Source organism: Dicentrarchus labrax, unplaced genomic scaffold, assembly GCF_905237075.1.
Source record: "Dicentrarchus labrax unplaced genomic scaffold, dlabrax2021, whole genome shotgun sequence".
NCBI classification, from domain to species: domain Eukaryota; kingdom Metazoa; phylum Chordata; class Actinopteri; family Moronidae; genus Dicentrarchus; species Dicentrarchus labrax.
Window position 1 is genome coordinate 7,937,725 of NW_026136704.1, and position 241,180 is coordinate 8,178,904.

Here is a 241,180-nt window from a genome sequence, read left to right on the forward strand (position 1 = left end):
TTAATCTAGAAGGTTTTTTAACTCACAAAATTTACTGTGATCTAATCAGTTTCAAGATGTTTATGAGTTAATGTAATTTATTGCATTACAGTGTAAAAAGTCACTTACACACTTGATAAACGCCCTAGTGTTTCTTTCTTTTACGACGTTCAGTTTCAAGTGGTCTTCTTGCCTTTTTAGAAACCTTTCCACAGACTCCTTTGTGTGTTTTTCTGATATTCAACTCAAAACTATTGCTACAGCCTTTAGCCTTTACTGGTTGATGCATTTATCCATCTTTGTTTCCAGATAACCAGAAACCCACAGATAATTTCCATGATCACATCCTCAAATCCAATCCCAGTCCTTTCTCCTTGGGTCTTCATCAGCATGACAGACCCTCTCAGTCCACAATGTGCTTTTCCTCCCTAGATATCTAGGTTGCATCTGTTGCATCTTGGATCAGGTCTCAGGTAACACAGCTCAGCAGCACAAACAAGCTACTTTCTATTTATTAGCCATAAGATCCATTGGTAGTGGTTGTACTACCTGTCTTGGACATCAGTAACAAAGCGTTTCAGTTTTCCCTTGATTAGGTTTTTGAACTCTTTCAGCAAGTTGTTCAGGCTGGTTTCCCTGGAACAGTTCTGTACTGCATGATGAGACTGCGTCACCGTGTCACTCTGTAAGGGCCCAAAAGTGGATTTAATTAAATATACACATAAACAGCATTAAACAGGGTTTGACAAACATTTCAGAATCAATACAGACATCTCTGAATACAGGCTTCCAATAGCATGTCTGTATATATCGTTAGCTTACTTTCTTACATTGTAACATTTGTGAATATATCAATTAGGGTTCAGTAAGTTCAGTCAGTGTTTAGAAATGTCTTATTGTTATAAATATACTTTAATTGTTCTTTGTTAGTGGATCTTTTTTGTATGTTTATGTATAATATGTTTACAACAATGTATGTTTTGTAGCCACACAGTGTTTTTTGAGGTATTCACGTTCAAGTGTATCACCTGTATCTGATGGCGTTCCACGATCATCATATAATTCAAGATTTGATGCTTCAGGACTTCTAACACGTCCTGACATTGTGATGTGTTCTGGTTCATCACCTTCTCCATTGCGTCATGAAACATCCGGAAGGTTTCAACCACCTCTGCATGCTTCTGCTGGAGCTGGACACACACACACAAACTGTTACAGCTGGTTTAAAAAGTATTTTGCTAATATCCTCACATTGATAATGCTAGCGTGTTGCATGTCGGTTTAGTGTGTAAGCATGCAAACATCTGCTCCATAATGAGAACTGATGAGAACGCCATTCGTTTTGCAGGCATTTGGTCATAAACCAAAGTATTTGACAGAATTTAAATTTGACAAGATGGCACTAGATTAAAAACATCAGGTGATCAAAGTTATTACAATTTATCCTTAGGGACGATGAATATTACAAGCACTCTATTTAATAATTGTTGAGATATTTCAATAAAGGATTAAAAAGTCAACCTCATGGGGGTGCTGGAGGAAAAGTCAGCAGGATCCATTGTCTGTGAACCATGAATGTCTGTACCAAAGTTTGTACCAATGTATGTAGATGTTGAGACATTTAACATTAGTGAAAACTTGATCTACACGTGGCGCTATAGGAAAGGTCAGAGGATCGCCAAAATTGCTAAAATGTATCCTCTAGTGACGCTGAATAGCTGTTTTCAGAATTTCATGGTTATTCATGTAACAGTTGTAAGTGTATTGCTCTCTGAACCACGTGGCGATAGAGGTAAAGTCAGAGGATTACCATCAAGATTCATTCTCTTTGGAGCCGGTGCAGACTTTTATCTGATGGTTGTCAAGATATTTCGGTCGGGGCCAAACTGGTGGACCAGTAAACCAGCTGACTGACATGGTGGTTCATTTAGATTTACCAAACCTCATAAATGAAAGTTCTTACTCTCACCATGATCCTGTTGCTATTGTTGTAACTGCTCCAATTCAACATAGCCATCTGTTTGAAGAGGTTCCACTCTTGTAAAGTTATCTTAGATGTAATCTTTCCCCAGCATGAACTAGGTATTCCAAGGAATACCATTCAAAAAGGCTCATTCAACATGAATAGGGAGAGGCTCCAGGCCCCCATGACCCTGCATGTCTGTGATAACCCGGTGACAGATGGATTGAAAAATGAATTAATATATTTACACAATGGTCCTTTTGATAGACTTTATATCTGATTCTGTTTAGGACCATTTTCATAACTCTATACCAATATTTGAAGGGCGTGCCTTAACTGTTGATTTAACAGTTGGCTGCAAGTTAGTATTTTGTCACTTTGACAAATTAGTATAAACATGAGAGCTTGATCTACAACCCTGTTGGCACAATGGTGCTAGTACTAAGCTTACCTGTGGGAACCTTTTCATCATTCAGTTTCATAATAGAGGTTTGAAGGAAGTGCAGTGACAACTATAATATAGATTATTAATGGAATTTGTCTCTCATCTTCCCCTCAGGACAAACTGTAATAACCTTTGTAATGAATTAAATACACAGTTGTGGAAGTTCTTCCTATTATAATGGTTTTAAAAATGGCAAACATTATGCAAAAATCTCAATAATATGGTAATTCCCTGCTACATCAGTATCATTCTAAAGTGTTTGCTTGTGCATGATTATTCTTGCACAGAGTACCACATGAGACCTGTATACTTAAAGCAATGCTTTGAGCATTATTTAGATTTAAAAGGTGCCTTTTCTGAGGCAAACATGCATACATTATCATCCATTCTCTTTAAATTTAGATGTTGTTTCTCTTGGTGGAAAATGTACTTCTGTAACTAGACTGTTGCTTTATCCTCGGCACTCTGCTGGCCCACTGAATGAAGCCTAATTCACAATTTACGGTAGCAGCTTTTTAATAAAAGATGAGCAGTGATTGCTTCTTAAACTACAATGTTGTTACAGGTAAAATGCAACCCAAAGTAGCATATTATTGCGCTGCAAAGCAAGGAAGAGCACGTCCTCTCAGTGCACAGTTTTCTGTATTCATTGATAAGTGGTGGAAGAAGAAAGAAGAGGGACATCAAAACCCGCTCATACGCTTTGTTGTTGCCAGAGTTATGGATGACAGACAAGCGAAAGTTGTGTGTACGTGCTTCAGTCAGGTGTTACTCACAGTTTTGTTTGTCCATTCTTCTGAGTTCACTGAGACACATGGTAGCTGAACAGGAGTGAACCAAGTGCAGTCCGTCTGAGTACATAACCAACGTTTCGTCACACACAGACATTTGCTCGTAAAGAGTGCACATTTATTAGAAAAGCTTTGGTGATATAAATTTAGATATTAATGCGTAATTCCTCACCGAGACTTTTATCGCCTCAATCCTTTCTGCCATGATTTTCCCTGCGGTTAACCAAAAGTCACTGGGTCTGGCCTGGACAAGAAGATGGGAGGAAATCACCCCTATCAGCAGCAGCAGGAGCCCTGGAGGAGCACACAGCAGTGATGACTGACGAGTTGCCATCTAGTAATTTTTTGCTGCAGCAACAGCAAAGAGGAGCTTATATCCCCTCCCATTTTATTGTACCCGGTCCAAATCCTGTTTAGTGAAGCACAGCAGTGCATCTCATGTTAGCTATTTCCATATCTTTCATCTTGACAAAATCCCACACACAAGTTTTGCCCTGACAAGTAGCTCTGACTACTTCTAAATATAAACATATAATATGCCCACATAATCAGTCATTTGTACAGACGTTTAAGAATGAAAGTTGGAATTGAATGAAAGTCAACAACTACTTTAGATAATATGAGGTCATATATGAGTCACTCTGTGCTCCTCATAAAATGTGGGGAATATCTTAATAGACTGACGCATTACATCACAGCCGTAGTATGAACATGATCAACATGTCTTGTTTGAATATCCAGATGTCACATTTACACCACTCTAAGTATGTAAACCACAGAGACACCAGATGTCCTCCTTTGGAAATAAGTGCATGAGTCCAAGCAGTCTACTTACAACTATAAGCCATAACCCGTTCCTGGGTGCATGGTGTCCCTTAGCTGTGGCCTGTCAACCTGCATCCTTCTTCCATTCAGCCTCATAAAAACAAGCTGAGAACGCAGAGAAGTCCTGAGACAGGTCCCAGGTCTAGTAAGATCTCCATTCAGCAGCTTTCATTTTGAATAGTGTGACAACGGGTAGGTAAACTGTGGTGTTAAGAGTACAGTGACTCAGTGTGCTCTCAGGAAACCATGACTTTTAGAACTAGTGGGCTTTGTATTTGATTTACCAACCAAAGTTAATGTTTGACAGTGGATCCTCAACGCAAACAAGTCAAGACAGCATTGTGTAGACCCAGACAGTACTAACCCAATTATGACATGCTGATATAGACGTGTAGGACTCATTGTCATAATGTTTTTGATAAGTGTAGTTTATATTTGTTGATTCATCTGTCACATACAGTATGTGTATCTTTGTTCTGAACTTTTCTCTGAACAGGGTTCATTCCTCATCACAGAAAACAAGTTTGATTTGGCAATTTTACACTTGCTGAAACTTTAACTATATCCTGACAGTAGAACACGAGACAGATCATCTGTGAATAAATCAGGTTCCTCTGATTCGTTCTAGTGCTCCTAATGGCATTTGCAAGAATCCACTAGGCCTGAACAAAAACAGCCAATCAGAGCAGAGAAAGATTGTTGAGTCTCATTCCCAAGGCATCAAATGCAGATGCTTTGGGACTCTTTGAATGAGACTCTTCAATTCTTCAAAAAATGAAATTCTTTTATTTGCTTTTAAATCCCTGAATGGTCTTGCACCGCCCTACCCCTCTGAGCTTCTACACCCCTATATACCCGCCCGCTCTCTCAGGTCAGATGATCAGCTGCTCCTGAGTGTGCCTAAAACTAAGCGGAAGCTCAGAGGGGACCGTGCCTTTGCTGTGTCGGCTCCTAAATTATGGAATGATCTGCCTCTGCATGTTAAACAGGCCTCTTCTCTGTCTGTTTTTAAATCTCTTCTTAAAACCCATCTCTTCTCTGTGGCCTTTGACACCTAGTAAGATTCCGACTGTATTGACTTGATTTCATTTCTTATTTTGATTGCTTTTTATTGCGTGGCTATTATTGTTACTCATGTTTCATGTCTTTTAATTTATTGTTGTATTTTAATTAATAATGTAATTTTGCACCTCTTGTGAGCTGTTATGTCTTTTATTTATTCTTCTGTACAGCACTTTGGTCAACTTTGGTTGTTTTAAAGTGCTTAACAAATAAAGTTGGATTGGATTGGATCCAATATTTCCAATCCTCCAACCCAAAACATGTTTAAATCTTTCTTGGTTCTTATTGGTTGTTTTTGTCCAGGCCCGGTGGATTCTTGCAAATGCCATTAGAAGCAAAGGAAAAATCAGAGGAACCTGATTTAAATAAAACGAACAGATTTTATATCTCATGTACTACTTCCAGGATACAGTGAAAATGTCAGCAAATATGACAAAAAGTTAGTTTTATAAAAGTTACCCACTGCAGCTTTAAGCCAAGGCAATTTTATATGAATACAGTGAAAAATCACGGGATGTTGTATTGATGCAGATTAGAAGTGGCAGCAGGAAAACTACAATAACTAACTACAAATATCAATTATATTATGTATTACTACCTTAAATGCTTAATCAACAATTAGGCTACTTAAGTTTACACATCCAGCTGACAGGGAGCAACATTAGCATTCATTTGGCATCTGGTTTTTGGCCACCTTATACATTTAAGTTGGATATTAACTTTGCTTTTAACTCCATTTTGATCTCCACCAACTGTCTCAGCCAGAGAGAAATAACAATGAGGATAATATTACGTTAAACACAGGAACCCAAAAGCAGATCACATTCTCGGTTGGTACGATTCCAAATGACAGGCTTTACTTGAAATTTGGGGAATGAAATGGTGAGGTGTGGCTCCTGCTATGGTGAGACTGTATGGTTAGGCCCTAGGCAGAGTGGGAGGCAGGAAGCTGCGGGCAGGTAGCTACAGCGAAGGGTATAATCCTGAGACGCGGGGAAAACAAGGCTGAAGTCTGTAGCAAAAAACACTTCTCTTAAAAGCTCCAACTTGGCCTAGAAGGTTACTCCCAGGTTTGTAGATGCAACGATCTGGCAGACAGTGGATGGAGAACCGGGGTTTAAATACTGCAGGGCTGATGAGTTGATGGCTGGCAGGTTTGAGCGGTCAGACAGGTGAGCAAGTAATCACGGAGAGTGGGAGGAGTCTAAACACAGACACAGGGGAACCAAGGAGGACAATTCTACTGACTATAACAGATAATGATAGCGTGAGATTTGGATAGGATCCAAACATTATAATTGCATTTTGCAGGTTTGAACTAGGGTGACTACTTTGGAAAAAACAATGAGCTGCTCTTGTTATGGAGCCATAAGATCCCTTCAGAGAGCCATGATTCCCTTCACTAGACAGCAATGCCACTGTCCACCCCATGATCACAGAACAACTAGACAACAACGACTAGACTAAATATGTGTGCTGTCAGAACAATTTGAAAAAAGCTCTAATCTAACAATTCTAAACAAATATGGTCCCAAGAAATGTAATGTTCAATTGTGCCTACAACTGCATCTGTGTAGTACAATGCAAAATTTTTTATTTTAAAATCACTACGGTAAAAACAGTTCTGAGATGCTGCCAAACTTCCATGGTATAATGTTGCGAAACACTATGACAACACAATTGTTGCTCCAAGGAATTCCTGTGACGCAGAACAAACACTAAGCCAGAGGGGGTTCAGGGTGTGCAAGGAGGAGTCTATGCATGTCATTTTTTCAAACTAATACCTACAACTGTCCTTGCATGATCTGCCCAGGAAGTGCTATGTTTGTTTTTTTACCATTGATAGTATTTGAAAGCCCTCCCTACACTGACCTTAGATGTGCCCCGTACATTGTAGACAAGGCAAGGAGACAATGATATGTCTCCTTTTCACAAGCTGTGAATTACAAATGGTAAATGGTTTTTTTTTTTTTTTTTTTTTTTTTTTTTTTTTTTTTTTTCTTTCCCCCCCCCCCCCCTTTTTTTTTTTTTTTTTTTTTACTTTTTTTTTTTTTTTTCCCTTTTTTCCCTTTTTCTTTGTGTTTTTTTTTTTTTTTTTTTTATTAAATCCCCTCCTTTTTAAAACCAAAACTCTTTTTTAAACAACAAAAAAATAATAAATGGACCTGTACAGCGCCTTTCTAGTCTTCTGACCACTCAAAGCGCGTTTACACTACGTGCCTCATTCACCCTTTCACACAGTGATGGCAAAGTCCATCGAACAGAAACTAACATTCATACACATTCACACACCGGCATCATGGGGTTCAGTATCTTGATCAAGGATACTTCGACATGTGGCACCAGGAGCTTGGGATCGAACCCACAACCTTCCAATTTAGGAACGACCCACTCTGCCTCTGAGCCACAGCCGCCCCCACAAAGAACTGTGACAACATGTAATCCTGCAAGTGGACCATTCATTGATAATACTGCGTAAGGGAGGCACAGAACAAACCCAGACCAGGAGGAGGAAATGTGTGTGTGTTATTTTGTCCGTCCACTGCTGTCTCAGAGGTTTAATCTAAGTTGTATGGCTCATGCACTTGGCATTAATGAGCTCTTTGTTAACATTTGGACGTGTATGTGTGCATTCAGTGCAGCACATTATCTTGCAGTTGTGCGTCTCTATGGGAAGAGCCATTACCATGGCAACACCAAGCAATGAGTATCTTTTAAAAGGCTGGGCTCCCCTCTCGCTCTCTCCCTCTCTCTACCACTGTCTCTCTCTCTCTCTTTTATCTGCTCTCAGGCCATTCTACCAAATGCACCCACAATAGTGAGCTGGGAGACAGAGAGGACAGCGCACCAGGAGGATTTCTTGATATCTGTTCAACAGAGTTCTTTATATCCCGCAGTATGCCTATGTGCTTTTGGTCTGTTAGAGAAGAGAGAATTTTGTCATTTTTACCACAGTGGGACATCTATACCCACTAGAACCTCTTTGTGATTTCAAGCAAAAGATACCTCGACAAAAAGATGCCTCCTCTGTGTATCTTATCTGGGAAAATGGATTATTGATGCTGCTTCTTTACTGACTGAGGCCTACCACTGAGGGTGATAGCTGGATATACACAGTCAGGTATTATCTCTTCATGCTGTTGGGCTTTATTATTACTTATTTGTGAAGGGAAATTTGATTTTTAAGGACATTTGTGGACTTGGCTGACTTTGTTCACAAAACAGGAAATGAGAATGTCAGAGAAGCAGTGGCATTTAAAGAATTATGTAATTGTCAGAAATGTCAGTGAAGATTTTTTATCCTCAGAGAAGACACAGGGAGCAGATGCTTTTGGATGTGGAAACAGTGAAGTCTGACAGGGAGGAAGATGAGGAGAAAGAAAGAGATTGTTTGCAGCAGTTCTCCCACTGCCCAGCATGCAACCAGGAGTATGACGTTGTGCTGATCCTGCCCTGCTCTCACACCATGTGTGGTCACTGTGTGGCAGCCGGAGAGGGAAGAAGGTCAGGTCAGCCTCGTTACCGTAGTGTCGGCCAACCTGACTGCTCTGTGCTGTGCCCAGGCTGCAGACATCCTGTGGAGCTGCCATGCTGGAACTGGTCATCTGCCACTTCCTGTCTCCCCAAACATCCCACACTGAGTCATGCATGCAGTGGTGAGACAGGCACCACGAAGGGAGGGTCTGAAGTTAACCATCACCGTGTGCAGGTGAGAAATCTGACCTAAGGAGAGAGAAATGTACAGTTGAAGCCTTGCAAAAAAGGCTAGAATGCTATAAAGAATAATAGTTTCAGCAAATTCAAACACTTAAAATGTCCTCATATCTGCTTCCAACTACATTACAGTGTGCTATAAACCATTTAATAAGTGTTTATATATAAAGGATAATACTAAACCTTTAATTAATTTATTAATTGTTTACTGTTATATGATCAAATTTAAATGTTACATTTGAAAAAACTGGGAATGTTGACAAACCATTTATCTATGCCATATGTTATATGCTAACAACAAACAATAGCAACAAATATCTCGATAACACGAGCTAATAGAGGTACTGTCAGGTACCTTTGGACAGATCCAAGCTAGCTGTTTCCTGCTAATCACCTTCCGACTGTAGCTTTATACTCACTCACAGATATGAGTGGCAAGAAAGCAAATAAGTGTATTTCCCAAAATATGAAACTATTACTTTAAGCCCAGAATCACCATCACTACTGGAAGCAAAAATACATTCTCTTTGGATACGGACCTTTCTGTGAAATCCATATAAATTTCATGTATTTGATACTTATTATTATTATTAATTGCTGTGCAAATTAAAATGTAGGAAGATTTACTTTCATTTCATGCAATCAATTTCATTCTATGTGACTTGTTTGGATTTACAACTTTTTCTTCTATTTTTAATTACATCCCACTGCTGTCACTATATTTAGGGGAACACATACTGCCGGCATGCAGGTGACATGACAGCACAGAGCAGTTCACATGGTGAGTATAGTGACGTAGTCACTGGTCCAGCCAGTTTGTAAGAATAAACCCATATGGTCCTCACTGTAAACATGGAAATCTACACTATTGTGTGCTCTCTCCCTATTTGACTCAGGCTCCAGTGCTGCCATTTCCTCAGTAGCCCCAGTGGAGGGCATTGTAGAGCTGCGAGAGGAGGAGATGGAGCAGTCTGTCTTTGGTCAGGAATGATATTTGATGCTTTTAATGCATAAACAAAATACATTTAATATAGGTTTATGTGCATCGAAGATAAGCGATATGGATTCATTTAATAAAAAGCCAAGAATATTCTCTTCTTCCATCCTCTGTTCACTTCTGGTATATCTTAGGACTATGTTTTTCTCTGGACTCGTCTACTGTCCCTCCATCCCTCCATCTTTCCAACTCCTCCCTCACCATCACCTACCATGGAGAGAGCCCTCCTGGCCCACCTCCAGACAACAAGGTCAGGAGATCAATGACTCCTGACCCCAGGGTTCTGCTGGCCCTCCCCCAGATCTGCGCTGATGTTGTCATTGCACGAGGACAGTATTACTGGGAGGTGGATGTCTGTAACAGCTCTGTCTACAGGATCGGTAAGAACTCTCTTGACTTTGTTTTGGTTGGTTCGGTGCCACTGTGTTTATGTTTCCAGAAACCCTCACTGTTAGTCAGCAAGACTGAGCCTGTTTAAGCCCACACCCGCATGTAAACACACACATCATCAGACACAATATTCATAGTGCCACCAAGTGGTTAGACCCTTAAAAGACCATTGATGATTGGTTAAGCAGCACTGGAAACAGTGATTTCCATTTTTCTTTTGTCAAATTACTTAAAAATAAAAATAAAAATAATAAAGTCGTCCTATTATCTGTAACTTGTGTTTAACTAACTAGAAACATTTCTTTTCATTTGTATCAGATATAAAGAACTGCCGCTTTACAGCTTTAAAAACATCTGATACCTCTCATTATTAGCCGTGGGCATGAACAGATTAATGATTTGAAATAATAAGTTTATATTAACTGATTTTAGTCATTAAAGTCTTGATATTGTGCCTGTCCACATTAGCATTGTCATATTCGTGCCCTTATTCTTCTTCTGGATTATCTGAATGTGTTTGAATCCACGTCATCAGCTGCTTCAGAAAAGTCTCTTTTGTGTCATCTAACAGTCATCAAAACCCCCACATTATCAAAAAGTGAACCTGAAACCCTTTTGCTGCACCACCATGTAACTGTAACTGTAAGCTAAGAGAGAGAAAGTTCTTTTGACTGCGTTAATTCCTATAATCAGTGACACATCGTCACCAAGCAAGAAAACAACATTGTTTATATCTACCTGCTATTACCTGCATACAGTGAGAAAGAAATGAGACACTCGAACAATACCTCGGGTCTCTAATCACTCTATAAACTCTTTGGAGGAAAACAATAGAGTAAGACTAAAAGTCTACAGCCAGGCGAGTGGCTCTCAGGCTGTATTTAGGCACTCAAAGTACTGTGTGTGTGTGTGTGTGTGTGTGTGTGTGTGTGTGTGTGTGTGTGTGTGTGTGTGTGTGTGTGTGTGTGTGTGTGTGTGTGTGTGTATGTGTGTGTTTGTGTGTGTGTTTTGAGTTAAATTCTAATGTCAGTATGCTAACTTGCTCACATTGACAATGTTAACATGCTGATGATTAGGTATAATGCTTATCATCTTAGAGCTTTAAAGTAATTTCCCCCTGGGATTATTAAAGTATTTCTGATTCTGATTCTGATTTAGCAGTTTTGCAGGTATTTGTTCTTAAACCAAATTACTGGACAAACTTCGACCAGGTGATGGCACTAGATATAAAGTTAAAGGATCACCAAAGATATTACAATTCATCCCATTGACAGTTTATAGTTAGTGGACAGAGAGAGGTCAACGCAGAAGTGTCTTAACCCTGTATTCTTTCTAATGGCCAGCAGGGGGCAGCTCCAAAGGGCTGCAAAAAAGAAGTCCAACAGAACAGAGCCTTATAGAGAAATGACCCTATTGCTCACTTGATGTATTAGTTCAGTGAACAGTTTCCTAGTGTGTTTATGGTCTCACTAGTTTGTTCCATACAGCATGATGTTTATTTGGTAGATTTTGGTCCCATTTAGAGTAAAATAGACGTATAGGGCGTTGCTACCTTGTGATTGACAAGTCATTCTCTGTGAGTCTGTTCAGCTCAACACATGAAACTCAGATCAAACTGTTAAACTAGGCAGTGCTGATCAAATATGAACCAAGATTCTGTTACTGTGACCAGGTGACCAGGAAATCCACCATTGTTTTCTTCTGCTACGGACGAGTTCAAGCATAGTAAGTGAGTGCTGCTCAACGCTCAGTACGCCACCACTGATGGCTGCTATATAAGCCATAATGCCAAACTCAAGGCTTTGAAAATAGAACACCCCGGCCTATGGGTGACATCACAATAGGTCCACACATCCTGAGGGGAACATAGGTACCAAAAGAAATGGAATAGTTGTCAAGACATTTCACTCAAAAACAAATATGTCAACTTCATGGTAGCGCTAGAGGGAAACTCCATGCACTCCATCCAACTGTTGCTGAGCTCTGGACCAAAGTGACCAACCCACTGACCTTGCCATCCTTAGACCCATGCCAATAAAAACAATGATTCATTTGTCAAATTGTTGGGCTAACAGAATAAAATATAGGAATCATTCAGATGTATTATGGTCGCAGAATCTTTAAAGAGTTGAGAGTTCAAAGGTTAACAATGTTGTTACAGTGGTTTGTAAAGGTTGCAAATCCAAACATGAACACAGTGAATATTTCACTTTTCTGTTTCTCTCAGGTGTGAGCTCACTGGATGGTTCTGGGGGCTGGTGGCTCCAAAGGCAGGGTTTGTCTTTTTGTGCAGTGTATGATGGGAGCCAGGAGCCGCTCTGCACTGTCCCACCTCAGATCAAAACCCTTGGGGTCTTCCTTAACATCGGTGGAGGCACCCTGAGCTTCTACAACCCTCTGACCCAGGAGCACATAGCCACGCTTCCTACCCGCTTCCACTCTGCTGGAGTTCTCCCGGCTCTGGGCCTGGGCCAGGGCCGACTGAGGCTGCGCTGCGGCCTCCCCCCTCCTCCTCACGTGTTTCTTAGTAAAGACTCTGCATACAGGGGGTCTTGTGGGGCTGGTGGAGGTCGGTGGCGCAGGGAGATTCCCTTCCAGTCAGTGAGGAAAGTGATACAGAAGTTTGAGGAGTTAGCTGTGTCAGACTCAGACTCAGGCCTGGTGTCCAGTTTTGGATCATCATGCTCCACCTTAGTTTCCCTTCCAGATCTGAGGATTCCTGGAATGTTTCCCTCTGGGCAAGCAGGACAGGAAACTGGGGCTGAATAAGAACAGCTTCTGAAAGTCTTCAATGGGAGCAGCAGCTCTTCTGAGTGGCTTGATCTTTGGCTGTCATTTGAAAGGCTAATTTTTCATCTTGAAGGACTTTTGGCTGCCTCTTTCCACTCTCTGCGTGACCCCGGACCTGCAATTGACTCTCTCCCCAGGACACGGCCCTTTCTCTCAACCAAACAACCCCCACTGGTTTGGGATCGGGCCAGAAAGAGTCCTCTGTAATGTGAAGTGTGAGGAAAGGGTGGGCTTTTAGCAGCGGGACTCCTTGATTTGTCTATGTGGGACAGTTGTCAGACAGTAGGGGTCCTACAGTAGTAGTGCGCATGTTCCTATATGTGTGTATGTGGGCACAAGCACTACTCTGAGTATGTGTGTGTGTGTGTGTGTGTGTGTGTGTGAGAGAGAGAGAGAGAGAGAGAGAGAGAGAGAGCAAGAGGGAACATTGTACAAGTGACAGGGGGTGATGACAAGGTGTGAGTACAGTCACACCAGCGGTGTTGACTCAGAGCGGCGAGGACAGGTGGTAACATGCGTTTATCCCGCGGCCTGCCTTCGATAGGACAGTAGGCCTGCCCTTTTCTGACCCTTTGAAAACCACAGGACTCCCATGGACTTCAAAAGGCGCGACAGAGAGCGGGAGAACAGAGAGGGAGAAAGAGAAAACAGCATGCATGAATTAAAGACAGCAGGTGATGACCTGGTAAAAAAGAAATGAGCTGAGAGAAGGATTCCCAACTGCTTTCATGCCTAGAAGCTCTGAATAGATCAACCGGCTCAGGCCACACCATCTGAGAACTTGTTTTAAGGTAGAACTGAGCTGCAGAAGCCAGTAGTTTACACTAGAAGTGGTGAGATTACAGGGTAGTGATAGAGCGGCATTAGTTGTCTTGGCACACTGAGTGATGAAAGTTTTTCAGTCAAGCACATGTCATTTTATCGGTCCAAAGTTGAATACAAATGTGTGTTTTAATGCCTCTGTTTGCTGAGGGTTTTCTCTGCAACTAAGACCTTCTCTTGTGTCTCCTCTTCATTGGCTTTTAGCTCCACACCCCTGGTTTTGCATGTTAGGCACAGATTCAGTTTGAGCGATTCTGGCAAAGGAAATCCTGAAAGTATAAACTTTTCCTCATTTTCTCCTCAATCCCTACGGCTCCAAGCCCCATTTGAAGAACCACTGGTGCCGAGGACTATTTATACTTGGCATGGCCGATGTTCATATAGTCTCCCTGTTGTGACCACTTGACTTATGATTAAGTAATCCCGGCCCTATTGAAGAATCCCCTCCTGCCCCACCTTCTCCTTTCCTGTCTGTCTTTCAATGACTGTGTTTGCCTTTTTGGAAGGTGTAATCTCCAAGTATTTAGTCAGACCACCCAAACTGTAAATCTCATTGTAAGAATCAGAAAAAATCCTAGCAATTAAAACAAGCATCAGTCAGAAGCAGCACTGCAGGGGCACTTTTGAGGACGGGTTGCAGTGGAGTTAGGCCAATTTTCCATTGAGCATCATTCATTTCATGCATGCACGAAATCAGTTAAGCAGCGGGTCAGACTCAGTAATAAGCGATGAGTCAAAGAGAGGCTTGTTAGACTGTCGCCTCTCAGACCACTCATCAGGATGACTGTGTGTTGATGTTTAACAGTCGAGGTATTTACCGCGCGAGTAAAAAATGCGTGTGCCGTGACCGCTGTTGGCGCAGCTCTCTCTGCAGATCTATTACCAATAAAGTGTGTGGAAGCAATTTGACTCTTGTAAACAGAAATGAGAGAGGCGTGATGCAGATTTCAAAGGGCCGGGAGGAGAGAGAGGGGGAGTTTGCCAGGAAGGATGGATAAGAGTTGAAACGCTCTGTGCCATGTGTGCGTATTTGGCAGTCTCTACTGTATGTAGTCTGGCTTTCTGTACATGAACTGTATAGCAAGGTGCAGTGGTGGAATTTAACTCTTTATTTAAGTTTGAAAGTTTCCATGTTATGCTTCTTCAAGATATTTATTCATATCTGGCACTGCACTGTATTTTTTTATTCTCCAGTCTAATTTGTTTATTTGTTATATTTTCTTATTTTTCTCTTCTATGTGTCTGTATATTGTCGTTTGTCTCTTTTATGTTTTGTCTTAGTGCCTTTATATGTCTTCGAGCACTTTGAATTGCCTTGTGTTTTAAAAAGGTCCAATAAATAATGTCGCCTTGTCTGTATATGTCTACTCCATGATATTTCAAAGGGAAATATTGTACCTTTTAGCACTCCAAACATTTATTATAGATAACCTAACCTTTTAGGAGCTTATCAAATACAATGCATTGCTGTTGTTGAAGCTCCAGTGTGAGGGTCCAGAAATACATTATAATATTCATAGGTGTGTATATTCATTAGTGTATAATCACCTGAATATATATAGGAATTTTGGTTACCTTAGAATCAGCCATTTTTACAACAGTCCACCATGTTGAACCACCATGTTTCTACAGTAGCCCAGAAGGGACAAAACGAACACTGGCTCTAGATAGGGGCGTTTGTGTTTTTTGAGTTTTTTGCTGCCACCATAGTTTCTCCTTTGCACTCGGAAGGTGAGGGTGAAGTGACGGAGTAGCAATCTGCAATTACACTGCTACATATATCTAAATCCTACACACTGGACCATTTAATTAAAGCAGCAAAACCACATAGTAAAAATCCTGTAAGTACATTTACTTGCAATAAAATGGCCCCATTATGAGTGTGTATAATCATATAACTCATAAAATACTAATTAGGGTTGCATTATAATCATAATGTTAATGCTGTAGTTTGTGAAGATAAAGCCAATTTGAACTATTTTATATATTGTTGGATAGTTCAATCTGTAACAATGCATCATATTTTATATACTGACAGTGGTGGAGAAGTATCCAGATCCTAAAGCAAAAGTAGCAATACTGCATTATAAGTAAGTCTTTACTCAACAGCCCACTTAGATAAAGGTACAGTAAGTGTATCAACTAAATGTACTTCAAGTAATAAACTATCATTATCCAGCAGAATGTCAGTGTTATAATGTTATATTACTGCATTAAAATTATTATTATTACTAATGCATTAAAGTGTAAGCAACATTTTACTGTTGTTGTTGTTGGCCAAGGTAGGTGGGGTGATTTTAACTACCTTATATACACACTGGACCTTTAAGGATCTGAATACTACTTCCACCATCACTTTCTTGCAGTTATATCTGATTTCCTACAACATAAAACACCTTATATTTTCTTATTTTTCTCTTCTATGTGTCTGTATATTGTCGTTTGTCTCTTTTGTGTTTTGTCTTGGTGCCTTTATATGTCTATGAGCACTTTGAATTGCCTTGTGTTTTTAAAAGTACAACAAATAATCTCGCCTTGCCTGTAAATGTCAACTCCATAATATTTAAAAGGGAAATATTGTACCTTTTAGCACTCCAAATATTTATTATAGATTACCTACAACACGTTTTAGGAGCTTATCAAATACAATGCATTGCTATTGTTGAAGCTCCAGTGTGAGGGTCCAGAAATAAATAAAAATAGCTTATCAGGAAGCATTCAGACTTAAAATATAGTAACAGTCTGTCACCTGTTGCTCCACTTTGTCTCCATCTCTTTATATTTATTGCTGGCAAATGTTGGAAGGCTTCTTCACCTACATTGGCCTTCTCCCCAAGGTGTCAAAATAAACCAAGCACGCCCTACAACAACCATGCCCAGTACATTTGGAGATGACCTCTGCCCGCTAATTGCCTTCAGTGATTATTGTCACACACTCTCCATCATGGATCCCGATTCGGAAATAGCGACGGTGCGAAGGTCCGCTTTTCTCTCTGAAGTTTCGACTGTGTCTGCGAATTGATTCCGTTTGTATGAATAAACATCAACTCTGCAAGACATCTCCCATTTGCATATTGAGTGAGGAAGGGCCCAGTCGCCCTTTTCCGTTGCCGGCAGCAGCACAAAATTAGCTTTACAACTGAGCGGGCCGCCTCTTATTACCATCATTATCGGCATCAGCATAACAGTGGCTGTAAAAGCATCATGCACTCCTTGTTGTGAGGCTCTGTCAGCTTTTACGGCTCGCTCTGAGCTACATCCTGCCTTTAACTGATGTGCAATGGTACTGTTAGATGAAGATTGCTCCTCCTGTGGTGGGACAAAAAAACAATAACATGGGATGCAGTTTAGGTCAGTGCTCTGGATGTGATTATTTTTGGCGTCAAAGATAATTTTCCAACATCTCTGAATGAGTTACCTCCTTCAGATGTCTGCCCACGATAGAATAACCTGAAATACGCACATAAGTTAGGAATGCGACGGTACATGCGCAATTACGACTAGAGTGTGTATCATGGCTTCTCTAAACATGAGTCAGAAATAATTGGGTCTTTATGATGCATTTGCAGCAGATTAATACAGGAGAGCTGGAGGGTCGCATATACTTTAAACAGAGTTTGCTCTATGAGCTATATGGGAACCTTTGGGTGCCATAAATCCTATTAGAAGGGGTCTCTGATTTACCGTGATTTATTTAACGTGATTTACTGCCCTATAGCTGAACATGCAAATGAATGCATAAAGAAGCAGCTTTTATTTCTTTTTACCTTTTTCATTTTAACAAATCACAAGACTATTTAAGTCTCACTGTCATGCTTGTTAGTGCAGCAAAGCTTCCATGTGATGTGGAACACGTGGTGTGTGTGTGTGTGTGTGTGTGTGTGGAGAGAGAGAAAGGGGGGGGGCACATCTGCCAGGCTATCAGAGCTCACTGGCTGAATATTCACACCTCCCTGTCCGACCAGCAAACAGGATGCGGTCCCCTGTGAGTGTGCGCTGTGTAGTCAGACAGACAGATTAAGGAGGGGTGGGGGGGAGGAGGAGGAGGAGGAGGGGGTGGGGAGGGTGATACTGTTAAACAACCCCGAGTTTATGACCTGCAAGCCGGCGCGTCTGACAAACAAGAGCAAATACACAGCGCCGGTGATGGAGAGTGAAGTGTCCATGTGTGTATCCATCCAGCTGCACCATTATGCCATTATGGATGATTTACAGCCGATACCCTCCTCTCCCACACACGGGGCGCGCGCGCGCACACACACACACACACACACACACTCCCTCGGCATGTATGAGAGCAAATTTCGATAATGTCCTTTTAACGATGTCACATTTGGGTCTGTAAAAATCTGTTGTTGCATGTTTCTTCCATGCATGCCAGCAGTGTTTCATATCGGGTTATTGCGTTCTCCCCAGAGAGGTTCCTGGACTGTGGAGCGACGTTTTAAAAATGAAAAGGAACATTGCGTCTGCTTCTAATTGTGTCCTGGTCGGAGGAGTCCTACTTCTGCTCAGAGTCATAAAGCGCTGTCCACGGTTAATCGATTTTTGGGGGGCTGTAATGTTCCGTGGCATATTAAAGATGACTTCAGAGTTCACTCTTACTCTCCTATTGCTCCTCTCCCTCTCTCTCCTGCAGAAGCAACGAGATCTGTAGGGATATGGGTCCATTTAAGATGAATGTATTGTTTTTATGAAGAAAAAGCAACTTTAATTAATAAAATATTATTTGTGTGATGGGTAAGATTGTCTTCAAAATGGAAGTCCTAGAACTCAGTGGAGTCCAAGGATCTGCCAAATTATACTCATATCTCATTCATTAGGCTACTATGTTGTATAAAAAAATGTCCAATAATATATAAATGTTTATTTAAAAAGAAAAGGATACTTTTGGAACTAAAAAGTCCGAACTTCGTTAGGAAATCTGGCAATTAAAGGTTGTTGGCTCATGTGCTAAGGTAAATGATTACAACCCTACTTCTTAAAACATTTCCCCCAAATCCGTAAGGAATACTCTTGCATTCGGCGAAGACATAAAGCATCTCCCCTCTGCCATTTCAGTCAGATCTCACCAAAATACCATAATGCTTGGAGCAGAGTGGATGTTTTGCGTGAGGGGTCGCCGATTGAATAATGGCCTCATATGCAGGAGGTATGTTGCATCATAATTTATTTGTCATACTGTCTTATAATGAACAAAGCTTGGAGCCCTCGCTGAGAGTCCGTTTCTAAACATGCGCTGGACGCCTCCAATACACAAAAACGCTGCAGTCATTTTCCCCAGAGGGACTACGAGTGGACCAGGTTTTGTTAGCTCCAATAGACAATTTACCATCCAGTCTGCTTAATGAATCACCGTGTGCAGCGCAGAAGAAAAGTGTCGCTTATCACCCTATGATGAAGTGTAAACAGGCCATCATCGACTCCCATTGCTCATGGGGGGTGGGGGGGGTGGCGTGAATCTCCACACCCGGATGGAAGTGGCTCCCACAGGCCACATAATGTGACACAATAATAACACATTGCGCTCGCACCCCGGCCTGGACTTTTGGCACGGTACCGATTAGATTTGGCACTCTTTTACGCGTCGTTTTAGTGTAAAAACTAAAAAAAAAAAAAAAAGAGGGACTCCTGGGTGAGGCGATCAGTAGCCTGTGTGTGGACTAAGTAGGCCAGAGATCTAAATTGAGTACACAAGTACTGCCGTCCCTGGTGGTTCTCAAAGTGGGGTCTGAGATCATTTTATTCTCAAAGGCACTATTTTGAGCATGTTCTCTAGATTATATGTAATAAAACATAAATGGGGTTACATATACAGTAAGCTTGGCAACATTAACATAATCATTACATACAATTATAATATCAAAAATCTCCAATCAATCTCTCCTTTATTCCAAACATCTCAGCCATGTAATAAGCCTGACCTCTGCTGAACTCACCGAAATCAATCATCCATGAGCACCACTACAGTAACGTAAACTTGAACCACAGAGCGTTTGTTCTGGCCCCCAAGGGACTGCTATGAGGAACTGGACTGTTGCTCAACTGCTCTGCTTTGTTTGATGGGAACATTTCCCAGATCTAAATAGGCCCTAATAAATTTCATTTGTTGTTGATGCAATGAAGCGCCACACAGGCCACAGTGAGTTTTAAATGATTTGGGGTTAAATATCTTTTGGCACCTGTATCCATGTATGAGGGCCTAGAAATGTAACGTAAGTCATAATAAATGGGATTTTAAGTGGACTCGTCCAGGTAGGCTTTTAAGGAATCCAAAAGAAACAGTGTGAGGTCTGAAAGAGGACAGAGGTTTACAAAGGGCCAGGACAAATTGAAACTGGTTGCCTTGAGGTATTCCAACTATTTTCATTTGTTTCTGTTAAGTCACTTAGGTCTCCGCTCCGAACACACTTGAAAAAATAGACGTGCAGCCAGCCAGCCACAGAAGCAGACACTCACACATTCCTTACTGTACATGATGTGGAGATTCACACTTTCTCTCCACAGGAGCCCTAGTGTAGTTCTACCTGAAGTGTGGCAGCCAACCAACTGAGCAGATTCTTAAGGTTTTATTATTGCTGGAGTGTGAAAATCAGAGTGTAAATACCATAAATCGATGTGGAGGCCATATGACAAACAATCAAAACAGGAAAAAATAATTAAGGGAGCATTTGGCACCACCACCAAAATAATAATAATACAGCCTAACATTTTGTATGCATCTAACAGTGCTGAGATTATCAAATTAAGTATGAAAATAAAAATAAATGAAAGCAAACCAGGAAATTAGCAGAGCTGACCAGAAAACCAAACAATTAAAAAACAAAAAGGAAAGATAAAAGTCACTTCAGAATAATATCTAATAGGCCTCTCACTCAACTAAGGTTTTACAACTTGTGAATGCAATATGCCATTCAGCCTGTACTTTTTAAAGTAATAATAAAGAGGAAAAGTTCTAATGGAAGCTGCATTTTATAAAGATCAAATCATATTAGCAAAGCCAACTCTTCACTTTGTCCTCAGATTATTATTTTTGAAAAGACCAGTTTTATGGAAGCTTTGGAATCAGACACAAGCTCTTTTCCATATCTTAAGGGTTAGTGAATTGATAGGGGCGTCGATTTCCCTTTCCATCACCCACCCCCACCCCCACCCATCATCTCTCCCCCTCCTCCCGGCCGGTGGCTGCTGCTTCAAGCTGTCAGGGAAGCAGGCTATAAAACAGAAAGGGACGGGACTCTGAGGAGGCTGTTGGTACTGAGGAAAGACACACGGTGCAGTTGGCTCTCTGCTGTCTACGGAAAACCTCTGCCTGACTGAAACTCGGATGATTTTAAGCAGGAGACTTTCAGAACAACGCCAACGACTCTTGGACGTAAGGAGGAAACTTGCATTTTTGTTAGGGTGTATAATTAGACGCCTTTAAGTCGACAGTGCCTTTATAAAGTACGCCATATCGGAAGTTTGTCGGAAGACATATTTTGCGGAGAGACATACAGAGAGGGAGGTTTGGGATGCTGGATCCCCGCGCGCTCCGCTCCTTGCTGTGCGTACTGAGCTGCGCGTGGCTGCACACCGGGGCGGCCTCGCGGCTCAAGTCTCCCGCTCTGCCCATCCAGTCAGAGAGAGAACCGCTGCCCTCCAAAGGCTTGTCAGGTAAGAAAACGACGTATTTATCTAAAGTTATTGCAACTGGGTTTCCTTTAGTTCCAGGTCCGTTGTATATTAAATTACCAGTAGCCGTAGAAGACCGAGCACAAGACAGTAGCAAAACTCCGTTCAAATGTGTCATTTTTAATGTGACCAGTCCTGGGCATGTTGTGTCTGTGTGACTGTAAGGCGAATACACATTTCACTGAATTAACAGAAACCATCCGGCTAGCACCCAGTACAACAAGCAGCATTCATTTTGTCAACAATGTTAAGCTTCAGAGCTAGTTAGTAGTTGGTTTTCTTGGTGATTTTGACCCAACAGCAGCGGGGCAGCAGCGAGCACTAAAGTAACATTTTAAAAGCCCTGCATTTTTTTTTAATGAATGTTGTAATTTGATATCAAAATTGTGCCGAACTCCAGTTAGCACAGCATTACTGTTACCACTTACAGTGTAAGCATGATTTGTCTATATGTTTAGCAGAAATTTTGAGAGAACTTTAAATGGTCAGATTTTTTCATGAAGTTTGGGTTGTTGTGCTGGATGCGCCTATAGGTTCTAACCTGAATTCAGCTGCCTGCTAAGCTACACCCGAAGGTTAATTGGCCCAATAGCCCAACTAGCAAAAGTTTTAAAAATATCAACACATAGCATTTCAAGTTAAGTTAAAATAACTGTCTTTATTAACTTCTCCCACTGTGAATTTCCAAATTTCCTTGAACTTTTCCTCAATGCCTGGGTTGCTTCAAGTGTAAACTAGCGGCAAACGTCTGAGTCATAACCGCAGTGGATGCCATTTGATTCATGTGTGAAAGCCCCTACGTACAAAGCTCATTGCGGGTTTTACAAGGTAACTACTCTGGAGTTCAAAACTGTGGGAACTCCACGCTAACCACCGCCGTGTAATTCAATGTTGGAAACTGTAATCAATCGACTTTCCATTACAAGCATTGGCTCCCCTGAGATGATTTATTTCAACAGAGACAGAAGTGGCAGGCAAAGCGAGCGCCTCACAGTTTGGCTCCCTTTAACTGGACTGGACTGCTTTAAGTGTGCAGTCACTGTAATGAAAGAATAATGTGAACCAGGTTGGTAGCAGTGAACAGGGCAAGGGAAGAAGTTGGCGAGGGGTGACATCACGTTTAGTGTGTGTGCGTGTGTGTAGTCAGACAAGGGTTCTCATCACACACATAGCTTACAGGCATTATCCTCCGAACCAGAAATCACTGTAATATTCCTGTAGTAACACAGCGTGGCTAACGCTCAATTATGATTGTAGTATAGTAATAATAAGGCTAAAGGCTATTTTTATCTCCTGTAACATCCATACAGTGCAGTCACTATATATTAGAACAGTGATGTGTCTTTTTTTTTTTTTTTAGTTGTGGCTCCACTCCAGCACACTGGATTTCAAGTGAAACAATGACTATAATGTGGTGTTTTTCCAGCTTTGAGAATATTCTCATGCACACTGGGGAAGGAACTATAGCCCTTTTTCTACATGGTTCTTCTGATGTAAACACAGAGTCAGCACTGTGGCCTCATTTCAAATCTGATATGCTGAGTACAGAGCCAAAACAAAGCTATCCTACTACCTGAGTTTATTGTAAACTGGATGCACTTTATAGTATTCCCTACCTCCTATTGCTTACTCTCATATATGATGTACAATATGATTTCAAAATGGCCTCATAAAATCCCTTTTAAAAAAGGTTTGGCCAACATTATGTATATTTCTGGGAATCTCTGATAATCTTTTCAGTGGAAATTTGAATGTCTCCCATCCTTGCTCATGGATCATTAAGATGAGACAGGATGCAAGGTTGAGTCCCAGAACTCACGAGGCATTCAGGGAGTTTCAGTTGCCTCCAAACATGCCTGGGCAGTGAGCTATGTGAGATTTATTTGTTGTTAAATCTGAAAATAGGTACAGTGGGCTCAGTCTGCATAGTTTGTCATCCTGCATGTCTGACACTTAATAAAAGCCTCACAGTTTCTCTTTATGAACTTTATGTAAGTCATATCTTAAAATGCCCCAACTTAATTCTTCTGTGCTCCCCATAATTCTCTTTCCCACAATTAAAGGAACAATTAAGGACAAACCTCATATACAATCATATAATTAACTTAGTTTCTAATTAAGACTTCCTCTGGTCTGGAAAGAGCCAAAAAATTGTGATCACTGGCCGATGTTTGACCCCGAAGACAGTCATGTATAACCCGCAGTGTTTGTGTTACAGGATGCTCATTCGGAGGCCGATTCTATTCTCTGGAGGACACATGGCACCCAGACCTGGGGGAGCCCTTCGGTGTCATGCACTGCGTCCAGTGCTACTGCGAACCTGTAAGTTGGTCTCACTGTGACTTTTCTCTCTGTGCGTGTCGCTCTCAGTATCTGTGCAGCAGCAGATCGAACTAGTTCTAACTCCAGATGAATTTGTAATCAGCTGTTGTCAGAATTCTTTACCGTGTGTTTTCAGATGAGATTTAGTGCGCGACTGATGTGTCTGTTTCTCTGTGGTTTTTGGCAGCAAAAGAGTCGACGTGGAAAGGTGTTTGGGAAAGTAAACTGTAAGAACATCAAACAGGACTGTCCGGAGCTGGATTGCGATGATCCCGTCCTGCTACCAGGCCACTGCTGTAAAACCTGTCCCAAAGGTAATCATCTGCTGACCCAATCTCACCACCTGCTGCTCTAAGGTTTACGGACCTGAAGCTTTTAACTTGTGATCCAAATAGCTGTCCAAAATGCATGAAATAGTCAGCTGAGAAAACAAGCAAGAACAGCTTAAATTGCTGCAAAAAGTGTATGGGAAAAAGCAAAAATGAATCGTTCTCAGTTGTTCCCCTCAACGGTTTCTTTTCCACAGTTTTTGTTTATTCTTTGTATGATTCATATCTATCTTTCTTCTTCTCCTCCCTCTCTCCTTCTCTCCATCTTTCTTTTTTTGCTTTTTTTTTTCCCTCTCACCCCGGGTCAACTAGTTAGTCTTCAGAACAGCTGCTAGATGCAATGAGCAGGTCAATTGATTTTCCATTCAGCCGCATCCAATGGACATTTTCTCTAACCAGCCACAGCTGAAAGTACCACCCATCAATTTGGCCTCATTCACACATTGCCACTTACCTTGTCTACACACTGCTGCACACACAATTCCACCTTATTAGAGAATTAGAGCTCCCCTGCACATGCTCACCCACTCTCACACACAGGGTGGGTCTTCATGCTGTTATTCAGCAGATTGGGTGTTTTTCTACACCGTGTGTCTGGTAATGGAATGGAAAGTAAAGGTAAAGCACTGTGTGGACACTGTGCTGTGTGTGTGTTGTGGTCAAGTTTTAAGGAAAAGGTTGAGTGTGTTTGTCTTAGCTTTGGCACCAAAGCAGCTAGTATATTTGTGTAAGTGATGGAAAATAGTGTGTGTGTTTGTGTGTTTATATATGTGCGTGTGTGTGTGTGTATGTGTGTGCGTGTGTACGTGTGTGTGTGTGTGTGTGTGTGTGTGTGTGTGTGCAATGTGGTGCACCTGAGGATACAGTATAAGTGGGGAGAAGTGAGAGTGACACTACCAAGAAGCCCTTGAGCGTGCCCAGTGGAGCAGAGGAGTGAGGGAGTGAGAGAAAAATTATGGGATTTGTGGGTGGTGTGTGTGTGTGTGTGTGTGTGTGTGTGTGTGTGTGTGAATTAGACACCCAGAAAGAAAGCAGACAGTCCAGCCGATCTCCTCCTAAAACTGCCGTGAAGTAATAAAGTTTAGGTGACTACGGGCCAGTGTGTGGTTTTCATTTTCAAGATCATGTCAGTGGGGTTGTATTTGGCTGAATGAGCACCGCTGCATGTGTCACAGCGTGTGAGGAGAACTGAGGTCTACACATTACATCAAGACGCGCAGCAGTTTGTGTGGAACAGCGGGTCATTGTTGGGATCGCATGCCAGTGTCACTCCCAATTCTCCTTAAGCTCTTCAGCTGCAAGGGACTACCCTGGTTAGTTACCCCTGGCCGAGAGAGAGAGAGAGGAAGTGCGGAAGACAGAGAGAATGTGCTGGATTGAAATTGGTGTTGACGTCCTCCAAATTTTTCTTTCTTCCCCTTCTGTAATTTCTACCTGTCTTGCTCGATCTGGGCTCGTCACAGTTTCTCCCCAAAGTCCACGTTTCACACTCTTCATCCTCCATACTCAAGACACAATCAAGTGAAAAAAGCAGAAGCACAGTTTTAGTCTCATCTGTGCACCAGACTTTGAGGACGATGTAGCAGAATGGGTTTTTAAATGTTTGCTTTCACTTGGTTTATCTTGCCAGTTAATGAAACAGTTTCAAAGGCAGACACTAAAAGTCTTGATTAGAAACCAAAATACTGCTACTGCTAATAGTCTTTCTATCAGGAAATATAAAGATAATAAAGTATATTCCGGTGTGCAAAATTTGATCACATTAAAATTAAAAGATAAAACTCTTTAACTCTACAGTATATAAGTCTAACTATAATACTTTTCTCTAAAAGTGCTTTTCACTTGTAATTATATGCCGTCCTTTAGGTAGTCAGCAAGTATCTCTCTTTTAACAGTTTTTCTTCTCTTCTACAGGTGTTGACGACAAGAAACAGACAGACTCTGTGGTGGACAGCTTTGAGTATTTCCACGAGAAAGGCAGAGAGAAGGAGGATGACCTCCACAAATCTTACAACGACAGATCCTACCTGAGCTCGGAGGAGGTGGGCCCTGGGGAGAGCCGCACTGGTGAGCAGGAGCACCCGTAGACAGATGGACAGACCACCAACACTCTTGCATCAAAACACAGTTAGGCCAGCAAAAACAGATTTAAATAAATAGTAAAACGTTAAAAATATAACTCAAATATGCACACACACAAACACATAGAATAATGGCATATGTTAGTAAGTATCTATCTGACACTCTCTCCTTCTGCAGACTTTGTAGCAGTGTTGACAGGAGTGACGGACTCATGGCTGCCCAGCTCCAGTGGCGTTGCCAGAGCTCGCTTCTCTCTGACCAGAACCAGCTTGGCCTTCTCCATCACATACCAGAGGTAAGACACACATTGTGTCACAGCTGAAACGTCTACATCCTTTCTTGTTGCTTTAGTCCCTGAAGGTGGTGCTCTCTTCTTTTCCCAATCAACCTCACTATCATCACTGCTTATCCTTCCCAGCTCTTCTCCAAAATCTCCCAAACAAACTAGAAGTGTTTAGAGTAGAAAGTATAAAAGACGTCACAACCTGTTGGTTGTTTCAACCATAATCTTGTTGCAGCAATCAGCATTAAAAAGTAGCAAAACTGACTTGTAGAAAAGTTCTGTATACGAAAACACAGAGGATGATGTCCTTGTACATTAAATTTTTTGTTTCTTCATTTCTATTGTCTTCTCTTACTTTTCAGAATGGACCGCCCCAGTAAAATAATCTTCCTGGATTCAGATGGGACCACTGCTTTTGAGTACAGGGTCCCCAAAGGACAGTCCGACATGGTAAGGCACCACATAGATATAAAATCATCTCCTCTTGTTTCAGTCAGTGTTGTTTTGTGCAAACGCTCCCAGTCCATGACTCTATTCTCAAACTTTTTCTCCCATAACTCACTTTGCAATAATAAACAATAAACACACTCACAGACACACACATACATACACAGTGACACTTCCTTTCTGCTTCACTGCCTCTTTCTAAACTCAGCCTGATTGCAGTAAACATCAACACACACTCACTCAAAAGGTAACACCATGGGGAAACCATCATCAGGTCAGAGGTGTACAAGACTTTTTGTACAAGAGTTTAGTAAAAGTCCAATATTATCTTGATAAATCAGTAAACTGAGATGTTGCTGTAACAGTAGTACACATGCATGCATGTCCACACGCTCCATAACGTCTGGCTCGATAACTACACATCATTTCCTGCCAAGATACACACATCCCCTCATTCCATTTCATGGCTCGAACACTCTGTTCAGCGAGGCAGGAGCCCCCTAAATACAGGTCCCAGAAATTGGCCTATTATTATTTTTAGATAAATGTCAGTGTCAAGCACCAGAGGACCTTAGAGAAAACACTCCAACGCAAAAAAAGGAAGAAGGGGGGATGAGGGAGTTTGTCGGAACAAAACTTTTGGAAAGAGAATTTTTCACATGTTACATCACTGCTTAGCAGGGGGACAGAGAGTATCGCTAATTAAAACGGAGATTACCCCTGAACTGAAAGTTATGAGGTGCCGGCACACTGCCACATTTCTTCCCTCCGCTCTCAGGGAGAAGTAGTGGTTTTATGTTGAAGGTTTGCAGCCTGGGGTTCAGAGTACAATCACGTGGTTTGATGTATTCAGCAGATGTGCATGTGTTGTCTCTTTGGACGTCTGTTTGTCTGTATGCCTTTCTCATAAGTGAAACACATAAAAACAGTTGGAGATTGTAGCTGGTTTGATAGCCATGTACAGTTCCAGCAGCGACAGTATTGCAGCTTACCTGCTTGTGTGTGTGTGTGTTTGTGCAGATCTGTGGAGTGTGGAAGAACCTGGCTAAGCCTCTAATGCGGCAGCTGCATTCTGAGCAGATGCGCATCAGCATGAGCACTTCTACGAGCAGACGAGAAGAAGTGGAGGGGAAGATCATCAAACACAGGGCGCTGTTTGCTGGTATGTGTCCATGTGGGATATTATAGCATTCTGATGGTTCATTATTTGTTTGTAATGTTCCTTTAGACATGTGTATGCCTTTGTCTTTGTGTAAGAGTACACAGTAAACTCCTAATATTTACAAAGCAGTGGAATTGTATACGTTCTCTTGTAATCTTAAAAAGCCTTGCGTGGATTAATGCAGCTACAAAGACTGGGTTTTGTTTACAGAGAAGTATTTGTGTAGAAGTCCTGGAAGAGAATGCAGATACTCAATATGGTAATGTCTTGTGTACAGAGACATTCAGTTCAACGCTGACATCGGAGGAGGATTCAGGCATGGGAGGCATCGCCATGTTGACGCTGAGTGACACAGAGAACAACCTCCACTTCATCCTCATTCTTCAAGGCCTCATCAAACACAAAGACAAAGGTGAGGGGCAAGTAAAAGAAGGAAGAGCAGAAGGGTCAGATGTAGAGAAAACACTCTCACATGCAAGGGCTATTATGGTGCCCTTCAAAAAAACATGTGATTGCCAAGTCCTTTACTCAAACTAAAGGTTAAACAAAACCACACTGGGACAAGAATCCTCTTTTGGTCTCTGTTTCTGTTTTTACCCATTTCATCTCAGCGCTAATATCTTCCTAAATCTGTGGGGCCACTGTTAACATTTATGACAGACATTAATAGGAAAACTGTCACTCTCTCTCCTCAGAACCCCTTTTGATGCCCATCCGAGTCCAGCTTGTGTACCGCCAACACATCTTGAGAGAGATCCGAGCCAACATCACCTCTCATGTGAGTAATAAGATACATTAACCTTGGTCCTATGGTTTCGATAGCTCGATAGCTAGCAATATTTTGTACCAAATAGTTTTACCTTCACGTTGAAAAATAGAAATATTCAGTGTTTATCGCATTTTTCAGTATTCGGTATGAAATAAGAGGAAGGTTTTATGGCATAGTGTTACATCTGGGTCAGACAATGAATTAAGGGGTGACTGGAGGAGCAGCAGTGTTGTCGGTTAGGAACATATGACACAGCAACACACTCACACTCCTGGTGTCCCCCCCTTCTTGGAGACGGATGTGGTTTTGTCACCACATCCTAACGCTGTTGTTACCGCCGCTCTGATCACAGCTAACTACCCTGAGATATGACAAGAATAATGGATGGAGAGGAAGAGTTAGGCGAAAACAAGAGAGGAGAGAAAGTGTGTGCGAAAGGAGTTCTTGCAGGAGACAGATGTGAGCAAGGGACGAGAGACATGGGGGAAAGAGGGGAGGGACGGGGGAGGTAGAGAGGATGGACTGCGTACACACTCCTCACACATGTCAGTGGTTAGTGGTCTGTGGGCTGAGATAGATGGAGGGAGGAAGAGGAGTGATGAAAGGCGGGTCTGTTTTGAATTCTGCCAGGAATTGCGTGAAGGGCCAATGCGCCCTTTTTCGAGCCTAGCGGTGAGAGAGACCGTCCGTGAAAAATATGTGAAAAGTTCGAGCTCAGCAACTGCCACATGACCCCTCAAAGTGTCCTCGGGCTAGATGCTGAAACCCAAACCGCTGACTCATTTTAAGTCTTGCTGAGTAACAGAGGCATATAAACAACACAATGTACATGGTTTTTAGCCAAATGGGTTACTTGCCTATTTTTATTCCTATAAACACACACAAGCAAACTGATCAGATTTTTAAATAAGTGAAGTCATTCTTTATTGGACCAGTAATCCTGACAGTGTTATGGCTCTGCCTGATTTACACAAGACCCCAATATATCCCATTGCACCTTACTTCCCTCTCATTATTCCACCCATTCAATTTCCCCAACATAAGTCACCTTCCCTCTGTCCAGCCTTTCTCCGTTCCCACTCTGTTTTGGCTCCTCTCTGCGTAGATTTATGGTACATGTATATTTATATTGAACTGAGGCCCCGGGGTCATAAAAGTAACATTTCTTCAACACGCTCGTACATCTGTCCTATTAATCCCACATTTCTCAACGACCTGACCAAGTCCCCCCGCCTCCTTGGAGTCCAGTTTGGCCTGCTTGAAATTAAACTTCACTCAATATGAAACGTGTTAAGGCAATGCAAGACATATTTTTGCCCAGGGTTTAAGTGTGCACTTGTGAGCGGGCTGATTTAAAATCATGTGTTTTTAAGTAACACAACAGTTTGTGGCCTTAATGGCTTCTGACTTTAGTGGTGCCTTTGTGATTGCTGAATTAATCTTACCTTGAGGAGAGTTTACTCTCTCTACTGGATCTGTTTTGCTCTCTGTCCACATCTCATCTTTGTTAACCATAAACATGACGGATCATGTTCATTTTAGTTGGAAATATGTCACCAGTCTGTCTTTTTCCTAAATAAGTTGGGATTTGGTTTCTCTGGTTACATGTCAGTGTTGTACTATCATGTCAACAAGATCTTAATAGCATAATATGACATTTTTATATCTGGTATTGAGAAGGCATTTGTTTACAATGGAATATGGTTTTATATTTATCAGCATTTTGACCCACAGCTTATCCTCAAGCTGACTGTCTCAATCTGTGCAGGATCCTGATTTTGCGGAGGTGCTGACAGACCTCAACAGCCGCGAACTGTTTTGGTTATCTCGTGGTCAGCTGGAGATCGCCGTGGTGACCGAGGGTCAGGATCCCCGACAAATCTCCGGCTTCATCACCGGGAGGAAATCTTGTGACAGTAAGTGTTCCCCTGCAATCAAACACCTTTGTGCAGATGACATGAAAACATCTTCATGTCTCTCTTCACACTATCCCAGAGAGGTTAAACACTGTAGAGGCAACAAACACAGGGGCTGTGAGGAATGTGTTTTGCGTTGTAGTTGGTTTGTGCTCGTCCATCTGTGGCTGTTTTTGTCATTCTCCTCTATAAATACTTGTCTTTCTTTAGGTCTCTATCCTTTCAAGTCTTATCGCTGGGGGAAAACCATGTTTATAGACCTTCCGTTGCACTTGGTGGCCCACCAAGACTGTGTATGCATGTCTGTCGCTGTGTGTTTGTGAGAGACACAAAGAGGGAGAGACGAAGGTTTTAGGAATGTTTTGGACAACCCAACTGTCTGAAACCGTTAAAGCATGCACACATGGTCTTTTCATGGGACGCATACTTGAACGTGATCATCGAACATCAAGGTGTTCGGCACTTTGAAACACTTCGATAGATGCTCCGTCTAACATACACAAATACATGCACTCAAACAGACACAAATATGCATGAAGATGTTTTTTTATGTCCAAGTTTTACACACCAATATACGGTGGTGCTGCCAAGGTCACAGTCTGCTGGACCTGACTCTCCATGCTGGTGTTCCAGTGCTGTGATTAACAGCTTGACGTTATGTGTGAAGAATTCAAACCCAACTCACTCCTTCCCCTCTCTGCCTCTCTTTTCTCCCCCTTCTCTTTCCCGCTCATGTCTCGATCCTGTCTCAACTTTGCCGTCATTCCTCCTCTCTGGGTTTTTGTCTGTCTCCATGTCATTTTCAAAAATGTTGCTCTGCACTTTTCTTGTCAGTGTCAGTTACTCATTCCCTCCTGTCCTCTCAAGCTCAATCTTTCGAAGCCTTCTGCATTCAACAAGGGTTACCTCATTCTAAGGCTTAACCTTGGGTGGGTTTTTTTGTGTGCAAGTGTGTGTGTGTGTGTGTGTGTGTGTGTGTGTGTGTGTGCCAGACCATGCAACAACATGTTTGCTTTTGGTCCAAGGTCCAGCACACAATTACACGAGCAGACACACCTCCTGATTAGCAGTTCAATTGAGTCCGTCCCCTCAATGACTCTGTCTTCGTGAAGGGATGACATTATGGGTATTTTTCGTCTATATGTGCGTGGCTGCAGAACGTGAGGGAATGTTATACACCCCCCACCCCACTTCCCTCCTTCATCCAACCAGCAAATTTGAACAAGACAGAAATCATTGCCTCATCTTGCATGCTGTCAGGCTTCACTATGGTTTAAGGGTGGGAAACTCCGAGGGGAAAAGTGATGGTTTTAGATAAGTAATTGGAGCAGGAATGCACTCTAAAGTGGATTCCTGATATTAATCTGTCTTTGTCTGGCACAGCTATTCAGAGTGTGATGTCCAGCGGTGATGCATTGACCCCGGGGAAGACAGGAGGCGTGGGATCTGCTATCTTCAACCTTCATGATAACGGCACGCTGGACTACCAGGTATGGATTTGTCCACTACGAGACACATAGTTGTCATAGTACTTTTTATGATTGCACACAACTTGGGGATGTATTACATGACACAATTACAGCATTACACAACTAAACAAAATTAATATTTTGTTCTTATATCTTGTTGGAACAGTAATTATAGTACAACACTGTACTGTACTTTAGCGGGGTTGCAAAGGCTCAACTTACCCTGCTATTGTAACATTGTTAATTTCTGTTTTGAGGTGTACCTGTTGAAATGTTTCTGATGGTGTAAACTGCATCAGAAAGGAAAGAAATCATTTACCCACCAGCCAATCTTCCATCCAAAACGCAGACTGTCACCAGTCTTAATCAAAATAAGTTTTATGGACTCTCCTCCATAAAAAAATGGGATTAAACCGGCTAAACAATAATAAACCAGGCCAGAACACATTAAATTCTTTATTAGTACACTTTTCCCTTTTCATTGGCATCAAATCAGGCTGACCTCAGAACACACTGAACCAAAAATAAAGATCCCCTCTAGGAATCTTTTAAGACATAAAAATACTCTGGTTTGAATAATAATTTGTGTCTGATATGATTTTTCCACAAAAATATTATAGTACCCAGTTCAAAAATACAGAAATTATGAATAAGCCAATACATTTGTAAATAATTACAGGTTTTACTGCTGGACACAATATCTGTCTTGCTTCACTGAAAAGTCCATTCTCAGTATGTGACCTGGAGTTTTCAGTTGTCTAACTAGTTGTGAGGTCACAAAATCCTGCTGGTACGCTCTGTCAGACTCAGATTTACGGTGAGCTCAGAAAAACATTCCCCCTTCAACAGATGAACGTGAAAACAGCCTGCACATACATCATTCTGCACAGGGAAGCTCAAACATCCAAGTGAAGTAACAATAAGCAAAACACATTTTGGAGTTTAACCACCACTCCCTCATCCCCTTCCTCCAGGTTCAGGTCGCAGGTCTCACCAGTGACTTTCTTGGCCTCACTATTGAGTTGAAACCGCGGCGGCGAAACAAACGCTCTGTGCTGTATGACCTGACGCCGGAGTATAACAAGGCCACGGGCAAGGTGCAGGGCAGCTGGAGTCGCCTGGAGGCTCGACATATCCACATGCTGCTGCAGAACGAACTGTTCATCAACGTGGCCACGGCACACAGCCAGGAGGGGGAGCTGAGGGGGCAGATTAAGGCCCTGCTCTACAACGGCCTGGAAGCACCCAGATATGGTACGGATGAATTCATGCAGGGGTGGGAGAAGGGCAGGGTTGGCAGTGATGGAAGAGAGGTCATAAAAATTACAGCATACATGCAAATACATTGAATTCCTTTCTAAATGTACTGTACTCAGCAGAAAAATGTCCTGGATGCACTTTATTAAACCATTTTTCCTTCTTTCAGACTTGCCCACTCCTCTGGCCGGAAACTTTGTGTCTCCACCAGTAAGAACTGGTGCCTCTGGCCATGCCTGGGTGTCAGTGGACAAACAGTGTCACCTGCATTATGAGATAGTTGTTGCGGGCCTCAGCAAGGCCGACGACCTCACTGTGAACGCCCACCTCCATGGACTGGCTGAGATTGGAGAAATAGACGACAGCAGCACAACTCACAAGAGGCTGCTGACCGGCTTCTACGGCTCACAGGTACATCAGTGTACACACACAGACACACACACACACACACACACACACATGCAAATGGATGCAAATACATAGATACACACTTGTACAGAAACCCACTCAAACACACTCTCCTTATCCTCCAGGCTCAGGGAGTGTTAAAGGACATCAGTGCTGAATTACTGCAACACCTGGACCAAGGAACAGCCTTCATCCAGGTCAGCACCAAGATGAACCCCCGAGGAGAAATACGAGGACGGGTATGTAAAGAAAGCTAGAACTTCTGTAAATATGTATAACTTCAAAGCTCCAAGTTCAGTTGCATGACAAGTATTTAAAGATACCGAGTTTTGTCAGAAAATGATAAACATTAGCAGCTTAAATACAGGGAATTGGGAATGGAATGTAAAAACCATATATTCATCCACAGCCCCAACTTTGGACAAGTGTGACAAAACCATTTCACAGCTCCAGCACAAAGACCTGTCTGTTTTACTATTACAAGACAGCCATAACACAATAAAATGCTAACAGTGCAAAGTAGCCCACCCGTACAACAAGGCCCAACATAGAGGGATTAGATCAGTTTGTGCATAAACTTTGGCTACTGAAAATTGATTCATGATCATCTAGAAACAATTATAGCTATATAGGAAGGTTAAAATGTGGCTCCAATCAGAGAGTAATTCTGAAAAGATTGGACCATGTCTCACATCACTTTGTATCCACAAATCAAACAATATTTTAATTATATTAGAAGTTCATATAACTTCCTCATGCCCTATTAGTTACAGCAACAGAGCAAAATAAACTCACATCATTTACAAACTGAATAGACAAAGTAGTAGAGTGGTAATGTGTCTGTGTGATTGCTCACTTAGTGCTCACTAGGCCACACAAACACACACTTTCACTGGCAGGTGCTGTCTGCCCGGAGAGACTTTGTTGAAAAGTAAAAGTTTTATTGCGGCTCAGAAACACACGCAGATGCGCAGTTGCCCACAAACCTATTAACAACTTTGCAGGTGTAGTGGTTGATGAGTTCTTTTAGGCTGCCAGGTACCAACAAAGAAAGGAATGACACACACACACACACACACACACACACACACACACACACACACAGGGTCTAGCTGCTTTAATAGCAAACAGGTCCAACACATAAACAGCCATCTGCTTGGGAGCACAGAAACACTCCATTTAGGAACAATTAACAAGTCAGCGTGACACCAGCCTTGAGTCAGGTGTTCTCTCTCTGATGTCCTAACCATGCTTTCTCTTTTTTTCTCTTCTCTGCCCCTCTTTCATTTCTCTCCATTTTATCTCAACACATGTCACCCACTCCTACATCTACCTCCTTTATGCTACATTCTTGTGTTTCTTTCATGCCACTCTACCTCCATCTATCTCTTCTTTTCGTTTTCCCACACATTTCCTCTCTCCAGGTCCATGTGCCAAACAACTGTGAGCTCGGGACCAGGGTGGACGTGGAGGAAGCTGAGTTTGACGACCTCTTTGTGAAGGACCCCGAGGAGCTGAAGAAAGACCCCCATACCTGCTTCTTTGAGAACCAGCACCACGCTCATGGCTCCCGCTGGACTCCCAACTACGACAAGTGTTTTTCCTGCAGCTGCCAGGTAAAGACAGCAATTAAACATGTTTGTTGAAAGGGTCTTTGATGGTTTTAGCACTGAGGAGGCACGTCGCTGAAATGTTGAAGCATTTTGGAGAGAAGCTGGGAAATGCATTTGTTTGGGGAAGCACCTGTAAGGACTGAATGCTGTATGTCATCTTGTGTCGCAAATAAAACTCACTGTTCGTCATCTTTCTGCAATTTTTCTGTAGAAGCGAACTGTGATCTGTGATCCAGTCATCTGTCCTGTGTTGACCTGCTCCCGAACCATTCAGCCTGAGGCCAAATGCTGCCCCGTCTGTGATGGTGAGATAGACAGATTTTGGTTATACAGTGGATATACACATGTCTGCTAAATCATGTTTTATCTGTAGTTATGCTGCTTTGAGTCGATTTTATTTTTTGGGTGGGTTCCCAAAGTGCCAATCATAAATTTGAAAACTAACTCTGTTTTTATGTCTCCATTTCCTTTTTCCTGTTCAGAGAGGAAGGATCCCAAGGACATGAAAGCTCCAGAGAGAGTGGATGAACATCCTGAGGGTAGGTACTCTCTCCCCTGTCTCTGGCTTGGCTTCCCTCTCATTTTCTTGGCTCCTTCTCTTGCATTCTGTCTTTTCTTTTGTACATGTCGCTATACTGTATTTCTTTGATTGAATTTCCACCAGTTCCACGGTGAAAAGTTAGCTCTAAGTCATTCAGCCATTTTCTGACTGTAACCTTGTTATTCCTCTCTCCTTTCTCTCAGGTTGTTACTTTGAAGGAGACCAGAAGATGCATGCCCCAGGAACCACATGGCATCCCTTTGTACCTCCTTTTGGCTACATTAAATGTGCTGTCTGCACTTGCAAGGTAAATATACATCAATAAACCCACTCACATCTGGCTGGATTTACTTTCCCAAAAGCCCTAAATGGATCATTTATCTTGTATTAGACTCCAAAGAAACTGAGGCATGAATACATTTCTCATCAGTTTAACCTTGGGGAATGTTCAGACTTTTCAACTATTTATGTGGAAAAAAGCAATAAGTCAGCTGCATTTTGTGCTTGGAAAAAAAGGATTACTGCTAACCTGCTGCTAATGCTACATTACCTCCACAGGGATCTTCAGGGGAAGTGCACTGTGAGAAGGTGACGTGTCCGGTGCTGACCTGCAGTCATCCCGTAAGACGTAATCCCTCCGACTGCTGTAAGGAGTGTCCAGAGGAGGAGAGGACTCCTGCAGGCCTGGAGCACAGCGACATGATGCAAGCAGATGGCCCGAGGCACTGCAAATTTGGCAAGAACTATTACCAGAACAGTGACAACTGGCATCCCTGGGTACCGCTAGTAGGGGAGATGAAATGCATCAACTGCTGGTGTGATGTAAGTGTTGTGGCTGCCAAGAAATATGACCCAAGTGCAAATATAGTTACTTTGCTGAAATCTCACTGAAGTATAAGTCAAAATGTTGGCTAAGGGACTTGAAGGTAGCTCATTAAAAACTGATTGAAATACAATATTTTCATTAAAGTACTAAAATGATAAATCACAGTTCACTGAGAGTTCAAACTGCATTCTTTTAACACTGAAAGTGCTCTGATAATGATGATCTAACGGCAGTACCTCAGCAGTTGGAGTCTTACATTTAAAGCTGCACTAATCAATATTTGTATATGATCGATGGGCCAATTGACTGTGTCTAATGTAAAAGCGGTCGCAGAGAATGATCACTACTGTGCAGTTCCCCTCAGTTGTTTTGGTGATTTGGCATCTTTCAATGGCAATTCCCCCCTGTGCCTCTACAGTTGCATCTTTTCACCAAACATCTTTCTTCCTCTCTTGTTTTCCACAGCATGGTGTGACAAAGTGTCAGAGGAAACAATGTCCGGTACTGACCTGCTCCAACATCAACCGCAGAGAAGGCGCTTGCTGCCCTGAATGTCTCGGTGAGCAATTAGGCACACACACACACACACACACACACACACACACACATATATATACAAACACCAGCAGGGCACAGACTGATATATCTGAACTTTTTATAAGGCAGCATACTTTACCTCAGATATGATGCAGGTCTCTGTCTGGCCAGAAACATTCAATGACAACTCTTCAAATATGCAGTGAAATATAGCTCATTTATACAATCATTAAAAAAGTTAGCTAACCTGGTTAAAAATGCATGTGTTTGACTTTCAGTTGAGTTTTCCTTCCTTGGCTGCTTCATTTTCCCCACTCTGACCTGAACAAAAATCTTATTTGTTTATATATATATATATATATATATAGTATTTATTAGATATAGGCACAAGTCAAACCTCATGCCACATCGCTCAAACGTAGTACAAAGGTCCTACTGCTGGGGTTCTCAATCGATGTTTCTGTTCTCCACAGACTCCTTAGAGGAAGACGACCTGATGATGAAAGCTCCAGACAAAAGGCGAACCTTTAGACACTGATCTGTGGGCAGCCACACAAACAACACAAAACCCTCCTCTACCCATTACCCCTTACCTGATGGACCCAAACCCAGAGCTGCACACTGGGTCCCCCCCACCTACCCTCCCTCCTCACCTCACACCCACCCTGTTGTCAGCTTCAGGATTGTAATGAACAGAGAAGAGCAGAGATGGAGGAATCATAAAAACGGAAATTTTCCAAAGACTCGATAAGTGAAGGGATGAAGCTAAGAAGAGGACCAACCAGACTTTACAAACCTGCTGCCTTCCGCTTCCTGCCTTTCATTTTTGCTGGAATTTTCTTTTTCTTTTTTTTTTTAAAAACAGGACAAAAGGTGTAGATGTACAAATATAACACAGCTGTTCAGTGGGAATCTTTCTCTCAGTCTGTTGGTCCGGCTTTGTTTGGTAAGATCGTGCAAGTTGTGTTTCGTTGACAGAGCTTCTTTTTGAAGTACAGCCACAGCTACTGTAGCTCTCAGCACTCTCACTGGATAGAGAGGAAAGTGTTGCTTAAATCTGTGTGAATGTGTATGTGTGTGAATGTGATTGTGTGGGGGGTTTTTTGCCAGTAAAGAATATGATTAATCAGCAATACAGAAACACAGCAAGGCTGGGTTCAGAAACAAAAACAAAAACAAAAAAAAGGTGTTGTTTGCCATCTCTTCATTGGGAGAGAGGCTTGAAAATGCTGTTGTTATTTCAGTGTCATACTTAAACATGAGCTTTGCCTTCACCTCCTGTTGATCTCATTGCTTCTCTGCTTTGGTTGTTCCTATTTCTGTTTCGAATTAAGTAATATTTTATGAATTTTTCTATCATTGTTGTTTATGAATATGAAGCTGGTTTGTATTTTGTATTTATTGAATGGTGTGGAGACAAAATAAAAAAAGATGTTTGTTGGTAGAAGCGGGAATGCCTGTGGGTTTGTTTTTGGATGCTGACGCTAACCAGCTTCGCCTAACGAGCCCTCCCTCTCTCCCTCTCTCCCTCTTTGCATTTATATCTTCCATTTTCATCTAGAGTCCTTGAGATTTCACTTTTCCACGTTGTTGCTTTCTTTCTCTCCCTTCCCCTCGCTGTTCCTCTGTCCTCACAGTGTTCCACATATGGAGCTGTGATTACAGAGCGATGACAAGCCAGACTGACCCGACTTAATCCTTCGCCTCTGCTTTCTCTTTCTCCATTGTTCTATTTCTGCCTCTTTACACTCTTCATCGAAGATTCCCTTCATCATCTCTTTTTTCCTCTCATCTTTCTCCTCTGTCACTTTATTTCCCTGTTCACTTTCTCTTCATTCAATTTCCTGTTGTCTTTTCCCCATGTCTTCTCTCCTTTTCCACCATATAACCTTTCCTTTTTTTCCATTCCATTTCTTTCCTATCCTTCATTTCCTTACCTTTGCTTTCTGTGTCCTTCCTTTCCTATCTTTTCCTTATATTTCCTTTCTGTGCTTTTCTTTACTATTCTTTCTTTTCTTCCTTTCCTTTCTGTATATTTCCTTTCTGCACTTTCATTTTCTTCTTCTTTTCTTTCTTTTCATTTATCAGATTTCCTTTCCCTCCTTTCCTTTCCTCTCTTGCTGTCCTCCTCAGACCACATGTTCTCAGCAATGATTTGTCCCTGACATACCTCCCCATGTACACACACACACACAGAGTGCAGACAGACTGAAACATAAACACATATTCACAGATGTACACATGTACAAACTCCTGAATCAGGAACACACACATTGCCAAAGGGCAAGCAGAATTCTTTCCAATACACACACCGACACACACACACTCACACATCTGCTACTGCACTCTGCTGGCCAAAACATGTTATTACACCAAAGGTTCCTCTTAAAAGCCAGCAGGCTGACAGCGCTTCTGACAGCACCTGTTGACCTCCCCAAGGCACAGAGCACTGAGTGTGTGTGTGTGTGTGTGTGTGTGTGTGTGTGTGTGTGTGTGTGTGTGTGTACGCACTAAAGACATGTTGGAAAGTCATCATCGGCGCAGCAGGGAGAGATGTAGGGGGCCAGTCAGAGCCGGATGGTGGTGGTCAAAGGTTAAGCATTCTGCACTATGGTCTGTGGCAGCCTGTGAAGAGGCATGAGATGTGTACCAGCCTGAGCCTTACATCTGCAGATATATGCCTGTGTGTGTGTGTGTGTGTGTGTGTGTGTGTGTGTGTGTGTGTGTGTGTGTGTGTGTGTGTGTGTAAAAAGCCAAAAATACATCTTCATATGATGACACAAACAGTTTGGCTTCTTCTTTGTCTCTCACTGACACCTCTTCATATATCAGTTCAGTCCGTTATTGATATGAAACATTTGACCAGCACTGTGTTATTCATCGGATTTATACGCCAACTCTATTTAAATCAGAGCCACATGTAATGAACTGGACTCCCCTCCCTTTTCTGCCTCGTGGTTAGAAAAACACCACAGCTTTATTTCACATGGATGTCACGCTGGTTTGTTTTTCTTTCATTCCCTTTCATTTAGTTTTTTGCTTTCTGGTCTTAGTCCATTTTTTTTGTCAGTTATTGATTGATTGATTGATTGCAGCAGGACACAGGTCAGTCCAACTTCATAAATAGTTTTTTGGATGCGAACCTGAAAGTCAGTCTCTGGCTGCCTCATGCTGACCATAAGACTTGCTCCAAAACTCTGAAACTGTGATTCGTACAGGTTTTCTACAAACTACAATGTTTCTTTAGTAGATTTTAAAGTAGAAGTTGTTTTGTTTGTTGTTACGTTGTTTTTTTTACGTTGTTAATCTTTTTTTTTTTTTTTTTAGGAATGTGAACTGATGTTTTTTTGTATTCATTTTGTTTTGCTCCCATCCCTTTGTATTTAATAGCCATGCTAGGTAATACATTTGTTTAGTTCTTTGGTTTATGACCAAATACCTGAAAAACTAATTTAGCTCTATTTTGTGTTTTGTGGTAATTAGCAACTGTTCGCATGCTAAGCTGCAAAACTAAAATGATGAACATGTGACCCCCGAAAGGGAGCGTACCTATGTTCCCCAGGTCCTATGTTCCCCGCTTTGTATGGGACCGTGGAACCCTAACCCTAACCCTAACCCTTACCTAACCCTAACCTTAGCTGGGAACAAAGGACCTGGGGAACATAGGGATGACCCCATAAACATCAGCATGTTAGCTCATTTCCGAGTTCTCAGTAAATTCCAACGCAGTGAACTTGGATGTGATGTCAATCTCCACACCAACATCCGACTTCCGAGGTAAATGGAAGACACCATTAGCTCAAAGCCCGACTGTACCTTGTCTTCCAGAATAATTCCTGTATTGTTCTTAATACATAAATATCTTGTTTTATTTTTCTATATTTCATATATCGCCTACAGTAGGCCGTTATAGCATACTGTGCAACACCTACAGCTGCACACTCACATCATCATGTACTTCACAGTCAGATATTGGTGTTAAAATTCTTCGTTGGTGTCCCCTGGTAGCTCACATGGTAAAGCTGGTGCTTAGTCCTTGCTGCAGCCGCCATGGGTTCAGGCTCTGATCTGTGCACAATGTGTGTTAAAGATAAAATAACCTTCTCTGGGTTGGAACAAAGTTTGTCGACATAACATGAGTTTATAATAATGAGGCAGATTAAGCAGGTTTAAAGTTAAGGGTGTTGATGAAATTAGATGCACAGACTCTGCTAAAGTTTGTGTAGTTTGATGAATTAATGACTCCTCGGTTCATTAAAGGAAAAACTAGTGTGAATTCATACAGACTGAGAATAATGCAGAGGGTGAGGTGAGAGGAGGTTTAAGACAATAGCTAATTTGAAGGGAAAACACTGGTTTAGATGAGGAGGGAAATAATGAAATGAGACGAGGAGGAGCAGAGGAGGTTGGTCTGTTGTGTTGGTGTGACCAGGGTTATTTATCTTTATTTATGTTTCACACTGCGGCAAGAAACAGGGGAATAAACTCTGTGTGTGTGTGTGTGTGAGAGAGAGAGAGAAAGAAAGAAGAAGAGCAAAAGGGGTTCATGACAGATACATTTCAGCACCTTTAAATCTTGTTGGCGTTTTTTTTTTCATTTTTATATACCAAAGCCCCGACAATAGCCCATGTCAGCAAAACCAAAACTCAGCACGGTTTGAAATATACTGACAGCATCACAACAACAACACACTGTAAGCAGATACAGCACACAGGGAGGCTACAGTTGCTATGCATTGACAGTGGAGGTATAGTGGGAAAACAGGTGTTACAATATTACTGTTTTTCAAATTTTATTCTGTATTATTTGGTGATCATCAGCAGTGGAAGAAGTACTCAGATCATTTACATATAGTGAAAGTCCAGAATGGGCCTAATATATATTACATTCCTGGATTATAATCATTGATAGATTAATGTGTATCTATCACTCTAATGTCACCGCTGGTAAAGGTGGAGATCAATTTTAAATTTTTTCTCGACTGTTTACACACATTTTGTAAAAGCATGCTTCATACTCTCAGAACTCTACACACAAATCAAAACACACACACACACACACACACACACACACACACACACACACACACACACACACACACACAATGGGCAAAACCCCTCAATTCTCCTGCCAAATGAAACTTTACATTCAAAACAATGTTATTTCTTCTCAAAATGGTATTTTGTTTTCAAATGACACAAACCATCATATGAATAGTCATTTATAAGAACCAGTTGAACACTGATGTGCTCAATGTAAAACACTATGATGAATGGGAAACACTTCTTCTCCATTCATCATAATGACTTAGGCCTTTTTTTTGTTCAGTGTTACACTTACTACAGACAATACATACATATGTGTGTTGTAAAATATTTGAGAATATTGTTTTTATACTCAGAACACACAAATACATTTTATTTTTCCCACAAAAACATTGTACACAGTGTACATCCCAACCAACACAAAGTTGCACATACAGTGGTCTACATACAAAACAACAGAAGAATTTACTGTATACAGTAACAGTAAAAAAAAACAAAAATAAAACTATGCTGCATCCTCTCTTCTGTTTCGGTCTGGCCACAGCACCTCATCCACATCACAAGCAAAGTTTTCCCTGAATCCAGCCATGAAAAGCATTAACTGCTATATCTAACCCTAACCTGTTGCCCTTTTATGCTAAAGCTCTGATTGCTAATTGTAAAACTGTGTGACAGGTGTTTGCCCATGTGACGAGTCAGTGTGCATAGTAGGGCAATTAACTTTAGAATTTTGAATGAGTGTTCCTTGTGAAAACAAGATATTTTCTTCATGAAAATTGTGCCAAATGCAGAGAATTGTGTGTAGTGTTTTGAAAAAAGTGTGTTTTAGAACTGCAATTTGAGTGTAAAGCAGGAATTGTGTTTGTAGTTAAGCAGAATTGGTTCAGGGGGTTGGTGCATGAGTTACATGTTGTGGTCATTGTGTCTCAAGTACTAGTATATGTGTGTAAACAATTGAGAAAAACTGTAAGTACTGTACTTGAGTAAATGTACTTTATGTTACTTTCCATCACTGGTGATCAGGGAGATATTAACTCTGCTGTAAGAATATTGTGAATCCCTTAATATCCAGTTTCCTCTCTGAAGTAGCTTCAAATTGTTAAATGTTCTTATTCCACACTGTCTGATATATATACCAAATGTTTTTTCTTCTTAATTAGGAAGTCAAAATTAATTAAAACTTTTTATATATATATATATATATATATATATATATATATATATATATATATATACATACATACATCTACATCAGTAGGTTGGTATTCCCTTGAACACACTAGAGGGAGAGAGGGAAGACTCATCAATATTTTATCACTGCTGCCCTCTGCTGTGAACAGCCGAACTGACATCTTAAATCCCTGCATTAAAATGAGGATTTACAGTGTTTAACCGACCATGTATACACACAAGCCCTATACAGCATCATAAAACGGTTCTTTAGGCTGCAGCAGCAGCATTTATGGCACCATAAAGAACCTTTTGAGAACAGTTCTGAGATGGTTCAAACTGCATTTGAACCACTGAATTTTCACACAGTTTACATGCTGTTCTAAGCGAGTAAACACCTTGCTCAACGGCACTGTGGTAGCAGTTGCTTACAGGGAAAACGAATTCTCTTTCCTGTGCAGATTGTTGCGGTTGTCTAACCTTCAGGCTCCTCAGAAGTACACAAACAGGTCCAGAAGCGTCTGGGAGCAGGTCCAGAAAAACTTGCACAAAAACAGTTTTTTATTATATCAAAAGGGTTTTGACTGTAATTTCCTTGGAAATTTACCTTTTTGTTCAGCCTGTGCCTGGAGCAACAAATCACCCTCTGAGGTTAAGGATGAAAGTAAAGAACTTTATGCTTTATACATGGCCAAGTATTTATAAAAATCTAAGGTGAAACACTTTGTATTACAAAGGGCAAAAGTTTTTGACTTCTACCCTTTGTAAAACTTCTACAGAGTATGAGTTTTATACCAACAGCAGCAGCAGTTCAAACCTCTATACATAAAGAGATCACTTCCACACCTCCATCATCTTATTTACTCTGTGTTAGCAGATCTTCCCTGACATTTGGGATTTTACAAAGTTATGTCTCCTTGTTATATTTTATGTCATATAATATAAAGTTTCTTTTGAAATGACTTTGGAAAAACAACGCTCATTAAAGCTGCAGTAGGTAACTGTTATAAAAATAACTTTTTGTCATATTTGCTGAAACCTTCAATATATCCTGACAGTAGTACAGTAGACAGTTCATCTGTGAAAAACCAGGTTCATCTGGCTCCTCCTGGTGCTCCTAATGGGATTTGCAAGAATCCACCATGCCTGAATGGAAACAACCAATCAGAGCCAAAAAAGATAATTTGGTTTGGTGGCTTGAAGATAGCTGATTTTCAAGTCTCATTCCCATCATCAGTATTTGGCAACCTTCTGAGCTAAGGTAACAAATAACGATTCTTATTTTCAGTTGATTGTACACTAATGAAAACATATGAATACACTACGAATAACTAGGACTATTATATTCAGTTTCTGCCAATAGATCCTCCTAAATTTTTCATACTGGATAATTTAATAATTCTTCTGTGGTTCCAAAAATAGTTATTTCAGTTTTATCTTTTCGTAACTGGGGGAAATTCAGTGGTAGATTTGTTCAATTCACTTACTCACTGTCGTCACTTGGTGGTATTGTTATATGAATCAGGTGATAACTTGTAAAATAAGATGCTCAGATGTGTAATTAGAGATCGACATAAAGTAGCCTCTAAACTGTAAATAGGGAGAGCATGTAGGAGATGAACAGAGGAAGTCTGAGAATGGAGACTATTACCAAGGTCTGAGTTTGAGTAGATGTAATGATGTTAAGAATGTTAAGAATGTATTCTCTGTTACATTTTAGTTCAGAGGTGGACCCAAGTGCAGAGTACAATCAAGGAGGCAGATACAGTTTAACAGATTTATTAGAATATTCAAGACTTGATGGGATGGCCGGCGGTGGCAGAGGGTTGCAGAAGGCGTGAGCAGGCTGAAATGTATGAAGGTGGAAGACAAGGTAGGCAGATGAGGCGTTGATCCTGGGGCACAAAGGAAAATGCAGTTAACAACAGACAACGAGTTAACATGAACAAAAACTCCCCAAAGAACTAGAAAACACTGGAAACTTGACTGAGCTAGACTACCGCTGTACCAGAACAAACAATCTGGCACTGGATGTGTGTGGAGCTGGGGTTCAAGTCCTGCACACTGACAAACTCAGTCAGACAGATACCATGGTAAATGCATGGACCATGACATTCAGCTGTATTATTTTAGAGCAGAACAACAGGACGCTTTGCCCTTTATCGGCTCCAGGTTGCACTATGTAAGACTTGAAGGAACTTTACCCAGAAATTGCATAAAGGACATCATTAATCTGCACAAACTCATAGCTCTTGCTCACTTCACAGGTGGGCAGTTGTAAATGCCACTGAATTGTCTTCCAAGTAGCTCCCTTACCTCAAGTTTTAAACCAGTGGACCCTGGCCTAGCTGTTATCTGTGATGCAGTGTCACATCCAAGGGAAATGCTAAAGATTCTCTATCTAACTCAAGGACACTTAAGCCAAGCAGCAGACAATTGGAGTGCTGGAAGATCAAACTTTCCAGACTTTCCACTTGCAGGTAATTCGTTGCTAGATTCTCCTCTCAGGTGGCCACTGAGTGAGATTTATGCACCACACGTCCTGCAATATTTCTGTGGTTACATCAGCCAGCCTGTCAGAGGTACCTGTCCAAGTTTTTTCTTTATCTTGACCATCAGAGATGAAAGCACTTCACATAATGCATGTTTCAAGGATCTTTATTTTTCTTTTGCAGTAGACGAGTTTCCGACTGACATTAAATGTCATATCTTGGGATGTTTGTCTCTTGAAAAAGGAGATCAAATGTGAAATCTGTGCAGTTCGTGGATTTTTCATTGGTCCATGGTGCTGGATTGTGATTTGACATTGAAAATGTGAGATGTCAATACCAAATGTACTCCATCAGCTTAACTCATTCTAAATCGTGCTTCAGTTCAAACTTGTTCACAATGAACACAATCTTTCTCACCTTCTCTGCATCACTTTCCGCTTCCTGTGATTATAAACCCCAAAAGAGTTCACCTCCTAAATCTTTTATGCAAAAGAGAAAAAAAATCATTAACTGAAGTTTATCAGTGAGTCTGAAAAATAGATGAACCTATCATCTTCCATTCTTTAATCAGTGCATTGATGGAGATAATTAAATTTGAGATGCCGAAGCATTGAAATGTTTAATATTATCCTGCACCTATTCGTCTCTATGTCTTGACAATCTCACGTTATAAGTTGTTGTGTTGCTGTGATAAAATGTTGTTTTATGTCACGCTGTTATCATGCCATGTAACATTACACTATCTTATACTATGTTAAGTCAGTAATGTCATATTGTTGCTTGCATGTACACAGAAGATTGTGTCCTTGCGTACACCTGATGGGATGAATACTTTCCCAGGTAGAGAAAGCCTCAGGAGCTCTTTTCCCTCCTCAAACTCTGTGCTGCTCCACTCTCACACAGGTCATCGGCTTTGAACGGTGCAGGGAGCAAAATAATCCCTCTGATGGTTGCTCAATTTCCCCCACTCCAAGCAGGTTATAGCTAGTAACGGTGCTTTTTGACAACTGCAGACACCTACATGCAGCCAGCAGACAGGATTTACAGATTGGTAGAATAACCCTCTCCATTTGCTATGTGCAGGAAGCAGAACTACTCACATAAGTGTGACAGCCTGAGGCACAAATGGTCTTCACTTCCCCTAAAATCCATGTGTTAATCTGCTGCTAGTCCCAAACCAGGGCTGCAGTGGAAGGTAAACACATCTGAACGCACCTTGTGAAGCAGATTTACTGTATACATCATGACAAGCAGTGCCAGATTGATGTCAAAGGAATGGAAATGAAAACTTTCCTTTCTTACTTCTCAACCTACTCCAAACTGGAATCAGTGTAATGGTACTGTAAAGCTGACAACAGAAAATGTCACTGTTGATGGAAGAAGAATGTTTATGAGTGAGAAGAACAGTTATTGAACATGATGGTGCAACCTCACAACATGTTTCCTCTGCCAGCTGGATATGGCATCATCCATCATTTCCTGCAGGGTTTATTGCAGCTTGTAACTCTGCTGCGCCCTCATCAGCAACAGGGCCAGATATGTAATGTCAGACTATCTTTACTCCTACTACCTCTATTACTGACGTGGTCATTACGTGCAGAGGTTGAGAAGGCCAGAGGCTGGACAGCTAGGATCGTCTTTCCCTGTCATCTCGCCAACACGCTGCTGACATCTGCTGAGACCAAGGGAGGGGGAAATTCATGGCAAGAGTGATGAACACAAGGAGATTAGAGATGCATTTTCTTTTTCACTGTTCTAAATGTTTCTTATCAGTCATATGTGACTCCCAAATGTTTTCTGATAGAATGAAAGCTGTTTCTGTTATGAGAAGAGCTGATGATTCAGACATATTAGGTATTATGGTTTCCAGACTTTAGAGTGGTCTGCTCACCACAATGGCAAATAGAAAGATTGACATTAACCTGTCGAACAAGAGTCAGAGTGTTTTACTAAACTTAGTGTTATTCTTTGTTATGATCAGCTTAAGTTAAATCAGAAGTGCACCCACCATGATTACTAGGACTCACATTTCACATTTGCGATATTATATGTATGAAATATTAGAAAAATGTCCTCTGGCCTCATACACACACACCACTAAAATAATGGAGGCAAGCGTAAATACATATCAGTAAATATAAGTACATTACAAATAAATCAGAAATAAACAATGATGGAAATACGAATACTGTAATTAATGCATTACATAAAAATCAACTTCATGGTAATAATAAATACGTTTTTTAGAAATGAATTCTATAAAAGCTCCCCCTGAGCCATCTACATCATGTATGGATGGCTCCTAACCTGCACCATTAGTCCAAGAGATCCACTGACCTTTCCCAAGACACATAGTTATTTCCAGCCATAGTAATACCCTATAGCAGACCACTTACAATTCAAGCTGTTCAATTCCAAAAGTCCAAAAGTGTTGCACTCTATTATTGTGGAGGGGCCCTGTCACTTCCACTGTGCTTATCGAACCGTGCAGACAGAGAAAATCAGGTCATATCTCCCTCCGGCAGAGAAAGAAAAGTAGGAAAGAGCCAAAATATGTTTTTTCTATACATATTATCAATGCAGGGTTGTATGGATACAGTTAACAGCCTGAAAGTAGGAGGTAGAGAGCTGATTTTGGTGTTGTGAGAGGTGGTAGACGGAACAGAAAATGTTTATCTTGGTGCCAGAAGGTGCCTTTAAAGTAAAATGTAGACATTGGGTGGATGTAGATTGTTCCTAGTGAAAATATGCATTAATAATTCTTCATTCTGCTGCATATGTTAATGTTGCTCATCAAAGCTCTAAATTACATGCAAATAAGCCTATAAATATAATGCACTACCAGTTAGCTGAATATCGAGTCAACAGGCTGAAGAATCAAAGACAAAGAGATACGTGAGCAGCCAAGAGAAGCACGACAGGGAAGCTCCCAGTTCATTTTTTAACCTCTTAACCTGAGACCCCTCTGGATATCCAGGCTCTAATTAGTGCTTATTGCTTATAGATTCTAGATTCCAAATACAGGTGTGCCTTGATAAATTCGGCAACACAGCATTTCTCTGGCTTTCAAAGTGGGCCGATGAATCTGCTTTGGGATTGCGGCTGCCTGCTCGCTGATCCATGTGCTAATTGAGTGAGGATGCGAAGGGGCAATACAGAGGTGTCGCAGATTACTTTATTGACTTCTTTACTCCCTCTGCTTCATGTCTGGAGAGTGGTAGTAAAAGAACAGTGGTATCACAATGTATAAGGTCCAGCAACAATTAGTGCCTCAGCTTGACATGTTTATGGGATGGAAATTCATTCAATCTATCAATTGATCTGTCTGTTTGCAGTAGTAGGTGTAGCTAATGTAAGGTAATGCTAACACAAAAACTCAGTGTCCAGCTGACTTTTTAATGTTTCCAGGTGACTCGCTTCAAAACGAGAATGAGGCTAAATATATAAAGGTATAACATTAGATGGAAGACATGACGGTTCTCCAAAAGCGAAGCTGAAACATCTTAATCGCCCTCTGGTGGCTGAGTGCAGTATAGGTCATAAAGCCTGCTAGCGGATGGGACATGGGCCAAACTAAAAAATCAAAGTACGTGTCAATTTAGGCAGGCATCATGCTGATGTATGGTCAAGTGTTTATTTTAAGTTTGGTTTTAATTAGTTATTTGATGCTATAAAAAGGGGGTTTAACGTCATGATTGACAGCTCAGCCCTGCTCGTGATTGAGTGAGTCTTGAGTGATTGAAGAGGGCAGCGGCCGTATCCGAGACATTTTGACTTTGTTTTACAGTACAGTGGGAGGAAGTGGAGAGGCAGCATCCATCTTTTATATGTCCATATATGTTATCATTGTCACCAGGAAAATATCTCTGGAAAGACCTGGAAATATTTTATTTTTTATTTTTATTATTATAGCTTTAATCCCAGTATTATAGTACAGTATTATCAATAAAATGTCATTAAAGGGTTATCCTTTTCTGACATAGGCTATCACTTTTGTGGTGTAAAGCTCCAGTAGGTTATTTTTTATAAAAATAACTTTTTGTCATATATCGACAGTAGTTCATGAGACAGTTAATCTGTGAAAAAAATCTGGTTCCTCTGGCGCCTCCTAGTGCTCCTAATGGTATTTGCAAGAATCCACCGGGCCTGAACGAATCAATCAGAGCCAAGAAAGATAGAAAGACGCTCTGGGCTGGTGGCTTAAAGACAGTTGATTGTTGGGACTCAATCCCACCATCAATATTTGACAACTTGCGAATGAGACTTGACAAACAACTATCTTTTTGGCTCTGATTGGTTGTGTCCCAGGTTCAGCAAATATGACAAAAAGTTATTTGTATTAAACTTACCTACTGCAGCAGTATACACAGACACACAGTTAGAGTCATGCTTTAATGTTTAATGTATTTTCAAACAGCAGCTTAGCCTACGTTTGAAGAGCCAGCCAATCTCCTACAAAACTGTAATTATACGTCTTTAAATAAATGTGGTAAGATTTATCGGTGCCAAAATTCTGAAGTGCAGAGGTTTTCTGTGGGAACAACTCTCTGACACTTTTTTCATCCCGTCCAAAAACCTAATGCATTCTTAATCGCAATGGAACTACAAAAACTGTGAATGCCATGAAATTTAGTGCCAAAATAAAAAGTCAGGCCCCAGCAGTTTGAGCTTTCTCTCTCGATGGGAAAAGAGGGAGCAGCCTGGCCTGCAGCCTCTTTGGGTATTATATCCCCTTTAGGCCACCGTCACATTCATCTTCTTCTCTTTTTTTTCAGTTTCCAAACGCTCTGCTGAGGTGTTACTTTTTCCAGACTGCCTATAGCAGAGTGTCACATTTAGATATATAAAAAGACTGTAGTGTGCTGATTTTAAACTAGGCTATCATAAGCTTTGTGATGTCCCCATATATACTGTAGATATGTCTCAAACCGGAGAGCCATTAAATAAAGGCATTAGAGAAGCAGATTTTATTCTGCAAGAGTGGAAAACCTGTAATCAGAAACAACCTCTCAAAAAGGTTTATTGATCTACACTCTTTAATGTGACAGAATCCCTTTAATAGGCTCAAAGGTTCTCAAACACCATGCTTACACAATTCAACATGGACCTGTTATGCTGCTGTAGTGAATTATTTGCATAAAATGCTCAAAAAATCAGGGCTATTATGGTGCTATCTAAAAGTCATCCTTTATACACTAATGGCTTTTTTAACGATCTACTAATACTCTAAGTTATATGTCATTAATAAAAACTATTTGCCAGCTTGCCAGGTTATACAAATCCTTATGTTAAGTGTTTATTTCTGTTAAATAGTAAGGCAGTACTTACTGTTGTCCTGATGGTTATGGAATATTCCTTTGTGTATCTCTAACTACCCACAATTCTCTGCTATTTCTAAACATGTCTATCTCTCAAAAAAAAGGCAAAAACACCCCTTCAGAAATCTTTGATATTGGTTAAAGTAATTCAGGGCTAAATAATGTATCCACTCTGCAGTTGTACATTTTAATAAGCTCTTAATAAATATTCTGGTCCAGGTGAGTAGTCAAAAAAAGACACTGGGGAAGCCGCACACTCATAACTCTGCATTCCAGCAGTCCAACAGCTGGCCAGGTGCTCTATGGGAGAGCAAAGAGACGGACACCCTAAAAAAAGCTCACATGACATCTCCAGAGACTCTGAAGTCAGTTGGTAGAAGGTTCTATAGTGTGATGAGACCAAAACTGAGCTTTTTGGCCATCAGACTAAACACTGTGTTACACTGCACATCATCATAAAGAGGGATAGGAAATGAGAACCGGTTCCAAATGGTCTGATCCTAGCTTTTCTGACAGGAGTCATGGCCTCATTTCACACAGAAACTATAGTTCTACTCTGTTCTTCACTGTATTCAGATAATAAAACAGTTACACTGATGCTGAAAACCTGTTTAGGCCTTCGTTTTTCCACACAGAAAATTGATCAGGAATCAATGAGGGAATCCATAAAGAATTGGACCGATAAGCAGAATCCATAATGATACTGGTATCAATAAAACCTTATCAATTCCCATCCCTAATCATAAAAACACAATCCCTATGTGAATCATGGGAAGCATCATGCTGCCAGGTTGCTTCTCTGCAGCAGCTGGCCCTGGAATGCTCCTGAAATGAATGCAGCAAAATACAGAGAAATCCTGTCTGCATGAAAACCTGCCACATGGGAGAAGATTTATTATCCAGCAACACAATGGGACCAAGCATAAAGCCAAAGCTACACAGGAATGCCTTCCAAACGACAATGTTAATGACCTACTGTCCAGATCTGTAAAAAGCCTCGAAATAATCCCCACCTGACAGAACCTGAGCCGGTTGGTAAAGAAGAACTGACGACTTTAAAATAGGTACCATAACCCTTATAGAAAGCATTGTACTACACCGATATAGCTAAAGGTACTTATATAAAGTTTCTGTCTTACTCTAGCCTACTACATCGCGGAAAAAAGACAAAGAAAACACTGACTAAGTTCATGCAATGTAATTTCTTTAAGCCTTTTTCCCCCTCAAATGTGAGAATTTGCTGTTGCGGTGTGTTTAAAAGCTCATACAGCAGTGCTTACTTTCATGCAGCTCCGTGCCTCAAATGCGCAGTGGTTGTCTAATGACTTTAAATCCAGCTATATTAAACCACAGAACTTCTTTCTTTTATCTAACTACTGTGGACACGCTGATGTGATGAATAGTGAGCAGAAGTAAATTAGATTTCTCGGATTTAGCCTACTCTTTAACAAATAAAGATCAAATAAAAAACACACAGAGACCCGAAAACTGTGGCGCACCTTGATGCGCAAGTGAGACAGGTGTTCCTCACATGTGCGCGACTTTTGTGTCGGCATCTAAACTGAATTCGCACAAACCTCCCACAGGTAGCTCCCTCTCTCTCCCATCCAACTCCCTGCGTCGCCTGCCTCCCCCCAGCAGTGCGCACTCCGCTCCCTCCTCCCCACCGCATCCCAGTCTGGCAAGTCCGCTCCAAGCAGTGGGAACCCGGCTCAGCTCTGCACATCTGGAGCAGCGACGGGGAACCGGAGGATGAGACGAGATCCATCGGGTTCTGTCGCGGCGGCATCCGCATTGCAACACGGGAGCGACGCCGAGGACCGGCTGTTGAATGTCTGGGGAGCATCTCTCGCCTCTTTTCATTGTTCTATTTGTTTATTTTATTACAAGCAGCAGTGACCAGGCACATCAACGCACTGGTCGTGCGCAGTCGGCGCATCCACTGGTGTGTCATTTTAAAAATGTCTCCTGGATTACAGAGAGGGGGTGTTTTCTGGATTTTAAATGCGCCTTGGAAGTTGGGCTGTTGCAACCAATAGGATTTCTATCCAGCCTGGCACCAGTGGCAGCCTGAAACAACAGGATCCGGACCGGGATCTTGGCAGCAATCGGAAATCTTTGCGGCAGCGGCAGCGGCAGCGGCAGTAGTCAAGTTCTTGTGGAGGATAAACTGTTGCCTCGAATCAAACTTTGTCTTTGAACTTGCAGGATTTCGACCTGACCGACCCCCCCCCCCCACGGCCCGACACCCCCCTCCTCCGCCCTCAGCGCTCGGAGGGTGAGAGATGGAGAGCTGCAGGTGACTGACCGCTCACCGCCGCTTCAGGACGCCTGCTGGGGATTTACTGGACGTACTGGGAGTACCCAGGGGCCCCGGGCAGGATGGTGGGTAGGCTGCGCACTGCGCGTCCGCGTGCCTGATGAGTGTGTGTGTGTGTGTGTGTGTGTGTGTGTGTGTGTGGCATCATCCGCCCTTTAAGGGCTTCGCTTCACCTCTCTGTCAACTTCCTCACCCCATCCTCACCTCCCGTCATCCCTCGCACACGCGCACCCGCTCACGCATATGTTCAAACACGTTCCGGTTTTGGCGGGTCCGGTCACGGTTCTGCTTGTCACAAGATAGATATGATATCTGCACATCAGCTCCGGGCTCTCAAAATCACAAGACGGGCTCTTTGAGTGTCTCGGCGCTTCACACACATTATCTGTGTTTTAATGGGCGAGTGATCATGTGCTTTATTCTTGCGAGAAATGCCAAAACTCCTCTAATTTAGGCTTGCGTCTTGGGTCATGCTTCCATAGACACTTCAAACACACACACGAACACACACCCACGCACTGAAACACACACATAGTTGGCACAATGCTGACTTGACCAGAGGCAACCAGTTGCCTTTGATTTGGTTAAAGCAGAATCAAATCTGCTACTTAGTCAACACTTTGTATGTTTATTGTCTACATGTGGACCATGACTATGTCTGGATTGTCCCACTAGGGGGCCCAGAGAAACCGTGTGTTGCGTGGCCTCGCATTAACCCTGTTTGTGCTGCCTGTGAGTTCCAGTAGTTGTTGCCATTTTGCTTTTTCATTTTTTCCCAGTTTGCCTCATCTACTTATACTGTACTTAACTCTGTGGGGCTTTCATTGAACTCCCCAGCTGAGTTTGACATGCAGGCCTATGGTGGAGTGACAACAGTGACAATTATTCTTAACTGTGAGAGTTGTGTCCCTCTCAACAGGTTTTGTGGCTGTGAAGTTACACTTTGCTGGTTCTTTGTTGGTACTAATTCTGTGGCCAGGGATAGATCTAGAGAAATATTCATGGGGTGGCAGGAGAGTGGCATAGAGACTTTAAGGCATGGTAGAAATAATGCTGTTTAATCGCAAATGATCACATATATCATTATTTGCTTGGAAAAGTCTCACAAAAACATCCCAGTATTAGGGCACATTAGTCAGAGTTTTTTTTTTGTTCTTGAACTTAAGCTTGTCACTAAACTGTGGCTATAACAGATCAACAAATAATGTATTAATGTCTATTTTAAACATGTTATTTTTTTAAATCACTCAAAATCAATGTGTTAAATTTGACGGCATCTGACACCAAACTGGAGTGGCCATGCATTTTTTAGGGGTGGCAGCCATCCTACTATCTGCCCCTATTTGTGGCAAAGCTTTTTTTTTTCTTTCATTTCAAAGAATTGACAACAAAGTCTATCAATGAAAGATTTTCTTTAGATGAAATCCCCACTGTATGATCTGAATATATACTGTGTGTAGATGTGAAGAAGTTGCTGATGAACCCAGAGGCAATGGCTTTAGGAAAATAACACAAATAATTCTTTCATAACAACAGCACGGCAAGTCAAGCTCATTTCTGGATGATTCAAATGGCAGTTAGAGGGATCGGCATGCTCAGATTAGGGCTGCACTATTAATTGATATATTATCGAAATCGCAATATGGTATCCTAATAAAAGGAACTAAACATAAATGAATCCTCCAAAAACATTGGAGTCACTCATTCACATGAATTAAACAAAACTCAAAAATGAATAGTGAAAGCAACTCAGTTCCACTTAAATGTGTGCAGTATGCAGTATAAGTGTTGGTGATATAATTCCAGTTTGTTCCATTGACTGCTTTTCTTAAACTTAGACTTTATATCATTACGAAAATGTAAGCATTATAATGCTGTGTAGTTTGGATATTTTGATTTCTGTTTTTATTTCAATTTATGAATCATAAATAATTCTTAATGATCCACCAAAGTGTAAAAAATTGATGTTACCATTTTGATAATTAATTATAAATTGTTTTTTCATATATCAGCTGTTTTGACAGGCAATAGTCAATTTAAACCTTCTGATAACATTTGTATAAAGAAGATGCACTGAAGTTAATTTATTCTGTTAAACAGGTTTGGAGAAATGCTGCATATGAGAGAAATTTTAATTAATTGAATGGAATTGGTACAATTAACTTAATTTAAGTTACCTTAATAAATATTTGTATTACCTCTACTCTAAAGGTAAAATGTGTGACAAACACTATCATAGTGAAGTATTGCTGCACAGATGCTCTGCCCTACAACTCTTGCTCTCCAGATGTAAGAAACCATGTTTGTGTGGTACAGACCCTACAAGATTTTACAACATCATGATTTTAATAGTTTTTTCAGTGTAAATTAAATTTGTGATGTAAAAATGACCCTTCCCACACTAATTGCGAATCATATTACAATATCTATCAGAATAAGTGCAATATTACTTTTTTACCATTGTACAGCCTGCAGCCACAATATAGCTGCTGTGCAAAAAGTATGAGGGCAGCCACTGCTGTTTGTCATATGTTGACACCCTAAGGATGAACTGTGGTCCTGTCTTTCAAAATTGAGCAATTCCATTTAAAAAAAAATGTATCCTGAAAGAAAATGACTGCTTAAAAATGTACAACATGAGACAGGGAAGGGCGTCATGTCCTTACACTTGAGGGGGGACGGCTTGGGAATATTTTCATTTGTTGTAATGAGGAATGGCAGAAACGATTGCTTAACACAATAGTGGCCTATTTGCTTTCAGCCGATCCAGTAATTGATGAATCGACTAACTACGTTTTTAGTCTGGATTATTCCGGGGCACATTGAGAGGTCACTGATGTTATTAATCTTCGCTTTGATTCTTTGGGTTTTTTTTCTCTCTTTGAAGAGAAAGAAATTATATCAATATAATATGTCTGAAGTTTCATTACTTTACAGGGAGAAAATGAGATAAAAGGGGAAGCATTTCTCTTTTACGCAATTGAAAATTACATATTTAATTCTCTTTCAATAAAATTATTTTAAAATATAATTACATATTTGGAAATCCATCATAGTCATACCATAAGACAGTGAAAGGGGAGATGACATTTCTTTATTCTCTGTATGTTGTCCTGTGCTCTGATACACTGGTGTGATTGAAATGTTCAACTCTCTTTTAGGAATGTTTTTCCAGTTACTTTTTTACACATACCTTCAGGAACACTTAGTGTTTTGTGAGACACAGACAGACTCACCTAGGGAACCTGCGTTCTGGGATAATGACTTTGTCCTGTCTTGTGCTTCAGTTACTGACTGAGACCAGCTTAATCCTGGGGATACATTACTCCCTCCACTGTAAAACTGTTACATTAGTTATCTCCACTCCTGGGCTCTTTTGTAGCTGACGTTTAAGTGTGAAACAATTAGGTGAGGCAGTAACCGAAAAGAGCTGCAGGTCTGCAGGCCGGAGGGTTTTTTCAAGCATGAATCAGTCCGACATATCCACAAGACTAATAGACTTGTCTACCACCCAATAAACGCCAAATGCATCAGCAGACGCACTGCCCAAGGCATGTGATGGATTTTTCTTTAAAGTTCACCACTCGAGGGACAGTATCAGACTTGTTGAGACAGGAAGGGAGGAAGGCGTGAGGTAGGGGCGGAGGCATGTGGGGGAGGGAGTGTCAGAGAGCGGTTGGATTGCTCCCAGTATTTAATATTGATCTTTGAATCTTGCCTCCACTTTGATGGTCTGAGAGAGTGAGCCAGAGCGTGCTGCCAGATAAAGTGTTGGAAGATGGGAAGTGAGGAGGGGATCAAATAGCCTGTTTTGCAAACGGGAAAACCAGTTTTAATGAAGTTCATCCATTACAGTCTGTGGGTGGAGCTTTAGGAATTAGGGCTTAATTGAGATTGCCTTCATTCCATGTTACTCTCTAAAGAGCTCAGTCAGCCGAGTTTGTATGTCTGTGTGTTCATGTATGTGTCTGTCTGTGTGTGTTGTGCAATGAGACTGTCCTCGTTCAATTTGTGCTGGATAATCATTTGACTTGATTGTACACTCACTGGGGCACAACTTGGATGGCTTGCAATGTTTGCAAATTACAGTTTTTCTGTTGATGGTAAAGTAATGACATCCAGCAGAGAGACACAGAAAGAATGGTGACTGCGTGTGGTCTGCCCAGTCTCTTGCCAAAGTGTTCGCCAAGGGAACACCAAACGTCAACAACTATGTAAGTTAACTTACCCATATGAAACCAAAAGTAAATAATTTCTTATAAGTAACACACTGTAAGTCTTCAATTAATCACTGAACTCAGCCTGCCTTTACTTGGAACAGGTGTCAATATGGGACAGGCCTTTAATTCCTTTTGCACGAAACTCTTGCTCAGCAAAGATGTGAAATACTATCAAATTGTTTATTTTAACCAGTATGATTATTACTTGTATAAAAATTAGAATCGAATAACATATCATCATCATTCATTTGATCATTTGATACTTTGGTGTTCATGGTCTCTGTAAAATGAACTGGGTGATTGAATTGTGGAGAACCTACCTAATGACATCCATGTTGACAAAAGTTTAAAAATTTTTATATGTGTAGGCGATCTAAGCAGCTTAGAAGTCACTCAGGCAAGTGACCCAGTGGGCTTTAAGAGGTTTTATACATTTAAAGAACTTCCATAAAATCCAGACCAGGCATCTAATTGAGACCTGCGTTTATTTTTCAAAACATGTAGCCACACCATGCTATTAAAGGGGACCTGCATCTAACTGGGACTCTGCTTTTAAGTTCACCTATGTAACAAACTTTTGTTACATCAGGTACACTTATGATATTTTCCTCAATCTAACCAAGTGGTTCGAAATGGGAATGTGTTGAGAATGTGACACTACATAACACTGTCATAGTGGACTGGTGTGGGTTGGCGTGGGTTGTTGTGGTTCATCATCATAAGTACTTTTACACGTAGCATGTGGTGACATTAATATTGACCCAAACAAGAGTGGAAGAAAATCATGTTAAAACCATTTTGTAAACGGTTTTGAATTGATCCCCTGAGAGATATTTGCGTCCAGAGTACTTGGGCCGTGACACTGAACTCTTGTTCCAAACAAAGACTAAACAGTGGGGGTCCACTGGTGGGGAATAGAGACGTGACAGGTGGGGCGCGCCAAACGGGAGGAAATTTTCCTTTTTATGCCTTTATATCTTTATCCAGACATCCCAACTGTCCCAGAAGTTCCCGGGAGTCTCCCGCACATTGATAGCTGCTCCTTGACGCCCACAAATGAGATCCAATCTCCCGGATTCTGGAGCAAGACCCCGCACTAGACTAGAGAATGACTGCGCGTGTGTGTGTTTGTGTGACTATAAATGCAGCGTGTGTGAGAGCAAACCATCCTTATAGCTGTGTGTTGCCGCTTATTAGACCGATCACCCCCGAGGGACACCAAGTGTAACAGGAATTTACGTAGATAGTTAGTTTGTATTTAGATACAACTTGTTACTATACTGATACTACTTGTTACTTCAATAAATTGGAACATTTTAAGCTTGTTGCGTATTTCATTTTCATTTTCTAGCATTGTGTTGGGGCGATGGGGGCAGGTGGGGCTTGAAAATTCCCCCTTGTCCAAAGTGGGGAATGACCGAAAAAGTTTGAGAACCACTGGACTAAACTATGTCAGTCCAACAATAGCCCAACAACAGATGTAGGGTGTAGAGAAATTAGCATCAAGTGCATCAGTTTTGTCTCAATCTGTCAAAGTGACAACTGACATGGCCTCATTATGTCCTGACAGACTAGCATGTCAAGACTTGTCTGGTCTGACAACTTCTACAGCTTATAGGAGCAAAGTAAAGTGAAAGAGGAATGCTGTTTTATGTCATTTCAGTGAACCTGTAACCATGTCTAAGATATAAATTAATGCAATGTAAAATTAATGTCCGAAAGGGACATCATCATTTCAAAGAATAGACAAAATTATTTATAAAGTCTATAAAGTCGCATTGATTGATTGATTTGTTTTTGGCTGCTTGGAGAACACACAGAAAAAGCTGTAAACATTGACATATTAATACATTATAAAGTTATTATGGCAAATTAATTTGCAAACAGTTACCTATTTATGCATTCAGCATATACAGAGCCAGTCCAGTATTCACTCTCCTTTTAGCTCTGTATGGGATTCTTTAGCTACTAAATGCTTCACTATCTTTACTGGCCATTTGCTAACTTTGTCTGAGACAGCAGTGTACAGTGGGTTTATCAGAGCTTTTTTTTTTTTACTGAAAACAGCTGCCTGCTGCTGCTGCTGGACACACGGTGATGAGACTGGTGAGAATGAACTTAAACAGTAAAGTTGTGAGCTGTAATACCAAAACAATGAACTTAAGAAAAACTGCAGACTTAAAAGCAGTCGTTTGATTTATTGTTAATATGAAAATATTGATTAGTGCAGCTTTAATTTCTGTGTGTTTTTCCATCTGAGTTGAGACAAGTGTCAGTGTAGTGTTATTCGGTGTGTTCTGGTCCTGTTGTGTGTTCAAGACCAGATGTAAGTCCTGGACTATACTGTACATCATATTCAAGCTAGCTTTGGGCCAGAGTCGACACCCAGAATATGAGCCAATTCCAGAGTTAGTGACCAGGATTGGCGGATTTAGACCACTAATAGCAAACTTCATGATTTATATAAATCCTGAAAATGGCACACAGCTTCTCTAAGTGATTCATGAAAAACCCCAAGTACTTACTGGTCCAACAGGGTCATCTTAAAGGACTAGTGTGTAGGATTTAATGGGCTCTATTAGCAGAAATGTAACCTAATATTTATAATTATGTTTTCATTAGTGAAACTCTATGGAGTCCGCCATGTTGAATGTCTGTGTTTCTACTGTAGTCCAGAACGGACAAGCTGCACACTGGCTCTAGATAGTTTTTACACAACCTGAAGGCCACCTTAGGTTCTGCTGCATGCTTGGAAAGGGAGGTGTTAAATGGAGTGGTATTCAGATGGTTGCAATCTGAAACCTCAACACTAAATGCCACTAAATTCTACACACTGGTTCTTTAAACCAAGACTAAATCAAGACTAAAAGTAAAATTGGAGGTGAGACATGACCACTAAATTGTAGCCCAGATATTAGTCCAGGCAGTCTTATCAACATTATATTGCCAAAGCAAATATGCAGAGTATCTCTTAAGTGTAAGAGATCCAGACAGATCCTGACCACGTCCAGACAGAGTGTCCACAGTCTGGCCAGAGAGTAAGGACACTACAAGAAGTCCTTGCTAGTAAATAGAGGAAGGATGACGTTACAGCAAAAAAATATGACATAATGGCACTTAAAATGTTCAAACATGATAAATATCAGAATAACAGACCAGTTTAAATCCTCCGCCAGACAGGGTGAGCAACAGTAATAAAACAGCAATTTGTGCTTAAACAGATTGCTACACAGAATGTGAATGTACGTCACAAACTGAAGGACAGGAGGGACATAGGAATAATGATCTTGATATTGTTGAAATAACTGTCTGATCAATTCTTGTGTGGTTGTATTATTCTGGCTTTAGCTTCATTGTGCATTTTTACAGTCATAGTGTAAGTATGCGGAATGTAAAACAGACCTGAAAGTAGAGTGAATGTTGACTTCTCCAAGTGGTCAGAAACACAAGTTTGCCCTTCACCAGTTGACTTAATGTGAATCGGTAATTGGTAGTACCGACGTAATTCTGTCGGTACCCTTACAAGTACAGAATATGTCAATGTTTTGCTGTGTTTGTAAAAATCTATTAATACCGGTATTGGCATTTTCTTGGTCTGAAAAATGCTTTCCAAAAGAAATATATGGCCACTAATACATAAATATTGAAATTCTTCCACTTCCTGCATCATAATGTGTGTTATGTGGATCAGACACCTCCTTCATCCTATAAAAATATGATATCACATTTAAAGCTGCAAAGAAAATAAAAGTTCTGCTGCCTTAAGTACCCCCAGTGCCCCCAGTCCACTAGCACATCCTGATTAAGCCCATTGATCCTTGGCTCTGTAGTCAACATATCTATCTATATGCACCTCACCATTGATAAAGTGATATTGAATGCAGGAGTTTCCATCTAAAATATTGGCTTTTTAATTCAAGCATTCTAAAATACAGGCTCCAGTCTTCAAAAACCCACATAAGGGTGTCTACTTTAAGCAGACAGCAGCCAGGAAGGAGAAAGCAGTCAAGGTGAGAGGCAGAGAGACAGACAAGAACAGAGTTATGGTGACATTTTATTATGCCAGAATCTGTTCCCCATCACCTTAGGCATTTTCAGACCTGTGGATTCCCATCTCTGGCAGCCCAAACCCATCCATTGTTCAAATGAGTCAGTGCCCATGGCAATCGCTTCTTTCTTTTTCTCCTCTTTTCTTCTTCTCTCTTTGCCTCAAGACAAAAATCGAAAGGAGGAGCCTCCTCCACATCAGCACTGAGACAGTGGGTGAAAAAAAGAAAGACTGAGAGGCAGAGGAAAAAAGAGAAATGAGACTTGGTAAAAAATGGCCTGAGCTGCAACATTTTACGTAGCATGTTTAATGTTTAAACACTGCTGGCTCCTGAATCACATAGATTCTGGTCGACCCTGCTCCCTATGAATGGTTTTAATTAGGTCCACAGTGTGAGGCATGGTGATCAGTGTTTGCAGCAGGTTGTTTTTGTGTATGCTTCATCCATTCCAGACTGTAAGTAAGTTAGAGAGTCCTCAGGGGCAATACTCATTACTCAGATGGGGTTTAGGGGCCAAGTGCGAGAATTTATGGGTAAAACAAATAACTCACCTCCCAGCATGTGAATGACTTTCTTGTAAACATCAGTGCAGGTGTTGCAGAAAAATGAAGCTTTTTTGTCTGGAGAGAACTCTCTTCATAAGCAGAGCATTTGCAGGTGGACGTGCACACAATTCCGATATTATACACACAAGGCAGTCATACCTGAACACGCTGGGAGGTTGCTTCCCTTTCGAACTGACTCATTCTTGCAAACATACACACACACACACACTTTCTGATAGATCAGATAATCTTCATTTCTTGTAATTGAATCATCTCAAGGCTTTTAATCCTAGCAGAGACCAGTCAGCACGTACACCCAAGGTCACTATAGGATGTACACACACACACGCAGATGCTCGAAAATACAATTAATGCATGCAGTCTTGGGGAAGCACGTTCACATGCTCAGTAGTCACCCGTTTGCCAGCTCTGCGCACACACTGGAACAGGTGCTGAGAATGACGAGACATATTCTTTGCACTAAGTAGCAGCAAGTCATAGCAGATTGAAGTCTTTGATCCAGTCTTTGTCTTTGCAAATGACTTACATGCAGATTTTGCTGACACACATTTTCGACTGTTTAACTGATTAAATGCCTTAAATAGATTCACTCCAAAAACAAACACAAGTGCTGTGGAGAGAGAGGACAACCTGCCATGTACAGTGAATCCACAAGGTTTACATTCCCTGACATCACAGATTGGAGCAGTTGAAATGGAAAACTTAGATGCAGTTTCCTTCATGTGTTTTTACATTTGTTTTAATGGGGTACTCGAGGGCTTGGAACCTGAACCTGCAGTCCAGTGGGACCCAACGCAAGTCTTGTGGGAGCAGGCGTTTTTTAAATTTTTATTGCTTGCACTCAAAAACATACAGCTTACCTGGTGAAGCTGGCGCCCTGTGTGCCACAGCTGAGTCCTTGCTGCAGCGGTTATGGGTTCGAGTCGGCCCTGTTGCCCTTTGCATGTCACAACAGGGCGGTTTGTCCCTTCTGGGCTACTGTGATGGTTGCCGTAATATAGCAACTTGTCGATCACAAGGTAGCCACGCCCTAAAATGCCAGATTAGGCTTAAACCCTCTTGGGCCAGCAGCCGTTGTTAGTTCAGACTCAGATGACACCCCAGCAGTACTGTAAATGTACCATATAACGTAAACATGGCTGATTTCAATGACCACCTGAAACAAATAATTCCAGTAGACAGGTCTAATATAAAGCGGCATTTATTACAAAAGAGCTTTGTAATCACAGAGAAGGTGTTGAGTTTGACACACCCTGTGTCAATGTGGCAGAACGGCAAAGCCTGCCTTGTAACAATTATTGCCAGAAGGAAGTATGTTTACAGTCAACATCAAGTCCTCAGCCAGCATTCCACATGTCAGAGTGGACTGTGATGCCCGCTCCCTTAACTCGTGTACACCAGAACAGATGAAGGAGAATGGGAGGATCCTCATAAATTACAATGCACATCATTACCTCAAGGACATTAACTGTTAACCTAGAGATAACAGTTAATAACTAAGGTCTGACAAAAATGACATCAGCTGCCATAAAAAATGTGTTTCGCACTGAGGACATTATGTTTTGCTGATTCTTTATCCTTCAAACTATGTCCACAGTTGTCCGATACTTTTATACAATTCAAACCGTGGGAGCTGTTCTGTTAGACCCTCTGCAGGGCACCATGCAGCCTTGCTTATAACCTCACTCACCAGTGTAACAAAATGATATACAGTGCATTAAAATAGCATACCTCTCATCTAGATGTGTCACTGTACATTTCCTGCAAAGCTGGTGACAGGAGGGAAGAGAGCGCCATGTGAACCTGGACAGTGTACCTGTCTGGCCCAGGGGATTTGCGGGATGATTTATTCAGTACAGGCCAGCTGATGGAAATACAACTCATTTACATTTGGTTTTAAAAGTTGGCTGAACAGCTGGATAGAACCAGTACTAATGACAAATGGAATAAAATAGGGAATAGTGCAGCATTGCGATGGATAGCTGAACATAGAGAAGAAGCCCATGTGTTCATTTCCAGTCTAAAGACACTGTCACCAGTGTGGGCTGAAAATGTGGCTTCACCCTAAGGTGCTGCATGAGTGAAAACTGAAGTCACACAGGGACTGGACTTTGTAGTGATGGCTGACCTCAGAGAGAACAGCATCAAACAGCAAATATCCATCTCAAGCTGTGGCTTAGTACTGCTCCTCCTAGTGTGTGTGTGTGTGTGTGTGTGTGTGTGTGTGTGTGTGTGTGTGTGTGTGTCCTCAGGCTGTTGTGATGGCTGAATAAGACAGATACCAATTGGCAATGTGTGTCATATATTACTGCTGATGGACAGCTACTTGCGCTGTGTTATGGTGTATCACGCCTGTTCACAGAGTTACATTACTGGGACTCACCTCCTACTGGGGTGCACAGAGGTAAAACCATTCCGTTTTAAGGCACTTGGTTTTGCATTAAAGCTTGTGCAGACTTCTAAAATCTTTTGCTATGTGTGTATCGACATGCTGTCTGAATGATATAGAAAATTGGTTTCATTTTATTTTCTATCGTCCTTACTGGGAACTGCACATGAAACATTTGAATTAACCAGTTACTTGGAGAAAACCTGGGAAATGAGAAAAGAAGCTTTACATCAGGATCAATTTCAGGCTTGAAGCATTTCTGTATTTATCTGAAAGTATATAGAACCATGAGCTTTCCTTCACCGTAACATACCATTGTGCAGATGTACTCACTGACTGTATTCCAGGCTTTATTGATGTTCTTTCTCATAATACGTTGGGACTGTTATCATGTTTACCTGGGGGGGTGCAAAACCTACAGAACTGATCACAGACCATGAGTACTGATTTCAGTACTTTTTCAGTTGGAGAGATCTTTAAATACTGGAAATTAAAGGACCAAGGGGTAAAATTTAATGGCATGTAGTTGCATATTACAACACCCTCACCTCAGCCTCCCCTTCCAAGTGTGTGGGAGAAACTTTCAAGAAAAGCTAAAAGGCCCTATCTAGAGCCAGTGTTTGATCTGTCCGTTCCAGGCTACTGTAGAAACATGGCGGTTCAACATGGCGGACTCCAGAGAAGAGGACAGGCTCCCTTTTTAAATGAAAACTGCTCATTCTAAGGTAAAAAAAAAGACAAAGATACTTATATTCAAGTGATTATACACTAATGAAAACATACCGATGAATATTATAATTAAATTCTGCCAATAGATCCTCCTAATTGTGATACACTGGATGTTTAAATTGAACAAAAACGTAAGAAGTCACTAGACTATACAACTATACAACCTGTCCGGACGAATATGAGACAGGCTTTAGGGTTAGATTAAGGGATAAGGGTTGGGGTGAGGCGTGTAGTAGCTACTGGTTAGGTTAGATCGGTGAGATTGTGAGCGCATGTGTGACAGAGAAACAGATTTAAAAGCAACAGGAGAAAAAAGTGAATGAAGAGATGTAGAGACAGACATGATGATAAAATAAGGAAACAGATGATCGAGAGACAGCGTTTTCATTGTTTTATCTCTAAGCAGTCTGCAATTGATTTTCAAGGTTCTTGGAAAGACAGTGGCCCTCATTCATCAAACTATCGGTAACTGCTTGTTACACTGCCAAACTCTATATATCAATTCAATCTCTGTTGGAGCCATAAGCAAAGATCTGACTCATATCTGCTGAGAACATCTTTCTGCTAATTTCAACCAGTATTCTCACTGCACATGGACCACTGTTGGAACTACATATCGCTAAAGATTACCTCCAAGCTTTGTGACAGTCTTCATGGCCATGTTTTGCTTTCTTTCTTTTTTTAAAGAGGTCAAGACTCACATAATTACTGTTTATCATATTTAAATGATGAGCTCTTCAACCACAGTGGCCCCTGATTTATTTGTGTTCGTTTTAGTTCTGTTTGAAAGTTTCTGATGTGGCTAGATTTTAGGATCATGACCAAAATACATTTGGCTCTTTTTGTACAATGCCTTGATGAATGAGGGCCAGTGTCCTTAGATGAATACCATATGAAATAAGTTCTGAGGCAGTTTTAATGGAATATTTAGGCAATAATCATTTAGATGGGTTTATTTTGTTGTTTAGCTGAAGACTGAAATAAAAGTAGTTCTTAGGCTGACTCACTGGACTAAAATCTGTAAATCTGTCTCCAACTGAGCATTTGTGTTTACAATCTCCTGTAGGTACGCTGTGACAGCAAGGGTCGGATTCCAAAAAAAGCTTGAATTTTCCTTAGGTGCTCACATCTCACACATGAAGACAAGTGATCTGATTCTAGAAACACTTTCCGATAGACACTAAAGTTACAGCAACAAAACATTGCAACAGATGCTGCAGACTGGATTGGGGCATTGTTTTAAGACATCCCTCTGTATTGCATACTTTGTGGACTGAGTCAGACGCTCTGCCTTAAATAAAAAATCATGAGTCACGGTACAGCAGTATTTTGCAGGTGGAGCTGGGAATCTTGCTAAAGCAGTTGGACTTCTTGTTATATAAAACTGACTTCAAAGGATAGGTTCGCATTTATTGAGGCCTGTCTTTAAACAATAGTCAGGTGCCCATATGAAGACTAAAACAGTTTTTGCTTGTTGCAATCATATCCATTAAAGAAATATGTCAAATTTCTACAATAAAACACCAATGAAACTAGATCTGATTTTGTTAAGTTGTGTACTTACTTTTTCCTAAATGTTTCAAGCAGTGTTCAAACCCAGAGAAAGCCATAGTTATATGCCGATGCGTTTCCTCTCTCTCTATAACTTGCGTGCAATTACGTGACACGTCAGAGATTGAGGAAGGAAGACTAGACCTGAAGTGAACACAGTGGGAATAAAACTTTTACGTCACTTCGTCAGTGAACTATTTCTGCTTAAGTCATGTCAGATAGATTTTCATCAGCAGTGGTGGTTGTGTAACAATCAAGACAACAACTCTTAGCCTTGGTGCTTTGAGCTAAATGCTAACTCATGCTAACATTAGCATGAGTTAGTCAGCACTCAAGTATTGGATAAATTAATGGTAGATGAAAAGTTATGGGATCACGTCAAGTATGTATGATCAAGTGAATACATTTGATCCTATGGGGAACATGTATGTCTGAACTAATTATATTGTCAATCCAAATGTCAACCTTGTGGGGTAGAGGAAAAGTCAAAGCTTCATTAGACATTAGGATACATCATCCGGGAACAATGAATGAATCCATCTGGTAGATGTTGAGATCTCAGGATACGTGAAAACTCTGATCAGCTGATGCTGCTAGAGGAAAAGTCAGGGGATTCCCAATGTCAGATTCATCCTCTAGGGATCATGAATGTCTGTACAAAATACCATGGTAATCTATCCAATAGTTATTGAGATATTTCAGTCTGGATCAGAGTGGTGGACTGACAGACCAAAAGATTAACATTGCCATCCCTAGAACCACACCACTAGCATGGCTAAAGGGAATTTTCCCCAAAATGACATTGGGAGATACTCACATGATCAGACTGCTTAAGCACAAAACAAGGACTGTGGATTTTGTCCCCCATCACTTACACTGGGAGTGGAACTTTGAATGTTGAATGATTAAACCAAGCAGTAACTGTTTAATGTTCATATGAGTATCTCACTATTGTTAAAAGACAGACAGGATATTTTGAAGCTATTTTTCTCCCCCCTTCACTTACATAAACACTCATTCACTGTGAACCTTAAAAAATCTGTGTAAATTATCATATTTCACATGTGTGACAGGCCTTTTAAAATGTGTTGACAGTTTTTCAAAACTATTTTAAAGCACTGTCAGCGCTCTTGTCCGCCTGCTCTGTATAATTTTTGTTTTAATTGTTCTCAGGATTTATGAACTGACACAAACTGAATTAAGCTCAATGTTTCATTGATATTTCTTTGCATTCTGTACTAGAAAGATGTAATCTTGTTCTGAGTTGTATAAAATGTCAAATATTATAAAAATAACATAGATTCTGGTCTTAGATTCTTTCAGTGTGTATTTCTGAATGAGCCAAGAGTTTCTGGAGCTGGTAGTCGATGCAGTTCTCTGGAGCGTTCAGATGGTCAGTCTGCTGCTGCTTCTCCTGCCTGATCACAGTCTGAATTATTCATTTTCTCCAGTATGGCAGTAGTGCTGTGGTTCTCATGGGTCCTGTTACACAGAAAGTCTTAAAAAATAACTTCATAAAAATAACTCTTGTAGTAAGATGTGACAAAATCTTACAAAAAATGATTCACCTCTTCTTTTGTACACATGCCAAGGACTGATCTGTTGAAGGTTCAGTTGGAGTGAACTAAATTCAGACTCAAAACATGGTTAAAATATAATTTTGTTTGCTTTTTAAAAAAATGGTTTACCAGAATTGAATTGAGAAGAATTGTGGTCTCAGAAAATGGAAAGTTTGCCATGGGTGAGTGAAGATTCAACTAGATCAGTATTTTAAATGACTTAGTGTGTAACATTGAGGATGATCTATTGGCAGAAATGGAATATAATATTCATTGGGATGTTTTCATTAGTGTATAATCACCTGAATATTGGGATTGTTACGTTTTTAACCTTAGAATGAGCCGAATGAGATAGGGGTGTTAAAGTTTTTTTAATATTTTGCAGTCACCACAGTTTCTCCTTTGCGCTTTGAAGGGGAGGGTGAAGTGACAGATTTGCAGTGTGCGACCACCAGATGCCAATAATGAATTCATTTTAATTTTGGGAACTATTTAAGGTCACTTATTCATTTGGTATGGGGTAACCTTTAGTTGGACACTTTCCAATTTTCTACCACTTTCACTCTCTGTGGAAACAAGAAACTTACTGTAGAACCTGCAAGCTCAAAATAGCCCTATTTGTTGTGGTTGTTTGTGTTAAAACCCTAACCCATTTTGATGTAAGTTGCCAGACTTAGCAACTTAACTAAGGACCTGATTCAAGTTCTCCTTTCACAAAATTTTTTTAAGTATTATATGCAATTGCTCAACATTGTGTTGTGTTGCATGTTGCACTGGCGCCAATATGGAACAGTATGCTGTTTTTGCCGTGCATTTCTATTTTTCTATATCTTCAGTGTCTACGTCTATGCCTAAACCTGGGCTACTATTGATGTATGATTTGTGCATGAGGGTGATTCATCACTAATTCACTTGATTAAAGATACTGCTATTCCTACTATCACTACTGAAGAGTACAGCACAACATCATAAATTTCAGGTAGAAAATATCAGATGATATACATAAAATAAACTTTCCTTGTCCCAGCCATTATTAATTTCTCTGTTTTGCAGCTCCCCCCACAGCCATGGTATAGTTCGCACACTGCTACCAGTGACACATGAATGTTGTCTGTGTTATGAGCTCTTAAGAGGAAAGAATCCAAATGTTCATCTGGCCCTTGAAAACACATCAGGGAGTTATGATGTAAACATTGGCAGGCATGGCAACTGTTGTAAGCAGCAGATTACTACTGTAAAACAGCAAAAGAGGACGCAACAAAGAGGAAAACAAATGTGTGTTTGTGCGTTTCATGGTCCTTCATCTCTCTTTCCACACGTTCCATTGGCTGACCTTAAAGCTGCAGACCAATCAGGTAGGATTCACTATTTCCCCGAAAACCTTTTATCCTTTTATTTCAGCTTCCATCATTGTGCAGATAAATGCAATGCATACACACAAACTAACATATGTGTGTGTATATAGAAAATATTAAAATACATATAAGCAAAAATATATGCTGATACACACAGAAATAATATAGTAAACATGTATACACAAAATGCATTTGGAAAATATACACACACAGACTGTAAAAACAAATGTGTATAACAGACGACATATGGACACACAGGCAGCTCAGGGGAAGATACAGTAGGCTATATGAGCTTTTTGGATGGTATAATCCATAATTGATGATAAAGCTGGTGATGTATAATGACCTCAGTGTATAACATCACAAGTTAGATATATGTCTACTGACGCTGCCCTTACTCACACTATTCTTCATTGGAGTTCACCCTGGAGACTCAGACTGCCAATACACATTCGTCATCCAGACATTCATCCCAGTGTACTGTTGATTCTCTCGATTCACTTTCCTTGTAGCCACCGATATTTACAGCCCCTACTCTGTTTGTAGATTTTCTCTGTGAGTATAGAATATTTGAAATGATTGATTAGACAATGAGAAAAAAAATTGTGAAAAATGGTCCATGTGTTGCTGTTGGCCAACACATTCTCTCCCAGCGTCCTTTTTGATACTACCACTGGGGGGCACCTAAGTAGGAACTTTTCAATATTCTGCACATGCATAGTAGCTGACAGACAAAGTAGTTTAAAACAATAGAAGATGTACAACATACACTACCGCTCTAAAGGGGTCACTTGTGTTTTTCAACTGACCTTTAGTAGATACAAACATGATAACTCAGACCCCAAATGTATTATTTACATGTTGACCCCCAAAAAGTTTAGTCAATTTCCCCACAGTGGTGCATGACAGAGGAGAATACCGTTTCCCACAAATACCCTTCCCTGAATTAGTAACTTGCAAGTACGTGACTCTGGTCATTTTTCAACCACAAAGATGCAACTATGCTCCCAATATTTTGGGAACCCCTTCTTTTTGGGCCCTCATCAGTCTACTCAGTGGTCAGAAGTCAGTCCATCGTATGTTCATCTGATATTCAATAATGCTAACCCTATACCAGACTTCAATTTCTATTTAGAAGTTAATTCAAGCTTGCTATAGACACTATTGTGCACTTGACACAGAAACAGGAACCTGTTCCTGTGTAATCTGCATAGATTTTGATGCTAAGCTTCCAGCTTTATTAACCAGTGGCTGGTGATTTCTTATGTTTTTATTTAACTGTTGCTCAGAGGGACCTTTGTCTCTTTCTGCTCTTTCAGGTGTCAGTCTGGTTGAATGACTGTACAGCATTTTGTTCTTTTTTCCCCAACCCTTCATACAAAATAATATCTATTAGTCTTTATGGCAATCATAATACCACCAATACAATTTCAGGTTACAGGTGGAAAGACCACTTTGGGACATCTAGCTCAGCTCCTAATTTCAATGTGGAGGACGACATTCATGTTGTAAGCAACACACAATGTGTAATTTTTAGGGAGATCAGTATTACAGTAATAAAATAATGTGGACTGACTATGAACACACCAGATATCTTGGCTGTTAAAATAAAGTTACAGCAGTCAGGTTTCTGTGTGAAGGTTCAGTGTCTGAAGGCCACAGGGTATGTGCATGTGTGTGTGTGTGTGTGTGCGTGTGTGTGTTTATATGTATGTACTGTATCTGGGGTCTCGACAACAAAAGGTGTTGCAGCGTTGCACAAGTGGAGTTACACTGTATGAATGAGCCTGATTGTTACAATCACAGAACATCACTGGTTGACTATTGCAAATGATCCATTTGTCTGACACTTGAACAGCTCTGTGAACTTTGATGCACACCAAACACCGCACATACTTGGGAGTTCTCCACATGGTGCCAGGAGGAGGAGGTGGAAGATCGCAAGCTTGATTTTACCGCAGATGTGCATATTAAAACACAGAGTGGGAAAAATGAAAGTGCCAAGGCCGAGACAAACAACATCACATGCTTTATCAAAGAGCAGCGTCCCATGGAACAAGCACAAAGAGCAACCAAACACTCACACAATATGCACACTCAGAAAAAGTGGTGGAGGAGGGATTAAGACTATTTAAAGGCCAAATGTAGACTGAGAAAAGCAGTGGAAAGGAATAATAATAATACTTTAAGGGAAATGTCAATGCTTTAAAGAGTGTGTGTTTGCATGTGTGTAGGTGTATTGAGGGATAACACATGAGCAGAATATGAAAACTAGACCTATTGTCTGGACAGAAGTGTAATGATGTATAATTAAGAATTGCCTAAAACAGCCGCATCCTCAGCTGATGAGACATGTGGTTATAGTTTAAAGAAAGGCTTTTTAATTGGTTTACCACACATGAGCCACTCATGAGTGAGACAGGAACAAACCCTGGAGGGATAATGGCGCCCAAGTTTGACTTTGTCAGAGGTTGATGAACTCACACAGTTGGTGTCATAGTAAATAGTGTCCCTTTGCTCTTTCCTATAGTGAAAGGAGATTGGTGATTTTGTATTTGTATTTAAAATATAATTTTATTTGTTATGTTCGTCCCTTTTTCTCTTTTGGTTTGCCCAAAACTAACGTGCCTCAGTTAATGGTTCGCAAAGGCCCGCCACAGCTTTCTGTTCTCACCCAACACACATGCAGTTTACTATGATAACAGTGGAAGATTTACCACTTGACATTTAATTCAGTCTAATTCATTTTTTAAACAATAGATCCCTGATTTCAGACACAGGTAGAAAATAAGTAGCTATAGCCAGTCAAGCTGAAATTATCTCCATGAACTGGTTGAAAACAGTCTCCACGTGACATTTTAATGTCTTAAATATTCACTTCAGGGCTACCTGATATAATGCTTAGACTGCATGTCAAAATGCAGCAAATGTCAGCATCCAGCACTGTTCATATATCACAGAGTAGAGCTAGTTAGTCCGTTAGTGAGAGAAATAGTTGCATTAAGAATGAAAAAAGAGAGCAGCAGTGAAACATTTGAAGGCCAAGAGACATCAGCTCTTAAATGGCACTATGCTGCAAAATCAATGAGTTACAATGGAATCACAATCAGAGGATCCACTTGAGGAGGCGAAATAAATCCGGGCAAATGTTATGAAGCTTTTCAACCATCCAACAAGCACTTCTGAGGAAGCGTGCTGGTGCTGGGTTATAGGACCAGTGTGTAAGATAACATAACGTAGTCTTAGCAGTCTGTTGAAGCCCTGCTGAGATTTTTGCCCTTTACTTCTTCCATGGCCATTGTCTGAAAAATGTCCATCTTCCACTTGGGGAAAAAATATCTCATGTCATGGTTGTGTTACAACTGGTGTGAAAGTAAGAGAAGAAAAACTCGCTGATATAATTCCTGGGAAGTGCAGTGTAATGATTCATTTGTCCTGAAATGAAAAAGCTGAACTTTGACAGGTCTGGTATATGTGATGATGAAAACCATTTCCCAGCGCAGTGAAAATGACGATCCTAAATATTAGAGTTTTACCACTGCCATTACAGACTGTATAACCATTGTCAGACTGCGCTGTCTTCTGTCATTGAAGATATGTGTTGTTTTCAACCACTCCAGGTCATTTGCTTTGCCCTTCACTGGACTAAAGGCTGTTTGTTGGAAAACATCCTCCTTTCGTAGAATGACACAGGTTGGGTGAGCTAAAGGTGAAACAGGCTCAGTTTCCTGTATTCAGACATACATGCAGCAGCGAAAGGTCCTTTCAAAACTAAATCAGTTAAAAACAAAAAGTCATCATCCTGTGTCTCTGCAATGCAACACTGATATAGTTGACTCAATCAAGTTTATCAGATGGTAAAAGCTATCCATTTGTGGATATAAACATTCTCTCCTTTATGAAAATGTGGCTGAAAATAATATATTTTTTAGCATTCAAGTTTATTCTTGAACCTCCAAAATCTAGAGCGTATGTTAAAAATTAGGATTTTCTGATATGTCTGAGGTTTGGTTGAGTTTAGGCAAATATATTAGGGAAAGACTGTGATGATGATAAAAGGGAACAAACATTGTAAAAGATATGAGTGAGGACTTATTGACTTATGAGGATTTATTATTATGGTAACTTGGGTAAGTTAAGTAACTCATAATCAACTAGTTAAGTATATTACACTCATATGCAGCATTTTTTCAAACTTATTTTAAATGTGTTATTTAACTGAAGAAAGTATGACTACCTTTAATGCATATTCTTTATGTTACCACTTAAATTTAGTTTCACTCAGTTTTCTTCCACTACGGCAAATTATTACATTACCTGTCGAAACAGCGGACGTATGACAAAAACTAAATAACTGACAATTACAGTTAATCAATTATCAAAATGGTAGCCAATTATTTTTGGGCTTTTGGGATTACATTTTTGTAATAATATAAAGTCAGCTTTATAGAAAATGAGTCAATGAAACAAACGTGAATTAAATTACCAATACTTAAAATACTGCACAAATGTAAGTGCCCTCAAAACAACTGATTTTTTACTTCAACAGTTATGAGTTGGGTTGAGTGACTCAAAATGGAGGATTAGGTTATGTTAGCATACTTCTTTTAATAAGATACATTGTTAGGATTCATTGTGGAAGAGCTGATGCAGTAGCAATTTAATGTTTAGGCTGATCAGAGTGGAGCTGAATTAAACTACTTTATGTTCTTTGGCTGTTTAATGTGCAAATTTTCTAATTCTACAAAGACATTTTTGACAATGATTTGAGTCTCTGAGTGTTGGCTTGAGTTCTAAAAACCTTTTTTTCTTTCCTACAAGTAAAAAAAACTCAGTGAAGGAAAGATTATTTTTATAGATATATTTTATTTAAATAAGCTTTCTAAAAAATACTTTAAACAAAAAGTTAAAACATGATAGAATGCAGGTCAATGCACAGGAGTTATTAAAATGAAAATACTTGAATTTGAATTTCAAATGATTAAGTATGACAACTTCATAATTGTAATACTCTATACACTTTATAAACTTTGGAATTCTATTAGTAGGATTTTTCAGATGTATTTTTTTATGTTTTCAATGACAGTTTGATGATGAATCAGGTAAATCAAGGGTGGTAATAGTGGTAAACAAAGTGAAACCAAGTACAGATGTGGACAGTGACACCTCACTCTGATCATTTATCTTATGTTTTATTTCAGTGGCTTTATTTCTCCAGTTTTACATATTTATTAACCAATATTTTATTGAAGAAAATGCAGCAAAATGTTGTAGATAGTCAGAGAAATAGTACAGAGAGCATCTATAGTTTTAACAATGTTTCTTCCCAGCTCAGAATAAACAGGTCGGTGACTGTTTACCCCCCATCCCAGAGTCCTCTTCTACAAGGAATGAAATGACAGTATGGTTGTATAAATAACAAATGTATATGTTACTAACATTGGAAGTGACTAAAAGTAAAAAGAGAGAGTGGCGAAAGACAGGAGAACATGTAAACTCATAATCAATCACACATAACTCCTCAGAGAGGGGCTGGGTGGCGGACATGCAGCAAAGTACTCACACACTCACAGACAGGCACAGAGCATTCCTCCACTGGGAAATTTTGCTAGCAGGCAGCTGATCAAAATAATCGATTGATGGTTGAAATAGAATCTATCAGAGCAACCTGGAAATGTAGACTTTTTCCAGTTTTAAGGACATCACATATCCACGATTAAGATGGATGGAGGCAGAGATGATTTCCACAGCAGGAGAATTCTTCTGCGTGCAATCAGGGAGGTGAAGGCAATTACATTAGTGTTAACATTTGTTTTGATGTTATCTTCTGCTGATCTCCCAAAAATGGCTCTGTGAGGAGAAGGAGACTTTTTCATCTGTATTATGTCAGACACAATAACACATTTTCTTACATCTATAAAAACAGACCAGTAAATGCAAGTTGTTTAAACTGTGCTTTTACTTTAAATGGACATCTTAACCGTTTAATAGAGGCTCATAATTGACTATAATAATGAACAAACTGTGTGGTTAGTTGAAATTAAAGCATTAATGTGCAAAATAAGTAGTAACCAGCTTGAGAAAATGTACTTACTTTCTACCACTGTAAACCAGTAGGCTGAAAGAAACAGACTCTGTCCCTCACTACTGGAGAGCAGACAGACCTGCTGGAGGATGTCAGATGGGCCTTCCACAGACATCAAAAGGAGATTAGAAATAGTGAACTTTAGGGGGCTTTTCATCCAGCCGGACTGATCCGTCTTGTCAACACAGACCATGTGAAAAGGTGTAATCTGGCCCCAGAGCAGGACTGTCACAGCTGAGCGGCTCCTGTCACAAAAGGTGTTGGCCTAACTGAGTGTCTCACACACACACACACACACACACACACAGACGCAGGGCTGAATGGATTTTAGCAGTGTCACTGCTCCGGCCTCTCCCGCTCGTTGACCTCCATTCTTCAATTACCACTCCAGGAATGTGCCAATTCTGTTGTGCAACACACTCCTTCACTCACTCAGTGTTTGAATTAGCTAATAGTTTATTGACTCTGGAATGCAGAGTGTCCCATATCATATTATGGTAAGTTCCCTCAGCGTATGTGGCTCTGAATAAGAATTTGCTATTTAAAAAACTTGTGTTAGAGACACACAGATATGACACATACATACAACTCACAGATAAACCGCTTATAAAAGAGAAATGATCATGAACCCATCCCCCTGCTTTGCCGTCAACTGTCTAATTTGCCATTCTGTAGGTGTGTTTACTCCTGCATGGTGGCACGATCTGTCACACTTGGAGGCCTTCAGCAAACAACCTGTCACACAGTCAAACAAAGACCATTAGCTTTTGCATTAGGGCTGCTGATGGATTGTATTAACCTTAATTTGGATGTGACAAAGACTGTTTTTGTGCATCAAATAGAAGAGAAGCAGAGGGATATGAGGTTTATGTTTGTAAGTCTCACAGCTATAGTACTTGAGTCTAGTATTAACAACACTTGTTTAACACCAAGTACTTTTCCATCTCTTATATCTTAAGTTGTCAAATTTGTTATTCCCTCGCCACACCACCATACTCTAATACCTTAAACACTTCGAGGGATTACATTGATGCGGAGCAGCCAGTCCTGAGTAGTTAAAGACTAAAGGTCAGAGCTTCTGCAAGCACCTCTGTGTTTCCTCAAGCATTAGTTTCACATTTGGATACAAACGTATAAACGGAATTTGTTTCAGCTTGTTCTGAACCTTCTTTTGTCCAGATGAGACTTAAAATCTAATCTTGCTGATGATGTAATATAATGTAATGATGCAGTCCTTCCACTGTGGATCGTGTTTTAGGTTCTAGTTCACAAGAGAAGCTGGATCATATTCTTTTAAGTCTATCAGAAGAGAAAAGGTTCGCTATTTTTTCTGTCTTTTCTGTTAAAATAATAGAAAGTTCCCCATATGAACACTGAAACAGCCTTTGCTTGTTGTAATCATTTCTACTGTTTATTCTGGACTCTGAGATATCCCTTCTTAATGCACTTTCAATGGAAGTGATGGTGGACAATATCGACAGTCCAAAATACTTCCAAAAGTTCATCTTGAATATCTTCTATATGAAGCTTCAGAGGTTTGGATTCAAGTCTCCCAAAGTCCTTTTCATAGAAAATTCCTTCTTTGTGTGTCCACAGACAGTGTTCCCTTGCTGAATTGAGGGTGACACGAAGAAGAAATTTCAGATTTAAAAGACTGGAATATACCCATCTGATTTGTCTAACTCAGATAGTCTCATACAGTAGTAGCTTCAGATAAACATTTGAATGTATATTTGCACAGAATGAGGACAGTGGGCCCTTTGATACACAAAAAAATAAAAACACAATTCTGTTTTAAAAAAGCATTTTGTTTGGTGCAAAATTAATGGCAAAGGTCCCGAAAGATTAAACGAGATATTTCCATAATACTGCACTTTACTGTAGTATTTGAAGTCCTGAGATGACAATGCCAGCAGTGGCATCAATTTGAGTTTGGGACCTGGCCTACACTATCGGCAATTAGAGAGAAACTCCACATTCTGTGCAAAAATACTGTCCGTGTGGAAAGTTTACCCGAAGCTAGTATGAGGCTTCAGCAGTCGAGTTAGCCAAATTGAGTCGTTACCTTCATGTCATTGTCATGTTTCGGCCTTTTGTTGGTGTTTCGTCCCAACAAGTATCTGTCCACCATGAGCAAGGAAACACAAAATAACTAATAGTTTCTTCTTCCTGTGACCTCCTGAGTGCACTGAGGTCATAGCACACTAGATCGGTTTAGGGTCGGTGGTAAGCTTTTGATGACCAATCAGTGTTCACAGTGGCGTACTCAGGCTGTCTGGGGGCACCAGCTGCATGTGGGCTGTCGCTGTCCCTGTCTAAAGATTTTCCTACTGGAATAGTAGTTGTTAGTTTAAGCCATTAGTCAACTTGTTGTCAAACCTTTAAATGACTCTAAATGTGTCGGACGGTAATTGAGGACTGTTCGTATGTATTCATTTTGAAAGAGCATCCCCAACACCAAATGACATCATTCATGCAGTTCATGTTCATACTGCTAGCCATAAACACCCAGGGAACTATTAACTATTTAAGTATTTAGAGGCACATAGAGGCCAGCTAATTTATTGGCATGGAGGGCAGCCTATATGGCACTGCATCTCATTTTCTTGCACGTTAGGCCACCGTAGAGGGCACTTTATCAACTTTTATTAACCACAGAGGCATCCAAGAGGGCACTTTTGCTGCGTTGGTTTCGAACATTGGGCACCAGGGGATGTGACTAATTTATTTAAATTAGGTCTTGAGTTACCCAATGATGTAAAAACTGATCCTCTGTATTAAAAGGAGACAGTTGAGGTGGTTTAGGTATCTGATCAGGATATCTCCTGGTCACCTCTTACAGATGTTTTCTGGGCATGTCCAAATAGAAAGAGATGAAGAGAGAGGATGTGGCTGGGAAGAAAGATTATGTTTTTTAAAAAGTGTTTTTAGTCTGCTGTCATCATGACCTGGATCCGGGTAAGTGGTGTAAAATGGATTGAGGTGTTGATCATCAGTGTTTCTGCTCATCGTGTACCTCCAGTCATTTTCCATTGTGAGGACGTAAAGCCATCATGAGCTTCAAGAATGCAAGCCCTTGCATAACCTTGAAGAGAGCAGTTCCAAAAGATGTGGGGTTAAACTACAAAGGCTGCCACTTTCAAACAAGATTCACACAAAGCAGCGCTATCCTAATGATTAACCTACTCTATCCTACACACACACACACACACACACACACACACACACACACACACACACACCACATTGTTCTGTTGAAGTGGAAAATACCTTTGTGGGCTCAAGTGTGTATTTTTGTAGAGTTCCATCTCAAGTTGAACTCCCTGCTGACAGCTATGTATAGGTTCCCTGTATTTGTTTCACATCACTGCAAAAGAACATCAAACACTTCAGTTACTCAGTATCAAGTTTCTGAAGATGGATTAAATCCAGCATGGGTTTGACCTCAGGAAGAGATCCATTGCTCTGGGCCAGCAGTTAATATCTTGAGAGCTGTTAACTTCTGAACACCTCAAAGTTTGAAAGGCAGACGCAGTTTTCTGCCCACTGATTCACTGAGGCTTCATGTCAGGCCAAAGTTGTTTTTCTGACTTTTATTTCAAGGCATACTTTTTAAAATGTGACTACTCTCAAAGGAGTGTATCCTATTACAAAATAACATGTGCACCTCATTGATCTGCTCGACAATATTTTTAAACTGGAATATCATATTTTACTTACCAAGAGTGGCTTAAGATTCATCCTGGGTGGCAATCCATCCATTAGTTGGTGAGATACCAAAGAACACAAATGTCAACTGTTTTCTGTGCAAGACATGAACAGTCAGGGAATCACAGAAGTCATTAGGACACATCATCTGGGGATCATGAATGTCAGTTACTAATTTTGTGCCAATGCATCCAATAGATGTTAAGATTCACCAAAGTCAGTAGGGTTCATTCTTTGGGCACCATGGGTACCTGTAGGTCATCACTATGAAATCTCTGTACAGACTGTCATGGCAATCCATCCAATAACTATTATATTATATATACAGTATATATTTCAGTCTGGACTCAAGCGGTGAACTGAGTGGCCGATCGACATACATTGCCATTCAAAAAGCTGTGCTGCTAGCATGGCTACAAATGACAAATACAAAAAAAGTGCAATCTGTAGTTCGAACAGCAGACCCAGAGCCAGTGACAGTAAGATCTTGTGTTTGAACGGAGAGCTCTGGGTGCAAGCAACATGGAGGGAAGTTAAATATTGTTCATTCTTGCATTGTAATGATACAAATATTCCCTTTAAGAAGGTTAAGAGGCTTGCAAATGGCACACTCCAGCTCCAACCTACATTACAGTTACAACTTTGACAGTATTAATAGTTGGTGACTCATGAAAGAGTACTCCACTGATTTAGTATTACACTCCTACACTGTCAGAGTAATGATGGACGAAGTATCAAAATCGATGGGGCAGATATCATCAGTTTTATTCCATGCATTCTTCTTAATGTCAAAACCTACATTACCAGGGCGCCCGGTTAGCTCATTCGGTAGAGCTGGCGACCCATAGCCTATACGGAGTTACTGCAGTGGACCGGGTTCGAATGCTGCGTGTCATCCCCCCTCTCTCTCTACCCCCCTTTCCTGTCAATCTTCAGCTGTCTCTATCCAATAAAGGCATGAAAAAGGCCCCAAAAAAACCCCACAATGCAACAGGTTGGTCAGGGATTCAGGTGTGTTATTCTATGCTATGGGGGTCCGAAAGCACACTGGTTGAACAGGTGGATGGTTTTCATATCAAAAACAACACTGTCAACAAAACGTAATACATAAACCATTAAATGATTTGCTCCAATAAACAAATGCTATAAGTAGTTAATCAACATCCAGGAGGGTATAGTGGAGGATCAGGTATCATTCAGGTAACCACACATTTCCTTTTCATAGTTAATTTTGCCTTATGTTCACCTTTTATCTATATGAACATGAAACGTGAGAAACACCTTCTCACGAAAAGACAACCCAGAGAGCATAAAGCCTTCTGGTTTGATTGACACTGGTTCCAGATGGGAGGGTCGATTCCACTTTAGCTAAGTCCCGCCTCACACTGTGTAACTTGCTGGGGACTTGAGGCTATAAAATGAAGGAACTTACTGTAACCGGGACGCATTCTGTAGTTGGAGTTCCCTTTGTGAACTCCTATGCAGAAACTAAAGTCAGTCCAATGCTTTAATCAGGGCGCACACAGAGAGATATCGCTGTCGGTTTCCTCTCCTTTTCCAAGCTGAAAAGATTTCATCCAGTCGCCGGGTAGAGACAGAGCAGAGCCATGGCAGGGGACGGGTCGGACCAGCGGGCGCTGCAGTATGAACAAACTCTGGTAAGTTCGATTTGTTGAACTTTGTTCACTGGTCACCCAGTTATGTGCAGCCCTTTTGCATGGACAGGGAAGCCAGACTCCATTGACAAGTCCTTCAACTTAACGCTGCCTGGCTGCCTGGCTACACACGTCTGGTACTAGCTAACTTAACATGATAGCAAGCAGTGAGGACGAATTAGGGTCATAAGTTAGACTTTAAATTGAAATAAACGCATGCTGGTGTCATATGTGTGTGCCGAATCAAAGAGTGTGTGTCTGTGAGTCGGGAAGTTTCTACTGGAGTGTGTGTATGTGCCGACAACCAAGGGTCAGATATAAGTTGTCAGATGTTAAACGTAGTTCCACCTCCCTGTACGCTCACGTGAAAGTGACCGAGGTTTGTGTTGTCGGAAGCCGCAGTGTTTGGCTCATGTGTCTCTAAGTCCTCAATTTCCCTTTTGTATACTTGTGAAGAGAGATAAGTAGCCAAGCACTCGTTTCTAAACTGTGTAACACAACACGTTGAATATCTTTAGCCACTAGCTTTTACACCAGTATAAACAGCGAAGGGGCTGTCATAACATCTGGATTTGGCTGTCCGGATACAGGTAGTCTTGTCTCCTGTATGGCGAGATTTGGACCAAACTCCTTTGACAAAATTCCACACGCTTTAAGAAAGCCGTGTATGTTGTCGTCAACCCACATTAGAAAATGACTTTATGCCTGTTTTTTAATTTCATAAATTTGCACATAAGTTCGGCGTAGTAATTATTTTATGAAGCATTTAATTATATATAAAAAAATATCAGCTTTTCCAGCCGGTTTACCTTTTTCATAATCGTCTTGGTCGAACCAGAAGACGCCATGGTGGGCGGTAGCGAGCAGTGTGAAGGTTTTAAAAGTTGAAATTTTATGAAAGAAAGTGCTGCTTGCTGCTTAATAGATGAGCCGAATTCAAAGTAAGCTCTTAATGATTTGTAAAAGGCCTGGGGTCATGTTTTGTAAGATGTGCATATTATCTAAAAGCAAATTAGCTCTCCCTTAACAGATTTCTGAATGTGATTTTGTTTATTAATCAGAACCATGATTTGAGGAAGTGGTCTAATCTGTCTGCCATCATAAATTGAATATGTACTACATGTAAGAGGCCGATGTCATCTTCCCACAAACAGTACAGTGGTCACTGGGGTTACTGTATGTGTCAGGAGCTCAGTATGTGTAGGCTGCATTGATATCAGCCACCACCATCCAACAATGGATCAATTCATTGTTGTTCTGGAGCTTGGGTGCTGAGAAAAGCTGCTGTGTACATGTTCATGCATAATGTGTTGTAAGATGATATGCATCTAACAGTTGTGCAGGTGTCCAGTGCTGTGCTTTCTCAGCTTTATGCAGGGTCCCCAAAGTGCGAACAGTGATTGAATCTGAGCTTAGACTTTACAAGTTACTGTATAACCATTACACAAGCTATTTCCTTTTTAGCTTACATAACCAGCAGGTAGTTGTTGGTATTCAGGTGGTCTTGTTGAAGGTGAATCCGTTAAGTGAACGGTGTGACATTAGACCAGTTTTATACAGCAGGGGGCTCTCAAACATTTGTCACAGTCCCTCAAACAGGCACAGATCAGAGCCCTCAGAGACCCACTGAACAATTTTCTCATTGGGATCTCATTAGGGCTCAAAACTAATAAAAATAATAGAAATATTATTGAAATTGCAATATGGCCAAATGCAATATCAAAATCGCAGAAGCTCCAATTTTTTGATAAAGGTAATATGTGTGACATCACAGCGTTATAATGAGGTACTGTAGTGCTGCAGAGACGCCCTGGCCTACAAATCTTATCTCAGATGAACATGTTATTTTGGTTCAGACCCCACAAGATATATCACACCATCAGGATTTTAATAGTTTCTTCAGTGACAATGAAAATTGTGATGCAAAAATGATTATTCCCACTAACTGTGAATTATATAAATATCGCATAATTTGTCAAAAGCAGCCCTAATCTCCATAAGAGCTGTAAATTAAATTAATATTTAGCAATGAATTGCATAACATGGGAGATAACAGTGGTGAGGGATTAACAAATGATTTCATTCTCATACATTCTCTAATAGGTATAGTGAATTATAATTTAGAGAAATTACACTGTTCATCATTTTGCTTCTCCTAAAGGACCTCCTGAGGGGTCCAGAGCCCACTTAGAGGAGCATGGATTTGCAGTGTGACCCACGGGACAATTAAGGGTGGGGTTTGCACTGAGAGTCCAAGTACTCTGTGTGTGTGTGTGTGTGTGTGTGTGTGTGTGTGTGTGTGTGTGTGTGTGTGTGTGTGTGTGTGTGTGTTTTGTGTCTTATTGAACTTTTCCTGACAAACTTCTGTCAAGCCTAAAGAATCTGCTATTTGGAGAGACTAGTTTTATAGGCCAACTGGCCCCATTCAGTGGCAGCGAGGCTTTAAATTAAGAAGAGCCACAACTGTAACACTTCTTTGGGCCTCTGTTTCCTTTTCTTGAAACAGTTTCTTTGTAAAGAGCCCCCCCCCGACTCCCTCACCCGCCTCCCTGTGTGCTGTTAATCTGTGTGTGTTTGTGTGTGAGAGATTACACAACGTGTGTCCCGCTGATTCAGCGCTGGACGCTCTGTCACCCTGGCGGGGTCTCGTGCTCGGCCCTCCGGCTCTCTGACAGGAACGTGCAAGCAGCTCTCTCTGCAAAAAATCCATCCAGCACCACCTTTCTTGTTAATCTCAGCTCACCCTGCTGTGCTCGGATGATTGTTACATGAACAAAATTGTGAAAGCAATGTAAATAGAATCAAATAAAAATAGCTACAGTGTGAGAATAACCTCTTTTAACATAAATGAGCTCTCTCTGCCCCCCATCTCCTCGTCGTGGGTTGTAGTAACATGGTGTCTTTGTGTGATATTGGCAGTCTTGGTGGTTGTGTGGGTTTGTTGTGGGCAGTGGATGCTCAAAGAGGCCAGTGTAGTTTGGCTGTGAGAGAGGCTGAAAGGCTGGCTACAGAAATGTTGGCAGGGCCACGAGTAAAGAGCACTTGCAAAATGAAACCAGCCTCAACATATTGTCTGTTAGCATCAGACTGATGCATCAGTTCGTATTGGTATAAAGCTGATTTTAGTTTTGTTGAGAACCAGCTTGTGCTCGTTCGCAGGACGCGATGGACACAATGCTGTTTGAGCATTTACGCGCAATTACATAACATGCACATATTTACCTCTATGCTAAAGTATAAAGTTGGATTACAGGCTACACATGTTTTTATGATTTTTTTTCAGTGTCCCATGATCCTCTTAATACTGTTGCAGGGCTTTTTAAAGATTAAAAGAGGAAAGAATTTTTGAGTTAGAAATTTTTGCCATTTAAACAAGACCCAAATATCAGCCAACAGCAGCTACACACAACATACAGTAAACCATAATACAGCAACAACGGTGCAAAAAAATGAATGTGCAAGATGCTAAAAATTTCAAATAAGACCTCGGGTTGGCCTTCAACAGTGTGTGACAGTGAGTTGTGTGTTTCGGCAATAAGCCTGGAGAGGCTTTGCATTGTTTGTAAAGTGTCATTCAGATCCTGAAACACTGTTCACTTTCAGAAGATCCCTACAAATCCCAGTCCCTTGCAGAGCCACTAGTTGCACACTGCTGCTGTATGTAACTGGTGAAGAAAACTTTCCAAAACATAGACAGTCAGTATTATTTTTTTCTGACAAACAAAAAATGGCGGACATAAGTTTTAGGTTGGCATAAACTTTGTGTGGACACAGGTGTTTTCATAAAAACACGGTGTCCTCATATCATTAAACAATAAATGGAGAGCCTTGTGATCAAAGGTATAGTTTTATTAGGTGTTGTACAATTGCTTCAATTGTGACCCAGTCACAAGGGTGAATGAGAGGCTAATATGTATGACATTTTATGTAGCTTGGCAGTTTTCCTAAGCAATGAAAAGCAATATTGTAAGTCAGTATCGCTCCAAAAATCATGTACAAGCGAGGAAACTTTTTGAACAGAGAACAACACTCGATTGTTGTTTTCTGCAGCTATAAACTGTCTTATAGTGTTTTTGCTTTGTCCCAGTTCAAATCTGAATCTTCACATTATATCATATCTCATAAAACTAATATTTTCCAAAGATCTAGTTTGTAATCTTCTGCTTGCTGTTCATATGTTTGACAAATGCAAACTACTACCACCTTGGATAGTACTGTATTTCTGTGCATTTATCCAGTACAAATTGCTGAAATGCTCTGGGGTGAAAGATTTGTTCCCCAGTCGATTTTAGTCAACCTCTTAACATGGTTATGGTGGTTATCACGGTCTGGTCGGGTGTCTACATCGCAGGTGTCTCCATTGCAAATGAGTAAGCAGGTACCAGACACCTACAGCAATTTTACTTATAACTTGGGTTGAACAGTGTTTTTAGTTCAAACCTCTACTACAAATTATGACGGCAGATTTTTAATAATTAACAGGATAATCATAATGACCCCAAACATGGGATCTAAATGATATGCAAAGCTCTTAAAGGGGCACTCCACCAATCGAGATCATAGGGGATACCACTCAGCCTGTAACAGCTGTATGATGTCTCCTCATGTGGCTCTGGAAGGAGCTTTCCAAAGTCTGAAAGATAACCCTGATGACATTATAAGGGTTATCTTTGATTGGGCCAGGAGACGACAAACAGACGATAACAGAAAGCCTGTGTTACAAACTGGTGGCAGGAGTTCAAAAGGCATAGGCATTCTCTAGGAAGGATTCTATCATGTTGCGTTAGGAGAACTGTAGGATCCAATCTCTTTTGGAGCATGGCTGCAAGTGACATTTCATTGTTGATTAATCAAGACTAAGAAAACCATCAGATATACATTTGATGATTTGGATCCAGTGAATTTGTAATATTTGCTTTTTAATCTGTCTGTCGATTGACAAATGATCCGCTCCATCCATACAGGATTAAAAGACTCTGCTGAATTGATTTTTGAACATTCTTCCCTTAATATGAATTTGTGAGTCACCAACTTGAAAGTGCAATACTTAATCATCGGTGTTTAGCTGACAGCAATAATACACTTCTGGCTGGAACACATACAGCCACAGTGTAGCCTGTAAGCAGCCACTATTACAGTTGTATTACACGCAAAAAAAAAAAAAATGTTGCATACAAAACCACATAGCCTGAAGCAAAAAGTTTAAGAAGATTTCACACAGTTGATCATTTGGTGGACAATATTGACCATAATGCCTAACCCTGAGTTGACACTGCAGCACAGGATGGTCTGTTTTCCTGATTGATGTGGAATCACAGCACTTCAACATGAGACTGAGCCAATCATCTCTGAGATTACACGTCATTTTGCAAAGTGGTGGTTCTGGATGTACTGTGTGTGTGGGAGCCTGGGGCATTGTTCTGCTCGTGTCATTACACCCCAAATGCCCCCCCCTTTCCCAGGGGTCTTGATTCGTTACGTTTTATGTTCCTCCTCTTCATCCCATCCCCGGTGGACAGACAGTGGATTGTCACACACCAGCCCTTCATGTCTCGCTGGCTTGCTTTGATGGCTTGTTATTGTTAATACCTGGCTGTATAAATGTGCTGGGTAATGGGATGTGTGTGTGTGTTAGGTGACGTCTGTCTGGAGGCTCATGACCAGCTACCCCAGAGCTTGTGACAATGTATCAACATTGCCTTGCATGTTTTATGTGTTTAGTGTGGAGAGGATGTTCAGCGGCTCAGATAAGAGTTATAAGGTGAGAGATAAGGTGACCAGCAAACACTGAGTCAAAGGATAACCACTGACTTTAATGTGTTTATAGTTGTATCTTTTTTTGACACTTAGAAGCTGTAAAATCATTTATTTCCACGTTTTACATGCCTCAGAAGCTGTATCACAACTGTTTACATGACATAACTGTTCACTGTGGCTTGTCGCAGTTGGCACAGGCTAATACATGAGAAAGAAAGTTATGTTCCAGGCATATTTTTGTGTGCGCAGGACTTCTTGTTTATGATAGAGAATGTGTTCATATTCTAATAATGACTGTAGACTTTTTGAGGGAAGTGAAAGTGTCGGGAAGAGAAGCAAGGAAATTTAATCGTGTGTGTGTGTGTGTGTGTGTGTGTGTGTGTGTGTGTGTATGTGTTGCAGCCATCTGTCTTGCTGTGACACGGGGTAATTTGTAACCCTGTGTTATTTGCCGTGCTGTGGTAATTAGGCTTTATGTAGCCGAGGCCGTGTCCGTTTGATGTCTGTTCGCTTGTACCCGTAGTGGAAATTTCCCTTTACTTGTCCTCTCCACTCCTTTATTTCACTATCACTCCATCACGCCTTGTGGGTAAAGTCTTTTTTTTGCAAGACAGGTCAACAACTCCTTGACCCCTGCTTTTGGTGTGTGTGTGTGTGGAGAAAAGGGCGCTTGCATAACATTTGTTCTGAGCTAAGTTGTGAATAGGCCGGCTTTTGTTGCAGATAAGCATCAAAAGCTTCTAACGGTTTTTCTCTCTCCATTACAAAAGATTAACCTTTGCTTTTGTTTTTTCTTTGACAAAATGACCTCATCACCTCTATTTACTTTCTTGACAAACAGCAATGATGGATTTCCTCAGTCAGGACTCGTGCGGAGGAATCTAAACACAAACATTTGCACAAAAGCAAAAGAATAGACTGCAAATATGGAGCTGTTTGTAATAACTTTGAATTTGACAAACACTCCACAACACAGAAGAAATGTCAGCTCTGTCTGTAGGTAAAGCCAAAGGTGGAATGTGTTTGTTCTACGATGCATTGATCACACAGGCTGGCATCGGGTTGATGATTAACTGCTGAGAGATGGAGAGAAGGAACGAGAGAATAAGCTCGCTGGGTCAATAGATTAACAGATGAGCTTGTTTCAAGTGTTGAGGCGTGTCTCTTGATTAGTACCGAACAATTATTTCTCCCCCCCGTTGTGTCTTTAACTAATATGGTATGGATTGGAGAACAGATGGAAAACCGAGATCTAAGAAGTAGATAGTAATAGTAGTAGTAGTAATTGGTTCAGTGATAACCCTCAATAGCGCTGATTAATAGATTAGTACTCAGTTGTGCGAAGTCAATACAGGGCTGAGGAGAAAATGAGATAAAAATTAAAAACACAAAGCACATTGAATCCTGTTCTGTCAAGTCAAATCCAAATCCAAAGGACTGAGAGAACTGGGGACGTTTGGTGATGATGTAAAAAATCAACTCTACTGCCACTTACTGTAGCAGCGTATTCTGAGAATATGAGAACAGATTATTATCCTTTTGATTAATTGAATTGTTTTGTCTATAAAATGTAAAATAACAAAATGTTTCCGGAACCTAGGTGAAGTCATCTATGTCTTTTTTTTTTTTTTGTACAACCAGCAGTCCAAACCCCAGAGATACTCCGTTTACAATGGTATAAAACAGAGACAAGCATTGCATCCTCACTTTGGAGAAAGATGACTTTGTCTATTAGTTTCTAATTTGTTTTTATTTAATCACAATATATTGCCTAGCTTACAGTATTGCAGCATATATCAATATATTGAATCATAACTTCTTGTCAATACACAGCCCTATAAACAAGATGATGGAGTAATTCACCTTGCAGATGTGGACATCTGTCTAAAGTTACTATAATATGATACAGTGCTATAGTTCAGAGAAACGGTCCTCTGTTAACTCTTTCCATTACAGACTGGAAGTTCTCCTTTATTTAAGATGCACACACAAGAAGAACTCCTCAATAAATTATTGATTTCCCCACTCTATACATAATCTCATAGATTCTTGTTGACATATGATGAAACACAACACTGTACATGATTGCAGTGTGTTCCTCTGCAGTGGCAGTAAACACAACACATGGGCTCACTGATGACTGTGCCGTATCCAGAGCTGAAGAGAATATTTGGTGCTAACAGTAACGTTAACTGCTATAAACAGCAGGGCTTTGGCCGTGTATTGACACTCTCCCACAGACACACAGAGTCCTTTTTACTGTGATGTAAAGATTAAATTAACAGAAAAATGCATTTCACAGCTGCAAATATTTGCCAGCATATTTGCATGAGTCCTCTGTCAAACTTTTAACTGTCAGCCACAATCTGAAGACACCCACACAGTAGAAGCCTCTGAGGCTCTGTCATAAAATAGTTAATAACAAAGACATTTTTTAAGAAATCCAATTTTCACTTTCACTACACTACTTTGCATCAATGTTAACCATACAAATTTAAACGTATTACCTTGACAGTTCTTGTTTTAAACAAGGGACAAATAATGAATGTACAAATCCAATAGAATGATTTAATGCTGTTCATTTGCTAACAATACTTAACAGGGTAAACCATGCATTATTGTAAAGGTAAATTTATTATTCCCTCCTTTTCTCAAAGAGATGAAAGTAAGAAAATAGAAAAAGGAAATAAACCTATTACAGTGAAATCTTATTTTCATAAGCCTTGAGCAGTAACATCAGCATGTGTGTCCAGGGATAGAGTTTACTGTTGCCGCCCACATCAACATTTCACTTTTGACTTTGTGTTTTCCCATCCACATTTTTCCTTGAAAAGCAAAAGGTCTGAGGTGCAACAGCATTTCCATTTATATAAGATACTCTGTGGACATTCCTTTACTTTTTATTTCACACATTATCAACGCACAAATGTGCAGAGGCTGCGGTACAATAAAGAATCCCTTCCTACTTTTTGCGATGGATATGAAGAGATTTAGAGGAACCGAGAGAAAAGAAGGTGATACAAGTTGAGCATGTCTGTCCCTGAAGTGGCTATCACTACACAGTCACCACTTATCTGACTGAAGCTGAACCCTGCCCCTCTATCCGTCACTTTTCAGAATTTTCAGCCGTCTGTCCGGCCCATTCTTGTGAACGTGATGTGTTTTTGGCCGTTATTCACCATAGCTCAGGAACAGAAGGGGAGATTGTGACGATATCTCACAGTTGGTCGGACACTGAATTGGTGATACTTTTGACTCAAAGGTCACTGTGGCCGTAGTTTAAGAATGAATATGGTGATTCCCGATTTCACACACATGCTGACTGGGACCACACTATATACAAGACTACAAGAATCCATCTTTACATAGTAATCAAGTACATGTGTAACATATATTCACTGGAATCACACATATGTATCATCAGTATGGTCATAACTTCTATTTTCCCCAAAAAATACACTTTGCATTTTTATTCAATTCCTTCCATGTCTTCACCACATATATTATAGGAGTCTGGACAGATGTGGATGTAAACTGCAACTTGATTGGTTGGCAGAGGCGGTAATTCTAGTTTCTACCATTATTATGGAAGGCACTTTCATCATTTGCAACCTTTGCTACATTATATTAATTGGGTAGGAATGCATTTTTTTTTTTAAAACCATGCAATGTCCCCTCCACACCTCCGCCCTTGACCGAATTGCTGAAATCTCTCTGTCAGCTGTCACGCTGCCTGCGTCTCTGCTCGCCTTCAAGCAATCGTTTTTAAATAAAAGAGCGTAGCAGCCACTCGTCTCCTGTGACTGTCTGTGTGAGCTCACTGTTTCTCTTTCTGTATGAGCTCAGCTGCTTCAAATAAGTGGACAGTCTGGACAAACACAGCCAAGTCACCTTGAGGTGGCTGTGTGCCATGATAAAGCTACAAAGTCAGAGTTGACACATCAGCGGATGTTCAGTTCACTATCAGCTGTGTGTGTGTGTGTGTGTCTGTCTGCTCTGAGATTTTCTATGTTTAGAACTGCTTTTACCTGAAACACTTTTTTGATAAAGGCGATCTTGTTGATGTATCAACTGTGTACTCAATTAGTCACATTGACCTCGGCTGTTGAAAAGGTTCCACTGTGCAGCCATCTTCTTTGTGAATGCCCTTCACCTTGTCTGAATGACGTGTCTGCACTACGCTGGTGATGCTTAAAGAGCTCCTGGAGTGTCTCTGCCTAATTGTTTACCAGGCTATGTGTGTCTTTCTCAGCCTCTTAATAAAGAGAAAGCTCACTAATCAAAAAAAGTGAGACAAAGAGAGAGGGCCCGTGGCTGCAAAACTAAAGAGTCAATGAACTATACTTTATTTTATGTCCTAGTGTATCATGACATTGTATTTTCTTTGTATGACTGTAAATGGAAAGTCTTTGGGTTTTGAACTGTTGGTCAGACAAGACAAGCAATTTGAAGACATCATCTTCTTGAAAATTGTCACAATTTTCCTTTTTATAGACCACGGCATTATTAATTAGTAGGGGTGGGTGAAATGGTTTATAATCAAACCAATGCAGGATTTTTGTAGCTGATACTAATATCCGTATGTTAGGGATCAAACAATCAGTATTTACTGAACATTTGAACATAAATGCATAACCTAAAGCCACAATAAGGAACATATTTTTAAAAAATCATTTTTTGTTGATCTTTGGCGACCCCTGTGGACAAAACTGGTAGTGTTTCTATTGCCTCATTTCATTGATTACAATGGGAATCCAACAGAATCCAACCCGGTGGCAGGCTTTAAGATTAACTACATAGAAGTAGCCAATCTTCTCGCTGATAGTCTTGTTTATGTAGGTCATATTAAGACTGTTTCAAAGCCAGTTAAAAAGTAAAGTAAAAACCCTGTTCTACCTGAAATGTAGTTTTGCATGTCTGTACAGCAACTTAATCTTGTTATCTGCCAACATATACAGCAATATACTGTATCTACAATAAGCAACATCAGCCATGTATCGGCCAGGTTGATTCGTTGGTCTAGCTCTAATATGGATAGTGTATACATATGATACATTTTCTGGAAATCCAATTTAGAAATTGTCCATTTTTGGTTAATCCAGAATTAAATACCAGAAAAGCCAAGGTCGTTATCAGTCCAAACATATCAGCAACAGCCCTTCAAATAACCTTATTTTTATAACCTTACTTAACATCCTGTAGGCTACTCAGTGCCTCATTTAGTGTCCGTTGTGGGTGGCTGCAGAAATAAACTGGCTGAGTGTTGCTCGTGCAGATGTTTGTCACAACAAAAAGGGGATATGGTGTGACACTGATCCCTTCCTCTTCGGACCAGTTCCGACCAAGTTCAGCCGTCTGTATCCTCGTCATGTTGTGGTTTGACAGGATGATCTCCGGTGTGGTCGGTCCTTATCTGCTGTCACTACTGATCTTCCACATTGTGGCTGACTGCCTCAGTGTTTATGCATCCATACTGTGTCATCAGCACATTTTCCACTGTTGAATATCCACGATGATTAGTTACCAGCGGCCCTCTGTTCCAACATGAGTGTCAGGGGGACTACATTATGACACAAATATTCTCCCGTAGCTGCACTTTAATGCAGTCGTCGTGAAAAATATCAAGCTATGCTGATGACACACCTGTGTTATTACAGAGCTCCTAAAACCATAGAATCCTATGATAAACTCTGATTCACAGGGTTTCCAGACATCTGACAGGTGGCCCACCCTTAGCATGAAAATAGTCAAAAGAAGATCTAATGAATTCCAATTCCTTCTTGTATGATAATTTATGTTATTAATCATCCAGGTCATAATCTTTTGCATTAGTCAAAACAGATAACAAGGTTTAGAAATGATAGAATCATATGGATGGACCTAGGGTGAATCAAAGACAGTACACACCTTTATTTTACCAGGGCTCATCACTATACGTAGTTAGATAACTGGACCACAATGTACTTAAGTAGGTATTGGGATACTAAGAATTAGTTAATTATCTTTATTAAAAATATATCATTGCACTCAAAAGTGGTATTCCATTTATTGATGGGTGTTTTATAGCTGTCCGCCTGTGGTAAACATGACACATTTTAGGAAAGTAATGCCTAACAAATAGCTAAATAGCAAACTGTTAGCTGGTGAGCTACTCGTGAGCCACTAACTAAAAATTGAACCATATTGGTAATGCTAATACCAAGAAGACAGTGATTTTGGATGAGCATACACAACTTTCCTAGACAACGGCCTGTAGTTTTGTAGTTTGGCTAACCCAAGGAATTACCTTTAGTTGGCTACAGCTAACAAGAAATTCTAGCCACTCTTCAGGCTGTACCTTTAGCTAAATGCTAACATTAGCATGCTAACCTGTTCACAATGATGATGCTAAAATGCCGATGTTAGTTTATCTTGTTAGCATGCCTACATTTGCTAACTAGAACTAAACACAAAGTATAGCTGAGGCTGATGGGAATGCTATTGGGTATTCAAAATCAATAGATTCTTCCTCTGGGGACCATGAATGTCGGTACTTAATTTCATGGCAATCCATCCATCTGGACCAACGTGGTGGACAGGCCAGCATTGCCATTACGCTAGCAGGCTGGCTGACTGAAAACAAGAAGCCGAATGTATCCTGCTTGTGGTTTATTAAAGTGGGGCAATAAGGGTGCAGGAAAGTCACAGAAACAATAACTTTTTTTGCTGTAAGGTGGTTCCTGTTGCCATTTTTCAATATGGCTGAAACCAAACACAGCTTCTTTGTATCACTAGTCTTTAGTAAGATAAATCTTTCCCCAGGTATGCATCTAATGAGCCTTTTAATGTGCTTGTAATTGTCCTACATCACAGTGGACTTAGCAATACAATGAAGTATTACCAACAATAAACATTTGCCCAGAAATGTTCTTCAACTTCTAGATAAGCGATTCATTATTGGTGTTGTAAACGGGTTTCAAACATTGGGAAATCACTGCAGTGTAAAAGATTCATCTCCAGCTTTGTCCTCAGTTAACCCAGAATTACAGTAGCTCTCCCCCTTGCCTGCCTGCCTTCTAATTGCTGTTAGTTTACTGTTGATGGAGCGTAATTAAACAGACGCTCGGCAGTGTTTAGCCGCTGATAGAGTTGATCAGCGCTGCTCCTGGCAGCCGAGGCACAGCGGTCCCCACGCTGACAGATTGGAAGGCAAGATGGAAGGTGCTTTGATGCACCAAACACTGGTTATCAGCAGGCATATCAGCACTCTGCCACTATACAAGCCTGCACACACGCGTCCTTGTACACCGCTCGCGCACACATTTTTCACTAATAGGCACTTGGCCTTTTGCTTACATGCAGCTCTTGAGTGAGCGTGCACTGGCAGGTGTGAGATACACTCATGACACATTCACCGCACCGACCCTTGCACACAGAGCAGAACCCACCTGTTTCTTTCTACCCTCTCTGAGCTCTGCCATAGTGACTCATGCTGCTCGTCATGTGGCTGCAATAAGAGAGGCGATCTTGTCAATGTGCTAATGAAGCCTGGCCCCGTGCAACCAATCAGAGCATGGCGGATTAGTTACAAAAATTCTCTCCACCGCCTTACTCCATTTCCATCTCTGTCCCACTGTTTTTCTGGATTTTATGTGAAGTTTTATTAGAGGTGTTGAAATTAATCAAATAATCGATGCATCACGATGCAGACATGGACGATGCTGCATCGATGCAGTGGCTGACCATAATCGATTATAACGCAGTGATGTCGCTCGTAAATTTTCCGGCCGCGGCATATACATTCAAATGAAAAATAACATTCTCAGTAGCCTAACCCGTTTCATCTAGACCAGTACTTCTCAAATAGTGGGGTGCGACAGGCAGGGGGGACTGACGGGGGAGGAGAGATGGAGAAGTTTCTGACAGGAGTAAAAAGAAAAACGGAGGAGGCGTCAGAGGCAAGAACAGCAAGTGACGGTAACCGGCAGAAACCTAATAAGAGCAGGAAATACAATGAAGCCTACATAGCCTTTGGGTTTACCATGAATACGGTCGGAAATGAAGAAAGACCTGTGTGTGTTTTATGTTTTAAAAACTCAGTGGCAAACTCAGTGGCAGTGGACAGCATGAAACCAAACTAATTAAGACGGCACTTGGAGACCTTACACCCCAGTTATGTCAGTAAGCCACTGGACTTTTTTCATCGGATACTCGATGAGTATCACCAACAGGCCGGTCATTTAGTGAGTCAGTTGTCATCAGTAAATAAAAACGCACCGTTAGCCTCGTACAAACACCGCCACATCGCAAGGTGCAAAAAACCATCACACAATAGCAGAGGAGCTAATGCTCCCGGCAGCATTGGACATGGTCACAATCATAGGTGAGGAAAGTGCTGAGACACTGAATACTGTCCCTCTTTCCAATGACACGATCAGGAGACGTGTGTGTGTGTGTGTGTGTGTGTGTGTGTGTGTGTGTGTGTGCTGTTGCTGTGTTCAGACTGTTAAATAAAAAGATTGTTATCTTACTACTGTATTTTTGCATGAAAACAACCATATGAAGTAATATAGAAAACTGTATTATATTAAACTATACAGTATCTTAATGCATTCCGTCAAGTCAAATATCCTATATGGCTTTAATAGAAAAATGTATTTGAAGCATTGTGATGCATCGAAGAATCGAATTGCTGACATGATAATCGTAATCGAATCGGGAGATCAGTGACAATTCACACCTCTAAGTTTTATGGTGTTTTGCTAATTTCAAGTCTGCAGTTTGCCGTGTGTGTGTGTGTGTGTGTGTGTGTGTGTGTGTGTGTGTGTGTTCTCTTTCTGAACTCCGCTTGTTGGTCTCAGTCTTTTTCCCCAGACTCTCCCCCCAGCTGACCTGCTACCAGGCTTCACGATCTTGACTCGTGCTATCCAGCCTGGTCCAGACAAGTTCACCTTCGCTATCTACCCCTGGATTATTTGGCACAAAGTGCAACTTGGCTAGACTCGCTGATAAAATGATGCTGATTTGGGGTTTCTCTTACAAGATCACTGTGTGCCTCTAGTCATAATTGGGCACCTTGTTGAAGATGTAAACAATGGATGCTGCAATGTTTTAGGTGTTTGCAAGGACCTGTTATGTGCAATTTAGATTTTGATATCACAGCAAACATTAAGGTTCTCAACAATGAAGCCTTGTTGCTCAAAACATCCACCTGTGACAGCACACACCTGTTATGGCACACACCTGTCACTCGAAGAGGCCATGCCCTTGATTATGCATAACTTTAAGTTAGAATTGTCATGAAAGGGGAAATTGGCTATAGAGACCAAAACAGTCTTTATACCAGGCTGTAAACAAAGTTATTTCTACTGTAAAGTTTGGGCATTTTAATATGGAGCTGTATGGAGATCAACCACTTCGGTAGCCAGCCTCAAGCGGCGGTTTTTGTTACTTTAATGTTGTGCCATTTGCCAGCCACAGAGGTTACTTCTTGTTTCACACCTGTATTTGGTTTAATTTGGTCTGGACCAAGGACAAAAAGTCATATTGTTGCATTTTAGTTCTAATCTGGTTCATGTTCAAACTGGATTTTTACAAATGTACCAACACTTGTTTAACATGAAGTTACACAGAACGACTCTGATTAGAAACTGTAGCAACTGTCTTCCTGAATCATCAGGAAATCAAATCAAACTCCAGCGACTGACAGCAGCTTAGTCAGCACTTCTCTGAAAAAGTGGTTATAGGACGTGTCATAAGTGGTGACAAACGGACAAAACAGAAGAATTTTGTCTGTTGTTTAGTCTGGATTTGATTGACAGATATTTTCCGGCTTGCAGTCATAACTATGTCAATCACATAATACACACATTTTTGAACTTTCCAAGGAAATCCGATATTTGTCACAAATAAACGTCAATAAATCTGTTAAACATAATAGAAAAAGACACTTTTCCTGCGAATCATCAAATTGTTTTTGTATTAACAGAAACAGAAAACCTTTGTTACAGATTAACAGCAGTATGCAGTGCAGCTGTACACAATGATTTTTATATTGCAAATGTATGATGTCAGCATTTTTAGTTTGAGCTCAATATATCAGAGGATTTATGTCTCGTTTGATGCCCACATGTTGATACAAAATCTATAAAGATTGTGTAGTTTATAGTATCCAAAAATCCATCAGATTCCACAGAACACAATGTGCAGCAGCTTCTGTTAGCTTTAGATTAAAAGTAGGTCAAAGTGAGATGCAAATATTAGAACAATGTGGCAGATAAACATCTTGTGATGTTGGTATTTTATTAACTGTTTTTATCAACCTTTTTGGAACAGCACATCCACTGATTGCTGTTCACACCTGATCAACCCTGTTCAGCAAAGCCTTTCAGACTGGCAATGCTTAAACATGAAGTAGCATCAGTGCAACAGATCCTTATACTGAGTCCAGATACACTTATGAAGTCAAGTGGAGAGGGATCTTGGAATGGAAGAGATGTTTTTATTTGATAGACGTAAATATAGGAAATCTGTAATTGTAATCCACTTCACTGATTTAGATGAGGGACATTTGATACAAACTGTGTTAAACGTCACACTGTTTTACAATTCAACACTACGACTCAACTCCACGATATCCTCGTGTGTGTGTGTGCCATGACAATGTACTGACCAATCCCATCGCTGTTCTCTTCAATTTCCTTCTCCAGCGCTGTGCAGTAACTCCAGCAACCAGAGTCTGAGGTTTCAGGAGAGCTTTAGTATTTGCAAGTGTGTGTGTCTGTGTGTGTGTGTGTGTGTGTGTGTGTGTGTGTGTGTGACACTCTACTGTAAGTGTGTGTGTTGAATGGATAGATGGTGTAATGTGATGTGACAGCGGGGAGGAAAAGGAGAGATTAAGTTCAAGAGTTGGCCTGCTCACTTTAACGGCTCAGCTATTAAAAGGCCTCTTCTTACACACATCAATGAACAATTTAAAGAAACAACACACGTCCTCTGTCTCTTTATTCACTGAAAAAGCGCTGTCTTGTGTCCAAACATACAGTGCTATCTGTGTTTGTTATGGACTGATGCTAGCAGATGGTGGTGGTGCAACACTTGTATGTTGTGTGTAGCCCATTTCAAACGAATGTTTAGATATAACGGCACTAACACAACTTGTGAAATGGATTTTAAGAAAGACATTCTACTTCATTTCTTCATTTTTCTGCCATGTATAAAAAGGAAAGCTCCCACTGTGATGCTCCTGTTTAACTTAGCATCACATTACAATGGGGCATAACTCTGCTGTGGTCTTTAACTTGTATCTTTTTGTGCTTTGCCACTCGCTCCAGCACCCACTTACACTGTTTCTGGATGTGGGCGCGACTCCTTTACTCTGTACTTTTCGTCCAATGTAATTTTCCCTCTTTCCCCCCCCCCTCCCACCTCTCCTATAACGTTTGTGTGTTTGCCTCCTCGCTGCTGTTGTTTTGTGTTTCTGCAAACAGATTCCGCAACATTCTTTCCCCCCTGGGAGAATGACTGCGTGCCTTTGAACGCCCCTCTGCACTCTCACCACAACATACGATTAGTCTTCCTACACACACAAAACATGGAAGGGTACGGACACACTCAGTGCACCCAAAGGCATGCGGACACACACATGCAGAAAGAGTGCAGCGTACAGAATCAAAGACGCACATTAAACACACACTCCTACACTTTGTTTGAAGGTCTGCCCATTGGGACCCAGTTGCAGTGCGAGTGTGTGACTGGATTGTTAACTGGTTTGTTCTGGAGTTGATCCACCTTTTGCCCATCAATCTCCTCCTCCTTCCCTTTCTCTTTTTTCTCTTTCCTCGCCCACTTGTTCCTTTTCTTTTTTCATTAATAACCTTTCTTTGCGTACAGGTTTTCACTCATGTCAGCCACTCCAACCCGCCACCAAACTGTGAACCCCGTCTCCCCTTCTTTTAGTTCTTAGCACATTATTGTGATCAGGTATCTGCTTTTGCTTGCATCTCCCACAAGATAGCAGTGCAATTTTTGGCAAACTATTCATCAGATTTTTGAAATGACTATACGGGCCCTGGACATATGAAAGTTTAAGCTTTATATGGTGACATGTAATCATGGCACTAAATCCTACACACAGGACCTTCAGGTTTGACCAATAAAGCAATAAATATACTGTGGCTGCAGCTAACAATTACTTTCATGTTTGAAAAATGTATTGATTATTTTTGAATAATGGTGGCAACTTATTATAATTATTTTTATTTATTTTTTTTGTCCGAAACCTAAAACACTGAAATCAAAAACCAAAACATAATAAATTGTCACTGTTAAAAAAACAGAGGCGAACAAGCATAACATTTTCTTGATCTTGATAAATGACTACGATAAAAAGACAAAATGGCCATTATGATTTAATTTGGTAGTCTAACATTGTGTTCAGGTTATTTTGTAGAAACAATGTAGAAACAGTTACAGATCACATTATTAATGTTAATCAAATAAATATGCCAAATATCATTCTTTGTATAAGTTGACTTACAACAACCTATCTAGTTGCACCAATCATTTCCAAAACCGTCACTATTTTGGTTGACATTTCATGAATGTAGCAATTTCTCTGCCTCTAGCACAGGAAGATGATGTCCCTAATCTTAATCCCATTTATGAAGCTCTGATGCAGCAAAACTGACCTCTTTAAATCTCTGAGAAACATCTGAGCTGTTGGCATGAGTTCAGAGGTTGGACACCCGGCTATAAATAATGCGTAAGTAAAATTGTTTGTGAATAACTTTGAGCATTTCTTCAGTAGAATACATAGTCCATGATCATGAGGTTGAGAGTTAACGTGGCTATAATAGATTTTGTTGGGTTCATGTGAAAACTATGTGAAAGTGGTCACTCCTACTGATGAACCCAGAGAGAATGATCATCTGTATCTGCAGCTCCCCTCGGCTTTATGGAGCTTTGTAGCCAGTTTCAGATCGTTGTTTAGCTCTGCGACTGAAACTTCACTGTTCTGGTTCATTTTCACAACTCACAGCATTGTTTTGGAAAACAGTGTGGAGGCACAATATATATAAATAATGAGCCCGATATTTTCCTCAGGAGTTGGTAGAGACCAAAAACAAAGCTGTAACCGCTGGATGTGTAAATAAACAACAGTTTCATAACAAGTTTAACTTAAAAGGTGATAATATGTCAATCTTGTGTTCACAACTGGTTTCTGCTGCCCCCAAGTGGCCAAAAAATAACTTCTTGCAGATTCTTGTTGTTGCTATATAGGCTGCTTCCGATATGGATTTCTGAAGGTCCGTGTTGATAATATAATAAACCAGCCGCTGATATCTTTCTTTTGCAATTTTGAGTCGACCTTCACCAAATCACACATTTTCAGTCAGAGTTGAATTTTGTCACAAAAGACAGGCCAGTGAAATGGCTGCAGTTTTCTATTACTATTATTTGTCTTTGTTTTAGGGCGCTCTGATCAGCCTGTGTGAACAGGTTATATAGGGGGAGGAAATATTCGCTAAGCTGCTAATTACAGGTAGCAAATACACAGATGTTGATTTCTAACAAGATCAAATCCTCTTTTTCTTTATGGCTCAATCTTGTAAATAACCCGTGTAGCCCGACTGAGGGAAATGTATTCATTTGGATGAACCTTGTCCTTGTCAAGTACAGAAATGCATTGATTTCCCTCAAAGAACTGTTCTTGGCACTTGAAGCGTTGAATTTGCTGAATCTGATCAAAAAAAGCTGCATTAAATGAGGTCAGACCAGCATAATGACTGGGACTGTGTGTTTAGGGACTTGGATGTCACAGTCACGGTATCTGACTTGTATTAAAGGTCTAGAATCAGCAGACTGATAACTGTAGCAGGCACAATAAGAATGGCTGTCAACAGTTAAGTCTCCTGTCTTCTGCTACTGTTACTGCATAGTGTTATCATGTACCCATCTCTGACCTGTCTGCCTCCAGCTCACAAAGGATGTGGTGTGTGTTATGATGTCAAGCCCCCCAAGATAGATCTTGCTTCGAGGATTATGAATCAAAGAGTTCAGGAGGGTGAGAACACATTTGGCATTCAAATCTGTGAAACCCAAAGAGTGTGTGTGTGTGTGTGTGTGTGTGTGTGTGTGTGTGTGTGTGTGTGTGTGTGTGTGTGTGTGTGTGTGTGTGTGTGTGTGTGGCCTCACAGGCACACAGCGGCTCATGTCTGCCTCTCCCATTCAGTCCCAGACCTCTCTGATATCTCACATCCAACACTGTCTTGTGAGGCAGTATTCGAATACTTGAACCCACATAGCCCAAGCCTCAAATCTATTTATTTCATCTGATGAGGGAGCGCTTCACACAGCCCAGCCCTGTGGATGGCATTCTGAATGAGCAGAATATCAACTGCTGCATCTCTAGCACCTTCTACCCCCAAATCCCCCACTGCCATTTAAATCACTTTAGACAACAGAGACCCCGAGATGACAAAAAAATCAAATTCTTTGCAAATACCAGACAGTGGCTGGTATTTCCTCCTCACAGCCACTTTTGAGAAAAGAGGGGTGGACTATTTTTACTGTTTTCTTTTATTATGTAGTCTATTTTTTCATGGTCGTTGTCAGGCTCTTGCAGCGTCTTGCTCAAAGGATATTGGACATTTTGATTTTGTGTCGCAATACCTGTTTTCACTTAAAAAAGAGAGAAAAGTAAGTGATTGTACCCACTTGGAACATGGGCTTAGATCTGCAGTGATTCATCAGTTAATTGATTACTTGATTTAAAAAAAAAAAAAAAAGTCTTACATTATACGAAATTGAAGAATTGTGGTTTTGTGAAGTTTGATGTTACCTTTTTCTGTCGGATACTGTGATAGACATTTTTCACAGTTTTGTTAAACTATGAATTGAGTATTGAAGAAATCAATTGGCAGATTAATTGACAATTGAAGTAATGATCAGTTGCAGGGGGATTTGTTTCTGTGTATTTAGGTTGATCTTTGTGTACAGGTTCTATAGCTATTGCTGTAATGCTTGTAGCCATAATCAGTCCTGGACACCACGAGACATTACATCTGAAAAAAGTGTGGGTCGTATTATTTTTGAGGACTAGACCGTTACGCAACACGCCTTCCAAATTGAACAACAAAATAACTTTTATGTAACTGTCCTCTAGAAGGACACAGAAGTGTTTTCTGGTCTGATGCCCCTATCTGCAGGAGGACATCATCTGTCTGTGCCTTCCAAAACCTTTTACACATCACTGCTGAAAAATAAATCTGTTTTATGATGTGATATAACTAATGATGAGACTCCACAGATGAGTCAGGTATAACATAAACAATAAAAGAAACAACATTTGGTTTTCCACTGGTAAAGAACACAAGTGAACAGTACTTTCTCACTTTGTAATGGATTACTGCTAGAGATTAAGGTACCAGGACTCACTCTAGCTTGGTTTGTTGGTACGAATATCATTTTGACTTTAAATGCTGAGGATTTATATTTCTAAAGCCTGACAACCTGTAATCCACATTTAGCCCCCGAAAAACCTTAGTTGGCGTTTTTACAGTGCATATCTGTCTGTGAACAAGCAGCTTCTCCTCTTCCCTCAACACCTGACAGTGAAGTCATTCATCCATTCATCCTCCTCTCCTCTCACTTCTCCAGGGAAGTAGGAGGACCAGTCAGTCTGTCAGTCAGTCAGACAGACCGACTGGTACTCAGGGGGTGCACGGGCACCTATTGGTGTTGCAGTGACACCTGCACGACCGCTGGCATGTTGGTGTAATGCGCTCCCTCCTCCGTTTCACACGGGAGAGAGTGCATTATGGGAGAATAAGGAGCTTTGTGCTGGTTAGACTGCAGTGCCACCTGATGCCACCCTAGGGCGACCCGGCTAAGACATTTAACAAAGGATGGTGATTGAAAAGGTGAGCGTGAGTGACACAGGTGGGTGTAGGGACAAAAAGAGGAGAACAGGAGTCCAGTTGAGTGATGCCGGCTTTTGCAGACTGATATTTTTTCTTTCTTCAATATTCTCTCTTTTTTTTGATACACAATAAATGTCCCCCGGTTGTTGGACACCATGCTTTTACAATAGTCCACCTTGTCTGTTCATTCTGTTTGCCTACTAGAGCCCAGTCAGCGTTCGGTTTTTAAGGCTGATACCGATTGAACATAAAATTAATAAATAGATTACATAAATTAAATTCAATTACCAATATAGCATCATCTTTTACACAGACACTGCATATAAACAAATATTTTTTCAAACTATCCCATTAGATTTAATTATTAAGTAGTGACACAGATATGTCCTGAGGCCAAAAATTCATTTTATTTTATCATTAGTTATTACTATTTTACGATATATCTGATAAGCCAGGAACCAGTTATTACCGTTAAGTGTGATCAGTTGCATGCCCTAAAACTGATATCACTTCACTCCAAAGTTGTGTCTGACTAAAAGCACAGCACTTACTGTTTCAGGAGACTAAAATGCTTAATTGAATGTGAGAATGAAGTTCTAATATTCCAGAATAATGATAATGAAACTGAGGTGCTTACTGGCGAAACATAATATCAGATCCTCCCTGCCCCTCATTTTGACACTGCTCTCACCTATTAAGATGCAGTTTTTGTCCATGTACAACTTTTTGTTGTATTTAGATTAAAAAATCTAAATATTACCACTTGATTCTCAAAATCTAAGATGTAAGCCATGATGCTGCAAGCTTTATGACTGACACCACTAAACATGTTGAGCAACTGACCCAAAGTTAGACACATAGGATTTATGGATATTAATACAAGACCAGTTGAATTATTGGAAGCCTGTGACTGTGAAGAGGAGTCATGTCCACCCAACTGCTCTGTACTTCTTGTTCCACTCTCTCTGTCTCTCTCTCTGTTCATGCTGTAGCAGAAATATCACTCCATTTTATTTTTACTGCAGGTGGGCGTTTGTTTTTTTTAAGTGTGTATGGCACCTACGTCTGTGCTCACTCTCCCATCGCCTGTCCTATTCCCTGCGTCGTGTGTGCGCGCGTTTGTGCTCGTTTATTTGGTTCCCAATCTCTATGGTAGGACAGATATGAGAGTGTAGGAGGCATCTCAAATTGCCTTTCCCCTGTCTTTGTTCTTCCCTTCCATCTCTGTTTTCTCCCTGTCCAGGTGAGACACACACTGTCCAAATAGCTGATATGAAGCTTTCTGTTTTAGCTTTTGGTCGTGTGTGTCTGTGTCTGTGTCTGTGTCTGTGTGTGTGTGTGTGTCTGTGTGTGTGTTCACAGATCTTTGTCGGACTGAAAGCTCACCCTGTGCTTGCAGACTGACTCTGTTGCATTAGTGCATCTGCATTGAAATAACTCACCTTTGTGTTTGACTCCGTTGTTATGCAGTAGCAATTAGCAGTTGTGTGTGTGTGTGTACCAGATAGTGTGTGTGTGTGTGTGTGTGTGTGTGTGTGTACTTCTTCAGTATATCTGGTGTGTGTGATGTATTACTTGCAAAATGCCGACTGGCCCTTTGGGATGCTTGATTGAATTTGGCCGCATTTGTTTTTTGTTTTTTTCTCTTTTTGCCGCTATATTCATGTTAAAGCTGGATCAATAGATGTTATTTTTAGCTTTCCTTACTCCCCTTTCTCTTTCCCCTCGTTTCCATCCTTCCCTCTCTCCCCCTCCCATTCATCCCCCCAACCCTCCCTTCCACGCTCAAAAAGTGCGTGCGCTGGCTCGTCCTCCCACATGCTGGTGCCAGTGCTGAGAGCTCACGCACATCGACCTCACTCTAATAAGTTGGCCCAAGCCTCAGCAGTTCTGCACCTCCCCCACTCTCCCCCACTCCTCTCCCCCTCCCTGGGCGGTAGAGGAAAAGAGGGAGAGGGAGGAAAACCTGTTGGGGTTTAGCTCCCATAAAGTGCCGCAAGGCCATACTGTGGTGCACTGCACTAGGCTGAGGCATGTGAGAGCTGTGACTGATACACACAGACAACAGCGTGGGATCTACGCACACACATACACATACACATACACATACACACACATACATACATTCAGTACATGCATTGACATTTGCAGCAACCGTCTGATACACTGTCTGAATATGAAGTCTAATATCTCTCTCTCTCTGAACGATCACAACCTTGGAAGCACCTTGCTGCAATGTTTCTATGTTGAATGTCACATACACAAACACACACACACAAACACACACACACACACACACACACACACACACACACACACACACACACACACACACAAATGTGGACATTGGTCACTGTAGCACATTGTGTAATGGCGGTGCATCGACTGATGGAGATTAGCCAGTGTTAATATCAAACTATTTGTTCCCGCGCAGCAATTTTAGTTCGACACAGAGATAACACGAGAGGTTAACCTGGAAGTCAACAGTGTTTTTAACCACGGACACACACACATAATACACACCGGCTAACTCCTTAGACCTGGGTCCAGACCGTTCTCAGAAAGTCCTCAGAAACGCAACATGTGGTTAAAAAGAAAGTATATCTCCGGTTTAAGACTGCTACACGTCTACTGTTTTGATATATAACCACTGCCCAGGTGCTCTTGAGCAAGGCCTCTAATCCGAGACTACAACCAACATGACTGAGGTTGTAACGAGCAGCTGGTGTGAGTGTGTGTAATTGTATAATAGTAGGGCAAGGATCCTGAAAAACAGTGTGTTGTCCCCACGGAGACTGATAAACAGAAAATTCATGCATATTATCTGCTTCAGTAAACACACTTCAGCTTTATATGCCTTTAAAGTAGACTTCCTTTTCCCTTTTCCCATTTCATTAGCCAAGTTAAACTGCAAATAGGCTGATGTTGGGTGTTTTTCTTGGTCTACGCTGTGTTTTAAAATCTGTTTTCAATTGCAGGTAGCGCTGAAACGGTCTTAAAACTTTAATCTGGCTGTGTGAAACCTGCAGGTCCCCAATCAGGGATGCATTCGCTGTACAAGAAGTCTTTTCACTGTTATTTTAGGTGAACTGGTAAATTTGATATTAGATGATTAGTGGGATTAGCAGATCAGGTTTGATCGCGCTGCACTCGTCTGTAGCCACATTTCCATTCAAATATAATGCAAATTTTAAACAAATTTCCTAGAAAAGGGTGATTGGTGTGATTTGCATGATGCTTTTGCTTTTGTCAAGTGAGGCTTCAAGTGATGTTCCCTTTTTCAAGAACCTCTTGGTTTTAGGTAGATGACCATGGATAGTGTGAGTGTATCTAATAGGGTCGTAACATGGATTATAGGGACTGGGTAATATGGATAAGTTCATTAATCATGGTATGTGACATTTTAGGAAAATCTGTTTTTTTAGGGCTACAATAATCAGGTAATTATATCTGGTTAACAGATTGATGCAAAAATTGTAAATATATTGTAAATAAAAATCTAATATTTGCCTAATGCAGTTCTGCTTACTGATTTCAATGCCCAGAATGGCCTCATCCCCTAAAGCTAATGCATGCAATTCATATTCATGGATGACTTAACCCTATGTTGGCATTAGGCATAAAACAAGAAATGCATCATTCGCTCTTGACATGGTAACAGTGGCATGGAGAGGATGTTATAATCTGCCTACAGAGAGTGTTCTGTAAAGTTGTGCAACAAAGACGAGAGAGATCTTAGAGCTGCTGTCATGTGATATCTCACACCCTGCAATGTGTGTGTGTGTGTGTGTGTGTGTGCGTGCTGCAGTACACGCCTGAGCTGAGAAATGTCAGTACAGGCTATCTTTTTCCATGTCACTTCTGTATTTTGTAGTGTAGTTCTTCAAAACTCCTCTTACTGCTGAGTGTAAAAATGGGAAACACAAAACACACACCCTGTGTGTAACAGCTTGAGTGTGTTATATATCTGATTGCACAGCTACTATTGATGTTTTTAATTGGTTCAATGGGGGGGAAAGCTAAGCATAAATTACTGTATTATTTTTAATGATTCACTGTTTTTGTTGACCTCTGTGTCATTTAAAACTACAGCTATGTGTGTTTATCAGTGTCTGTAGAACCTGTAATGACCAAAAAGTAAAATAATTTGCGGTGACACATATTGCGTGCGTTGATATTCAGCAGAGGTTGTTTCATAGCAGTCTTCAGACGTACTTTAAAAGCTCGTCTTTATCACTGATAGAGGCAGAGGCCGTATACTGTAGAGGCTGCTTTGCACCACCAACAGATCTGTTTCCAGTCACTGAACCTGCACCAGACTGTCGCATCACTGCACCGCCACCTTCACAGTTTAATCAACCCTACTGACCAGACAGCAGCCCTGTCAACACTCATGTTACAGTCATACACACAGCTTTAAGCTTAGAGATGTAGACAGAGTCAATCTATGTCTCTAGTGTAGCATTTCCTGCATCTTTTCTGTGGTAGAGTCGTTCATCAGTCAGACAGCTGTTAAAGATTGAAAACATTAACATACCTGTGGGTAAGTTGCTATTCACTTGCCTCGCAGGTTATTTGCAGGTCGGGTCGGTCGTGCTGGCAGGACAGAGAGACGGAGGTGAAATCAGTTATGTTAGATTAGATAAGATCAAAACATCTTATCAGCCTGTAGATTGATGGGTAACTGATGAATATGTGAGGGGACATCACAACTGAAGTGCACATTGATTAGAAATCAGCTTTACATGTATACCATAATGTAGACTTGGCTGAAAAGAAAGTTTGATACATAGCAGCGCTTTTTTTTCCTATGCATTAATTTCTGTCTTTGTTTGGCACCTTTTCAAACTGTCCCTACCCCACATGTTTGATATCTTTTTTTCAGCACAAACTCAGCTATTCAAGTCTGACTTCTCATTTTGTCAAATTAACAAAGTATAAAGCTGCCAGCAACCCCAAATGCAAGAAAAATGAGTCATCTGTAAAAATGTATAAATCTTGAGTGATCACTCATTTCATTATAGAACAGTTCAAGGTTGTAAGAAATATTGTTTTACTGTTTATACACACAAATACAGCAGACAAATGTAAGCAATAAGACTATAACACATTCATAAAACTTCAACTGGTTTTCTCAGCTTGTCTCTAGATGATCTATAGATTAGAGCCCGACCGATATATTGGTCGACCGATATTATCGGCCGTCGCACACATTGGTATCAGTCTATTTGTTATCCTATACTGATATGAAAAAAAAAATGCTTGTGCTAAAATATTGGTGTCACTGCAAAGTTTATCCAGCAGAGTATGCTGTGATTTACAGTACTGTGGCGAGCAGCACAGAGTAAGAGAGAAGAAGCAGCTCTCAGCAATGTCAACTAGAATAGATTGACATTTATCATTACATTTTAAAGAATATTCTACTGAAATAGTCTTAAATACAGTTATTTCCTTTTAAAAAAGCAACCTTCTGATTACCTTTTCATTGTAATATTGGTACAAAATCCATGTACGATCCACATAGAAGAGATGTATTTTTTTATTCCACCTCAGAAATTCACTATATCTGCTGCCATATCGGTGTGAATTTTCCCCCTTTAAAATCGGTATCTGTATCGGTAACCATATCGGTGGGGGCTCTAATATGAACACAGTTACGTATAAATTAAATATGCTCAATTTCCCCCAGATTGTTGTAGACTTTGTGGGAGAATTTTACAACAAAGGTGCCCATCTGCAGAGTTAATCACTCGAAATATCACACAGAACACATGGTGATTACTCTGAACTGAGCAGGGGTGGAAGTGAAGACCGATTAAATTTACAAGTTTGGAATGAGATGGAGGGAAACAATGTAATCATGCATGTGCTGATTGAGTGTGAGTACAGCCTTACCGATATGGGCTTTTTGAGACCGATACGGGGGAAAAATTCACTGATTAAAGATATGGTGGCTGAGGTGGAATGGATTTTTGAGGTGGAAAATAGAGCAATTTTGCACTGATATCAGTATGTAAAGGTACTCAGAAGGCTGCTTTCTTAAACAAATCACTTCATTAAAAGATATTTAAGTTAAATACTAGTATAAAAACTACATGCCTAGGATAATACCGGTCGCCTCTATTCAAGAGGGAGCTGGTTCTTCACACCACACACACATGCCCTTTAAACCCAATAAAACCAGATCAGTTCACTTCCTCTGCCAACATCCTAAGTGTGTATGTGTGTCGGTCAGTTTGACCCAACAAGCTTAAATATCATGTTCCTAGTGCCTGTCCGCTTGTTGTTTTAAGAGTCCGCATTAACCACAGTGGCGGTTTTATTCCCACTGGGTCAAAGGTGTGTGTGTGTGTATATGTGTGTGTGTGGTTGTTGGTGGAAGTTGTTTGTGAACTTCATTGATCGCCTCTTGTACTTGTTAGCACAAGACGACTCAACTAAGCCTGCATACAAGTTCCCCACTGACCACATTAAGCATACGCACACACACAAACACACACTCACAGACACACAAAGGTAAATATTCACATATTCAGTTGCTGCCTTTTTTTCTTTCACTAAGCACAATATTATGTATGCATATCTGGCTGCACTGTCAGAACAGCCTATAACAGCTTATTTATATTCTTACCCCGTGCAGCAAGAAACACACACAGACCCACACACACACACACACACACACACACACACACACACACACACACACACACACACACACACATACACAAACACCTACACCTACACCTACCCACTCCTCAGAAGTATCAGAAACAATCAGTAGTGCAAGTAACTTAGGCCTGTGTGAGGGGCTGGCTAAATCAAAGGAGATTGATTAAATCAGCTAGGTGTGTGTGTTTGTGTGTCTGTGTGTGCACTTTCAGCAGTGACACCCAATTGCTTTAAGATAGATGGGCCTCATTAACCTTAAATTAATTATAACACACCTTGCATTCCCTCCCTTTCACTCCTTTTTCTCTTTTCTGGTTAAGATGTATTCAAAAGGACTCGCACTCTCCTTGCAGTGAGAAAGCAGTGCAGTGACAGACGAAGGTGTTAGCAGGTGGACATGTATTATACACTGAGAGTACAATCAAACTGCCACAGTAGGTTGTTCTTAAGCCAAAAGTTAATAATCTCAGCTCAGACATCAGCAAAGTGCAGGCCAAGGCTGAATAAATAAGAGTCTGGAAAGCTTCTTAGCTCCCGATGGCAGAGATAGTAAGTTGGGGTGCTGTATGAGAGAACAACAGAGCTCCCACTCCACTTGAAAATGAGTCCCAATGCCTGTGTTGTGTTCAAAAAGTCATGGGAGTTCAAGTGCCCTTCAGTTTCATGGCCTTCATCGAGGCAAGGATGCCTTCTTACTCAGATGAAGGCCACAGAAAACACTGGCTACAGTTTCTTTAATTTAACACTGGCATTTGGTTCTCACCATTGTACCTCATTTCATCCAATTAAGAGATGGCAAGCTCGCCACCGGTTTGTTGATTTTGGGACAAAAAGTTCAAACAGCTGTGAGACATTAGTTGATGGCACAAATACATCCTTTGGAATAAAGGCTGTGTCTCTTTTGTGGAGCAGTTTATACTTTGACGGAAGAAATTTAATAAATAAAAGTGGATGAACACAGCTACAATACCACGTTGGCTTCCTGTCCTAGTAAGGACACCTTCCTATTTCCTGCTTTTTGTGTCTTGACTTTGGATGACACATCTTCAGTAAAACCCCAGTTAGCGTTAAAAGCTCCCTGTAACCTGCATATATGTCAAGGACATATATATATATATATATATGCACACACGCCTTCTTATGTAACTATGTAGATAACATCGTGGTATGTACACTTAATGCTTAATAGCTCAGCTGCACAGTCTCAAGCAAACACCGTCTGACACGTGGGACCCACTAGTCTCGAGATAATTTCAGTTTACAGTAAATCCACTAATTTAGAAAAAAAACAGCTCTTCTATCTTAAGACTTTTATTAAGGACTGAGCCTCGGCCTGTAGGGGGTTAGTGTGTGTGTGACGCACTTTGGGCATGTATTATTCACGTGGATCAGTGGGCTAGCTGAGGGGATTTTGATGGGGATCTCTGTGTGTTTCGAGTGTATGTTCCAGTAAAAGCAGCAGGAGTGAAGGTACCCGGGGTCCCACAGACTAGAGCCTGGACAAACACTGTGCCCTGAAAAACATGAAATATTCTGTAGAGATCTTTCATCCTATGCCCAGAGTGAAATCAGCTCTCTCCATTCTTCTCAGTATATACAGACCCTGGACAGACCCTGTAGTAACGAGTAAACACATTTATGAATGAAACTCACATTTCTATATGACATTTGTCAATATTTTCATGGAAGGAACATGGTTCATGGCTCTACCAGGTGAGCTATCATGGCACCCCAACAAGACTACAGATTAAACAATAGGAAAAGAAAATCTCCTGCTCCTCAATAAAGACTGTTTCTGTACCAGCACTGTATGCAGGTTGTTATTTGAAAGAATTTTCTTTTTCCTTTTTTTTGTGTGCTGAGGAAATTTTTGAAGATTTCTTTGTCGTGGTATGGAAAGAGGTATTGAGTATTGTTTTATTTATATCAGTATTGCATCGAAGTTTAAAATTCTGGTGTCGTGACAACTTTATTAACAGCACAGCCTGATGTTTCCTGTGTCAGTCATTTGCATGGTAGCGTATTGTAACTGAAGACAGAAACTCTGAGTTAGGACTTTTTTGGTGTGCACACCTTGACTGTAGCGCAATGTATAGGTACCCGTATTGATTTATGTGGGTCTAGAGTTTTACTTGCCGATATACAAGTTGTTTTATTTATTAGACCATCGTAGCTGCCATTAAAGCACAATGCCGTCAGCTATTGTTCTAGCACTCCAGCAACATTCTTTGGAAACTTGATGTTCCTTTTAAAAAACAACACTCGCAAACTTGTGGAAAACTGTGCAATGCATAGTTGGAGTTTTGCCCACATCCTCTAATGGCACCCAGCTTCCAGGATAATTGTAATGCTCGCTTCTGTTTCAACTCATGAACTTTGTCTTTACCTGTTGCCATTTTCTTGCGAATGCACGATCTGTACTGCACATGTGCAACTCTCAGAAGAGATGAGAAAGAACTGAGATGGCTAACTCCTTTACTACCTCCACCGTAACTGCGTTTAATTTTTTACCACTTTCCTGATCTTGCAAGTGAGTTGCTAAATTTAGTAACCCTGAGTAGCATTTTACTTGTCCTGGGCAGGTGGGCAATCCTAATTGTGGAGCACTGTTGGTGATATCAGAAACCATCTACAAGCCAAAGCCTTTTATTAGCTGACAATGTCTGTGTGCACATTTGTTGCATATATAGTCAGTGAGTTGACATGAGGTGAACGGTATTTTCTTGAACCATAGCACACGAATGCAGTGTTGGACCCTCTGTCTCTGTTACATAAGCGCTATGGGACTGAACCAGTCATGTTATTGTCCCACTGTACTCCATGACAAAAGACAGCTGCAGCCCTCTGACCTCTGGCTACACTGTTGGTGACCTCAGACTCTGACCTGGGACCAGTACAGTCACGTATTCCACCTCAGCTGCTGGTTTGACTCCACTCACAGGATTCACCCCCTGAAGAGACGGACCTCTGCAATGATAAAGTGGGAAAGGACGACTTTTGCCAAAGATGAACTGATGCTTTAGAAGACAATCACTCATTTGTGTTGTTAAATCTTTGGTGTTAACCGTCACTGAACTCTCATTATGTCAGCATATCTGGTTGTTGCTCTTGATGTGACCAGGCTGACCTTTGGGGTTTATTTGGCAACATAAGGTCAATATTTCCATTTGAGTGAGACTAATACGTTGGTTCTTTCTAGGGCAGAGTCAACCTTTTCTTTTTCCTTTTTATCATTCATTGGTGAGCTAATATTCGCTCAGTTTTATCGGTGTCATGCACCACTGTGTATTTATTGCTTAACTGTTTGAGCATCATGATCAGAAACTCAAGTCCACCCCATGTTGTTTTTTAGCCGTTTTTAACAATGTTCATCAGTGGGTTGGATGGATTACAGACATTCATGGGTCCCAGAGGATGCATCCTCCTGACTTATAGGCTGATAGAGCTTAAGGCTTGATAGAAAACTGTTCTGTGCTGTGTTCCTAAAAACTTCTACATTTCTATGAAATAATCATTTAAACAGAGGTCAGAAAGTGACATTCTGGTCTTAATTCAACTTTGATCAAATATGTGGTTACTGCATTTTGGCTTATCATTAGAGAAATGAATCAAATGCATTTAAGTCTTACCTGCAGAGTCTTTTACTATCAGTATAAAAACGTATAATGGGCACTGTCACTGGGTATTTATCATCACCTGCGTTCTCTTATTGATTTTTTTACTGCTTGAAGATTTATCAATCAGAATGAATTTACCTTAATAACAAAATGGAATTCCTTATTATTTTGTTTAATTTCGTCTGCCGTGAACATGGTCACATGGAGATGTTGGATATTGACACAAACGTCTGGCAAGTTTAATCCAAACATTTCACTATCAGCCTATCACTCCAACTATTGGTTCCATTGGCACAATACAGAGTGGGTTGCAGAAAACTCAGTGAGGAGAGAGCTTCCGGCTGTTTCCTTTCTGAGTTGAAATGCGTCATGTAATACTGTAATGAAGATGCTCTCATGCACTTGTGTTTTTTGTCTTTAATATCCTGTAGTCATCTCAGAATGCACTGACGTAATTGGTCAGCTAAGTGGATTTACCAAGGCACCAGAGAGGAGCATTTTTACTGTCACCTGTCCAAGTGCTTCAGTTTAGTGATTATTTGGGAGATTGAGGGCTGTGAGGGGGCCATGCAACGCTGAGCCACATCAATATATGTAAATTGGCTGGGTTATGAAATGGGAATTATACTGGCCTGCGTCTGACTTTAGTGGATGTTACACCACAAAAGCTGCTCTTATTGCCTGCTCAAGTGTAAGATTTGTTCACCACACACACACACACACACACACACACACACACACACACACACACACAAACCTGATAGATCTGCTAGTTTAATCATTTCTGCACCCCCCTCCCTTCTGTACACTTTGTCTCTCTCTCCACTTCTTCTCAATTGCTTTTATTTCAACACAGTTCTGCTAAATGCTCTCTTTGTTCCCTGTGTGTGTGTGAGAGAGTGAGAATGAGAGTGAGAGAGAGAGAGAGAGAGAGAGAGAGAGAGAGAGAGAGAGAGAGAGATAATCTCACCTCACGTGACAAAGCTAAGGACGTTAATCCATTAAAACAGGGTAAAAGTCATTTGTGTGTGTGTGTGTGTGTGTGTGTGTGTGTGTGTATGTTGCAAACAATACTGAGCCTCATTTGTGCGTGTGTTAGTGTGCTGACACTGTGACTGTTGGTGCTATTAAGCAGAACTCCCATCTTCATTTCTGTTTCAATTAACACTTGTGTTGTGCAGTATTTCCTGCGAGCCCCTGTTCATCCAAAACATTGTTGTTAGTCCACAGTGTATCTCAACCATATCTATATATTAGCCCAGAACAGGAATTATTCTTCCTTTTTCTCCCAGAATAGTGCTAAAGGTAATGTTTCTATTTCAGATCGATAGAAAGAACATTTTTAAATTATAGAATGTAATGTTCTCCTTCTTCTCCTTTTTCTTCTTTTTCTCCCACCTTTCCTCCTTTTTCTTTTTTTTTTTTGATCTTCGTCTCCACTATGGTTAATATTATATTAGTATCAGCAAAGTGAATTTCGCATAGCAGTAAAATCTATTATAGTAATTTAAACATCCCACTAGTCACATTATTTTAGCCCCAAATATCAGATGGTATCATAAGAACACACAGCTTTAATAAGCAAAGTGAGAAGGCTCTTACTAAGATAATTGGAGTGATAGGTGTAGCTGGTGGCTGATGTGGCGTGCAATGCAGCTGTATGCTGAGGGCTGCAGGTTTGTCTCTCAGCAAACACACACACACACACCCTGGTTGATTGGATACTGTCTCAGGCAACCTTTATTCCATTATAGATATTGACACAAAACTGGCCCGCCTTGCAGTAAGATGTGCCCCTCCTCCTCCTCTTCCTCCTCTTCATCCTCTTCTTGTCTGTCTTAACTTTTGTGTGTGTGTGTGTGTGTGTGTGTGACACTGCAGTGGCTGGGTTTCTGAGCATGAGACCCTCTCACCTGGGTCTGTATCTGACTTTCTCATGTGTTCTCTTGTGTTTTCTGTCTCTCTCTCACACTCTGTGGAGTTGTGTTTATGTTATGACTCTCATATTTCTCTCCCTCTCTCTATCTCTCTCCCTGCGTAATGTTTTCTCAAGCCCTCTTCTCATCCACCTCTTGAGGGTTCACACCACTTGTCTTTTCTCCGTCTTTGTCACTGTACTTTCTCTCCATCTTTTTGTCTTTCTTTCTCTGTGTGTTTGTTTTTTTTCTGTCTTACAGTGTCCATCTCTTTCTCAGGCCAGTTATTGTCACAGCTGTGTTTTCGCAGTCAGATGTCAGTGATGAGTTTGCGGAGTGTGTGTGTGTATGTGTGTGTGTGTGTGTGTCTGTGTGTGTCTGTGTGTGTCTGTGTGTGTGTCGGGGCCGGTACAGAGCAGTGCCATGCCAGTGCCTTCCCACATCCCGACAGAGCACGTGTGAGAGACAAAAAGGAAGAGAAAGAGAGACACTGAAAGCCATTGTGCACAAATGTCTTTTCTCCCTCCTTTCCTCCCTCAGTCTCACCCCATTTTCTCACTGGGACTCCATTGTCTGTTCTGTTACTGTTGCCTCACTTCATCTACTGTACCGTCATTTGAAAATGTAAGAAGTAATATTGTATGTTGTATCTCCCCGTGCTCTATTATTGACATATTAATGTATTTAATTATTTAGTATGAAGTTTTTTTATAGTGGCTCCCTGGTTCCATCGCTGGTTAATGATGTTTTCATCTCATCTTGGAACATTACCGTTGATAAATTGCCAGCCCCTTTCAATTAGGACTGTGTATTGGCAATCCGATGTGTATCGCGATGGGGTTACGATTCAATATATTGTGATACTTTAGGCAAGGCAATATATTGGGATTTAAAAAACACCACCATTATGCATAAAATCTGAATAACCAGTACTGTTCCTGTAACATCCAACATTATAGCCCTCAGTTTACCTTTACAACATTGCTGTCTAGCTGTAGGGGGTTTGAACACAAAAACTAATAGTGTTTTTCAGAATGTATGATTTATGCCTGTGTTATGGGCTAGTTTACATCATTTAAAAGCTAACATTTCAAGTCTGTATGTATGTTTTGTGATATTAGGAGCTGTTAACATGGCCACATTAATCCTGTTGAAGGCCGTGGTGCAAAAGATGAGGTGTCTGCCCATATTGACACGGTTGATTTTGTTTTTCTATCTTTCTATGAATGACCTTCATTCCAATCCTGAAAAAACATCATAATAACAGTACAAAAAAAACCCAAGTGCTTCGCACTTGGTCAGCAAACCTGAAGTTATAGGGGCTTGTGTTATCTACTGATCACTGGAATACATTTTCACATAAACAAGTTGGTGAAGCAGAAAGGTGGACAGTTTGGACTTTCATCGGAGAGGATCTGAGATGTGATAGATGAGGACGTAATTCAAGTGATTTTTCTTGTACTTTATGCACCATTTTCCACTTTTGGTCCTGAGTCTGAAAATAGTGGAAAGTAAGTATATGCATGGTTTGAATGTACGAGGTGACGGACCGCTAGTGGTGAAACCATTGGGTGATTATTTATCAATTATTCAGGTGATAGGAAATTAAATGATGGTAATTTCATCTCCAGTAGCATTCTGGCAGATAGGAAGTAGAGTTAGCCTGGGGACCGGATGAATCTGCCGAGCTCACATTTTAGTGTATTCTTTAGCTGTAATTTGAGAAAGTGTGTGAGCAGGCCGCCATTTGGACAATGAAAATGGAACAAGCACAGTCCCAACTTGCAGGATACTAGTCCCTAGTCGTAGTGTCCTTGAGCAAGACACTGAACCATTGCTATAAGCTATATAATATAATTTTCACATTCTGATGAGGCTCAGGCAGCAGCCTAACCTTTCTATGGTGTCAGTATCCGAAAGCTTTAATTTAACAAACAGCAAATCTATTGAGACATTTACAACCAGACTTTATGATGTAATATATTCTGACACGTGTTCCTGACTTCACTCGAACGCGTTATTATTTCTGCCGTATGAGTCGGTGTTTTAATTCTGACAGCGTCAAATGGAGTGCAAAGTGATCCCCAGTGACTGACTTGAATTTTTCCTGTTGACAACCAGAGGACCTCTATGAGCATGTGCAGCTGGAGTGATAGCAGGAAAATTTTTAACACATTACACAAATTTTGATAAACGAGCTGCACTTTGCCTTCAGCGCCCACAAACCGATATAAACTCAGTTGTGCCACGTAAGGGCCACAGTGGATGAGGGAATGATTTTCTCTCCCATTTATTTTTACTCTGCAAGTCATGATGTGTGCTTTTGAATATGTGCTATGTTGAGCTCAGTGTGGTTTGAGTCCCAGTACACTGCTGTCAGCCATGTCACCCGAACAATTCCCCTAATGGGAATCTGTCCACCAGAACTGCTCCTCTAGTGACACCCTCGCCGCCCGCTGCAGTGTCCTCATTCTACCAGGAATCTCAGCGTGGTGTGAAAGTCTTCAAACCTTCTGCAAAGCTTTTCTCACTGTGCTTTGAGAAGCTGTTAAATCACCTGAAACGATCTCATAATGAGACTTTTAATAAACTATTTTGTTGCCGACCACCATTTCAAAGGCTTTTTCCACTCTGCTGCCAAGATCACTGAATTCTTCATGATCAAAATGAGAACAGTCGCATTTTTTTAGTACGATTAACAATCTAAAATGGCTTTGATTTGAGATTGCTTCCACCGTGATGTCTTTTTCTTTTATGGGATTTTCTGTGGACCATGTTTCTGTAGGTTGTGTTTTCCTAATCTGTTAAATCGTGCAAGCTATTGCTGATTATTCATCAATACTGAGCTTTCCCTACTATTTCCAACAAACACATAGCATACACTTGAACCTGTTCTGCATCAGGACTCAAGATAGGCTGGTTCTTTTCTGTTACTGCACATCTAGGTTTATATGTGAAGTTCTTTTAGTTTAGTTTTTGGGGAAAATAACTGAGTCAAAGAGTCAAAACTGTTTGTTTTTGTTGTGTTAAATATAGTGGTGTCAGTCAGATTTAACCAAGCTGGGGTGTAAAGATTTACCGATATGAGTCGGAAGTTGGATTTGACGTTGTAGATGCTATATCAGTATGCAGCCCCCATGATATTAAAATGTATCATCCCTTAATCGTATAGTAGCCCATGTATCTAGATTGGTATCGGATCAGCTTAGAAGGGGGAGATGCACACCCCTATAAATCATCCATCTTTGAACACTACATCTCAGCCTTTCTTACCCTCAGGTGAGCATAGAGGTTATGAACTTCTTTTTAAAATATGAAAATGGGAAATGATCAGTTATTTCTGCGGTATCGGCCATGAGAAGGAGGTAATTATCGGTATCAGCTGAAAACAATCCAAACCGTGCATCCCTAGTTAATATAAAGATTCATTGATTCTAACTTAATTCTTTTAAGTTATGCAGTATTGGTAAAATTACTTGTCTACAGGTTATTTAAAAAAACAAATCAATTTCAGTATTGGCCATCAAAACCGCATGTGGCTTCAAACCTTGGAAGGAAGGACAAAGAGTGATAGAGTGAAGTGAAGTATTTGGAAAGAGCAGCAGTGCAGTTTGCCAGCAGGACTCAATGTGCCCAAGTAAATATGGGTTTTCTTAATGAGGAACAGGAGAGTGCACCTGCTGCTCTCTCTCTCTCTCTCTCTCACTCTCACTCACACACACACACACACACACACACACACACACACACACACAGAAACACACACACAGAAACACACACAGTCCACAGGTGAATATCAGTGCTTTGCAGGGTCTGTGGCTTTTTCTTGTGGCAGTAGTCAAGACGTGGCACTAATACCAATGTGCAGCTGCCAGCCTGCCATTGGAACCGATTACTGGAGCGAGAGAACGGGGCAGCAGTGGACAAAGAGAGCGGGGGATAGAGATTCATGCTGTCACCGTAGTGGGACATCAGTGCTGCTCTGTCTACACGCAACTGATACAGAGAGGAGAGAGACGAGAGGAAGAAGTTAGATTGTGTGCTTAATTTGTCCTCTGAGCTTTTGGAACTTATTGGACTGAATGATCATATTAATTTAACTGGAATTCTGGGACACAGTTTATATGTATATCGCACTAGTTGGAGGCCTTTTTTCAAATAGGAGACTATTGCAGGATGGATGCGCTTTATTGTGTGCATTGGTGTGTGTGTGTGTACTGTAATTCACTGCGTTTCTCTGCTCTCCTTATAGCGCTTACATTGGACAGGTGTGAAGGCTCTGTCATTAATCATCAGCCGTTCCTCCGACGTTCACAGCTGCACTCTTTCATTCTTCGTCTCTACTCCCTTCCTCCATCTTTCTTTTCTTGCCCCAGGTCCTCCCTCCACCCGCATGCACGGTTAAAATCTAAATTCAGCTCACACTGTAGGATGGATTCTGTATAGTGCCAAACTTCCTCACGCCCCCTCCTACTTACACATTAACCCATCCTTTTTTTCCTTTCTTTTTTCTTTACCTTTCTTTGCAGTCTGTCCATCATTTCCCCGCTGCTTTTCTCGAACACCTCCTGCAGTTTTTCCTGCCCCTTATTTTTCTGTTATCCATCCATCCCTCCTACCTTCTTTTCATCCGTCTGTTTGTCCAGTACTGGGTCAGTGTCAGAGGGGCCCACAGGGTTGGCATGGCAGCCTGGCACAAGCACACAAGACTGCCTATTAGCCCCCCGGGGTTCCCCACAGGAAGATTGGGAAACCTTTATTTACTGTACATCCTTCCACATCTCACTCCCCTCAGCCTTTCTCCTCTTAGGTCTCTTTGATGCTCTTCTTGAATCGATTTAATAAGTACAGTCCTGCTGTTCCTGGGCTAAAATTGGGATCAAACTTCTAAGAATTACACCAAAGACTGCTGTAAGGAGCAAACTCAAGAGTAAAAAAGTTGTTTGGGGAGTGTAGAAAGTAAGACACATTTATCAAGTGACTTACTATACTTACAGTGATGTGTAAGGGTAGCCTTTAAAGGGCAGCTGCACTGATTTTACACGTCAAAATGTTTCTACGCGTTTGAGTTGGGTGAAATTTTCGTACCGGCACTGCAGCTGTTTTACCTCTCACTCGTTCTTCGGTTCTCCGCCTCAAATGTTGGCAGCTTAGTTGCGTTTTAGGTAATATAGGGATCTGATTTTGACAAAGAAGAAGAAGGATGCAGGGAAAGAGGTGGAATCTCTGCTTCTGCTGCAAAGATTTAGAAACCTTTTGTAATACCTTTTTTGATACCTTTTCAAAAAAACAACCCATCAAGAGTCTGACAAAGCTGTACTGTAGAAGTGGAAATGCTAAATGCTATTTTTTTCTACACCTGCCAAGTTGTTGATTCCTGAAAAAAGTGGTATGTTGTTTTGCAAAAACATACATAACATTACATTTTTTTTAAAGGTTTGGGGGATTTTATGTGGGTTTAATCCTTGATATCTCCAGTAGGAGGTGTAACGTGAAATTAACAACAATCTAATAGGGCTGAAAAATAATCGAAATATGATCAAAATCCCAATATGCGAATCACAGTGGCTGCAATTGTTTGATAAAAGTAAAATGTGTGACAAAACAGCAATATAATGATGTACTGTAGTTCTGCAGAGATGCCCTGGCCTACAAATCTTCTTCAGATTTAAGAAAACATGTTTGTTTGGTACAGACCCCACAAAATGTCACACCATTGGGATTTTTTCCCCCAGTGAAAATGTAATTTGTGATGCAAAAATAATTATTCCCACACTGATCATAAATCATATCACAATTGCAAAATTAGTAAATAGCAATAAGATGTTTTTACCATAACATGCAGTCCTATTATCTAAGATATGTATTTTAATTAATAAAAAAGGAGGAAATGATCAGCTGAAATGGAAATAAAGAAAACTAAACTGGAGCAGGAAAGAAATCCTGCTGCCAGTAGAGGTACATCAGAGAATTACATCAGAATTTAGGACCGCAGGCAGTAAAGATGCATTCAAAGTGATTGCAAAACAATACCAGCTTCATTATTGTTTGCACTCCTGACGACAACAGGAAAAGTAGAATAACATCCTATCAAATGTAAAATGCAAACTGTAGACTTCTACACTACACAATTCTCAAATACACATATATCCTCAGTTAATGTATTATTCATCATACCCAAAGATATTTACTACAGTCACTTCAGAATATAAATCTCATTTTGATTTGCGATTTCATAAGCAAGTCATGAGAAAGTTTGAAAATTGGAGTAAAAGTGAAGGATTTAGCTTCCACTGAAGTCCAAAATTTCACTTTAGCAGCTTCATGAATCTTGGCCTATCTGTAGCTGAAGGTGACATTGCAATTGTTGTTGCTGCTTCACTTTTAGAAGTCTTGAACTAGGAGTCCCCCCCCCCAAATATGCCACATTTAAAATGGAAAATCCAGCCTTCACACTAAGACAAAGGTGCCGCTGTGTTCAGTAACATTCTGTGAACCTAAAAAACTTTCAAGGATGCAGTGTTTTCTCCCACAATTCTATCGCCGTTTGGGTGAAAAAGTCTTTACACCATCAAATTCCTTCCTCTGTCCCACACAGTCTCACTCTTCACCCTTTCTTCCTTCAGTCCCCTCACACAGTCCCTCCTCTAGATTAATTGCACAATGATTCTTTCAAATTCTCCTCTTCCTTCCTTCCCACACAAGTGTGCTGACACACTGGCACTCACACACAACAGGAAAAGGTGTGTGTGTGTGTGTGTGTGTGTGTGTGAACTGCCTCCTCTACCTGTTATTGTCTGAATGAATGTTTTTAAAAGGAAGGTTGTTGGACAAGAGAGAACACCATCTTATCTGCCTTTCATCTCCTTTCACTGCACCACTCGGAATCTTTGAGTGATCAAAATCAATGTTCTTTCTCCATTTTCGTCACACACACAAACAGAAAAGAACACACATGCACACAGACATACTCTGTCAGGGAGCTCATTAGCTGAAGTGAGTAGTGGCAGGCTGGGCTCAACCGGTGAGGCTCTTGGTCATTTGGGCTGACCACTTGGACTGTAGCCAGCTGTGTGTGTGTGTGTGTGTGTGTGTGTGTGTGTGCAAGAGAGAGACAGAGACAGATAGAGAGAGATCAGCTCTCTAGTCCCGTTCTTGTACATTTTATGGTCTTGTTCCCTCATTTGGGGTCCCCACTTTGGCTCTGTCTGACTTGTGTGTGGTTGGCAGTGAACCACACGCAATACCACAAAAGATAGCAAACACACACTCACACACAAGCTCTTTTTTTTGCCACTGGCCCCACATTACCTTTGTGCAAAAAGTGACTCATACTACTTCATCCCTTTAGTTTTACAGTACTATTTTGCCAACATTTTAATTCAATTTTTGTGTAAGGTAATTTAAATCACACTGCTGCACACTGTGCATATTTTTCTATTCAAAGGAGAAACTTTTTCGGACATATTTGTGGAAACGGAGACTAAGATTGAGGCCTCTGGGTGGGTGTTTCCCATGGCAGCGGGTGACTGACATTTGAAAGCCAGGGTTGCTTGGAGACACACTTTCAACCTCCGCGTTACACGATTGACGGGATCTTGTCCAAGCGCTATAGTCTCTGAACATTGATGCAAGATGTTATTTTCCTCTTTTTCAACAAGCCCACTCAGCACTGGTTACATTGAAGACGTTTGTCCCTTTACCTTAATATTCCGCTTGTATTCCACTGGAGCAAGCTCGGCTAACTAGCTTTTTTTTGGAAAGGCGAAACTAGTTAGCTTAACCTGCTAACGTAAGCAGTGATTCTAGATATTACTGTTATTTCTGCTGAATCATTGGCAGCTCCAAATCACTCAGTGCTGTTTTCGTCCCATATTGTACAACGGAACGAGTCTAGCTGGCATTAGCTGTCTCTCATAGGTCCAGATGTGCTGATGACAAATAACTAGACTGTCCAAACTTGCAGCAGCTGTGACCTTCGCTCTCCATACGTTACCGGTGATTTTAATCGCAGCACAGAGAAATGTACAGATTGCTGAAAGTCAATTTAGTCCAGTATCACAAATCACAATAAGCCTGTAGGAGTTTTACAATCTGTACAGCCTATGGCACCCTCTGTCCTTAGACCCTCAATTGGGACAGGGAAGAACTACCCACAAAACCTTTACAGCGAGAAAATTGAAGTCTGGGTTTGGGTGTCCACTGTAACCATGCTGGGCTGATTTAAACTCCGGCCGGGCTGGTTCACTCATTAACTCTTCTCAATGGCTGAACCAGGGGAAGGTGTGGCTCCAGCTGAGCTCTTTGATTGGCTCCCGGAGACAGTCAGGACCTTTTTGCTACGTAGAGTCTTTCCTTGACTTGTTTTCCCTCTGGACTTTTCTTATCAATACAACATGATTTTGTTTCCTTTCCCCTCGCCCTTGTAGTTTTAATCCTTGTAACAAGCTCAGAATCATAAACAGTTATTACATTTTACCATCACTGATGTTTGCCGAATTCATGACCACAGTTATTTGCAATGTTTTATGATCACCTATGTGTTAAGAAAATTCTATGGCCCGTCCGTGCAATCCATGGTAATAAACAAAATTGTTTCTTTGAAGTTGAAAGCTGAAATGTTCATATTTCCAAAAGGTCGTAGTCACCTTTTATCTCCTATGTCATCTATGGGTCCATCAGAACTTCAAAAAAATGACGGGACCAGTGGATTTACATTTTATTTACCCTGCCCCGTTCAAGTACAGCACCTCATTTCACACACCTCGAATATTCAGATGCTACCCCAACACATACGTTTTACTCCTGTTTCAACCTTCGTAAAGAATTTCTTGAAGAGACTATTGCGTAAAAAAAACAGGTCAAGGACACAGGTGGGACTTATCTCCCTCCTCTATCTCACCTGTTATCTCGCATATTTCTAGTGTCATTAAACAGCATCACTTGACCCTTGAGGCGTTTTTATGGTTTCCATCTTGGTGAAACTGAAGGTCACTTGTTAATTGCAGGTTTGTCAGTTAGTCTTTTGAACTGTGTTGTTTCTTCCATGTTAAATGTTTGAAGTGGAATTCTTGGTAGGAAACATTTCACGGCTTTGCAAACAAGTAAAAATGTTTTGGTATCTTGCTTCATAGTGTCTTCAGTGAATAATACCCTCCATATCGATGCTGGAATCATTTGTCACCCTTGCCCTCTCCCTTGCCCCAGCAGCCAGGACAATGAGTCCAGGACAACCCGTTCATCTGGGATCAATTAACCCAGGCAGGCAGGCTCAGCCGAGCGCCGTTTCTGACTATGCTCAACATAATGATAGGCTTTCAACCAGTAATGCCTTTGTTCTGGATGGGTCTGTTTGTTTTCTTCCTCTAGTCAGAAGTGAGTTTCAAGGGGGTGCATCTGAGAAGGTCTATTTCTGCCCTCTTGTTTTCGGGTCTTTTGAGTTTCCGTTGCGTTTGAAGTCTCCTTACTTAATTAAAACTTAGGGTTGGCGATCATGAATGTGGCTGAGAATGCCATGCAGAATGGCATCTTGGGTAGAACAGCGGTTGACATTTGATGTCAGAAACCCCAAATCGCTCCCCAAATGTTTCCCTTCTTGATTTTTCCTCTGTTTGTGTTCATTCCTTCACTGTTCCCATTTTGGACTTTTACATGGATCCGGAGAGGTATTTTGAGGCTTGTCAGTCAATTAATCCTTTCTACCGAATATGGTCTGGTATTAAGATATGGTTTTGAAGTGGAACCAGCTCCACATTTTTGAGACCACGGATTCATCAAGAAACATTTAAATTAAAGATTTTTGATCCTGCTCATCTATTCCTTAAAATTTGGTCTGACCACACGAAAGCGTCAACACATGTGCATAGTGTTGAGCTAGTGCTCAAAAGTATGGCTAAACCTGACAAAAGTCATTAATGATGAATTCAATTTCACTGCATTAAAATTACGTGTTTAACCCGAGTACAAAACGGTGTACGGCAAATTGTGCATAGCAGGAGAGGATATGTATATTTATGTTCTTGTTGTTATTTAATTATACAAATAGGAAACAGGATTCAATGAAAATAATTAGCACAATTGCAATTGATAATATCTAAATAATATCCAGTACTGCTGAGCAATGGCCACTGCTGACTCAGAGCTTTGTACCAACTCATAACTCCCTGACTGACACACCTCCTTGCTTTGCTGTCTTGCCCCCCCCCGAAAAGTCCATCATCTGTTTCCCAGTTCAGTTAAGCCGCCTATTTCAGTCTCAGATCCTTTGATAAGCTTGAGTCAGGCATTTTCAGGTGCTCCCCACTGAAGGATCAGTCTGTATCCACTGTAGTGAGTGGGTGTCTTTTCATCGGCGCCAAATGGTCATCTTACAACAGGCAGGTGGTTTTTGCACGAATACACACGTGGAGAAACAGTGCTCTTCTCATATGCAGAAATCAGCAAAAGCACACACCCTCCCAAGGAAAGAACTCAAGTGCTCGAATTATGCAGAGAGGTATAAGCCAGGCATTTCAAGCTCAGCGTTTGGCCTCGAAAGCATTCTTAAGGCCACACAGTCTCTTAGCTGGCCCTTGGCATGAACACACACTGTTCCAATTTTTTATTTCCAATTTTCTTCTCCTTTTTCATTTAAAATCTGCCTGCCCAACTGTGTTGTTCAAGTTCTCTTGTAAGGTAATACAAGACTAACTACACCTGTTGAGTGTAAAAGCCGTGGTAAGCTTCAAACGAACAAGGGTTTAAGAGGTGTTGTGTGCAAAAATGTTTATATTTATTACGGATGGGTACACTGAAGGGCGAGGTGAATAGCCTGCTGTCATAGAGGGGAAGGGTTGGAGGATGGAATATGAATTTGTGGAAATTGGGAAAATGGTGCACAATTTGAGACGGTCTATTCTTGGAGGCATTCATGGTGGTGCACTCAATTATACACACAAAGTGACAGTAGTTTGAGGGAGAAGTCTAAACCCTGCCTACTTACACTTCCACAAACCTGGCCAATTGCTGTGTAAAGTTGTTTCAGAAAGTTCCGGAAATTGTTGGATCCATACCCCTGAATTAGCCATCAGGGGATTTATGACGCTGTTAGCTTGCAGCTAGCACACTGAGGCCTCGAGTAGTGACATTTATACAGCATTATTGTTTTCAGGTTTTGCAAGTGCATTGTTCTGAACCATTTTGTAATGACATTGAGAAACTGTGATTGTAGATCAGTCATGTCTATTTAATAAAGCCAGCAGTAGTGCTGATACCAGTGACGGACACTGCTGGAATTCTATTGACCCTGGTGGCTCAATTGGCAAAGCTTTACAAATACCAAGCATGTTTGATATGGACGGGACTTGCACAACACAGGGCTGCAGGGCTTGGAAACAGCAGTCAACCTTTTCACAGCATGGCTGTGATGAGGCCCTGTCAAACACGCATTCTGTATTAAGGTAAATGTCCTTGATCCTCTGTTTTACCTGACAGTCCTACAATTTAAAATCTAGTCAACCTGATGTGATCATTGACCCCAAAAAAACAGCAACTAGTGAACCAGCTTTATGGTTCACACAAACTTATAAGTGTGTGTGTGTGTGTGTGTGTGTGTGTGTGTGTGTGTGTGTGTGTGTGTGTGTGTGTGTGTGTGTGTGTCTGTGTGTGGCTAAAAATAGCCGGCAGTGCATGGCAGACGGTGTTTACAAGGTGCCAAGTTCATCTCTGTCATCATTCACAGTTCAGCATTGTGTGTGTGTGGGTGCGTGGGTATGTGAATGCCCGTGTGTGTAATATCTAAACACTTTCTTCCATCAGGCCGTAGGGGCCACGTTCCAAGAAATGTAGGCACGCTTCCAGTGTCTGTTTTTATCCTGACGTGCATGGAAAATGAGTGAATCTGGACAGTTGATTTTTGAAACGGCAATGTACCTTTTGCTCTGCTGTGTAAACACAACCACATCAGTCTCAAAGTGAAAAGTGAAGTACTATTATTGTGACGTGGGAAGAGTATGCATTTTTTTTCAAGGTCATACCATTATGTTATGTTTATAACTCATTGTGAATATTGTTATTTGGCAACTGTTGTCTATCTGACAGTTTCCAAAGGCAGAAAGAAAGGCAGCTATTTTTAGATTTAGTCTTTATCTTAGCTCTGAGATCATCCATATGAGTTGTAGTCATATTTAGGCAACTTCATCCTTATTTATTCTCAATTTCTGTTTGTCAAAAACACTTATAGTTTCAGTCACAACCAAGTAAGAGCATTCTCTTCAAACTTGCGTAAACATCAGTTGTGTTTAACAGACCTTCTGTTTTTGAAAAAATGCATTTGGCCTTACTGAAAAAACCAAAGCACAACACGTTTTATGATTCTATAAAGTTAAAGATTGGAAGTCTCCTCAAGCGCCATCACCAGGTCAGAATTTCAGTTCTCTGCAAAGCTATAATTTACGTCACCTTCTCAGTCTGCATAACTTTTGAGGCTGTAAGCTGTGTGGTGAGCTCTACGCTCCAGCACGGATGGTGCTGCACTGCACGTGATGTTGGCAAAAGGCTCCAGCACGTCAACACCAACAACACAAAGCAAAACAGAATTTGGAGCTTGTGCATTATATAATTTTAAAATGCAAATACACTGTAGCTAAGCCTTGCATTAAGCTGAACATTTCCCAGAGAAACTGTATTCCATTTGAAAAAGTGCAGATTTATTCCTGTGTTGGTTCTGTTCATAATGACCACATGTGGTCTGACACACTCTTTTGGGCCCTCTCACCAGCAGAGAGACTCTTATGAAGCTAGATGATCTAGCACTGTGCATTTAGGAATGAGGCTACAATACTGTGTAATCCATCCCCTGTTCACTGTGGACTTGAGCTGTGCGCCACAGGGTTTGGACTTTGAAGAGTAATGCCTGTAATCTGTGAATTTCAAATATGCTAAGAATATGTGCAAAACTTTGTCACAATTGGATCAGTTTTGCAGGAATGATCAAAAAGTATGTTTTGCAGGAACACAAATGTTCTGGCACAAATCCGATTCTTTATACCTGTATATTTATTTCTTGTAATCCCAGGAAAAGAAATGTGTCTGTAGACGTTCCTGTTGGTAAAGAAGCTACACTAATGTTGCTTCCTATAGGGCCACCATCTGGCCTTGTGTAATTTCTGTCGTCTGAGGAGGAGTGCAGAACAGTCTGTGCTAAAAGACGTGGGTCTATGGAAACGGTGAATTTTGATTGTTGTTGTTGCTAATACCCAAATTCTGCTCATCAGCAACTCACATGCTGCTGAAATCAGCCTTGATGACCTTGACTGACCTGTTGATGCGGGTTGCAAACGCCCTGCTGTGTTGTGACGGGTGGCCAAGGGGAAGTCATTAGTGCCCCTGTTCCTGTGCACCACCCAGGAGCATTATGGGAGGGGGAACTGGTGTCTGGGCGGTGTATGAAACTTGGCGCTTCCTGTCTCTTGTGCTGCTGACTTGACTTCTTTTGTATGTGTGTATTTGTCTGCGTTCAAGAGCATGTATGTTGTTTCGGGATGGGTACGTTTGTGCGTGTGAGTTGTTATGCTGGTGTCACCGGTTCGGAGCCAGTGAGAAGTTATTGGGTTCATTGCAGAGACTGTGCGGCTGGGTGTGTTTCCTTAAAGTGAAAAAAAGATACATTTTTATCTTTTTCAGGGGGTTCTTTTACAGAATAAGAGACGGAGGAGGTTCTGCTCTTTGTGCTATTCACTGTCCTTCCACACTGACCTGCTGGCCCTTATGGTCCAGAGGTCTTCCAGGTCATTAGAAGTCAGCAGTGATAGCACTGTATCTGTCTTTACTACTGTCTCCCCCCCTCTACCTCATCATCCCCCCCGTTTCTTTCTCCAGCTCACTGCATTCACATATTTAATCAGTGGGGAAGATGCAGAACCAGCAATGTGGTTGTTTTAAATGTCAAATGAAAAATAAGCGTTCTCTCTCTCTCTGCTGGTTGGTAGGGTGTGAGGAATGTGTGCGTACATTGAACGCTTAAGCTAATGCCCTCACTGTGTCGTTTTCCAGATGTATGGGCGCTACACCCAGGAGCTCGGGGTGTATGCCAAAGAGGAGGCCGCTCGGCTGAGGGAGAGCGGGCAGAGGCGATCGGTCAGCGACCGAAGCCGGACCCTGGACCTGCTGGAGTACGACAAAGGACGCTGTGCCAAGTGTCGCAGTAAGTCTCATACCAAAGGGTCAACAAGCAATAACTGTTCCAACAGATAGTATACAGTATACATCATTTCTAGTTTAGGACAATTGGCGTTAATGCTTCATTATGGATATTTAGAGACTCAAAATATTCTATTCTTTGGATAAAGGAAGCCTCATTTAATAGGAAGTCTATATGAAATCAAGAGGGATCTTAGGCTTAAGAGCTGAGGATACACTACGTGAATACTTGTAAAATATAATTGTCCTGAATTAATAACATGCTATTTATCAATCTAAAGCTCTATAAATATCTATAATGAAAATATAGGTTTTCCACAAAGTTTTGATATTAAAAGGATAGAATTTGTGTGTGTTGCAGCTTTACTAGGAATGAATACCAATGCAAAAGGCAGTCAAATTATTGATTAAAGAAATAAACAGCCCTGGGGGGTAGAGCCAATATTTTAGTGGCTCCAAGAACCATTTTACAAAATCTCCTTTGCTACATGAACCCTTTACGGTTCTGTACAAACCCAAAAAAACAAGATAGAAAAGACAAAAAAATTATGAAACTTTTTCCAACTAGCTTGAGAAGTGAAGTCCAAAAACTTTCCTATTATGTTCAAATTCATAAAATACATTGCTACATAACAAGCACTCACACACTATCTCACTTCAGTACCTTAGCACTAGAGACTCACCATGCCACTTTATGTGGCTATAACAAATATGGAAATTGGCCTCAATTGGAAAGAAAATGTATTAATGAGCTTTTTCTGGCTGTCAAATTCAAGGAATGTCCATTTAGAACAGAGAAACATTCCACTGTCTTCATTACTATGTAATAAAATCAGCCTAAAATTATAGTTTTTAGGGTTCTGATATGGTTTTCCTCTTTATCCATTTCTTTACGTCTCCTCATATATGATACACCACACTAGGCAGTGATATTTACAAAGCAGTCAATAATGAGGTGTGCCTTGGAACAGAGTGCACTGCGGTACTAAAAAGGTCAGGAATGGTGTTTCACTGAGCCTTTCACGTGCGTTTTAATGTCAGTGAACATCATGTTTTATTGCAGTCTAATGGGACTGAAACTCCAGATGAGTCCAGTATGAATCAGTGGTGTTACTGACAGAGATCATTGGGGCTATTGGAGACAGATATTTCAGATAGGGTATGTGGTGGTGGGTTTATTACATTCTGGGAAGTCTGGAAATGTCTTTGATAAACAGCTTTACAGGAATACTGAAGTGCAGGAAAGGAGAGAGAATTTAATTTGCAGACTGTTTCTGAACTCAAAACACAAAGAACACGGAAAGGAGTCGCCTCATTAATGTCTTCGGTGATGACTCCAGTACAGAAAAAGTCTTGTAATCTTACACCACAGCTATAGCGGTAACTTTTAGTATTGGATAGTACATTATATCAGCCCCAGTAAAAGGAATAGAAACAGTGTACGCTCCATATATCGTCCTGAACCATCTGAAGCATCACTGCCCAAAGGGGGAACATCATTTGAACATTACCTTAGTGTTGGGAATGTAATAGTAAAGGCCCTTTGCTGGTCTAAAATAGACTTACTGCCTTACTGCTTTTTGCTTTAGGGGCATTGATCATGTTGCACAGTGGGATAGAAAGGGAAAGAGAAGAAATGCTGCTGCGCTGAACAATCGTCACAACAACAATCCTTTGCTGTGAATCTGTGAACGACATCTGAATGATCCCACATTTAAATGCAAGGAGGGATCCATGTGAACATCCCCCCACCTTTGTAGAGTTGGTGGTGATAACAGTAATTGTGTGTGTGTGTGTGTGTGTGTGTGTGTGTGTGTGTGTGTGTGTGTGTGTGTGTGTGTGTGTGTGTGTGTGTGTGTGTGTCAGATGATAATGAGATTAGATAAGGTTGTATAGGACACATAACAGGACAACAGGCTGTAAGGTAGGAGATACCATTCACATGCATGTGTAAGATGAGAGAAGGCATTTTACTTAACATCACACACACACTCTCACTCTGACACACACACAGCATCAGTTGCAGATGGTGTGTGTTTGTGGTGAAGCTTTGTTTGTCCACAAGTCTTGTGTTGGGACTTGCCAAAGGATGTCTACATCACCACACTGGTTTTTATCTCTCTCTCCTTCTCTTTTGTCTCTGTGTCTCTGTCAAACCTCTTCTCTTTTCCCTGCTTTCAAGATTACATTGATTGAGTTAAACCGTATGCATCTTGGCTTTATTATTAGTTTTTACATGTTTTTTAAAAAGTTGTGTTAATGCACTTGATACAGGGACATGTGTTGTGAACATTTCTGTAACAGAGTGACAGAGCAGCCCTTTCAGATTTGTACTGCAATATTCAAACAGAAATTTGCAAATTGATTCTCCACCTGCCAGCTGAGAGAATGACCAGAAAGAAGTTAAGCATTCATATTTATACACACAGTCTCACACATCACAGAGCATTTGGTCATCCTCAGAGACAGGTGTTTAGCTGCACAGTTGTTCATTCATAGCTCTATCTATCCTTCTTCCCAGGGGATTTCCTTCTCTGCCTCTGTCTGCTGAGACTGAAAGTTGAAGGCAAAGTCTCACACAGCTTCTCCCTCAATAGCATTTACCAGCGGCTGGGAACAGGCAATTAATGGTTTCACGCTGAAAAACAGAAAAGAGTATTACCCTGTGTTCTTAGCTAAAAAACAGTCTTACATAAGGCAGTGTTTAGAAACATAAAACATCACCATAAACAGTAAGACTGTTCACACTGGAGGCACAAGTGACCCAAATGAAATATTTTTGTTCATACGTGACTCAGATCTGTGTTTTTCAGTGTGAGCAGCAGAAATGCAGTCTGACCTTTTCAGGTCTGGTTTGGGCCACTTTCACGTGTGGTCCAAATCAGATAGAGGTCTGATGTTTTGCAATGTCCCTCAGTGTGACTTGACTAGATCTGCGTTCGTCAGGCTTGTCACTTCTGGACTGTGACCTGTTCACATTAGAATCTGATATGGGCCGTTTTAAAAAAAATAAAATGAACAGCCAAACGACACAGTCAGATCTGAGCAATAAATCAGAATTGAGTGCTAAGGCTTGCAGTGTGAACAGAGCCTAAGGGTGTATATAGGGGTGGTACCAGTGTAATAGAGAGCAGCCTACAGCAGCAGCAGTTGTTTGAAATATGATCAGAAGTTTTAGATTGGTCTGGGATAGATTCAAACAACTGGGTGATAAACAATATAAAGGCCCTAACTTCAGCTTTTGTAGAATTTGAAAACATCTGACAAGGGTTTCCATTTTTAAAATAACTTTAGGATTCACTGATCATTCACTGATTGTGTATTTCATCTTAAATGAGATTCACAATTTTTCAGGTCTGTCTTAAGGCAATAGTCAGGTGTCTGTATAAACACAGACACACTGAAATACATTGGAATATATTTTTATAGGGAGTAAAGACTGTGGGTTTGGCCCCCATCTCTTACATTAGAAGTGCATTAGGAAGGGATCTCTTCACAACCAGTAGAAACAGGAGCAATGATTACAGCAAGCTAAACCTTTTTTCAGTGTTTATATGGGCACCTGACTATTGTATTAACAGACTTGAACCTATATTATTTATGGAATAACATGGCATCCAGTGACCAGGATGGGGGAGTTGGCGTAAGTCATCAGTAACCTAAAGCTATAGATTAGCCATAGTCACATGTGTCCTCTGCTCAAATCACTGCTGAAGTGCTGTTGAGCATGTCAGTAAGGTTTTAGTAAGGTTTTTTTCCCGTGCAGCTGCCTGTTCTGTGTAAATGGGGCGCCCTCTGCTGTTAAGAAGTGCTCAGTGCACCAAGAACTAATCTCTCATAGACCCTCTTTTGTCCTAAATGCTGCAGGTGTGTGTGTGTGTGTGTCCTCTGCTCTCATCTCGGTGATGAGTTTCGCTGTTGTTTCACTGGCGGCTGATGAGTCAGCTATCCATCTCCCTCTTCCTCATCCTCTCTATAAGGATGGGGACACAATAATGCCGGCAATTGAATTGATTTGTCCCACAGCAGGTAGCTTCAAGCACGAGAGATTTGATCTGGATGGCACTGCAGCCACACACACACTTTTCTCTCTGCATGAGAAAAAGGCAAATGTAAACACACACAGAGTGAGGTATAGGCATTAAACAAGAGGCGACTGGCTGAAAATATATGTAAATATAAAGTCACACACACACACACACACACACACACACACACACACACACACACACACACACACACACACACACACACACACTGATCTTTCTTTGCTGCTGTGGGTTATGACTGCAGCTGCTGTGGGAGACAGGGAGGTACTCTCACTCTCACACACAAATACACAGTATTCCCTTGCTTAGATCGGCACAATCTCTCTTTATTATTGCTCACTCATACTGTTTTGTTATTTATTTTATAGACACACATACACGGAGAAACCAACACACATCTTCCTTTTCATTTGCTGGTGTTTAATGATGCTGAATGTTGCAGCCAGCAGCAGAATCTCCAGCCTATCATCTGTACAGCCCAGCCCAGGAGGAGCTGTCATCATTTTAACTGTGTGTTAACAGTGTGTGTGTGTGTGTGTGTGTGTGTGTGTGTGTGTGTGTGACTTGATATGCTGGTACGAGTCCTCCGACAGTCTGTCCCAGCAGCTCCAGGCATTGTTCACGGCGAAATGTAATGACAGCAGAGCGGCTGGAACAACAGGTAGCGCCTCTGTAATTGTGGCCAGCGGGGTAGCAGACAGACATATTTCAGTCACAAGATGCTGCTGGCAGTTCAGTGTACTGTAGAGCCTGTTAATATGTGTACACTGTCAGCTTTAATGCTTGTCAAATATTTGAATTGTATGAAGTTTTTGGGACTTGGGAGCATTAATCCCTTCAGAACTGGCGAAGAACAATCAGTATAATTGTGATTATTTAAATTTATATGACACAACATTTACAATTTTCGCTAATTTTGTTGATAAAACAAACATCTCTTAAGGTCTAATTGCCACATAAAAAAGTATATTTGGATAGTAATACTAGTCTAAGGTACATGCAAAACCAAAATGCCAAAAATTGATGATATCAAGAAACAGGTTAAACTTGCAGTAACTACAAAACAGAGCTGAAAAAATCCGACCAAACAGAGCTAAATCCAGTTAAAGCTAGCTGGTGAGATGGCGACGGCCAGCTCTGGCTAACACTGAATTTAAGTTTGTTTCCTGTAATTTAAAGGGTTCAGTTTGATTCACACACATTCATTTTGTTTAATAGAGTAGCAGTAAGCTACTTTTTAAGCCAGAAATTTAAATGTAATGCATTTTCAGTTCATTTATTGTATTGATTTTAAGGTAATCATCAATAGAAAGTGAAAGAACAGTGTGTTTTGTATTTCCCCCTCATATTCCCCTTAGTTTTACCAGGCAGAGCTCAGTTTAAGGATGTCTGTTTTTAGATAAGCAGTCCAAACACACAAACACAGAATTAAGACATCAGTTACGCAGTTTACGCAGTCTGTCTGAAATCTTCAAACCAACTCAAATCAAGCTGCTTCTTGGTTTTACCAGCACCAGAACGTTCCATTGCCTTCTATTATCTAAAATTGGCCCCATGAGCTGGCACGACAATTGGCATGTAGGTGTATTTAAAAGCTCTTACAACATAAAAAAAAAAAGTTACATAGCAACAGGAAGGTTTTCAAGAACCCTAGATGGAAGGACATCATGGAAAAGCAGTGACAGTGTTATAGTAGGCTACCACAATCACAGAAAAGGATCCTATTTAATCATTCTTATCATGTCATTATCATTACAATGAATCACATGTTTAGCACAGATTACAGTCAAAACTCTTGAGAGCAAGTTTACCTTTTTGTAAACTGTAAAGCTTGGAAAAATAAAAAAGTGTACTGGTTATAGTTTTCTTTAAAAGTGACTGATATCTGCAGCTCCTGGACCTGGAGCCCAGTATGCCACCTTTTAGAATTTATACGTTTAATTTCTAGCTTTTAACTGGTGACTTTTAAGGCTTGACTGGTTCTGCCTCTACAGCTAGACTCCACATCTATCATTTCCTTATGAGACAGGACCCTGTCGTGCATCATCAGCCAGGCCACCTTTGCTCTTTCCGAGGCTGAGGAAAAGCAGAGTGGTTCTTTTTGTAAGGAGCTGTACATTTGCTCAAGATCAGACAATCAGAGGACCTTGTTTTGAACCATTAGTTCAAAAATAGACATTTATGGTTATGCTTTCATAAAGCTGCTTTACCTGCAGTTTTCTACCTGTAGGTAATGTGTCAGCGGGTGCAGTTTGCAACCAAGAGTAGCTGTTCAGGTCTTCAGTGAAAACTGCCTCAGTGATTGCGATTACTGTAATCTAATGACATCTTGGTTATTCTTTTTGTTGAAATATTCTGAGCATTCAGTAGAAAAGTGTTGTGGAGTTGTCATTAACAGCTATTTAACTGAGGTATATTATTTTATCAGGCAAAATTCAGCCATGTGACATATTGTATTGATTTTGCAACCAGTTTATATTCATTAATTTGTACTTTGAATGGTTAACCTCCACCAATGCAATTGTTACTTAAATTTGGCAACCATTTAACTTATTTAATCTCCTAATAGGTGTGCTGTTGTATGACGTTATCAGCTATATATAATAGAGCATATAGAGTAATCATACAAGTTCCCCATTGCTGTCCCAATCTACTGTACTTCTGATTTAAAGTTGTAGTTTTCTTGGTAGCTGGGTCACAAGTTGGTCAACTGACTTCTTCATGTTCCTCAGTTTTGGATGGAGGTGATTAATTAGCCAATGATAATGGAGACTTATCTGCTATCTAGCAAACAATCTTAAGGATACAGATACCACAGGGAGCTGAGTGCTCCAGTAGCTGTTGTTCATAGCTTTTTATACAGGACTCCCTGCTGCGACCAACCATTTTGAAAGAGCATTTTATTTGTGTTGGCATCTACAGTTTAGTTTCTTTCCCCCAGCTAGAACAAAGTGGTTTGAACATATAAGCAGAGTGAGTGACCAGTTGACATTGCTATTTGCAGAGCTGTGCTGCTGCTAAAAATATCTCAATTTAACAAGGTTTGCCAACTATTTTCAGTAGTAAATATGCCCACTCTTCACGGGGCACCTTGATCACAAAATGTCAGCTAGGCAGAACAGCTGGGACCTTCCAGGTTTGGTCACCTGTCTTCAGAGGTGGAAAGTGGAAGAAGTACTCAGATCTTTCACTCAGCTATTATGGGCTTAATGTACTCATTCTGCAGAAAAGTTGTAAACATAAACTGAAGGCTGTGATGTTGGATGTTACAGCGACTGATAAACACAGTACAGATCTAACTGTTCTGGTTGCATGAAAAAGTGCTATGTTCTCTATACTATGACTGCAAATATTGCATATTGCAATACTTGCTTGCAGTATCACCATATATTGCTATACATTGAATATATATGTATCATATCGCCAGATTCATGCCAATACACAGCCCAAGTGGAGTAGAGTTTGAAAGTAGCATAATATTGATATATTCAAGTACAAGTACCCAAATATTCTACTGAAATGCATTAGTTGAATAACTGTTGGTGCCTGTCCACTTTTCTGCCCCATGAAAGTCAGGATAATTATCTCTAAGATTTGTATATAAACCAAATTAAAACCATCACTCCTGTAAAACGTTCTGGCCTCATAAGGGAAACTGGAAATTTAAAGCAGCAAAGCCGGATGGGTTTTCATACCCACACCGCCTCCATTTGAAGACCACAAACTGGAAAACAAGTGCCACAAGGATTAACAGACGGTGTTTTCACTGACTGTTGGCTGTTCAACCACCCAGTGTAGTCCTTTGGGATAGCTTGTTATTGTGTCAGCTGGCCAGCAGGGTGCAGCATTGAGCTTCACAAAGGCACTTTTAGGTGGAAGGTGGAAGGGTCTGGGTAGAAATAAAACCGGAGGAAGAGAGTACGGCCAGGGAGTGAGATCCTGGCCGTACTCTCTTCCTCTGGTGCTGTGTGTGTGTGTGTGTGTGTGTGTGTGTGTGTGTGTGTGTGTGTGTGTGTGTGTGTTACACAAGCGCACTTGTGCTCAGGTGTATAATCTCTGGGCTTCAGGGAGCATCTTCTCAGCCTCAGCCAACCCGCCTGTTCTTGGTTCATCAGTTAGACACATGCAAATATATTCTCCATAAACCATCAAGTATTTTTGCCATTTCACATCTAATGTAAATATTGGGGTGAGGTTAACCTTAATATAATTTCCTGATGTAGCCACCAAAGTAATTTCATTCTGTTTGGTCATCGCAGGTGAAACAATTGAATTTCCCGTGTGTTACTGTGCTCTAAAGGTTGATGGCATAAAGATACTGCGTCTCATTTGAGACTGACCATTTTAAATTGAATCCCAGCACCGGACAGGGTTAAAAGGTAAGGGTTACACAAGCAGTGTGATTACATTACTCTGTGTGTGTGTGTGCGTGCGTGCGTGCGTGCGTGCGTGCGTGCGTGCGTGCGTGTGCGTGTGCGCATGCAGCATAACGAATTCTGTTAAAAGAGCTCAGACATGAGATCGGACATGAAATATTCAGCTGACAAGAGGAACTTCTTGCCCTGACACACAAACACATACACGTACACAAACAAACATACACACACACACACACACACACACACACACACACACACACACACACACACACACACACACACACAGTGCAGCAGTAGAAGGTAACTCAGTGATGCACCAATTTCAAATCCCTGTCGAGCTTTATTTATCCACACGTGTGTCTTTAGTGATCTGATGGGAGTTGCCAAAGTAAATTCCGATCATCCCCATTGTCACTATTTCCTCTTTCACTGTTTCTTTCTCTCTGTTTCTCTTTTTCTTAGTTGAATTCAACATTTTCCTGCATTAATTTGTCCAAACTGAATAAAGTCAAAGATCATGTTTTTGTCTTGTAACAAAAGAGAAACATTCAGATAATGAAATATCTATTTTTATCTCTCCATCTCATTGTCTCTTTCTTTCTTTCTCTCTGTTGCTGTGGGAAGGGGGGGGGTCACCTCTAGCTTTCGTAACCGTGTGTGTGTGTATGTGTGTGGAAACAGTCAGGCTTCAGGCTGCTGTCATTCACTCTCACTGCTGATGTCATGGGCTCCCACATGGGCTCCCAGCATCCCAGAAGACACACACACACACACACACACACACACACACACACACACACACACACACACACACACACACACACACAGTGTAAGCAGCTGTGTCCAGGAGGTGATGAAATATACACAGCTGTCTTTTCTTTTTTCCTCCCCCCGTCTGTCTTTCTGTTTCTCTCCCTCAGTCCACCTGCACCGCTATGTCATTTAATTGGTTCCAAGACACACACACACACACACTCACTCACAGACACAGAGCGTTTTGCTTCAACAGGTGTGATGTCAGCAGGAGCTCAGCATGGTGCGGCATGTTGCTATGGTGACCGGCAGGCGCCTAGCGACCAACAGTTGCTCACATGCTCTTATCTTCTTTCCGTTCTTTTCCTTTACTTTTTTTCCCCTTTCCGTTGTCTGCTTTCTTCGTCTCCTCTCCTCTATTTTCATCTCCTCACATCTCCCCTTTCTTCCTCTCCTTCACTTTGTTCTCCCATTTCCCATCATCCCGCTCTATATCCCTCCACTCACCCATCCATCGGTAGTGTAAAAGCTGGATTGAAAAGGCAGAGCAGAAAAGCACCTGATGAAAACGAAAAAGAATGAAAACATGTGTCACAGGACACACACACACACACATACACACATGCACACAAACACACGCACACTTTAATACTCGTTAACCAATCACACGTCCCGTGTTGCCGCGTTGGTGACATGCGTAGGGTGCAGGTTCATGTATTTTGTGCACACCTGTGTGTGTGCGCGTGTGCTGGAGTGTGTGAGAGTGCATAAGTGCATACGAGTGCACCTGCAGGTGTGTGTGTGTGTGTGTGTGCATGCATGTGTGTGTGTTTCCAGCCTTCTAATTCCTTCTGACATGTTGTCACAGCAGTTAAGCAAGGATTAGCTAAACACACATTTGGAATTTAAATTCTGAATTGGACAGTAAAATCAACATTATCAAATAAATATCCAAACATCCCACCTCTTGAGTGAACAAGAATAATAAATAAACCAAGCAGTGATGAATTAACCAGTAGAAATGAAAGGAGAAGTAAGGGGTTAGATAAAGAGATTAAGAGGTAGAAGGATAACCATGTTTTCTCTTCTTTCTCCGACTGTCTTAAAGCTATTAAGCTGCCTTCTTAGAGTCAGGCAGTCAGTTTCAGTTGTCAGGGGTAGTGTTTCAGGTGAAGGCTGACAGTGAAAAGATTCCCTCCTGTCCCTATCTGTCTGTTCATCAATAGTCATACTGGTCACACACACCCACAGTGCTGCTCTGCTGGTTGCAGCATTCTCTTTACACTGAAACACAAACCAAACCAAGTGGATTCTGCACTTAATTCAGTGTGTCTTATACTTTCTGAGGATATCATTATCTTCAATTTCCAGCGTGAATCAATGTCCATGAATCCAAACTCTAGCACACCACATTTTTAAGTTTTCCTCAGTATCAGTAATCCCGTGATAGTTGTATGTACATCCAAGGGTGCACTGCAGACAACAACCACTAATAGCTAATCCGGCATACTTTTATTGGTGGCCAAAATGTAAACGGATAACAGCATAACTAACTGACTCCATGGCAACATTATACTTCCTGTTTACATCCCCCAAAGCGCCCAGTTATGGGATCTGTTGTTCAAAGTAAAAAATGATAATAGAATAGACCAAATTTTTCAAATAGCTTATTTCTCTCGACCAAATCCCAAAACCATAAAGTATTCAATTTACAAAGACAAAAAAACTACTAATGCTCACATTCCAGCACCTTGAACCAACTAATGGTTAGCAATTTTGCTTCATAAATGACTTAAATGATTAATTGATTACGAAAATTTCTGCCAATTAAGTTACTTAAGTTGTTCAGCTCTGAACATCTTACCATAAAACTGTTGGAGGCTTTACATCAGGCTGTGCATGTGGCAGCTTGTGAAGCACATGCATTTTTACATGTGCTTCACAGTGGGAACTACCCACATATAACATGTACTTATGCACCCACTGATTGTAATGTTCCTATCGCAAAAATCTCTGTCCATGCACTCGTGTTTTTTTTCATGTTTTTTACCTGTGGCCACTTGAAACACAAAGTTTTCAAATTATAGCTGTGATCAAGGTAATGTACCGAAGACTGGAGCGTGATTGGATTATGGTTTATGACTATATCACTTCAGCATGGACTGCATTTACCAAATCAGCAGTGAATGGGCAACATTAACCTGGCAAATGATTGAAGTACACACACCATTTACATGCACTCACTAAAACACACTCGTGCTTTTTGAATATATACGTGAGCCATGTTAATGCCCGTGTGTGTTGGACCACGCTGACGCACTGTGGGGGTGTACAGACGTCATTCACAATCAGCTGCCGGCCAAGTCCAGAAAGTAACACAACTCTCAAACACACACACACACACACACACACACACACACACACACACACACACACACTGTTAAACTGCTGCTTGTGTGGTTGATTGTGTGTGTTTGAGGGAACTTTCACTTTAATATATCAAGTAACCAAGGAGACATGGGCCACTGATCAATATTTGATTCAGTGCCACTCTAGCAGATTGTGTGTGTGTGTGTGTGTGTGTGTGTGTGTGTGGTGATCTTGGACTTCTATTCTCCATTGCTTTTACTTGTTGAGGTTGTGGCGCTGGTCTAGCGTGTGTGTCAGCAGAGAGAATGGTCACTCGCCACAGTGTTAGCTTATCGTACATTGATTTTGCCATCTCTGGGACAGCAGGTTGAGCCAAGATGGCACCCATAGCAACACAAGCTGGGATCATTAAGATGGTGACATCATATTTATTATCCATACACCTGTCCCAGGGTGCCAGATGTCTGATTTAGAATTCCTGCGGTTACTCCGACATACAGCCAGAGCGGAAACGCTGCCAAACAGACACATTCAGTTTCATCCATGGGCAGACAGGCTGGAGGAGGAAGCTGCTGTATTCAGTGTCAACTGGGAAATATGGACTATTTTTCAGTATTTTTACATTTTATAGCATTTTTATAATCAACCAGTTGCAGCTGCAACAATTAGTCGATTAGCTGTCAGATTTTGAATAAATCCACAACTGTTTTGAATCATTTTTTTAAAGAAAATAAATTATTTGATTTTAGCTTCCCAAATGTGGTTTCTTTAGTCCTCTATGACAGTAAACTGAATAATGTTGTGGACAAAATAAGACATTTGAGGACGTCACCTTTTGGGAAGTAGTGATCAACATTTTTTACCATTTTCTGACATTTTACAGACCAAACAACTAATCAAATAATCGAGAAAATTATTGACAGATTAGACAGTTTAGTTACAGCCCTGCAACTGATCGTTTAAGTAAAGTAAAAGTAGAAATACCACAGTGTAAAAATACTTTGTTACAAGTGAAAGTCCTGTATTCAAAGTCTTGAAAGTATAAAGTAGTATAAAATGGAAATACTCAAGTAAAGTACAACTACGTCAAAATTGTACTTGTTCACAGTACTTGAGGAGGATAAATGAACTTAATTAGACTCCACCACTGGTTATTTAGAATTTCTCCACTAAGATTTAAATGTTTACTGCAAATTTATATTTGTTCTAAATATCTGATATCGGGTTCCTTGATTACTAATAATCTGTATCTGTATTGGCCCTGAAAAAAGTTGACCCCCTGGTCTCCGCTGTATTTACAGATTGTGCTTTTTGTCCTTTAGTCATAAGTTAGCCACTGTAGTTTTAACATGATTGTGATACCAACATTGGTCAGCTAAGCAAACTATTTGTCACACAACTCTGTTTCTAGTTCAGTTGTAGTGCGATTTTTACTGAAATATTGGCTTTCAAAAAGGGAAAAAAATCTTGCGGAATAAGCTACAGTAACAATCCTTAGCTGAATGGCGACACTGATAGGTAGAGGATCTCTCAGTGTGAGTGTAGTTTGACTGAAGGAAACCTCTTCTGGGTACATTGTTCAGTTTCCATGATGACAGTTTCACGTAAACCTCTTCTCTGGACATATTGTCTTCTCCTGACAGCAGAGAACGAATTGGCAGGCCGACTTTTTCCAGCAGTGACACCGTCAGTCAGGCACTCGCAGGGTTGCCAAAGTCATCAAGTTTCTAAATCTGCAGGGAGCAGTTTTAAAGAGTAATGCTGCACCCAGGTTGAGTTTCTATCTCAACCTGGGGGAGAGCGGGGGGAATTCACAATTCAAACACGTTGAGAGGAGGAAGAGTGCGGTCCATTCTTCTAAAATATACAAAACTGGTAAAGGCAGGAGAGGAATGAAAATACAGTTAATATAAAAGTCTACTGCCTATACTGATACCATGGGAAATAGAATTGAATTAATGCAAATCTATTAAAATATGCAATTTTAAAGAGAAAACCTTGATTCATCCCCCTGAAATCTATCATGGTTTTGTTATGTTTAGAGATCAAACTGTAGTACACTCACTTTTATGTCGAGTCAGTGGGTAGATACAGTAAAAGCAGGTTTATTCCCTAATTAACTGCACTTTTAGGTGAATTAGTCCAGCGGTTCGAGTGCAGATGTATAAATCAGTAAGGTGTGTGTGTGTGTGTGTGAGTTGTTGACAGTCTTTACAGCAGCTGTAACCAGGCAGGCCAAAGTTTTATTAATGCCATCATTAATTTTTATGTGTGTGGACTGTAGTATCAACATGTGGCTTTTATAGCCGGCTCCTCTCGCTTTAAAATCGATGGTTATTAAACACCAAAGGCCGCGGTGAAGTCAGCGTCCTACTTTTAGGTTACTTTGCAGTTTTTTTTATGTCTGTGTTTCGATCTCGCCTGATCTTTTCTGCTCTCTGGTTTCAAGTTCCTGCTGTGTTTTTTTCCCCCTCCTTCCCTTCCTTCCTCATACTTCTTCCTTCCTCTTAAATTGATAATGATTTCCTACTTTTCTTTTATCCTCTGATCCTGTATCGCTTCTCTTCCTCGCCTTCTATCTCCTCTTTGTTTCTATCTTTTCAACCACTTTCTCCTCCATCTGCTCTACTCCTCATCTCCTTTTCCCTTTCTTTTTTCTTACTCTGCCCGGATCTCCTCCTATTCTTTTTTCCATTTTCTTCTTCTCCCTCCTCCACTCAAGTGACCTCTCTTCTTTTCCTGTTCCTCTCCATCCTTTCTCACCACTCAGCTTGCTTCACTCCCACTGCAATCCATCACCTCCTCCTCCACCCACCCCCTCTTCAACACTGGGTATAATCTGAAGTGTGTGTGTGTGTGTGTGTGTTGGTGTATCCCTCTCTCTCCCTCTCTCTCCATCCATCTGAGCCCCATGTCCTGAGTTATTACTCTCTAATCATCAATGAACCCAGAGCCAATCCACAACACACACACACACACACACACACACACACACACACTTTTCCATATTTGCAGGTGTGTATCCAGACTTCGCCGAAAACGTTTTATCTTTTCTTATCTTCATAAAAATGGGATCTGTATGGGAGAAACAAACAAATGGGACTTTTGAAAACGTCCTGATGCGAGTTTCATTGTTTGACATAAGCAGATATATCAGTTTGTCCCTAGTGGACCTTTATTTTGAAAATGGAATATCATCCAGTAATGATGGATGTTTGACTGACATTTAATGTACTGATCAATACTGCACTGGCAGGCCAAGACCTTAACCTCAAATCATTCTCATTGAATTTTGATTAGATTTCAAATCATCATGTTTTATTGTAAGAATATTTCTGGTGAGATTTTTACAGTTTTGTCATTATATAAGAAAAAAATTAATAGACATTTATAACCCTGAAGGAAGTGGTGAATGTCTAAACTATTTTAACATTAAAATGGATAATTGACCAGAATTCATTAAGCCCCATCCCCTATAGTTACTGTTGCTACACCTGTCAACCTTTGTTATTCTCACATGGTAGCTGATTAAGCTTACTTTAGGAAAAACATTGGTTAGATTTTTACTGTAATGTTCGTACTTTCACACAAGATGCTCGTTAGCTGAGCATGCTAATGTTTGCATCTTGTTAGAGCAGGTAAACACATGTATTAATCTATTTGTTTGCATTTGTGTGTTTGGTTTTGGGAATAAAAAGAAAGCATCATCCACCAAGCTAGGGGTGGGAATGTCACGATTCCATTTGATTCTGATATCAATGTGTTTCATCGTTCAAGCAAGAATCGCGATGCTACTAAGAATCAATCAATCGACATTGAATGTTGGTCTTATTTAAATACTCATGCACACCATTTCAACATGTGGAGAAATCTAAAGCTTGACAGGCCTGCTGTGCCTAGTTACGGTTGCTAAGCTGTGACTGGACAATCACTGTTCTTGGGCATGGTCAGCTTTAAAAATAAATATTAACTGGTGGCAACTCTCATCCATTAATCCAATATTAGTGTATGTTCTGCTCTATGTGATCATGCCATCAATTACCTGAGTGCTGAATCATTCATCACCTACACTTATTTTTAAACTGCCTGTCTTTTATTTCCTCCTTAAATAATTTCCCCCTGGGATTATTAAAGTATTTCTGATTCTCTCCTTCTGTATGTCCTGCCTTTTCGTCTTATTTTCTCCTCCTCCTTATCTCCTCCTCTCCCCTCCTCCTCCCCTCATCACTGCTCTTCCAACACTTATCCTTCTCTGTCGCAGGGATTGCGCTCTCCCATCACTCCTTCGTACCCTCTCTCCTCTGCCGCACGTTCATTTGTCGTGCTGCTGAGTTTGCGCAGGGCTGACATCCATCACAAACTAATAATGTTGTGTAGAAAAATGGATGAAGAGAGAGATTTTTCTTCTACTTTTTTAAAAAAAAAAAAAAAAAAAAAACTTGTTTAAAAATGAAGGATGGATTGTGTTTGTGGGGTGGAGACTGTGTATCCAGAAGATGACACACATGGAGGGACGCTGCATGTGTTTAACTATGTTATGTGGTCTATTTGTCCTCCAGGGGCAGGGTACCCGTATGTTCTGGAAGCCCCAGCCCACGACTTTATCTCTGGTAAACAAGCAAGCAAAAAACAATTCCTGTATCATTCCCAGTCTGCCCCTCCAACTACCAGCTACCCCTCAGTCCTCACACTCTGCTTCAGCTAATACTGCCGCATCGCTACTCCATCATTAATATTTAATAAGTGGCAAATAAGTGTTGCTCCAACTTTATCAGGCACTTGAGAGCGTCGTATTAACGCCGCCATCAATTAAAAAAATCACACGATTGGTCTCTGCAGACTCCAACCATGAGAGTGTGTGTGTGTGTGTGTGTGTGTGTGTCTAAGGGCAAGAAAAGATTCAAAATAAAAGCACAGGCCGAAGTCTGATGATCCTGCAGTTTGCAAAGTGGCGCCTGCAAACACACACACACACACACACACACCACACACACACACACACACACACACACACACACACACACACACACCTTTTGGCTTCATATTAATCAACAGCCAACATGAAAAATATCTGTGTGCATATTATTCCCATTCCGCTGTGTGTCTGCGTGCCGAAAAAGACTAACTCTCCCAGCCCGGCCTTATTAAAGCTAGCCTCAAGCCCTAATGGAAAGTAATAAAGAGCTCTGACCATCTTAGTTTAGGTGTGTGTGTGTGTGTGTGTGTGTGTGTGTGTGTGTGTGTGTGTGTGTGTGTGTGTGTGTGTGTGTGTGTGTGATAGGGGAGATGAATGGTTCTGATTAGGCGGCGCAAGCTGCAGACAAGCATGGTGATCAATGTCTCCCTTCCCTCTGCTGCTCAAGAACAGACATATGTGTCATGGACACACACACACACACACACACACACACACACACACGCATGCATGTTGGTTTTTTCGTCAACCGTGTGCAGTGTGTGTTTCAGTGTGTGTTTCAGTGTGCTTCTGTGCAACTTTTAATACTCTTTGTTTCTCCCAAGATTGATGCTGTGTTTGCTTCATTTCTCCGTATCCATATGTATGAATGCATACACACACTGAGAGTAACCTTGTACGTACAGCACATAAATGTATTATACTGTATATGTATTCATGTGTTGCTGTCAGTTGAAAATAACACAGTAAATGTATGTGCGATTGAAAAGCCCTGAAATTGGTTACGCCAGGGTATAAAAGTGTAAATCAGCGGACTTGTGTGTCTGCAGAGGACTGCAGAACGGAAGTGCTGACTCGGCAGCAGCGGAGATGGGTGGTTGGAGGGGTTGGAGGGGTGCGGGGGGAGTTGTGGGTGGACGAAATAAAGGGAGAGAGAGAGAGTAAGAGAAATGAATGGATGCAGAGCGGAAATGGAAGGATGATTTTAAAAAAGTAGGGGTGCAAAACGTAACGTAGGGCAGAAGGAGGAAAAACTAAAGAGAGAGCAGGGAGGGAAATAAATAAGAGACATGGAGGGGGGAGTTGATGGCAAAGGTCTGGGGATTGGACGGATAAAATCAATTGAGATGGAATGAGAGAGGCAGATGAGAGAGAGAGAAAGAGAGAAGCAGCGCAGGAAGCCAGCAGCAGGTCCCTTGGCTTTTGGTTCACCAGGCTTTCATCCAGGAAATGAAACGACTTACCTCTCCCCTGTGTGATCGGGCTGCACACACACACACACACACACTGAAACACAGAGAAACACATTTCCCAGATGCATTTGAACCACATGCCCACACACTTACTCACACACACTTATGTTGATGGACTGTTATTGTGATCATCAGTGCTACCATCTGCCCTTCTGGACTTTGCGTATGTGTCTGTGTGTCCGTAGTGTGTGTTGCCACCGGAGAAATCATGCCGCTGCTTTCTCAATCACATCATCGCAGCCTCAGTGTTGATGCAGAGTTAATTTTGTTCATCATCATTGTCATCATCACCAGTGTTTGAGTGTTGCTTAATTGAGAATCATAAAACAGAAGAGTCATTAGTTCAAAGCTGGTAAACACACGTCTCAGCTCATAGAAGCGTATTTCAAACACGATATACGATACAAATCTTTATATTTATTTAACATTCCTTTGTATTGGAGTCTGACCAATAACTAATATTGTCAATATTAATATGAGTTGAACTGGCATACATGTCAGTAAATTAATATACCAGTGCAGAAGTGCTATAGATCTCTGGGTTCATTTACATAGTTTGTCCACCGTAGGCACTGACTAGTTTAATTTTCAACTGTAAAACTTCCCACCAAATACATATTTTGGTCATTTTTTGGATCTTAATCAAAAATGTTAGCCTAAAAATGAATGCAATGTATTGTTGCCAGATTTTCAAGCCCCCAAATATTGATATTGATATTGATATTGATATTGGTGTTAAATATTGGTGGGGCTTTGATGTTCTAAACTCCCCAGATTCGTCAGTGGAGCGTTCCTTTTAATGTAAGTTGGTTCCTGTCAGTTTCTGCATCAGCTAGAGTACATAAAGTAAATTAAGTACAGTTTGGGGTCACACTCCAAGAAACCATCAGTCAACGTGTGGGTGGCTGACTGTGTAGGCTCCAAAGCTCTGATGAGACCGAGCTGAGGAGTGACCTCATGGCGAGAGTGAGAGAAATCAATCCAGTAGCATTGGGACCCTAATGCATTCATGTTACGCCCATGGAATTGATCTGTGTGTGTGTGTGTGTGTGTGTGTGTGTGTGTGTGTGTGTGTGTGTGAGAATGTGTGTGTGTGAGAATGTGTGTGTGTGAGAATGTGTGTGTGTGAGAATGTGTGTGTGTGTGTGTGTGTGTGAGAATGTGTGTGTGTGTGTGTGTTCAGTTGAAGATGAAAAGCTGTATTGATCGCAGACTTACAAATAGTTGGAAGAAGTTCAGTGCTCAGACTCTGTTAAGTTAAATAGTGAGATACAGTAGTGAGGCTGCTCCAGACAGTTAAGCTGGAATAGAATAAGCCTGTTACATTGTGAGGCCTCCACTCTCCAGTAGTGTGGTAGTGTCTCATGCGTGTAGAAGCAGAGGTGGGATTAATTAACACTTGTAGTCCACTCTGTGATCTAGGTGTCAACTTTCTCCAGATGCGTGTTCAGAAGTGAGATTAAAAACCAAGCAAGTGCAGTAGTGTTAGCCTCCAGTGGATACTATGTCAGGACAAAACACTCTGTGGCTTATGTGGGATATTAACACCAATTTCACATTGTGTTACAGGGAGATCTACAGTGATTTACTGTATACAGGATTAACACAAATATAATCTCAACTAGCCATGCAAAACGTGTTGATGAAAGATATTATAACAGCAGTTATAAAATGATGATGATGATGATGATGATGATAATAATAATAATAATAATAATAATAATAATAATAATACGGTACTCTTTATTTAGCACTTTTCTTAACAATGTTACAAAGTGCTGTACAAAGGAAAAAATAAAAACCATCAAGGCAGATCAAATGACAATAAGGAACATGAGCAGAGAAGTAATAAAATATGAGTAAGAAAAAATAAGAATTAAAACAAAACAAATAAAAGCCAAATATTTCCAAAAGCTTGTCCCAAAGGAAAAGTTTTATGAAGAGATTTAAAAGAACCAAGAGATGTAGTGTGTCTCAGTTCCATAGTGTGGGGGCTCTAATGGCAAAATCTCCATCACCTTTTGTCACAGACCGTGACCTGGGGATAACCAGCAGGGCTGCATCTGCAGATCTCAAGGGTCGAGGGGGCACATACAAGGATAATGAATCAGAAATGAATGTGGGAGCAAGTCAGTTTTGAAGCTTTAATGTACGTAGGGAGACATGTTCATATTTCCTTTTGGAGCAGAACAGTTCTGTACCACCTTTTGTAGATCACCAGAGACGGTGGCTAGTTGGAACATTTACACCTTTTTTTTTTTTGCCCAACCCTAATGGAGACAATAATAAGAAATCCTAAAGAACATCAGCTGATCTCAGTCTTGGACTTTATCCTTAAATCCTTAAACGTCCCTGCTTGGACCCCAAACAGAAACCTCATTTGGTTCTTGGAAAAATCCTAGCTGTGGAACATTTACAACAAGTCCACTTGATGATGTTTGATGACTTCTCTCGTCTTTCTACCCTGCTCTGCTTTTAAATTCAGAATAATATCCCAGTTGAGGGAGTCGGTTTTAGTGTTACTCCCTTAAGAAACGTTAAACATACATCACAGACTCTCCGGAAGTGATTAAAGAGGGAATGCCAAGGCAGTTCTTTGCATAATAACTTTTTGTGATAGTGCTGGCCTGTGTGTGTGTGTGTGTGTGTGTGTGTGTGTGTGTGTGTGTGTGTGTGTGGACGTATACACCATTACACCTCATTAAGCAGACATTGTACTGGAGCCATAAGATGGGTGTCACAGCCGCCGTCGTCCGACGAGCAAACAGAGTGATTGAGTGAGAGACGAGGCGCTTTGCCTGCTCGCCCGGGACCGACGCCGTTACAGCACATTTACATAAACATCACCTCCTTTTACATCTCATTAGCATAGAGAACACATCAACATGAAGGAAGGAGCGGAGGAGGGATAGATGGATAATGAATGGATGAAGAAGGGAGGGGAGAGCAAGAAGGAGATGCTACGGTTATAGTGTGCTGAGGGAATGGAGATGGCCATATTAAGCACCAGAGGAAACATTTACAGATGCATTGTTGGTTTTATTACTCCAACAACGTTTCTTTTCTGTCTTTAGGGGCCAATTTGTCTTTTTAGTTTTTACCCTTTTCTTCCTGCACTTAACTCCATTCTCTCCTGGGCTGCCTTTTCTTTTCTCTTCCTCTGCAGCTGCACAATCGGCTCATTTCCAGAATCAGCTCATTTCAACTGAATCGCGGTGATCAGTTGATTCACTCGGGGGCGAGGGAAATCTGCGCTGAGCTTTTGTGTAACTTTGGTCAACTTTAATATGCTAATTTGTTTTGTGGATCAGATGCAGTTGTCTTCAAAGTGCTGAACTTTGAGAGGAGTTGAGAACCAAAACAGAGGAAGCTATCATATCAAAGTATAAATGCCACACAAAGGCTGCATAGTTTGAAGACAGGAATCTGTGGTAGAAAAGCTTCCCCTGTGTTTTTGTCCAATTCGTGACCAAGCTTGCTTGCTTGGCGAGCTATTATGGCAGTGTAGTGCCAGTATGTTATAGATTAGCAGGCATGTTAGTAGTTACACTTGCTCACCAGCCGCAGACGCTTGCCAACTATCCCCACAACTGCGTCACAAAGCTTCCAGCACCACCTATTTTGCTGTGCCGTTCATGATCTGAAGGGGAACAGTTAATGTATCACATGGCCCAATGTAACAGAACATTACATTGGACAGAAATTCAACATAAGTCTGTTGTTTGTCAAAAATGTGATGGAGGTTACTGCCACACCAATTGTGAAAAAACCTTATCTTTCTGTATCTCTCTCTCGCTCTCTCAGGTAAACAACCCACACACGCTTTCTGATTACCACCCTTCACATTTATGTTTAAACTACATATATATGGCATTGTAAGTTACATGACATGAACATTTAGATTTTTCAGTGACATTATACAGGGAAAAGTGTATTGTAGTGCTGGCAGCAGCAGCCACCAAGCTGACGCGCCCTCGGTGTGAACACCAAGCACATGTCACACGCAGCCGTCACGCGCCGTTGATGGCATGCACTGCTCAGGTGGCCTTTGTGAACGAGCCATAAGGCAGTTAAAACGCTTTTAAATGTAACCTGACACATATGAACGTCTTCAGAGCAACAAAGCTCAGTGTTTCAGTGAAAAGTAAAGCCTGCATTAACATTATAACTAGTTAAAAGTATATTAAACTGGCCAATTTGTTTATTTGCACTTCTGCTACTAACACTACATTTAACTAAATCGGCCTGAAACATTGTTGCAGTGAGGCAGGGTGATGTTTCATCCAGTTCAGATTAGGGCTAATATGGGTGTATTTTTGAAATGAAAGTAATCAAATTTGAAATACATTGGCACTTAATGCCAGCCAGCCAAACCTGTGATCCAGAATTTGTGGCATCAACCTTTAAAAACCTTTTAATGTATCCTTTTGTTCTGTAATGTACATCCAGAACATACTGTTCTGTACATACTGTATCTCGCCCTCATTCTATCGTTTAAAGTTGCTATTTAAAAAGCAGAAGAGCTGAATGGTCAGATTTGCCTATCTATATTAATTCTAATCTAATTAAGACGGTGGTTTCAAACACAGCCAGGCATTTCTAATTGAATCGCTCCCTTACGCACAAAGCCACATAATAAATGTGTGAGCACATGCACACAAAATGGGGATAGGGCTCAATGGCATGACTGTGCAAGATTGAGGCATTAATTGTAGGCTCTTTTACCCTTTACACCCATATATAGCTGTCACCTTGCATAACAAATGAGAGGGTGATTTGAATAATTGGGTTTTATGTGGGAGCGGTAGCAGGGAATCTGCACCGGTAGTGATTTTCCTCTAAGGTGTGTGTGTGTGTGTGTGTGTGTGTGTGTGTGTGTGTGTGTGTGTGTGTGTGTGTGTGTGTGTGTGTGTGTGTGTGTGCACTCTGCCTCCTGCCCTCATTTTCAGCATAATCACACCTGAGTTAAACTAAAATGTTGGTTTTCATGAAACTGTGCGGGGGCTTTTTTTAAGCTTTTTATTTTAAAAGAAGTGCTGAAGAGTGACAGGAAGGTGGGATGTGACATGCAGCAAAGTAGGTTGGAATTGAACCTGGGCCGCTGCAGCAATGATGCTCCCTGATGCTTTTCTTTTGTTAAAAATGACTGACATGGGGCAGTTTGATGTATTACAAATGAATGAAACCAGCCAAAATGTCAGAAAGTCTGTTCTCATTCCACATTTCATGTATGAATATAACTTCTAGGGAGCACGGCAGGTGTCAGGGCTACAATTCTATTCATTTTTCTTCATTTCTACAATATGTTTTATTCAGATTTATCTCCTGCACTCAAATTAGTATATACACCAGTCCAGTGATCGGTTTGTGTGTTCCGCCATCTGGCAGCACCGCTATTACTGCGGTGGCAAGTCGTAGTGGCTGTGAAATCCAAAAGGTCATTCAGCAGCACTTACCGTTGTTCTGAAGGTATTTCCAGAATCCTCAAAGACTCTTCTGGCTGGATGAAAAAAATATTCTGTAAGCTGCATGATAAAAACAATAGTTCATGTCTCTTGCAAGTACTCCAACATTATAAACGTGTAATACTAAATTTGTTGGAACAGCCCTTTAAATTTTAATCATCATTAAATATCAGATTTCATTAGTCTCAGTTCAAAAACATCTTTAAAATTGTGTTGCCTAAACCAATATAAAAACAAGCACATTAGTGTACGCGCACAAACAAACAAGCACACACACACACACACACACACACACACACACACACACACACACACACACACACACACACACACACACACACAGATTCTTAATGCCAGGCCAAGAAGCTAGATGCACTGTGTATCCAAGGCAACCTAAATTAGTCTCAGCAGGTGTGTGGGCATTATGTCTCTTGCTGAGGAGAGTGAGGAGAGAGCGAGCAAGTGGGCAAGCAAGAATGAAAAGAATAGAGCCTGAGCTGGGAGAGAGGTGAGAGTGTAAGGAAAGAAACATGTGGAAAGGAGGAGTGGAGGGCAGCAGATAAGGCCTGAGAGGGAGAGGAGAAAATGAGAGCTAAAGTCAGAGGCTGAATGTGATTAGCAGAAAGCTGAAGAAGAAGGAGGAGAAGGAGGAGAAGGAGGAGAGAGGGAGCAAGGGATGATTGGATCACGGAGGGGAGGGATGAAAGGGGAGAGTGGTGCAGAGGGGTGAGTCAGAAGGCAATGAGAGTGATTGGGAACGAGCATGCTGCTTATTGCATGCCATGAAGAATAAAGTCAGCAACCAGTCTGCAGGATCCCTGTGTGTGTGTGTGTGTGTGTGTGTGTGTGTGTGTGTGTGTGTGTGTGTGTGTGTGTGTGTGTGTGTCTGTGTGTGTGTCTGTGTGTGTGTCTGTGTGTGTGTGTGTGTGTGTGTGTCTGTGTCTGTGTCTGTGTCTGTGTGTGTGTGTGTGTGTGTGTGTGTGTGTGTGTGTGCACTGCAGAAAAAGCTATTAAGCAATAACAGCACAGACAGAGCTAACTAAATTACATCTCCAAAAAGACAAGATTACACTTGCTGCTAGACACACACACATGCACACATTCACACATGCACACATGAACACATGCACACACACACCATGCTTAGCAGTACAAAGAAATCATGTCTGCACACATGCATGCTCTCAGACACAAACACACACAATAACACTCATTTACATTGACTAGTGTCTGGATGACAGAAGGGGTCCAAGAACACAGACGGCCCGTGGGTGAGATGACGCACAAGCGCGCGCACACACACATACACACACACACACACACACACACACACACATGCTCAAACACATAAAGCTAAATATACACATGTACGAAGCCTGTTTCTCAGAATTGTCACATAACTGTCTTCAGAGTGACAGAAAGCAAAGGCGAATCAATGAGTGTGTGGATGTGTTTGTCACAGCTTTTGCCTGCATGTGTGTGTGAGACGGCTCCTGAAGGTGTTGATTGATGAATGTGTGTGTGAATGTATGTGTGTCGGCGTGGTAGTTTGTGTATATGTTTTTTGCTTTCCATCCCTGCAGCATTTGTCATTCACCTCCTGCCCTTTCTCTCTCTCTTCTCCACCCTCTGTCACTCAAACAGAGGTGTCAGTCTTGCCTCAACTTTGAAAGTGTATTTGTTAAAACATAATGTTTATGGTGCTCCATGATAACACTTTTAAACACTTAAATACTCAAGATTCTGTTAATACCTATCCTAATTTACCAGCAAATATTGTCACGGGCTAGAGAACACCTGGCTCCCCATTACATTTAAAAGCTTTTTTCCATGTGTTCATTAACTACTATACTAACCTGGATAAAACAAATATCTGGAACATGTGTAATGTGATGCAGATCTAGATTGAATTTTAAAAGAATTAAAATCGTGCAGCCTTCCATTTCACACCTGTTCAGTTTTAGTTGCTTAAGTTTTGTTCCAACTACACCTAATGTTATGAGATTCTGTCGTTGGTCTGCTTTGCTTTCACAAAGCCACCACTTGGAAGCGGACCCTGGCTGTTTGGTTCAATTAACAGCCTTCACACCTGCCTAAATGAATGCCAGGTGTAAAGGTGTAAAAGTACTCCAACTTCTGCTTAGCTTTCTGAAATAGTAAAAGTCATGGATAACTTCTTTTGGTGGTGTGTTCAGCCAGTGTTATTCACCAGTATTACCAAGTATAGAAGGAAACAGGATGATGTCCGTTTTACTGCGGGATAGGACAGTAAGTGTAGTGGTATAACTGATCATCTATTTATGTGTGTGGAGAGAAACTAAGTCAAAGAAAGAAATATGTATCTAGAAACACAGTTACCGTACTGAGAACACTGGATTCAGCACACACATAGGACAGAAAATAAAAATAATAAAAATAAATATAGTCTGAGTGTTACATAGACATTGGTTCTATATGCTGGAGATTACAGGAGAAACTGGGAGGAAGAAACAAAAAGGGTGGGTGTGTGTGTGTGTTGTGAGTGTCATGAGTGTGAGGGGCACCCCACTGCTCCCGAGTGTCATTTTCCTGCAGAGGAGAAAAGGGAAACGAGGACAGGCCTGGAAGAGGGGCGGAGAGGAGGGAAGAGAGGGAGAGGAGAGAAATGTGGTGTGAACAAGAGGCATTATGAATTATTGTGTGTGCGTGCACATCCTAATGAGTCACCATCAAACTAATGTTTTATTCCAGCAATTAGTCACAATTAGTAACTGTGTATGCATGTCTCGCACAGACTGGTGTACAGTATATTAGTCGTGAGTTTCCTGTTCTTGCAGGTGAGTATAGCAGAACGGATCTCTGCTTCATTCACTGGTTTGTGTGTGTATGTGTTTTGTGTTTTGCTTTGTAGTGCCTCCATTTGCTGTGACTTGTGTGATGTGCTTTTAATATACATGGGTCAGTGTAGTAGAGCAGTGCAGTCTGTTTTGTCGTCAGCTTTTTGCCCCATTACATTGTAGGTCATATAGTCTTAACACAAGATGACGACACAGTCTGTCACTTTCTGTCATAACATTAGTGTTTTGTTATAACCTCTGTTGGACATAGTTGGCACTGGTAAAAGTAACAAACTGTATTTTGTTTCTGAGGTCATATATCTGTCCTGGCATTTGGCTTCAAAAACTCAAAAGTAGCTGGCTTTCCATCCCGGCATTCTGACTGCAACCTCATCTCAACAATTCTTGTGATTCCACCAGAAGTGGAGAAAAATGCCATCAGTTTTCAAAATAATATACCATGTGCAGACTCTGGAACGAATTTCACGCTACATCAATATATATATATATATAATATACAAAATAACAACAATAAACACAGTAAAAACAGACAAAAAAGACAATATTTAACTACGTTGCCTACTTACCGATGGTAGAAGAACTAATATCAAGGACAAAATACGCAAGTGAAGAACGTCAGGCAGGCAACTCTGAACGACTGAGTCAAACTGTGTTGCAGACTTGACATCATAAAGCCATAAATGTAAGCATTAATTAATAATAGGATTTTAAAATGTCCTTTTTATAGGCTAAAACGATATGAAAATGACACATACTTTTTTTGATGAATATCAATTGAAATGCATTTCCTTAATGTAATAATAATAAGCGAGTATTGATATTTAAAGGGCCAAGTTAACTTAATTACAAAAAACCTTTTATCACTTATGAGGAGTATCTATCCTTGTTTTGGTTTCATTTATCCCTTGTGAATGTTATTTTATTCGTGGTGCTCACAACTTTAAAAAAGGTAAAAAAAAACTAAATTTGCAACATATGTCTTTTATAACATCCCAGTTAGTCTGCGTAATCCACATACAATGTCCCATTGAAGAAATTATTTTAATGAATTTAATAAATATTAATGAAAACTGTTGACAGTGTGAAACCTGGTAAAACAAAACACCAAAAAAAACAACAACAATGCAACATCTGCATAGTTAGATTCCACTTGAGGTAATTTTGGTGAATTGACCCTTTAACTAAAGTTGTGAAACCACAACCTTTCCAAAAAGAATTTGCTATGAAGCTTACAGTTCTCATAGTTTCCTAGAAAGAAACTGTGACTTTAAATTCATAGGAAGGTTCCCAGAAGGACAGTATCATTTGGTTCTAATTATAGGTCACATGGAGACAGTGTTTAATTGGTACGCTATCAATTAATTGCAACCATAGCCCGGTCTTTTATCTTCAGTTGACACACCAGGTCAGCTGAACATATAAAAATGTCACGTTTGTCTGTAGGCGAGCATACAATTAGTCCATTAGTGGAAAGTGCTCTAAGAAACAACCATCTCAGAGCTTTGTCTCTGTTTTCCTTGTAATTTGGATCAGACATAGATCTTTCCAGGAACCTTGCAGGAAATTATTAAGAAATTACTGATCTGTACAAGCTGTTGCCAAGCTCCTTCATTCTCTACGGTGTCTATGTTTTCGATGTCTGTGGGTGGTGTATATGTGTGTGCGCACTTTACATCGATCAACCCATCACGTATTAGACATCACTGATTACATTTTTTGGGGAAATTATAGATTTCACAATTTTCAAAATTGCATTGACTCACCTGTGGGGAGTTACTGCTACTGCTCATCCAAACAAAGTGGAATGGTATTTAGGATAAAAAGGATTATTTAAAAGGCAATATGTTTACTGCTGCCTCAGTATTTCAAAAAGCTGTTGGATGGAGACACAGCAACTGTTATTGGCCAGTGTTGCCATAAAAAAAAAACTGGCTATTGGATTAAAAGATGCATTTTCCAAACCTCAGTGCCAATTTCTGGGTAATGTAGTTTAAATGTATGTTTTTGTAGTCCCTAACATGTTATGTTGTGTTCCTGCCATCCCTGTAGTCTGCACGGTTCGCTGTCAGAAGTTCCTGATCTCGCGGGTCGGGGAGGACTGGATCTTCCTCATCCTGCTGGGACTCCTCATGGCCCTGGTCAGCTGGGTGGTGGACTTCTGCATCGCCATCTGTCTACAAGGTGAGGGAGGGAGGGAGCAGTGGAGGGGAGGGATGGAGGGATTGGACTTTGCATCTACAGGTTAGGGCATGAAGAGTGTCGGCAAACGTGGAGGACAGGTGATTTCAGAGGTAAAGCATAGAAACAAGGAGAGGAAGTGTTATTTATGGTAGAAGATAGGATGCACAGGTGGGATGATCCAGATATGGACGAAAAATATGCTGGGGTCATTTATTAAGTGCCTTTAAGGACAGTGTGTAAGATTTAGTGATGTCCAGCTGTGAAGTTGCAGATTGCAAATTACTGAATAGAGCTCAGCCTTCCAAACATGCAGGAAAAACTTCTTGGAAAAATGTGAAAGGCTCTATCTAGAGCCAGTGTTGGTTTGTCTGTTCTGGGCTACCTTAGAAACATGGTGGTTCAACATGGCTGCAGATAAAAAAGGCTCATACTAAGGTAACAAACACACAATTCTTATTTTCAGTTGATTATACAGTAATGAAAACCTATGAATAATATATTCTGATCCTGCCAATAAATCCTCCTAAATGTTACACACTGGACCTTTAACAGAAAGTAGGTTTCTTTCATTCGTTATTGTAGTCTCTCATGTGCAAAATAAAACCAAGAGAGAAGATCATATAAGGCATACATATACGGTCTTCAGTTTTACTTACTTTTATGCACACATACACCATACAGCTTATGAACGGTACGGTGACAAAACAATTGAGGGAGCACAACAGGTCCCGGCAGTGCACCCTACAGAAGGGCCTCAGCTTCTGGCCAAGCACACAAACAAACTCTTTAAACTACCTTTTGTGAATGTGTCATGCTTGGACCTAGATATATTTGCTTTGGAATCAAGTTTTATACAAGTCTGTCTCTGCCTGGTCAGAACTGTTTGACTTCTGATGCTGCAGCTCTCTCTGATTTATTTCATTCAGCTGGAGAAAAAGTTGATATCTAAAATGTTTTATAAGGCTTTATCGAGACATCTGCCAAACATTGCAATTCAACCTGGATATTTTTGAATGTGCTTGAATGCAGGTTGAATTCAGGGTTGAGCTCTGGGGACAACCTTCACAGATTAGGGCAGAGGATATCAATGTGTTGCCTGTGGTGACTGAAAAGTCTTATACGGGTAGAAGCAAAGAGGGATAGTAGGCACAAAGGGCAGAAGAAGTGTGTGTTTGAAAGAGGAAATCAAGATAGTTGTGGAAGGGAGACAAACAGGAAGCAGAAAGCAAGGGATTGAAGACAGAAAGAAGTAGTCGAAGTGGATCAAAGCCTGGCAGGAGGGATGGATGGAGGGCCTCTTATGGCATCAATCATCTACCTGCAAGGTGCATGCAGGAAACTGGGGGAGGTGAACAAGGGATTTGTCAGTCCACATTCCTGGAAGAGGAAGGCAGACGTCTTAAAAGCGAAGTTGTGAGAGCAGATCTGAAACCTTACAGGATCAGCTCTAATTCAAATGGATTTCTCAGGCTGTGTGTGTGTGTGTGTGTGTGTGTGTGTGTGTGTGTGTGTGTGTGTGTGTGTGTGTGTGTGTGTGTGTGTGTGTGTGTGTGTGTGTGTGTGTGTGTGTGTGTGTGTGTGTGTGTGTGTTGTGCTCTCAAGGAGAAGCTAACCTAGTCTTTCAGTTCCAGTTATGGTGTACAGTTCTTTTAATTGGATCTAAAACATGACTAACCACCTATCCTGAGGACACACACACACAAACACACACACACACAACTACACAAATGTTTCCTGTCTTTAAGTGGTTTATATGACAGCTCTCCAGGATGTACATTTATTCCTCTGTGTGTGTGTGTGTGTGTGTGTGTGTGTGTGTGTGTGTGTGTGTGTGTGTGTGTGTGTGTGTGTGTCTGTGTGTGTGTCCACAGCACAGAAGTGGATGTACGGTGGTCTGGACAGTAACGTGTTCCTGCAGTATCTGGCCTGGGTCACTTACCCTGTGGTCCTCATCACCTTCTCGGCCGGCTTCACCCAGATTCTCGCCCCACAGGCTGTCGGTACGTCCAACGCACACAAAACAGAATATACACGCACATATAGATAAACCACACATACAACACTAAAGATAGAATCACATGAAAGAACGCTGTATTTATTGTGTGTTTATTGTACCGAACAATAAGTTGATTAAATATTTCACAAATTTAAACATTCGCACATATTTGCTGATTCTAGCTTCTCAGATATGATGACCTATTGTTTTTCCGTTTTATATCATTGTAAATTGAATATTTTGGGTTTGTTGTTCAGACAAAACAATTTAAAGAAGTCACATTTTCAGTATCCACATATTTTGTAGAATATGCAATTAACTGAGTAACAGAAAAATAATTCGTAGATTGGTCTATATCGAAAATAATGGTTAGTTTCAGTCCTTTATTATGGTAGATACACTCGAAACAAGACCAACAAATATCCCTTTCTATGTACAGTATTCAGACTTGATAAGTAGATTTAATGCTGAATTTATATATGAAATGCTACCAAACTGCAACCCTATAGTTTATATGTTACTGTATAAACTGTATAACGGAGGTTTTTACCATATTGGCATTCGAGGGGAATTAAACCTGGGTTTACAAGAACAAGAAATAGTAGGGTAAACACCCTAATTAAGGCTCTGTTCCATTTAGTGTGGCAGAGCCTTTCCAGTGAGCCAACATGCACAGTAGCAGCACCCTGACTCTGTTTGACCTAAATGGAACAGAACCTTAATTAGTATCACTGGTAACACCTGTAATTACCCTCTGTCATGTCATAATGGCTGCTGTGAAAAAGGTCTGTTGTAATGAACTTCTAAACGCCTGTGTGTTAATGCCTAGTTGCTGTGTAACACTACTGTGACACTAATTGTCCTCGGCCCCTAAAGGCTCTGCCTATCCCCCAGGGGGCTTCAGGAGCACCCAAGGGAAAGAGAGAAATCCTACACAAGTTCTCTGCAACAAATTCACACCAGTAGCATACCCTGAAATTCAGCTTAGGTTTGTCTCAACTGTCTGTGCAGCGCTCCATCAGGTGCCTGGAGGCATTTCTGCTGCAGGTATAGCAGAGACCTTACTGTCACTCTAAGTAACAGAGGCTAAAGAGATGGTTGCGCTCCAGAGAATCTGAAGAATCCTCTTCTATCAGCTAGACACGCCTCCTTTTTCCTTTCACTCCTCACCTCAGTGAATCACTGATGGAAACTGTGTTGTAGCTGGAACACAGTCCAGCCAGAATCTGCTGATACGTGATATTCAGAGGCAGCAGTAGACAGGGAATCAGTGGGCTGTTTACATATGAGCACTGGAGATCAAACATAACGACTTTTGGTCCGAGTGTGTTAATGATTACTGGATGCAGTAATGTCATTGCAGATCATCCAAAAATGATTATATATGAAATATAAAATTGTGGAACTTGAAGAGGAGAATGTCAGCTTGCAGGTTGCAGGGGATGCTATCTACAGAAGAGTTATTCTTAGTATACTATCATCAAAACAAAAAAAACATTCTCCTGTCAGATAGAGTCAAAATTAACTCTGGCCTTGCCAGATACATTTTTATTATTCCAGTAATTCCAATGCACAATGCAAAGGCATATTTCTTTCAAATTAGCTTGCATGTTTTTCAACCACATGTTTGATTTATCTTAAAGGAATATTATAATATTAATAACAATGCTTATTCGCTGTCTTGCTCAGAGTTAGATGAGAAGATTGATATCACTCTTGTGTCTGTATGCTAAATATGAAGCTAAAGCCAGGGACTTGTTAGCTTAGCTTAGCATGAAGACTTAAAACCTTTTTCTTTTTCCTCTCATAAAGAGAGAGAGAGAGAGAGAGAGAGAGAGAGAGAGAGAGAGAGTTCTGTTTTTTCTTTCTTTATGTTTTAGATTGTTTTTCTCTGTACTTATTTTTGTCTTCTTTGTGTGCCAGCTTCTGTGTACATGATTTTTCTGTGTATGTCTTTTCAAATTTTGATAGATAATTGGTCACAGAAAATACAAAACAACTACCAACAGCTAGTCTGCCTCTGTCCAAGGTGACAAAATCTCAGTTGTTTAAAGTGTAAAAATGACACATCTAATTTTTATGGGGGCTTATTTTAGCCAGGGACAGTGACTTTTCTGGCAACTTTATGGTGATGACAATACTACACTAAGTTAGTGCTCCCAGCCAAGAAATAGTCCCACATCCACCATAAAAGCATGGTTTTGTACAGGTAAAACAAATGAAATATAACATGTTAATGAGCTTGAGAGGTGCTGGAAGACAGATTTTGTTACCTTTAGATGGAGCCAGACTAGCAGTTTCCACTTTTTATGCTAAGCTAACAGCTGCTGATGGTAACTTCATATGTAGCATATCGATGTGAGAGTGATATCGATCTTCTCATCTAAGTTTCTGCAAGAAATGAACGCATATTTCCCAAAATGTCAAACTATTGCTTCAAGGCCATGATGTAATTGATATGTATTTGTTTAATTGTAAACGAATGAAGGTCAGCGGCTCAATGTGTGTAGCTGACGGTGAGCAGTAAGCGCCCGCTGTGCTTCCCTGCAGGTTCAGGCATTCCAGAGATGAAGACCATCCTGAGAGGAGTCGTGCTGAAAGAATACCTCACCTTCAAAACTTTTGTGGCCAAAGTCATTGGACTCACCTGCGCTCTGGGCAGCGGCATGCCCCTGGGCAAGGAGGTAACACACTCTCTATAAGCCCCCAAATGCCTTTATGTACTCCATGAATCCATGTGTGTGCATGTAGTCCTGAATGGAACTGCCCTACTGAATGGGAAGATGCAGATACTGGGGCACAGTGTGACACACACACAGCCCAAGCTGAAAACTGTGTCAATCAATGAGCCGATCAATAAGTGACTCATAAGACGGAGATGAAATGCAAGCTGCTCAACCGTGTGTTGATGGAAAAGTTGGAGTGAAATGACTCATGTATGTTGTTGGGTTTTAGTGGGTGTGTGTGTGTGTGTGTGTGTGTGTGTGTGTGTGTGTGTGTGTGTGTGTGTGTGTGTGTGTGTGTGTGTGTGTGTGTGTGTGTGTGTCTGCCTGCTACTGAACCACATAGTGGCAACCAGCTTTTTTTTTTTTTTTTTTTTTTTTTTTTTATGTTGGCACTGCCGGTAAAACTCTAATGCTGACCTACATTCAACAGTTTGCTAACACAGTTTCAGTGATTCGTAGCATTGAATTTTTGAACTGCCATCAGCTTTGAATGCCAGCTTGCACAACATCCAAAGTAAACCCTTCAGTATTAGTGCAGCTGTCTGCAGAATCACTTTAAATCATTATCAGTCATCAAAAACACATGTAGGTCAGAGTGAAGTGCAGGAACGCTGCTAGAGCAGGTTGTAAAACTCAGATTTTACTGTATTATGCCTAAAGTCAGTGCATACATACAGAACTAACTGCTGCATTACATGAACTTTCCTGGGAAACATAACCCTCCTGGACTCATTCACATTCCAGTTCCCTACATCCCTGCAGCATGAATTACAAATGATTCATAAATGGTACACGATGGGCCGATATGCTCATGTTCAGGTCGAGAGCAATGAGATAGAAAGAAAGAAGGACTGAAGGAGTGTGCGGTGTTGACTTGAGACCTCTTCTAAAACCCAAAGTGAGGGAGGAGATTGTTTTTCTGGAGATTTTAGGATTCCCAACCTACCTATGCAGATGTTGTTTGTGTCTTGTGGACTCATTTGTGTGTCTGTGCTAATATGTGAGCTCTAGTCATCTACACTACATTATACTGTGTTTTTTTTCTTCCCAAAACCAGTTTCAGGTAAGTATGGCATCCCCCAAAAGACTGCGTAGCCTACAGGAAAATATATTTTCTCCTCACACACACACACACACACACACCAGCCTCAGGCCCTTTTGGTTGCGTACCACTGCGGCAGCATTCACAGTTTGGATTCAGTGCAGTCCTTTTGACTTCCTTTTAACTTGAGCATCACTTTTCCAATGTAATGCTCTCACTTTTAATCCTGTTGGTTCCACTTTGAAACTCATCCCCAGAATTTTAATATTTGCTGCAGACTTTGTTGTTGTTGATGTGTTTTTATGTGCTATCTTGTGTGACGCACAACAAACAGGAGGCTGGAGTGCTTTTTAACCTGTGTTGTTTATGTTTATTTTCTTGCTGTCAGGGTCCGTTCGTGCACATCGCAAGTTTGTGTGCTGCTCTCCTCAGCAAGTTCATGTCTCTGTTTGGAGGAATCTATGAGGTGAGTCTTGTTCTTCCTTTTAGTGTCAATGCCCTTACTCTCATGTTTCTGTCACTCTTCCTTCATTTTGCCCAACGGATGTAACTGTGTTTTACTGGTTTTACTGGCAAAATATATTAATACTTTTATGTTTTTATTTTATTTGACATATACAGTGTACACTTCATACACAATTTAAGACACAATTTCAACCTCCAACTCAGGTTATTGTCCCGTTTTATTACCTTATCCTCTACATACACAGCCTCTCAGGCTGTATACAGGCTACCCTGTCTTATTTGCGAAGGTTGTCAGAATGATATGTAGATAATAAGTAATTTTGATGTTTAATGGCCTCACTGGTCCAATAATAACATGTTGACACCATAGTGTACACCAGATTTATACATACTTACTCTCTGAAGACAGTTTCGAACCTGCAACCTGGCTACATCAACTGTTTTGTCATATAAAAAATTGGTCTGGATAGTGCTAGCTGGCAACTAAAACTTTAACTTGATTTATTGATTTTTTTTTTTCTGGGCCACATGGGGGCAGCAGAAACAAGCTGTGAACACAAATTGGTCCAGTGTGAAACATTTAGGAGGATCTATCGGCAGAAATGGAATATGATATTCATAGGTTTTCATTACTGTATAATCACCTGGAAATAAGAATTTATGTACTTTTGTTACCTTAGAATGAGCTGTTTTTATCTACAGTAGGTCCTCTTCTACGGATGCCATGTCAAACCGCCATGTTTCTACTGTAGCCCAGAATGGACAGACCAAACACTCGCTTTAGATAGGGCCTTTTTGCAAGTTCTAGGCCAAGACGTACTCAGTTGGTTCTAGGCTCAATCTGCAACTTCATTGCTAGATGTCACAAAATCCTACACACTGGTCCTTTAAAGGTGATTTCATAACAGTAATTTATACATCCAGTAGTTACGGAACAACATCATTTATAGTCCTGTATCTGGTAAATACTGTAGGTTCAATGTTCACTCTCTTTTTGCTCTGCTTTTGGTCTCTACCAACTCCTGAGGGAAGTATCTGCCTCCTTAGCTGCTAAATACTCCATTATGTTCACCAGATAGTCTCTAACTGTGCCTGTTTGGTGCTGAGCAGGCAGTGTCTTAGAGACCAAGAAGAGTGGGTGGAAAGGGGGGAAAAGCTGAGATTTTTCCCTGTGTGTGAGGGGAAGTGAGAGGGGAATTAGAGAGGAAATGACTGAAAGAAGAAAAGTGAAAGATAGTAGGTAATTTTCCAGAGAAGGTTAGGGAAAAAGAACAGAGAGAATTAATAAGAATGAAGATGACTGTAGGAAATTCATTTCCAGCACTGATGTTTTCTGATGCTGCTTTTTTTTTATGCAGTACATCTGTCTGTCTTGGTCTGGTCTGCTGATGCCTCAGAGTCGAAAGAAAATAAAACAGGAGATTCAAACACCTGACAAAAAGGCTTTTATGTTTTAGTTAGTCTCCGTCTGTTTGTCCTTCTATCATTTGTTCAGATAAAAACGTGGAAAAGCAGCCGTGCACACAGACACGAAATGCATATTTCTTCTCCTTTTTCCCGAGGAATCAATTTAATTCATCCCATGTAAAGTCAACAACCAGTAATAACCCATACATGTTTAATCAGTCTGTTATTTGTCAGCAAATTGGATCTTTTTCATCTCCAAAACTAACTTTGCCCAGAGAGAGATGCAGTGAAATGGATATGAAAATTTCAGTAGGGGGAAAGGAAGAGAAGGATGGAAAAGATGTAGATTGAGTTAGGGGGAAAAGGAAAGCAAAACAGTTTTCTTCTTCATCTCCTCCTTTTTCTTCTTCTCTGTCTTCTCTGTCCGTTGGGACAGGAGTCCTGGAGATTGAGGAAGGCAGAGAGAAAATCTTGACTCTCATCTCTCTCTTTTCTGAAGATGTGAGAACCTCTCTTGGGGGATGAAATGGTGGGAAGATGGGAAGGTTTGAAGAGAGTACAGAGGGCAGTGTGACAGAGAGACTGGTTGGTGCCAGAACCCCCAAAGGTCCCCACGCTGCAGCCAGTGTGTCCTGAAACTAAAACAATAAATCTTAATGCAAAGGTGATTTGGAGGAGCAACTGGATTGGCCATCCATGTTCAAACAAAAACATTCTACATATGACAAACAAGTTTGTGGCACATGCACAATACACCCATATGTGATTGTTTGAACATTTAACCCACAGGGCTTTAAAGTGCTTTCTACCAGATTTTAGAACCGGGCTGCAGGGATTTGCTCCCATTTAGACACATGAGTATTAGTGGGGTCCATCACTCATGTTGGAAGATAAGAGTTGGTTCAGAGTCTGCATTCCCAGCAAGTCCTCCAAATTAAATGATAAAATACGTAGTGTTCATTGCCCTCTAGACCGACACATAGAAGCAGTTATTAAAATGAATTTTAGATACAGTTACAGACAGTTCTCAGCCTGTTGGATGTGGCCTTTAGTAGCCCAGTGTCTCCATATAGAGGATGGCTGAAAAAATGTAGCCTTTGAAAAATACCTGTCTTGGAGAAAATGTGACGGACATTATTTTTATTGGAGATAATGTGGAGAAACATGCACAAATCTGACATTCATTTAGATACTAGATAGAAGATGGAAGGTTGAAATATTCAGTCTGCTTCTGCTTGTCTGTGGGTGACAGATTGTTTTCAATAGGAAGAGCACAGTAAACTGTATGGTGACATTTACCTCATACTGTAAATGTTGTGACAGGCACTACACATTCAGTCGCTCCATCTCCTCCATTATTCCCTCTTTTAGTATGCTGGTTTTTAATATTTCCATCTGTCGTTACAAAATTTTATCTCTCTCTTCAGTAATCATCATCATCATCATCGTCATTGTCTACCCTGTAACCCCCATGTTACTCTCTCCCGCTCCCCCCTCCCTCTGGGGTGTTGTGCTGCATTTTATTGCATATTAATGCTGAGGGTGTGTGTGCGTGTGTGAAGTGTCCCTCTGCAGCAGTTGCTCATTCTCTTCAGAGTTTGAAGTACAGTATGCTAATGTAGACCTGTGGGCTATGAGAACCAGCTTTTTGTTCTAGCGTGCTTTTAGAGAGTGTGCTGCATTTTAAAAAAAAAAAAAAAAAAAAAGAAGAGAAAAATGAAAGGAGGGATGAGTACTCCACAGGCACGTGGAGAATACCATTGTTTGAAAAAGCAGACACGGGATCAGATATAACTATAAAACATGTTTTTATCAGATCTGTGAGCGTCAGTTGAGCCTGCAGACTTTGTACATGAAGATGGATAAAAGGATTTCAAATCAGATTGATTGTTCAATCAGCACACACAGTATTAAAGGTGTTATTTATCGTTCCTGAGTATCTTAACTTTGTCTCTTAATCCCATGCTTCCTGAAGGAGCCCTGGACTAAGGTAATTCAATCATACAATTCCCAGCATGCCCCACATTCCATGTCCTCTCCTCCCTACTCTAACATAACTGTAGCTAAATATGTATTTTAGTATCAAGTCTCCAGAACATGTTTTAAACCCTTTTTAAGATTATTTTTTACCGTTTTTTACCGTTTTTTGTGTTTTTAAAATATCACATCATATACTGCAGTGGTTCTCAAACTTTGTGCCCACCCATTTTTTTCAGCCAAGTACCCCCAGCATAGATTTATTTTGGTAGATTACAGAATATCCTGTATAAAGAGGTACAATACAGGAGGCACAACCTTGTAACTGAAAAAGACTAAATTTATGGCAAACCAATTTCTTGTCATCATGCAATAAATAACACTAAGACAGCATTGAAGTTGCGTTGAACTGTGTCTTTTGATAAGTTGCACTCACAGTTTAATGAGAAACGTGGACTTGTGCTTCACTGAGGATCTTTGTCATTCTCTGTGGCAGGCAGCAGTGATCAGACTCTATTCCAGGGGATTTAGAGCAGTTTTTAGGTAACGATTGCATTAAATGCAAATAAAATGTGGTTTATCAAACTTATATATATATATTTTTTTTTATTGACCTTATTGTATAATTATTTTAGGAATTATGCATGGCTGATATCTCACATACCCCCTGCAGTTTTTCAAAGTACCCCTAGGTGTACCCCCATTTGAGTACCATTGATATACTGTATATTTTATATCATCTTGTTTTAACTACTCTTTGACGTTCACTGAGTGAAATATTCAAAGCCAATAATATTTGGATCTTTGTACTTTTCTGCTTCTCCTTATTCCGTCCAACAGCAATGTTGTAGATGTCTTGTACATCATTTCAGACACATTCCCCAAAATTCAGCCTGACACAGTTGCTATCTTTGGAGACTTTGGCCCAATGCAGGAACAAACATGCAAACATTCTGTGTCACTCAGTGATTTAAGAAAGAAAATCCACGAGGGGTCCACACAACTTGAGAATTTTTAATTTGGTTACAAAAGAAAACCGGATTGAAGATGGGATATATTCTGTTGTCCGTCTTTTTGCAGTGGATCACTTTGCTTAAGCATAATTTTTTAACATCAATGTAATGCCAAAATATTTTTTCCGTCATAGTGTGAGTCTATGATAACATGGCACTGACTGCTGTAGAAATATTTACTTAGTTTTCAGGTCCTCTAGTTTTCTACTGACACTACCAAATTTGTCTGCTGATTTCTGACAGAAGGACTTCAAGCTGCAATGTTAAATTCTTCCTCCCTTTACTTCTGGTCGACTTTTTTATGAATTGATCTTTCCCACCAATGAAGCCAAATAAGAAGGCCCATGATCTCATAAACAAGCCGTCCTCATGAACATTGCATTCACAAAGCAGAAAGCAGCAGTTGATGACAAGCTTGCGAAGTTCCAGTGGTGTGCTGAATCTATCTTTAGTGTAGTATAAGAACAGGTTCCAAACAGGAACTTGTTCTTGCAAGAGGCCCAACGTTTGGCTGCACAACATGTGTTTTTAAAAACTCAAAGCATCAAATCAAAAAGTTCTGCAAATTCTTTTAGAAAAGGAATCAGAGTCAGAATATACTTTGCCTGTGTACACTCTCAAGAAAATGTTCAACAAATTCTCTGAAAAAGTCATTTCAACTTTGAAGAAGTGGAAATATTCCTGCTGGCATTTTTTAAAATATTCATTCAAGATTAATATGTTTTGCAGTGTAAGCTGTATTTGCAATATCTTTCTTGACCACCCCTTTTATATTGCTCTGTGACCATCTTTCTGTGTGTGTGTGTGTGTGTGTGTGTGTGTGTGTGTGTGTGTGTGTGTGTGTGTGTGTGTGTGTGTATGTATATGTGTGTGCAGCATGCTAATCAGAGTTACACAGAGAGTTGTAAGACCAGGATAAGCCACAGAGTGTACTGTCAAAGGGAAAAGCACACACACACACACACCCTCTAACCTCTCTTTATCACTGTCATGCTGCTTAAAGGAAACCAGTCTCATAGGAATGAAGGTAAGTAAGATCAGGCATGTCAAAAAAACAATTCCCAGGTTGCACCGTGATCCTCTGCGCTGCAGTCATTATCTGTCTTACTGTGTGTCACACTGTAACTCCTTATCTGATCAGATCCTCATTATTATTATTATTCTCTCAAAGACAGATTTATGGATGGTCTTTGTATGGACTGTGTAGTTACAGATGTTATTTAAGTACTTTGAAAGCAGAACATGTGCTTTATCCGCCTTTGCTCTTTTTTTGGTAACTATTTAGCTTCAGCAGCTTTCTTTAAGCTGCAGTAGGTAACTTCTATAAAAAAACGTTTTGTCATATTTGCTAAAACTTTAACTATATCCTGACAGTAGTACATGAGACAGATAAAATCAGGTTCTTCTGGCTCCTCCTAGTGCTCCTGGTGTAATCTACCATGCCTGAAAGAAAACAACCAATCAGAGCCAGGAAAGATAGATGATTGTTAATTGCTCATTCCCAGACTGTCAAATAACGACACTGGGAATGAGAAGAAAAATATATACTTTATTGATCCCCTAGGAGAAATTGTTCTTTTCACTCTTTTTTTTTTATACACACACAGAAATGCACACATTTGTGGACGTGCAAAGGGGAGAACTGGCACCTCTCCAGCTACCAGTCCACACTCCATATTTTGTAGTTTGTGGGACTTCACCTGGCAACCCTCGGGTTCCCAGCTATTTTCAAGCCACCAACCCAAACTATCTTTCTGTCTTTCTCAGCTCTGATTAGTTATTTTCATTCAGGCCCGGTAGATTTGTGCAAATGCCGTTAGGAGCACTAGAACGAGCCAGAGGAACCGGATTTTTTTCACAGATTATCTGTCTTGTGTACTGCTGTCAGGACACAGTGAGAGTTTCAGCAAATATGACAAAAAGTTATTTTTTATAAAAGTTACCTACTGCAGCTTTAATGTAATGAAATGGCTCTGTTCTGAACTGCCACTGGGTGTCAATGTCAGATTTGTCAGTATAGTTGATAATGAAATATAACTGTGTGTGTATGTGTGTTTCAGAATGAGTCGCGAAACATTGAGATGCTGGCAGCAGCTTGTGCTGTGGGAGTGGGCTGCTGTTTTGCTGCCCCCATAGGAGGTGAGTCTCCATTGGAAAATTGCCTATATAGTAACACAAGTCTAACACAGTTTACTGGAGGTGTACGTTGTTTATTACATGTTGCATCATAAATATCAACCGCACATCATACAGTAACACACTGAGCTTTATGTCGCTCAGTGGGGATTTTGTAGTGATGGCAATACCTCTTTCTGTACACGTAATATCATCTCATGTTAAATGTAGGGCCTTCATGCTTGTCCGATCATTTGACATTGTCTAGATAATACTGAGTGGGAGAAAAGCCTCTGAGGCGAGCCTGTGTGTAATTTTGGAATCAGAAATAAAGATTGCACTCCAAGAGGTGAGAAAATCTGAGCACAGATGATGGTGAGCACAGTTATGTGTGTGGTTCTGGAAAAAAAAAATGTTTTTGATCATCATTACACAAGTAGAACAGAGGATTCTGCATTTCTGAAAATGTCCATTTAACTTATTTAAGCTCCTGTGTATTCATATTTTGTCTCTTGGGAAAGAACACCATTATCAGTACATTACATGAGTCTTTTTGTACTATATTAATAACCACGTGTAACCCAGGCACAAACTGTGAGCAGTTTATTTTAACATTTGTATTGAATGTAATGTGTGTTTGTGTTCGTACGTGTGTGTGTTTCAGGTGTGTTGTTCAGTATTGAAGTAACATCCACGTTCTTTGCGGTGAGGAATTATTGGCGAGGTTTCTTTGCTGCTACCTTCAGTGCCTTCATCTTCAGAGTACTGGCTGTATGGAACAGAGACGAAGGTAAGGCAGACTTTTGCTGTGAGTCTAACTACTAAGACTCAAGGCAAAAACTCACACTGACAAATAGTAAAGAGTCCTCGTCTGCAGAGTGTCATTAGGTTTAATGCCCAAAATGTTATTAGATAAAGTGATAAATAGTGGCTGGCAGTGTGCTGGTTTTTATTTGCTTCTTTACATTTCACAGAATGTGGGGCATTGTTCTTATAAGTGAGAAACTACTTTTAAAATACACTGGAAATTGCGGAAGTCATATACATTATATATAAAGATGGATGACACATCTACACTCTAATTGTGCAAAAATGAAGCCATAATGTCCCGGAAACGGTTGCTGCCATCGTGCGCTAATGATATTATTCGAAGCCAGGTAGCAGTAGTGAAAGGGGTTGGAGTTGCACTATCAAGGTCCAAAATCAGTTCAGCTGAATCAGTCACTGGTGCTACTTACTATGCTGCTGCTGCGTCCACACAACCAGCTGGGCACCGATGTCAGTTAAGCCCTGAACCAATGCACTGAATCCATCTCCACACAGTTTCAAACAATCTGATGTCTCTGCATACAAACTTTGCAACTTACAGAGTTATAGTGTCCTTGTCCTCCTGTTCTGGCAGTTTGAGAGTTGTGTTATTGGGAAAGTTACTGTTAACAGAATGCTTCCTCTAGATTCCCAGTGCCTTGTTAAAGTTTTTGGCAACATTTTCTTTGTTTACAACACTGTGGCCTGGCTGTGTTAGGTTAGGACTTCTGCTTAGCACCTCCACAATCAGCTGAACTTGTTTACTTCTCACCTGTTACCTTCCATCAGGGACAGAATTTGAACCGCTGTACCACTTGTACAGTGCACTGCATCTGATTGCAGGACCATAGACCTCGTCTTGGACCTGTGGATGATTGTTTTGGACGAGGCTTGTTCTCCTTCCTAACTCTTGCTGTACTTTTGTCTCTTTCTCCAGAAACCATCACAGCCCTTTTTAAAACCCGTTTCCGGCTAGACTTCCCCTTTGACCTCCAAGAGCTTCCTGCCTTTGCCGTCATTGGGTGAGTCTTTTTCTCAATCAATTTCTAATTTCACAGATACATATAGGCATCCATTGGGAATATGATATTATTTCTCTTCAGAAAGTGGTAAAAAATAACCTTTGTCAACAAAATGCCGGGACACCAAGTCCATAGAAAGTTTAAATAAATTCCAACAGTGGTTCATTGTTGTTGCCCATCTGGTTTCCCATGAATTCCCATGGAGAATTCCCATTTGCTTTGACTGCAGCATAAATTCAGATATTATTCAGGAGCTGAACTCTCCATGTAGCTTGTGAAGGTGTTACTTCAGGGTAGCCTGCGTGAGTCACCTAACATGGATAATTCAGCCTGCAACAGTTGCTGGCGTACTGAGGCATGTCTTATTTTATGCTGCCTTAGCCTGAGGGCTCCTCCATGGCTGTGAATGAGACCACGGGCTCCTTGAAGATGGGAGGGGTGCTCTCCCTCCCACTCCTCCACCCTCTCTCTCTTAGATGAAAGCACATGCCTGTGCGTAACTCTGCGCAGGCTCCCCAAGAGAAGAAAATCCCTCTCTTTTTTCCTTTCTCATCTTTTCTTCTTTCTTTTTTTGTGTCCAGAGGTGTGAACACCCACTACTGCATCAGTGACTTTCACGTACAGTACACTTAACACTGCCTCCAGAGAGAGGCAGAGAGGGCGCTACAGTGTGTGTGTGTGTGTGTGTGTGTGTGTGTGTGTGTGTGTGTGTGTGTGTGTGTGTGTGTGTGTGTGTGTGTGTGTGTGTGTGTGTGTGTGTGTGTGTGTGTGTGTGTGTGTGTGTGTGCTGGTGCATCCATGTAGTTTCCATCTTCCCTCTGCCAATAGCTGTCAAGCGGGGAAAGTCGGTCAGTGTCTCAGTCAAGTAGGCCAGAAAGAGTTTGTTCTGTGCTACATGCTGCCAAGGGCATGTCTTTGAAGAGTCACACACTATTCTACTTACTGTTTACAGCTTCAGGGTGTAGGAGTGAGGATCACTGGAACACCAGGAGGCTGAAATTTAACCTGACTCCTGCATGCAGAAAACATGCAAATACAGTGTATGTGCCAATTAGGGATGTCACGAGAACCAATACTTTGGTACCAAGTCACTGCCATAACTCTGAAAATTTGGCGGTACTCATTTTTCTACAGTACTGTAGTTACTGGGGATGCAATTTTTCCAAGGCAGCATATTCGCCTACAAATATTCTAGTCTGCTGTTAAAAGCCATAGGAAGCAGTGCAGCTGTACAGATGATTTTACTCACAAAGCTTTAGTGCACAGTGCAGCTGCCATCTCTCTTTCTACTTGCGGGTTAGGCTGAGCTCCTTTGCGGAGGCGAGGCAGACAGCGGTGGAGAGCCGTATTTTCACAATACTTCACTGTACTGTGTTGTAATTTCTGTTGTGGTGGCAACAAATGCATTTTCAGATTTAAAAAGAATTGAACATTAAGGTGCTCTGTGGTGTTTTCTTACTGTGGTGTTGACTGTTTTCTTTTAATCATTCAAAGCTACGTCCTTTCAGTCAGTGTTCTTCATCATGTGTGTCCTTGAGGTTTAACAAACACGTGGAATGCCTTTCCTTCCTCGGAAAGTAAAGAAACTTTTGAGCATTTTGAGGCCTGCATTGCTGGCAGATTGATATGCCACCAGCTGATCAGTGGAGCAGTGTGAAGCCATCAGCAGGAATCTGTATCTCATCACCTCTGTGGTTTTTATGTCTACACATTTGTCCTCGCAGACAAGCCAGTAGAATATGAGATACAGTAACAACAAAACCGACACCTGCTCATGAAAATATTGCCACTGGTGAGCAAAAACTCCACAGAGAACCTTAAAGCACAAGGTTGGAAACGTCTATATTTCTGTTACTGTCAACAAATCTTCTAAGAAGACCAAAACCAAGGTGTTAGCCTGTCTCTCAGTACCCTCCAGCTTCCCTGCACTGTCTGTTGCTCTTATCCCCGAGCCCACTGGTTCCTAATGAAGACTTAAATGGGTCTCAAATATAAAGTCAAATATAAATATATAATCCTTTTATCTCTCATGCTATCAGACTGTTAAATGTTCATGATGGTGATCCTGTTTTAGTCGTGTATGACGGGACGATAATAGCTGGATGTACTCCAGATTTTATTTTATTATTTCATTGAATTTATCTTTTTTTTATTATTATTTACTTATCTTATGTATTATGTATGTGCTATGCTTTATGTTCATGTCTGTGTTTTTTACCTGGCTGCGAGACAAATTTCACCTCATTTCACTTGAACAATCAAGTTCAAGTTGAATATCGTTAATTGTAGTTTTCAGCATACTGCTCAAATAGGAGTAAACAGTGCCTTTATTGGGGACTATTTCCAGCTGTGGATTAATACACATTTGGAGTATTTATGGCAGCAGGATGGTGAATGTGGAATTGAGTCAAAATAAACTACAGTGAATGGGGACTAGTTTATTCATGACAATGAAGGAACATGTCCGCCAGTGCAACAGCGTGGCTTACTGATGTGTTTTTAATGGATTTTAAACAACGATGGAGCTCTATGGCACTGAGGAAGAAGATGTGTCAGCCTTTGGATACATACACAGTTGTTAGCGGGATACATTCATTGACAGGGATCCCTAAGACTATATCAAATGTGGGTCAGTGGCCCTTGGGGGTCCTAGACCATCAGAAAGGTTGAGATTTGCCCTAGGGGAAGCACCAGTCTGGTTGAGATGCCTTTTATCTGATCATACCCCTAAAATAGTACCCAAACCCTCATTCTGATCTTCAGCATTAACCCAAATTCTAGCCCTGAACCAGCCCACAGAGAGAGGACATGTGGTGCTTTTTAAGGGTACAACTACAAAGAACACAAAAAGGAACACATGCAGTGTTTTCCTCGGCTGCACAACAGGGACAAAGACTCCCTCATCATCCTGTTCATTATTTATTCAGAGGTATTTGACAGAATTAATAATGCAGCAAGATACATTTATAAGCATTAGGTTGTCTGCATAGCTGTCTGAGTCTGTTCTTTCTCTTCCTACCTTTATTTTCCTCTTACTGCCATGAAGAGGACTCCCACTGAGCTTTTAAAGGCATGCTTATGTAAACCTCTTTTTTTGCTTTGACTCCCCCACACATCCCCGTTTGACTGTATGCTTTCTCTCTTAGCGGTTATTCCCTGTTCATTTATCATCTCTAGTATGTTTCTCCTTTAAATGTGTTTTTGTTTTTCTCTGTTGTTTCTCTTATTTTCCTCGTCTGTATCTACGGTGCACAATATCCCTCCCCCAGGATTTGTTGATTTTCTTTTTTCCCTCCCTTCCCATCAGATTTGTACATATTTCTCAAACATTATGTGGATTGGGGCAACTGTAAATATGATTAAACTGCATTACATTTGCGCCTATGCCTGACATCCGCCTCCACTGTAGTGTATGGTAGTAAAGACTTTATTGTGGCCAAATGCACCGGGGACGACCTATGGAGTTGGTTTGAGAGAAACATTTTATGATGGATGCTTTGGTTTGTTTCAGCTTGGACTCATTTGTTCCATCCAGTTTAAATTTGATTACCCAGAATGCATTTTTATGCCAAGTAGAAAAATGCCTGTCTCTCCCTGTGTGTCTCCGCAGTATCGCCAGTGGTTTTGGTGGGGCTTTGTTTGTCTACCTGAACAGACTGATTGTGCAGTTCATCAGGAAACAGAAGGCCATCAACAGATTCCTCATGAAAAAGTAAGTTCTACTAGTTGTGGAAAGTAACTAAGTACATCTAATACCGACAAGTTAACCGATAATTTTACAAGCTGTAGTTCACTCCCAACCTCAGTTGGATAATTTAATATCCATCTGTCCTAACCCAATCTAACTGACATCATCATTAACTGAAGTTCACCAAAAAAACTTCACAAACATACTTTTCCTTTCGTAGAACATAAAGTCTATTTAAAGCTTTGCATAAGAATTCAAAATAAATTCTCGACTGATAATTAATCGGAAACAATTTAATGTTTTTATCTGGAATATTCCCATTGAGATTTAAAATCTCTTTTACAGTGGATTCCTGGCCAAGACAGCAGCACAAAGTTTCAGATAAAAGAAAAAACAATAAACTAAACAGTAAAACATTAAGACAAATAGCATAAAATAAATCTACTTCCTTGTCCTTAATGAGGTTTTGTAATCTTCCATGCTTCTAAAATCTAGTTTAAGGTGAAAGTGCTTTTAAAGGTTTTACTATTAATATCAATTTCCCATTACCAACCAATGATCTATCGGCCCTGATATATATAATTAAAATGCTACTTACACAGTTATGAATCAGTAATGATAATTTAGTAGTATAATAATGTCTGGAAAGGTGGCTATTCTGCTATTCTTTTACTTTTGCTATTTTAAGTAAATTTTTCTGACATTTATCCTGTTTATTTACTTAATTCGAACCCAGGACTTGAGCTTGCAACAGTCTTTTTACATTGACGTGTTGGTACCTTTACTTTAAAACATCCAATTATCTGTGCCAGGTTTACTTTGCCATTCGGGTCTATTGTGATTGAATGCATGATTTCAGCTTTAATGTGGATTAAGGCATATTAAGAACAATTCCCCAACACTTGATATGAATGTTACAGGGAGTCATATAGGATGTGATAGGATGTGTATTGCTTCAGTGGTGAGTTGTTGATGTGGCTGTCTACAGTGAGTGAGTCTATCCCGAACATCCTCTGAGATCATTGTTAGTGAATTACTTACTGTAAAAGCTAGAGCTGAAATGATCAACAACTAAGATTTTTCATTACAAGATTTAATTACAATTTGATGACAAGCAAAACTTGTTTAAAAAATGCCAAACAATCTATGCTTCCAGCTTCTCAAACCTGAGGATTCACTGTTTTTTGTCATATATGTAAAGTGAATATGTTTGGGTTTTTGACTCAACAAAGCAAGACATCTGAAGACGTCAGCTTGAGTCTAGAAAGCTGTGACTGGCATTTATTCCATTATTTATTGACATTTTATACACTAAATAATTGATTGGAAAATAAATCTTCTGATTAAAAGATAATTATAATAATTAGTTGCAGCCCCAGTAAAAACAAACCTAAACCTCATAAACCTCCACCCACCCACCATGGAGCCGTGTAGTGTACAGGTGATCACCTGCACGTTCACATGGAAGCTTTAGAGGTTATTGAGGGTTCGGTGATGCTCATAACAAACACATAGCATGCCTTATTGTGGGAATATACAGCAACACCAGTGTTTTTCCATCAGTCTGAACCCTTGCCGCAGTCACATTAAAAATGAAAGCCTTAATGACTGTTGTGTTAATTCACTTATTTACTGTACACCCTCTGATTGGGCTTTAGATGATTAATATATTGATGTTAACTCAAGCAAAACATGCCTTTTTCCAATGAGCCTGTTTAATGTGCCCGATACTGATTGTTTTTGTGTTTTCCTAGCTTTAATACACTCCCTGTCTGCCCTCTCCATTTTTCCTCTCTTCTCTCTCTCCCTCAGACGTCTGCTGTACCCTGCACTGGTCACTTTACTTGTTTCCACACTAACATTTCCCCCTGGATTTGGACAGTTTATGGCTGGCAAGGTAGGTTCTGCACACCCACTCAACACATGCTATTATTTTTTATACAAGTTGCACAGTGGCCATTGCTGTAATTCAAAACTGTGGGGGAAAAAAGCCTGTGGCATTACCTGTCCACTTAATATATCTGTAATGTATTCGGTCTGCAGCAGCACAAACTAAATGAACACATCAAATGAATGTGTATTTAAGCTTGATTTATATTTCCTTCATGATATATTGTTGTGGTCTTCATGCAGCGGCATAGAGCAGCTGTGTAATGAACCATTTTATATCATTCTATTGTTTCATAACAGCGTGATTAGCATTCATGTTTGTGTGTGATTGTTTATTAATTCTCATAACACTGGTTAAAATGTGCTTTTGTGTGTATCATTTCTGTACACTGGAGACTTGGGTGAGCGTGTGTGTGTGTGTGTGTGTGTGTGTGTGTGTGTGTGTGTGTGTGTGTGTGTGTGTGTGTGTGTGTGTGTGTGTGTGTGTGTGTGTGTGTGTGTGTTCCCTCCAATTTCACCCCCTTCATCTGTCTAATTATCAGAATTAGAAATGGAATATTCTGTGCATCCTCAAGCCTTATACACACACACAGCACACACACAGGTACACACACACACACACACACACACACACACACTCTTTCTCAGTTTTGGTTCCTAATGAGAGGGTGAGTCAGGCTTTTGAAAGCTCAAAATCTGCCTACACTGACCCACTCCTCTTAAAGCCCTTCTCTGGAGAGCTCACTAAAAATTCTGTATCTTAAATCCCCCTGTCTTGCTCTTATTCTCCTCTGTCATCATTTCTTTGGCAGTGTGCGCTATCATCGCCACCAGTGTCTCCAGCTATCCTGGCTTTAAAACGACGATAGATGAATTTGTCTTACACTCCCCGCCTGCTATCTGAAATCTCCAGTGACATCTTTTAAGACACATTCAGCACTCATTCTGGCCTGCTATATAAACTTTGCATTTGTGGTATTTTTTATTTCCAAGTAGTAGTGTTTACATTTACATCTCAAGCCGGATGCACAGAAGGCTTGTGAATCTCCGACATAAAGTCAAATTTTTCTCAAAAAGTCTTCCAGAGAATCTGTCAGAGGAGCAAAATTGACTGCGTATCAACAGGCATGCGGAAAAACAAAACCACAAGCTTTCTCCTGGATAGAGAAGAGCACAGGGTCTACCAATATTTTGAAGCACCTTGTTGAACATGCAGTATTTGCATATGAATCTGAAATAATGACGGGCCATTAGGCAGCTCTAATGCCTGTTGTATGATAGTATTATACAACAGATTGTCAGTGGAAATTCTGCCATTGGCCAAAGGAAGAGTAATACACAATTACAAGAACAGGGCCAATGTCACATTTTCTGAATCAATGAATCGATTCAGTGCATTCACATAAATCCTTAAAGATATAATATGTAACATTACTGCATTTAGATGTCTAAAAACAACTAGATCTGTTAAATATTATGTTAAGGTGTGTACTCACATTATCCCAAATGTTGCCAACAATGATCAAACACAAAGATATCTGTAATTTTATTCAGGTAACGGTGTGTTTCATTTGGTCGGCTGTCAATGGCGTCATATCCTCTTCACCCTCTGTTCACTCCCGGTGAAACATTGGAAACACCAGGGAGTGAGGAAGGAAGTCGCCTAACTAGCTAACTAGCCACTCGCCCGTGAACATGATTTCTGCTGAGTCAGATTTTCATCAGCCATGGTTGTTTAACAATGACGATAACAACTCCCATGATCCCACATTGCTTCACGACATCATCTTATATTATTGTTTTAATTGAGAGACTCCTAGTGGCAGAAAAAGTAAAAGAGAAGAAAAATGCTACAACACGCCCACCCATGTTTGCATATGTTAATGATGTCACTTCCTGTGGCCTATAGCTGACCCAGAAGGAGTCTCTTGTGACGTTACTGGACAACCGGACGTGGGCCAAACAGGGCATCGCTGAGGAGTTTGACTACATCGGACACTCTCAGGCCTGGAAACACCCACAGGTCAACGTCTTCGTCACCCTGGTCCTCTTCATTGTCATGAAGGTAGGAGACAAACACCTGTGGAAAGGGTTATTTGGTTAACTTATGTCGGTAAATGCATACAAAATATTCTATTCATCACCTGGCCCTGCAGTCATTTTTTAATCTTCATATCTTCCATAGCAATAAACCTCTATCTTCCCGCTCGTTACTCTACCTCTCTATTTCCACCTCAACCCTTCCTTCACTTCCCTTCTGTATGTAAAACCCACACATACAGCATGCTGCTGCTGGCTATAGTGCCATGGAAGACAAAGGAAGGTCATGAGGAGAGTGTGAATTGAGCATGAACGTATTATAGATGGGTTGGTTTTGCCCTTTTTATTCAATACTGGACCTTTGCTAATGGGAAAATATTGGAACAGAGCCCATCTCCTCTTGTCGCTGTTAAAGAACAAAGGGAGACTGTGTTAAAAAAAAATGTTGGAAAGTGGCCCATCTCCCCCTCAGTGTGTTACAAAGTTATGTTCCCAGGAGGCCACTTAAAGTTTCGTTCAACTTTGATGCGATATCGCTGAGTGAATGAGCTGATGGGATCCATGTATAAAAATATATAGGGACAGAGCATATCTTTATGCCTCAGTGTTACACTTAATGCTGCCACTGCCATTGTGAATAATGACTGTGTTCAGCCTACATACAGTATTTAGGCTTAATGTGGACACTATTATGTGATTTACAGTAGGTACTGAAACTCACCTCTATGTCCAAAGTAAGGCTAGGGCAGTTCTACCTAATTTTTTTCAAATCTGAAGCTAACACATCTCGTACCAAACCTTTTATCTGTCCTCACTCTTTATTATTCCAAAACCAGTCCAAAATGCCCGGAACCAGCCGTCGGTCCCATATTACTCCTGTTCTTGCATCCCTCTATTGACTTATTGATTTAGGATCAACGACACGATCCTGCTGATTACATATAAGGCACTTCATGACCTTGCCCCCAGTTACATTTCAGATCTCCTTGTTCGTCATTCCACTCCTCGACCACTGTGCTCCTCAAATCTTGATCCATCCCCCTCTCCAACGTCCCCCCGTTGTTTTCTTGTTTTATTCATCCATATGTTTGTTATTTGTTGTTTTTTTTAATGTTTTTTGTGTATGTATATATAATATATACAGCTGATAACCGATCTTAGAGTTTTAGATATTTATAGGTTATAAAGCTAAACCTAATTACAGTTACAGGATTCAGATTTGATAAAATGCTTTTTGTGGTACTTTTATTTTTTATTAAATGAAATGAAGGCAAAGATCTAAGGATGAACTAAGCTAAGGTAAACTAAGGTCTCCTTGAAGGTGAAAAGCATGAATGTATTCACACAAAAATACAGTATATTGTCTGTCTATAGTCTCTAAATCCAACGGATTTCAGAAAACTTACTTTTCAGGGATGTTTAGAACATTTTGTGTGTGCAATTTAAGGGCAAAGCCACTGTTGACGAGCGTTAAGGTTGTTGATGCAATGAAGGTGAGGCAAGGAGGCAGTACAGAGTCAGAATAATGACAACACTGAGAGAAAAAGTAGTAGCTCAAGGTGCAACGCACAAGATCTGTTACAGTAAGAACTGGGTCTGTTTTTCCAACTTAGTGGTGTCTCTTTTGGATGTGATACAGGGCTGACTGACACACAGATAGACAGGTGTATAGCAGCCACTTCGCTTTGGCTTCAGTGTTGCAAGGTAACTATCTTAGAGCATCCCACAGGGTTAATCACACAGCTCATCGGTGACAGGTGCAAAGGCAAAAACAAAGCATACACAAGAGCGCATACCTGCAGGCCTACATTCACGCTGTTAAATCCTCTGACACCATTATTTTAATAACAAAGCATTTTAAGAAATGATGGAAATGTAAATTGGAGGTCAGTCAGACAGCAAAATACATCCATGTACAATCTTTGGATCCTAGCTGAGGGGAAAGTGGATAGGTAGTAAACATCAGTATCTGGCTCCCTGGGGTCTCAGTGAGGGAAAAAAAACACAGTCCTTGTAATATAAAGTATTGGAACCAGGCCACTGCACTTTGGCCTCAGTGAAAAAACAAGCTGAACATTTACTATATATTCATTTTTCCTTTTATGAGAGAAAAAGTCTCTCTTCTGGTCTCAGTAACGAGAAGAGGCCGAACAGAAGTTTGGGAGCTGAGATGAACTCTGTGCCAGCTTGCCTGCTACTGTTACCGCTGCTGTGTAAGGGCTGCTGGAGGAGAAAGCTGCTTGTGTTGTGATTAGATTGGCTTTTTATGTCACCTTTATTTATTTGGGTTGCTCTGTTCAGCTGAAATGAAATGTCCTCTTTGAATACAAAAAAACAGAGGTTGTAAATCTCCCCTCACTGCATCAAGAGCTCTGTGTGTGTGGCTGTGTGTGGCTGTGTGTGGCTGTGTGTGGCTGTTTGTGTGTGGCTGTGTGTGTGTGGCTGTGCTGTTAACTTCCTACAACAACTAAAGCACACAGAGCCCTGCAGAGGTGGGAGTAGGTGCAGAATAAAATGAAACTGGGATGTGTGGGTGTGTGTGTGTGTGTGTGTGTGTGTGTGTGTGTGTGTGTGTGTGTGTGTGTGTGTGTGTGTGTGTGTGTGTGTGTGTGTGTGTGTGTGTGTGTGTGTGTGTGTGTGTGTGTGTGTGTGTGTGTGGAGGTGAGTACATGGGGAGTTAGCTGCAGTAGAGAAAGCATTTTGACATCTGTTTTTCTCAACTATAGCAAGATAAGTTTTTTTTCCCACATAGGGTAAAAGGTTGGTAAAGAAAGGACCATAAACACACTTGTAAAACCAAGACTATGTAACTTTTTAGAGACTAAACACTTTCTTCCTCTTACAATTGAAAAGATACATTCATTAACAATAAAACACACCCTTGCTCTAAGGAAAAACTGAGGCTTGTTCACACTGCCTGCGTCAGTCGTGCATCTCACGTGTGTCTCAGCAGCGACGCTTCACTAGAGAGTCAAGGTCTGACCTATATTTTCTGTGAGCTATGCACGCTTCCCAGCAAAAACAAACAGCGAAAAAGTCTGTTCATATTCATATCGACAATATACCAGCAACATATACACCTTTCACTACAGTTTCAATGTCTATATCTGTAGAATATATCACAGACATGGAAAAAATATGTATTTTTTAAACTCAACACCTCCTGTATCTGTTTCTGTGGACAGAATCCATTCACATGTTCACAGACGCAGCCGTCACGTGCCATAGCTGCCACTCGAGTGTGAACCAGGTGTGATGAGTTTTGTTGCTACAACCTACTTGGTCTGCAGTGTTTGCAAAGTTTAGATACAAATTGCTATATACCTGACACTAGGGACTGTTTGAAAATGATTAGGGGAAGGTGTTTAAAGAAGGAGGGTTTTGTATTTTTCATCCTATAACAGCTCACACCTTCACTTTATTTTGCAACAGAAAGCAGAACTACATTAAGGTAAAATTGCGTATTTCTCATATACATTGACACTTCAAATAAATGAATTGATAAACGAGGCACATATTTTTGTTATGTTTACCATAATGTGGCAATTCCTAATTCCACTTTTGTAGTTGAATTTGGTGGCTATGGTTAAAAACTGGGTCATGTGTTACTTTTTGGTGTGCATTGCTGTCTAACAGTGTATTTTTTAATTCTACCCCCAGGCATCACCAGTCAGAGTCAGATATGTAAAAATCCTCCCCAAATGCCTTAAACTCATACCAAATAAACCTAACTGGATTAGTAAAGACATGCTACTGTGCATGTCTCCTTTTTTGCCAGAAACAGCTGAAGTGGATAGAGGAAGTAGATCAAGTAGTTAACAACACAAATAGCTTCGGAAACAGTATCCACAGATAAGTTGAGCTGAACTACCGCCAAGCACTGCAAATTGTAGTTCAAAAACACACACAGGGAAACGAGTATCGAGCACCAGCCACAAGCTCCGGTGTCAAAGTTATGTAAGCACAGAAGTGATGCTGTGACAGTCTGTACTGCAGTAACAGAAACTGACTCACTGTCTCTTTGTCATTGTTTCTGAGCAGTACAACAGTGAACGTCTCTCTCAGCCATTTGTCTGTCCATATCTGAAAAAATGACTGTCCAAAACCAAATTTTGATTACTGTATGAAGCCACTGTCACTGAATCAACCTTTTTTGTTGAAACGTAGCTGTCTTTTCATTCCTCTGTACGTGTGTGTCTCAGTCCCGTCTCCCTCTGTGCTGTAGCAAAATGTTCTGATGGTTCTCAGCGTCATTCCTCTCAGTGTGACGTCTAACCTCTGTGTGTGCGTGTGCGCCTTTATGCAATGTGTAGGGTTACCAAAGACAAATGCAGCCTTTCCCATATGTGACATAGAGGTGAGATATGTACACTGTAAGGACAGAACACACACACATACACACTTTTCGAACTTTAATCACCCACCTGCACAAATCTCATCAAACTGCTCTCAACATCTATCTGTGGGCACTCACGCCCTCTCTCTCTCTCTCTCTCTCTCTCTCTCTCTCGCTCTCTCTCTCTCTCTCTCTCTCTCTCTCTCTCTCTCTCTCTCACTTACACACACAGCATTCAGAGTGAAGTGAGGCTGTAATGGCTCTGTCTAATTACAGCCTTTGGTTTTCTTGGATTCAGCCTGGTGATTTTCAAAGGGGAGATTGCTCTCTCCCTCTCCTTCTTGTAATGAATGGTTCTTTTATTCGACATGGCAGCCATCTTGTCTTGTTGCTCCTTTTCATGCAGAAACTTCTGGAATGCTCTCATTCCAGCTGCTAAACTTTTGAAAGTAAGGTGCGAGGAAAGTGTCTGGTATCAGGAAGTCCATGTTGGCAGGTCACTAGATGAAGCAGCTATAAATACTTTAATTATATGTGTTTTGGTACAGTGCAAAACGGAGGACAAAGAATGAAGTGAAAAGGCTGAAATGTTGCTCTTTGTAAAGCTCACTGCACCTGTTGTGAAGGAGATGGGTGTTAGCTGGGGTACTGCGGCAAAGTTCTTGTGTATTCGTAACTGTTTGGCACACCTGACAGACACAAAAACCTGCAAACTAATTTGGCATGCTTTGTAGTTAAATGCTATTTTTAGTGGTGTGCAATTATACACATCAACAGCTCTCAGTAAGGAATGTGTTTATTAATACAGGTGTGTGTGTGTGTGTGTGTGTGTGTGTGTGTGTGTGTGTGTGTGTGTGTGTTGTGTGTGTGTGTGTCTCAGCCTGAGTGAGTCCTCTGTTATCTGCCAGTGTGTGAGTGTGGGTGTGAGTGTGTGCGTCAGGGTGACAGAGAGCTGGCGGGACTGTAATTGGAGTGGGAATAGCAGAAGGGCCCCTAAGGGTCCCCTGAGGCCCCCAGGCGATACTGTCCTCTGAATGTGACACGCACACAAGCATAAAGGTGTTCCTAGATGACTGACAAATTAAATAGAGTATAAATGTCCTGGTACTGCGTCATAACTGATACCCTTGACCTGAGTATCCTTCACTTCTCCATTCACTCATGTTCTGCTGTTTTTATTTTCTCTCTTTTACTCCTCTTTATCTTCCTGTTCACCTTAGTCACCAGAACTTTATAGGCTATTGTTAAATGTTAAAGTCTGATCAACAGCAATAAATCAAGATGAATTGAGACCCTCGGGTAAGACGTGCAGTTTGCTGCGCCGGCTTTGACTGATGAGTTTTAGAAGTCTAATGTTCATATATTTGTATGGAAATAACTAATAGATGACTTTTTTGTTCCAGTTTACTGTTAGCTAAACCCATGGGACACATGGGGCTCTGCTTAGAGTATTTACTTATTTGAAGAGTTTGGATGGTGGCCTTTCCAAAACCAGACATACATGGAAAAAAGTATAGCCCGAGGAATGGATTAAACATTGCGTTTGTCTGCTTTAATATAAGCTCAACGTTAGCATGTCTGGCTAATTAGCTCACTACCTATAGTACAGAGCATTATTTCAAAGACCAAGGAACAGTTCATACTTTCTGGGGTAACCTGTAACCCCACATACCCCTGTTATAACCCCTGTTATAACATCCACTGTGTGGAAGCCAGTCTTGGATGGTCCTTTATTAGGCTAACATTAGCGGCTTTTTTCTTTTCTTTATTGATTTGAGAATCAAGATAGCATTACATTTGCCAAACACATTAGTTCGTCCTCATGCAAAAATGATGGACAGAGCATAAATCTATCAATCATTTTGCTTGTATTGCCAAGTATGTAAGCTAAGCAGGTAGTCATTCTCAACAGTTTTGTTAGAATAAAGTCTGGTTTTACTAGAAATTAGAAATCTGCTTTGTTCTGAAGGACAAGGACCTATTGTTTAAACACTACAAATTTTGCCACCATTATTGTTGTGGACTACAGTTATACAGACAGTAATAAATGGAGTGGGCCTTAGGAAATGGACAAGCATCTCCAGCCTCTAGTAAAATCTGATGAAATTAAAGTTAAAGATTTCCCATAGGTAATCAGTGTAGTATTGATCAATTATATGATAAATTTGCAATTAATCTGACTGCACTGTATCTATTGGTTATCTGTTTGCTTTAATGAAAGGCCAATATTAACCTGAACTAAACCTGCAGCTCTAGGTCTGCCACTGTGTTTCTTCCTTAAGCGTTAGAGCAGGAGCAGGTGCTCTAGTTAAGTACTTCAGCAGCTCATGTCTTTACATATTAAAATTATAACCTCAAGTGAACAGCCCCGCAGAAATTGCGTTGACAGATAAATTTATTCAGCTGAACACATTTTACAGAAATACCACAATGCCAAGGTTATTTTGTGTAGTTTCTGACAGTCTTTCGTGGAGGCTTAATCAGTTTCCTCTTCTGTGTTTGAAACTTTCTAGAGTCAGAAGTAGCACATTCATAACATCCGTCTTTGTCTTATTTTCGTCTTATTCCCAATAAATTAATGTTTGTCTGTTTTTTTTATTTGGTTTTGTGAGTGGATGGTATAAGTCAGAGAGGCAGTTTTTTAACTCACCTTTCTTGTCTATAGGTCAAAACAACCCCGATGACAAGTCCAAGAACAGTCACGTAATATGGTCTGGTCAAATTTAAGCAATTTAAATAAGTTTAGATTAGGGTTATGGTCATGGTTAATGGGAAATAATAGGAGACAGGACAATTGTAGGCCCCATCACTCACTGTGACCTCAAAAATGTTACGCTACTTCCTAACTACAACAAGATCACAATAATTATTTTCATGAACCAAAATGTTGGTTGGTCATTTTAAGTGTTAGAACAAACTACCATTGTTTGACATCTTCAACAGCAATTTTTGGAGGATACCAACCGTGATCTGTACACCATATGCTGTATACCGTCACCACCCATCTAACAAGCTTGTCTCAACTCTGTTAAACTTCATTTGCAGCATGGTCGGTAAACACAACCAAGAACAAGAACATTTTTTATCATGGGATTACTTCTCATTCCTTCCCAACATGGAAACTATACAAGGGAGGTTATCTAGCGAATACTAGCTTGCAAGCTGTTGCTAATGTAAGCATAGTTTTACTGATACACAACTTTATGGTGTATGTCTGCACCCTCTCTATCTCTCTCTGTGTGAATGTGCATTAGCTGTCAGATCCCGCCCATGTTGTTAGGCTGAACATTCTCACTGACAGTCAGGGCACAAAATTAGCCCCTGCAACCAGCTATATGCCTGTAGAATAGCTCTATCACATGAACATTATACATTTCTGATGAAGAACGATTGACGGGTGACAAATGACTGGTGATAGTCACAAGCAATGACAGCTACTTATCTTACCATCTCCCAAAAATGGTGGTGGCGCCCCAGAATGCTCCGCGATTCCCATTCCTTATTAGCCTATTTTACAGTTACTTTATGAGTAGCAGCTTTATCCTTAATCATTCTGACAGCGTCATCATTATCTGCTGGTGGGCTCAGCAGGATCTTTAGTGAGTATCATGGAGATAATGGGCTTCATGCGAGAACCACCTGTACGAAACAGATTGTGGCTCATACTAGTGATTTACTTTAGGAGAATTAGTCTCTTTCAACAATTGTCCTGCTTTCAGAATGTTTCTCTAATTAAATTCATGAGATATCCAGGCCGGTTGCCGGTTGTCTGCCTCAGGGGAAAAACACTAGTTTAACTAATACATTTAGAGTTTGAATTTAACATAATCTCAAAAATCTGAAATAAACTAACAATATTAATATTCTGCTCACCCAATCAGTGTGATGTCCATCTTGGAACCACAAAGATATTTTTCTTATTGTAATTTAATCAGCATGAGAATTCTGGTGTGAAAATGTATACAATTATGTAGTTGCTAGAATTCTCTCACCCCAACAGCTAGCTGAAGGTCTATGTAAATTGGTGCCCAGGTCAAGATCCTCTGTTATAACATTTCTATAATATAACAGAGGATGTTAAAATGGAATGAAATGTATTCTGTCTGTGATTTTCACCTTGACTTGACCACCTCCCATTGAAGTCATTGATTGATTTGCTTCATTAAGAGCCTTTGTTTCCTGTCACAGTAGTTCGGCAATGACAGTGCTGACAGCTGTAGTAATATTTCCTCATTTGTTGGGTTCCCTAATATGACTACAGACTACTGATTTCCGACAGCAGTGCTTCAAGCTCTGTTGTGTGAGATTTTTATTTTTATTTTACTACTGGGTGACATTTTTGTGAACGAGACTTGGAAATGGAAAATGGAGCAAAACAGATATTTAGCAATTAGGAGTGTTGACTATGCCACTGATCAAATCTCAGCAACACATCCTTCATGCCATGCCTTCATCAAGAGCAATTTAAGACAATTTTGTGCCCGATATTTTCCTTAATAAGACAGTTAAGCCACATGAAAATTGTGAAGGTTTTTGAGAAAAATATTTTATCCAAAAATTTGGACTTGAAAAGAACTCAGGCCCAAAAGACGTTTAAATCCGACTAGAAAAAGGCAGCTCCTAGTATTTTTGTCAAGCAAACTCCCTACTAATGTCTACTTGTCTAATCTGACTCGTATATATTGACTGAATTTAATATCTTCTAAAATAGTTTAGCCCTGAAGCAACTCTATGACTTATAATTCTCATTAAAGCCACCGTCAAAATTCATGTGCTTCATTAAGTAATCTTTAATTGGATTTTAATGTTGAAGGTTTTCATTTAAAGAGGTTTTCTTCTTCACTTCATTCACTTGTTTTTTTAAGCACTTCCAGGGTTCCAGCCCTGTCAAGTATTGGCTTGCTTTTCTTACCTTAAAGCTTCGACTTCCACTGACGGTTTATCGAAGTCAGTTTGAGGTCAGAGATCCTCATAAATCTTGATGGTCCTGCACTACCTCAGTGAGATGTACACTTAGTAGATTAGATTAGATTAGATTAGATGAAACATTAATGATTCCTCTGGGGGAGTTGAGTTATTACTGCTGCAATGAATTGGATGTAGCAATAGCTAGGAGGACATAAATAGTAATAGAGCAAATAAAGGCTATATAGAAATATGTCCGGAAATGCTAATGTCTCTCGTCAAAAACGACCAACTCTCAATTACACTGTCACACTATGTCAGTTTGAAAAGTGCTCTAGGAATCAGACATGAAAGCTATCCATCTGATTTGGTCCCTATATGGTCTGTGTTGCAAGGCCTTGTAAACTCTGGTTGGCGTCCACCCATTGAGTTTGACATCAGATCATGCTGATCTTTTTAGGTAGGTTTAGATGAAGTGAGACTGATGTAATTTCTTGTCTTGAATCTTGTATCACAATGTCTTGACCATTTGTCTAAAACATTTCTGTCATGTGAAAACTTGTTGGTTATATACTATCCATTATAGACAACAGCCAAGATCTTATAGCAGTTTCATCAATATCTAAGCTAGTTGATACTACAGAATACTGTAACAGTGTAACCTTCAATAACACTACATGGAAACATTTTACAGCCTTTGAATTAAAGCTTATACACAGAATATTAAGTAAGTATTAGTACTATGAAGGTTTATTGGAGCTAAATAATAACTAAGTTAAAATATGTGATTTGGGTAAACAGGTTTCAGACCACTACATACAATACAAAGGGAGGAAACAAAACCTTCAAAACGTGTTGATTTTATGTATGAATAATGGGGGGAGGGGTTCAACTTCATGTCTTCCAGAAGTTGTAGGCTGCTCCTCCCCAGGGTTAGGGTTCGTCCTTGCGCCCAGGCTTGTATGTAAACCATTTCTTATTAAGGTGCTGGAAGGAGCAGAATCAAGGGCAATGATTCATTTCCCAAGCACATTTTCAACACAGCTACAGTATGCTGTATAAAAGTGAAAAACACTGCACATTTTAATGCCCTTACATCACATAAAAGTGTGGTGGAAAGTTTTTTTTTTTTTGTCAATTTGGTTTTGTAAATAAATGGAAGCACATTTTGTTGCAGAGTAAAAGCATGAAGTCAAGGAGAATTTACAAGGCTCCAGAGGCAGTGCATTAGCATTCAAAGGAGACTCTCCAGAAATGTCCCATACTGTATGTGGTTTCATATATGCATATGATGCACAGCATGATGTTCAGTATAGTAGCTAGTTAGCTTCTCCTCTCTTTTAAAATTAAATTGTTTCTAATTATTTTCTATATAGCCCACACTAACTAACAAACAGAGACCAATGCTGTTCAGTTCTTAAATGAGTATATCTCTATCTTCTGGTCGAGATTTCTGGTGTTGGCCTTGGAAATGTTCTAGCCCAGTTCTGTATAGGCAATAAGAATAACAAATATTATTTTACCTATCTGACGGTTGTAGTCACGGTTGTTAAGATTTTATACATAAAACGTGATCAGTTTATGAGATGCCTTGTTACAGATTACACTGCCCATCTGTATGTAAAGTAGTTGAAATTAGTTCCACCTTGACTATTGACTATCATATGTTAATGTTAATGTGTTAATAATAATAAAATAGCATAATATAATAGCTACAGTGTATAATAATATAATCATTTATTTATTTATGTCAAAAGTATATTTTGATGGTAATACTTTTGCAGTTTATTTGTAATGAAGTATTTTTACAGTGTGTTAAAACACATAAGGACTCACATTTCCAGCCAGAGGCCATCATGTCTTTAGTGGCTATTAGTCCATCTCCATGGCAACCCCGAGCCACCTGGAGGAGGACCCAGGGGCAACTGTAACTTTGCACACGGTGATCATAGCAGCGTGGTTGCCATGGTAAAGGCTCCTGTCCTATGAGAACGGAGACGAAACTGCAGCCAGCATCCTGTCACACTCACCTGTGTGTGTGTTTTTGTGTGTGTGTGTGTGTGTGTGTGTGTGTGTGTGTGTGTGTGCGCGTGCGTGTGACCTTGTCATTAAGGGTAAACAAGCAGCTGGTTCAGATTACACTGTCATCTACATACAGTGGCACTGCTGGAGATGTGTCTGTAAGTGTCCTTTCCCTCATTCACTCATTGAACTGGCTCAATCTAAAAATGCATTTTATTTCTGAAAACGTTTTCAATTAGTGTCCATCCATACTAAAATGCATTAACAATAAAATAGAGACATCTTGTCTTCTTTATCCTACACACACACACACACACACACACACACACACCAAAAAAAAAAAAACACACACACACACACACACCATTACATATTATGATCGACTGTACTGTAGAGGCTTAGTGTGGTTGCAAGTGAATTTTCAGGTTTAGCCGACTCAGTGTGGACGTACAGTCACTCTGTAATATGATTGGGGTAAAGAATATAACACATACAGTGGATATAAAAAGTCTACACACCCCTGTTAAAATGCCAGGTTTTTGTGATGTAAAAAAATTAGACAAAGATAAATCATGTCAGAGCTTTTTCCGCCTTTAATGTGACCTCTAACATGAACAATTCAATTGAAAAACAAACTGAAATCTTTTAGGTGGAAAAATTAAAAATAAAAAACTTACAATAAGCTGGTTGCATGTGTTTCCCCCCCCTTATAACTGGGGATGTGGCTGTGTTCAGAATTGATCAATCACATTCAAACTCATGTTAAATAGTAGTCAGTACACACCTGCCATCATTTAAAGTGACTCTGATTAATCCCAAATAAAGTTCAGCTGTTCTAGTCGGACTTTCCTGACATTTTCTCAGTTGCAACTCAGAGCAAAAGCCATGGTCCACAGAGAGCTTCCAAAGTATCAGAGGGATCTCATTGTTAAAAGGTATCAGTCAGGAGAAGGGTACAAAAGAATTTCCAAGGCATTAGATATACCATGGAACACAGTGAAGAACAGTCATCATCAAGTGGAGAAAATATGGCACAACAGTGACCTTACCAAGAACTGGATGCCCCTCCAAAATTGATAAAAAGACGAGAAGAAAACTGGTCAGGGAGGCTTCCAAGAGGCCTACAGCAACATTAAAGGAGCTGCAGGAATTTCTGGCGAGTACTGGCTGTGTACTACATGTGACAACAATCTCCCGTATTCGTCATACGTTTGGGCTATGGGGTAGGGTGGCAAGACGGACATCCAAGCCCGGCTAAATTTAGCAAAAAAATACATGAAGTCTCCCAAAAGCATGTGGGAAAATGTGTTATGGTCTGATGAAACTTTTTGGCCATAATTCCAAAAGGTATGTTTGGCGCAAAAACAACACTACACATCATCCAAAGAACACCATACCCACAGTGAAGCATGGTGGTGGCAGCAACATGCTTTGGGGCTGTTTTTCTTCATCTGGGCCTTAATCAAGGTGGAAGGAATTATGAACAGTTCCAAATATCAGTCAATTTTGGCACAAAACCTTCAGGCTCCGTTAGAAAGCTGAAAGATGAAGAGGAATTTCACCTTTCAGCACGAAAACGACCCAAAGCATACATCCAAATCAACAAAAACCTGGCATTTTAACAGGGATGTGTAGACTTTTTATATTCACTGTAATTTAAAAACAAAACAAAATCAGATTACTTACAGTTTGTATTTGTGAGTAATTTTCTGTTTGCTGCCTCCATGTCTTTTGTATTTGATTAATTTTAACAGTCTCAAATGATAGACTGACTGCTGAGTCATTCTAAACGAGACAAATAAACCGATATTTTAACGGTATTTCCTTATGATGGAATGCATTAGTATACATATATATATATATATATATATATATATATATAGTAAGAGCAATTATTACTTTTGGGAGTGCAGCTTCACTCAAATAATATATTATGTTGGCAGTTTTTGTTATATATTAGAAACCCATTTGAAGAAGTTTGCTATATTTTTATGAGCAGTTGTCACACAGGTAATAAACACTATAAAATGATCTATGGGCACATTTTTATGAGCTGAACGTTATTACACACAGTTCTGATCTACTGTACTGTAAAGGATGACGGCTAGTTTCACTTACTCTGGGTTTCATCGCTAACTGTAAATTTACAACTGGATTAAATTGCTTTGTTCTCCACTCAGTGCATTTTTTATAAATGTGTGACAATCTGTTTCTCACGCGCACACACACACACACACACACACACACACACACACACACACACACACACACACAGACACACTCCTCAGAGTTCATGGCCTCTGTAATAAAGTTAAGCCTATGTTATGAGTTCCCAGATCCTTTAAACCTTTCTAGCTCTTATTAAGGTTTTACTGGCCGGAGAGGAAGAGATGGAAGAGGAAGGCAATCCAAGAGAAGCCTAAAAAATGATTCCCATGACTGTCTCATTTTCCCATCAGGCCTTTCCTTTTGTATTCAACTTGTTGTGCGTCTGTTACTCTCTGGCTTCTGGCCACGTTCAGCTCTGATTCTCGTCACCAAGTCTGTGTCACGGCGTGTGCGTGGGTGTGTGTGAACACCTACGCGCGTATGTGTGCAGTGCAGGGTGTGAAAGCGGCGGCAGTGTAGGGTTACAGAAGGAGATCCATTACTTTGCCATGGCAGCCGGCCTTAATTACAGCTAACTATAGACAGAGCGGAGGGAGCGGAGAAGAAGAGGGAGAGAACGGGAGGGATGGAGAGAGACGGAGCAATGAGTGTAATTAAAAAGTCTATTTGAAACCATGAGATTATTACAGCAATGAAGTTTGTGTAATGGCTTGTACAATACTCACATTCATACTTCTTATTTAATGCATGCAAACACTGAATGTCACACATTCTCAACTTTGTGTCCCTTTGCTGGGACCACCCGAAAGTGTGTGTGTGTGTGTGTGTGTGTGTGTGTGTGTGTGTGTGTGTGTGTGTGTGTGTGTGTGTGTGTGTGTGTGTGTGTGTGTGTGTGTGTGTGTGTGTCTCTAAATAGTATTGAATAGTATTGGCCTTAATAGTTTAAGTTTGGAGGACAGGGTGGAAATAAAAAAAAATTACTTTTGAATTAAAATAAAACTAGTATATAATGGTGTCTGTGTGTTTGTGCATGACTGTATCAGGTTTGTGTAGGTATTCTGTATGTAGAATAGTTTTACAAAAACATTTTGGGATTATGCATGTTGACTTTGTTGCAGAGAGGTGAGAAGTCGATACCACTTTCAAGTTAGCTGGTTAGCTCAGCATAAAGACTGGAAGCAAGGGAAGACCGCTGGCCTGGACTTTCTGCTGGTTGTGTCACAGGGGACGACAAGACAGTTCGACCTGCTCCAAGCCAAGAAACACATAACTCTTTAATAATAATAATAATAATAATAATAACATTTTATTTATAAGCGCTTTTCTAAATACTCTTTAGACACTTTACATAAAAACATAAAAGCAGCAAAACAACATCCACCAAATAAAACCACTATGTGTCGTTTTTTCCCAACCACACTCATCAGTGTATAGTGAAACCCTGTTTTTCAGTATTAAGTGACTCTTTAGAGTGCCTTCAAATTGAACTTTTTTACCTAACATTAGTTGCAAATTTGACCACTGGATTGTTTTTGCAGTGTGTATTTATTCACCCCTTTTGGTGTCTTAAAATCTTGGGATGGTAAAACATTTTCAACTTGCGTGGATGCAACCCTCTGTGGCTGGCAGATGAAGTAAACACAAAGTAACAACAAAACTGCAGTTCCTTCACAGCAGAAATAAACATATTTACAGCCTGGTATCAAAACTGTGTCTATAGCTAAATTCCCTGTTCATGACAACTACATAGGGGGTGTTTTAAATTCTATATAACTCACTTGTTCAAATTATATTAAGTCTTAAAGCATGGCCACTTTGAGTAACAGGTGGGTGCTGTGGGAGTCAGGACTGCCAAGATGGCAATGGCCAGAACCGACCACACGGAGCTTTACAACGGCTCTACAGACACCTGTGGGTGGTGTCACGGAGATTACATCCATTTTTAATCATGCAGCCTATGGCATTCAGCTTAATTTGCACTAACAACAATGAATTTGCATCCATTCAAGCCCATTAGTGTCTTTACATTGACTTTATGTTCAGTTGAACACACTGTAACACCCTGATCACGTACTAAAAATGTACTTAGTGTTGTCCACCCTCAATGTCAAGGATATAGTGATTGGTCTAATATTTACCATAGAAGTGATCAATATTACACAGGCTGTGCAGAGCTTAAATTAGATTTTAATGAGACAACTAATGAGTCCACACTTTTACGCATGAGCCTTATTTTTGATCATTATAGTTTGAATACTGTTTGAAGTATCAGTGCAACTTTTTTCTTCCCAAAAGCTTTTTAAGACTCATATCTTTGAACTCTGCTTAAATCTAGGTACACACACGCACAAATGCACACACACCTGACGTTAATCCTCACACATTGTCAGTGGTGACATTTCCCTTTTTGTTTTTCTTTCCTAATTAACAGTCTCTTCCGCTCGCCTGGCACAGTGTCGGCCAATCGGCGGCGCCCGCTCATTACCTAGGGTTCATTTCAGGGTCTTTGTCAAATGAGGAGTGAAAGTGACAGCTCAATCTAACCTCAGCAATGAGCTCCGCATGGCTGCCTCCTCACTGCTGGTGAAGGATTCAACTTGGCTATCATCTAGGGGCACACAGGATGGTACTCTGAAGCTAATTGAAATGCCACCGTGTTCCTTCTTTTTATGTTTTCTCTTTCTTTATCTCCCTCTTTTTTCAATTTTAGTTCTGGATGTCTGCCCTGGCCACCACCATCCCAGTGCCCTGCGGAGCCTTCATGCCAGTATTTGTTATTGGTAAGAAGCAACTGAGCTTGTTTGTGTGTGTCAGACCAGTAAATGTAGATGTGCAAGACAGAAGTTCTTGCTGAGAGTTGTACGAGAAAATAGATAGCACTCTCATAGCTGAAGCTACAGCCAGCAGCCGGTTAGCTCAGCTGAGTACAAAGACTTTAAACCCGAAGAAACAGCCAGCATGGTTCTTTTTGAATGTAACAATATCTGCCTACCATCACCTCTAAGGCTTACTGATTAACATATTATATTCTGTTGGTTTACTGTATAAGAACAACAGTGACTTTTTACATTTTGACAGAGCCTGGCTTGCTATCTTCTGTTAAGCTAAGCTAACCAACTGCTGCGTGTTTCATATTTAACCGACAGACATGAGAGTGGTATCAATCTTCTCTTCTAATTCTTGAAAAAGGTTTTTCCCCAAATGAGTTTGGTTAAGTTTAGTCACTAAACATACTTGGTTAGGTTTAGGAAAAGATCACGGATTGGGTTAAAATGAGTATGTTAGTTATATCAGGCCTTCGGAACAATGGTTTGTTTTTGGAATAACGGGTTGTCGGATAAATGGGCTTTTGGTGCAATGGGAGATTTTTCGGACTATTGGGGTTTTGGAATAATGGAACAATAGCATGGCACCATTTTATTCTCTGCAAGAAAGCATATTTCCCAAAATGTCAAATCGTTCCTTTACTTGAACTTGGTTTGCCAAAAACTTAATTACTGCCTCCAGTATTAAACCCAGTATTGATGGTAGTCTGTTTTTGTGTGTGTATATTTCAGGAGCAGCCTTTGGTCGTCTGGTCGGAGAAAGCATGGCAGCCTGGTTCCCAGATGGCATTAACACAGATGGCACCATCTACCCAATAGTGCCAGGAGGCTATGCTGTCGTGGGTAAGTTAAAGACACCATCATGGTGCCCTGATTCTTCACCTATCAGTCCAGTCTAAGAACTTTCTACAGTGCTTTTCCTTTTTTTTTCTTTTGCACAGCAAACCAACCTTTAACAACATTTTCAGATTTAAATCATTGATATTAGGGGTTTGACAGTTTTGGGACTTGCACAAAAATATTTCTCATTCTTATCTAACTCTGTCACTTTTAAGTGATTCAGTCTTTTCAAGATGATAACTGCACACATTTTGTGTTACTTCTCATTAGGTTACTGTGAGGCAACAGTGCTTCTATTTGAGTGAAATAGTTTACTATTACTTTTCTTGCCACCACTCACAGAAAAGGAATCAAGACAAATATTTCCTACAGCCTCAATTTATAGCTCCAAGTTAAGACTCTAAATGGACCCAGATAAAAGAAGACATGGGATATAATCAGATTCAAATACTCGAGACAGAATCAAATTACATTTCCAAAATCACCGGATTAGACTTTTTAAAAAATGGCTCAGACACCAGCTGACAAAACAACAAACTTGCACAGCCCACATCAGAGGAGATACTTAAAAGTTTGGATGTTGAAAATGCAACTTGTGTATTTCAAAACTGCTTTTAAGAAACATAAATTGTGCCAAAGTTGTGGAATTTGCTCAACTGTGTACACAAGCTGTTACTCTACAGAAAGAGACGCATTGATGGTTAAAGGTTTGCGTAAGCGAATTTGGAGAAATCAATACCATCACAAATATAGTCAGACTGCAAGTAATGTAACATGTAGCTATGTTCTGGGTTTACAACCTGTTGCTAAGGTTGTTGCTGCGCAGCTATCATGCACTAGCCTTAGACAACAGCACGTCTTGGACGAACTAGAAAGTAAGCTGAAAGTTATGTAATGTTAGCTGACAAACCTTGCTGGAATGGCTAGAATAAGAAGTTAGGTAAAATGTTGTTTGGCTTGGTCCAGTCTTTGTTTACAGAGAACTGTGTACAACCACTAGATTTTATTTTTTAGCGCGCACACAAAGCGGTACGCTAGCAGCCCGAGGGAAGATATTCACTGAAATTGACAAAAATAAGTATATTGGATTAGAATCACATGATCTAGAATAGGTTACCCCACCTTCAAATGAGAAATACTGACAAGTAAAGTTTCAAGGATCGTATCCAATTGGTGCACATAGTATGTAATGAAGACACTGCTTCTAAACTATCTCGACATACACCGATCAGCCATGACATTATGACCAGCTTAGGAACCCTGACTGGTCCGCGGCTACGCAGCCCCACACCAACAAACTGTGATGCACTGTGTGTTCTGACACCTTTCTATCAGAACCAGCATTAACTGTTTCAGCAGTTTGAGCTACAGTAGCTCGTCTGTTGGACGACACACAGGGCCAGCCTTCGCTCCCCATGTACATCAGTGGGCCTTAGCTACCCATGACCCTGTCTCGGGTTCTCTGCTTTTCCTTCCTTCAACCACTTTTGATAGGTACTGACCACTGCAGACTGGGAACACCCCACAAGAGCTGCAGGTTTGGAGATGCTCTGACCCAGTCGTCTAGCCATCACAGTTTTGCCCTTGTCAAAGTCACACAGATCCTCACACTGCCCATTTTTCCTGCTTCTAACACATCAATTTTGAGTACAAGATGTTCACTTGCTGCCTAATGTATCCCACCTACTGACAGGAGCCATGATAACCAGATAATCAGTGTTATTCACCTGTCAGTGCTCACAATGTTATGGTCAATATGTCTGCCAATAGATCCTCCTAAATGTTACACACTGGACCTTAAAGTGAGCAATGCACATTAACACACAGTAACATGCACATTGATTTGGGCTCCTCCACATAAATATTCACGCATACAACATTTAAAGTAGATCAGATAAGATTCTGGTTATATGTAACAGATGGAGCATACAAACAATCCTTATTTAATTTTTTTGAACAAAAAATACGTTTTTGACCTAATAATAATAATAATAATAATAATAATAATAATAATCCTGAATGTACTTCATCACTTGCAAACGCCAGCTGCCCTTTCATCACCACGTCATTGTCGACCCTTCTGAAGTTCCGTGTCTAATGAGATGCAGCGTTGTGATTCCCTCCACCGTGCCACTTGTTGACAGCCGTGCTGATTATGCTACTGTTGCGGGTTGGTGACGGCTGTTTTTCTGGGCAGCTGATGTTGTTGTTGTGCTGCACTGTAGCTGATGACTCAGCCTTTTACAGGCCTGAAACTCTGATGAGCCTCTTTCATCTCACAGCAAAGCTCGCTTTAAGGACTAAATGTTAGGCCGGGCAGAGGGAGCAGCAGCATTTATCTGAGGAGGATAGGCAGACATACACAGGCTTAATTAAGTTACGAGGAAGAACAAAGAAACCTGCCTTTGTAGACTCCCTCATTCACCATCTGTTTCTCTCTGCTCCCCTCTCTCTTTTCACTTTATTTTAATGCTTTCATTCTCTACTGTTTTTTTTTCTCCCAGTGTTCATCTCATTCTCTGGATTGGACTCATCCATTTTCTCTGTTGAGCAGCGAAGGCTCACTTCGCCCCATGCTGCTCTGTCTGCTTTGATGCAGCTTTTATATTGCTCTTTTCACAACACTTTATTGGAAGAAAAGATTTGGAAATATCGAGGTTCCCTTTTGTATTAAATTAGCTGAATAAGTCAATTTCTGCCTTATGGGCGTATGAGAGAAGATTGTGTGGAGAGGAATGTGAATCTGGTTTGCTGGGCTGAGAGGAGAGAGGAAATTGATAACAGGATGATGACTTAGAATCTTTGAGTGAATCGATTTCCAAAGTTGAAATGTGGTTTTGTGGATTAGATCAATAATGCTGTAGGCTATATACAGTATGTTGTGTAGCCTATATGATCTGAAGCAGGAATGTGAATGAAATATTGATAGTGTACCCTTTTGTGTCGGTAGCAGTATAACTGAGCCATATGACCACCTATACTGTGCATGTGGCAATGACAGTAATGAAACTGTAACCCCATGTTTTCATATATTTTGTGGACAAGTTGGCTCATGGTTCGATACAGTTCACAATACGATTATCTCATGATTTTTTAAAACAAAATTGAATTGATTATTTCTCAGACAAAAATCCACATGTTTTCTCTTATATTTTCTTTATCAAATTATAGAATCCTTTTTTATTTCTGAAGTAGGGTTTAAACTGTGCAAAACAATGCATATTTCCTTTCTTTTATAAAAATTGAAATTGAAGTATTTGCTCCTTGATACCACGATTGATATCACAGTTCATTTTTCATTTCACTGATTTGCATCTTCATGTATTTGTATCTCAATCTTGCGATATATACCTTTACATTCCTATTCATTACTTAAATAAAAGTGGCAATACCACAGTGTGAAATATTCCATTCCAGAAGATTCCTGAGCAGAATTTATTTTTATTTATTAATTTGATATCTTATTTAAAAGGCACATTAATAAGCATTGCTATAAATGCACCAGTCAGCCAAAAGCCTGTTTTTACAACTCTAGTCCTTGGACAGATGTTACATTGTCGCCATAAAAATATTATTAGTAGTGTTTACTGGTGGAGGTGGTGGAGGTGGAGCTAATTTGAACTACTTTGGACAGAAACCATTGGGTTGTATTTCATAAGCTCATCAAAGATTTCGTTTGTAAAGTAATTATCTGTAAAGTAATCGCAGTTGCATCAAATATTGCAAGTAAAATACAAGTAATTCAAAATTATACTTTAGTACAGAACATGAGTAAATGTACTGAGTTGCTTCCCATGACTGTGGGGAGATAATGCATCACCATGCAATTTATTTAACTTGACAGCAGAATCTGTTGTGACTATTTTTGACTATATTCACTCTTGGCGACGTTCTGTTGCTGAGACTATTTCTGTTTTCAGAAATTAGCAGGTCTGGTGGGAAGTGAGATATTTGAGCAGTAGTAGTGAAGCTCTTGAGTCGTTGCTATTGTTCAACATCCTCTCTATTGTATGCTATGGGGTTGTAAAACTGTAATTTATTGCCCTTTCAAATCATGGTAATATTAAACAATTTTTCATTTTGATGGATGATGCCCCTGAAACCCCCTCAAGGACCCCCTTTATTTAGCACCAGACCCTACCTTGAAAACCACTGATCTGAACAATTGCTTCTTTACAGTAATTCTCTGTTCTTTCACTCACCCGACTGTCCTCTCCCCCACCCAAAGGTGCGGCGGCCTTGTCTGGAGCGGTCACCCACACGGTTTCCACCGCAGTCATCGTGTTCGAACTGACTGGCCAGATCTCCCACATCCTGCCGGTGATGATAGCAGTGATCCTGGCCAATGCCGTGGCCCAGTCCCTGCAGCCCTCCCTCTACGACTCCATCATCAGGATCAAGAAGCTGCCCTACCTCCCAGAGCTGGGCTGGGGACACCACGAGTACGTACAGTGCAACATGTTGCAGGAACACTAGCACATAACACTGCATTACATTATATATATTATCTATTTTCATTAAACGAGCAAGATACAAATGTTGATTGAGCATTAGCTTGGTACTAGCCAGATTGTGTTACCTTTGGACAGAGCTATGCCAACTGAACTTCACTTAGCCCACAGGCAACAGCTAACATTTGGCTTTTTAACATTTAACCTATTAGCATGCTAATGTTAGCCTGTGGGGCACCTGTATTGTATTGTGTGTATTTCTGCTTGTGCTAATTTAAGCATGTTAATGTGTTAGGTACAATTTCTAACTGAAGCCCCATTAGTTTTGCTCTGTAGGGGTTTATTTCTTTCACTGTGGAAGTTTAATCAGTCAAATAATGGCTGAGATACTGTGTGCCGGTCGTAATCTAATGTGTTAATAGGTAAAGCTGAGTGCACAATGAGTCTTTATGGTTTTAAATATTGCTTTTAATTTGGCTGTTTAAACTGCAGATAGCACACCGTCTTACCTTCAGGGCACACGTGAAATCACAGAGAGGAATTTGCTTCACAAAAAGACAGACAAGGCTAGAGGTGCCTGGCTCAATGGCTCAGTGTTACATAGCTTTTAATTGCTTTCACCCCCATTAATAATGTATACCAACCACACAATACTGAATGGGATTACCAGCTGCTTGCTGTCCTCCGAGCTTGGTGAAACCACGCAGAAGCACTTTTCATTTAATTGTTCGGAGCCGATTATTGTTATGGATGTTGGCAAATCATTAGGTGGAGATAATAGTTTGGATGCATCATCCACAAATTGGGAGTAATGAGGAAATTTTTTATTTCATCCTCCATCTGTTCATCATTTTCTGCGGCCGTCCCCTGAAGAGTTTCGTCTCTGTCAGCTACTTGAGTCTTTCACTTTCTACATCAGCACCTTGGTTGACCCAGACTATCCATCTCTTCGTTATCTATTCCTCTCTCACTCCCATCTCTTCTGCTCTCCTCTCCTTTGTCTCTCCTTATTATCTCCTGCGACCTTATGGCCTCTCCATCCCTTCCTCACTCTCCTGCCCTGTCTGTGTGTGTGTCTGACAGAGTGGAGAGAAGAGAGAAAGCTGTGTGTGATGCGAGCTGTGTCTTCATTGAGCTGTTGCATATTTGGTTATTTTCTCTTTGCTGATTATATAATGTGGTACCCACTGAACACGCTGTGGACCGACCACACGCTCCTAAGGCCTTACAGAATCATTAATAGTATGATATTAATAAGTACTTGCTTTAAAGGATAATCCATTTTTATTACAACTTGGATCTCATTTTCACAAGTTAAGCCAGTGGTTTTCAAACTAGGCCAAGGCCCTGTTGGCTTTATAGTTGACTCTGATAGGTCATAGGAGTCTATTATTTAATACTTAGGAGGTTAATTTAGGTTAATTGTTAAAATATGACATAGAAATAAAAAGCGAGAAGTTATGTGACGCACCTGGGAGTGTGTCTAGAAAGTTACGAGTTACAGTGCAGGTGCGTCACAGAATGTCTCGCTTTTTATTCCAGCGCCCATGTTACCAGGTTAGAGCAGCCAGAGTGCCTGTGTGAGTATTGTATTTATCAAACTCAACGTAGAAAGATAGGGCTTGCAGCAGTGTTCTCTCCGTGTGGAAACCACAGGCGTGCAAGCCGCAGCAGTTCAGCGAGGTATCTGTCACGCACTGACCACACAGCCAGCGCTTGTGTAACGCAGATTAAGCCATATATCAATTCAATTCAATGGGCTTTATTGGTGTGAACAAAAACATGGTGTTGCTAAACAATGCAATTGCATATGTCCATATTACATTTTTTTTCATTTCAATACTTTTTTCCCCATACAATACATATAATTTAGTACAACTACTCAATGTCATCAGTGGTTGAGAGCCCCTCAAAATTTAGTTTTTTTTTCAAAATTCATTCAGTTATAGTATAGTATATAACCTCCAAATCTCACCAGCAGAAAAGCATGCAAAGCTCACCATTAAATCTTGGTTTCATGTCCTCATATTTACAGAGTTAATGAAGATGAGGAGTTGGTACACAATTTTGGAGAGATCTGGGTGTGCGCCTCTGCCAACAAGTTGGTCTGGGCAGGCAGAAACAGATTGTGACAGTGACCAGAACAGAACACATGCCTTTCCTCATCAATCTGCACATATCAATGTGTTTATTTATGTGTAGTTTATTTCCCCTGGCCCTTGTTCACCCCTACAGTAGCCTATACTGCCCAATAGCCAGATTTGAGCATATTTGATTGCGAGTATGGTCGCAGTTCTTGGCTGTATCAAAAGTTCAGGTCAGGTCTGGAATTGATTTAGAGATTAACAGACTCATTCAGGGGGTCCCAAGGCCATCTTGATTTTAAGGGGTGTAGGAAAATTATGCCTATATCTCAGAATTTTTGCCTCATTTCTGTGAATAGACAACAAAAAATATATATTTTTTTAAATTTAGGATATAAAGTTTAAAGACCAGAATACAACCTATATATTACTCAGCTCTGTCCTGCATTGGAAAAGTACTCAACAACCAGAGTTAATAGAGGCCAAGCCTCGCAGAGAAGAAAACACTGAATTTGTTAAAAAAGAAGCCTATTCTGTGTAGTCTGTGTGATTTAAAAAAAAAAAAAAAGTCCAAATCACCTTTTTTACACAAACATCCTACAGTTATTGTGTTCACTTTGTGGGTTCATTGTACAGTTTATCAGTTGTTCTCTACTGTTGAATATCATACAAAATATCCATACAGTAGTCAGGGGTCATCAGTTTACTCAGTGATAGAAAAAGGGGTCCCTTAAGAAAAAAGGTTGGGAACCATTGGTTTAGATCATCTGGCTAAACTGTTAGTTGGTTTAAACGCAGGGTTTGTTTTAGCATTGACGCCATGTTTCCAGATCACAGCAGAGTTCACTCAGATCATAACTGATGAAAATGATGTCCCATACTACAAACATAAGATCAAAGTTGTAATAAACCTTTCCAGAAACTCTATGTCTGCAGGTCTGTTAAACTTCATAAAATATTAATGATTGAAGCTTTAACAAATTCAAGTGAATTGAATTAGAAATGTTATCCGTAAAACATGAGATGTGTTGGTGTGTGTGCACGCACAGTCATTACAACATCATCACCAATCAATCAAATCATTTGTACTTAATGATAAACACGAAGTTTCCAAATGTTAGAAGTTGCCCGGGCATTAAGATGATTGAGAAACTGTCAGAAAGCCTCTTGTGTGTATTTGTTTGTGTGTGTGTGTGTGTGTGTGTGTGTGTGTGTGTGTGTGTGTGTGTGTGTGTGTGTGTGTGTGTGTGTGTGTGTGTGTGTGTGTGCACAAAGTGAAAATAAATTATGACACGATCATCTGTCATCAAAAAATATCAAATTATCCAAACATAATGACATACGTTTCCAAATGTTAAAAGTTGCCGAGGCGTAAAAATGATTGAGAAACTGTCAGGAATCTCCGCTCTGTGTTTGTGTGTTTGTGTGTGTGTGTGTGTGTGGTAGTATATAAACATACAAAAACACACAAAAATACCCACACAAATGTAATCTCCTTGAATCATCTATATTTAATAACATACACACACACTATGAACTTAAGTCACTGTGCAGAAAGCTCCTACTTCCCTTTCTTCATTCACTTTTTTTTTTCTGCCTCTCACTAAGCCTGTGTGTGTGTGTGTGTGTGTGTGTGTGTGTGTGTGTTTTATATTACTGCAGCATACGAGAGCAGAGGAGGAGGTGGCTGAGGGGGGGAAATGAGCCATTGTAGGTAGTGTGGCCCCCTCCAAGCTGAATGTGTTTTTCACTCAAACTGGAAATTATCCATCTCACACCCACGCACCCGTCCACCCACCTTCACACACTCTCACTCACACTCTCACACACACACACACACACACACACACACACACACACACACACACACACACAGAGGAACACTTGTGTAACACCTGCCGTGCGATACACACACATGATGGCATGTACATTTGCTCACACACCCACACGGACATGGAGAGAATTGGATTTCTTATCTTGTATTTGTGCATAGCTTTTGTAGATATGAACACACACACACACACACACACACACACACACACACACACACACACACACACACACACAGATCACATATATATTTCCACTACAGGCATGCTGTTACCCACTCCTTCTCTCTAATCAGACCCAGTAGCACATATGAAACCTTTTCCACCTCTTCTCTCCCTCTTTTATTCTTCTCTCTTGACGGATCCATCTTCAGCGTTGGAGTGGCATTTAAAAAAAAATAGTGTGGGAACAATTACATAACATTGTTCGGTGTGTGTGTGTCATTTGTGTCTCTGTCTGTCACTCTTGTGTTTCTTAGCATTTCCTAATGGCCAATTATAGTTTGTTGAATAGTCATCAGTACACTTTCGTCTAATAGGGAGCGAAGCTGCAGGAGATGATCATATTTTCTCCGGATCATTACAAAAATCCTTTTATTGGCTTCTACACCTTCCCCTACATACACCCTCACACACACTCACACGCACACACATACATATCAATGCCCCGAGCCTCTCCACTCCACTCTGGACAATATGGATGATCTTTAAGCCTGGATTTATAACTCTATAAGTCTGTTTATCTTGGCTCAAATCTATAAGCGCAGGCTTAAAGCAAGATAGCTCAAACTGATCAGATGTATTGCCGAGCCTTGTAGGGAGAAAGGTTCAATTAAGAGGAAACCAATCAGATTTCATCAACTGCCTTTGATATCCCAAGGGAAATTAGTCTTGGCAGCGGTTGTGGCCAGTTCAGAGGCATGCATTACGTTATTCTCTCAGATCCACTAGCAAATGAAAAGAGGCTGCCAAATGCATCAGAATAATGGAGCTTTCTTCGAGGGTGATGTTTTTTTTCAAAGGCTCTTTTTACGTATATATTTCTGTGCTTTCTATCACAGACTGATATAAAAATGTGGTAATTTAATCTTTATCCAGTTCATAAAATCTATTTGATAACAGTAGATGTCTGTTCGATCTGTCATGGAGGGAAATGTCTTCTGATGGCTGGAAAGTAATATGTTTTTCTTTTGGGCTTGTTTAGATAAAACGGAAAAAGAACTGGGGAGTTAGTTTGAGCAATGACAGTCACCGTGACTAAAAAGGCAACGAGCAGCAGTTACAAAAGTTCAATCTTGATCAGCGGAAAATCCAATAAAAAAGACTTTGGCCTACACTGGTTGACTGACAGGTGATCTTGGAGATGTTCAGTACAGCAGCAATGAACGCTTGGGACCAAAGATGGAGACCTAATTCAAAGTGGGGTTTTTGCAAGTTACCATATTCTTGTGTCGGTTTACTTAAATAACAAAAACAATTCTCTTCACTGTAGTGGTAACTAGCCATGTAGTAATTGTTTTGGTTTTGTTTCCAAGATTTTGCCATATCCTCTGAGGTTTCTGACTCCATTGCAATTGAGGTAAATGGGATTTTATTTGTGGTGATCTCTGTCCAGAAACTTTGTCCCTGTTACTCTGGAAAATCCACAGACCTCACTGAAGACTTTTCATATGGACTATTTCTTCTGTCAAAAGTAGTTCCAGTGAAAAATGAAAGCTGTTGACCATGATGCCGCAAGCACCACAAGCAACACTCCAATCACCTGCACTGAATCGAGGCGGAGGCAAATATCTCAAAACCTAGACAAATAAGCCCAGCACTGTACTCATGCGGACAAAGAGTGCTGATACTCAGTTCCAAAAGTAGACAATTCTGTACCCCTCATCTTACATCCAGGCCCAGTGCAGGAACTAGAGTGCCCTTTGTGTATTTATTTGCTTGTCGTATCGTTGAACAGCATACAAAAGCCGTTCCCCCACAACTTTGTGACATTCAAATTAGGGAGCTGCGTCTGACAATTTTTGTAAATTAAACTGAAAATCTGACAAGCTGGCTTAGGCACCATAAATGGTGAGAATGCACAGTGTGCACAAGCTTGGAGCTTCTTATTCAAGGTTTTCCACTTTTTGTATGTAAAAACAGGGAACAACATCATGAGTGCTTTTCCAGAGAAAAATGTGCGCCATTATCCCTATTTGTATGATTGTCGCTCGGCCCTACTTTGAGTGTGGCCATCTGGAACAAACACTTTTGCCTTCAGACCTGATCTTATATGTCTTATGAACAAGTTGTTCCAAGCATACGCCTTTAGGGTGGTGGAGGGTCATGTAAAGAGTTAGATTTTCAGCATCAGTGTCACATAAGTACTTATAGAGAAGCTTTCTATAAGGCTTTGTTGTAGCGCAGAATTCTGTTGGTGCCATTTCCCGGCGCTGGATACAGGCCTATTTCTTAATGGAGATCTAAGACCAACTTTCTGCTCCATTGTATTGAAGTGGAGATGGGGGAGCATGGTCATCAAATTAACTTTGTATTTCAAGAGAGGTCAGTGTATTGAGTTGTCACCACAACAAGGAGCGGAGGCTTGGCTGGACCCTGTGTCCTGGCACTGCTAAGGGGCTTGGCAGCGGAAACCATCGAGCGGCTGCTGTCGTGTTTGCAGGTTTTTGGCAGGCTTGGGCAGGAAGAGAAAGCTGAGTGTTTATGACTGGTGTACCGGGGCGTACAATTCTGCTGAGGCAAGATCTGCTCACACAATGTCACCCACTTCCCCCTACTGTACACATGGCCATGCCGTCACTGCCGGTAACATCCGCATGACGTGTCGACAGTGCAACGTGTTATTGGATTGACCGGTCAGCTGAAGGAAGGGTGTGCTGTCAGCATTGACTCTGAAGGAGAGTGGTTATAGAGCCGTGCAGAGCAACATTTGAATGAAAACTGCACTGAACAAGCTGAAATTACAGTTCAGTGACTTATATAATTCATCAGAGAAAGTATCACCAGAGCATTATAGTCAACATAAAAAGGCAGCAGCGTATATTTACATATTATTCAAGGGAGTGTTACTGGATTCTTTAATGTATCCATCTTCATTCTCATCTTTTTTTTCCTCAACTTCCCCCTATCCCTCATCTCGCTAACCACTTGATAAATTCCTCTCATCTTTCTCTTCCTCCTCCTCCTCCTCCTCCTCCTCCTCCTCCTCCTCCTCCTCCTCTCATTCATATCCCTTCTCTCTTCTCAGGAAGTATAATATTCGTGTGGAGGATATCATGGTGCGGGACGTACGGTACATCACCCTCAACTGCTGCTATAGAGACCTGCACAACGTCCTGCTAACGGGCCACCTCAAGACTCTGGCACTGGTGGAATCAGCTGGTGAGACAAAATTAAAGATTGTGTATTGTGATACTCGTAGAACCTCACTACACTCCCTTGTTGTCCCTTGTTGAGTAGTATATCATCTAATATATACAATACACATTCATTTTGAACATGACTAATGCCTAATGCTTACTCATCATCGGACTAACCTTTCTATGCAAGGGACCAGACATCACTGTATTGAGCTATGCAATTGTGCACAACACTCAAACACTGGCTGCTGTGTCTAATGCCAATGAGTTCATACAGACATAAACAAAAGCAGCATGCACATTCAGAAAATAAAAAATATATATACATATCTAGATTAAAATATGTATATTTATCTATATACAGTATGCCATCATCAAATTGTGTCTACGTGTTTCTAAATGTAAAAAATAAACTATGTTTACTAACTTTTCATCATAAAGTATTTAGTCAGGTTAAGAGAAAAATAGTTTTTTATTGGACAGATTAGGTATTTCCACATGGCTCACTACCTTTTGGTTCATTGTTTTCCATCCCACAACTCCCTTATTAACGACATTGTCTCCGGCAACAGCAGGTAGCTGTTACAAGATATTTCTCTCTGGAGTTGGTGGAGACCAAAGTAGGGCCTATGTGGCCAGAAACATGACACCATATTTATGCTGATGACATCTCTGTGTCTGGTGGATGTTAGCTTAAGAACTTTATAACCTCATAGTTCATAGTCAGTGTTTACAGCTTGTTCTGCTGGGCATAAAATAACTCACGGTGCAGCTTTAACCCTGAGATAAAGTTTTCAGTTATTCAGGAAGACATTAAAGGCTTCACTTCTTCACAAAAACTGCCTATACAGTATTATTAAACCTATTAAATCTTTTAGACCAGTCATCGACATTAATCAGATATTTGAAGGATGGAACCTTACTTGAAAGAACTTATTCCTTGAATGACAACTTTAATGCCCCCTAAGCTGTAGCTTAAATAATACTTTACTGTCCTAAGTCCCCACCAAACAGTGTGTAAACAACAAGAGATGGAAAAATCTGTTTTTTACAGTAGTGCGTGTGAATACAGTGTGTTGTGCTGATCACTGTGTCTGGTGTGATATTGATGTTTGTGTTCGATGTTGCTGATGCTGTTAGACTGAGCCTCCCTTCCAGTCTGTACCAAAAACAAATTCCAGCGACCTTGGTGGCTCACTCATTAAAGTGATTGATTGATTGACAAACTTGACAGGGCACAGCTTGCTGATGGCGCTGCACTTGCCGCCTCACTAAAGTGCGAATTTGGTATTCCAACACTGTCTCAATTATGCAATCGTGCAGGAACAATTAGCTGCGGCATTTAACCAAATACATAATCAGCACGTACTGTCACAATGGCAATTACTTAAAGCAAGCAAGCTGCCACCCACACACACACACACTAGTTAATACACATTCACTGCATTCTGGGCTCTTGTTATGTAACTCAGATGAGCTCTCTGCAGTGCTGCAACATGTGTTTGGAATCTCCTGCAGTCTGCTCACTCTTCCCTCCAAAAACAAGTTTTACTGTCTCTTCTCATCCATTCTTCTCTTGCTCCATCCTCACCTCCTTGCTCTGAACTGTGTCTCCTCTCTCAGAGTCCATGATCCTCTTGGGTTCCATCGAGCGCGCCCAGCTCCAGTCGCTGCTCTCCCAGCAGCTCGGTCGCCCCAGACGGCTGGAGTACATCAGGGAACGAGCCCTCGCCGAGAAAAAACGGATGTCGGTCGTGTCAAACCCAGGCAGTGAGGACGGCAGCCAGCGGGTCAGCCAGGAGGTCCGCTTCCAGGTCAGAGGTCACTGCGAATAGAGAGAGGAGATGTCTGGAAACACCTTGGGCATTATTATCTGTGTAAACATTACTTATAGTGCAAAATGGCTGATAGCTGGAGGTTTGTTAGCCCAGAAAAGTTTGGAAATTTGTTTGAAATCATCTGGAAATGATATTTCTGCTTTTCTTTCTTTTAAATGGCAAAGAAAAATAGAGCTGCAGAGTTAGCTTGTGCAGTAAAGTCACAATAACTATAATAAATAATTAAACAAGGAAAGATACACCTCCTACATAAACATATGTCACCATTGATTGGCAAGTGAGACAGTATAAAAAGCATTCTCCAGATGCTTAGTCCATCAAAGGAAACATGGATGTAGTGTGATGTGGATATACTAAAACAAGACTAAGAGTCTACAGCCATGTTAGCTGTGAGGCTAAAACCCAGCTGGACTCTTTGTGGGATCCTCTACTAGAAGAGCACATCCAGTATTAGTTTAGCTGAACTTCTAATTTTTTTTACATTGAGAAACATCAAAAAAGTAAAATAGAAGATAATTTTTTGCAAGACAAACATTTCAGGGTCTGTTTCATTTATCTGTTGCGCTTGAAGAGATATGACGGATGACGGATGGTGATATTCATACAGTGGTTGTGTGTTTGTGTGTGTGTGTGTGTGTGTGTGTGACAGTTGGGTAGTTTAGTGCACTGGTACCACTGGTGGTTTGCAGAGGAATCGCTGAAAAACTTTAAAATAAATTAACTGTCAAAAAATATATATTTTAAATTATAGTACTTAAACTGTGAGATTACTGAAATGGAATTTTAAAAAATGTATTTATTTCAATATGAGTCTGCGACATAGTCATGGTCGTGCACATTGCAACATAGACAAACTGAAATGTGACAATAAGATAGTGAAAGTAAAATGATGGCTCCAAACAAGAACTACTGGAAAGAGAAGTTCATATCAGGATTGCCTATTTTGCACCAAATTAGCTCTGGTTCTTGAACCGTTTCTGTCCAGGATTCAACTACAGTCAACAATAAATGCATGAACTGTATGTAGCTGAGTATGGTCGGCCTACGGTGCTGTATTTTAACATCTGTTGTAATGGTGATACGTGGAGAGCATAATATTTAGTTTTTAAGCCATCCATAGCAGTAATAAGGAGATTATATACATTTTGACGTGTGTGTAGGTGTGTGTGTGTGTGTGTGTGTGTGTGTGTGTAAGACAAAGACAGGGAAGGGAAATAGGCAACCGTGGTTTAAGGCAGATGTCTAAATTGGTTCCAGGTCCTGCACTGTAGTGCTCAAAATGTCGATTTATCTCTTTTTCCTGTCTTCATTTCACTTTCATCAGCTTGCAGTGAGTGGCTGAGTAGAACGCCCTCAGGCATGGATGTGGGGGTGGAAGGAAGGAGTGTGTGTGTGTGTGTGTGTGTGTGTGTGTGTGTGTGTGTGTGTGTGTGTGTGTGTGTGTGTGTGTGTGTGTGACACACACATGCTTTTTTTCCCACGTTCATTTCTCTGTCTTCATATCTTATTGCCCTCTTTTTTCCCACTTTCTCCATCCCTTCCACTGCTGCTTTCATCAGTGCTTTTAAATGGTTTCCTACGGCCACATAAGAGTTACCGTATCGCTAAATTCTGATATGTATTCCACATGGTTTGACTAAGGGTTTTTAAATGCTGACAAATCTTTTTATTTTTGACCTCCTGATAGCTGATTGATTTTTATGATGCTAGCCGTTTTTTGTTTTTATCATGGTGGAGAATCCTCTGAAACAGTATTTATACCGACCTTTACTGTCAACCCCTGCCTTGAAGCAAGAACAAGGATGCTTTGGTGTGTTAACATTGCAGGCCCACGCAGCACTGTTCAAGAAAACACTTGTATAATGGCATGGGAGAATTATTACAGAAACTCCAGCTGGCTAATGTCCAGTCCAATATTAAACTAAAAGACTATATCAGCCCAGTATATCATATTGTTGGATTTACAAATGGGCAACAGCTGAATTTCGAACTAGTTTCACACAAACATTTGATCTGTGGAATATTTTATGTTTAAAACCAGAATGTTCTCCCACTTCAGACAGTCATTAACATAACTCTGCAAAAATATTTTTTAGGTCATGGAAATGCCAGCATGGAAAGTCATTGAATTCATTTAATTTTACATCAAGGCCAACATGAGAATCAGTGTTTCAGCTTCCAACTCCTGCTGGTTTCTTTTCATTTGGGGGTTTTTCTTTTCCACTGTTCCCCCCCCCCCCCTTTGATTTTCCTCCATCTCATCACCCCGAAGAAGTACCGTACTTGCATTTGTATAATGAGTCCGCAGAAAGAGGGGTTGATCTCTTAAGTAGGATTGGGGTTCAGCAGTTTTGAGTGCTGTGTCTTATCTTTTTGTCTGTGTGTGTGTGTGTGTGTGTGTGTGTGTGTGTGTGTGTGTGTGTGTGTGTGTGTGTGTGTGTGTGTGTGTGTGTGTGTGTGTGTGTGTGTGTAGATCTCTACTGAGGAGTCAACCTTCAGCCCCGTTCGTCCAGTTCCTCAGAAGCCCCTCAAACCTGCACTAAAGAGATCCTCTGTGGTGGAGCGACCCACCGAGATCCCCACCAGTAAGAAACACACACTGACCCGCACGTACACATACAAGAGTGTTTCCGAACATTTGACAGATGAGGAAATCAAAAAGGAAAAGAATAGGAGTTTTAATAGATCCGGAAGGAGTGTCAGTAATGACCTCTCTGTCTCTAAACTCACATAACACTAATAACACCTCTTAATCTTCCCCTGTCTTTTGCCCTCTCTCTCTCCCTCTCTCTAGGATGATGAAAAAAATATTTTATTGTAGACCAAAAAAATATTTTTGCCTATCTACTTATTCTGAACACTGTCAATCTGTCAAATTCAAATTTGTGTAATTTTGTGTGATTCAGTAATAACTAATAATTCAACGATAATAAGAAGAACCATGATGTGTAATTAAAGTGCAGTATCATAAAAGCAGGTCATACAAGGTTTACAACATGAATGTGAATGTCTGAGCCAAATTTCATGGCAGTCCATCTAATTGTTGAGACATTTCACTATAAAGCAAGAATGTCAACCCCATGGGTGACGCTAGAGGAAAGATCAGGGGATCAGTGTCATAGTAGAAGAGGAGTCAGATTGTGAGGAAGCGCAGTACAGTTTCATGTGTTGTTGCACTGTTTTCCTCCTGCTCTGACAGGTTTTGCTGTATGGCAATGTCAGATTTCTTTCTCCAGGTAAATACAGAATTTTGTGTGTCAGACTCTTGGTATGTGAGCTTTCTTTTAGTGAAGAACTGTGTCTTTCTTCAGGCTGCAGTGTAGCAGGCGGTGTAGACCGGTCTACCTCTGTTAGTTGTCAGAAGAGACAGAGTCTGTTTTCTCTGGTTTGTTATGTTTGTGTCCAGCGGTCTCAATGGCCAGGCTCTGGTTAGTTTGTGTCTTTTTTTTCAGTTTCTGGTCGCTGTCTGTTCAGTCCTCAATATGATTGAAGTTTACATCATCTTTGGCTATTATTCGGTCAGCCCACACCATGTGGAGTTGTCCTGGGGTTATGAACTGATCAGCCTGTAATGTAGGGTCCCCCATAACATGAACTGTGTAAGGCTTTGGTTCTAGGTTGTTTTTCCGTTTCCTCTATATTTTACAAACCGGGTAATATCAGGCATACACCATTAAAAATGCAAAGGTAGGACCAGCTCATTATTATATGTTGATTGGTAGATCTAGCTTTTTTATTTTAAAGTAAAGTTATCGTTTTAGCGCTGACAGCTAATTCTGCACTGTGAGCCAACTGAGAGATATCCTTCTTGAGATAGTGAACATTTTCCACCCATTCATTTTATGGTTTCTGGGGGCCAGTAAAAACCTGTTTAGATTTCCTTGAAAAAAAGATCTTGTTCTTTTACAGATGATGCCACAGTTGTTGTGTAATGCTTTTTTAGATGGGGCAAGTAGGATAAGGTCTGCAAACAGAAGGCACATAATTAGAATATCTAACAGACGGAGAACAATGATATCTGATTGTTTCACTGAATCTCTCTCTGTCTCCCTTTCAGGTCCACATGATAATTCGGGCATTGCTTTAAAGAACCTGTTCTGTGCCAGTCCAGACGCGGAGGGCCTGGAGGTGAGACAGCCCTGTCCTCGAATACACCCAACAACAACACACACACACCACACACACACACACACACACACACACACACACACACACAGTGGCTCCCATCCTGTCATTCACACGTTCTGTACACCCACACAGTCCTATGCTATCTCTCACATACAGTCCTTCACGCTCTACAGTACAGTACCTCCCACACAAACAGACAAACACATATACAGAACACACACACACACACACACACACACACACACACACACACACACACACACACACACACACACAGTATCTCAGTCTACCTCAATATAAAATATTAAAGCTTGCATCCTGCAAGGCTTTAAGGAAAATCTCTTCACTCCTGCACCACTCTGCTAATGGTTTGTTTCACATAAATAAGTCTCCAATTAATTTTTTTCCCCCAGACGTTTGGTCACGTCAAAGTGGCGTTGAAAGGAAGTTGGGTTTTTTTTGCAAAGTCAACTGACATTGAGGTTGTTGTTAATGTTGTGTGCTTGTCTCTGGTTGCCCGGAAGAAAAACAACAACGTGGAGAGCCCCACGTCTCCTGAGCTCAGGAGGCCATCCAAACGTGTCCGGATATCCGTCGTGGTAAGAGCCACCGATAGGGGCTACCCAAATGCCCGGAATCCGCCCGGCAACAGGTTCATCAGCCAATCAACCGATCAGTCACCCCCCGCCATTCCATTCCAGGGCTAATCCCAAATGCCGATGGACTGTGATCTGGGCCAGGCTCAGCCAAAGCCCGTCTGTGTCATCGTGCCAAACAGTGTTGAACACCCTCCTCCTTGTACATCCTGTAACCCCGCCTTCTGACCTGCTTCTAGTTGCTTAGATAGGCTAAAGCTAGGATCCATTCAGCTTAACCTGTTTTCATTGGTCTAATGGTCAGTTGAGGTTATAGAGAACACTTGACAACTGAAATACCACTACTCCGATCAATTTTAATTTAGTTTCCGATAAGAGATGAGTGTACCAACACATACTTCACAGTATTTTAAGCCTGTTGGATGTAGTAAAGGAAGTGTTTAAAAGGTTAATGATAAAACTACAAACTTCTGCTTGACCAACCTTAGACTTACGTAAAACATAACATAACACAATATGATACGCAGTTATGGTGACCCAAGTGTTCAAATTGTAGTAGAGTAGAATACAGGTAATTTAACACCCCCTAAAAATCTTCTTCGTCCAGTGTTTTAATTTCTCAGCTTGATGCAGTGATGTAAAAGTATACTTCAGGACACTGTGACATCACAATTTGATCTGGCTACAGGCAACAAAGCAATAAACAAAAAACACTCTTCTGCACCTTGTGCTGGGTGTGATCACTGGTGAAACAGATTTTTAACCTTTTTCAGCCTGGTGCTATTCTTTTATAAATCAATAATGATGGCATGATGAAATAACTATTCATATGGATATATAAATATATGATGTTACCATGAAATTGTGAAAAATATTTTAAATTTTTTTTAAAACTAAGCTAATTTTTACTCAATGTTATATCATCCTATTCATTTTCATTATGATATAAAGGATAAAAAATAATTTAATGAAGGCCACTTTTATATAATATATATTTATATTTTATAAAAATCACAAAATATGCTCAAATGTTTTTATTTCACAATGTTTTCTTTCTGTTATAATTTCACAGCATCACCTTTCCCAATGTCCATTATATTTCATGTTAAACTCATGAAATAAAGTGCTGTTGTGAAATAAGAACAGACTTAAAAAAAAAGACATTTTGAAATCAGCCTTCAGTAAACTGTAACTGTGAAAATGAACCTTTAAACCGTATTTGATTATTTCACAATTTCAGGATTTCATTATATATTGTATTTATTCATATGGTTATATATTTCATAATGTCTTGTTTGGTTATTGATTTAATTAACATTTTTTCCACTGTTTTCAATGAAAACTTTGCATGTCAGTGTCCTTTATTTAGTACAGCCCTTTAATATTTTTAAACTTTTTTTAACTGTTATTTACGAGTCATTGTACACTCAGTTTATCTGTTCTTACACACCAAAGTACATCAGAGAGTCTTATTAAATGTAGCTTCTCTCAGACCTGAGCATGGCCTGTAAAATTATGGCCAAATTACTGTCATTTTAAAATCAAGACGTGGTTGAGTTGTGGTCAAGTGGTCTACAAGGACGAGGCTGTTTAACCGAGCATGCTGTGCTGTCCATCATCAACTGTGTCACCCGAGGTGTCCAATCAGTGACTGCCTCACAGGGAAGGCTTTACCTTGTGCCTGGAGTGACCCAAAATCCCATCGCATTTGTCGTAATTGATTAAGGAAACTGTGGTATTCAATGTGTTTAATGTGATAAGGGGGGGTAAAATCGCGTTGGGGCGAGTGCATGCAGCGTTAAATATCCGCATAGGAGCATCATATCTCTTCATTAGGAACAGGCAGGTATTTGAATGACAACTTTCTAGCAGCAGCTCGGATGAAATGATGATGCATGAGAAGGCCTGGTAGGTATTGGAAAATATCACCCCAAACTGGGATGTAGCCTGCTGTCCAATTACCAGCGACCACATACGCTCCAGCAGCGATGCATGTCAATCAATGAAACAAGTGTCTGATAATGAATTGAGAAAAATGATTCCACGATACAAGAACGTCCAGCGTTGCATGACAAATTATCAGACCACAACTTCTGAAAATCAAACACAGTTAAGCATTACATAATCACGCACTCAGACAAAATACATTCACACATTTGATCTTTGTCCATTTATTATCATCAGTGATTTATTTATAATCTAGCTCTCCTTATTTCTTTAAATTAAGTTCACAAATCATCATGAGTTTGTTTTTCACTCATCACATATAATGTCATTCCATTCACTAGGAGCCACCACCCAGCTTTAAGAGTTTCTCTGGGGTGAGCATGTTATTCACATTTCTTCTCAACATTTCACATAACTATTTCAGTCCAGTATTAAGATGCAGGGACAATGTAAAAGTTGCTTACTAACGCACACAGTGGATCTTAAAGTCCTAGCTGTTCAATGTCACCACACATTTTCTACTGATTCAGTGCCACTTACCCATCCACACATTACATATGTTTTCTAACTACCATTTTAGCCTTGCATTGTTACCATATTTAATTACCAGGATCTTTTTGCCTTCTGTGTTTATTCACCCCAAACAACTAATGCACCAACTGCATTAGACATTAGACATAGCTACCTACGTATGCACAGACCGGGTGTGTTGAATTTGGCTCTGTGAGTTCACGTAATGGTTCAAACTTAACTTAACAGGAAGTTGTTTCTGTTACTTTCCACCAGTCTCTCTCATTTTGCTTTTTACCTCCTCTTTAGGATAAGCCCGAATTTTTTTGAAACATGAAACATTTTCAGCTTTTGATGATGCGTTTTTGCCTTTGTTCATACGGCCTACGGCCAATTGGTGTCTGTTTGTGCCCACTCATGTCCAGCAGTGGGGAGTAGTGATAGCTCAACTGTATTTCCCAGTAGCAGTCAGGTAGTTTAGATACTTTCAAAACCATGCTATCAAGCTATTTATTCCACTAAGAAGCAGGGTTCTCTGACAAATAATTCACTTGTTTTATTAATTTGTTAATAATGATGCTTTGTTGATTAACTTATGCAACAGTAGATGTTCCTTGTTCATGTGACATAGCTTTCATTGTGTTTTCTATTGTTTTTAGTGGAGCTTACTACAGTGTGGTGTTGTTGTAGCTTAGCTCCTTCCATTGATTACTAGCTTGTAGTTTCACTAGCTATACATTTAAAATACAGTAGCTTCCCCAACACTGCCCACTTTTTTTCAAAGACTCTATGATGTGGGCGCACGGCATCTACATTTTCTCAGCGTTCAATCTGAATGCACATTATTTAGCGCTGACTGTGGCTCCGGAGGTAGAGTCCAATAATCAGAAGGTTCGATTCCCAACTCTTACCGCTGCCTGTCCTTGTCCAAGTGTCCTGTAGCAAGATACTGAGCCCCAACCTGCTCCCGATGCTGTGTCAACGGTGTGTGAGGGTGTGTGAATGGATGAATGTGACATGTAGTGTAAAACACTCTGAGGGATTGACTAAGACTAGAAAGTGCAGTCCATTTAACAGACAGCACATTATGTGTCTTTTTATACAGATTGCATTCAATTGATTGGCGAACTTCATAGTGGTTTTCAGGGAGACATTTTCGAAAAAGTCTAAAAGCCAGGTAATTCTTAGATAGTGATCTCAAAAAGCTACTACCCAGTGTGATGGGCGACCTTCATTGATTTATCTATCAAGGCTTAGTTGCTAGGACTGAATGTTAACCACAGACCTTAATGAAAATATTTATTCGTCCCCAACATCACTTATATATTTATATAATATCCTATAATATAATACAAGAACACACTATTCCTCCTCCTGATCAGTCATTAGTTTGTCAGTGTAACTCTATTAGCACCATTAATAATTTAATTTATTATTGAGGAACTTAAGGAGCTCCATTAGTTTTACTTGTCAGTGACAATTATTGAAGTCTGTCACATTTTCAATCATTCAAAGCACTGAGTGGTGCTAGATCATTCTTCATCTATCGCTCCAAGGCGTATGTGTAAACTCATGGTATCCAGCTGATAAATTGCAGTATGAAGTCTTAATTTTGTTGATAAGTCAGGAAAAACACTGACAAGATTGTGTTCTCAAGTCACCCACTGCTCCCATCAAATCCGTTCAGTGGATTTGAAAGGTCTATCAACCCCAGCACCATATGCAGCATCGTTTTTCTGTTACTTTCTGCAATGACCAGTCTTGCTCGTGAAATACCACAAAAAACTGCCCCAGAATTCAGCACTTTGCTTCCTTAACACAATCCATGCTGCACAATTACACAGCAGAAGTCAGACTCGCCTTGAGGAACTCAATGAAAAGTACAAAATTAGTAACAGAGGAGGCGCGCTGGGAGTGTTTCTTTCATTTGGTGGCGTAAAATGTGAACCCTCAGGCGTGTATTTCACACCATGACAACACAGTGCTCGGGCTGAGTTGTGTGGCAGCAAAAGACCACGGCGACTGTATTAAACCGGAGGAACTTTACTTTGAGGTGAATGACGAAACACATTTCTTCAACTGTAGTAATGAAAAAGATTAATCAAAACAAAATGTGCTACTTTCACACATTTACAGCGGGAGTGCTGCTCATTACATGGTCCGTCTGTTTTTGAGTCAATGTCTGTGCAAGAACACAGCATGTTTGCACTCAGTTAAAAATCTCATTGATTCTTACATTAAAGGTCAGAATTTTAAAAAACTTTCAAAAGCCATAACTGTTACACTCCAGTTTCCATTTGAATGGGATTCTAATGGGATAAAGCATGTTTAAAGCATTATTGATTCACCACTGCATGCCGCATTATTCCTGAGAAAGGGCATGTTTTATTAAGCCCTATTAGTCAGTAGGTACAGTACAGTGGGGGTTCTGGGACACCCAAGAGTCCTTTGGGGGGTTTCTTGACACCCCTAGCAAAATAAAGCCCTATTGGCAAAGGACTGATATTACATGGGGAGTGGACATCATGTATTTGTAACAATTGTAGAGATTATTTGATCCCTCAGTTCTTAAATCCACTATTATCTGTTAGTAGGAACTGCGCCACAAATTAGCAAACATATTTCAACAATCAGAGTTTATCTGATATTGACCATCATCTCATAATTTAATTTTAACAGGGATTTCTTGTTTTTTGTTTTCTGCAACTTTCCTTTCTTTGTATATGTATATAAGCTGTAGAAATGTTGCATATACTTTAACTGAAATTATTTTCAAGGTAAATACAGTAGTAGTAACTGGCTTTGTTTCACTTTCATATTTATTTGATACTACACATAGTAACACTTTGAAATACCCATATACCATATTGGAGATGTAGATAACTGCATGAAACTGGTCACAGTCACACACTGGTTCATTAATCATCTACTCACATTTTTATTTTTTTAAATTAAGCATGTTCTGAACAAATCTATCTCGTAAAGTAGTTGACATGAAAGCTGTTATAACAAGTTTTCTAACCCTAGGTTTAATTTCAGCACTTGTATCCCCTGCATATATTGTATTGTATTGTATTACTTTATTAATCCCACAACGGTACTTGTACTGGTACTTTTTATCCCTGAGTAAACAGTCAATCAAGATAAGCCTCAATAGAAACCTTTTATTTTCTTGTGTTTCTGTAACAGACAAAATATGGCACAGTCCTAATTAAGGCATTACTAACTAACCTCAGGGGACACTTTTGTTTAAGGCTATGAAATATACCCCTATTAATTTTGTGTCTATGCCCTACCGTTATATTTTTAGCATTCACTGGTGGTCACCAGTCAAGTTTCCAATGGCCCTTATCTGCCACTGCTGGTCGTAATTTAATAAAGTACAGTGATTTGTTAAGTGCACCCATGAGGAGCATATTGTATGGTCAGTGCTGAGACAGATGGTACATTATTAGTGCAGTGAATTTTTGGATGTGTTAAGTGGGCCTAGAAGCATGTTAGTCATGATTGCCTTGCAGTGAGCTAATTAGTAATGAACCCCTGTAGCACTTGTGTGTGTGCATTTACAGTACACTAAGCCCGCGGGCTTGTTTCCCCTGTCATCAGGAGTTATTATTAACGTTCAACAGTGTATAAGTGCACGTGGCAGAGTGCGAGGCTGATAACAGCGTTGCTATGAATCCGCTGAGGCCCATGTGGGCCCAAGCAGGGATATGGACAATCAATTTTTTTCTCCTAAGACTTCTGAGTTACACCCCCGCGGTGGAAGAGAAATCAAGTTATTACTTCTGCCCTCCCTTTCTTTCAGCTCCACTCTCGCAGTTCTTTGTTCCTGTATCTGGTTTAATCTCTGCTTCATGCGCTTTGTCCATCTTCACGACTTTTCCAAAGCCCTCCTCCCCTTTTTGTATCTCTGTCATCTGTCCACCTCCCCTCTCCAATCCCTTCCTCTCCGTCCATCTAGTGCTGTGAAATATTGATGGGGGGTAAATGACAGCAGTAGTCTGTTTCAGAGAAATGATGCCGCCCAGCCTCCCAGTCTCTCCTGGCTGTTTTTCTCATTATTTTCCCCCCACTCTTGCGTCTTCGTAATGCCTCCATGCTTTATTTATGATGGCTCGTGGGCTCAGTTTTTTGGCACCTCGGCTCTCCCTCTTTATTTCTTTGAGGTTTTTTCTTTTCTTTTGTTTCTTTAGATCATTTGGGAATATGCGTCATTCTTTCTTTCTTACTTACATGGCAATACAACGCGCAAACACACACATGATGCAAGAGAGAAAGGACAAGTTGCATTAAAGCGTGGTAGAGGAATAGTGTCCTCCTTGCTAGTTGCCTTAACAATGTTGCATGTGTGTAATGAGCCCTCTTTCTCAGCTTCCCTACCTAAATTTGATTCTGAGTGGCTGTTTTGCTCTTCACACTCCACTGCGTCAGTATTACCTACTGTGGAGAGAGAGAGAGAGAGAGAGATAGAAAAAAACAACCACAAGTGAAGAAACTGTTGGAAATCTTTTTTTTTTGTTGTTGTTGTTGTTGAGTAAATATGCATATTGTCAGTTGTCCACTTTTGACAGTTATCAAAGAAAATGATAAATAAGTGTCAGAACAGCAGATCTTCCAGCCATTTACAGCTTCAAATGGCTGCGTTTTGTAAAGGATGTACAGATGGATGTAAAAGAAGCAATAATTATGAAAAATAAACTGCAGAATTTCACAATCACTGGTGATGCAGGGAGATAATGAGCTAAGTTGTTGTGACATCTGGAGCCTCCAACTGTCGAGGCCAATTACACACATTTCAGTGTTGCTGGCATCCAGCTGCACAAAAGTTAGGGATATTCTGTTATAAATGGCTAATTTGCAGTTTAGAGGTAAGTGCAGTGTCTTTCTTTCCATTGTTTGGAATGCGGATCAAATATGTCATAGTGTCATCAGCATAAAAATGGAATAGAACTTAACCTAGTTGTAGGATAGTGTTTACTAAGTGGAGATCAACACGTCACTTAATTAAATCAGATTTCACCACACAAACTAGTTGCTACGATTAGTTGTTGCTCAATATTCAATTCTACTAACTAGTTCAAAGGCAATAGATACGTGACAATTGATCTAAATTCTGTTTAATAATGATGTAAGTCAAATTACAGAACGTAATGTCAATCATTTTTGCCAAATGCCAAATTAGGTTAGCATAATCAGAATTTTCTTTTTTAAATATCGCTTAGCTCCTAAAACTTATTTTTGAAAATTACATTACAGCTTGTGGTGCTGCTGTGAGTGTCAGCTTACATAGTCGATTGTTTCCTAGCAACTAATTTACACATCAGTCTTTACAAGTTTTTACCAACTAAGAGCTTCCTCAAATTGTAATGGTGGACCCAGATTCATTAAAGGCCCAGTGTGTAACATTCATGAGAATTTTTTGGCAGAAATGGAATATAGTTTGCAACTATGTTTTCATTAGTGTATAATCACCTGAAAGAGAATTAGACACCTCAGGTTGCGTTCCACAGAGGCCGCCATTTTGAACCACAGTTCAGTAGCCCAGAACGGACTAACCAGACTGGTTTTCTAGATGGGATAGATCGATCGATTCAGGTTCTCAGTGTTGATGTGGAAGAGATTCCAATTTCAAGAACCATATAGTAAGAAAGGGAAATTTTAACATAGGCCGTTCATTATTAAAATCATTAGGGTAAAGTGTTAGCACTTTCAGAATAGGTTCAATGAAAGCAAGTTATAAGTTGTAAAACAAAGACACTGACTCCATTAAAACTGTCCTTCAGGTATCTGATAGGAAGAATATTCAGGGGACAGGATGAAGTTTTCATTTCCTGAATAATTTCAGACAACAGAGAGATAGAGATACACAGGAGAGAGGGTGAATTTATCTAGAGAAGATGAGTGTGACATACTGACTGTAATTTGTTTTGTTGGTGAATTGATTTGTTGCTCAATATCAGATACTTTCAGGGTGAATAATTTGTTGCAGCTTCAGTGGAAGGACATACAATATTAAAAAGAAGTTTGGGCTTTTGGTGGTTTTCACTCAGATAAACTCATGTTCCTAAGGTGAAGCCAGTAATCTTGGGTTTGTTTTTATCAGAGATTAAGGGTGGTCACTACCACAGCGCGATGGATCGTTAAGATTAACTACCCACCATTTCACAACTTTTCCTAAAGCTGTTGCGACTGCATCACAGCACTGACACCACTGTAGTTTGGACAAAGTCATTAATGATGTTATTTGACAATTGTGTTAAAGTCTCTGAATCTAATCAGATACACGGATAAGGCAATAATAACATTTGAAAGCGACGAGCAAAGAGAGCATCAGCAGCAAGGAAATCAGCAGTTAATTGCCCGCACATTAGTGATAAATAATTATTGTTGCAGTGTTTCCCTATTGCACCATTCACTGTGTGGTACAGGCAGCAGTTGGAGAAACAAAACACATCAGTATGTTGGGCAAAATGCTAATGATGCTGATGTCATCTTCAGGGACTCCACCCACATCTAGACAGGCTGCATTCAATAAGAGTCTCATCAATAATAGTTTGTCACTAATTATTATTATATAATTATTATGTTTGTGTTTGAGATCATCGGTTTTTACATTTTACAAGAATCAGAATCAGAATCAGATTTATTGCCAGGTAGGTTTTTACACATACGAAATATACAAATGCGTATAACATGTGCATCACGTGATGAATTCACATGCTTATCTGTTTGTATCACCCATTGCCTTGTGGAGTACCATTTTGAAGCCTCAAATTTGGCATTATGGCCGTCGCCATGTTGGTTTTTGCATCCAGCGGCAGTGGCGTAGTACAAGGTAATTTTGACTCATCTGTAGCACGAAACAATCACACAATTTTTTCGTATTACAAATAATCAGTACTCAACAATATTTCGGAAAAGATTTTAGGCAAGAAATAGACAACACAGTATTTGCTACATGGAAAAAGGCTTGAAACTAACGATTGAGACCATAAACTCATTAGTAACCTGGTTACTGAGGTAACAAATTAAGTGGTAAGTAGAGCCCTTACTCCATAAGACTCAATATTATCAGGCTTATTTTTTGCAGCCACTGAAAGATCACGGAACCTGGTCCGAAACACATAGTTGCACATAGGACTTTTAAAAGAATATTGATACAAGCCTCTCAAGGTTCAGTGATCTATATTTGTTGTTGATGTACCAGTCCTGCTGTCATCAGCACTCGCACTTGCAAAAAGAAATCCTACCAGTATGCTGTGTGTAGGTGTGTGTGTTTGCGTTTAAACTTGACTAACATTTTTTAGGGTGGTAGGGTAGAATTTCCTACATAAAATCCAAACTCTCTGCATGGCTGTTGGCTAGCACTAGGGGTCATTAACAAAATGTTTTGTTTTTTGTGTGATTTGGATGAACCAACCCTTTGAACCAGCGGCAGAGTTTGGATTTAGATTAGAAGACGATGATGGTAAGCCTTCCCTTCAGTAAAAATTGGAAGTAAATAAAATAAAGCTTTGCCACGACCCGTTCTATCTACTGTAGGCTGAATAAAGAAAAACTCATAGAACTCTCTTCATTATATAATTTAGCTGACTACATAATCCTACAGTGTGTGTGTGTGTGTGTGTGTGTGTGTGTGTGTGTGTGTGTGTGTGTGTGTGTGTGTGTGTGTGTGTGTGTGTTTGTGTGTGTGTGTGTGTGTGTGTGTGTGTTCGCTTCTGACCTTTTCTTGGATGGTTGCCACTGATTGGGTGATCGGGTCACTGGATGGAAGCAAAGATGGATCTCTGCCGGGGGAAGGAGGGAGGGAGAAAGGAAGAGCGGCGGACCTTTCTAATCTTTGTCTGGTCACAGAAACAGCGTAGCAAGCAATACAGCTTCATCGGCCTATTGTCAGCACTCTGGAGACTCTCTGCTTCTCACATGCCTCTGCACACACACACACACACATAAATTCACATGCTCATTCAAATCTCCTTTGAATATGCCCACACAGTTCCTCTGATTTCACTGTCAGTTGCATGTGGACTGACAAAGTTTACTCTACCACTTCCCATTCACGCACACACACACACACACACACACACACACACACAGGCACACTTCTGCCTAACTCATGTATCCAGGAGCAGAGATTTGCTCTCTTAATAGAGCAGCTAATCTCTCTGAAAGCACCTATTTTACATGCACAGCCTAACCTCTCTCTGTGTGTCTCAAAAACCACCTTCCTCTGCAAACACACACACACACACCAAAGTGATTTGATCTCCTCCTTTCTTTAGTTTACATTTTACCCCTGGAACAACAGTGTGTCTCGGCGACATTCAGTGTGCCCTTGTGACAAGCAGAATGATCAGTGAGACAGCAGAGATAAAGTGCTGTAGGTGTGTGTGTTTGTTTTGTCTCATCAACTCTAGGCACGTCTGGCCTCTGCTTGCATAGTGCTACAGTAGGGCACCTCTTTCTACCCCGCGGCAACAGTTGCTAGGGTTACCGACAGGTCGGCCACCGCAGCAATGAGGATAAATGAGCTCAGGGCTCCCATCAGCCCCTGGGTCACACTCACTCTACTTTTCTGTCTCTCTCTAACACACACACACCCACACACACATATGTTCTCCTGCATTCAGTCCTGAGAAAGTAAATACCTGTACAGAAGCACACGACTAAACACTTTCAAATCGTATTTCACAGTCCATCACACACACACACACACACAGGGCTGCATACACACCCTGCGGGAACGTTCTCACACACACAGTTGTGTATTTCCATCACCCAGTATTCTCAGTGTTTCCCTGCAAAGCTCAGGGTTGCTAGTTTGACTCCAGCTTGTCAAACAGTATCGCTCACGTCGGCCTGTCAGTTATGAGCCGTGAGCACTGAGCGAGCCGCAGATCCATCATTATAATGATCATCTGCTCTGACATCTCATACATCACATCCCCCGCACTCATTAAATGTACTGTAGTCGCTCCTTTAGTCACTCATTCCATTTCTGTCCATCTGTCTCAAGACGGCTGCACTGTGTAACACTTATGATGTGCGGCATGGGTGATTATGTGTTTTCAATATGTCATTTTACCTTCTGTGCACAGATGTAGTGCTGGGGGCGTAGTTGAAAAGTACAAACAAATGTTTATTGAGATAATAACCAACTGGACTCCATTGTTTATCCACCATTTGCTTGCTCCTCCATCACTGATTGTGTGTTTGTGTTGTATATATCATATTGGTTTCTTCATTTCACTGTGTTTAGTGTGCACACAGAATATCTTTGTGTTGTATACTGACTGCTCTCCTGTCGCTTCTTGTCTGCAGGATGACGGAGATGTGGAGGATGACATGACTATTAGAGAGGTAAGACAGATTTTCAAACAACAGATACACACACACACACACACACACACACACACACACACACACACCTCACAACCAATGAGAGGACAGCGAAGGATCACAAGCTATCAGAGACAAGGGTGTTAGTCCGTAAGCCAATCAGAAAACAGTTACAGTTATAGAGCAGCTTAATGTTCATCTGAACTGCTACAAGTGGTGATACTGTCATATACCAGTACAGTAACATGGATAAGTCGTTCTCCAACTTTTTTCATTCATTTTGAAATATATTTTTAGCCAAGTACCCTCTGATCAGAGCAACAAGGTCCAATTCCTTGTTGGTTTTGTTTGACAATCAGAAACAATAGAATATGACCCGCCTTATCCTTTATATCAGCTATCACACAGATGAGAGTCTTGGTATGCAGTATGTGTTCAAAAACCTATATTTGTCTAACTTTATGACATCACACCATGACAGACCTGGCTTTTTAGATTCCTCAATATCCCCAGACGGGCCGATTACCCTGGAGTCTTATATTTTTGGATATGACATCATTCATAATTCATCCATCAACAGCACCTCTCATTTCCTCTCTGTCAGCCACACATTCCTCACACTTTCTTCCTCTGTGCGCTCTTTTTTTTCTCTCTGAATCACTCATCGTTCACCTCTCATACGTCTGCCATGTCATCGCTTCTCCCTTCCTTGTTCGCCATTCACCTTCCTTGTCCATCGTTGTAGGTCTCGTATGATTTATAGAGTCATTCAGTGCGGCACCCGGTCCATTGATTGTCTATCAGAGGGTGGTGATTTTTCAGGAGGTGCTATGGGATGATTTGATGCCTTTTCCTTCTGATTAGTGACTGACACCAGACATAAAGACATCGTCTGTTAACAGCATCTATTACACACGCTGTCACTCCAAGTTTTATAGTCAGACATTCCAAAAAATAAATGTTTGACCAACAAAGACAGGCTAGAACGCTGAAAGTATTGAAGATTAAAGTCAAGTCAGTGTCCCTTCCGGTGTAGCTGGATGTGATCCAGTTTGTTTGATTACCTCTTTATTAATTAATATTACACTTTCTACAAAGGCACTTTTGTACCGCCTCTTGTTAGCAGTTCCTCAGTGATGTTTATCTCTCATCCCCAACTCTCTCCTCCTCTGTGTGTTTTACAGATTGCAGAGTGGGAGGAGATGCAGCTTGATGAGCAGGTCAACTTCAACAACTGCAAGATCGACCCCGCCCCGTTCCAGCTGGTGGAGCGCACGTCGCTGCATAAGGTCTGATTGTGTGTCTCTTATACTGGAGCACAAATGTGTATCCTTGCTACTAGGTGTGTCACTTTAGGACTGTTTTTCAGTTTATCTAAACTGATAAAAAAAAAGACAAATACCTGTGAATTTTTAGTGATTCCTAGTGCACAACAATGGCTTTCGATTATGGGAAGTGCAACTGCACTTATAAGAAGAGTGAAAATATTAGTCCTCTGCTATGATATACTCATGCTAGATATGAATGAGTACTCCAAAATTTAAATAACTAAAAGGCAGCAGTAAACAGAAAAGTTTTAAGATCCAAAAGAACTTATAGTTGCAGCCAGACCTTTAGTTTTCTGGAAGTTTGTTGGTTATTGCTATTTGATTCACAGAGAGAGAACTGGAGTGATGTGTTCCACTTTCTTGTATTCCTTGGAGAAATGTACACTCAGTGCAGCTCCCTGATCAACTTTTTAGAGACAGCATCGTTATACCAGTCAGGCCTTCTAAAGATGAAAACGCATTTCTAAATCCTGATTGTACAAACACTTATTCTGTGATTTTATTGGAAAAAAGAACAGAGAATGGAGCCTTGGGGAACTCCGTGTCATTTTCTACTCAGATGTGTAATTCCTGAACGACATAAAGTAGACACCTATACTTCAAAGAGGATTTATGTGATCACAGTTACTTTACTGAAAGTGAACAATTAAGTTATTTTAAGTTTATACAGAGGTCAAACAGCTTATTGACACACATTTTTTAGACCTTTTCATTTACTTTGGACATACAGTTTTCAAGAATTGATCACGCTGTTGGACTGCCAGACTGCTTTGAAAGTAGGAAGACACAATATTTTCAGGTTTCAGGTGTAAACTGTCATGCACTGTACCCAGATTATTTTAATGTTAGAACGTTGTTTTTAAAAATAAGTCTAATGCATCAATGCATATGTTACATATTCATATAACTAAAAATCCAGGAACATTCAATAGTGCTAGCTATTGGGTGGTAAAAGTTCAACCAAAGATACTATGACTGAGAACTTCATTAATAACAGGCTCCCCTTTCCATATCAGAAGATATTTCCCCTCCCAATGGAAAAGTTTTCTTACACTAAAGACTTTATGTCATATCAGTGTTGGTGTGAGGCCATCTTGACTACCTCAACACAAACTTGGAAAGTGAACTGCTACCAGTTCCAATCCTCCGGATACGCCTGGTGCTCCTGTGGTGTGTAGTGACATTGAAGGAGCATGCAAACAACCCAAAAGAACGCATACACGCACTCAAGCCAAATCTTCCCCTACTGAGTGAAGGAGAAAGTGAAAGTGCAGTGTGAAGAAAGGAGCTTCAGCTCTTCAGTGCTCGTGTTGATTTAGTTTTCTTACTGCAGCACACCCTGAAAGAGGCTCTGTCTCCAACACACACACACACACACACACACACACACACACACACACACACACACACCGTATTTCCTACCAAGCATACACACACAAACGCATAGTGACTCTTTCTGGCTTGTCTGTGGCTGTGGCGGCACCTTATGTTCTCCATTCATAATGCTCTCTCTCTCTCTCTCTCTCTCTCTCTCTCTCTCTCTCTCTCTCTCTCTCTCTCACTCTCACTCATATTCTCTGGGCACTGTGTGAATACTCTTTAAACATTTAAGAGAGGGATCCTGCACCAATCCATCTCACTCCCCTCCCTCCACTGCACTCTGCCAAAAGCCAATACCACGCACAATCTCCTTCAGCATATTAAACACCACCCGCCACCACTGTCGCTGCTGCTGTATGCAGGCGTGTGTGTGTGTGTGTGTGTGTGTGTGTGTGTGTGTGGTGACAGACAGAGAGAGTGAGAGAGAGAGAGAGAGAGAGAGAGAGAGAGAGAGAGAGAGAGGTATTTTCTCTACATCTTGCCCTGGTCTTTTGCTCAGCCTCTCTATATATTGGCATACCATTTATCCCATGCTGTTTACTGTTGTTGTGCTTCTGTGTTTGTCTGCAGGCCCTTTTTGTAACGGACAAATCTGTTTTTTTGAGCATTTACATGACAATATGTTTCTGCAGTCATGGTGGTCTGGGTTTTGGCCCAGGGCCACTGTCAGTTAATTTGGGGAAGACGAATCAAAGCAAAGCACACTTCCGTCATTTTCATCAAAGAAAAGACCTCTTGAAGCTATCGCATATATTATGTACAAAATAAATGTTAAAAGATGGGTCCACCTAAATTACAAAAAAAACATTCAGCTGGGTGACAAGATAAAGTGAAACCAAATGTGTGGTGTTGGTCCACTAAGAGCCTCCAGAATAGCCGCTGCCAGAACCAGCAATGCAAGTCTGAAAGGTGGCGTCCCACCAAATCTCGCGAGAATCACAAATTGCTTTACGGCGCGACGTCACATACATCAGCGACATAAGAAGCAGCCTCAATGGAAGACACTAGCAGGCATTCACTCAGACATTACCTGGTCAGTAGACATCTCCGGAGTCTATCTTTGCCTGTTCGATATCCGACGCTTCCATCCTACTGAACATGTACCGGTATACAGGGGGGAGGGGATCAGGCCGTGAGTGCAGAGACCCAGAGCCATATATAGAGACGGCTCTGGTGAGTGGTATTTACGACAGTTAACGTTAAATACAAGTACTCCGCAGCGACTCTAGGGGTAGCTGTTTGACAAAACCGGAAAACTGCATAGTATGCCTTTAAACATCACTATGACAACCACACACAGAATCAAACCTATAAAGGTGCAGTTTCTGTCACAATATAATAATTACCTTAAACATACCATATTGGAGATTATTTGTAGCATCTGGTACTGGCAGTGCTTCTCAAATTAAGACCACATTTCCCATAGTTCCCATTTTCCTTTAATGATTAAAGAGGATTAGCGGGGAGCCGGGCTTCCAGGTTGTGTTTGTTTGGAGTCTCTAACATCTCACATTATGCTGTTCTGATGATCAACTGATTCTAAAATGCTATTTGCAGCACCTTTAATCAGTGAATTACTGTTTAAATAGATGTGAATGGGCTAAATTGGAGGTGAGCTGACTCTGTCCCCAGAGAAGCTACTATATCCTCCTGTGGGGAAACTCTTTGATAGATTACATTACGACTGGCCCTGGCCTAAAAACACTTAACAATCTTTTTCTTGGCACAGCTTCCGCTTGCTTGGCACAGTGGGATCAATTTCAGACCTCCCAAGTGCCCATTCTGGCTAAGCAGAAAGTCCCATTAAACACTAAAAAGGTCTTGAACAAAAAGTCCAGTAGGCATCAGTCCTGCAACCTGTCTGATCTGCCACTGAAGTTTTTGACCTCTTTTGCTTTTAGCTGTACGCAGCCACACTCCTCCATGGTAACTGTAGTAGTGGATATAAAATTAAATATAACTTTAATCATCCCTGTGGGGAAATTGAGTCATTGCATCAGAAAATACAGTACTAATAGGGCAAAGAGTATAAATACAGCAAAACAGGGTCATAGAAACATGCAAACCCAACAATATAAAAGTTGAAACAAAGAGAATAAAGACATGTATGACAGTAAGAGCACATAATGACAACGTCAGTATTCACAAAACATTTTACCACTGATATTTTTGTTATTTGGACTGCATAGAAATGAGTCATGTTGTTTAGAAGGCAAAATAAAAACAGTCTGACAATTGGCAGTCCTTCTCTGTAAGGAGGACATTACACCATCAGTATAAGCTGGCCTCAAAAAGTTTTTTAACAGAGAAACATTTGGGGATTTGCCAGTTAAAGGCCTTTAACTTAACTGACGTAAATTATTAAATTGACTTCAATACTATTATTAGAAATTGGTCTTGACATTTATACCCTTTTATACAAGAGACTTGGTGCGCTTCAACCTGCATTTGACCCCATTCATGAGACAGCTGTCACAGGTTAATGTGTGGTCATCACCATTAGAGACTCAAGTCTGCAAATGGCTGCAAGAGTTTTATTTGCGCTTAAGATCTGACTGTACTGGGACATTCAGGAAAACAAAGTCAGATGATCTTCATTGTCATGATAGGTTTAGGCAACAAAACTACTTGTTTATTAGATTTAGGAAAAGATTGGTGTTTGGGTTCAAATAAGTATGTTTTGTTATGTCAGTTTTGTTACGTATGTAAGTTGGTGATACCAGAGTGTCTTTTTGGGAACAGTGGGCCTTCGGAGCAATGCGTGTTGGTCCAAAAATATTTCCGACTATTGGGGTTTCGGAAAAATGGCATAGCACCAACTAAACAGCTAAATTAATAATGCAACATAAAATAAGTAGCATAAAATAAGTAGGTCATCTAGCTAATGTTAGCATAGTAAGCCATAGCCGCAGTAAAGCTGTATAGTCAAGGAGCTTTGGTTGTTTCTTCTCAATGTAAGCAGGTATTCAGCAATTCAGTTTCTATTTTAAAATGAGCATCTATACTCTGAATACTGAATGTCTCTGTGATATTTCCCAAAGTGATCGTTTCCCATTTAGTTGAACATTTGACTAGCTGAATGAACCCGTTGTGAATGAAGTTGTCAGTGTTGGAAAATTGAAGTCAGTGGGCCATTTCCCTAACTGAGCCTCATTTTCTACTTAAAGCAGGAACCCAGCACTGTATTGTCTGTGGTTTGTTACTGTTTCTATGTTTCACTAATTGTTTCCAACCACCTCTGTTGTTTTCCTACAGACCCACACCATCTTCTCCCTGCTGGGCCTCGACCACGCCTACGTCACCAGCATCGGACGCCTCATCGGGGTGGTTTCCCTCAAAGAGGTAAGAGTCTTATTGTACATATTTTGTGTTTAATGGTTTCATAACTCTTAATTCTAAACTCACGATCAATTTTTTGTCAATTTTTTTCACATTAAAAGTCATGACTGTCATTTATACAGGCAGCATATTCAGTGCTTTCATAACTGTAAAATCACTGTCATCATCAGGAGTGCTGTTACCGTTCTGTACACACACACACACACACACACACACATACGCACAAAGACATTTCAGCCAACATTAATGATTCCTCCTCCCTCTGCCTGTTATGTACTGTGACAGACAAAAGGCTGCTTAATATTGCTGTCTCTGTCTATTGTCTCTCTGTCTGTTCTCTGCCCCCCTCCCTCTCTTTCTATCTCCCCTGCCTCACAAACAACTGACAACCCCTCGCTCTTTGTGAATTGGCCAGGAAGTGGTGAGAGGATTGTTGCTAAGTGCAGCGCTGCTTGCCTGTCCCTGACATTTAGGCTTTTTTGTTCTGCGTTCCACCAGCAGACAAAAACCCAGCTAAGGCAGATAAAGCCCAGCCTCTCCCAGTCTGCCTGTCTGTCACACAGACACGCTGTTATATCACAGCCTCGCTGGTCCATATGGAAGAGAGGAATCACAGGGATGTTTGTGTGTGTGATTATAGTGCATTATTTCCACCCTACACTATTCTTTTCATGGCAGACACAGGATCTGTAGCACCCAAATCCTTCACCTTATCAGCCAAATGACAAACTTGGCCTGGCTAAACAGAAAATGTAATAATACTCTCTCACACAGAGAGCAGAGAGAGAATGGATGAAAGAGAGTGTAGAGAATGCAACACACATTCACACAGCTCCAGTGTTTAGGAAACTGAATATTGCTTTGTTTTTTGACTATTAAGATCATTATTTTTAGAGACCATATAAACTCAGTGTGTCCGGATTGTTAAAGATATAAGATGGTCATGTTTTCCTTTTTCTGTAGATAAAAATGCAAAGTAATTTTTATCGCAAGTTGATGATTTGTTCATTAACAGGTAGGATGGGCTGACGGGAGGTTAGGGTTATGGGTCTGGGTGTATTTTCAGCAGCACAGACTGAATGATCATAGAAATATTATAATAGGCAGCACTGTGTTTCTATGATCCTCTGGCTCTTCCTGCGACTATACCTTGCTACTTGTCACTTTCATTATGAAAGTGACATTACATTACAGAGTATATAGGCGACAGTATAGTATAGAATTAAATATTTATAGTTTAGAGAATATTATAGATCCATGACGAAACTGACAGAAGGACAGGTACGATGGAAAAAGGAGCAATTAGAAATCTGTCTGCTACTTCAGCACCACGGACAGCGCCATGGATCTATCAGTACATTTCAGAGCCATGGTCGGGGCCTTAGATTCTAACTTGGACAAACCTCAGTCAGATTAGGGATCAATGGCGGGGGGGGCAGGTTAACAAGGGGGATGGCATCTCCTCTCAAATCACCTACTGCATGTGCATTTTTCGCCTTTGGGAGACAAAAGAAGGAGGTTTGAATGTCAGTTGCTAAATGAACACTACATGTTTTGATTGAGAGTGTGTAAAAAGTACTTAGCAGGTAAACATGGATGTATAAACCGTTATCAGTGGATAAATGGTTAAAAGAGTTAGGTAAAGATAGTTAGCTAACATAGGTAGTCTCTGATCCCTGTCTTTATTTTCCTTTTAATTGGTATCAAATCAAATAATTCTTATCAGGAAATGGTCAAGAAATTATTTGGAATGAACAGACATAAAGTGAAGTGTTACCATTTGTTTTAGTTGAAGGTCCAAAATGTACATCTGAGAAAATATCTTGCTTATTTTTTAAATAGATATACATTTTCCGGTTTATGAAAATGTTTTTGATCCACATTTCTATCGTGTGTAGGTGGCACGGGGAGCCACAGAGATTAATAAATTTGTAGCCATTTCCACCTCTCCTTTCTTCTCTTATTCTGCAAAATTCAGCAAACAGTGGCAAAAGTCAGTCACTCTGCCCTCACTTTCCAGTGCGCACTGCCCTCTGACCATGAGCTTTCCCTCCATTACATTTTGGAAAAGAGATTCCAGTTCAAACTAGAAAATGGCTTGTGTGCCTGTGCATCAGCTTGTAAACTACTGACACGATCTTGCACTGTAAAGCAAGGCCAGCACTGTGTCGGGGTTAGCAGTTCTATTTCCACTGGGGCCACCCATTCCAACACTGCATGCAGCACAGCATAATAAGGCACTGTGAATAAAACCCTGAATCAAGCCGTACTTTATTTTTTCTTAAAACAAGATCTGCGATGTGTCCCAAACCCATACTACCTACTAATTCGTAGGAGATCTTGAGTATGTAGTATATACATGTATTATAATCAAACTAGACAGTATACATACTACATACTGTTGTTGTTTTTTTGTATATTAGTGATGCACAATATTCTCCCTCAAAGGAAACTTAAAAAAAAAAACCCACGTTTGAAATGTTTATTACAGCAGTATAGCATATTTAGATTTTGGCGTCTAGGCTCGGACATCACTCCCCACAGATATGTTTACATAGATATTGGGGAGGGATGAGCAAATACCTTAAACCCCTAGTCGGAGCCTACAGGTGGATGCTGGGTGGTGGTGGGGCTTACAGAGCAGCAGCAGCAGCAGTACGGATGCAGGGCAGCAGGCAGCATTGACAGAGCAGAGGGAGAGCTGGGAAATTGTGCAGTTTAAATAGACTACCAGGTTGGAAGGGTGCGCTTGGTTAGTGATTATGGAATAAGGCATGTCATGTGTGTATATCAGCGCAGCTCGAGTTGACTGCCTCAACTAGCTCGCAGGCTTCACTCCATTTGTGGAGGGTCCAAAAAGGAAAACAAAAGATAAGTATTAAACCTTAAGAGAGATGATGATGTCTTATTGTGAAGTTTAATTGGCAGTGGCACCCTAAAGCTGCAGTTTGATTGCTGTCTGATGCTGCACATAATGTACAATTTAGTGTTGGTCTAAAATGGTTAGGTATGTTGAATATTGTTTTACACATACGGCTAAAACAGTAGTAGGATGACTGCGGGACCAGGTCCGTGCTAGTATCTTAAAACTAGACCAAATAAGGCAGATTGCTGTACTAGTATAAAATCCTGCATTCTATAAGGTTTTTGTAATAATATGATAATAGAATCATACATCCACGAAGCATCCTGCAGCAGAGCGTCCCAGTTAAAGCTCCTTTCTCCAGGATGTTAAAATGTTGGACACTCCTGGTAACTCGCCTGGTGGAGTCCTTGCTGCAGCAGCCATGGGCTTGACTCCAACCTATGACCCTTTGCTGAATGTCACCCCCTCTCTCTCTTCCCCTTTCATGTCACTCTTTAGCTGTCACTATACATTAAAAGGCAATACAAGCCAAAAATGACTCCTAGTGGTAGGATTAAGAAAAGATGCTGTAGCAGAAAGCAATGCATGCTGGCATGGTGGCAAAGTCAGGTGATGGTAGGGGCCAAAAGTCACAAAAAAATCATTTCATTTAAGTTAGGACCTTAAATGTTGTCGTCACAAAAACCTTGCGTAACTTTGTTGGGGTGTTACTCGCATTAGTGCTTAGACCTTGGCGCTTTGTGCCTTCCTCTCTAACTGTCTTTGTCTTTCTCCATCCAGCTGCGCAAGGCCATCGAGGGCTCCGTGACAGTGAAAGGTGTGAAGGTGCGTCCTCCTCTGGCCAGCTTCCGGGACAGCGGCACCAGCAGCAGTGAGAACGAAGCCACCGAGCTCCACAAGCTGTGGGATCGCCACAAGAGCATGTCGCTGCCCCGCGAACACACCCCCTCCGAATCCGATGAGAAATCCCAGTGAGGGAAAGTAGAGGAGGTGGAGGATGAAGAAGAGCAGGTGGAGGAAGCGGAAGAGGAGGAGGAGGAGGCATTGAGATCTTTAATCCCCCAAAGCCACAAACATGCAAAAATCCTCAGGGCTTAGGATCAATATTTAATTCTGGAAAGAGTTCTACTGCTACGCCAGCCTCTTTGTAACTCATTTCTCTCCTCATCTACTCCTCTTTCTCTCCTCCATCCACTTTGCTTCATGGACCCACTAGTGCTTTCCCCCAGGGTTCTTGCACTGACCAAGCCAGACACTCCACAGGGGAGTGGAACACAACTCAACCTGTGCCCTGCTCTCCATTTACCCTTGTGAACCCGCACCCAGGGGGGAGAAAAAGACATGTGTTGGTCAAATCCAACTGGGAATGGGTTGAAATTTTTAAAAAAAGGGATTTTTTTTTTTTTTTGAGACTTTGTTTAGCTTGTGTATCATTAGAGTTGGGATCAAAGCTTGGACCAGCAAATGTTATCTTTTGGAACACGTCTTCCACTTCGTAGATACATTCAGCAATGATAACAAGGAAGAATAATGTATGCGTGTAGTATGAGTGTATGAATGAGAAAATGTGAGTAGCAAACGACTATTTCTTATACGACCTTTTTTATTGCCATTAGAACACATTTCAGTCTTTGTTTTCCAGCTTGAATAATTTAATTTCTGACTGATCAGGTGGTCTGGGTTAAACTGGAATTTGCCATGGCACCATTTCTTTGTAAATGACTCTTGTTTGTCCCATCGACAAGCACTGGACTAAGGGTACAGATGCCTTAGTGTTTTGTTTTTTTCTTGTTTCCATTACTCCTCTTTTCCTTGGTCTTCTCATCATTTCACTGAGAGTCTTAATGGTCAGGTTGAGAGTACAGTCTATGCAAGCAGACATGCCTGTTGGCAGTGGTGAAAGCACCTGTAGCCCTTTTCATAATGTACACTCCTTTCATACTGTAGCTACGGCCTTACATTACAAATACACATAGAAAACACACAAGAACGAGACGGCGGCGATGCACTCCGAGAGTCAAGGTTTTCCGCTTATCTAAATATAGCTCTTAATAAGTGTTCCAGAGAAGGTTGGGGCGGATGGAGGGGGCAGGAAGCGAGGGAGAGGCGAAGAACGGGGAGCAAATGGATGGCTGAAAGAATGAAGACATCATTACCTAACCAGCTGCTCTGGGCCCTCTCATCAATCTGCCTTTGATTTCCATGTTAGCTAACCTCCATTACTATCAGAGACACAGGGTCCCCCCCCACCACCACCACCACCACCACCAGCCATATGATGTAATGGTCCAGGGCAGAGGCCCACACTGTCACCATATACAACACCAGATGACAACATGTGAGCAACTTGATTAATGCAGACCAGTAGCTTGAGTGATCCAGTGAGATTAGCTGATATAATAACACTAAAAATTCCATAACTGACAAATAATGACAATATGTAGTTGATCCTTTTAAAATGTACCTTGTTTACCAATGTAAGTCATTACTAAATTATAGCTCCAGCTACTAGAGGAATACAACCTGGAACGTGAGCCATTAATGTTTTAATGACAGCATGGTTTCTGATTCAGCAAGTAGTCTGACACGACAGATAATGTATACGTACTGTGTATTTAATAATTCATGTCTGCCATAATGCTTGAGGCTTGTCAGTGCGCACTCTGCTCATCGACAGAAGAAACATTGATTTGTTTTCCCTTTCCTCCATCCCTCCATCTTTTCCACTTCCATTTTTTACTCATGTGGGCAAATGCGTCCTGTAACACTCCTTTTCTTAAGTCTTTTATTTATATCTTTGGGACTAGGTATGAATGTCCACTACTACCTACAGAATTAGCTCTACTGTTTAGATGCCTTAAATATGCACTCATACCCAACTTCATTGTGGTTTCCAGCATTTGATGCATCGCATGGGTTTTATTTTTGGTGGTGTCTTGTCTTGCTGCGTGACCACTAAAAGTAAAATACTCAGTAAAAAAAAAAAAGCATGGCTTTGCATGATGGAGTGCATGTGAGATTTGTCTTATATGATCAAAATGTACCAAAAACAAAAGCTTGATGGAAATGAATATGGGACAAGTGAATGATGATGTGTCTTTCTTTGTTTGCCATCCTGTGCCTGTATGTTATGTGTCTTTACAGTATCTTATTTTATACTTCTTGTGGCAGATTATTTCACTTTGATTGGCATCTTCCATTCATCCAATGAGCTTTATTCATTGCCTGATTTTGAACTGGGGATGGGGTCTTTGGGTTATGCTTACAGATTAATATATTTAACATCACTTCTGTAATATAAAATCATAATTTAATGTCTTAACCAATCTTAAATTGTTGACTTTTGTCTTTTTGAAAGAGATTTTGGTGGCTTGTTTAATGAAATTTGTTGTATTTTTTCAGATTTGATGATTTACAGTTTGATTTTAATGCTGTCCTTTGTGGGTTTTTTTTATATTTCTACATGCTGCCTGAAACATTTCTACTAGGACATTTATTTTTAAATGCAAATAACACTAACATGGGGTGAAGGCTCGCAATGGCTGCCTGATAGGAAAGCAAAAAAGAAATGTAATTGTGAAGCTGAGGGAAGTTAATCTGTCTGTTGGTGACATGTTCATCCCACAAGTGCCTGCATCGGCTCCTCTTCTTTATCAATAAGCAATCGACACCTAAGTGTTCAGATCTGGTTTTCTAGTCATACACATGTAGACGAGGCACTTTTCACACACACGCACACACAAAAATGTAAGCGGGTGGATGATGTGTCAGCGCGGTGTGCAATTATCACCATGGCAACCTGTCGCAGTCGTCACAACGACACCCCCCACCCCGACAGACTGAGATCCACTCGTCTGATTTGGTTCTGTTCATTTGTTTGTGCTTTTCATCGATTTTCATTATTCTGCCTTCTGCCAGAGCCTTTCCCTCCGCCGACATTTCAGAATTTTTCATCTCATTTGCTACCAGACAGATATAGACCGAGGTAGATGCATATTTATTAGTCTGTATTAATCAAAGTAGAAGTTGTAAAATGTTTTGTTTGTCATTCTTTTTATGAATGATCTACTTGTAGGTAATCAATTTGTGCAATAACAGTTGTTCATCTCACTTTGTAACCCAGTTTTAATTGATGACATGAATGCAAGATAACCTTATTTTTGTAAAGAAACCTGAAAAGTGTAAAAAGATGTATGTATATGAGGAGAACTGACGCTCACACGGGAGCTTGTGTGTGATAAAGTGATGTTTGAATGGCGGCTTAAGGGGGAAGGTTTCCCAAGAGCCTGAATAGAAGCTATCAGAATCTCACTAGAATCAGCATTAAGATATTTAAGAAGAGGAATAGCTTATACTCCTCATTCTGGCGTTGGGAAACCTTCCCCATCTGGTCTTAAAAGGCTCTGTGGTGAATCCTGCTGCATGGACTGTAGCTGGCGCTCTCATACAAGCCCCCCACCCCCTTAAGCAGTGACGCTGAGTCAGTTTTATCAAGCTCCTCTCTATCCTCTCCTTCAGTCTGAGGCGCTTTGATAAGACCAGATCCTCACATCAGCTGTTGAGGGTTATCTTTTATCCGCTCCTTAGAGCTCTTAGGGACTGTACATTGTACATACTGGAGGCCTCCACTACCCCGAGGGCCAAACCAGACGGAGCTGAACAAAATCCAGAGCTATTTTTCACACAGAAAAATGAAACATTGTTTTGTATATCAGGGATGAATAAATGAGATTTTAACAAACAGCTCTTGTTGAAGATGACTCTCTGTTTTATATCTCCTAGGAATGTTATTCTGCAGCTGTGATTCTTTCCTGTCTGTCCTCTTCTTTCCCCTCAGTAACAGCTGGAAAGCACCTGGAGTGTTGTTTTTGTCTTCAGCTGATACTCCCAGTGGGGAAGCAAATGTAGTAATGCCACAATAATGTTCAGATTAGTTCCTTTTGTCCCAAATCTTTTTATAGCACAGAGTCAAAGGCAACATGCAACATTTGCTTGTAACCCTGCATTTGGATTGAATGAAAGATCCTCCATAAATACTCACTACTGCAATATCCATATTTATACCCTATAATTCAATCTGCCCCAATCCAGC

At 40.6% G+C, this 241,180-nt stretch overlaps 3 protein-coding genes and 2 long non-coding RNA genes across 10 annotated transcripts; 3 read left to right on the forward strand and 2 right to left on the reverse strand.

Moving 5' to 3' along the window:
- Positions 1 to 7,817: 7,817 nt before the first annotated feature.
- LOC127361705 (probable E3 ubiquitin-protein ligase MID2) lies at positions 7,818 to 15,139 on the forward strand. Of its 2 annotated transcripts, XM_051396524.1 has the most exons (6): positions 7,818 to 8,186; positions 8,629 to 8,774; positions 9,506 to 9,560; positions 9,676 to 9,759; positions 9,911 to 10,156; positions 12,394 to 15,139. In XM_051396524.1, exons 3-6 carry the CDS (start codon positions 9,536 to 9,538, stop codon positions 12,933 to 12,935), a joined length of 897 nt encoding a protein of 298 aa, XP_051252484.1. In that variant the 5' UTR covers positions 7,818 to 8,186; positions 8,629 to 8,774; positions 9,506 to 9,535; the 3' UTR covers positions 12,936 to 15,139. The 2 variants fall into 2 exon arrangements, with proteins under 2 accessions (XP_051252484.1, XP_051252483.1); XM_051396523.1 differs by having other exon boundaries at positions 7,818 to 8,774.
- A 5,851-nt stretch (positions 15,140 to 20,990) lies between these two features.
- chrd (chordin) lies at positions 20,991 to 38,860 on the forward strand. Its single transcript, XM_051396516.1, has 21 exons — positions 20,991 to 21,434; positions 23,671 to 23,774; positions 23,962 to 24,088; positions 26,018 to 26,170; positions 26,363 to 26,480; positions 26,831 to 26,918; positions 27,936 to 28,077; positions 28,355 to 28,489; positions 28,773 to 28,855; positions 30,615 to 30,762; positions 32,146 to 32,252; positions 33,206 to 33,485; positions 33,658 to 33,899; positions 34,022 to 34,135; positions 35,321 to 35,512; positions 35,721 to 35,814; positions 35,992 to 36,048; positions 36,254 to 36,357; positions 36,609 to 36,872; positions 37,342 to 37,435; positions 37,887 to 38,860. Exons 1-21 carry the CDS (start codon positions 21,293 to 21,295, stop codon positions 37,949 to 37,951), a joined length of 2,853 nt encoding a protein of 950 aa, XP_051252476.1. The 5' UTR covers positions 20,991 to 21,292; the 3' UTR covers positions 37,952 to 38,860.
- Positions 38,861 to 75,353: 36,493 nt separating this feature from the next.
- Positions 75,354 to 77,420, reverse strand: LOC127361706 (uncharacterized). The gene is made up of 2 exons (XR_007884345.1): positions 76,272 to 77,420; positions 75,354 to 76,027 (listed from the first exon to the last, which is right to left on the reverse strand). It is a non-coding gene; the product is annotated as an uncharacterized LOC127361706 (long non-coding RNA).
- Positions 77,421 to 79,531: 2,111 nt separating this feature from the next.
- On the reverse strand, positions 79,532 to 81,541 carry LOC127361707 (uncharacterized). The gene is made up of 3 exons (XR_007884346.1): positions 81,403 to 81,541; positions 79,983 to 80,065; positions 79,532 to 79,629 (listed from the first exon to the last, which is right to left on the reverse strand). It is a non-coding gene; the product is annotated as an uncharacterized LOC127361707 (long non-coding RNA).
- Positions 81,357 to 240,831, forward strand: clcn2c (chloride channel 2c). 5 transcript variants are annotated; one of them, XM_051396517.1, is made up of 26 exons: positions 81,357 to 81,628; positions 129,518 to 129,668; positions 145,775 to 145,825; positions 157,735 to 157,866; positions 159,738 to 159,866; positions 162,413 to 162,546; positions 164,019 to 164,096; positions 170,553 to 170,631; positions 171,272 to 171,397; positions 172,352 to 172,436; positions 176,047 to 176,148; positions 177,937 to 178,021; positions 179,924 to 180,079; positions 196,137 to 196,206; positions 196,984 to 197,094; positions 201,320 to 201,533; positions 208,703 to 208,836; positions 210,438 to 210,628; positions 213,126 to 213,237; positions 214,710 to 214,780; positions 215,305 to 215,379; positions 217,665 to 217,697; positions 227,158 to 227,196; positions 228,360 to 228,464; positions 233,139 to 233,225; positions 236,869 to 240,831. In XM_051396517.1, exons 1-26 carry the CDS (start codon positions 81,578 to 81,580, stop codon positions 237,061 to 237,063), a joined length of 2,796 nt encoding a protein of 931 aa, XP_051252477.1. In that variant the 5' UTR covers positions 81,357 to 81,577; the 3' UTR covers positions 237,064 to 240,831. The 5 variants fall into 5 exon arrangements, with proteins under 5 accessions (XP_051252477.1, XP_051252478.1, XP_051252479.1 ...); XM_051396518.1 differs by lacking the exon at positions 217,665 to 217,697; XM_051396519.1 differs by lacking the exon at positions 145,775 to 145,825.
- Positions 240,832 to 241,180: the final 349 nt, after the last annotated feature.

Bases quoted from the DNA above. Each gene is read 5' to 3' on its own strand.
- chrd (XM_051396516.1), top strand. From the start codon at position 21,293: ATGCTGGATCCCCGCGCGCTCCGCTCCTTGCTGTGCGTACTGAGCTGC. The intron at 21,435-23,670 runs GTAAGAAAACGA...TTTGTGTTACAG, and splicing joins GCCCTCCAAAGGCTTGTCAG to GATGCTCATTCGGAGGCCGA. The intron at 33,900-34,021 runs GTACATCAGTGT...CTTATCCTCCAG, and splicing joins CCGGCTTCTACGGCTCACAG to GCTCAGGGAGTGTTAAAGGA.
- LOC127361705 (XM_051396523.1), top strand. From the start codon at position 8,346: ATGTCAGTGAAGATTTTTTATCCTCAGAGAAGACACAGGGAGCAGATG. The intron at 8,775-9,505 runs GTGAGAAATCTG...CACTATATTTAG, and splicing joins TTAACCATCACCGTGTGCAG to GGGAACACATACTGCCGGCA. The intron at 9,561-9,675 runs GTGAGTATAGTG...TATTTGACTCAG, and splicing joins AGCACAGAGCAGTTCACATG to GCTCCAGTGCTGCCATTTCC.
- clcn2c (XM_051396517.1), top strand. From the start codon at position 81,578: ATGGCAGGGGACGGGTCGGACCAGCGGGCGCTGCAGTATGAACAAACT. The intron at 145,826-157,734 runs GTAAACAAGCAA...CCATCCCTGTAG, and splicing joins AGCCCACGACTTTATCTCTG to TCTGCACGGTTCGCTGTCAG. The intron at 170,632-171,271 runs GTGAGTCTCCAT...TGTGTGTTTCAG, and splicing joins TTTTGCTGCCCCCATAGGAG to GTGTGTTGTTCAGTATTGAA.